Here is a 230818-nt window from a genome sequence, read left to right as displayed (position 1 = left end):
TTTTGTCTTTGCAGCTATACAAGGGTTAGGGAAATATTTTATGTTTGGTGTGAGGGTTCATAAAAACTATTTTATGCTGAAGCAGTTTTAGAATTACCACCAGTATTTCCAGGTTCCTGGGGGTTCCTATTATCTGATGGAAACTAGCCAATGTCCAAGTCCCCAACTCTCATATCAACATGAACTGACTTTACTAACACTTCTCAGACAATCCAATATACTTACCTTCTTTAAGGATATTAAACATTTATCAAGTATTGTGATATACACTTGGATATATTATCTCATTTCATCCTTGCAACAGTCCTATAAGAGGTTGTAATACACCCATTTTACAAATGTAGTTTAGAGATAAAATAACTTAAAATTTATACACTTCTAAGTAACTATTCAAAATCACACACTTTCAAGCAGAAAAGCAGGAAATCTGGATTTTTTTTAAATCTCTTGCTATGTATTCTTTAGCTAGAATGTAAGCTCTTATGCTTCTTTTGCATCTACCCATAGAAACTACTTCAAAGTTCTGCAATCATTCTATCATTCATTAAACTTTATCTGACATCAACTAGGTGTACAGTATAGCTGAGGATTCAACCTTCAGGATGAATTACAATCTGGTCTCTTGTCTCAGGGATTTGCATTTTTGTAGAGGTGAGACAGATACACAAGAAACCATAAGCAGTACAGAGTCAGATAATGAATGTAGGATGCTTAGGTTATTTAATTAATAAGTATTAAGTACTTAAAATCTGGTGCTTAATAAATGGCAAACTAGGGTTCTTACTCAGTGGCATCTGAGAGGGTCCTAGAGAATAGATGGGATTTTACTTGGTGAAGAAGGGAGCCAGGGGAGGGGCAGGCTGACTAGAATCAACAGGATATGCAAAAACAAAAAGGAAAACATTTCTAGATTAGTTTAGCTGAAGGGGCTGGCTCATGAAGTGTTTTGAATACCAAGCTAAAGAAAATAAGCTTCACCCTGTGGGAAATAGGGAGACATTTAAACAGAAAACTTAAAATGAAAGATTTCTATGGGGTCGCAGAGTCGGACATGACTGAAGCGACTTAGCAGCAGCAGTATGTAGGGAAGATTAGATATTGATTAGATATCCTACAGGCAGTGGGAGTGCTGCAATGGTTCAGATAACAAGTAACAATGATTTATATTTTGTGTTGCTTTTTGTTTGGCTGCACCATGTGACATGTGGGCTTTCATTCCCTGACCAGGGCTGAAACCTGTGCCCCCTGCAGTGGAAGGGTGGAGTCCTAACCACTGGACTGCCAGGGAACTCCTAAGTAACGATAATTTAAACTTGGGAAGGGTTAATGGAAACAGAGAGAAAGAAATAATGCATAAGGTAGGTTCAACAGGACTTCCTTACTACTAACTGTTTGGATATTGGTGTGAGAAGGAGATGAAGGAGAGTCACTGAAAATTCTTAAAAGTCTGTATGAAGAGAATGTCAGTAAATATCAATATAAGGAACAGGGAAATTAGGAGGAGAACTCAGATGCAAGGGCAGGTGCTTAACCCATTTTATTTTCCCTCATACATGAAGTGAAGTGAAGTGGCTCAGTCGTGTCTGACTCTTTGCGACCCCATAGACTGTAGCCTACTGGGCTCCTCCATCCATGGAATTTTCCAGGCAAGAATACTGGAGTGGGTTGCCATTTCCTTCTCCAGGGGAACTTCCTGACCCAGGGATTGAACCCAGGTCTCCCGCATTGTAGGCAGATGCTTTACCACCTGAGCCACAAGGGAAGCCTCTACATAAGAGATAGATAAGCCTCTACACAAGCCTCCCTCATACATAAGAGATAGCTAAAGTCACAATAGTGGCTGAGATAGCCAAGGGAACATGGCTTTCTCCAGTATCTAATTGTCATATTGTCTATCAATGTCTAAATGTCATATCTAACTTAACATTTTCAAACCAAACTCCCGATTTTCCTATCCAAGTCTTTGCCACCCCTTCCCCATTTTTCATAGCTCAGTAAAGATACCAACATCTATCCAGCTGCCTAAGCCAGAAACCTGGGAGTTATTTGTATTCCCTCCTTTTCTCTCACTCCTAAATCCAGTCTATCAATATCCATTGGCTTTTCCTTCAAGACATGGCTTCCCTGGTAGCTTGGACGGTAAAGCGTCTGCCTACAATTCGGGAGACCCGAGTTCGATCCCTGGGTCGGGAAGACCCCCTGGAGAAGGAAATGGCAACCCACTCCAGTATTCATGCCTGGAAAATCCCATGGACCGAGGAGACTGGTGGGCTACAGTCCATGGGGTCGCAAAGAGTCGGACACGACTTAGCGACTTCTCTTCTTCTTCAAGACACATCCTAACTATATCCACTTCTCTCCTCTGCGCTGCCACCATCCCAGTCCTGGCACTGTCATCTCTCACTTGGACTTCCTGCAATATCTAACTGGTTTTGACTTCCACTCTTGTTGACTTCCAGTCTATTCTTTGTCTGGATGAGCTTCATAAAACATGCAAAGCAGATTATGTTACCTTTTGAAACCTGCCCCACACCATGATGAAAATCTTTGAGCTAAGAAGAAGAGAATAATTTGGGAAATGCCTGTTTTGGGGAGTTAGGAGAGAAAAATGCCAAAAAGGAGACAAAAATGTTGAGTGAGAACTAGTACAGTTTTACAGAAATCAAGGGATGAGAGAGTTACAAGAAGGGAGATGTAGTAACAATGTCATGTATCACAAAAGGGTAAAAAAAAACAACCCCCTTTTTGCCATTAGGGGTTCACTGGTGCTCTATGAAAAATACACGAGGTAGGGAAGGAAGCCAGATAGCAAGGGGTTAATGAGTGAAGCCAATGTGGTCAAGTGTAGCTTCCTTTTAGAAGAATTTTGATTGTGAAAGGAAGGAATTAGTATTTCTAACTAGGGAGATAGTAGGGCCTAGTATATTTTTTTAGGGTACGAGAGAAATGCACATGTTTACATGGAGAAAGGAGTCTATGGGACTGTAGGAGTTGACTAAAAGGTGAGATCATGACAGGTTGGAAGTACAAGAAGGAAATGGAACTTGTCTAGTGCTTTTATGGGTAGGAAGTGGAAGGATGATGGCAGAATACAGACTGGCTAAGTGAGAATCTAAAATCTGGACTCTATTTGAGGTGAAAATGGATTGTTCCATGTGTTCTTTAAGTTCTAGCAACAGGTAGCTGAACATGTCAACAAGGAGGAGCATTGCTTCTAAACTGGAAACAGTATCTTTGTTTGGCATACAATGTTGCAAGATGGAAAAAAACAAATTGTTGCTTGGGGATCTGAAACTGGTAGCATATTCCTGCAGCAAATCTCACAGGGAGGCTGCACCTTTATTCATGATTAGGATAGAGCACAAATCATGCCACAGGTTCCAACCTCAACTTTCCATATGCTTAATATTTCTATGATCCTTAAGAAGAAAACCTTTTCCAAAGCACCAGATTTGTAGTCGGAGGACTTGAAGTCAGAGGAAATAGGTTGAATCTTGGCTCCACAGTTAACTTAGTGTGGTGACCCTGGGTAAGTTCCTTGATTCCCTTTTCTTAGCCATTTTTGCTAAAGGTAGTTTTTGAACTAGCAAGGTCATGATAGGCTGTGCCACTTCTTTTGATGATCTTCTCTGCCTTTACTTGCTGGCAGAAGCAGGGAGAAGGGAAAGCAAATACATTCAGAAGTTACTACCCCTCTGGCCAACCTCTTTGTGCATTTTATCATATGCCCACTGATGCCTCAACTGTACTGAACCAAATGACCCTAGTTTTCACACCATTTCCTCATGTCTTTTCTTTGGAAAGGGTCATTGTTGAGAATGCGAATTCTAGAATCAGACTGCTTGGGCTTAGATCCCAGTTCTACACTTCCTGGCTGCTTGATCTTCAACAACTTGCTTATAATGCTCAGTGCCTCATTTCCATCATATGTAAGATGGGGATGACAACAATTTCTATCTTACGTGGTAATTATGAAGACAGAATAAGATGGTTCATGCCAATAGAGATGCAGACAGAAAGCAGACTCATGGACACAGTGGGTGAAGGAGAGTGTAGGGCAAATTGAGAGAATAGCATTGAAACATATACATTACCATATGTTAAATAGATACCTAGTGGGAAGTTGCTGTAGAACACAGGGAGCTCAACCTAGTACTCTGTGACAACCTAGAGGGGTGGGATAGGGGGGTGGGAAAGACGTTCAAGTGGGAGGGGATATATGTATAACTATGGCTGATTCGCGTGGTTGTACAGCAGAAACCAATACAACATTGTAAAGCAATTGCTCTCCAGTTAAAAAAAAGATGCTCCATGCCAAATGCCTGTATAACAATGTCTGGCATTTGGTAAGCACTCAAATAATGATTATTATTTGCTTTAAGAGCTACTGTGCCAAATATTCCTTAATTTGGGGGAAGTCTCCACCCCACTGTTATCTTCACCTACATACCACTACTGCATGAGTACTATTATGAGTTTGAGAACAGGTCTTTGGCTTTTAGGCCTAGCCTTAAGAGAAATCAGACTTCTGCTAAATATAGGGTGACCATACCATCCAAACTGGGACACTTTTAATGACAGAGAGTGCTATTAATAATTATACCAGGACAACAGGCATAAATGGGGACTGTCCTGAGCAAACCAAGACCTAAGGCCACTCAAGTTTAATAGGAAATGAATACTAAATATGGAAAAACACTGTATTTATCTCCATTGCATTAGTATGGGCACTAGGTATTTGGTAAGTACAAAAAGGATTTTTTAAGAGTAATAACAACTTTTGACCCATCAGCTGCATAAAAGTCTCAGAATGTAGTATAACCTAACTAACCAGGATGGGACTGCAGAGATAGTTCATCCTTGCTGGATAAACCCTCTCTTGTTATACAAAAGGCTAATGAGTAGCAGAAACAAGATTCTGCCGAATATTCATAACATTTAGGAGAGCGAACAGTTTTTAGGTATCTTCTAAGTAGTGCAGGGGCACCACCTGCACACAAATGTAATGCTGAGCAAAAATTAGTCTTATTCATTCATCAGAACAGGTTCCCTGATGATATCAATAAGCTAGTTTAAATTTAGTGAGCATAGTTTAAGTAGCTGTGCATGTGAATTATAAAACTGCATTTCTTTACATATATTACATATTATATAATTTATAATATGATTTATGTATTAATATTATCCTACTTTGACCCAATTAATGAGCTTTGACTGTACTGCATACCTAGAGTATGTAAAATAGAGCCATGAAATAAACTCCAGTCACAGAAACACATGAGGCTTTGCACGTTGGCACCAGACATAATTTAATTGGAAATTCTAATTTTTTATTCTATTTTCAAAATGTAAGTGCTTTAAAAAAGTCTAATGTGTTTTTTAGTGTTGCATACTTAAAAATGAACAAAATATGAATCAAGTTTTCTAAACAGTTGCTTTAAAAGTGAAGTAGCTCTGTATGGGAGGCATAGTGATAGATAATCTCATAAACCCAGAGAAATATAGCCATCATGTCAGTTCAGGTAAATTTGTGTGGGAGCTAGTGGTAACGCTCAAATGTGCCACTTCAGATGTACTCCCCATGGCTGGGGTACATTTGCAGCCAGTGAAAAGATAAAAGAGTTTCAGATCAGTTCAGTTCAGTTGCGCAGTCGTGTCCGACTCTTTGCGACTCCATGGACTGCAGTACGCCAGGCCTCCGTGTCCATCACTAGCTCCCAGAGTTTACTCAAACTCATGTCCATTGAGTTGGTGATGCCATCCAAGCATATCATCCTTTCTCCCACTTTCAATCTTTCCCAGCATCAGGGGCTTTTCAAATGAGTCAGTTCTTCCCATCAGGTGGCCAAAGTATTGGAGTTTCAGCTTCAACATCAGTCCTTCCAATGAATATTCAGGACTGATTTCCCTTAGGATGGACTGGTTGGATCTCCTTGCAGTCCAAGGGACTCTCAAGAGTCTTCTCCAACACCACAATTCAAAAGCATCAATTTTTTGGTGCTCAACTTTCTTTATAGTACAACTCTCACATCCATACATGACTACTGGAAAAACCATAGCCTTGACTAGACAGACCTTTGTTGGCAAAGTAATGTCTCTGCTTTTAAATATGCTGTCTAGGTTGGTCATAACTTTTCTTCCAAGGAGTAAGCATCTTTTAATTTCATGGTTGCAGTCACCATCTGCAGTGATTTGGGAGCCCCCCAAAATAAAGTCTGTCACTGTTTCCACTGTTTCCCCATCTATTTGCCATGAAGTGATGGGACCTGATGCCACGATCTTAGTTTTCTGAATGTTGAGCTTTAAGCCAACTTTTTCACTCTCCTCTTTCACTTTCATCAAGAGTCTCTTTAGTTCTTTTTCACTTTCTGCCATAAGGGTGCTGTCATCTGCATATCTGAGATTATTGATATTTCTCCTGGCAATCTTGATTCCAGCTTGTGCTTTATCCAGCCCAGTGTTTCTTATGATGTACTCTGCATATAAGTTAAATAAGCAGGGTGACAATATACAGCCTTGACATATTCCTTTTTGGAACCAGTCTGTGGCTTCCTGACCTGCATACAGATTTCTTAAGAGGCAGGTTAGGTGGTCTGGTATTCCCATCTCTTTCAGAATTTTCCACAGTTTGTGGTGATCCACACAGTCAAAGGCTTTGGCATAGTCAATAAAGCAGAAATAGATGTTTTTTCTGGAACTCTCTTGCTTTTTTGATAATCCAATGGATGTTGGCAATTTGATCTCTCATTCCTCTGCCTTTTCTATAACCAGCTTGAACATCTGGAAGTTCATGGTTCACGTACTATTGAAGCCTGGCTTGGAGAATTTTGAGCATTACTTTACTAGCATGTGAGATGAATGCAATTGTGCGGTAGTTTGAACATTCTTTGGCATTGCCAAAAGTATAGTTTCAGAACAGGGTGTAAATTTTCTTTATATGTGACCAGAAAATCGTGTAATCAGAAATATACTTACCATGTGTTTCCATTTCCTATAAGAGAAATACTGAAAAGGTTGGACATCCTTTCTTTGTTTCCACTATCTGTTTTACTATCACCCTACTATGTTCATTTATTCACATGTACTCATAATATTGTCACTGGTAATGTTACAATTATTTAGAGAGCCTGCCATCCCCATTCTTGGAGACAGACCTGAAAAAAACTGACGGAAAATAGAGGATTGAAGTAGGAAGTTATCTGAATGCAAATAGGGAAATTAGTAGAGTCTTTACAGGAGAAGGAAAATGCTATGGACTGAATGTCTGCATCCCTTGAAAATTCCTATCTTGAAGCCTCAGTCCCCCCCACGTGATGGTATTTGGAGGTGGGAGCCTTTGGGAGGTCATCAGGTAGAGTCTGCATGGCAGGCCTGGTGCCCTTATAAAAAGAGGAGGAGACCAGAGCTTACTCTCTCTGTGCCATGTGAGGATACAGCAAGAAGGCAGCCAGCTGCAAACCAGAAAGAGAGCCCTCCTCAGACACTGAATCTGCTGGTACTTTGGTCTTGAACCTCTCAGCACTCAGAACCATCAGAAGTAAATGTTATTTAAGCTACCCTGTCTATGGTATTTTGTTATAGTAGCCTTGAACTAAAACAGAAAGTTAGGAGAAACATTCTTCAATGGCTACCTAAATGTGAGACTAAGGAAGAAGACTCAAGGAGTCCTCCATTATCTTTTGTGTGTCAGCCTGAGACCACAGTCACATACCTCTCCCACACACAGCACTCATATTTACATACTTACATAGTTTGTCAAACATGGATAAAGATATTAATAGATATACAGACATATCAAAACTACTTACATTCAGAAAAAGTTCCCATGTATGCTTAGACATACATGCAAATGTAGCTGTTTTCAAGAGACAGATATATGCCCACAGATATCAAGATATACATAGATAGGAACAATAGAACCAGAAAGTAAAAATGCAAGTAAATGAGTTTAAAAGCATATAGGAGGTCAGGGAGTTGGAGGGGGTGGATGCTGTAGAAAGTGAGTATGTGAGTGAGACAAAGACCAGGTGAGCACAGAGAAAGAGTACTCAGTAAAGCAGCTATAGATTGGACTGCTGGATCCCTATTCACCAAAGATAGAGGCTTCAATTATTCTCTGTGTTGTGTGCTGGCCCACTCTTCAAAGGCATGGATTAGCGTACAAGGCTTTCTTCAAGACACTAACCCATCTGATTCCTTCTCCATTCCCTAGGTGTAAGACTCTACCCAGACATCTTCTCTTCTTCCACTCTCCTTTCTGAAATTGGGCCCCCAGCTCCATTTCTCTGGGTTATTCTGCATTTTCTGCTACACATACATCTTTGAGTACCAGCAATCTTTGTTAAATGTGATTTTAAGTGTTAATACTGAAATTCTTAAATATATACACTAAACTTCCAGTTTCTCGATATTTCACCAAAAGGAGAATAAGAATTACGTATATAGATACAGAGAAGGCAAAAGCAGAGGCTAAGTCTGCACAGAAAGGAATTCATCATTCAACATGAGGCAGCATGTGAGTGAAGAAGAAAATTATGATCTGGTACTCTTTTCCCAAGAAAAGGCACTTAGAATAGATAATTTCCAACTTATAGGAGCATAAAATCCAACAATTGAGGGTTTATTCACTTGAAATAATGTCCCAAAGCACCCACCACTCATTTACACAATGAAACCACACATAAGAAAAATCAAACTTCAGGAATAAGTTATTATTAACATCTGCGCCCCAAACAGGAGTTAGAAAACTAAGTTTGTAACAGATCTAGAGAATAAAAACACACACTTTTATGAACCATGAAAGAATGAAGGCTCACAATGAAGAGCCTGGGTGAGCAGATGTCTCCAAGCAAGGGTTCACATCTTCTAAAGCAGTTATTTTATCAGAAAAGTTTGCTCTTCTTGGGAGGGATGGGTTAGCAAGGGACAGGGTGGGAGTGATCCGGTCATCTTATTTCAGTTCCATGCATAATCAACGAGGCAGGAACCAGCTGTCAAAAGGCTCCCGGCAGCCAGGCCTAGAGGCCTCACTGCATGGCACAGATGCTGTGGGGCAGGAACTCCTGCACATAGGTGGCCGCTGCTTTGGAGAGGTAGGTCATGGTGCCAAACCTGCCACTGGGTGCACTGTCATACAGAAGAGTACAGATGCCAGACGCAGGATCCTTTGCCAACATGATATCATCTGCACCGAGGGTTTTCTGTTTGGTTTTTAAGGATGGGAAAACACAGGGGAAAGGAAAAATTACTAATCCTACTAATTAAAGCCCTGATTAGAATAACTCAGAGCCTCCTCCCCATCACCAACTAGTTGGATCTTAGGCTGTTTAGACAGCAAGGGATCAGGGTTATACTCAAAATGGTGGCTATGAATTTCTATACATTCATTTTTCACTAGATCCCCAATCATATGAATTATTTTAAAAGTACTAATTGTTTAGAATTTTTGAAAGTTCAATATAATAGGTTAATTAGAGTTTTGTTCATTAAAAGTCAAAAGCTAAAACTTACAAATCACCCTAGATGAACTTTGGTCTGCATCCTTCTAGTACTACTGATTCAGCATGTATTATTATTATTATTGTTTGGTCATGCTGTGTGGGATCTTAGTTCCCCAAGCAGGGATTGAACAAGTGCCCCCTGCATTGGGAGCATGGAGTCTTAACCACTGGACCATCAGGGAAGCCACTCAGCATGTATTATTTTATCTTCTATTTGACCATTATTTCTTTTCTTTCTAAGTCGATTTAATTCAAGCTTTCCAAGCTAGAGTCAATGCCTAAAAAGGATCACATTTTCTGATACAATAAAGAGCAGTCAGAGTATTTAAAATTACGACTGTCTTGTGAAATCTTTGAAAAGTCCTAGAGAAGCTTTTAATTTCCTTTGCATCCCCATCCCTCGGGCCTAAAAGAATGAAACACTGATTGCATGTTTTGGAAACTTCTATTGACAAGAGCACATGCCCTTCACTCTTTGTGTTCCTACTTTTAATCTAGGAGACATCTGGAAAGCTCTTAGTAGTTTGCATTTTTTAAATGTGGTTAATTTTCTGAAGTAAGATTTCATAAGAAAAATAAGAAAACGTAGAATTAAACATTTTACTTTAATATTTTCTTATAGGTAAGAAAGAAGAGCAAAAACAAAACAAACCGAAATCAAATCTTCTCTTTTCCTTAATAGTCCAGAAAGGATACACTACCCAATAGTTTCTTATTAAGTCCTTATCACTACAAAAAGTAGTGTGATATAAGTAGTATGAAATATGACAAAAAGCATAAAAGCCTCCTGAGTTCCAGGCAACTTTACCATCTAACACAACCACAAAACATGGTAAAAGACAGAGGTCATCCCACAGCCTAGTTCTCGAACAGATAGGGGTCAGAGCCACTACAGAGGAGGCCTAGAAAACAGCTGTGAGGCAGATGGCACAAGAAAGTGACCTTGGCTTCTTAAAGAGTTAATATCAGACATTTCCCCTTGAGAAAGTAACAGGTTTGCCTACCTGTTCTTGAAGAAACAAGTCATTGGCAATATGCACTATTTTCTCCACAGCAATGATGCTTCCAATACTATGAATTTCAATGTCTGCCATCATGGTGAGGACAAGGATGGCTTCAACCAGAAGCTGACGGTACTCTGGCTGAGGTACACGATTCAGGACAGACTCCACATGAACAGAGAATTTAATCTCTCCTGGAGTCATCTGTGATAGAAAGGAAAAAAAAAATCAGTTCTTAAGAGCCCATTGTGCTGGGAGGCATCAATTACCTATTCTGAAATGCAGAAGAAATACTGTAGCCAAGAGCACTGTTTCAGTCTCCTTTAACGTAATTGAGTGAGTAAATAGGTTCAATCTTTCTGGAAGGCAATCTGGCAAGTATAACAAGCATCATAAAAGTGTCAATGCCTTCTAACCCATAATTCTCCTTCTGGAAGTTCATCCTAAGGAAATAATTCAAGAGAGGATAAAAGCCCTATATGCAAGAGTGTTTTACAGCAGCCTTTGTCACAAGTATAAAACTAGAAGTAATCTAAACATGGGAATGGTTGTGTAAATAATGGCATATCATGGTATGGCATTATGAGTTTCTGTAGAATCATTAAAAGAATAAATAAGATGACTGTAGATAAAGGAAAAATCTAAGTAGATTCTAAAACTGTATATACATGACAGTTTGAGAATTAGGTAAAATATTTATATACTATTAAATTTAAAAAGGCATGAAGAAATATAAAGTTATTTTAGGGTGAAATGGATTAACAAATAATTTTTGGTAAAACTATTAAGCATACACTTTAGGATGGCAATGTAGAGTTGGAGTCTAAAGGACTCAAGCTCTGCCTTTGCCACCTGGGAAGCCCTAGTTCTATGACCTTGGAGAATTTACTTTTCTAAATTTATATGCTTGTCTGTGAAGTAGGAACTACAATCCCTTTCTTAGCTATCTCAAATAGTTGTGCTGAAGATCAAATTAAAGATGGTATAAAGGTGTTTTGAAGACTCATAAAAGGTACATTCAGGTATGTATTATTATTAATTTGTTAACATTTTAATCTTGCTTAAAGGCAGAGAGAAGATCAAGAAAGGACACAGTGTTCTTTACTAGAGAAAAAGCCTCTAGGTAGGAGTGGAGCCCTGAAGCACAGCATTAGCTTTCTGTGGTAGTGGCACCCCACTCCAGTACCCTTGCCTGGAAAATCCCATGGGTGAAGGAGCCTGGAAGGCTGCAGTCCATGGGGTCGCTAAGAGTTGGACACGACTGAGTGACATCACTTTCACTTTTCACTTTCACGCATTGGAGAAGGACATGGCAACCCCTCCCAGTGTTCTTGCCTGGAGAATCCCAGGGATGGGGGAGCCTGGTGGGCTGCCGTCTATGGGGTCGCACAGAGTCGGACACGACTGAAGCGACTTAGCAGCAGCAGCACCCAGCCCTTCAGTCATGATCTACAACAATTCCAGGGTGGGGATTGTAACAGAAAATCTGGGGATTTTCTGCTATCTGGTCTTACTAATTCAAGCTCCTTTGTTGATTTTATTTAAAAGCTATTTCTTCATAATTTTAGCCTGATTGGGCAAAAAGCAAAATATGAAAGAACCTTCTAATCTATGTCTGTGGTTTATGGCAATGTTTTCCAACCAGGATTATATATCAGCATTATTCTAAGGATTTTTTAAAGTACAGGTGCTCATGTTCCATCCCTGGAGAGCTGGAGATAGGAGTTTGGGTTACTGTGATATATAGTTAGAGCTAAGGACCACTGGTTTATGATCACTGGTTTATAGTTTACAAGCATCTTATTAGAGAAAGGTAGGGATGAGCAGGATGGGGGCATGAGAAGTCATTCATTCATTCTTAGATTCATTCTCATCTGCCATTTCCAACTCTGGCAATATCACATAAATCAGTCTAACTTAATCAACCATTAAAAGAAGCTGTCTTTATATAATTAATGTAATACATGATTATTCTCTAATATTCCCATTGTATTTTTTTAAAAACATTCTCTCCTTTCTTCCAGTGCATTTTATGTTCAGTTAATTTATGAAAGCACAGATTTGTTATTTTGAAAAGTGATCACTGAAATACTTTAGCCAGACAAGCTATCAATCACATAAATGTGAAAGACAGAATCTTACCTCTCTAGTGGTTGAAGAAGGAAGAACAAAACCTTCCACAGAAAGTCCGTGACACTGCAAAACAGCAAAAGCCTGTCACCAAGGATATGCTGACAACTAGAAGACTGTAAGGAGACACTTAGATGCTGAGTAATCACAGGCCAGTGAAAGGCCCTGCAGCCCACGTGTCTTTGCCAAGGGGTTGCGATTGAATGTGTGGCAAGAAGCAGGGTTGGACTTAGGGTACTCAAGGTTCACCCTCTACTTAGGGGAGTAAAAGGCTCAGAAGGATCTACCTATTGGATAGCCTAGTCCTAAAGATTCAGAGACTATCTAGGAGGATACCATGGTAGGTTCCACAGCCATCACAACTAGACTTCAGAAAGATTTTTTAGGCTAAAGAGAAAAACTAAATATATGCATGTACTGGATATGCATAATTACCACAGTTTCTAGTTAAGCATGCCCCATCAGCACTCCTGATCCCCTCACCCTGCTCTACTTTCTCTACAGTACCTGTCATCATTCAACATTCTGAATAATTTATGTGTTTCATTTATTGTTTGTCTCTCTCTAGTAGAATATAAGTTCTACACAGGACAGAGATTGTCATCTGTTTTGTTTTCTGTTGTATACCTGTGAGCACCTAGGACATTGCTTAGTGTACGGTAGATGCTCAAGAAATACTATATGAATGAATGATGGTCTATATCCCTCTCACCATCAATTCAGTTATTAAAAAGCAATGGGAATTAATGACTTGCCATTTCATATTTTAAAGAAATCTAAAACATCATATTTTAAACCACAGATAAATACTCCAATCCAACAGGTTTATCAACTCTACCAGACACTCCCATCCCATGTCTCATATGCCAAATAACAATCCTTATACAGAGAATTACCAGCCTAGAAACATATGTACAGAGTGATTATGTTACATTCATACTCTGAAAGGAATGGAATGAAAAATACAGAGGGCATTTATTTTTCCTCTTTATATTAGGAGTTTAAGTTCGTGTTTTGATTCTGCCACAAAATACCCAATTTTCCCAGTTAGATTTGAATGTTCCTTCCCTTGTATTCTCACAGCCTTCTGGGTTTGTACTTCTATCATAACACTTTTGGACTTTCATTATAGCTGCTATGCAAAAATATGGTATCTGGGTAGAAGAGCACCTAGTACCTGTAGTCTGTGAAACTGAATTGCCACAAGCCAGGTATAAATGGAAAGATAAAGCACATATCTGTTAACACTGTGCTATAGTTGTTTTAGGGCTTCCCTGGTAGCTCAGATGGTAAAGCGTCTGTCTACAATGTGGGGAGACCCGGGTTTGATCCCTGGGTCGGGAAGATCCCTTGGAGAAGGAAATGGCACCCCACTCCAGTACTCTTGCCTGGAAAATCCCATGAACTGAGGAGCCTGATAGGCTACAGTCCATGGGGTCGCAAAGAGTCGGACATGACTGAGTGAAAAAAAAAAAGAAAAAGAAAAATAGTTGTTTTATGGAAGGAAAACAGCTGATAGGTACTTTTTGAAAGAAAGATTACCAGAGCTGATAGCTTAAGGAATCCATTTTCACTTTTCTAAAGGATCACCTGATTCTGTCCCTGGAAGCACATCAGTGTGCAAAAGGGAGAAACATAACTAAAAGATTTTGAAGTCCTGGTTGAAGTGTTCTTCAGGTCATTATCAAGGGCAATGAAGCAAAAAATAGCACCTATGAGACTATGAATGAGACCCATGAGTGAGAACTACAGTCTTCTTGGTCTTACAAATCTGTCACAATCATAATGGTGTGATGTCTCCTGGAATGTTTTTGGCAAACTAGGCCTTTGACAGAAAAACAAAAATTGGTCACACCAGTAGAGTCTTTGGACTATTGGCATCGCTATGACTGCGTTTATTTAGTGGTTTTCATCCAAGAAAGAATATAGATAAGAGTTTCTCATAAAACTTCCCATATGCCACAGTTGTTTTACTACAGTAACATTTGGTTATTAACAGCACATTGTTACAGTAACATTTCTACTCTGCAATAGCTACAAAGAAAGTGTCTTTATCACTGCATTCATTCAATTGGCAGTAAGTATATGACAATGTTTCACAATGTCCAACTATGGCCAAAAAGATGAGCAGTGATGTTTCTGAAATGTCTTTATAAACCCCACAATGGCAACAGTAATGGAGAGAGACTAAATTATCAATAATATCAAAATAACAAATCAACTATTTCATTTTAATGTTTTCTTCTAGGTTTTATCCATAAGAGCATATGCCTTTTATATAATTGCAATGATATCACAGTCATGTCATATCTCAGACAAGAAGACTGATAATTTCATGAGGAGGGTAAAATAAAGAGACACCTATGGTGTATTATGCTTACCTTCTGCAAAACTTTCCATACTTTTTGATAAAATCCAACTGGGACTCTGTTCAATGCGCCATCCAGCCTTCTTCGGCGTTGCCATTGACCTTGACGACTATCTTTAGATGTCTGTTGACCAAATGCACTAGGGAAGGACCCACTACTTAGACTCATAGAGGTTCCAGGTGGCTTGGGAGAAAAGCAGAGAAAAGAACATAAATCAAAAGTCACCTCTGTTTTTATGACTAATGTATTATAGCACAATGAATAATACACACACTCAGCAGAATTATAAACCACAAATTTAAGTGTAACAGCCAAGACACAGAGGTTATAGTGAAGCTAGCAGACTTATGAGTAGCTAGCAGCAATGTAAACAGATACAATCCTTTTAGAAACCATCTAGTGATACATAAGAAGAGCCATAAAAATACTGATGACATGGGAGGTTCTTCACTGTCTCTTTCCAAGGTTATTTCTGTTAAACTTTTAACTGGTGTATGGCTTAGTTTGTTGCTCTCATAGGCTATAACACAAGCTTCAATTTAAAAGAATTGAAATAAGACACAAAGTATGATATCTTACTACAATGAAATTAAATTAGAAATCAGTAGCAAAAGGAAATTTGGAAAATTTACAAATATGTGGAAATTAGACAACATATCCCTAAATAACCAATGGGGTAAGAAAGAAATCGCAAGGAAAATTAGAAAACACTTTAAGATGAATGAAATTGAAAACAACATACCAAAACTTATGGGATGCAGCTAAAGAGAACTTTATTTTATAAATGTTTGTACTAAAAACGAAGAAATATCTCAAATTAATAACTAAACCTTCTACCTTAAGACAATGTAAAAAAGAAGAAATGAAGAGCAAACTAAAATGAAAGCAAGAAGAAGAAAAAATTAAGATTATAACAGAAAGAAAAATAAAATACAAAACAAAAATAACTGAGGAAAAGCCAATGAAACCATAGTTTGTTTCTTTGAAAATCAACATCAACAAAATTGAAAAAAGATTTATCTAGACATACTAAAAATCAGGATAGAAAGCGAGGACTCACTTCCAGCCTTAAAGAAAAGATTATAAGGATATACCATTGGTAGCCATGTTCCTAAGATGGCAGTGTAGAAGGATGTGTGCTCATTTCTCCTGTGAGAATTCCAAACTTGCAACTAACCAATGAACAATCATCAACAGGAGAATATTGGATCCCACCAAAAAAAAAAAAAAAAGATCCCCATGTTCAAGGGCAAAGGAGAAACAAGACAGTAGGAGGAGTGAAATCGCCAGAGATGCTCAGAGGGCTCAAACCAAACCTTGTGCACACCAGGACCCAAGTACCCCAAAGAGACTGAGCCAGACCTGCCTTTGAGTGTTTAGGTGTCTCCTGCAGAGGCACAGACCATCAGTGGCCTGCTGTGGGGACAGGGGCTCTGGCTGCAAAAGACCTGGGAGGTGCAGGGTGTGAACCCCACATAGAGCCACCGAGCAGACAACCCACAAACTGGAGAACAATTATACCAAAGAAGGTCTCACACTGTTGCAAAATTTGAGGGCCCACAGCAGATTTCCCAACCTGGGGATCCGGCAAAGGGACTGAGAACCCACAGGGAATTTGACTTTGGAGGCCAGTGGTATTTCCTTATAGAACTTCCACAGGACTGGGGGGAAACGCCCTAGGAGGGTGCACAATGTGTGCACCAGGACCCAGGAGAAAGGAGCAGTGACCCTACAAGAAACGGAGCCAGACTTGCTGTGAATGTCCTGGAGTCTTCAAATGGGTCAACAGTGGCTGCCGTGGGGTCAGAGGCACTGAGTACAACAGTCTTGGCATAAACCCCTTTGAAGGAGCTCACCATTATTGCCATTACCCTTACTATCAGTTCAGTTCAGTTCAGTCGCTCAGTCGTGTCTGACTCTTTGTGACCCCATGAATCGCAGCACGCCAGGCCTCCCTGTCCATCACCAACTCCTGGAGTTCACTCAGACTCACGTCCATCGAGTCAGTGATGCCATCCAGCCATCTCATCCTTGGTCGTCCCCTTCTCCTCCTGCCCCTAATCCCTCCCAGCATCAGAGTCTTTTCCAATGAGTCAACTCTTTGCATGAGGTGGCCAAAGTACTGGAGTTTCAGCTTTAGCATTATTCCTTCCAAAGAAATCCCAGGGCTGATCTCCTTCAGAATGGACTGGTTGGGTCTCCTTGCAGTCCAGGGGACTCTCAAGAGTCTTCTCCAACACCACAGTTCAAAACCATCAATTCTTCGGCGCTCAGCCTTCTTCACAGTTCAACTCTCACATCCATACATGACCACAGGAAAAACCATAGCCTTGACTAGATGGACCTTAGTCAGCAAAGTAATGTCTCTGCTTTTGAATATGCTATCTAGGTTGGTCATAGCTTTTCTTCCAAGGAGTAAGCGTCTTTTAATTTCATGGCTGCAATCACTATCTGCAGTGATTTTGGAGCCCCCCAAAATAAAGTCTGACACTGTCTCCATTGTTTCCCCATCTATTTCCCATGAAGTGATGGGATCAGATGCCATGATCTTCATTTTCTGAATGTTGACCTTTAGGCCAACTTTTTCACTCTCCTCTTTCACTTTCATCAAGAGGCTTTTTAGTTCTTCTTCACTTTCTGCCATAAGGGTGGTGTCATCTGCATGTCTGAGGTTATTGATATTTCTCCCGGCAATCTTGATTCCAGCTTGTGTTTCTTCCAGTCCAGCGTTTCTCATGATGTATATTCTGCATATATGTAGCTCAGTCGGTAAAGAATTTGCCTGCAGTGCAGGAGACCTAGGTTCGATCCCTGGGTTGGGAAGATCCCCTGGAGAAGGAAATGGCAACCCACTCCAGTATCCTTGCCTGGAAAATCTCATGGACAGAGGAACCTGGTGGACTGCAGTCCATGGGGTTGCAAAGAGTCGGGCATGACTGAGCAACTAACACATAACACAACACTCTGCATATAAGTTAAATAAGCAGGGTGACAATATACAGCCTTGACGTACTCCTTTTCCTATTTGGAACCAGTCTGTTGTTCCATGTCCAGTTCTAACTGCTGCTTCCTGACCTGCATACAGATTTCTCAAGAGGCAGGTCAGGTGGTCTGGTATTGCCATCTCTTTTAGAATTTTCCACAGTTTATTGTGATCCACACAGGTATGCCAAACTACAGGGAGGGAACACAACCCTGCCCATCAACAGAAACCTGGATTAAGATTTACTGAGCATGGCCCCGCCCATCAGAGTAAGACCCAGATTCCTCCCACCATGAAGTTCCACAAGCCTCTTATCCTTATCTATCAGAGGGCATATAGAATGGAAACCACAATTACAGAAAGCTAACCAAACTGATCACTTGCATCACAGCCTTGTCTAACTCAGTGAACTATGAGCCATGCCATGTAGGGCCATCCAAGATGGACGGGGCATGGTGGAGAGTTCTGACAAAACATGGTCCCCTGGAGAAAGAAATGGCAAACCACTTCAGTATTCTTGCCTTGAGAACCCCATGAACAGTATGAAAGGCAAAAAGATATGACACTGAAAGATGAACTCCCCAGGTCAGTAGGTACCCAATATGCTTCTGGAGAAGAATGGAGAAATAGCTCCAGAAAGAATGAAGAGGCTGAGCCAAAGCAAAAACAACCAGTTGTGGATGTGACTGGTGATGAAAACAAAGTCTGATGCTGTAAAGAACAATATTGCATAGGAACCTGAAATGTTAGGTCCATGAATCAAGGTAAATTGGAAGTGGTCAAACAGGGGATGGAAAGAGTGAACATCGACATTTTAGGAATCAGTGAACTAAAATAGATGGGAATGGGCGAATTTCATTCAGATGACCACTATGTCTATGACTGTAGGCAAGAATTCCATAGAAGAAATGGAGTAGCCCTCACAGTAAACAAAAGAATCCGAAATACAGTATTTGGGTACAATCTCAAAAACGACAGAATGATCTCTGTTTCCAAGGCAAACTATTAAAGATCACAGTAACCAAGTCTATGCCCTATCCCACTAATGCCAAAAAAGCTGAAGTGGAACTGTTCTATGAAGACCTACAATAACTTCTAGAGCTAACACCAAAAAAAGATGTTCTTTTCATCATAGGAGACTAGAGTTCAAAAGTATGAAATCAAGAGATAACCTGGAGTAACAGGCAAATTTGGCCTTGGAGTAAAAACGAAGCAGGGGAAAGGCTAACAGAGTTTTCCCAAGAAAATGCACTGTCATATCAAACACCCACTTACAACAACACAAGAGACAACTCTACACATGGACATCACCAGATGGTCAATACTAAAATCAGATTGATTATATTCTTTGCCGTATAAGATGGAGAAACTCTATACAGTCAGCAAAAACAAGACTGGGAGCTGACTGTGGCTCAGATCATGAACTCCATATTGCAAAATTCAGACTTAAATTGAAGAAAGTAGGGAAAACCACTAGGGAATTCAGCTACGACCTAAATCAAATCCTTTATGATTATATAGTAGAAGTTACAAATAGATTCAAGGGATTATATCTGATAGACAAAGTGCCTGAAAAATTATGGACAGAGGTTTGTAACACTGTACAGGAGGTGGTGATCAAAACTTTCCCCCAAAAGAAGAAATGCAAAAGGGCAAAACTGTTGTCTGAGGAGGGCTAACAAATAGCTGAGAAAACAAGAGAAGTGAAAGGAGAAAAGGAAAGATATACCTATCTGAATGCAGAGTTCCAAAGAACAAGGAGAGACAAGAAAGCCTTCCTAAGTGATCAGTGCAAAGAAATAGAGGAAAACAACAGAATGGGAAAGACTAGAGATCTCTTCAAGAAAATTAGAGAGAAAGGGTCCCAAGATAGCAGAGGAATAGGATGGGGAGACCACTTTCTCCCCGACAAATTCATCAAAAGATCATTTGAACTTTGAGCAACTTCCACCAAACAACTTCTGAATGCTGGTGGAGTACACCAGGAACCCACCAAGGCAGCCTAATCTCTTCAAAAGAAGGCTCAGTTAAGTTCAGTCACTCAGTCATTGTGAACCCATGGACTCCAGCATATCAGGCTTCCCTGTCCATCACCAGCTCCTGGAGCTTGCTCAAACTCATGTCCAAGGAATCAGTGATGCCAACCAACTATCTCATCCTCTGTTGTCCCCTTCTCCTCCTGTCTTCAATCTTTCCCAGCATCAGGGTTTTTTCCAGTGAGTCAGTTCTTCAAATCAGGTGGCCAAAGGATTGGAGTTTCAGCTTCAGAATCAGTTCTTCCAATGAAAATTCAGGACTGATTTCTTTAGGATTGATTGGTTTGATCTCCTTGCAATCCAAGGGACTCTCAAGAGTCTTCTCCAACACCAGTTCAAAAGCATCAATTCCTTGGCACTCAGCTGTCTTAATAGTCCAACTCTCACATCCATACATGACTACTGGAAAAATCATAGCTTTGATTAGACAGACTTCTGTCAGCAAAGTAATGTCTCTGCTTTTTAATATGCTGCCTAAATTGGTCATAGCTTTTCTTCCAAGGAGCAAGTGTCTTTTAATTTCATGGTTGCAGTCATCATCTGCAGTGATTTTGGAGCCCCCCAAAATAAAGTCTTTCACTGTTTCCATTGTTTCCCCACTTATTTGCCATGAAGTGATGGGACCAGATGCCATGATCTTAGTTTTTTGAATGTTAAGTTTTAAGCCAACTTTTTCACTGTCCTCTTTCACTTTCATCAAGAGGCTCTTTAGTTCTTCTTCACTTTTTGCCATAAGGGTGGTGTCATCTGCATGTCTGAGGTTATTAATATTTCTCCCAGAAATCTTGATTCCAGCTTGTGCTTCATCCAGCCCAGCATTTCACATGATGTACTTTGCACATGAGTTAAATAAGCAGTATGACAATATACAGCCTTGATGTACTCCTTTCCCAATTTGGAACCAGTCTGTTGTTCCATGTCCAGTTCCAACTGTTGCTTCTTGAGCTGCATACAGATTTCTCAGGAGGCAGGTAAGCTGGTCTGGTATTCCCATGTCTTGAATAATTTTCCACTTTGTTGTGATCCACAGTCAAAGGCTTTAGTGTAGTCAATGAAGTAGAAGCAGATGTTTTTCTGGAATTATCTTGCTTTTTCTATGATCCAAAGGATGTTGGCAATTTGATCTCTGGTTCCTCTGCCTTTTCTAAATCCAGCTTGAACATCTAGAAGTTCAGTTCATGAACTGCTGAATCCTGGCTTGGAGAATTTTGAGCATTACTTTGCTAGTGTGTGAGATGAGTGCAATTGTGCAGTAGTTTGAACATTCTTTGGCATTGCCTTTCTTTGGGATTGGAATAAAAACTGACCTTTTCCAGTCCTGTGGCCACTGCTGAGTTTTCCAAATTTGTTGGCATATTGAGTGCAGCAGTTTCACAGCATCATCTTTTAGGATCTGAAATAGCTCAATTGGAATTCCATCACCTCCACTAGCTTTGTTTGTAGTGATGCGTCCTAAGGCCCACTTGACTTCGCATTTCAGGATGTCTGGCTCTAGGTGAGTGATTATAGCATCATAATTATCTGAGTCATGAAGATCATTTTTTGTATATTTCTTCTGTGTATCATTGCCACCTCTTAATATCTTCTGCTTCTGTTAAGTTCATATCATTTCTGTCCTTTATTGAGCCCATCTTTGCATGAAATGTTCCCTTGGTATCTCTAATTTTCTTGAAGAAGAGATCTAGTCTTTCCCATTCTATTGTTTTCCTCTATTTCTTTGCATTGATCACTTAGGAAGGCTTTCTTATCTCTCCTTGCTATTCTTTGGAACTCTGCATTCAAATGGGTATATCTTTCCCTTTATCCTTTGCCTTTAGCTTCTCTTGTTTTCTCAGCTATTTGCAAGGCCTCCTCAGACAACTATTTTGCCTTTTTGCATTTCTTTTTCTTGGAGATGGTCAAAAGAAGGTAGGACAAAATATTAAAGACAAAAACAGAGACAAAGGATTTAGGGTCAGAGATCCATCCTGGGGAGAGAGTGCTGAAAGAGGATAAGTTTCCACACAATAGGAAACCCTCTTACAGTTGTGACAGTGGGGACCTTTGGAATCTCAGAGGTCAACATAATAATAATAATAATAAAAACCCCAAACACACACACAGAATATGTGCCTAAGTGCAACTACTTGCAGAGAAGTGGCTCAGACACTTGTGTCCGCCAGCAGCAAGTGGGAGCTGGGTAGGTAGGCATGGGCTGCATCATTGTTCCTTAGGGTAAGGACTGGGCTTGAATGCCTAAGGACAATCTGAATGGGCTAATGTGAGATAGTAACCCAAACCACTGGATCACCAGAGAGACAAACATAGAAAAAAAAGGACCCTTCCTGTGAAAGGCTCTTACTCCCCATGGTCACCCCTGGCATGCTCAACAAAGGAGTCACCTTTGTTGAGAACGAAGGATTGTGCCCTAGCAAATACCAAAGGAGAGCAAGTTGGCTGCATTTAGGGCCCTCCCTCCCCTGAGGCAGAGAGGCAATGGTACAGCCAGAGCTGTAAGGCAAGGGGCTGCTATAATCTTGGCCCCAGAGACTGTATCTTTCACCAAACTGAGCAGGTTGCCAGTTGCTAACCATGTCTTCCTGGGATCCTGGGTGGTTCACATGCACCAGGAGTGTCACAGAGAAGCTGAGATCAGCTTCCCAGAGGAGACACACAGCATACCTGAGATTGTACCCTTTGACGCACCCAGGAGACTGAGTGGCCAGGATCAGGGAGGTGCATAAGTTGCACAGTCCACCGGGACAGTGCGTTTACCAAGCACCCAGTTGCCTGAGCAGCTTGGACCTGGGAAGGGCACAAAATGCACAGCCTATCTGGGTCTGTGCCCATGTGGAGCACCCAAGAACCTGAGTGGCTTAAATGTGGGAAGTGCAAGAAACGCAAGACTCACTGGAGCCTAAGTAGTGTGGAAGTACATGCTGCCTTGGGCTGTGACAAACCCAGTGTGGTCCATCCACTGCACACACCCCACACACATGCCAGCAGTATTTGTTTGAAGTGTCTGTCTCTCCCCACAGCACAGCGGACAAGTGAGCCTAAATAAGTGGCCACCTTCACCACCTTGTGTCAGGGCAGAAATTAGACACTGTACAGACTTGCAAACAGAGGAAGCTAAAATAAACAAAAAAGGAGGAAACCACCCTGGAAGTGACAGGTGCAACAGATTAAAACCCTGTAGTTAATGTTGAGACGGTGTATTTGAGGGGCAACTATAGACCATGAGAACAAGTATAAGTCAAAACAACAGACTGTCTGACACTGAACTGACCCCACACTGCCCACAATAGCTCCAGAGCTATTCCTAGATATATTTGTACTATTATCACTTTGTAATTTTTTAAAAATATTAGTTCTTTATTACTACTTTAACTTTCATTTTTATATCTACTATTACCTTTCTAAAAAAACCCTATTTAAAAAAAAAACAAACTCCATATATTTCTTTAATTTTTGTGATTTTTTTTGTATTTTTTATATTGTATTTTTGAGAGTCTAACTTCTATTCTAGGTTTTTAATCTTTGCTTTTTGATATTTGTTATCAATGTTCTACTTTAAAAATCTAATTTTCACTATCCATTTTCACTTAGAGATTTGATTACTGGCTTGATTGCTCTCTCCCTTTTTGACTTTCCCTTTTCTCCTCTGGGTCACCTCTACCTCCTTTCTCCCTCTTTTCTTCTCTATATAACTCTGTGAATCTGTCTGGGTGTTCCTGGCTGTGGAGAACACTTAGGGATTTGATTACTGGCTTGATTGCTCTCTCCCCTTTTGACTCTCCCTTTTCTCCCCCAGGTCACCTCTATCTCCCCTCTCCCTCGTATCTTCCCTATATAACTCTGTGAATCTCTCTCAGTATTCATGGCTCTGGAGAGTTGTTTCACCATTAGCCAAAGGGTTTTATCTACTGTGTGACATGGATGGAGAAGTCTTGAGGCTACTGCAAGAAGAGGACTGAAACCCAGAGGCAGGAGGCTTAACTCCAGAACTTTAGAACACTAGAGAACTCCTGACTCCATGGAACATTGATAGACAAGAGCCCATCCCAAAGTCTCCATACATACATTGAAACCAAGCTCCACACAAGAGCCAACAAGTTCTAGTGCAACACACAGCACATTAATTCTCCAGAAAAATGGGAACAGAATCCTGAACATTAAAAGATGGGCTGCCCAAAGCCATACCAAACCCATAGATATCACAAAACTCACTACTGGACACTTCATTGCACTCCAGAGAAGAGATCCAGCTCCACCCACCAGAACACAGACAGAAGTTCCCCCAACCAGGAAATCTTGACAAGTCAATGGTCCACCCCCCCCTCCAACCCACCACAGGGAGCAGACACCACAGTTAAGAGGAACCACAGTCTTCCAGCTTGCAGAAAGGGCACTCCAAACACAGTAAAGTAAACAAAGTGAAAAGGCAGAGAAATACTCAGCAGGTGAACAAATATGATAAACCCCACCAATCCAAACAAAAGAGGAGGAGCTAGGGAATCTACCTGAAAAAAGAATTCAGAATAATGATAGTAAAGATGATCTAAAATCCTGAAAACAAAATGTAATTACAGATAAACAGACTAGAGACAAGGACTGAGAAGATGCAAGAAATGTTTAACAAGGACCTAGAAGAAATAAAGAAGAGTCAATCAATAAAGAACAGTGCAACAACTGCAATTAGAAGCACTCTGGAGGGAACCAATAGTAGAATAACTGAGGCAGAAGAGAGGATAAGTGAGGTGGAAGATAGAATGGTGGAAATAAATGAAGCAGAAAGGAAAAACAAAAAAAAATAATTAAAAGAAATGAGGACAACCCCAGAGATCTCTGGGACAATGTTAAAGGCCCCAATGTTCAAATCATAGGTATCCCAGAAAAAGAAGACAAAAAGAAAGGGCCTGAGAGAATACTTGAGGAGATAATAGTTGAAAACTTCCCTAATATGGGGAAGGAAATAGTCACCCAAGTCCAAGAAACCTAGAGAATCCAAACAGGATCAACCCAAGGTGAAACACCTCAAGACACATATTAATCAAAATAACAAAAATTAAACATAAAGACCAAATATTAAAAGCAGCAAGGGAAAAGCAACAAACAACACACAAGGGGATCCCCATAAGAATAACAGCTGATCTTTCAATACAAACTCTTCAGACCAGAAGGGAATGGCAGGGCATACTTAAAGTAATGAAAAAGAAAAACCTACACCCAAAGTTGCTCTACCCAGCAAGAATCTCATTCAGATACTAAGGAGAAATCAAAAGCTTTACAGACAAGCAAAAGCTGAGAGAATTCAGCACCACCAAACCAGCTCTTCCACAAATACTAAAGGATCTTCTCTAGACAAGAAACACAGAAAAGGTTTACAAAAACGAACCCAAAGAACAAAGTAAATGGGAATGAGATCATATTTATCAATAATTACCTTAAATGTAAATGGGTTAAATGCTCCAACCAAAAGACAAAGACTGGCCAAATGGATACAAAAACAAGACCCCTATATATGCTGTCTATAACAGCCCCACCTCAAACCTAGGGACACATACACTGAAAGTAAGGGGCTGGAAAAAGATATTTCATGCAAATGGAGACCAAAAGAAAGCAGGACTAGCAATACTCATATCAGATAAAATAGACGTCGAAATAAAGACCATGATAAGAGACAAAGAAGAACACTACATAATGACCAAGGGATCAATTCAAGAAGAAAATATAACAATTATAAATATATATGCACCCAATATAAGAGTACTCAAGGCAAATGCTAACAAGTATGATAGGGGAAATTAGCAGTAACACAATAATAGTGGGGGATTTTTATATCCCATTCACTCCTATGGACAGATCAACCAAACAGAAAACTAGCAAGGAAACATAAGCTTTAAATGATACAATGGACTAGTTAGACCTAAGAGAGAGAGAGAGAGAGAGAGAGAGGACTTCATCGCCTCTCCCCCACAAAAAAAATGGATTTCACCTTTTTCTCAAGTACAAACGGAACATTCTCCAGGATAGATCACATCCTGGGCCACAAATATAGCCTTGACAAATTTTAAAAAACTGAAATTATTTCAAGCATCTTTTCTGATCATAATGTGGTAAGATTAGATATCAACTATAGGAAAAAACTATAAAAACATACACATATGGAGGATAAAAAACATGCTTCTGAATAACCAACAGAGCATGGAAGAAATCAAAAAGGAAATAAAAATATGCATAAAACAAATGAAAATGAAAACACAACAACCCCAAACCTATGGGATTCAGTAAAAGCAGTGCTAAGAGGGTGGTTCATAGCAATACAAGCCTACCTCAAGAAACAAGAGAAACATCAAATAAACAACCTAAGTTTACACCTAAAGCAAATAGAAAAAGAAGAACAGAAAAACCTCAAAGTTAGTAGAAGGAAAAAAATCATAGAAATCAGAGCAGAAATGAATGAAAAAGAAATGAAGGGGACTACAGCAGAGATCAACAAAACTAAAAGCTGGTTCTTTGAGAAGATAAAGAAAATAGACAAACCATTAGCCTGACTCATCAAGAAAAAAGGGGAGAAGAATCAAATGAATAAAATTAGTAATGAAAATGGATAAATTACAACAGACAACACAGAAGTACAAAATATCATAAGAGACTACTATGAGCAACTATATGCCAATGAAATGCACAACTTGGAAGAAATGGAAAAATTCTTAGAAAAGTATAACCTTCCAAAACTGAACCTGGAAGAAATAGAAAATCTTAACAGAACCATCACAAGCATGGAAATTGAACCTGTAATAAAAAAATCAACCAAGAAACAAAAGTCCAGGACAAGCTGGCTTAACAGGTGAATTCTACCAAAAATTTAGAGAAGAGCTAACACCTATCCTACTCAAACTCTTCCAGAAAATTGCAGAGGAAGGTAAACCCCCAAACTCATCCTATGAGGCCACCACCACCCTAATACCAAAACCAAACAAAGATGCCACCAAAAATGAAAACCACAGGCCAATATTACTGATGAACATAAATGCAAAAATCCTCAATAAAATTCTAGCAAACAGAATCCAACAACATATTAAAAAGAACATACATCGTGACCAAGTGGGCTTTATCCCAGCGTTGCAAGGATCCTTCAATATTTGCAAATCAGTCAATGTGATACACCACACTAACAAATTGAAAGATAAAACCATATGATTATCTCAATAGATGTAGAGAAAGCCTTTGACAGAATTGAATACCCATTTATGATAAAAACTCTCCAGAAAGCAGGCATAGAAAGAACATATCTCAATAAAAGCCATATATGATAAACCCACAGGAAACATTATCCTCAATGGTGAAAAATTGAAAGCATTTCCTCTAAAATCAGGAACAAGACAAGGATGCACACTCTCACCACTACTATTCAATGTAGTTTTGGAAGTCCTAGCCACAGCAATCACAGAAGAAAAAGAAATAAAAGGAATCGAGATTGGAAAAGAAGAATAAAAACTCTCACTGTTTGCAGATGACAAGATCATGACATCTGGTCTCATCACTTTATGACAAGTAGATGGGGAAAGAATGGAAACAGTGACTGACTTTATTTTCTTAGGCTCCAAACTCACTGCAGATGGTGATTGCAGTCATGAAATTAAAGATACTTGCTCCTTGGATGAAAAGCTATGACAAACCTAGACAGCATATTAAAATGCAGAGACATTACTTTGCTGACAAAGGTACATACAGTCTAAACTATGGTTTTTCTGGTAGTCATGTATGGATGTGAGAGTTGGACCATAGAGAAAGTTGAGTGCTGAAGATTTGATGCTTTTGAACTGTAATGTTGAAGAAGACTCTTGAGAGTCCCTTGCTCTGCAAGGGGATCAAACCAGTCAATCCTAAATGAAATCAACCCTGAATATTCATTGGAAGGACTGATGCTGAAGCTGAATCTCCAATTCTTTGGCCACATCATAGGAAGGCTGACTCATTAGAAAAGACCCTGAAGCTAGGAAGATTGAAGGCAGGAGGAGAAGGGGACACCAGAGGATGAGATGGTTGGATGGCATCACCAACTCAAAGGATATTAGTTTGAGCAAGCTCTGGGAGATGGTGAAGGACAGGGAAGCCTGGCATGCTGCAGTACATGGGGTCTAAAAGAATCAGAGATGACTGAGTGACTGGACAATAAGAACAACATCATATCAGTAGAATAAAATATAAAACCCACATCATCTTAATAGATATGGGAAAGCATTTAATAAATTCTAACACTCCTGTGACTGTGTGGATCACAACAAACTATGGAAAATTCTTAAAGAGATACAAATACCAGATCACCTTACCTGTCTTCTGATAAACCTGTAGGTAGTTTAAGAAGCAATAGCTAGAACCAGACACAGAACTGACTGGTTCAAATTTGAAAAAGAAGTGTGACAAGGCTGTATGTTGTCGTCATGTTTATTTAGCTTATGTGCAGAGTGCATCATAAGCTAATGAAATGAAGAGTGTGGATAAATCACAAGCTGGAATCAAGACTGCTTCTAAAAATATCAACAATTTCAGATTTGAAGATGATATCAGTCTAAGGGCAGTAAGTGAAGAGGAACTAAAAGAGCCTCTTGATGGGGGTGAAACAGGAGAGTGAAAAAGCTGGCTTGAAACTAAGCATTAAAAAAAACTAAGGTCATGACATCTGGTCCCATCTCTTCATGTCAAATAGAAGGGGAAAAAGTGGAAGCAGTGACAGATTTTATTTTCTTGGGCTCCAAAATCATTGTGGATGGTGACTGTAGCCATGAAATTAAAAGATGTTTGTTTCTTGGAAAGAAAACTATGACAAACCTAGACAGTGTATTAAAAAGCAGAGACATCACTTTGACCACAAAGGTCCATATATCCAAAGCTATGGTTTTTCCTGAAGTCATATATGGATGTGAGAGTTGGACCCATAAAGAAGGCTGAGGGCCAAGGAATTGATGCTTTTGAATTGTGATGCTGGAGAAGACTCTTAAGAGTCCCTTGGCCTGCAAGAAGATCAAACCAGTCAATTCTAAAAATCAATTCTGCATACTCATTGGAAGGACTGTTGCTTAAGCTGAAGCTCCAATAATTTGGCCACCTGATGCAAAGAGCTGGCTCATCGAAAAAGACCCTGATGCTGGGAAAGATTGAAGGCAAAAGGAGAAGGTGGCAGCAGAGGATGAGATGATTAGATGGCATCACCAACACAATATACATGAATTTGAGCAAACTCCAGGTAATAGTGGAGACCAGAGGAGCCTGGCATTCTATAGTTTATGGGATTGCAAGGAGTCAAGCATGACTTAGTGATTGAAAAGCAACCCTCCCCTTCATGATAAAAACATTCAACAAACTGGAAACAAACGGGTTCTTCCTAAATCTCAAATGGCATCTACAAAAAACCCACTGCTGACATTATAATGAATGATTGGTAACTGAATGTTTTCCTTCCTAAGATAGAAGAAGACAAAGATGTTTAATCTTGCTACTTCTATTCAACATCGTACTGGAGGCTCTAGCCAGGGCTATTGAACAAGAAAGAAAATAGAAGTCATTGAGAGTGCAAAGTCATTTGCAGATGACATGGTCTTGCATATAGGGAATTCACTAAAAATCAATTAAAACTAATAAGTTCATTAAGTTCATTAAGGCTGCTTGATATAAGATCAATATACAAAAATCAATTGCATTTCTAAACAGTAGCAGTCAACAATCTGAAAATGAAATTAAGAAAATAACTCCATTTAAAACAGCATTAAAATAATAAAATACTTGGGAATAAATTTAACAAAAGAACTAAAATCTACACTCTGAAAACTATAAAACATGTTGAAAGAAATTAAAGACCTAAATAAATAGAAATCCTATTTTAATGGATCAGAAGGTGTAATACTGTTAAAATTTCAATACTCTCAAAATTGATCTACAGGCTGAACACAATCTTTATCAAAATCCTACAGAGTTCTTTACAAAAACTGATAAGCCTATTCTAACTTTCATGTGGAAATTCAAGAGACCCATGATAGCTAACACAATCTTAAAAAAGAAGATCAAATTTGGAGAACTCACAATTCCTAATTTCAAAATTTATTATAAAGCTATAATTATTAAAAATGTGTTGGGAGACACTGCTTTGGGAGCAAGTATTCTCCTTACTTGCTGTAAATCCTTCCTTCTCTGGAAAAAAAAGACTGTAATACATGCATAGGCTAGGTATGTAGATCAGTGAAGTAGAATTGGGAGTTCAGAATAAGCCATTACACTTTTGCCAATTTTTAGCCAGGGTGTCAAGAAAAGCAAATGTAGGAAAGATAGTCTTTTCAAAAATAGTGCTGAAACAACCGGATAGTCAATTCAAAAGAGTGAAGTTGGACCCCCTACTTCACTCCATACACAAAAAATAAGTCCAGATAGGTTACTATGCAGAAAAGAGTTAACACAGCAGGCCAGAAGTGCTATTCTTGCAAGGCCTGATTACAAGATTGACCTTTGGTTGGTATTTGGAAAGCTGGATTTTGGGAGGGTTCCCGTCATTCTCAGAATTCAGTAACAGTGGCTTATTGTGCCTAAACTGTTTGTGAAAACACTAGAGTTTATATTGAACACTTACTTTCTCTCTGGGAGTCTAGAGTTTCGGTACATGCCAGACAGAGGCTGTTTATGTGACCAGCCTTCAACAAAAAGCCCTGGGTGCTGAGTCTTAAGTGAGCTTCCCTGGTTGGCAATATTTCATACATGTTGTCATAACTCACTGAACTGGGAATTGCATCCTGCCTGTGTGACTCCACTGAGAGAGTACTGTGGAAACTGGTGCCTATTTCCCCTGGACTTTGTCTAATGCACCTTTTCCCTTTGCTGATTTTGCTTTGTATCCTTTTGCTGTAATCATAACTTTCAGTACAACTATATACATAGTCATGTGAATCCTCTTAGTGAATCACTGAATCGGGGGGGTGGTCTTTTGGGCGCCCATAAACATAATCATAGACCTAACTGTAAAAGCTAAAACGATAAAACTAAAAAATAGGAATAAATCTATGTGACTTTGGGCTAGGCAAAGCCTTATTAGACAGGAAACTAGAAGTAAAATTAGATAAGCTGGGCTTCAGTTCAGTTCAGTTCAGTCACTCATGTCCGACTCTTTGCGACCCCATGAATCTCAGCATGCCAGGCCTCCCTGTCCATCATCAACTCCCAGAGTTCACTTAGACTCATGTCCATCGAGTCAGTGATGCCATCCAGCCATCTCATCCTCTGTCATCCCCTTCTCCTCCTGCCCCCAATCCCTCCCAGCATCAGAGTCTTTTCCAATGAGTCAACTCTTCGCATGAGGTGGCCAAAGTACTGGAGTTTCAGCTTCAGCATCATTCCCTCCAAAGAAATCCCAGGGCTGATCTCCTTTAGAATGGACTGGTTGGATCTCCTTGCAGTCCAAGGGACTCTCAAGAGTCTTCTCCAACACCACAGTTCAAAAGCATCAATTCTTTGGTGCTCAGCTTTCTTCACAGTACAACTCTCACATCCATATATGACCATTGGAAAAACCATAGCCTTGACTAGACAGACCTTTGTTGGCAAAGTAATGTCTCTGCTTTTGAATATGCTATCTAGGTTGGTCATAACTTTCCTTCCAAGGAGTAAGCGTCTTTTAATTTCATGGTTACAGTCACCATCTGCAGTGATTTTGGAGCCCCCCAAAATAAAGTCTGACACTGTTTCCACTGTTTCCCATCTATTTCCCATGAAGTGATGGGACCAGATGCCATGATCTTCGTTTTCTGAATGTTGAGCTTTAAGCCAACTTTTTCACTCTCCACTCTCACTTTCATCAAGAGGCTTTTTAGCTCCTCTTCACTTTCTGCCCTAAGGGTGGTGTCATCTGGCTTAACCAAAACTAAGAACTTCAAATGACACTATCAAGAAAGTAAATCCAGTGGTTGATAGTCTTCAGAGGAAAAAAAAGTAAGTGAAAAGAAAATCCATAGAATGGGAGAAACTATTTGCCAATCACATATCTGAAAAGGGATTTGTATCCAGAATACATAAAGAACCTTTAGGGACCTATATCCAGGTGGTGCTTGGACATAAGAGATGTGGGTTCAATCCCTGGGTTGGGAAGGTCCACTGGAGGAGGAAATGGCAACCCACTCCAGCATTCTTGCCTGGAGAATCCCATTGGACAGAGGAGTCTGGTAGGCTACAGTCCATAGGATTGCAAAGAGTTGGAAACGACTGTAGTGACTTAGCACACACACATATCTAGAATATATAAAGAATCTTTACAACTCAACAATAAAAAGACAACCCAATTAACAAATGGGCAAATGATCTGAATGGACATTTCTCCAAAAGAAGGTAAACAGTCAATTGGCACGTGTTAATGATAACTAATAATTAATAACTATGATGATTAATATTATAAGCCATTAGGGAAATGTGAAATCAAAACCACAATGAGATACCACTTCATACCCACTAAAATGGCTAGAATTAAAAATATGGTCAATAGTAAGGAAAAGACCCTGATGCTGGGAAAGACCCTGATGCAGGAAGAGAAGGGGATGACAGAGGATGAGATGGTTGGATGGCATCACTGACTCAATGGACATGAGTTTGAGCAAGTTCTGGGACTTGGTGATGGACAGGGAAGCCTGGTGTGCTGCTATCCACAGGATCACAAACAGCTGGACACAACTGAGCAACTGAACAACAACCAAGGATTGGTAAGGATATGAAGAAACTGGAACCCTCAGACATTGCTGGTGGAAATGTAAAATGGTACAGTCCCCTTTGGAAAACAATGTGGTAGTTCCTCATAATGCTAAACATAGTTACCAAATGACCCAGTACTTCCTCTTGTAGGTGTATATCCAAGAGAAAAAAAAACATATGCTCAAATAAAAAATTGTACATGAAGGTTCATAGCAGCATTATTCATTAACAGTAAAAAAGCAGAAATAACCCACATGTTTGTCACCTGGTGAATGGATAACCAAAATGTGCTACATAACAATAAAGTATTGTTTAGCAATATAAAGGAATGAAGTATTGATACATGCTACAACATAATGAACTTTGAAAAACTTATATAAGTAAAGGATAAAATACATTGGGGAAAGTGGCTCTTTGCTAGCTTAGATTCAGAAATAAGTATAAAATGAAAAGAATATAATATAAATATTTCCTGAGAACAAAGCTTCTTACATATTATTTTGGGTCAAATGCCCATATCACCATTGCTATGTAAAAGAGAGAAGAGTCCTAAGGCATTTCTATTGGCACAGTGATGTACCAAGATGAACTCCATTTGATTTATCTTCAGTGTCCTCATCTCTACCATCAAGATCCTAGGCTCTTAAGTGGAGTCAAACATTAAGGTTATTCAGATTATTTTCCAAAACCAAATATCAATAGTTCTGAGATTTTAGATTAACTTCTCCTCTATGCATCTGTCTTTCTTTATTAATGTGAATATGACAAAGTTGGCCAAGTCATACTATACTAATTCAGTTCAGTTCAGTTTAGTTCAGTTGCTCAGTTGTGTCCCACTCTCTACAACCCCATGGACTGCAGCATGCTAGGCTTCCCTGTCCATCGCCAACTCCTACAGTTTACTCAAACTCATGTCCATTCAGTCTGTGATGCCATCCAACCATCTCATCCTCTGTCATCCCCTTCTCCTCCTGCCTTCAATCTTTCCCAGCATCAGGGTCTTTTCAAATGAGTCAGTTCTTCGTATCAGGTGGCCAAAGTATTGGAGTTTCAGTTTCAGCATCAGAGCTTCCAATGAATATTCAGGACTGATTTCCTTTAGGATGGACTATACCAATTGAGGTCAAGAGAAATACTAATATCGTTTCCAATAGTTTTCCATTTTTTATTTGGTTGCTATCTGGCCTTAATCTCTTCAGTCTAAGAACTGAAATCATACGCCATTATGGATCATTGATTTAAACCAAGAAAACTAAATCAAAGGTCAGTTTTCCTAAACTGTAAGCTTCATGAGGGCAAGGACTACATCTGTTTTGTGCTTCCCTGGTGGCTCATGTGGTAAAGAATCCGCCTGCAATGAAAGATAGCTGGGTTCAATCCCTGGGTCAGGAAGATCTCCCGGAGAAGGGAATGGCAACTCACTCCAGAAATTCTGGAGAATTTCATGGAGAGAGGAGCCTGGCAGGCTACAGGCCATGGGGCCACAAAGGGTCAGATATGACTGAGCAACTAACACTTTCAACATTAATATTTCCAGTGCCTGGCACAAAATTGGTACTCAGTTAATACTTACAAATAAATTAACAATCAGAAGAACAAGTAACCCAGTGGTTTTCAAACTTAAAAGTGCATCTAAATCACCTGGAAAACTTATTAAAACACAGACTGCCAGGCCTCACCCCAGCCTTTCGGATTTAGTAGGCCTAGGATAGGAACCAATATTTTACATCTCTAACAAGTTCCCAGTGGATACCAGTATATTCTGGCACAGTGCCTGGCACATTGCGGGCATGCAATTTTAACTATATTAGTTGAAAGAATAAGTGACTAAACAGATTTTAACAAGTACTTATTAAATTGAATTTTGTTTTCTGAAATGGAAAAAAAGGTTGGAGTTGAACCCTCTCCCCTGCCTTTTTGGAAAAGAAATGGAAAGATTTCACCCTCCATGAAGTTGATTTATAAATGTAAGTACATGAAGTCGATTTATAAGTATACATGTATGAAGTTGATTTATAAGTAAAAATTTAACTTTTTGACTCATTTTGCTTTTCTTTTCAGTCAATCTGTATATGTCATACTTTATATAACAGCATATTCAAAGAATTTATGAATGGTATATAATAAAAGTATCAGCAATTACAAGAAAAGACAGTGACATCAAATCCTTACCCAAGGAATGGCCACCATTGGGCTATGAAAAAAATTTGAGAAAATAAACTTTTAAAAGGGAAAAGGCAAGGTAGCCATTATGTGTTTTTAAAAGTTTTTAGTAGAGTAAAATTACAGACTATTCAAGTAACTAACCAGCATGTTATCATTAAAAAAGTGGATGAAATAGCTTAACTCAGGAAGTCATGGTAAAGGGTTAAATAAATAAAACTATTTTTAAATGTATTTTTTCCATAATCAGAAAAGAGGACATTGTTGAGCAGAGACAAAGGCTTAGAACAGTACAAAATATCAGATAGGCAGGTGAGAGTGGAAATCAATATTTAGAAATAAGATAATGAAAATTCAAAGCTCTCAGTCTTCTAAATTATAGTCCTAATGATTTTGGTTTTCTTGAAGTCCTATAGACAGTGAATGTATAAAATTGAATTAAATGATATAGTTTTGTGGGTAGGTCAAGTCCTTAATATCATATTAGTCTAGCTGGGAACATGGACTTCGAGTTCTAAATATATAATGAGCTTGTAAGTAATACTGTATGACTATAAACAACTATGAAGTATTTAGCCAATCACTCTCAACCAAAACAAGGACTGTTTACCAAGAACATCAGTTTTACTCAGTATGAAATGTAGTTCTTTAACCTTTCAGATAGGAAAATGTTCAGATTATCCAAATTGTCTAGAAAAAAACCCTGTAAACACTTTTCTATCAAAAGACCCTTTCTTATTCCATTCTGTTCTTTCACTTGCATAATATAAACGTGAAAGGGTATCTGATAAGTATATCTAAATTAAGTTTACTTCAAATTAAACTTCAAGCATTCGGTCTTTATTTTCCTAAATAGCTTCTGACTCCTAAAGCAAGCAAACAAACAAGCAAACATATAAAAAAGCAAAATTTCCATTTTGCCTCTCCTTTTTGGATGTGCTCCAGTATCATAAGATAGTGTAAGTTTATTTTGAAGGCAGGAGGGGTAGTTTTAAGCTTTTCATTAAAAGACTTTGAAATCACATGATTTTCTAAAGTTTTAAGAGAAACTATGGAAGTTTGTGTTATTTTTTTTTATAACACACCAACTCATCTATTCTCATCTCCAGGGGCAAAAATGAGTAAGAGGCTACAGTCTGATATTTGGTGACTCTCACCAACACCCAGATTGATTTATATGTTTTTTCCTCTATGTGTCCACAATGCGTTTCATATAGCTTTATCATGACAATGACAAAAATCTGAAAATAGATTTTAAAAAAGCCCTCACCTAGTCTGGTTCTTAAAAGTAAGAAATTTAAGTCTAAAATTACATGTTAATTAATTAATTAATTCCAAAATTACATTTAACCTTAACAAGAGAAATTCAAGGTTTTAATTTCTTGCTATCAGGAACAAATTACTTTCATCTTAAAATTAGCAAAAGAGTTTGGTCCAGAAAAATGAAAGCTTAATTGCTAGAAAGGAGAATCAAACAAGCTACTATGTGGCTTATCTTATTTTTAAAAAGTCATGAGCTCATGCATGTTTTGTAGAGCTAAAGGCAGGTTAATTTATGTTAAAGGATCCCTACTTGTTTCACCTGACTTTCAGTTGAGATAGACAGTCTACGAAAGTCCACCTGAAAAATAAATGGCTCAAATTAAACTTAGGATATTAAGCAAAATACATGATCTTACAAAATCTGATTCCAAAATAATGTTCTTAAACATGAAAATATCCCAGTTCATTTCCCAAGTAGTATCTTACCTGCTTTATCTCACTTTTTAACTGCATGATCCCAGTTCGTTCTGTTTTGGTTGCTCCAACAGCACCAACCTCACGGATTGAAATAGCAGGGCTGATATTTGAATCAGTAGGACGAACTACATAGCATGACAGATTAAAGAGAAAGAGGGAGGATAATCAGGTTCAAACTTTTTCTCCACCACTTTTAAAAGACTCAGATGTATGACCTCCTTTTTTGTTAATAATAATGAAAAACTCAACAGCTATAACGTTTCTATTCAAAGTGTGGTCCAGAGACCTGCAGCACTGCCATCACCTAGAAGCTTGCTACAATTTTAGGCCCAACTGTAGACCTATTGAATCAAAGTCTGCAGTTTAGCAAGATACCCAGGTAATTCTTATGAACAGTAAGGCTTGAGGAACACTGCTTTATAACTTCCTCTTACCACTCTAAGGTATCCATCCATCTGATATTATATATTTATTTATTCTAACTCTGAAAGTTAAGCATGGGAGATGACTCTTTTCATTTGCTCTGATGTTTTAGGTTCGGTTCAGTTCAGTTCAGTTCAGTTCAGTCACTCAGTCGTGTCCGACTCCTTGCGATCCCATGAATCGCAGCACGCCAGGCCTCCCTGTCCATCACCAACTCCCGGAGTTCACCCAAACCCACGTTCATTGAATCGGCGATGCCATCCAGCCATCTCATCCTCTGTTGTCCCCTTCTCCTCCTGCCCCCAATCCCTCCCAGCATCAGAGTCTTTTCCAATGAGTCAATTCTTTGTGTGAGGTGGCCAAAGTACTGGAGTTTCAGCTTTAGCATCATTCTTTCCAAAGAACACCCAGGGCTGATCTTCAGAATGGACTGGTTGGATCTCCTTGCAGTCCAAGGGACTCTCAAGAGTCTTCTCCAACACCACATTTCAAAAGCATCAGTTCTTTGGCGCTCGGCTTTCTTCACAGTCCAACTCTCACATCCATACATGACTACTGGAAAAACCATAGCCTTGACTAGACGGACCTTTGTTGGCAAAGTAATGTCTCTGCTTTTGAATAGGCTATCTAGGTTGGTCATAACTTTCCTTTCAAGGAGTAAGTGTCTTTTAATTTCATGGCTGCAGTCACCATCTGCAGTGATTTTGGAGCCCCCCAAAATAAAGTCTGACACTGTTTCCACTGTTTCCCCATCTATTTTCCATGAAGTGATGGGACCAGACTTGATATCAAATACCACTGCCAAACCACCAAGTGCAGGTATAAGGTTAATTTGTGATAGAACCCAAATGTATTTGAATTTAAAGGTGAAAGGATACATCTGATGTATTATAGCAGCTACACACACATACACATCACCATAAATGCTACTGAATTACTGTCAATTGGGATACAAGAAAGTTTTAGATGATATAGATTGCTATTTGTGCTAGAGACTTAATGTAAAGGAATATATAAGACAGTCCAAAACAAAATATGATAGTAATTTACTTAATTTAAGGGGGGAAAAAAGACACACAGTGGTTTCCAAATCTTGTTCCAGAAGAGAGCTTTGGTTTAAACTCTTACATATATAGGGGTTCTATTTATTTGGAGGAAAAGTTTCTCTGATAAAAGAACAGCATTTTAAAATCAATGAAATATTTAAAATAAGCACTGTAAAATAGAAATGCAGTTATTCAACCTTACCACTTCGTTCCACTCCAAACTCCTTGCCACTGAGTATGTGATGCAAGAGGTTCTTCATGGCTGAAGGACTGAGATTCATCAGGCCATCTGTGGCTTCCTCAGCTAGTCAGCAGAAATGTTAGGACAGAGGTATTTCTAATTGGCCTGCCATTCCCACCCCACTTTTTCTGTTTCTTTTCTTGCTTAGAATTTCTGAGTCACTTGATTGGAAGAACAGAATTATGAAATACATTTCCAGCACCATATTGCCTAGGCATGCATACTGCAATAGATTCTTAATAATTTAAGGACAGATTATCCAGTTTATGGATTAATCAGGTTCTTGACTTCTTCAGTCCTCTTCCACATCAGTAGGGTATACTCAGTAGAATCTTTATTTGAAAGTGGGAAGAATGAAAGATAAGAAAAATCAAACTGGAAACCAGTTGGAGAAAGTAATGGATGTGTATATGAAGATGGGCTAAAATTATCAAAACTTCTCAGTCTGGAAATATGGGGATTTAAAAAGAGAATAGATATGAATCCATGAAATTATGAAGAATATTGAGAAGATAACTTGAATTTGTTCATCAACATCAGACACTTATTATAAGTTTACTACATCTAGGTCATGATTTTAAGCAATGTTAGGACAAACAGGTATGACATAATGCTTGCCTTGAGAGGGTGACCGACTAGCAATGTGTGGGAAAGACCAGACATGTGAACAAGATAAACAACAATAAAACATGACATGGCTATACTAAGTGTCAAATGAAAGGTATAGATAATAAATGCTTTGGAAATCAGAGGAGACATCAATCTCCAAGGATGAGGACTGATAAAATGGGAAGCACTGTTGAAGTAGGAGGCAGAGGTCAAACTATTGAGGGTCTTGGATATCAGACCCAGGGACCATGACTTTATCCTAGAAGAAATGAATAGCCATGGCTTGGGGAATCCACAAGAAAAAAAATTCCGTAATGGGCAATTAAGAAAAAGTAAAGAATGTTTGGGGATTTTATCCCTCTTGAGGTTAATTATTGAATAATCAGACTCATAAAATATCCCTTGATATATGTGTGTGTGTGTGTGTGTGTGTGTGTGTATGAGACTGACTCTTTGCGACCCTATGGACTGTAGCCTGCCAGGTTCTTCTGTCCATGGGATTCTCCAACAAGAATACTGGAGTAGGTTGCCATGCCCTCCCTCAGGGGGTCTTCCTGACCCAGGGTTCAAACCCATGTCTCTTACATCTCCTGCACTGGCAGGCAGGTTCTTTACCACTAGCGGCACCTGGAAAAGCCCAATGTAATCTATAATAATGTGCTGAACTGGAAATCATTTACAATAAGGCAGACTTGGACTCAAATTTCACTATTCACTAGTTATGTAACTTTGGGCAAGTAATTAACCCGAGTTTCATTAAAAAAAAAAACTGATCATTAGTTTTATATAAAATTTTAAAGGTTACTTTCCATTTACAGTTATTACAAAATTATAGGCTATGTTCCCATGTTACACAATACATCCTTGAGCCTATCTTATATCCAATAGTTTGTTGAGTTTCAATTTCTTTTTCAGTAAAAGTGAGATTAAAAATACCTTCACCATTGGATTGTTGTAAGGATTAAATGAGATAATGTATAAAAGTAGTGTCTGGCATATGGTAGGTACAGAATAATCATTAGCTTTATTTTTCTAAATGGTTATTTAAATATACATTATATCATGTAATTTAGGTTGGATTCAAATCAATAAATTTAGCTACTTGCTAACAGTGCAATTAAAAGCCTTTTGGGGAAATTCAATTTAAACAATGTTTAACATTGAGTTTTACAACTATGGTTTTATTTTTGTATGCAATCCCTATCTCTATTATTTTGTCATTCTTGTTGAAATCAAACAAATACAAAAGTCATGCCATGGGGTCCCCCCATAAATCTGTGCTACAGCTTCTAAAGGCCCCATTTATTTTTCTAAAACTACCACCTTGCCAAATATACCTTTAGCTAATATCAAAAGGTTTTGTTAGATAAATATTAACAGAAATATTGCCTTCCTTTATTTGATCCTGATGGTAACTAGACACAATACTGACACTATAATCAAACTGATGTGGTGACTCAATCTGACAGCCAGAGGTGGCATGCCTGAATCAGAATCAAACCCAGTCTGTCATACTTAGTTTGATGTATGCAGAAGACCCAGGTTCAACCACTGGGTTGGGAAGATCCCCTGGAGAAGGAAATGGCAGCCTACTCCAATATTCTTGCCTGGAGAATTCCATGGACAGAGGAGCCTGGTGAGCTGTAGTCCATGGGGTTGCCAAGAGTTGGACATGACTGAGCAGCTAACACTTTCACTTTTCACATGCCCTGGATCATTCTAGGAGTTAGTAGGAAGGTAATTTGGAGTGCAGAGCTACCAAAAGATGGAATTTTGAAATTGAAAACTGATATATAAACTTGTTATAGCAATCCCTTGACTTGCATAGAGACAAACACGGGAACAATACTGCTATATGCAGGATCAGAGCTACTGATAGAAATCTTTTAGCTTCCTTTCTCTCCTGATTCAAAACTTAACAGACCTCTAATAAAAGTGAATTCTACTTCAATTACTTAATTGAATACCTGAGCATCGAAGGGAGTGGGCCAGTTCTGTTGCCATAACTTGTATGATCAGACCAATTCGAAGTCGAAACATTTCAGCAAAGAGGCCAGGCTGAGTTCGCATATACATGGCTAGATATACCATTATTTCCTGTGCATGGAATGAATACAGACAAAAATTATACCATGGATCTCACAAGGCCTATTTTTTAGTCTTCAGAAATTGCCAGATCAACTGAAAACAAACTTTTAAATATCAGTCATCAGATTAGGCTTTATAATTCTGCTCACCTGTGTAAGAATTGAAATGCTCATATCCCCTTCACTGGCTTCATCTATCAGTTGAGTGAGTACTTCATAGGGCAGAGGTCTAAGGAAGAAGACAGTGAACAAAGACAAAATTCTGCAACTACTTAACCTAAATATATTGAGAAAATGAAAAAGCTCCTCCTAAGTCCAAGTCAGTGTCTCAACATCTCATCATTACTGGTATCATTTTGTTTCTTTCAGTCTTCAAAGTTTACTGCCTCCCCAAAGCACTCTGGTCTGTATGAACTCAGGAGAGCTCTGCTCCCTCCTCTCTAAGCCTGGATTGCCTTTCTCCCTCACAATTGTACTTAAAACTCACCCCAGGCCAGGTTTTCATGGTTAATTCTTAACATTTGATAAGTAACTATTATGGCTGGAAAGTAACAAACTAAATTTAAGCTGTGACTTTTGGAAGCCATTTTATTGCTTTACAATAATACTTTATAGTCTTATACTAATTTTTATAGATCAGATTATATATATATATATATATATATATATGCACACATGCTCCCTCCCACATTTCTGACTCTCCTGTTGATACTAAGCACTCTGGGGGCATGGGGGATGTCATCTTCTTTTGGATTACCCACAGTAGTCACAGAATTGATCTAATTTGTAATAAAAGGTTCTGCTTGGCAGGAGTAAGGTATTATGGACTGAATTGTGTTCCAAGTTCCTATGTTGAAATCCTAACTCCTAGGACCTCAGAGTGTAACCTTGTTTGGAGATGGGGTCTATAAAGTGACTCTATAAAGAGGTAAGCTAAAGTGAGGTCATTGAGTGGGCCCTAATCTACTATGACTGGTGTCTTTTATAAGTGAGAAATTTGGACAGAGAGAAGAAATGTGAAGAGACATAAGGAAAAAATAGCATAGGAGAGAGGTCTGGAATGAAGTCTATAGAACAGCTCATTTTGTGTGTTTGTGTGGGGTAATTCCAGTTGCCTTGTTTGTTGATTTTTTGAAGGAAAGTTTTAGGAAAGTCAATAAGTAAAAACAAACAAACAAAAAACCTCCAAAAGAGCAAAATACATTTGAGTACTACTCCCTGTGAGTTTTCTCTTTCATTTACTCATGTCCTATCACTGCTTCCTGGTGACTCAGATGGTAAAGAATCTGCTTGCAATGTGGGAGATGTGGGTTCGATCCTGGGTCGGGAAGGTCTCTTGGAGAAGGAAATGGCAACCCAATCCAGTATTCTTGCCTGGAGAATCCCATGGGCAGAGGAGTCTGGCGGGCTCCAGTCCATGGAGTCACAAAGAGTTGGATACAACTAAGCACAGCACAGAAATATCACTACAAACATTCTCACATCGAGAGTCCCTGATAGAAGGTCACACACATAGGACATTATCATCCATTTGTAGATTAGGACAACACAATTGTGGCCAGTCCTCACAGCTCCTTAAAATTTCAGAGAAGCTTGATCAAACCCAAACATAACCATACTAACGCAGAGATGGTCTTCTCTCGAGGTTCTGGAGGGAGTCCCACTGTCAAATGTTTCTGATGGGAGAGAAGGTCTGTGCAGGCCTACAAATAAACAGCGTAACAGTATTACCCTTCACAGAATACCTCAGATTTCCATGAAAATTCCACTTTACAGCCTAGAAACCTTTGCTCCCCCCTTAGTTTAATGACACATCAGTCTTTTTCTTAGGAAATGCCATGAACATCAGAAAAGAGATTTCTATGAAGGTATTTTTATTTCCTAAGAGGTAGGATCTTTTAGTCTAGTATAAATTCCTTCTTAAGATCTATGATTTTTATAGATTTTAACACCTCTGTAAGTCTATAGTTTATATGCTTTGGTATTAAATATTTGACACTCATAAAAGAAAGGTTAACTGATATCAGAAATTTTATGTGGGAAAAACAACAGTTCAAATGATTAGATGCTGTGGTGATTTCCTTAAAAAACTTCAGAAACAATTTTTTTAAAAAGCACCTCCATTTAGATTTGATATAAATTTAAGAATTGATAGTACCTCATCGAGTGCTTCCACCTTCTTCCTTAAGATTCCAGAGATGTATCTGATCAGGCCCCAGTGACGAATTTCTCCAACTTTGCCATATAGCTCAGTAAGCAGCTCTCTGACTGTCATGCTTCCTTCATCATACAATCCAGTGTCCCAGTCAGGTCCTCTGAAACGTTAAAGGGAGGCCTACATTAATTATAAATAAAGCTACAGGCAACAATCTTTCATTTGTGTTATAATGAGTGTACCTGTTTTTGATAGGTCTCTCTCATTAGGAAATGAATGTTATTTACTGTGAATTCTTATTAAAAAACTATTTTAATAGTCAGTACTGAAAGCCAAATATCTAGACAAGAATAAGTCTTACTTTCAGTTGTGTTTTGACAAAATGCATTCTTTTACCCTCTCAATGGGCTTCAAGGTAGCTGAAATTAAAGTCAAAGATTTAATTTAACTATTGCAAGTTCAGAAAGTATGGTGCACTTAGGGAAGTAATGAAGAAGAAAAAAATTGCTTATTTTTAAAAGATATACATCATATACATTATTGCTGTAAAAATTTATATAATGTAAGTCAACTGTAAAATATCATAAAAGATATATAAAGTGTTATAAAATTGGGAATTTAATATATGATAAAAGGTAGATTATTTATTAAATGATGTTAAGACAAGTAGCCACTAGGGAAAAAGTTGAATCCATGCTTCGCACTGTACACCAAAATTCCAAATGTATCAAATTTAAATGTTAAAGTACTAAAAGAGATAGGGGAGAACTACTTTATTATTTTAGAAGCAAGAGGACTTTTAAACTGTGTACTTTATACCAGAAACCATAAAAGAAAGGTTGATACATTTATATATCACACATAAATATATATTTATATAAATACCAAAAACTCATTGCAAAAACCACTATAAGAAAAGTCATAGAACAAATTATAAACTGAGAGAAAATATTTCCAATTCATAGGCCAGTTCTCTAATATATAAAGAATTCCACTAAAAAACTACTAGAACTCATCAATGAATTCAGTAAAGTTGCAGGATACAAAATTAATATACATAAATCTACTGCATTTCTACAAACTGACAATAAAGTATCAGAAAGAGAAATTAAGATCAATCTCATTTAAAATCATATCAAAAGTATAAAATAAAAATAAATCTAAGTAAGGAGATAAAAGACCTGTACTTGGAAAACTATAAGACACTGATGAAAGAAATTGAAGGTGACAAAAACAAATGAAAAGATATACTGTGTTCATGGATTGAAAGAGTTAATATTGCTAATGTCACCATACTACCGAAGGCAATCTATAGATTCAATGCAATCCGTATCAAAATACCAATGGCATTTTTCACAGAACTAGGACAAATAATCCTAAAATTTGTATGGAAATACTAAAGACTCTGAATGGCCAAAATAATTTTAAAAAGAAAAAGCTGGAGGAATCATGCTCCCTGTCTTTGGACTATACTATAAAGCTATACTCCTCAAAGAAGTATGGTACTGACACAAAAGCAGACACACAGACCAATGGAACAGAGTAGAGACCCCAGAAATAAATTCACACTTATAATAATCAATAAATGTTCAACAAAGGAGATAAGAATATACAGTGGGAAAATACAGTCTCTTTAAACAAATGGTGTTGGGAAAACTAGACAGCTACTAATACATACAAGAGAATCAAACTGTATTATTACTTTCCTATACCATATACAAAAGTAAACTCAAAATGGATTAAAGACTTAAATGTAAGACATGAAACCATAAAAATTCTAGAAGAAAACATAGGCAGTATGCTCTTTTGACACTGGTTTTAGCAATTTTTTTAAAATTTTAATTTATTTTACTTTACAATACTGTATTGGTTTTGCCATACATCAACATGAATCTGCCACAGGTATACATGAGTTCCCAATCCTGAACCCCCTTTTTATTAGAGAATAGTTGCTTTTCAATGTTGTGTTAGTTTTTGCTGTAAGCAAAGTGAATCAGCTATATGTGTATGTGTGTATATATATAAATATATATATATGTGTATATATATATATATATATATATATATATACTTCCCTGGTGGCTCAGACGGTAAAGCATCTGTCTACAATGCCGAAGACCTGGATTCGATCCCTGGGTTGGGAAGATCCCCTGGAGAAGGAAATGGCAATCCACTCCAGGACTATTGCCTGGAGAATCCCATGGACAGAGGAGCCTGGTAGGCTACAGTCCATGGGGTCGCAAAGAGTCAGACATGACTGAGCGACTTCACTTCACTTCACTTCATACATACATACATATATATATATATATACATATATATCTCCTGTCTTTTGGATTTCCTTCCCATTTAGGTCACCACAGAGCACTGAGTAGAGTTTCCTGAGCTATACATTAGGTTCTCAATAGTTATATCTTTTATACATAGTAGTGTATATATATCAACTCCAATCTCCCAATTCATCCCACCATCCCTTCGCCTGTTGCCATCTCCTATTCAAGTGTGGATAAATAAGCAAATAAGACTACCTCAAAGGAAAAGTTTTGCACAGAGACAGAAACTGTCAAGGAAAAGTCTGTCTGCTAAATAGAAGATTACTGTAAATGATATATGCACGTCTCCTGTGTCTCCTGCATTGGCAGGTGGATTCTTTATCACTGAACCACCTAGGAAGACTCACTTCAGTAGTATTCTTGCCTAAAATGTATAACCTAAATTTAATTATGAAGAAACAACAGATAAACCAAACTTTAGGGATATTCAGCAAAATAAATTGTCTGTATCCTTTAAAAATGTTAACAACAGCCATATCATCTTTTCTTTCTTCTCTGCTTCCAACATCATATCAACTCCTCTCTTATAAGGACCCTTACAATTATATCAGGCCCATCTTGATCAACCAGGATAATCTCCCCCAACTCAAGATTCTTTTTGAAAAAAATTATTTTAACTGGAAGGATAATTGTTAGTCTTCTGATCTCTGGGACTAAGATAATAAATTTGCATTGTTTTAAATTTTAAAGTCAATAACATTAAAGATAAAGACTTAGGAACGGTTCCACATTAAAGGAGACAGGGGACATGTGAGAACTAAATGAAATTCATCATTTAGATTTTCTTTTGCTATAAAGACATTATTGGGACAACCAACAAATCTTAGATATTTGTTGGACAACCAACAAAGCTGTACATTAGATAGAGGTATTATCTTAACATTAATTTTCTGATTTTGGCAATTGTACTGTGCTTATATAAGTGAATCCCTAGTCTTTAGGAAATACTCACTGAAGTATTAATATTTGGGGATAGAGAGGGATCATGTTTGCACTTATTGTCAATGGTTCAGAAAAAATATGTGTGTGGTGGTGACAATGATGAGATGATGATGAAGAAGACAGGGAAGGATGAAAGGAGGGAGGGAGAGAGAGAAAAAGACAGAGATAGAGAAATATTAAAGCTCAGGGTGAACATCTGAGGGATCTGAGTGATGGATATCCAGAAATTCTTTTTTTGTATCATCTTTACAAGTTTTCTCTCTAAGTTTGTAATGGTCAGAATGAAAATAAATAATATGAAAATAAGTGTTGTGATATCTCACAATCAGGGAAGATTCTTTTTATTCCTAGAGATCAGAGAAAGTTTCATGGAGGTGACAGATAATTCAGGCCTTGATATATAGCTAGAATTCCAACAAGGAGAGATGGGATGTGGTAAAGAAGAGTAGGCCAGACAGAGGAAAAAACATGAACCAAGGTCTGAAAGTAGTCATGTACAGGCTTTGGATATGATAAGCAATGGGCTGTTTTGGTGGGAGAATTCACACTCTGATGGGGGAGCAATGGTAGATAAAGGTTGAAAGTTATAGTACAGAGGATATAGGTTTGGTCACTGATTCCCAACTAAAGTTGTGGTCATGTAGGGAGAGGCAGGGGGTGAGAAAGACTTGAAGATGATGACACAATTTCACATCTGGGTGACTGAAGCAATGATAATACCATGAAAAGCCAGACAGCAGTATGTTTCTGGTAAAGACAGTGAATTTGACTTTAGACATGTTGAGTAAGAAGATATATAAAAATAAATTCCAAGTAGATCAAGAACTTAAATTTTTAAAAATTCTTGGAAGAAGATTCTCCCCATGTATGACAAGAAATCCAGAAACCAAGAAAGAAAATACTGATGTAGATTTGACTATATAAAATGAAATTTTTGCACAGAGAAAGGCATATGAACAAAGTTAAAAAGCAAATTATTTGGACAATATATCTGCAACAAGTATAGCAAAGAAAATACTAATATATGCTATCAATAAGAAAAATATAAATAACGCAATAGAAAGCAAAGTTTATGAACAGACAATTCACAGAAGGAACACTAGTTAATAGCCATAGGAGACCCCACCTCCCAGTTTCTACTCAAATTCACAAAGGGATATTGGGCAGAATTCCAAATGTATTAAAAGCCACATAGTACATCATACACAATCTACTCAAAAGGTTTGCTATAACCTAGTTTTAGGGAGATTATAAGTTTCAATCAGATATTATAGTAAAGTTAGTATATACCAGATTAGATGAAGAAAATTCATGTGTTGGCAGCAGAAAAGTTGACAGTCAACCATGGATCATCTGACCTGACAGGAAAGCAGGAGTTTTTCAAGTCTTTGTTTGCCCAGCCCAACTACCCTGCTGAATCATCAGTTTTCATTCAAGCTACAGTCATTCTGTTCTTACCCCTTATCTCTTTTCACTTTCTCTATCTTTACATTACTCTGCATTTAGTATTGTGCCTGGCACATAAGTACTCAGCTGATACTTTGTGAACAGAGTGCCTTACCTTAAAGGAAAAAGAAAGGAACAAAGGTATCAAAGTAATAATTCTCATGTGTTTTTCTGGTAGTAGCATATAACAAGTTTTAACAGTTGGTACATGGATAGCTTGTATGAAAGGGGTAGTCCCTCACAGCATCAGACTGTCAGGAGGCTTATGTGAGGCATAAGTTCTACCATCCACAACAGGAGGAGGGCACGGAAACTCCCAGGAAAGAGAGGAGGGGGTTATATGTCTAGGTGTATACCTTAGTAGCACCACGAGGAGTTGCTAGGTTAGAAAGCTCTGAATGCAGCAGTGGTTTGGGATACTCATGGCCCAGGGTTTATCTCTTGTTAGCAGATGCAGGATGAATTTTGAGGAGGACGCAAAGCAGATAGGCCCTAAATGGTTTAAAATATGTTTGGGCTATTTTTAATAAAATTGGGTATGTAAAAATTCAACTTTGGTGCTGATGGGCTTTTCAGCTTCCTTGTTTACTCATTAAACACTATAATCTGATGGAAACAGCATAGGCACTGGAGTCAGACAGATCAAGGGCACTTCATTATCAACTAGAGAGGCTGAAAGTCCCAGATCCTTACCTAGCCTTCTTTGACACTCCCTGGCAGTGGGGAAGGTGGAGCAGAAGTTTGAGCTTCCCATTCAGCCTTTGTTGACAGGAGTAGCACCACAGATTTTTCTCTGGGGCTTGGGTGGATTAAAGTGGTATTGTCTCAAAGATGTCTGTCTTGCTAGGGTGGCTTTTCTCCGGTCCTTTGTCTGGGAAAAATGGGTTTTCCTTAGGGTTTTTGTTGTCTGTGCTCACTGGTTGTCCTTTTTAGGCTGATGGCTTCTCCAGCACCCAATGAGGAAACAAAGAAAACCCGGGGATGTTACCACCCTGTCACTCTTCAATCCTGAGGTCCTTAGCCAATGTGCCTTCTTCTCTCTACCTTTCAACATCTTGTTACATTTGTTTTATAAATAATGTCCTCCTGTACTTAGCAGGAGGAACAGAGAGAAATGCATTTACTCTATTTTGTCTAGAACCAGCATTTTCACTGTGGTTACATTTAAAGAGATTCTTAAAGACTACCCACTCCAGTATTCTGGCCTGGAGAATTCCAACGACTGTATAGTCCATGGGGTCACAAATAGTCAGACACGACTGAGTGACTTTCACTTTCACACTTTTTAGAAATAATACTGAAATATTTAGGGATAAAAATTCAGGAACAGAGTACACCAAGGCTGTATTTTGTCACCCTGCTTATTTAACTTCTATGCAGAGTACATCATGAGAAATGCTGGACTGGATGAAACAGAAGCTGGAATCAAGATTGCTGGGAGAAATACCAATAACCTCAGATATGTAGATGACACTACCCTTATGGCAGAAAGTGAAGAAGAACTAAAGAGCCTCTTGATGAAAGTGAAAGAGGAGAGTGAAAAAGTTGGCTTAAAGCTCAACATTCAGAAAATGAAGATCATGGCACCTGGTCCCATCACTTCATGGCAAATAGATGGGGAAACAATGGAAACAGCGAGAGACTTTATTTTTTTGGGCTCCAAAATCACTGCAGATGGTGATTGCAGCCAAGAAATTAAAAGACGCTTGCTCCTTGGAAGGAAAGTTCTGACCAACCCAGATAGCATATTAAAAAGCAGAGACATTACTTTGCCAACAAAGGTCCGTCTAGTCAAAGCTATGATTTTTCCAGTAGTCATGTATGGATGTGAGAGTTGGACTATAAAGAGAGCTGAGTACCAAAGAATTGATGCTTTTGAACTGTGGTGTTGGAGAATCCTGTTGAGAGTCCCTTGGACTGCAAGGAGATCCAACCAGTCCATCCTAAAGGAAATCAGTCCTGAATATTCATTGGAAGGACTTATGCTAAAGCTGAAACTCCAATACTTTGGCTACCTGATGTGAAGAACTGACTCATTGGGAAGACCCTGATGCTGGGAAAGATTGAAGGTGGGAGGAGAAGGGGACGAGAGAGGATTAGATGGTTGGATGGCATCATTGACTCAATGGACCTGAGTTTGAGTAGGCTCTGGGACAGGAAATCCTGGCATGCTGCAGTCCATGGTGTCACAAAGAGTCAGACAAAAAAAAAACAAAAAAAAAACAAAGAGTCAGACAAGACTGAGTGACTGAACTGAACTGACTTAGGGATAAAGTGATAAAATGTTTGGTATCCTCTTCAAAATAATCCAGGAAGAGAGAATGAGAATATAGATGGAACAAGATTAATCATGTGTTTATAGTTGTTCAGGATAGGAGATAGATCTAAAAGTATTCATCACACTATTCTCTCTACTTTTGTATAAGTTTCAGCATTTCTAGCATCAAAGTTACTCTCCCTCCTCTGTTAAGGATGGGTTGGAAGAGAACTAGATCGAAGCAGAAAGTTGTTAGGAAACTGTAGCAACAGTCCTAGGGAAAGACAAAGGCCTGAATGAAGACAGCAACAGTAGAGATGCAGAAGATAGATATTTAGAGATAAAACTGGACAGACTTGATGATTAACTGGATATGGGGAGAAGACTTGATGATTAGGTAAGTGTTAGTTCCAACAACAGAGATGGAGAATTGACTCATAGAATGGAGTCATAGAAGCGAATCCATTTTTGATGTTTGATTGTTGACTGCTTTCAAATTGTACAACTTCCCTTTCCTTTCCAGCCTCCATCTGGGCAAGTTGATAACACTCCATCTGAGTGTTATCTCTTTGGTGTCATTGAGAACAAACCCTCATCCAAGCCTTACCTCCGTATCAAAATTAAATTCTAAATCCAGCCTCATTCTTGCTTTTTAAGGGCCAACTTGACAGCCTGTTCCTCTGTCCCCAGAAAGTTTCATTATGTAGGTCATAAACATTTCACACCCTTCTAGTATGTGTGTGGCATCATCAGTCTCGATATCCAAACCAAATTAGGGGAGGGTAGGGGTCAATCCTCCCTCTTCAGGGTGTCAACAACATGAATAAATGAGGAGGAACAGGTTATTTTGTTGGGGGTTCTGGGAGGACAGGAGAAAGGAGTTCAATTTGGGCATACTGAGTTAGAGGTACCTAGATAAGATGTACTTCGCAGAGGGTGCCTGACACATAGCAAACACTCACTAATGCTAGTTTCATTTTCCTGTAAGCCTCCATATTCTTACTTCTTTTGAGTTACAAATTTATTTACCTGTAGATTTTTTTTTAGATAATGGAGGCTTATGTGATTAGTGACTAACTATGGACCAGGCATTGTATTAGAGACTGCAGATATTTTATTTTGTTTTAATCTTCATAACAATTCTATGAGGTATGTATAATCTAAATTTCAAAAATGAGGACAATTGAGACTTTGAAGTTATACAGCAAGTAGGTTGCAACACTACTCAAATCCACATCAGTGAGACTCCACAGCTGTGCTGTATTTACTATAATTCCTTTCTACACAAACATGAAAGTAGATTGATAATTTCCACAACTTACTTCATAGTATATAGCATGTAGAGGATATCAGCTTGCTCTTGTAAGCTGGAGGTCTCTTTTAACTGTAAAACCAGTGCTTTGAAGTCCACTTCCCCAGACTGGTCTCTAGGAAGATGTATTTCTACACGAACAGAGGGAACCTTTAGTTTGAGAAAAGACAAACAAACAAAAAAATCTCACAAGTGCTTACCTTAAATAATGCCCTAGAGTGTTGATCTTTTCACCTCTAAAACTTTCCCATAAGAGTTCCCTAAATTTTGACAAAAAGTAAAGCAAAAACAATGACACCTTCAGAATGTATGCTACAGCAATCTAGTTTTCTTAAGTCTGACTAGAAGTACTTACTCATTTAAAAAGTGAACTAAAAAGGACATATATCTTCAACATGGTGGCATTTTCCTTACTGCTAGTTACTAGCAGAAACCATAATGGCTATTTCTATCATTTTCTGTAAGAATGGTAGTTTTGCAAAAAAGGTGATAGAAATATCTCCTGTGTAAATTTACCTGGTCCTCTTGTTGGGGATGAGATGAATCAAGTAAATTGAATGAAGGCCGGGAAGCCTGAAATATCTTTGTAGGAAGATACATATGGACATCTGCAAGAGGTTGACATTTATGGAAAAGCTTAGATAATTAAGAGATTAATAAAAATGCACAGTTGATCTCAACAATGAAGTTACATATGGTTAGTTCCTTATGGAACAAGAATGGGAAATTTACTCTTTCTTGGTAATTGCAAAGAAAAGATACATGAAGGTCAGATAAATCAATGGATATTTGATCAATTAATAAACATATTTTGAATAGAATATCTAGAATTATAGCATCAGCTGGGCATATAAGATGTTAAATCCTATGAAGGTAATCAATACCACAATGGAGCTATTACTGATACTTTAAAAGAATACAGATAAAACAGAAAGAACCCAGTTACATTTTATATTTTCCAGATTCTCCTAGGAGAATATCTGGCAGCTAGCAGTTAGAATTCCTTGAGAATAGATAAATGAATGACCCTATCTAGGAAATAAAAAAATGTAGTGGCTGATCAACTTTGAGATATTTTAAGATTTTTACTTACAGTTCATTGTTGAAATACTTACCATAACCTCTAAGGAGAGATTTTCTTGCCATTTTTGCCATTTTACAGATACAGAAAGAGAGATACAGAGCCCAAATAACTGTTTAAGCAAGTAAGTAGCAGAGCTGGGAATTAAGCTCAAGTTTCCTAATTCACAATCTAGAAGTATAACTTAATAAAGCTGAAGTCTTTGCATAAGCCCTTTGTCAAGGAAGCATAGACAAATGCTATATATGCTAAGTTTTTCCCTCTTCTAATTGTTAAATGATTCTCCAGTGATCATGTTTAATATTTTTGGTTAGTAATGGTCAATAAAATTTTAGACAGTAAAAGCATGCATCTCTTTCTTGTCATCTGTGAAATGTTAATATTTAGGTCCTTTAGGTGTGGCAAATGAACCCTTCTGTCCCTTCACATGCAGCTACCATACAGGTACTGAACACTCTTAGGAACTATGACTACTTCTGGCAATGTGTACTAGAAAAGACATCCTCCACTGCAGACACTACTGAGGAAGGGTAGTGATCCGGGGAGAAGAATGGCAAAGTTGTCAAATAATGATAATGTAGTTGACAAACAGCTCTATACTGCTGAAACAACTGACTGTATAAGTTACAGCTGGCCTAAGGAGCCAGATGTAGCTTACTAAAGGCAGAATATTTATTTCCCTTTCATTGCAAGACTATCTTGCAATAGTCTGCAATGCTTTCTCTTTAAATAAAATTATTTCCAAATTAGTAAATTTTCCAAAGGATGAAAAAATTCTTTTCACATTTTAATACTTTGATGTTAAAACTGAATATGCTCCACACCTCTTGTTCTGTCTCTTCCTTCTATGTAACTGGATAAACCAGACTACCTAGCACTGTACTATAGCAAAAAGTAAAAAAGTGAGTGTTGGTCACTCAATCATGTCTGACTCTTTGCAACCCCAGGGACTATAGCCTGTCAAGCTCTGCTGTCCATGGAATTCTCCAGGCAAGAACACTGGAGTGGGTAGCCATTCCCTTCTCTAGGGGATCTTCCTGGCCCAGGGACTGAACTGGGCTCACCTCTGTCCAGGTGGATTTTTTACCATCTGAGCCACTAGGGAAGCCCTATCTATAGCAAAAGGATACCCAATTATTAATTTCACAAATATTTGAGCATCTAATATATTCTAGGTGCTGTTTGAGATGCTGAGGATAATGCAATGAACAAAATAAAGTTCCTGCTTACACTGTAATAAACACCCCACCTGCATCCTGGGCTCGACATCATCCTGTTCCTGACTCCAGTGAGTCATGGCGTTACTCACTCTGTACATGCAGCTCCTTGGCCTTGGTCACCAAGGACATTAAATCGCAGGTTGTTTGCACAGCAGTTCGGAACCGATTTAGCCCTCCCTTCTGTGAGGTAGGGGCTAGTTTAGGATGGGGAGCAGTGTGTGCCAAAAGGTGATCTAAATAACGAGCAACTTCATCACCAGAGTGAGCTGCAAGGTTAGTGGGGAAAGGAGGGAGAGAAAAATAAATAAATATTTTAGTAACTTCACAGTCTACACCACCAAACAGAATGACTGGCTCCTGTGCCCACACTACAGCACCAGAAACATGTTGTTTTAGCTCATGGGGTAAGAAAAAGTTTGTGATCATTTCACAATCTTTACTATTCAGAAACCATGACCGTTTACCAGGTTCCACCTATTCCTCAACCTTGTTGAGATAATACTACTTTTAGGTCCTGTGAAAGTAGTATGAGCTTATTATAGGCAAGGTGGAGCCTTTCATGATCTATGTATGTGTATGTGATGGTAATGTTGGTGGCAGTGGAGGAGGAGGAGAAGGAGGAGTAGAATCTCACTGGTATGAGGAAACTTGTGGAGAAGGGCAAGAATCTTCCACTAAACATGGAGCCTAGCTGAAAACAGACTCCACAAACGGCAGCTACTATGGCTAAAAAAAAGGAAAAAACCCACCAATCTCTATGTGGCACTGGTACCAAAAGAACTACTTTTTGACCACACGTTGGCCTTTTTAGTCACTGCCTTCATTTATTAATCAAATATTTATTGTCCACAATGGACCAGGTGGTGTACTAGGTGCTGAGGTTTCAGTGGTGAAGAAGACAAATATGGTCCTTATTCTCTGGGATTCTCCCTCTGCCCTACACCTTCTGTAACACTATCTCTGATTATGGATAATAGAAACAGAAAAACCATATTCTGTGGATGTTTAACATTTTGGATTTTACATGAACATTTATAGTTGAAAAAGCCCAGTGTTTGGATCAATACTGAAGTTTGCTATATCAGTCATGCATCATCTGGATTTTGGTCATCTTTGGGGATTTCTCCAGTTGTATTTCTGTTGTCTGACGTGACTAATGGGAACTAGCAAAGCTGCAAGAGTGGACCTCACACTCAGTGACATCTTAATGACAAATATTATAACCTTGATTACAATCTAGACACTTAAATGGAGGATTATGAAGAGTATGGTAGGGATGGCAGGCAATAGACATGTCCACTGTGAGGCCACCAATGAGTAAACCCAGACAGAAGAAAGTGACTAAGATTGCACAATATCAAACTTAATAAAACATATCATTAAAGAGATATATTTAAGAAAGTAATCTGAGAGAATGAGTGTTACAGATATAAATTACAACTACCTATGGAATAGCAAACAATATCAGTATATGATCAAAATAATGATTTTCAAAATATTTGGTTTTCAAAATATCTCAGTTTATGCCAAGATGGATATCATGACTTTGTATATTACTGATAACATGAAATAACCTTGTATTTAATGTACTCTTCAAACAAAGAAATTCATACTATTTAGATCTTATGAAAACAGTGAATTAAATGGTACTTAGGTGAGTATACACTGAACCCAAGTGAGAAAACAGTCCTTCTGACTGCTAGTGTGCTGGTTTATTGTATATAAGATTATGCTTGCTAGCTCATTGAGGAAAGCTAATTTATTTTTTTCTTCTTTCCAACATACCACTATTAAGATGAAGAAATTGGCTGCCTTAACACACAAGTTAACAGGCAAATACCCAGACAAAGAAAGTAGGCAGACCATGTTTTACATAATTAAAACAATAATTCATTCCCATCAGCCCTTTCTCTCTTTGGGATTCAAAATAATGCAATGCTTGCCCTGCCTAGGTCAGCATTTTAATACTTAAAGTGTTTTTCAGACATTTTAAATTTATTCCCTCACGATACTATCTCACTGTATCATCTTTGTATGCCTAGAAGGCAATTAGATTTTATTCTGCTTTATGCAATAGGCATACAAAATCAGTTTTTTCAAACTATAGAGACCTTCCCAGAGTTTCTGATGTGTCCCTGTAATATTCTATATAACCCTAATGGAATTTCATATTTTTGTGCTTTTTAATGTCAAAAAGCAGTATGTATATGTCTAGTTTTCCTACTATATACTTGATTAAATATCTCTCACTCACCACTGCTTCCATCTATTTTTAAAGCACCAGTCATTTTATGTATCTGGGAGAGAAGTCTCTCCTAACCTTAATAAGGGATAGTCCGACTCTATACTCCACAATCACCACAGGGATATTAGACCAGAAACCAAAGGTAAGTAAAAGTATGAAAAGTGAAGCCAAACAATAGTAGAAATCTAGGTGTATTAAACAGGAATGAGACTGCTGGCAGTGAGAAATATTAAGGAGGATGCTCAATAATATTTTGTGTTCTTGTCCAGCAAAGCCAGTGACTTTATGAAGCCTCCTTACCATTACGGGATAAACCATAGCCATTAATCCAGTCACCAGATTCCAGCTCATTATCATAGTCATCATAATCTTCACTGTACAGTTTACCCTCAGGTCCAGGGTCCATGAAGCTCAAATGTGTGCAACAAGATGTTGTCAAAAACTCTGACAATTTACCTGTTTGAATCCTGAAAAGAGGGTAAATAAAACACAGAAAATCAGAGGAAATTCTTTTTAAAACAACACAGTTTAGCAGGAAAAAAAAAGATACCTGAAATGTTTTGTTGGGAGATTACTAACGTTTATACATTAGTACAAATTTTTTAAAGTGAAAATTTACAGCCCTACTAGACATTGTGTAGTATAGGTTAGGGTACCATGTTAATAAAGACTACAATTATGGGTTCACAATCCACCAGCAGATCAGTTTTTCTGTCTTACACTGCCACACACTATGTTGTTAACTATGTCGAACATGTGGCCAAAATTTCCATTAGCTGCAAGATAAGCTAGGACAGAATGAAGATAAATCATCTCAAATTTGTCATATCATTTCAAAAAATACTCAAAAAGACCATTTTGAAAAGAAAAAACAGTATCTGACAATTTTAAGAATTATTGTAGATTATAAATTATATTCCTCCCTACTTATAAAGCCAATTGCAAAACTCAAACCCAAAGGGAAACCCAATAGTACTGATTTTTAAAAGACGTCCAACTTGAGGGGGCTCCCAATGACCAGATCTTAATATGAACATTGAAATAAACAATGGAATGGAGCATGACATAAGAATAAAATAAGAATCTATGACTATGCTGACAATAAAACTACAAAATAAATGGGGTATGGGGAGCTTTTAAAAAATTTATTTTTTACAGAAAGATTCCAATTAGTACATGTGCAAAGAATGATAGAAACACAGAATTTTACAACCACATTTGACAAAACACAGTCATTTTACAACCACATTAATAATAACTGATTCATCAATGGAAGCTAAAGTCATTTAGTCAAAGACTGTTAGAGAAAGGCTAATGGAGTCTTGAGTGGACGATTATGAAGAATATGGAAAGAAGCACTCTCCTCATGGAAGGGCTGGCAAACAATAGACACATCAATTGTGAGGTCACCAGTGAGTAAACCCAGACAGAGGAAAGTGACTCAAGATACCATTTTAACCAACTCGAGAGGCATTCTGCAAAATAACTGACCTCTCTTCAAAACTACAGTGAAAATTGTCATGAAATATTAATAAAAGGCTGAGGGATTGTTCTAGATTAAAAGACATCAAAGAGATATAATAACTAAAATACAGTGAGTGACTTTTCATTGGATCTGGAGCAGGAACAAAGCTATGGGAAAACATTATTGAGGCAACTGGGTAATTTTGAATATGAACTCTATAATAGATTCATATCAATATTAAAAGTTCTGAGTGTGCTGATTATATTGTAGTCATTTATGAGAATGCCCTCTTTCTTAGAAGACAGAGACAAGTATTTAGGGTTGAAGAGCCATGGTATCTCTAATTCTCACACACTTTAGCAAAAAAAGTGTGTGTGTGCACATATGTATGTGTGAGACAGGGAGAAGGATAAGGAACAAGGGAGTAAGGGAGGGAGTGTAGGAAGGAAGGGAGAGAGACAACACACAAATGGGACAGATGTTAATAACAGGTGAGTCGAGGGAGGGTATATAGTATTCAATAAGATTCTTGCACATCTGGGTCTAAGTTTTCAAAATAAAAACTTAGGGAAAAAACAGAAAAACAGAATTGAATAGTCCAACAACCTTCTTTTCTCCCTCCTTCCTTCCATTTTTTCCTTCCTTCCAGAGTAAGTTTCCTGACCGCTGAATTTATGGGGTATAGGCAAGGAACAGGGTGAGGAAAAATTCCAACTCTTCTCTGTAATATTAAATTCCTTGATTCAATCTATCAAATACCAGGCCTTCGGAATATAATGGGTACATGTTGTTAAAAGACACAGAGAAAGGCATCACCAGTTTACCATTACTATACCCAGCATTCAAACTTCATTACATTTCACTAAAGAGTGCATAGAGGTCACATACCTTGCCCCACCAAAATATCCATCTTGCATTTTTCGGAGTGCTGCCAGGATGCTTGAATTCAAGCTGGTTCCATCTTCATCTTAAAGAGAATTTTAAAACAATCTTTGTGGTCTTAACTTTGAAATAAAGGAAATCCTTCAATTATTTCAAACCAACTTTCTGGTGGTAATGGTACAAATGAGACAATCCTCATTGACCATTCTCTATTTCAACAACTCATCTGAGAGCCAATAAAGCTGCAGAATGGGAAATGGTAAAGGATGACCAAGAGATGAGATTTCCTCAAAAAACATAGTATCTTATTTATTATAAGTACTTAGCACATTGCCTGATTGCAGAGCATGGAATGACTACTGAATGCTGACAAAAATAACAGCAACAATTTGTTGAATGCTATGTGCCAAGTCGGAGAAGGCACTAGCACCCCACTCCAGTACTCTTGCCTGGAAAATCCCATGGACGGCGGAGCCTGGTAGGCTGTAGTCCATGGGGTCACAAAGAGTCGGACACGACTGAGCGACTTCACTTTCACTTTTCACTTTCATGCATTGGAGAAGGAAATGGCAACCCACTCCAGTGTTCTTGCCTGGAGAATCCCAGGGACAGGGGAGCCTGGTGGGCTGCCGTCTATGGGGTCGCACAGAGTCGGACACGACTGAAGCGACTTAGCAGCAGCAGCAGCAGCAGCAGCATGTGCCAAGTACTGCACTGAACATATTATGTATTATCTCATCCAATGAGCCTTAGTTTATGTGTGTGTGTTGGCATAAAAAATATTTAGAAGGCTAACAATTATCTGATTTTATGTGAAGGGATTATACTACATATATTCTTTTGTGATCCAATTTTTCTAACTTATTCTTTGTAAATGCTAAAAATGATTCCATAAGAGACACTTAGACTGTTGCGTTATGAGCAACACTGTGATGCAATTTTTCTATTATTTCCTCAGGATAAACTTACAAGTAGAACTGTTAGAGCAAAGGAAACACAAAAACTTTTATAGATTGCCAAATTACACAATAAAAAAGTTGTGCCAATATTGCCACCATCAGTATATAAAGTGATTGTATCCCCATATCTATAACAATAATGGCATTGATAATCTTTTTAATTCTTGCTTATCTGATACATTAAAATGACATTGTTTCAATTTTATTACTTGTAAGATTGAGCATGTTTTCATATATACACTGGTCATTTGTATTTCTTTTATGAATAGCTGTGCATGTTCTCTTCCCTTTTTTTGTTATTTGGAAACTTCAAAAAAATTATTTATTTTTTTAATTTGTGGAAAATTGCTTTACAATTCTGTGTTGGTTTCTGCCATACAACAATACGAATCAGTTATAATTATATATATATCCCTTCCCTTCTGAGCCTGCTTCCCCTCCCCTGACTCCACTCCTCTAGGTCATTACAGAGTGGCCGGCTGGGCTCCCTGTGTTATACAGCAACTTCCCACTTGCTATCTGTTTTACACATGGTAGTGTGTTTATTGGAGAAGGCAATGGCACCCCACTCCAGTACTCTTGCCTGGAAAATCCCATGGACGGAGGAGCCTGGTAGGCTGCAGCCCATGGGGTCGCTACTAGTTGGACACGACTGAGCGACTTGACTTTCCCTTTTCACTTTCATGCATTGGAGAAAGAAATGGCAACCCACTCCAGTGTTCTTGCCTGGAGAATCCCAGGGACGGGGGAGCCTGGTGGGCTGCCGTCTATGGGGTCACACAGAGTCGGACACGACTGAAGTGACTTAGCAGCAGCAGCAGCAGCAGTGTGTATATGTCAATGCTACTTTCTCAATTCGTCCCACCTTCACCTTCTCCCACTGTGTCCACATGTCCGTTCTCGACTAGGTTCCTCAGTACCATTTTGCTATATTCCATATATAGGTGATAATATATGATGCTTGTTTTTCTCTTTCTGACTTACTTCACTCTGTATAAGAGGTTCAAGGTTCATCCACTTCACTACAACTGACTCAAATTTGTTCCTTTCTATGGCTGATTAATATTCCATAGTATAAATGTATCATAACTTCATTATCCATTCAACTATCGATGGACATCTAGGTTGCTTCCATGTCTTGGCTATTGTAAATAGTGCTGCAATGAACACTGGGGTGGGTACATGAGCCTTTTAGAATTGTGGTTTTCTCAGTGTATATGCCCAGTAGTGGGATTACTGGGTCATATGGTAGATTTATTCCTACTTTAAAAAACGAATCTATATTGTTTGCCATAATGACTGTATCCATTTACATTCGAGGGTTCCCTTTTCTCCACATCCTCTCTAGCATTTATTGTCTGTAGATTTTTGATGATGGCCATTCTGACTGGTGTGAGGTGATAGCTCATTGTAGTTTTGATTTGCATTTCTCTAATAATGAGCGATGTTGAGCATCTTTTCATGTGTTTGTTAGCCATCTGTATGTCTTCTTCAGAGAAATGTCTGTTTAGGTCCTCTGCTCATTTTTTGACTGGGTTGTTTGTTTTACTGATATTGAGCTGTATGTACTGTTTATATATTTTAGAGATTAACTCTGTGTCAGTTGCTTCATTTCCAGTTATTTTCTCCCATTCTGAGAGTTATCATTTCATCTTGTTCACAGTCTCCTTTTCTGTGCAAAAACTTTTAAGTTTAATTAGGTCCCATTTGTTCATTTTTGTTTTTATTTCCATTAATCTAGGAGGTGGGTCAGAGAGAATCTTGCTGTGATTTATGTCAAAGGGTGTACTACCTATGTTTTCCTCTGAGAGCTTTATAATTTCTGGCCTTACATTTAAGTCTTTAATCCATTTTGAGTTTATTTTTGTGTATGGTGTTAGGAAGTGTTCTAATTTTATTCTTTTACCTGTCGATGTCCAGTTTTCCCAGTACCAATGATTAAAGAGACTGTCTTTTCTCCATTGTATATTCTTGCCTCCTTTGTCAAAGATAAGGTGTGGCCATAGGTGTTTGGGTTTATCTCTGGGCTATCTAGCTTGTTCCATTGGTCTATAGTTCTGTTTTTGTGCAAGTATATACATATTGTCTTGATGAGTGTAGCTTTGTAGTATAGTCTGATGTCAGGAATGTTGATCTCTCCAGCTCCATTTTTCTTTCTCAAGATTGCTTAGGCTCTTCAGGGTCTTTTGTGTTTCCATACAAACTGTGAATTTTTTTTTTGTTCTAGTTCTGTGAAAAATGCCATGGTAATTTGATAGGGATTGCATTGAATCTGTGGATTGCTTTGGTAAGTATAGTCATTTGAGAATATTGATTCTTCCAAGAACATGATATATCTCTCCATCTGTTTGTGTCATTTTTGATTTCTTTCATCAGTGTCTTATAGTGTGCTGCATACAGGTCTTTTGTCTGCTTAGGTAGGTTTATTGGTAGGTATTTTATTCTTTTTGTTGCAGTGGTGAATTCAATTTTTTCTTTAATTTCTCTTTCCCATTTTTCATTGTTAGTGCATAGGAATGCAAGGACTTTCTGTGTATTAATTTTATATCTTGTATCTATTAAATTCATTGATTAGCTCTAGTAGTTTTTTGGTGGTGTTTTTAGGGTTTTCTATGTATACAACCAGTGCATCTGCAAACAGTGAGGGTTTTACCTCTTTTTCAATCTGGATTCCTTTTATCTCTTTTTCTTCTCTGATTGCCATGGCTATGACTTCCAAAACCATGTTGAATAATAGTGGTAAGAGTGGGTACCCTTGTTTGTTCCTGGTTTTAGAGGAAATGCTTCTTTCATTTTTTTTGCCACTGAGAATAGTGCTTGCTGTGTGTTTGTCATATATGGACTTTATCATGCTGAGGTAGGCTCCTTCTGTGCCAATTTTCTAGAGAGTTTTTTTTTAAAAATCATAAATGGGCGTTGTATTTTGTTGAAAGCATTCTCTGCACCGAGATGATCATATGGTTTTTATCTTTCACTTTGTTAACATGGTATATCACATTGATTGATTTGCATATACGGAAGAACCCTTGCATCCCTGGGATAAATCTCAGTTGATCATGGTGTACGATTCTTTTCATGTGTTCTTGTTCTGTTTGAAGAACTATACTGAGGATTTTTGCATCTATGTTCATTAGTGATATTGGCTTGTAATTTTCCTTTTTTGTGGAATCTTTGTCTGGTTTTGGTATTAGTGTGAGGGTGGCCTTGTAGAATGAGTTTAGGAGTTTCCCTCCCTGTGCAGGTTTTTGGAACAGTTTGAGCAGGATAGGTGTTAGCTCTTCTCTGAACTTCTGGTAGAATTTTCCTGTGAAGGCATCTGGCTCTATGCTTTTATTTGTTGAAGATTTTGATCCCAGTTTCAATTTCAGTGCTTGTGATTGACCTGTTCATATTTTCTACTTCTTCCTGGTTCAGTCGTCAAAGGCTGTACTTCTCTAAGAACTTGTCCATTTCTTCCAGGTTGCCCATTTTGTTTGCATATAGTTGTTCATAGTAGTTTCTTATGATCCTTTGTATTTCTGTGTTACCTGTTGTAGCTTCTCCTTTTTCATTTCTAATTTTATTGATCTGAGTTTTCTCCCCATTTTTCTTGATGAGTCAGGCTAATAGCTTGTAAATTTTGTTTATCTTCTCAAAGAACCAGCTTTTAGTTTTATTGGTCTTTGCTCTTGCTTCTTTCATTTCTTTTTCATTTATTTCTGCTCTGTTCTTTATGTTTTTTTTCTTCTATTAACTTTGGGGTTTATTTGTTCTTTTCCTAACTGCTTTAGGGGTAAGGGTAGATTATTCGATGTTACTTTGTTTTTATGAGGTAGGCTTGTATTTCTATAAACTTTCCTTTTAGCACTGCTTTTACTGCATCCCACAGGTTTTAAGTTGTCATGTTTTCATTGTCTTTTAGTTCTAGGCATTTTTTGATTTCCTCTTTGGTTTCTTCATTGACCTCTTGGCTATTTAGAAGCATATTGCTTAGCCTTCATGTGTTTGTATTTTTACATTTTCCTCTTTGTAATTGATATCTAATCTTATAGCATCGTGGTGAGAAAAAATGCATGATACAATTTTCTTAAATTTACCAAGGCTTGATTTGTGACCCAAGATGTGATCTATCCTGGAGAGTATTCCAAATGCACTTGAAAAAAATATATATTCTGCCATTTTTGGATGGAATGTCCATAGATATCAATTAGTTCTATCTTGTTCAATGTGTCATTTAAAGCTTGCATATCCTTATTAATTTTCTGTCTTGATGATATGTCCATTGGTGTGAGTGGGGTATTAAAGTCCCCCACTATTATTGTGTTACTGTTGATTTCCCCTTTTATAGTTAGCATTTGCCCTATCTATCAAGGTGCTCCTATGCTGGGTTCATACACATTTGTAATTGTTGTATCTTATTCTTGGATTGATCCCTTGATCATTATATCTTATCCTTCCTCATTTCTTGTAATGGTCTTTATTTTAAAGTCTATTTAATCTGATATGAGTAATGCTACTGTTGCTTTGATTTCCATTTGCATGGAATATCTTTTTCCAACCCCTCACTTTCAGTCTGTACGTGCCCTTGGGGTCTGAAGTGGATCTCTTTTAGACAGCATACATAGAGGTCTTGTTTTTGTATCCATTCAGCCAACCTGTGTCTTTTGTTGGAACATTTAATCTATTTAAATTTAAGATAATTATTTATATGTATGATCCTATTACCATTTTCTTAATTGTTTTGGGTTTGATTTTGTAGGTCTTTTCTTTCTCTTGTGTTTCCTGTCTAGAGAAGTTCCTTTAGTATTTGTTGTAGAGCTGGTTTAGTGGTGGTCAATTTTCTTAACTTTTATCTGTTAAGTTTTTCATTTCTTCATCAAATATGAATGAGATTCTTGCTGGGTAGGATAACCTTGGTTGTAGGTTTTTTCCTTTCATCATTTTAAGTATATACTGCCACTCCCTCTGACCTGCAGAGTTTCTGCTGAAAGACTGTTAACCTTATGGGGATCCCCTTGTATGTTACTTGTTGCTTTTCTGTTGCTCCTTTATATATTTTCTTTGTGTTTGATTTTATTAATTTGGTTAATATGTGTCTTGGTATGATTCTTTTTGGGTTTATCCTATATGGGACTCTCTGGGTTTCCTGGACTTGGGTGGCTATGTCCTTTCTCATGCTAGGGAAGTTTCCAACTATAATCTCCTCAAATATTTTCTCATATCCTTTCTTTTTCTCTTCTTCTTCTGGGACCCCTATAATTTGGATGTTGGTGTACTTAATGTCCAAGAGGTTTCTGAGACTGTCCCCATTTATTTTCATTCTTCTTTCTGTTTCTGTTCTATTTCATTTATTTCCACGATTCTATATTCCAACTTACTTATTCTTCTTCTGCTTCAGTTATTCTGCTATTGGTTCCCTCTGGTTATTTTTTATTTCAGTTATTATGTTGTTAATGGTTGATTCTCTGTTCTTTATTTCTTTTATGCTTTTGCTAAATGTTTCTTGTATCTTCTCAATTCATTCCTCCATCCTATTTACCTGTGCTTTCATTTTATTTCTGAAGTTTTGAGTCATCTGTACTATCATTACTATGAATTCTGATGTTCCTTGATCTGTTGCATGTTTCTCTGTCTTTTCATTGTGTTTAATTTTCTGTGTTTGAGGTCTCCTTTATATAGGCTGCAAGATCATAGTTCCTCTTACTTGTGGAGTCTGCTCCCATTGTGTGGGTTTGGACCAGTACTTTGTGAAGGTTTCTTGGAGTGGGGGACTGGTTCCTGTGTTCTGGCGGGTAGAGCTTGATGTTGTCCCTGTAAAGGGCAGTTTTGTGCCCAGTGATGTGTTATGGGACTTGGTATAACTTTGGGCAGCCTGTCTGCTAATGGGTAGGGTTGTATTCTTGTTTTGCTAGTTGTTTGGTGTCGGGTGTCTGGTGCTGGAGCTTGCTGGCCTTTGGGTGGGGCCAGATCTTAGTGTCGTGATGCAGGCCTTTGGGAGAGTTTTCACTGACTAGTATTCCATGGGGTTGGGAGTTCTCTGGTGGCCCAACGTCCTGGACTTGGGTCTTCTGTCTCAGAAATTCAGGCCTGACCCATTGCTGGAGCAGCAAGACTTCACAAGCCACAGAACACAGAAGGGATAAAGAAAGAAAGAAATAGCAGAAAAAATAAAACCAACCTACAAACAAAAAAGAACAGATAGACAAAACTCCAACACAAATCGTAAAAGCAACATTAATCAGACAGGAACACACAAAGAAACTCACAAACTTACACTCACAAAAAGAAAATAAATGAAAGAGTAAAGAGAGGAACCAAAAAATAAGAGAGAAATCAAACCAATAAATGAATCCATAAATGAAAACAAAGACTAAAAACTAGAGTAGCAAAAATGCAAAACCAAAAACATGGAAAAAACACAATATAATTAAAAGATGTAAAAATAAGAGGAAAATAAAATAAAATGAATTAAAAAAACATTAAAAAAGGAAAAAGTAAGTAAAAATAAAAAGGACTAATAAAAAGGAACAATGATAGAACTAATGAAAAAAATATATACATACATACACATAGAGAGAGAGATAGTAAGAAGAACATTATTCTGTGATGTCAGTTGTCCTTATCACCCAATGTGTTCCAGTCCATCTGCCTACTCAGGAAATCCTCCAATATTTCTAGGAAGGTCTCTGAACCTGCAGTGGGCACTGTGGGGTCAGCTCCTACTTAGATCTGGCCTTATTCTAGCTTGTTCTTGCTTCCAAAGTCCCCAGAAGCCCACAGTCTCAAGTTAATTGCAGAGATTTAATTCACTGCACCTGCTGCTGCAGGAATGAATTCCTTCCTCTTCTTTGGTCGCATAGTCCCTGGTGCTCTGCTTTGGTTTTGGCCCTGCCTTTGCTTGTAGGCCACCCCCCAGAGCCTTTCTTACCCAGACAAGAAAGGGCAAAGGGCCCAGTTTATTAAAGCTCACTTGTTCAGTCAGGCTGGGGAGAGAGATGGGTATGGCAACCACAATTGGGATGAACAGGGAGTGCCTGTGCTGGTAGAGATCTGCTGGATGTTGCTACATTCTGAGGAGGTCATGTGCTCCCGCAGTAGAACTGGCCCCAGGCTGTGGGTCCCTAGGAAGAGCCAAGCTGCATAGGCTCCCAGGAAGTTGTGGGTAGTGACCTGTGCCTGTTCTTAGCTTGGCAGCTGATGCGGCAGCCATCATGCCTACCTCTGGGGTCGCAGACCCCAGCCCTGTCTTGCCCCTCACCTCTGGCACTCATGCCAGCCTTAGCGGTGGCAGGTCTGTAGGCGTGGCCCACCTCTGAGGTCTCAGATTGCAGCTGGCTTGTCCCACCTATGGCACTCATGAGGGCGGGGTCCTGCAGTCTGGGAGCTTGTGGAGTTAGAGGTTCTGGGGAGTTAAAGGGTCCCTGCAACAATGATCAAGTCTTGCATCTCTGGCAGACCCAGGCTTTTCACTGGACTCATTCAGCTGTGTCATACGAGCCACCTCAGAGTATCTTCATGGCAGTCAACCTCAGTACTCTCCCTGGGGTCTGACTCCTGAACCCTGAGCCTCAGCACCCAGCCCTCAATTGCTGCGATGGGCATGCAAACAACTTCTTGGCTGGGAAGTGTTGGCCAGCACTGATCTCTGTGCCAAATTCTCTCTGTTTTGTTGTCCATGAACTTGTTTCTGTGCTCCCCTCTGAGGTTCTGAAGCTCCCCCTGACCTCTGCCTATGAAGGGGTTTCTGAGTGTAAGAAACTTTCCCTCCTTCACAGCTCCCTCCCCGAGGTGCAGGGCCCTTCCAATTTTCTTTGTCTCTTTATTTTCCTATTGCCTTTTTCCTGTTACTTTATGTGGAGTCTAGCTTGCCTTTTTGGAAGTCCGAGGTCTTCCACCAGGCTTCAGCAGGTGTTATATAAGTGTTCCAGATGTAGATATATTGCTGATGTATTTCTGGGGAGGAAGATGATCTCCATGTCTTCAGTTCAGTCGCTCAGTCGTGTCCGACTCTTTGTGACCCCATGAATCGCAGCACATCAGGCCTTCCTGTCCATCACCAACTCCCGGAGTCTACCCAAACCCGTGTCTATTGAGTCGGTGATGCCATCCAACCATCTTATCCTCTGTCGTCACCTTCTCCTCCTGCCCTCAATCTTTCCCAGCATCAGGGTCTTTTCCAATGAGTCAGCTCTTCGCATCAGGTGGCCAAAGTATTGGAGTTTCAGCTTCCTCATCAGTCCTTCCAATGAACACCCAGGACTGATCTCCTTTAGGATGGACTGGTTGGATCTCCTTGCAGTCCAAGGGACTCTCAAGAGTCTTCTCCAACACCACAGTTCAAAAGCATCAATTCTTCAGCACTCAGCTTTCTTTATAGTCCAACTCTCACATCCATACATGACCACTGGAAAAACCATAGCCTTGACTAGACGGACCTTTGTTGGCAAAGTAATGTCTCTGCTTTTGAATATACTGTCTAGGTTGGTCATAATTTTCCTTCCAAGGAGTAAACGTCTTTTAATTTCATGGCTGCAATCACCATTTGCAGTGATTTTGGAGCCCAGAAAAATAAAGTCTGTCACTGTTTCCACTGTTTCCGCATCTATTTGCCATGAAGTGATGGGACCGGATGCCGTGATCTTTGTTTTCTGAATGTTGAGCTTTAAGCCAATCTTTTCACTCTCCTCTTTCACCTTCATCAAGAGGCTCTTTAGTTCTTCTTCACTTTCTGCCATACGGGTAGTGTCATCTACATATCTGAGGTTATTGATATTTCTCCCAGCAATCTTGATTCCAGCTGGTGCTTCATCCAGGCAGGCATTTCTCATGATGTACTCTGCATATAAGTTAAATAAGCAGGGTGACAATATACAGCCTTGACATACTCCTTTTCCTATTTGGAACCAGTCTGTTGTTCCATGTCCAGTTCTAACTGTTGCTTCCTGACCTGCATACAGATTTCTCAAGAGGCAGGTCAGGTGGTCTGGTATTCCCATCTCTTTCAGAATTTTCCACAGTTTATTGTGATCCACACAGTCAAAGGCTTTGGCATAGTCAATAAAGCAGAAATAGATGTTTTTCTGAAACTCTCTTGCTTTTTCCATGATCCAGCAGATGTTGGCAATTTGATCTCTGGTTCCTCTGCCTTTTCTAAAACCAGCTTGAACATCGGGAAGTTCACGGTTCATGTATGGCTGAAGCCTGGCTTGGAGAATTTTGAGCATTACTTTACTAGCATGTGAGATGAGTGCAATTGTGTGGTAGTTTGAGCATTCTTTGGCATTGCCTTTCTTTGGGACTGGAATGAAAACTGACCTTTTCCAGTCCTGTGGCCACTGCTGAGTTTTCCAAATTTGCTGGCATATTGAGTGCAGCACCTTCACAGCATCATCTTTCAGGATTTGAAATAGCTCAACTGGAATTCCATCACCTCCACTAGCTTTGTTCATAGTGATGCTTCCTAAGGCCCACTTGACTTCACATTCCAGGATGTCTCGCTCTAGATGAGTGATCACACCATCATGATTATCTGCGTTGTGAAGATCTTTTTTGTACAGTTCTTCTGTGTATTCTTGCCACCTCTTCTTAATATCTTCTGCTTCTGTTAGGTCCAGATCATTTCTGTCCTTTATCGAGCCCATCTTTGCATGAAATGTTCCCTTGGTATCTCTAATTTTCTTGAAGAGATCTCTAGTCTTTCCCATCCTGTTCTTTTCCTCTATTTCTTTGTACTGATCGCTGAAGAAGGCTTTTTTATCTCTTCTTGCTATTCTCTGGAACTCTGCATTCAGATGGGTATATCTTTCCTTTTCTCCTTTGCTTTTCACCTCTCTTCTTTTCACAGCTATTTGTAAGGCCTGCTCAGACAGCCATTTTGCCTTTTTGCATTTCTTTTCCATGGGGATGGTCTTGATCCCTGTCTCCTGTACAATGTCACAAACCTCATTCCATAGTTCATCAGGCACTCTATCTATCAGATCTAGGCCCTTAAATCTGTTTCTCACTTCCACTGTATAATCATAAGGGATTTGATTTAGGTCATACCTGAATGGTCTAGTGGTTTTCCCTACTTTCTTCAATTTAAGTCTGAATTTGGTAATAAGGAGTTCATGATCTGAGCCAGAGTCAGCTCCTGGTCTTGTTTTTGTTGACTGTATAGAGCTTCTCCATCTTTGGCTGCAAAGAATATATTCAATCTGATTTCGCTGTTGACCATCTGGTGATGTCCATGTGTAGAGTCTTCTCTTGTGTTGTTGGAAGAGGGTGTTTGCTATGACCAGTGTGTTCTCTGGCAAAACTGTATTAGTCTTTGCCCTGCTTCATTCCACATTCCAAGGCCAAATTTGCCTGTTACTCCAGGTGTTTCTTGACTTCCTACTTTTGCATTCCAGTCCCCTATAATGAAAAGGACATCTTTTTGGTGTTAGTTCTAAAAGGTCTTGTAGGTCTTCATAGAACCGTTCAACCTCAGCTTCTTCAGTGTTACTGGTTGGGGCATAGACTTGGATTACTGTGATATTGAATGCTTTGCCTTGGAAACGAACAGAGATCATTCTGTTGTTTTTGAGATTGCACCCAAGTACTGCATTTTGAACTCTTTTGTTGACTATGAGGGCTACTTTGTTTCTTCTAAGGGATTCTTGCCCACAGTAGTAGATATAATGGTCATCTGAGTTAAATTCACCCATTCCAGTCCATTTTAGTTCGCTGACTCCTAAAATGTTGATGTTTACTCTTGCCATCTCCTGTTTGACCACTTCCAATTTGCCTTGATTCATGGACCTAACATTCCAGGTTCCTATGCAATATTGCTCTTTACCACATCTGACTTTATTTCCATCACCAGTCACATCCACAACTGGATGTTGTTTTTGCTTTGGCTCCATCTCTTCATTCTTTCTGGAGTTAGTTCTACACTGATCTCCAGTAGCATATTGGGCACTACCGACCTGGGGACTTCATCTTTCAGCCTCCTATTTTCTTGCTGTTTCATACTGTTTATGGGGTTCTCAAAGTAGTTTGCCATTCCCTTCTCCAGTGGACCACATTTTGTCAGAACTCTCCACCATGATGACCCGTCCCTCTTGGGTGGCCCTACATGGCATGATTCACAGTTCATTGAGTTAGACAAGGCTTTGGTCCATGTGATCAGATTGGTTAGTTTTCTGTGATTGTGGTTTTCATTCAAATATACATTATATATGTATATACAAACATCAATTATATATATATATCACTATTAGTGTAAATATTTTACTAGTTAAAATGATGTGTAAAAACTTTTTTTCCTTTTCAGTCCCTTACCTCCCCCAATCTATAATATAATTGCATTAGAGCCTGGCACTCTGTGATAATCTAGAGGGATGGAATGGGGGAGGGAGGGAAGTTTAAGAGGGAAGGGATATATACATATTTATTGACATATAAATATATATATATAAAATCAGGGATATATACATATACATAAAATTATGACTGATTTGCATTGATGTAAAGCAGAGAACACCACAACACTGTAAACCAATTATCCTCCACAAAATAAATAAAAGGAAAAGAAGAAATAGAAACAATATATAATTTCATTGAAGATCTCTACAACTCTGAGAACCACATCAGTGTTATATTTTTTGCTTCAAATGTCAAACATAATTTAGAAAACTGAAGGGGAGAAACTTTATTGTATTTATCTGTATTCTTACTCTTTCCACTGTTCTTTTTCTTGCTTGATGTTCCAATATTTTATCTTGTATTATTTCCTTTTCATTTCAAGAACTTCCTTTAAGCCTTTCTTTTAAAGCAGATCCCCTTCAAAGAAATTCATTTAGTTTTGTTTCACCCGAGAGTCTATTTTCCCCCTTTATTCTTCAAGTACATTTTTATTGGATACAGAATTCTTAGTTTATAATTCTTTCCTTTAAGCACTTAAAAAATATTATGTCAGTTCCCTCTGTTCTCCATGGATTTTGGTGAAATCTGCTGTCATTCTAATTGTTTTTCCATATAGGTGAGGTATCATTTGTCTTACTGCTTTCCAGGTTTTTTCTTTTTCTTTAATTTTCAGGAGTTTGATCATTATGTTTTGGCACCGATTTCTTTGAGTTTATACTGTTTGGGACTCTCTCAGCTTTTTGAATTTGTAGGTTTATGCCTTTTGCATTTTTTTCAGCCATATTAGCTGGGATACTTTTTTTCAGCCTTATATTCTTTTCCCTCTCCTTCTGAAACTCATAACATGAATGTTAGACCTTTCATAATATGAATGTTAGTCCCATAGGTCTCTGAGGCTCTGTTACATTTCTTCAGTTTAATTTTACTCTTGTTCACTTCTGTCTTCAAGTTCAATCTATTCATTCTTATACTAAGCCTATCCAGTGAGCTTTTCATTTCAGTTATAGTTTTCAATTCTAAAACTTTCATTTGGTTATCTCTTCAATTTCTTTACTGAGCATTTCTATTTCTTTGCTGAGACTTTCTACTTTCAGGTTTAAAGTGTGGTTGCAATTGCTTGGTTGGAGAAGGAAATGACAACCCACTCTAGTATTCTTGCCTGGAGAATCCCATGGACAGAGAAGCCGGGAGGGTTATAGTCCATAGGGTCGCAAGAGTCAGATATGACTTAGTGACCACCACCACCAATTGCTTGGTAAATTTTTTTATGGTGACTGCCTTAAAATCTTTCTCATAATTCTAACATCTTTGTGATCTTGGTATTGGTGTCTGTTGATCATCTTTTCTAATTGAAGTTGAGATTTTCCTGGTCATTGGTATGAATGATTTTCTATTGTATTCTGGAATTTTGGGGTATCATCTTATGAGATTCTGGATCTTATTGAATCTTGAGATTCAGCAAGTCTTCTCTGATACCGGGCAGCAGTTAAGGGAGCATTGCCTTGTTACTGCTAGGTGGGTGTGGAAGAGGTTTCTCTACTGTTCACTAACAATGAAAGTCTGAGCTCCCCACGAGTACTTCTCAGATACAGTCCTTAAAGAGGGAAGTGTGCCTCTTCACAGCTGTGTGAAGGCAATAGTCTAGGTTCTCCACCTAGCCTTGCTGACAGTGATGGGAATGGGGTGTAGTTTTTTTTCGTGTCATTTGGATGGATTAGAACATTTAATTGTCTAGAAGCTTTCTGTCTGGCTAGGCTGCCCTTTCCCTGTTCTTTGGGCTAAAGGGAGAAGGTTTTTCCTGGAACTTTTAAAATTTGTACCCATTTGTGTTTCTGGGATAATAACTTCTCCAGCATCCAATCCACAATATATGAGGCAGAAGGAAAACGCAGGAAATTCACTGTTATGTCCTTTCTTAAGTTCAAAGTCTTCCTTCTTTTTTCCAACTTTCCAAGTCTTCTTATGTTTGTATTACAGTAATGTCCTGAATTTTAGCTATACTTAGCAGGAAGAATAGGGAAAAGTGTGTCTATTCCTTTTTGTCTGGAAACAGAACTTTTTTTTTTTCCCAAAGTGAAAATATTCAAGAAAATGAAAATTTCTAAATATTACTTTGACCAAATCTCAAGTTTTGATAAGTAGTGGTACCATTTTTCATTTTAAAACACTAAATAATTTTAACTTGGATTTCCTCTATTTCTTTTTCTTTTTTTGGATTTCCTCTTTAATTGAAGAATTATTTGCAAAAATTTTAATTCCTTCATGGTCAGGTTTTTTAGAAATTGTTTTGTTTTAATTAGTTTTATGGCCTATGTCTGGCAAAATCATCTATATTATTTATACTTTAAAAAAATAAACATTCTTTGTATATTCTGATTTCTGAATTTCTTTCTGTTTCATATAAATACAGAGTTTGTTAATTTTCTATATCTTTAATTATTTTTGTGTAATTGATCTGTGACATTATGATTCAGTTCAGTTCAGTCCAGTCACACAGTCATGTCCGACTCTTTGCAACCCCATGGACCACAGCACGCCAGGCTTCCCTGTCCATCACCAACTCCTGGAGCTTATTCAAACTCATGTCCACTGAGTCAGTGATGCCATCCAACCATCTATCCTTTGTTGTCCCCTTATCCTCCCACCTTCAATCTTTCCCAGCATCAGGGTCTTTTCAAATGAGTCAGTTCTTCCCATCAGGTGGCCAACGTATTGGAGTTTCAGCTTCAACATCAGTCCTTCCAATGAATATTCAGGACTGATTTCCCTTAGGATGGACTGGTTGGATCTCCTTGCTGTCTAAGCGACTCTCAAGAGTCTTCTCCAACAGCACAGTTCAAAACCATCAATTCTTCAGTGCTCAGCTTTCTTTATGATCCAACTCTCACATCCATACATGATTACTGGAAAAACCAAGGGCTTGACTATACAGACCTTTGTCGGTAAAGAAATGTCTCTGCTTTTTAATATGTTGTCTAGGTTTGTCATAGCTTTTCTTCCAAGGAGCAAGCATCTTTTAATTTCATGGCTGCAGCCACCATATGCAGTGATTTTGGAGCCCAAGAAAATAAAGTCTGCCACTGTTTCTATTGTTTCCTCATCTATTTGCCATGAAATGATGGGACTTGATGCCAAAATCTTAGCTTTTTGAATGTTGAGTTTTAAGCTGGCTTTTTCACTCCCCTCTTTCACTTTCATTAAGAGGCTCTTTAGTTCCCCTTCACTTTCTGCCATAAGGGTGGTGTATCTGCATATCTGAGGTTATTGATATTTTTCCCTGCAATCTTGATTCCAGCTTGTGCTTCATCCAGGCAGGCTTTTCGCATGATGTACTCTGCATATAAGTTAAATAAGCAGCACGACAATGTACAGCCTTGCTGTACTCCTTTCCCAATTTGGAACCAGTCTGTTGTTCCACATCCGATTCTAACTGTTGCTTCTTGACCTGCATACAGATTTCTCAGGAGGCAGGTCAGGTGGTCTGGTATTCCCATCTCTTTTAGGTCTTCATAATCTGACCCTACATTACTTGCCCAATTTTGTTGGTACTTATACTCCAACATGGGCTTCCCTTGTGGCTCAGCTGGTAAATATTCCACCTGCAATGCAGGAGACCTGGCCTCAATCACTGGGTTGGGAAGATCCCCTGGAGAAGGGAAAGGCTACCCACGCCAATATTTTGGCCTGGAGAATTCCATGGAGTGTATAGTCCATGGGGTTGCAAAGAGTCAGATACGACTGAGTGATTTTCACTTCACATATTCCAACATGCAAGCTCCTCTCTATTCATCTTGGCTTCTTTACTGTCCACTCACAAGTCAAGTGCATCCCTGCCTCTCAGCTTCACCCACAGTATTTTTCTTTCCTCACCTAAAGTGCCTTTCCTTCTTTTCTCCTTCCATATGAATACCACGCATCCCAAAAAGCCTGAATAAGTCCCACCTAGTAAATAAATTTTCATTAACAATGTGATCACTGTCAGTATACAATACTCATCTAATGGTTTAGTAATTCTTTATATACTGTCTTGAATTGTTTTCTATTATTTTTGTGAATTAGCTTTGCCTCTCCAATTAGACTTTATACTTTTCTGAAGATAGTTCTGCAAACACAGTAGTTATTAACTGGGTATTTGATAATTGTCTTATATAAAGAAGAAAGACTACCCTACTTCCTCAACTCCAGTGCTTTTGAAGCACTTTAGAGATGTGATCAAAATCCCTAAGTCTGCTTGGACTTTGAATGATTTATGACAAAGGATTCTTCTCTAATGAAAAGAAATTCTATGTACTTTGGCAGTACAAACAGGCTTTTGGAAGCAATAGCAGAGATACAAAAAGGAAACAGTGCTTCAGTATTGGCTCTAGTCCTTCAGGAACTTAGAGAACAATAAACCTCTCACTCAGTTTCAAGTAAGCAAGGCCAGGAAGCCCAGCTAATAATGAAAAGATAAACTGAAAGCCTTTTTACTTTTCTCTGCTAGATTTATTTCTTCAGTTAGACAAGCCTTGGAAAGAAAAGTCTGGGAATTTATCTATAAAGTCTTAATGCTCCACTACAGTGAGACTGTCTTTAAAATGAGTTTTATTAATAAACTTTCTGTAAACTGGCCTAGAAACCAATTATCTAAAGTAGCCCCAAACAAGTTATTCTATTACATATCTTGAATTATAGCTCTCAAACCACCTGGAATATTCTTGTGAATTGGTTTTTTGTTACATATTTATTCGAAAACATAAGCTACATAAGAGTAGAAACCTCATCTACCTTATTCACCCCATGTATGCCTAGTGCTTTGAAAAGTACCTGGTACAAAACAAAAGCTTAATAAACTGCTGAAAGAATAAATGACAAAAAGCAGCTTTCCAGTGACTATGATTTTGAAGGGCTAATCACACAACTTATTCCAAGAAGACATTCATTCCTTGCCTCATACAACCTTACCAAGCATGCTGTGTGAGATGGGGAAGGTGATGGTGGGCTGGCCTGTCATTCTCCAGCGGCTACAGAGATATGAGAGGTCTGTTCTAAGCATTTCCACTATCATCTTGTTGTCTAGAGCCAGGTAGAATTGTTGCTGGTCTATAAACTAAGAAAAAGAAAAATAATGGTTTAGAATAATTAATCTCATAACTATCAAATAATATTTTAAAATACTCATATATTCATAAAGGTATATAAGATATCACAGAGGCAACAATACCTCCAAATTTAATGCCTAATTCTTCCCAAAGTATCTGGTGGCCTATTAGTACATATAGTTGTCTTGGACATTTTTAGTGTGCTATAGTTAACAAAGTGTTTTCAAGCACATGATTTTATTTAATTCTAACAACCCAGTGAGGGCTTTTCTCCTTTTTAAGAGACAAAAAGTAAGGCCAAGAGACACTGGGTAGATTAGCAAAGTTATATGACTAGCAAACAGCAAAATCAGAGATAGAATCTCTGGTCCATTATTCTTTCATCTGTACTTCAGTGCACTATTTCAGATGTAAGATAACAAATGGGGAACTTAATCTTTCTTTCCAGAAAATAGTTTTTACTCCTATACACATATATAATAAGGCTTGCTACTGTAATATGGGTAATAAACATCATGCTAATAAACAATGTATCTCATGGCTAAAATAGTAGTGACATTTTTGTTTAGAAAAGGATATGAAAAATTTCTAAGCATGTAAAAAGGGCCCATCTCAGAAAGAAATAGAAGATCTAATTTGGTAGCTGAATATTACCAAAAAAGACTATAGTTTATAAAGGATACAGTATTATATTTAATCTTTAATAAAGAGTACTCACTGCTTCTGCAATACCAAGGATTACTCTCGGTAGCCACAGTTACTTGGCATAGCTCTTTGCTGCAACATCAATTCAGCCCAACTCAACAAATATTTACTAAGCAGCTTAATATGTACAAGGTCTCATGGAACTCTGACACTTCTCCCAACTCCAGTAAATGCTTTATTTCTATAGTGTTTCTCTTTTATTTTCATTCATCTCAATGCACATCAAAGCTCATTCCACCCACCTGCGGAGTGAAGGTAAAGATAGTTTTCCGAATGTCATAGAGTTTTGAAGTTCCAAGGACACCCATGTGTCTGTAGGGTCTTCCACTGAGTTTCATTCTACTGTTGCATCCTGATATAGAATTGAGAAATGGTCAAGATATTTTCAGTGCACAAATCCTACCAGCAAATATTTTTTTGCATTAATTTATGATTCCTTATTGAACAAAATAAGTTCTGTGTCTCAAAGTTAATGTCCATGTCATGTACAGGGCCAATATAAGCACCATGGGCTTTCCAAGAGAAAGAATAGGTAGTTATCTGTGTTCTTAAAACAAATTATGCTCTTATAAAAAAGTCAAATCATCTACATGAGATAAGAATGCATATAAAATTAATAGTTCTATGAATGATAGAATGCTATTACCAACATACACTGAATTTCCTTAAAGCTCATGAAAAGTACAAAAGCTATTCTTTTTTAAAAAATATAAATTTATTTATTTAAATTGGAGGTTAATTACTTTACAATACTGTATTGGTTTTGCCATACATCAACATGAATCCGCCACAGGTATACACGTGTTACCCATCCTGAACCCCCCTCCCTCCTCCCTCTCCGTACCATCCCTCTGGGTCTTCCCAGTGCACCAGCCCCAAGCATCCTGTATCATGCATCAAACCTGGACTGGCGATTCGTTTCATATATGATATTATACATGTTCAGATGCCAGCCAAGGGCCAGCTTTGCAAGCAGGCTTTTCTAAGGATAGCATTTCTGACCTGTCATGTTAACTCTTTGCTGCACATTGTCCATGTCTTTCAGAGCATATATGTATGTATTTCTGTAGAGTATATACCCAATAATGGGAGTGATAGGTCCAGGGAATGTGTATGTTCAGTTTTTTTAATTGCTGCCTGTTAAACTGATACCTTACCACCAAAAAATGCTATTCATTATTTCTATTAATATTTTTTTGCCTTTAGTATACTTTGTCTGATATTAGTACAGTTACACCAGCTTCAGTTTGTTTATTATTGCATGGCATATTGTTTTCTATACTTTTGTTTTCAACCTGTGTCCTTTTCAGGTGAAACTCCTTTCTGTAGTATGTTGCTGGATTTTGCTTTATTATGCAACTTGACAATATCTGTCTTTTCATTGAAACACTCAGCCCATTTATATTTAATATATTTACTGGATATTTGGATTTAAATCTATATATTACTTCTTGATTTCCATTTGCTTAATTTATTATTCCTTATTTCTCTTTTTTTGCCTTGCTTTGGATTAAATAAGAATTTTATTGTATCATTTCCCCTACATCAAATTGTTAGACATTCTTTTGCTATTCTTTTAATAGTTACTACAGAGAAGCTCTTCTCAATTGGATTTCACCAGAGATTTAATTATCTAAATATTCATTGAATATATTAACTTATCTTCCTTGTATTTAAAATGGAACTAGGGTCTACCACCCTTGGGAGAATGGAAAAAAATTTTTCTGTAGGGCTTAATTATGTCATGAACTCCTGCTTGAGTAAAATTGCCCTAGAGAGTGAAGCATACATCCTTGACTGATTAGAGTCTATGTTAAATTAGTGCTTTTACCACTTCTTGAACAATGCAAGAATCTTATAACACACTTCATTCACATCCTGCCTTTTATTTATTTATTACTATTTCTGTCATTTATTTATACTTTTATTTTATCCATAAAGTATGATTATTAGTGTTGTTTCAAACAGTCCATTTTTTAAAAAGTTGCTCAGTCATGTCCGACTCTTTGAGACTCCATGGACTATACAGTCCACGAAACTCTCCAGACCAGAATACTGCAGTGGGTAGCCTTTCTCTTTTCCAGGGGATCTTCCCAACCCAGGGATCGAATCCAGGTCTCCCATATTGTGGTAGTTTCTTTACCAGCTGAGCTACAAGGGAAGCCCAAGAACATAGGAGTGGGTAGCCTATCCTTTCTCCAGGGGATCTTCCCAACCCAGAAATTGAACTGAGGTCTCCTGCATTGTAGGTGGATTATTTACCAGCTGAGCTATCAGGGAAGCCCAATGCAAGAATCTTACAACAGCCTTCATTCACATCCTGCCTTTTATTTATTTATTACTATTTCTGTCATTTACTTCATTTCTACTTTTATTTTATCCATAAAGTATTGTTATTAGTGTTGTTTTAGACATTCAACAGTCTTTTATATTTACACTTTCCATTTCTCTGTCTGTGATCACTGTTCTTCTGCCAGAGTTCCCTTTAATGTTTCTTTTAGTATGAGTCTGCTAATAATACATTCTCAGTTTTTACTTATCTGAACATGCCTTTATTGCCAAATTCAGACTCAAATTGAAGAAAGCAGGGAAAACCACTAGACCATTCAGGTATGACATAAATCAAATCTCTTACAATTAGCAGTGGAAGTGACAAATAGATTCAAGGGATTGGATCTGATAGACAGAGTGCCTGAAGAACTATGGATGGGGGTTCATGACATTGTACAGGAGGCAGTGATCAAGACCATCCCCAAGAAAAAGAAATGCAAAAAGGCAAAATGATTGTCTGAGGAGGCCTTATAAATAGCTGAGAAAAGAAGAGAAGCAAAAGGCAAAGGAGAAAAGGAAAGATATAAGCATCTGAATGCAGAGTTCCAAAGAATAGCAAGGAGAGATAAGAAAGTCTTCCTCAGTGATCAATGCAAAGAAATAGAGGAAAAACAATAGAATGGGAAAGACTAGAGATCTCTTCAAGAAAACTAAAGATACAAAGGGAACATTTCATGCAAAGATGGGCTCAATAAAGCACAGAAATGGTATGTACCTAACAGAAGCAGAAGATATTAAGAAGAGGTGGCAAGAATACACAGAAGAACTATACAAAAAAGATCTTCATGACCTAGATAATCACGATGGTGTGCTCACTCATGTAGAGCCAGACATCCTGGAATGCAAAGTCAAGTGGGCCTTAGGAAGCATCACTACAAACAAAGCTAGTGGAGGTGATGGAATTGTATCTGAGCTATTTCAAATCCTAAAATATGATGCTGTTAAAGTGCTGCACTTAATATGCCAACAAATTTGGAAAACTCAGCAGTGGCCACAGGAATGGAAAAGGTCAGTTTTCATTCCAATCCCAAGGAAAGGCAATGCCAAAGAATATTCAAAACACAGTTGCACTCATCTCACACACTAGCAAAGTAATGCTCAAAATTCTCCAAGCCAGACTTCAACAGTACATGAACTGTGAAATTCCAGATGTTTAAGTTGGATTTAGAAAAGGCAAAGGAACCAGAGGTCAAATTGCCAACATGCTGGATCACTGAAGAAAGCAAGAGAGTTCCAGAAAAACATCTACTTCTGCTTTATTGACTATACCAAACCCTTTGACTGTGTGGATCACAATAAACTGTGGAAAATTCTGAAAGAGATGGGAATACCAGACCACCTGACCTGCCTCCTGAGAAATCTGTATGCAGGTCAAGAAGCAACAGTTAGAACTGGACATGGAACAACAGACTGGTTCCAAATCGGGAAAGGAGTATGTCAAGGCTGTATAATGTCACTCTGCTTATTTAACTTATATGCAGAGTACATCATGAGAAATGCTGGACTGGATGAAGCACAAGCTGGAATCAAGATTGCCAGGAGAAATATCAATAACCTCAGATATGCAGATGACAGCACACTTATGGCAGAAATAGAAGAACTAAAGAGCCTCTTGATCAAAGTGAAAGAGGGGAGTGAAAAAGTTGGCTTAAAGCTCAACAGTCAGAAAAGTAAGATCATGGTATCTGGTCCCATCACTTCATGGCAAATAGATGGGGAAACAGTGGCAACAGTGGCAGACTTTATTTTCTTGGGCTCCAAAATCACTGCAGATGGTGACTGCAGCCATGAAATTAAAAGACACTTGCTCCTTGGAAGAAAAGCTATGACCAACCTAGACAGCATATTAAAAAGCAGGCATTACTTTGCCAACAAAGGTCTATCTAGTCAAAGCTATGGTTTTTCCAGTAGTCATGTATGGATGGGAGGGTCAAACTATAAAGAAAGCTGAGCGCTGAAGAATTGATGCTTTTGAACTGTGATGTTGGAGAAGACTCTTGAGAGTCCCTTATACAGCAAGGATCCAACCAGTCCATCCTAAAGGAATCATTCCTGAATATTCATTGGAAGGACTGATGCTGTTACTGAAGCTCCAATACTTTGGCTACCTGATGCAAAGAACTGACTCATTGAAAAAGACCCTGATGCTGGGAATGATTGAAGGCAGGAGGACAAGGGGACCAGAGAGGATGAGATGGTTGAATGGCGTCACCGACTCAATGGACGTGAGTTTGAGTAGGCTCTGGGAGTTGGTGATGGACAGGGTAGCCTGGCGTGCTGCAGTCCATGGGATCACAAAGAGTTAGACACGACTGAGCAATTAAACTGAACTGTACTGAGCTGAACATGCCTTAGCATCACCTTTATTTATGAAGGATATTTTCACTGGATATAGAATTATAGTATGGCAGTTATTTTCTCTCAGTAATTTATAAGTGACCTTCAGTTGTTCTGTGGAGTTCATTGATTTTGTTGAACAGTCAGCTGTACACTTGATCATTGTTCCTTTGAAACCAATGTATGTTTTCTTAACTCTAGCTCTTGTAAGATTTTCTCTTTGTCTTGGTTTCCAGTTTGATTATTAAATTTAGGTTTGTATTTATCTTGTTCACAGATTTTCAGCCCTTTTGGATGTTTAACTTGATATCTTTAGTAATATTTGAAAAACTTCTATCTTTTCAAACAGTTCCTGTTCCATTCTTTTCCTTGTTCTTGAACTCCAGAACTTTTCACTGTTGATTTTCCATCCTTTTTCTTATGTGCTTTAATGTGGCTATTTTATACTGATTTACTTTTTGGTTCATTAACCCTCTCTTCTACTGTTTCTTATGGTATTAATCTCATCTATTACATTTCTAATTTCACTTACTGTATTTTCTAGTTTTGAAATTCTATTTGATTTTTAATAGATTCTAGTTTTCTAGTGAAATTCATCTTCTAAATCTATTTTTGGAATGAATGAATAGTTTATGAGTCCTGTGTGATAGTTCCCAAAATGTGAATTATATATGTTTCAAAAATGTATTAAAATTTTAATTTTTACTGTAGTTATATATATATATATATATATATATATATAAAACATTAAGTTTACCATTTTAAACATATAGTTCAGTGGCATTAAGTGTATTCACATTGTTCTGCAATCATCACTACATCCATCTCCAGGAGTTTTTCATTATCCCAAACAGAAACTTTTTATCCACTGAATAATAACTCCTCATTATGCTCTTCTGGCAACCACCCTTTGATTCTTTGATAGCAGTCACCATTCTATGTTTTGTCTCTATATTCTATATTTTGTCTGACTCCACTAAGTACCTCATACAGGTAGAATCATACGTATTTATCCATTTTTATCTTGCTTACTTCATTTAGTAGAATATCTTTAAGGTTCTATGTTGTGGCATGTGTTAGGATTTCCGAGACACATGTACCCCAATGTTCATCGCAGCACTGTTTATAATAGCCAGGACATGGAAGCAACCTAGATGTCCATCAGCAGATGAATGGATAAGAAAGCTGTGGTACATATACACAATGGAGTATTACTCAGCCGTTAAAAAGAATACATTTGAATCAGTTCTGATGAGATGGGTGAAACTGGAGCCGATTATACAGAGTGAAGTAAGCCAGAAAGAAAAACACCAATACAGTATACTAACACATATATATGGAATTTAGAAAGATGGCAATGATGACCCTGTATTCAAGACAGCAAAAAAGACACAGGTGTATATAGCGGACTTTTGGACTCAGAGGGAGAGGGTGAGATGATTTGGGAGAATGGCATTGAAACATGTATAATATCATGTAAGAATCGAATCGCCAGTCTATGTCCGATGCAGGATATGGCATGCTTGGGGCTGGTACACGGGGATGACCCAGAGAGATGTTGTGGGGAGGGGGGTGGGAGGGGGTTCATGTTTGGGAACGCATGTACACCCGTGGTGGATTCATGTCAATGTATGGCAAAACCAATACAGAATTGTAAAGTAAAATAAAATAAAAAAATAAAATTAAAAAAAAAAGATGAATGATATTCCTATATATGTTATGTGTATACACACACACACACAAGTTTATCTATTTACCTGTCAATGAACATTTGAGCATTTTCTACATCTTGGCTATCGTGACTAATGCTGCTTTGAACATCAGTGAACAAACATCTATTTGAGTTCCTGTTTTCCCTTCCTTTGGGTAGTATATGCAGAAGTATTGGAGAAGGCTATGGGAACCCACTTCAGTACTCTTGCCTGGAGAATCCCATGGACAGAGGAGCCTGGTAGGCTGCAGTCCATGGTGTCGCTAGGAGTTGGACACGACTGAGCGACTTCACTTTCACTTTTCACTTTCATGCATTGGAGAAGGAAATGGCAATCCACTCCAGTATTCTTGCCTGGAGGATCCCAGGGATGGGGGAGCCTGGTGAGCTGCCATCTATGGGGTCGCACAGAGTCAGACACGACTGAAGCAACTTAGCAGTAGCAGTAGCATGCAGAAGTATATATAGAAGTACAATTGATTGATCAATTCTATGTTTAATTTTTATGAGAAACTTGCCATACTGTTTTCCACAATGTCTGCACCATTTCAGATTCCTACCAATAGACCATAAGGGTTCCAACTCCTCTACTGTCTCAATACTTGTGGCTTTTTGGTTTTATTATTTATTTTATAATAGTTATACCAGTGAGTGTGTAGTGACTCATTACTGGGATTTTGATTGGCATTTCCCTAATGATTAGTGTTGTTGAGCCTCTTTTCATGTGTTTATAGACCACTTGTATATTTTCTTTGGAAAAATGTCTACTCAAGTCCTTTGCCTTTAAAATTTTTTTTAATTTAAAAATTCCCCCCAGCTTTATTGAGATATAATTAACATATACCATTGTGTAAGGTGTACAATGTGATCATTTGATATGCAGATATATTGTGAATGTGTCTTTCACCTCAAATGGTTGCAATTTTGTTGTTATTATGGTGAGAACATTAAGCTCTACTATCATAGCAACTTTCAAGTATACAATATGCTCTTTTTAACTATAGTCATCACATTGTACATTACATCTCAGGAAATTATTCATCTTAAAACTGAAACTTAGTACCCTTTGACCAATACTTCCCCATTATTTTCACCTCAGCTCCTGGCAACCATCATTTTACTCTGTTTCTATGAGTTTGATGTTTTTAACTTCCATCCATAAGAGAGATCATACAGTATTTGTCTTTCTCTGTCTGACTTTTTTCAACTTAGTAAAATGTTCTTAAGATTCATGGATATTGGTGCATATGGTAGGATTTCCTTTTTCTCATGGCTGAATAATATTCCATTGTTAAACACACACACACACACTATATTTTCTTTATCCATTTATCTGTTGATGTACATTTAGATTGCTTCCATATCTTGGCTATTGTGAATAATACTTCAATAAACCTGGGAATGCCAATATCTAATCTCCTTCAGATATATACCCAGATGTGGGATTGCTGGATCATATGCTCATTTTTTGAGGAACCTCCATACTGTTTTCCACAGTAGCTGTACTTATTTATTAGGTTGGTGCAAACATAATTGCTATTTTGGACCATGAATCTTAAATCATTATAACTAGGCTCAAACACATCTTTATTAATCAAAATAGGAACCATCACAATCAAAACATTTTTTGCCAACAAGAAATAAGTTTGTTTATTCTTGTAGCATAAAATCTGTGCTTTAGGATATGACAAACTCTTGGAAAGCATTTTCTACCTCCTGCTGGTTGTGGAAGTGTTTTCCCTGCAAAAAGTTGTTGAGATGCTTGAAGAAGTGGTAGTTGGGTGGCGAGAGGTCAGATGAATATGGAGGATGAGGCAAAACTTCATAGCCCAATTCATTCAACTTTTGAAGTCTTGGTTGTGCGATGTGTAGTCAGGTGTTGTAGTGGAGAAGAACTGGGCCCTTTTTGTTGACCAATGCTGGCTGCAGGCATTGCAGTTTTCAGTGCATCTTATAGCATACTTCTCAGATTTAATGGTTTTGCAGAGATTCAGAAAGCTGTAGTGGATCAGACTGGCAGCAGACCACCAAACAGTGACCATGACTTTTTTGGTGCAAGTTTGGCTTTGGGAAGTGATTTGGAGCTTCTTCTTGGTCCAGACACTGAGCTGGTCATCACCACGTGTCATATAAAATCCACTTTTCATTGCACGTCACATTCTGATTGAGAAATGGTTCACTGTTGCACAGAATAAGAGAAGATGACAGTTCAAAATGATGATATTTTTTATTTTCAGTCAGCTCAAGAGTCACTCACTTATCAAGGTTTTTCACCTTTTCAGTTTGCTTCAAATGCCAAACAACTGTAGAATGGTCGACATTAAGTTCTTCAGCAACTTCTCATGTAGTTGTAAGAGGATCAGCTTTGATGATTGCTCTCAGTTGGTCATTGTCAACTTCTGATGGCTGGCCACTACACTTCTAATCTTCAAGGCTCTTGTCTCCTTTGCAAAACTTCTTGAACCACAACTGCACTATATGTTTATTAGCAGTTCCCAGGCCAAATGCACTGTTGATATTGTGAGTTATCTCCACTGCTTTATGACACATTTTGAACTTGAATAAAAAAATTGCTCTAATTTGCTTTTTATCTAACATCATTTCTATAGTCTAAAATAAATACAAGATAAACAGCAAGTAATAAGTCATTAGCAGAAAAACATAAAGTGAGAGATGCACATTAAAGTGATGTATAATATAAACCACACTTAAGAATGTATTCCAATATTAAATGGCAAAGTTGAACAATGTAAAACTACAATTACCTTTGCAGCAACCCAATACATTTCTACCAATAGTGTACAAGGGTTCCCTTTTCTCTACATCCTTCCTTCCTAGCATTTATTGTCTCATTTTTGTTTTTTTGATAATAGCTATTCTAACAGATGTGAGATGGTATCACACTGTGGTTTTGATTTGCATTTCCCTGATAGTGATGTTGAGTGCCTTTTCATGTACTAATTAGTTATCTGAATGTCTTCTTTGGAGAAATGTCTGTTCAAGTCCTCTCCTCATTCTTTACAAATCCTTTGCCTTTTTCCTACTGAATTATATTAGTACTTTATATATTTTGGGTATTAACTCCTTATCAGATACATGATTTGGAAATATTTTCTCCCAGTCCATAGGTTGCCTTTAGACTTGATTGTTTATTTGACTGGGCAAAAGCTTTTTAGTGTAACATGGTCCTACTTACTGCCTTTTGTATTTTTTCTTGTGCTTTTCATGCCAAATTGAAAAAAAAAATCATTGCCAAGACTGATGTCAAAGAACTTTTTCCTTCTAGAAGTTTTACAGTTTTGGGTCTTACATTTAAGTGCTTAATCTATTTTGAGTTAATTTTTGTGGGTCCAATTTCATTCATTCTTTTGTGTGTGGATGTCTACTTTTCCCAGCATCATTTGTCAGACATCATCTTTTCCCCATTTAGCATCCTTGGCTCCCTTGTCACATACCAGTTGACCATATATGTGTGGGTTTATTTCTGAGTTTGATTCTGTTCCATTTGTGCATGTGTCTATTTTTAATGTCAGAACCATACTCTTTTGATTATTATAGTTTTATAATAAAGTTTGAAACCAGAAAATGTAAAGCCTTCAGCCTTGTTCTTGTTTATCAGGATTGCTTTGGATATTTAGAATCTTTCATGTTTCCAAATGAACCTCAGAATTGTTATTTCTATTTTTGTGAAAAATGCTATTGGAATTTTGATAGGATTGCATTGGATCTATAGATGGTTTTGAGGGGTTGCTTAGGTTTTTGTTGTTGAGTTCTATGAGTTCTTTATACATTTTGGATATTAACCCCTTACCAGATATATGACTGCAAATATTTTCTCTCATTATATGGATTGTCTTTTTACTCTTTTGATGGTGTCCTTTGATGCACATGAGTTTTAGATTTTGATGAAGTCTAATTTATATTTTGTTGCCTGTGCTTTTGGTGTTATAGCCAGGAAATCATTGCCAAATCCAATACTATGAAGTTTCACCTCTATTCTCTTCTAAGAGTTTTATAATTTTAGCTCTTAGATCTAGGGCTTTGATCCACTTTGAGTTAATTTTTTATATGGTGTAAATCAAGGATCCAACTTCATTCTTTTGCACCTGGATATCCAGTTTTCCTAGCACCATGTCTGAAAAGACTGTCCCTTCCCCTACTGAATGGACTTGACAGCTTTGTCAAAAATCATTTGACCATATCTGTAAGGGTTCATTTCTGGGATTTCTATTTTATTCCACTTTTCTAGAGATTTCCTTATGCTAATACTGAAGAGAAAAAGTTAAAATTTTACATAATCTCCTGCCTGTTCTGCTTCTGTAACTCAGCATGCTTCTTGCAAAGTCTGGATCATGTGGGTCTTGTAGTCTCAGAAAGTGGGGACTTACAATACTAGGAACTGGAGTTTATCTCACTCACCCTTGTCCTGCTCTTTGCAATCGCCCAGCCCCTGCAAACCTACTTAATCATGCTTGTCCATGTAAAGGTCAAGCATCCCCCTCCCCATCTTGACCACTGTTCCCGCATGCACAAACCCCTTAGTTTAAACCAGCCTATTAGCAGCTAGTGTTGCCCATTACAGTCTGTCTATAAAAACTCTGCAATCCCTTTGTTCAGGGCTCAGAGCTTGGAGTGTTAATTCCTCTGGGCCCACCAGCATAATAAACCTGAGTTCTCCAACTCTCCTAGTGTGGTGCTTGGTTTGTTGAGTACTGTTTCTACAACATTTCAACACCTTAGATTATTATAGTTAAGTTATGAAATCAGAGTATATCAGGTTTCCACCTATGTTATTTTTCTAGATTGTTTTGGATTCCCTTGAGATTCTACATGAATTTCAAGATGAATATTTTCTATTTTTGCTAAAAATATCATTGGGGTTTTGATAGGGATTGTATTGAATCTGTCCATCATTCTGGATAATACTGATGTCTTAACAATATTAACTCTTCCAATCTATGAACATGGGCATATTTCCATTTATTTGTGTTTTAGACTTTGTGTTTCAGAATTTTTGAGAGATGGCCTGTTTTTGATTTGCCTTTACTTTAGTGTGCAGCCTATCCTTCAGGGATTCAACTGACAGCCTCAGGTGTTTATCATAGTCCCTTTCACACACACACACACACAAATGTCCTGAAATGGAGCTTCTGTCTTCCCAGCGGTGAGACTTTATACTTGCTTTCTTGGCCCCTCAGTCCATGCAAGCATAGCTTAAGAATCAGCAAATGCCTCAAAAGGAAAGTGCACAGAAAATGGTGACCTTACTTCTCTGAGGTCCTCTTTTCTCCAGGGTTTTGGTTTCTCATGTCTTGGCTGTCTTAATTACTTTCTGATGCCTTCATTCACTTTTATTTTTAAAACCCAACCAGAATAGTTGTTCTTACTATGAAGGTTAGTCTGATAAAAGCTATTTCAACACAGCTAAAAGCTGAAAGTCTACCTTATTCTTTTAAACTATGGCAAAACATATCATAATTCAACCATTCTTGTTCATACACATTAGGTTGCTTCTAATTGTTGTTTTGCCATAGAACAAATTATATTGCAATGAACATCTTTATATATATATATATATATATATATTCTTATGTATTCATGTGAGTGTTATTAAATAGGGTAGATTCCTAGAAGCAAGGTTGTTGGACAAAGGTATGCGTATTAAAACTGTTTATAGGTGATCAAACTGCCTGTGATTTACACTACCACTAGGAGTCCTGAGAGAGTTCATTTACCCACATAATCACCAGCACTGGATATTATTAATCTTAACTTTTATAAAATTGATGGGCAAAACCTTATATTTCACTGTTGTTTTAGCTTACATTTCTCCAATCACTGGTGAGTTGAAGCTAAGATAACTTAAAAACTGTGGTACTAGAAAAGGAGAAACTGATCAATAGCACCACAAAGTAAGACCAGAATACATACACATACATGCGTGATTCTATATATGTATGTCAAGGCTGTAGTCACCCGCTTATTTAACTTACATGCAGAGTACATCATGTGAAACCCTGGGCTGGATGAGGCACAAGCTGGAATCAAGATTTCTGGGAGAAATATCAATAACCTAAGATATGTAGATGACACCACCCTCATGGCAGAAAGTGAAGAACTAAAGAGCCTCTTGGAGAAGGCAATGGCACCCCACTCCAGTACTCCTGCCTGGAAAATCCCATGGATGGAGGAGCCTGGTGGGCTGCAGTCCATGGGGTCGCTGAGGGTCGGACACGACTGAATGACTTCACTTTCAATTTTCACTTTCATGCATTGGAGAAGGAAATGGCAACACACTCCAGTGTTCTTGCCTGGAGAATCCCAGGGACAGGGGAGCCTGGTGGGCTGCCGTCTATGGGGTCACACAGAGTCAGACACTGCTGAAGTGACTTAGCAGCAAAGAGCCTCTTGATGAAAGTGAAAGAGGCGAGTGAAAAAGTTGGCTTAAAACTCAACATTCAGAAAACTAAGATCATGGCAAATAGATGGGGAAACAATGGAAACAGTGACAGTCTTTATTTTGGGGGGCTCCAAAATCACTGCAGATGGTGACTGCAGCCATGAAATTTAAAGACACTTTCCTTGGAAGAAAAGCTATGACCAACCTAAACAGCATATTAAAAAGCAGAGACATTACTTTACCAACAAAGGTCCATCTAGTCAAGGCTATGGTTTTTCCAGTAGTCATGTATGGATGGGAGGGTTGAACTATAAAGAAAGCTGAGCACCGAAGAATTGATGCTTTTGAATTGTGGTGTTGGAGAAGACACCAATGAGAGTCCCTTGGACTGCAAGGAGATTCAACCAGTCCATTCTAAGGGAGATCAGTCCTGGGTGTTCTTTGGAAGGACTGATGCTAAAGCTGAAACTCCAGTACTTTGGCCACCTGATGCCAAGAACTGACTCATTGCAAAAGACCCTGATGCTGGGAGTGATTGAAGGCAGGAGGAGAAGGGGACCAGAGAGGATGAGATGGTTGAATGGCATCACTGACTCAATGGACATGAGTGTGAGTAGGCTCCAGGAGTTGGTGATGGACAGAGAAGACTGGCGTGCTGCAGTCCATGGGGTTGCAAAGAGTCACACATGACTGAGTGAACTGAACTGAACTGATGAACTAGTCAGTCAATAGTGCTGGAAAGATGGGCTAAGTATTTTGCAAACAGGTTATAATTCTTAACTCATAAGATAAAATTCTAGACCAAGAATTAAATGTAAAATGGTAACCATAAAAAACTAACAGAAAATGCAATGAAAATGTAAACAATTGATCTAGGGATGGATCTATCTTTCTGAGCATAACAGCAAAAAAGAAATCAATAAGGAGAAAATTTTACTATATAAAAATATAAAACATCTATATATCAAAATGAAATCCAAAATTAAAGGGATGGTAATGATAACCCTGTATGCGAGACAGCAAGAGAGACACAGATGTAAAGAAGAGACTTTTGGACTCTGTGGGAGAGGGAGAGGGTGGGATGATTTGGGAGAATGGCATTGAAACATGTATACTATCATGTAAGAAATAAATCGCTAGTCTAGGTTCGATACAGGATACAGGATGCTTGGGGCTGGTGCACGGGGATGACCCAGAGAGATGATATGGGGAGGGTGGCGGGAGGGGGGTTCAGGGTTGGGAACTCATGTACACCTGTGGTAGATTCATGTCAGTGTATGGCAAAACCAATACAGTATTGCAAAGTAAAAAAATAAAATAAAATAAAATAAAATAGCAACACATTACAGTAACATGTGGAAGACAAAGTGTTAGCATCCCAATACACAATAAATCTTGTAGAAACCAAAAAGCAATAGACAATTTTACAGCAGAAAAATGGTAAAAAAAAAAGTAGAAAATTTGCAAAGTAAATATATAAGAAGCTATTTATTTTGTGAAAATAAGTATATCATTCATATGATCAAAAAACAATTGAAAATATTAAGCTAACATAGATATTAAAATAGTGTTTTAGGGAGCTATTTAATAAAATGTAATGGAGTTTGTCATATATTATGTTACAAAGAACAGATTCCAGACTGTTCTTTTATGACATCATTTTTCTGAAAACAAGTGGGTATTTATTTTACAAAAAAATGGTTGGAAGCAAATATTGCAAAATTGAAACAGTGGCTTTGTGAGACTGGAGAATTCTAGGTAATTTTTATCTTATACTTTTCCCTATCTTCCAGTTCCATGCAGTCAACATGTATATAGGAATTTTGAATCAGATAACCTGCTACTTGTGAACACTGGAGAGAATCAGAACAGTAGTATACCTATTCAAATGAAGTTAGGAGATAAATTCACAATTCTTGAAGAAATGAGAGACATAACTTATAAAATGGAGGTATCTGATCCCAAAAAAGTTGAACAAAGGAAAGAAAACAATTATCTAAAAGGAAGTTATAGAATAAGGAATATATACATTAAAAATCTCATTGATAAAAGCATATATAAAATATTAAGAATTGATAAATATATACAAAAATGTACAGATCCTGCTAGATATGAAAGCAGTAAGAGACACAATTTTTTTAAAAAAGTAAAGCAAAAATGAAAAAACACATACTCTTACTGGGAATTAAAGAAAGAAACTAGAATAACTTTATGTATATTAAAGCTATTAATCTAACAAAAGAAAATGATAAAACTCAACATTGATGGGGCCATAGAATCAAAAAGGTATATTTTATATTTATTGATGTCACTAAAAATTGATTTGTTTTTCTTAAGAATTAATCTGGTAGCATGTAACAAGAGCTAAAAAGTTGTTCATACTCTTATCCAGAATCTTTTTTCTGAAAATATACTCTAGGAAAATAGGAGTATATTTATGAATGCCTATGAAAAGATATTTATAGAAGGATAAAAATTTTGGAAAACAATTCACGTACCCAATAATAAGAATATAATTACTTTAATTTGATGGAATAATATATAGTTCTTTCAACATGTGGAAATACTTACATGAAAGAATAAGTGAAAAAACCAGCACAAGTTAACATGTACACACTGAATATGACTATGAAAATATATCTGTATGCACTAATAGATTAGAATTCATATTACATAAAGATTTAACATTTATAAAGCTCTTTTTATTGAGGAAACATTGATTTCACCTCCTTCTCCTCTACCCTGTTCTCTGTATCTACATGTTTGCTTTTGTTTATTAGTTTTCTTATATTCCACATGTGATAGAAATCATACAGTGTTCATGTCTGACTTATTTCACTTAGCCTAACACACTCAAAGCCCATCCATGATTTTGCAAATGGCATGATTTCATCTTTTTTATGGCTAAGCAGTATTCTATTTCTGTCTTTCTGACAACAGCCAATCTTAAAGGTATGAGGTGTTATCTCTTTGTGATTTTTCACTTAATAATTAGTGATATTAACATCTTTTCATGTGCCTGTTGGCCATTTGTAAGTCTTCTTTAGAAAAATGTATACTCAGCTCCTCTGTTCAATTTAATCAGATTGTTTTTTGTTGTTGAGTTGTATGAGTTCTTTATCTATTTTGGATATTAACCTCTCATCAGATATATGATTTGTAAATATCTTCTCCCATTTGGTAGACTGTCTTCTCATTTTATTGATGGCTTCCTTTGCTGTGCAGAAGCATTTTAGTTTGATGTTAATCCCATTTGTTTATTTTTATTTTTGTTTCCCTTGCTTGAGGAAACAGGTAGAAAGAATTAGTAAGACTGATGCCAAAGAGTGTACTGCCAATGTTTTCTTCAAGGAGTTTTATGATTTCAGGTATTATATTCAAGTCTTTAATCCATTTTGAGTTAATTTTTTTGTATAGTGTGAGATTGGGATCTCGTTCATATTTATTTTGCATGTGACTCTCCAGTTTTCCTATTTATTGAAGATACTATCCTTTATCCATTGTATGTTCTTGGCTCTTTTGTCATAAATTACTTGCCCATATATGCATGGGTGTATTTCTGGGCTCCCAATTCTGTTTCATTGATCTATCTGTTTTTCTGCCAATACCATGCTGTTCTGATTACTGTGGCTTTGCTGTTTAAAATCAGGAGGTGAGATACTTCCAGCTTTGTTCTTTTTTTTCTCAGAATTACTTTGGTTACTTGGGGCCTTTTGTGATTCCATATAAATTTAAGAATTTTTTCTTCTATTTCTGTGAAAAATGTCCTTGGGATTTTGCTAAAGGATTACATTGAATCTGCAGATTGCTTTAGGCAATAAGGACATCTTGACAATGCTAATTCTTTCAATCCTGAGTATGGACTCTGTTTCCATTTATTTGTTTCTTTTTCAGTTTCTTGCAACAATGTGTAATAGTTTTCAGTATATAGGTCTTTCACCTCCTTGATTAAATTTATTACTGTATACTGTTATTTTGTTGTTGATGTTGAATATTTTGCTCATGTATTTTCTAAAGGGATGATTGTAGATGTCTAGTTAGCAGAGTACAGTATTTAGATTTTAGTGGGTTATTTTAAATGGTGATATGATAGTTTTTAAAATGTCAATATTATCAATATACCAGAAACCTTGTTTCTAAATTTTCTTTATTGAGGTATAGTTGATGTGAAATATTAATATGTTTCAGATGTACAATACGATAACTCACAATTTTAAAGATTATATTCCATTTATACCTATTATTAATATTGGCTATATTTGCTTGTAGTTTATTTTATAGATAGTAGTTTGTACTCCTTAATCCCCTATCCCTGCCTTGCCCCTTTCCCCTTCCCTCTTCCTATTGGTGATTAATCACTAGCTAGTTCTCTATGTCTTTGAGTCTGCTTCTTTTTTTATTACACTCAGTAAATGTTTGTTCAATTTTTAGATTCCTCATATAAGTGATATCATACAGTGTTTGTCTTTCTCTGACTTATTTCACTTAGTACAATACCATCCATGTTGTTGCAAATGATAAAATTTCATTCTTTTTATGGCTGAGTAGTATTTCATTGTGTGTATACATTTTCTTTATTCATTTGTTGATGGACTGTATCTTGACTATTGTAAACAGTCTGCTGTGGATGTGAACATTGTGGTGCATATACGTTTTCAAATTAGCATTTTCATTATTTTTGGATATATAGCCAGGAGTAGAATTGCTGGGTCATATGGTAGTTCTATTTTTAGTTTTTTGAGAAATCTCTATACTGTTTTCCACATGGCTGCACCAATATATTACATTCCCATCAACAATGTAGCAGGGTCCTTTTTTCTCCAGTATGTTACATGTGTTCTTTTTGATGATAGCCATTCTGACAGGTATGAAGTGATTTCTCATTGTGATTTTAATTTGCATTCCTCTGATGATTATAATGTTGAGCATATCCCTAGACAGTTTCTTAATTTCTCTTTCTTCTAGCTCACTGTTAGCATATAGAAATGTAATAGACATTTATATTTTGATTTTGTATCCTGAAATTTTACTGTATTTGTTTATTATTTCTAATAGTTTTTCAGTGGAGTCTTTAGAGTATTCTAATATATAAAATAATGTCATTTGCAAATAGTGACAGTTTTACTTCTTCTTTTCCAATTTGGATGCCTTTTATTTCTTTTTCTCATCTAATTGCTCAGGTTAGAACCTCTAATACTCTGTTGAATAGGAGTCGCAAGAGTGAGCATCCTTGTCTTGTTCCTAATCTTAGAGAAACAGCTTTCAATTTTTCACCATTGAATATAATGTTAGATGTGGGTTTGTCATATTTGACCTTTATTTTGTCCCTTCCATTCCACTTCATTGAGAGTTTTTATCATAAATGAGTGTTGCTGCTGCTGCTAAGTCACTTCAGTCATGTCCGACTCTGTGTGACCCCATAGACGGCAGCCCACCAGGCTCCTCCGTCCCTGGGATTCTCCAGGCAAGAACACTGGAGTGGGGTGCCATTGTTTTACATTTTGTCAAATGCTTTTTCTGTATATGGTTTTTAATTCTTCATTTTCTTAATATGGTGTATCACATTGATTGATCTGCAGATGTTGAGCCATCCTTGCATCCCTGGAATAAATCCCACTTAATCATGGGTGGTATATGATCCTCCTGATGTATTGTTGAATTCAGTTTGCTAATATTTTGTTCAGAATTTTTGCTTCTATGTTTATCAGAGATACTGGTCTGCAATTTTCTTTTTGTGTGTGTCTTTATCTGGTTTTGACATTAGAGTGATGTTGGCCTTGTAAAATGAGTTAGGAAGTGTTCCCTAACTTCCCTAATTTCCTAAAATGGAAATTCAATTTTTGGGGAATAGTTTGAGAAGAAAAAGTATAAAATCTTTCAATGTTTGGTAGAACTCACCTGTGAAACTGTCTAGTACTGGACTTTTGTTATTTGGGAACTTTTTTGATTACTGTTTTAATCACTGTAATAGTAATAGGTCTACTCAAGTTTTTTATTTCCTCATGATTTGGTCTTGGAAGGCTATATAATTTAAGAATTGGTCCATTTCTTCTAGGGTGTCAAATTGGTCCGTGTATGGCTATTTATAATATTCTCTTACAATTCTTTGTACTTCTGTGGCATCCATTGTTATTTATCCTCTTTCACTTCTGATTTATGAGGGCCTTCTCTCTTCTTTATTTTCTTATAACTCTTTGTACTTCTGTGGTATCCATTGTTATTTATCCTCTTTCACTTCTGGGGAGCTCTCTTTTTTTTCTTAGTGAGTCTAGCTAATGGTTTGTTGATTTTGTTTATCTTTTTAAAGAATCAGCTCTTAGTTTCATTGATCTTTTCTATTGTCTTTCTCTATTTCATTTATTTCAACTCCAATCTTTATTATTTCCTTCCTTCTATTAACTTGAGTTTTGCTTGTTCTTCTTTTTCCAGTCCCTTTAGGTGTAAGGTAAGGTAAGATTGTTTATCTGAGAGTTTTCTTGTTTCTTTTTTTAAAAAGTATTCTTCTCTGCCCGGAAGCAGGGAATGGGGTTTCCAGTGTCAAGCTCCACCTCAGACCTGACCAGGTCATGGTAGAATGGAACATCCAAATTCCAGTGGCTCCCCTGGCAGGGGCAGCTCCCTAAGGGTCCTATGAGTCTGTGGAGGTTCAGCTTGCAGCCCAGACCAACATCTGGTTTCTGATGCTGCTCAGCTTCCTTGTTTCTTGAGGTAGGCCTGTATTGTTATAAACTTCCCTCCCAGGTTTTGCTGCATCTCATAGATTTTGGTATGTTGTATTTTCATTCGTCTTCAAGTAACTTTTCATTTCTCCTTTGATTTCTTCATTGACCTAATAGTTGTTAATTGGATGTTGTTCAGTCTGCACATATCTGTGATTCTTCCAGTTTTCTTTTTATAGTTAATTTCTAGTTTCATTCCACTGTGATTGGAAAAGATGCTTGATATGATTTCAATCTCCTTAAATTTATTGAGACTTATTTTGTGTCCCAAGATATGGTCTATCCTGGAGAAAGTTCCACATGCACTTGAGAAGAATGTGTATTCTGCTGCATTTCAATGGAATGTTCTGTACAATCTATCTAATCCATCTGGTCGAAAGTTTCACTAAGACTTATTTCCTTGTTGACTTTCTGTCTGATTTAACCACTGATGTAACTGGGGCACTTAAAGTCTCCTACTATTATTGTGTTGCTGCTGTCAGTTTCTCCCTTTAGACCTGTTAATAATTGTTTTATATATTTTGATGCTCCTATGTTAGGTATATATATATATTAATACTAATCACTGTTATATCTTTTGATGAATTGTCCCTTTTGTCATTATATACTTTCATTTTTGTATGTTACCTTTTTTGGCTTTAAATCTATTTTATCTGATATGAATATGGCTATATCTGCTTTCATTTGAATGCTATTTGCTTGGAGTATCATTTGATATATCTCCCCTTTTAACCCATGTTTGTCTTTAGAGTTGAGATGTATCTCCTGGAAGCAGAAAATAGTTGGGTCTTATTTATTATTCCATTTAGCCATCATGTGTCTTTTGATTGATGAATTCAATTTATTTATATTTAGGTTAATTATAGATAGATGAAGACAATACTGCCATTTTATCTTTCATTTTCTGGTTGCTCTATTATCTCCACTGTTTCTTTTTTATAAGTATTTCTTAATTTATTTTAAATTGAAAGATAATTGCTTTATAATATTGTGTTGGTTTCTGCTATACATCAAGATGAATTAACCATAGGTATACATATGTCTGGGTTTTGCTGGTGGCTCAGTAATAAAGAATCTGCCTCCAATGCAAGAGATCCAGGTTTGATCCCTGGGTTGGGAAGATCCCCTGGAGGAGGGCATGGCAACCCACTCTAATACTCTTGCCTAGAGAACTGCATGGACAGAGGAGCCTGGTGGGCTGCAGTCCATAGGGTCACACAGAGTCAGACACGACTGAAGTGACTAAGCAGCAGCAGCAGCAGCATACATATGTCCCCTCCCTCCCTCCTCCCACCCCTTCCTACTCCTCTAGGTTGTTAGAATCCTGGTTTGAAGTCCCTGAGTCACAGCAAATTCCCATTGGCTATCTATTTTACATGTGGCAGTGTGTGAAATTAAATGAAATTTTAATTTTAATGAAATTAAAAGATACTTACTCCTTGGAAGGAAAGTTATGACCAACCTAGACAGCATATTAAAAAGCAGAGACATTACTTTGCCAACAAAGGCCCGTCTAGTCAAAGCTATGGTTTTTCCAGTGGTCATGCATGGATGTGAGAGTTGGACTGTGAAGAAAGCAGAGCGCCAAAGAATTGATGCTTTTGAAATGTGGTGCTGGAGAAGACTCTTGAGAGTCCCTTGGACTGCAAGGAGATCCAACCAGTCCATTCTAAAGGAGATCAGTCCTGGGTGTTCATTGGAAGGACTGATGCTAAAGCTGAAACTCTAGTACTTTGGCCACCTCATGCAAAGAGTTGACTCATTGGAAAAGACCCTGATGCTGGGAGGGATTGGGGGCAGGAGGAGAAGGGGACGACAGAGGATGAGATGGCTGGATGGCATCACTGACTCGATGGACATGAGTTTGAGTAAACTCTGGGAGTTGGTGATGGACAGGGAGGCCTGGCGTGTTGCAATTCATGGGGTCGCAAAGAGTCGGACAGGACTGAGCGACTGAACTGAACTGAACTGAGTGTGTATATTTCCATGCTACTCTCTCCATTCATCCCACTCTCTCCTTCCTACCCTCCACTCATGTCCACAAGTCTGTTTTCTATGTCTGTGTCTCCACTGTTGCCCTGCAAAAAGGTTCATCAGTACCATCCTTCTAGACTCCATATATATGTATTAATAAATGATATTTGTTTTTCTATTTCTGACTTCACTCTGTATAATAGGCTCTAGGTTCATCCACCTCATTAGAACTGACTCAAATGCTTTCCTTTTTTATGGCTGAGTAATATTCCATTGTATATATGTACCACAGCTTCTTTATCCATGCATCTGTCAGTGGATATCTAGGTTGCTTCCATGTCCATATCTCTACTTTATTTTTCCTTTTGTTTTTGTCTGCCATTTTGGCTTAATGGTTTTCTGTGATATGTTCCTCAGTTTATTCTTTGTGTGTGTCTGTCTACTTTATTTTCAGTTACCCTGAGGTCTGTATAAAATTTCTTATAGATAAAATAGTCTTTTTTATGCTGATAACATCTTATGTTCACTCACCTACATGAGTTCTGTTCTTTTCCTTCTCCCCTTTTATGATTGTGTCATCTCAAATTATCCCTTTTAATGTTATCAGCTTGTTACCAAAATAAGATAGGTATAATTATTTTTTGGCTTTCTTTTTTCCCTTTAGCTTTTAATAAGTGTTTACAAATCTATTCTGACAAAGAGTTGCAATTTTATGATTCTATTTACCACCTTGCTTAAAGTTTTGTATGTTTTTCATATTTTGTTTCTGGTAGAAAAGTTCCTTTCAATATCTTTTGTAAGGCAGATCTAGTGTTGATGAATTCCCTCAGCTTTTGTCTAGGAAATCCTTTATTTTTCCTTCATATCTAGATGATAGTTTTATACATAAAAGTATTCTGGGGTGACAGTTTTTTCTGTATTTTGAGAATGTCATTTCACTCTCCCCTGGCTGTAAGGGTTTCTGCTGAGAAATCTGCTGATAGCTTAATAGGGATTCCTTTGTAGGTTACCATCTTTTTTTCCCCCTGGCTGCCTTTAAAATTCTTTGTCATTCAGTTCAGTTCAGTTCAGTTCAGTTCAGTCATTCAGTGTGTCCGACTCTTTGCGACCCCATGAATTGCAGCATGGCAGGCCTCCCTGTCCATCACCAACTCCTGGGGGAGTCATCACTCAAACTCATGTCCATCGAGTCGGTAATGCCATCCAGCCATCTCATCCTCTGTTGTCGCCTTCTCCTCCTGCCCCCAATCCCTCCCAGCATCAGAGTCTTTTCCAATGAGTCAACTCTTTGTCATTAACTCTGACAATTTTAATATAATGTGATGTTAGAAAAGGTCTTTTTTGCAATTAGCTTAATTAGGTGTTCTCATTGCTTCATAGACTTGATTGTCCAGCTTCTTCCCCAAGTTTGGGAAGATATCAGCTATTGTTTTTTTAAATAATTTCTCTGTTCTCCTCTTCTCCTCCTGGGATACCCATTATTCTAGTGCTGTCTTTCCTAAAAGAGTTGTGTAGCTCCCATATGATTTCTTCTTTTTATATGTATCTTACTTTTCTTTGCTCTTCTATTTGTATCATTTCTAGGTTTCTATTTTTGAGCTTACTAATGCTGTCTTTCATATATATCATCTGCTCCATTTCCAATACTTTCTAATACATTCTTCATCTTGTTTATCGTGTTCCTCAGCTCAAGAATTTCTGTTTGGTTCATTTTTAGAGTTTCAATCTGGTTGGCAAAGTATTCCTTTTGTTCACTAATTTTATTCCTGACCTCATTGAACTGTCTTTCTAAGTCTTCTTGTATCGCACTGAGCTTCTTCATGATGTCTATTTTGAATTCTTTATCAGTTAGATCTCAAAATTCCATGAATTTAAGTTTGGTTTCTGGAGAATTGTCATTTTGCTTGATGGATTGTTCCTCTGCTGGCACATTTGTAATTAAATGACAGGTCGGGAGTTACAATTTTCTTTTGTCTTCCAGTAGGTGGCGGTATTAGGTAGTTTTTGGTTTTGCTTACCTGAGTTGCCTCTGGGTATCTTTGAAAGTTGGCAGTTTCCAGCCTCTACGAGATGTTTCCTCTGTGTCTTTGCTTTTGCTTCCTGTTCCTCTACGGTCATTGCTTCACTGCTTCTGCCAGAGCTGCTGTCATTACTGGGATGGTGGGGTCTTCTCTGGTGTGGGAGATCCCCTGAGACACAGGCTCTGCTTTGGGGAAAGGGGAACAGTGTGGGAGGGGAAGCTGGGTGCACAGGTGCCTCTACTGTGTCCGGTGCTATCAGGTTCACTGAATTTACCAGTGCAAATAAAGAGGGGCCAGAGTATAGGATCACAGGTGCCTCAGTGGCAGGAAAGATACGGTCCCAGGCCCCATTGCTGCTGCTGCCACCAAGTTACCTGTGGTGGTGGGCGCCAGTGTGGTCACTTCCTAAAGTCAGGGTCATGTGTGCTGCTTCCCCTGCTGCTATTGGGCTCTCTGAAGCTGTGGGCTCAGCTGCCACAGTCAGACAACTGGGACTGCAGGCATCAACTCCGCTGTTCCCTCGTTCCATCTCCTCTATGTGTTCCAGTCCACCATCTTTAGATGTACAGAGGTGTGGAATTTTTAGGCAGAGGCACCTTCATTGTATTGTGAATGTTTTACTGGTTGTAGATTGAAGGTGTGAGACAAAGGTAGCTTTTCACTCCACTGTGTTTCTGACAGCACTCACCTATAACGTTCTTATGTTCCCAAAGTTGATTAACCACATAATATTTAAAAATTTAAAAAAAACATATTATGGAACTGAAATAACAGTATTTGAGGTGAGGCATATCTTCCCTGGTGGCTCAGAGGTTAAAGCGTCTGCCTCCAATGTGGGATACTCGGGTTCAATCCCTGGGTGGGGAGATCCCTTGGAGAAGGAAATGGTAACCCACTCCAGTACTATTGCCTGGAGAATCCCACGGATGAAGAAGCCTGGTAGGCTACAGTACATGGGGTCACAAAGAGTCGGACATGACTGAGCGACTTCACTTATAGAATCCCACTTAATTAACATATATGAATGAACATACTTAGTGACAAAATATCCTGTTTTCCTTGGTGGAATCACAGCTGTCATTCAATGAATCCTTAAAGCAATTTTGTTATTGTGAAATCATTAAAATAATGGAACTATGAAGAAACATGTGGTTCAGACAGTAAAGAATCCGCCTGTAATGAGGGAGACCTGAGTTTGATCCCTGGGTTGGGAAGATCCACTGGAGGAGGGCATAGCAACCCACTCCAGTATTCTTGCCTGGAGAATCCCCATGGCAGAGGAGCCTGGCAGGCTACAGTCCATGGGGTTGCAGAGCTGAACACAACTGAGTGACTAAGCATACACACACTCATTTTATAAGGCAAATCTATTTACTTTCTCCTATATTCTATATATAATGCCATTTTAATAGCATTTATAACACTGTACTATAATTATTTGGTTATATGTCTATGTCTCTCACAGCATCAAGCCCAGTGCCTGGTACAGAAATGTGAACAACAGATCCTTATGAAAAAAAGAATGAAGGAAGCAAATGAAGGAGCACATTTGGAAAATAAATATAACTTGCTACTTTAGTCCCTGAAATGTTTGATTATTCATTAAACTGAAGTCCTGGAGACATAGCAGCCCTCATTTCCTTTGGCTAGGAAATAATAAATTAGCAACAGGCCCAAAACAGTGTATAGACTTTGAAAAAGTAATCGGTAAGGAGTTTGTTTTTGTTTGTTGGAAAGATCTGATGTGATGAAGGTAGATTTCAAGAATGAAGGCCCAGAAACTGCAAGTTACCTATATCCTAGTAAGATTATGCTGAGTTTAGAACAATAGATGTGAAGAAAAGGGTAAAATGTATCAACTTCTAAGTGAAAGCCAGAGAGAATCATATTAAAGGCACCAATAGGACTTGCACAAACTCCAAACCACAGAGACCTCTAAGAAGGACAAAGAAGACAGTGACTACCAGATCAACTATATTCATGGAGTAAGATTTGGGTTAGGGCACTAGAGCTTCCTAGTGGTTCAGGGGTAAAGAATCTGCCTGCTATGCAGGAGATGTGGGTTTGATTCCTGGGTTAGGAAGATATCCTGGAGAAGGAAATGGCAACCCACTCCAGTATTCTTGCCTAGAAAATCCCATGGTCAGAGGAGCCTGGAAGGCTACAGTCCATGGGGTCTCAAGAGTCAGGCATGACTTAGCAACTAACCCACCACAACCACCAAGATTTGGGTTAGACAGAGACATACTTTTCTTATTTCAAAAGATTTAGTGCTAGTGGATTGGTATCTGGAGTCTAGAGTGAATGGCCAAGGAGGTTTAAAAAAAACCACAAAGCAGGTTCTGGGAAGGACTGAGGTACCCCATCTCACCTAGAAAAGCATCAGTGCAAATTAATCTCAGATGTTTCAGAGTCTTGACTCGTCATTTACCACAAATAGGGTTGAGTATGTAGAAGGAATAGAGGGATCAGTAATTTGCAATATTCAAGGTAATCTGTGGCTAGATTTTAAAAATTAATTAGGCCCTGAGACCTAATTAGGATCTGAGACCTATATTCAATAAACTTGATAATTTCTATGTGTTTATATTTTAGTTTTCCATTTTTTTCTAATAAAATTTCTTTAGGAACTTCCAAACTTATATTTAATTTAAAAAGAAAAGGGATTTCCTACATTATAGCTAGAATGGAAAGGTGAGAGAAATCCATATATTCCTAAAGCCAGATGCAGTATTAGTAGCTCTGGGAGTTCAGGCCCTGCTGGGATAAAATATGAATTCTAGGAGTGAGATGGGGGAGGGGAGGGAGGCTCAAGAGAGAGGAGATATAATTAGGGCTGATTTTCATTGTTGTATGGCAGAAACCAACACAACACTGCAAAATCATTTTTCCTCAAATTAAAAATATGGGTGCTAAGAAAGACAAAGAACAGTAAGCTTTGACTGCTAGTCCTTCCCTCTTTGGTTGATTCCCTCTCGATTTAGATCTACATAACTGTACGGAAATTGAGTGTCTGGAGTAGGTTTGGTAACAAGGGAAGGAGGCTGGTTTGGGGCTGGACAAAATTTGGCTTGGCTTTAATTATTATTATTATTATTTTTAACATAAATTTATTTATTTTAATTGGAGGCTAATTACTCTACAATATTGTATTGGTTTTGCCATACATTGACATGAATCTGCCACGGGTGCACATGTGTTCCTCATTCTGAAGGCCCCTCCCACCTACCCCCCCATACCATCCCTCTGGGTCATCCCAGTGCACGAGCCCCGAGCATCCAGTATCATGCATCGAGCCTGGTCTGGTGATTCATTTCACATATGATATTATACATGTTTCAATGCCATTCTCCAAGTCATCCCACCCTCGCCCTCTCCCACAGAGTCCAAAAGACTGTTCTATACATCTGTGTCTCTTTTGCTGTCTCGCACACAGGGTTATCGTTACCATCTTTCTGAATTCCATATATATGCGTCAGTATACTGTATTGGTGTTTTTCTTTCTGGCTTACTTCACTCTGTATAATAGGCTCCAGTTTCATCCACCTCATTAGAACTGATCCAAACGTATGCTTTTTAATGGCTGAGTAATACTCCATTGTGTATATGTACCACAGCTTTCTTATCCATTCGTCTGCTGATGGACATCTAGGTTGCTTCCATGTCCTGGCTATTATAAACAGCACTGTGATGAACATTGGGGTACACGTGTCTCTTTCAATTCTAGTTTCCTCAGTGTGTATGCCCAGAAGTGGGATTGCTGGGTTGTATGGAAGTTATATTTCCAGTTATTTAAGGAATCTCCACTCTTCTCCATAGTGGCTGTACTAGTTTGCATTCCCACCAACACTAAGAGGATTCCATTTCCTCCACACCCTCTCCAGCATTTATTGCTTGTAGACTTTTGGATCACAGCCATTCTGACTGATGTGAAATGGTACCTCATTGTGGTTTTGATTTGCATTTCTCTGACAATGAGTGATGTTGAGTATCTTTTCATGTATTTGTTACCTATCTGTATGTCTTCTTTGGAGAAATGTCTATTTAGTTCTTTGGCCCATTTTTTGACTGGGTCGTTTATTTTTCTAGAATTGAGCAGCAGGAGTTGCTTGTATATTTTTGAGATTAGTTGTTTGTCAGTTGCTTCATTTGCTATTATTTTCAACCATTCTGAAGGCTGTCTTTTCACCTTGCTTATAGTTTTCTTTGTTGTGCAGAAGCTTTTAAGTTTAATTAGGTCCCATTTGTTTATTTTTGCTTTTATTTCCAATATGCTGGGAGGTGGGTCATAGAGGATCCTGCTGGATTTATGTCGGAGAGTGTTTTGCCTATGTTCTCCTCTAGGAGTTTTATAGTTTCTGGTCTTATGTTTAGATCTTTAATCCATTTTGAGTTTATTTTTGTGTATGGTGTTAGAAAGTGTTCTAGTTTCATTCTTTTACAAGTGGTTGACCAGTTTTCACAGCACCACTTGTTAAAGAGATTTTTAATCCATTGTATATTCTTGCCTCCTTTGTCAAAGATAAGGTATCCATAGGTGCGTGGGTTTATCTCTGGGCTTTCTATTTTGTTCCATTGATCTATATTTCTGTCTTTGTGCCAGTACCATACTGTCTTGATGACTGTGGCTTTGTAGTAGAGCCTAAAGTCAGGCAGGTTGATTCCTCCAGTTCCATTCTTCTTTCTCAAGATTGCTTTGGCTATTCGAGGTTTTTTGTATTTCCATACTAACTGTGAAATTATTTGTTCTAGCTCTGTGAAAAATACTGTTGGTAGCTTGCTAGGGATTGCGTTGAATCTATAGATTGCTTTGGGTAGTATACTCATTTTCAATATATTGATTCTTCCAATCCAGTATATTTCTCCATCTATTAGTGTCTTCTTTGATTTCTTGCACCAGTGTTTTATAGTTTTCTATATATAGGTCTTTAGTTTCTTTAGGTAGATATATTCCTAAGTATTTTATTCTTTTCGTTGCAACGGTGAATGGAATTGTTTCCTTTATTTCTCTTTCTATTTTCTTATTATTAGTGTATAGGAATGCAATGGATTTCTGTGTGTTGATTTTTTATCCTATATTCATTGATTAGCTCTAGCAATTTTCTGGTGGAGTCTTTAGGGTTTCCTATGTAGAGGATCATGTCATCTGCAAACAGTGAGAGTTTTACTTCTTCTTTTCAATTTGGATTCCTTTTATTTCCTTTTCTGCTCTGCTTGCTGTGGCCAAAACTTCCAAAACTATGTTGAATAGTAGTGGTGAAAGTGGGCACCCTTGCCTTGTTCCTGCCTTTAGGGGAAATGCTTTCAATTTTTCACCATTGAGGATAATGTTTGCTGTGGGTTTGTCATATATAGCTTTTATTATATTGAGGTATGTTCCTTCTGTTCCTGCTTTCTGGAGAGTTATTTTTGTTATTATAAATGGATGTTGAATTTTGTCAAAGGCTTTCTCTGCATCTATTGAGATAATTATATGGCTTTTATTTTTCAATTTGTTAATGTGGTGTATTACATTGACTGATTTGCAGATATTGAAGAATCCTTGCATCCCTGGGATAAAGCCCACTTGGTCATGATGTATGACCTTTTTAATATGTTGTTAGTCTGTTTGCTAGAATTTTGTTAAGGATTTTGGCATCTATGTTCATCAGTGATATTGGCCTATAGTTTTCTTTTTTTGTGGCATCTTTGTCTGGTTTTGGTATTAGGGTGATGGTGGCCTCATAGAATGAGATTGGAAGTTTACCTTCCTCTGCAATTTTCTGGAAGAGTTTGAGTAGGATAGGTGTTAGCTCTTCTCTAAATTTTTGGTAGAATTCAGCCGTGAAGCTGTCTGGCCCTGGGCTTTTGTTTGCTGGAAGATTTCTGATTACTGTTTCAATTTCCGTGCTTGTGCTGGGTCTGTTAAGATTTTCTATTTCTTCCTGGTTCAGTTTTGGAAAGTTGAATTTTTCTAAGAATTTGTCCATTTCTTCCAAGTTGTCCATTTTATTGGCATATAATTACTGATAGTAGTCTCTTATGATCCTTTGTATTTCTGTGTTGTCTTTTGTGATCTCTCCATTTTCATTTCTAATTTTATTGATTTGATTTTTCTCCCTTTGTTTCTTGATGAGTCTGGCTAATGGTTTGTCAATTTTATTTATCCTCTCAAAGAACCAGCTTTTGGCTTTGTTGATTTTTGCTATGGTCTCTTTTGTTTCTTTTGCATTTATTTCTGCCCTAATTTTTAAGATTTCTTTCCTTCTACTAATCCTGGGGTTCTTCATTTCTTCCTTTTCTAGTTGCTTTAGCTGTAGAGTTAGGTTATTTGACTTTTTTTCTTGTTTCTTGAGGTATGCCTGTATTGCTATGAATCTTCCCCTTAGCACTGCTTTTACAGTGTCCCACAGCTTTGGGGTTGTGTGTTTTCATTTTCATTCATTTCTATGCATATTTTGATTTCTTTTTTGATTTCTTCTGTGATTTGTTGGTTATTCAGCAGCGTGTTGTTCAGCCTCTATATGTTGGAAGTTTTAATAGTTTTTCTCCTGTAATTGAGATCTAATCTTACTGCACTGTGGTCAGAAAAGATGCTTGGAATGATTTCAATTTTTTTGAACTTACCAAGGCTAGATTTATGGCTCAGGATGTGATCAATCCTGGAGAAGGTTCTGTGTGCACTTGAGAAAAAGGTGAAATTCATTGTTTTGGGTGAAATGTCCTATAGATATCAATTAGGTCTAACTGGTCTATTGTATCATTTAAAGTTTGTGTTTCCTTGCTAATTTTCCTGTTTAGTTGATCTATCCAGAAGTGAGAGTGGGGTATTAAAGTCTCCCACTATTATTGCATTATTGTTAATTTCCCCTTTCATACTTGTTAGCATTTGTCTTCCATATTGTGGTGCTCCTATGTTGGGTGCATATATATTGATAATAGTTATATCTTCTTCTTAGATTGATCCTTTGATCATTATGTAAGTGTCCTTCTTTGTCTCTTTTCACAGCCTTTGTTTTAAAGTCTATTTTATCTGATATGAGTACTGGTACTCCTGCTTTCTTTTGGTCTCTATTTGTGTGGAATATCTTTTTCCAGCCCTTCACTTTCAGTCTGTACGTGTCCCTTGTTTTGAGGTGGGTCTCTTGTAGATAACATATATAGGGGTCTTGTTTTTGTATCCATTCAGCCAGTCTTTGCCTTTTGGTTGGGGCATTCAACCCATTTACATTTAAGGTAATTATTGATAAGTATGATCCTGTTGTCATTTACTTTGTTGTTTTGGGTTCGAGTTTATACACCCTTTCTGTGCTTCCTGTCTAGAGAAGATCCTTTAGTGATTGTTGGAGAGCTGGTGGTGCTGAATTCTCTCAGCTTTTGCTTATCTGTAAAGCTTTTGATTTCTCCTTCATATTTGAATGAGATCCTTGCTGGGTACAGTAATCTGGGCTGTAGGTTATTTTCTTTCATCACATTAAGTATGTCCTGCCATTCCCTCCTGGCCTGAAGAGTTTCTATTGAAAGATCAGCTGTTATCCTTATGGGACTCCTCTTGTGTTTTATTTGTTGTTTTTCCCTTGCTGCTTTTAATATCTGTTCTTTGTGTTTGATCTTTGTTAATTTGATTAATATGTGTCTGTGGGTGTTTTGCCTTGGGTTTATCCTGTTTGGGACTCTCTGAATTTCTTGGACTTGGGTGATTATTTCCTTCCCCATTGTAGGGAAGTTTTCAACTATTATCTTCTCAAGTATTTTCTCATGGTCTTTCTTTTTGTCTTCTTCTTCTTCTGGGATTCCTATGATTCGAATGTTGGGGCGTTTAACATTGTCCCAGATGTCTCTGAGATTGTCTTCATTTCTTTTAATTCGTTTTTCTTTTTTCCTCTCTGATTCATTTATTTCTACCATTCTATCTTCTATCTCACTTATCCTATCTTCTGCCTCTGTTATTCTACTGTTGGTTCCCTCCAGAGTGTTTTTTATCTCATTTATTGCATTGTTCATTATTGATTGACTCTTTTTTATTTCTTCTAGGTCCTTGTTAAACCTTTCTTGCATCTTCTCAATCCTTGTCTCCAGGCTATCTGTGATTCCATTTTGTTTTCAAGATTTTGGATCATTTTCACTATCATTATTTGGAATTCTTTATCAGGTAGATTCCCTATCTCTTCCTCTTTTGTTTGGTTTGGTGGGCATTTATCCTGTTCCTTTACCTGTTGGTATTCCTCTGTCTCTTCATCTTGTTTATATTGCTGTGTTTGGGGTGGCCTTTCTATATTCTGGCAGTTTGTGGCGTTCTCTTTATTGTGGTTTCCTTGCTGTTGGTGGGGTTGTACAGGTGGCTTGTCAAGGTTTCCTGGTTAGGGAAGCTTGTGTTGGTGTTCTGGTGGGTGGAGCTGGATTTCTTCTCTCTGGAGTGCAATGAAGTGTCCAGTAATGAGTTATGAGATGTCAGTAGGTTTGGAGTGACTTTGGGCAGCCTGTATATTGAAGCTCAGGGCTATGTTCCTGTGTTGCTGGAGAATTTGTGTGGTATGTGTTGCTCTGGAACTTGTTGGCCCTTGGGTGGTGCTTGGTTTCAGTGTAGGTATGGAGACGTTTGATGAGCTCCTGTCAATTAATGTTCCCTGGAGTTAGGAGTTCTCTGGTGTTCTCAGGCTTTGGACTTAAGCCTCCTGCTTCTGGTTTTCAGTCTTAGTTTTGCAGTAGCCTCAAGCCTTCTCCATCTATACAGTACTGTTGATAAAACATCTCCTTTCGAAGACAATGGGCTGCTTTTCTGGGTGCCTGATGTCCTTTACCGGCATTCAGAAGTTGTTTTGTGGAATTTACTCAGCGTTCAAATGTTCTTTTGATGAATTTGTGGGGGGAGACTGTGGTCTCCCTGGCCTATTTCTCTGCCATCTTCAGCTTTCATTATTAAAAGACCACTCTTGGTGAAGGAAAAAAGTACACACACAGACACAGACACACAGACACAGACACACAGACACACAGACACACACACACACCATAGGCTTTGGGTTTGTAAATGGGAATCTACTATCTAGGCTATATTCTTTATTTATATATTTACTCATTTGTGGCTTGATTTAAGATTGCATTAATTTCCATTTGGTGCTATAACAAATTAACATAAACTTAGTAGCTTAAAACAACATAAAAGTATACTCTTATAGTTCTAGAGGTCAGAAGTCCAAAATGAGCGTTATGGCTTTTATGGGGTAAAATAAAAATCAAGGTGTCAAGCATAACTGGTTCCTTCTGGAGACTCCAGGGGGAGAATCTGATCTTTGACTCTTCCAGCTTCTTAGAGGATAAGGCCAGTAGCCTTATCACTCTAATCTCTTGTTTCTGTCATCACATCTCCTACTTCTATAGTCTGATCTCCCTCTGGGTACCTCTTATAAGAAGACTTATGACTATATTTAGTGCCCACCTGTATAACTCAGAATAATCCCCTCCACCAATCTCAGTTTCCTTTACCTAATAACACCCACAAAAATCCTTTTTGCCATATAAGGTAATGTTCACAGGCTCCAGGGATTAGGGTCTGAATATCTTTCAGGGCCATTACTGAGCTTTCCACAAAGATAGTTTAGAAATTTTGCACATCCTTTTTTTTTTTTTAAGCTAACATCGTAGTAATTTGTTTAATGTGAAATTTGTAGTAACTTGCATAAATTTTTAATTTGTAGTAATTTGTTTAATGTGTCTATCACCAAATTTAATATATACATTGAATAAAAAATAAGTACTAATTAAAAATAAGTATTAGATCAAGAATTGGAATTTTAAAATATTATCAACTAATTCATTACATGACAAAGTATAAATGACCTAGACACAAGCTCCTTGGCTATTAATCTACATAGAATTCCTATTTTTCAAAACAGAAATATAGGTTCCAAGAAAGAGAAGAAGAACATATTGGTTAAGCACACACTTGGAACGAGGATACAACATTGCCTGGTAACAATCATGCCCTTTGTACCAAAGAGTTCATAAAACACACTGAAAATTATCAACCCTGTTCAGGGTATACAGGGTTAGAAACTTTGATTCCAGAGACCCTAAATTCCATTTCAGATCTAGTTTAATAAACAATAAAAATAAAACATCAAGAAAATATAAAATGGAAGGAAACAAGCCTGTATTGAATAATGCTTTGATTCTAGCAGGTTAGCCAATCTCCTTACCTAGGCTGGAATAAATGTGGCTGAGAATACGAGCTGGTTGTACTCTGATGGGGTATACCTCAGCAATGGTCTCCACGTCAATTCCCTTGTTCTTCAAAATGGATTTGATTTCTTCTGTTTCAGCTAGAATGGAAACTGTAGGAAAGAAAAAAAAAAGATGAGGTTAACAGAAAATTTTATTTCAACAAGAACCTAAAGATCTCTCAAGAAAGAAAGTGAAGTAGCTCAGTTGTGTCTGACTTTTTGTGACCCCATGGACTGTAGTGTATCAGGCTCCTTTGTCCATGGGATTTTCCAGGTAAGAATACTGGAGTGGGTTGCCATCTCCTTCTCCAGTAGATCTTCCCAACCCAGGGATTGAACCCAGGAAGTCCAAAAGATCTCTCTCAAGCTACACAATATTTTTTGAAGGGAAGATAAAAAGAAAAGAAGGAAATTAACAGTTATTACAAACTTAGGAAACAAGCATCATGCTAGGTACATAATGATATCTAATGGAAAAGGAACTAAGACCTTGTGACTAGAATATTCAATTCTGTTTTTTGTCTATATACCTATGTGCTTCTAGAGAACACCACACTTGCTTTGTATCTGGGTTTCTATGTTTAAATAGAAAAAAAGAGGCCAGGGACAGCATTATGAAGATAATAAAGAATACCCTAATGATACAAATCACTCTATAGCTAGAGAATGATAGAAGGCAAGGTAAATTCAGGATAAAGAATTGAGGTGCCCTATTTGAAATTGTGTGTGGTTGTTCTGGGGGATGGGGATAACACTTTTCTAGAGCCTACCAAGCCTGGCAACTCCCTTTTCATCCTGTTACACTCACATCTCAGAAGTGCTCATCATACTCACAAGGGAGAAGAAGTCCAGGCCAGCTCACTGACTCTTCCATTTATTTTCCCTTTATGGGACTGATACCTGTCTGGGGGCCAATAATCTGAATGGGACCTCAACTGGCTTAATGCTAAGCAATAGGGGCAAACATGAGCCCTACTCCTGCTTCTCTAGTGCCACTGTGTTGTGTTAGTTGCTCAGTCATGTCCGACTCTTTATGACCCCATGGACCCCACCAGGCTCTTCTGTCCATGGAATTCTCAAGGCAAGAACACTGGAGTGTGTTGCCATTTCCTTCTCTAGCTAGTGCCACAAGGTGTGTTGAATTGGGTTTATGAGAAAATTAAGGTGCCATTTGGTTCATGCCAGCTTACTAGTATTGTCTATGTTGAGTTTGGGGAGCAAAAGCCTAGTTAACAAAGTGCTACTCTGCATTCCTTTTCCATTATTTTTTGTGTATTTTTCTGTCTTGGGGAGCTCATGGTGTTGTGTTGCTGTGATCTGGGGCAGGATATGCAGGGTATTGTGATTACAGGGTCCTCTGGATATAACACCACCTTGATTACTTCTAACTGAAAAATGACAAAGATTCTCCAGGGAAAATATACAAAGGTAGAATAATGGTGGGATGACAAAATCCAGGGAAACACATGTGGTTATCCTTTCATTCACTAATAAACATTTACTAAGCACTTTAATGGATAAGACATTATGCTAAAAATTAGGGATTTAGAGATGAATAAGTTAGTGTCTCCTTCAAGGAGCTCACAGTGTAATAAAAGTGTCACATACATAAACTGATTATAAAACAAATTGCAAAGTATATATACATATATGTGTGTATATCTATCTATCTATCTATCTATCTGAACATTATGAGACCCCCCCAAGAGTGACACCTATCTAGTCTGAAGTTGGTAGACGGAAGTTTCGGAAAAGACTTCCTGAAGGAGTTGATGTCTAAGCTGAATTTGAAAGAATGAATAAGTTAGCCAGGAGAAAGAAGGGAATAAGAATGAGGAAATTAATTTTAGGTTGAAGATCGAGAATGATCATAAAACAGGAAAACAGAAAAGAGTATGTGTGTGTGTATGTGAGAGAGAGAGCAGTGGTGTGGGGACAACATATATTTCAATATTGCTGTAGCATGAAATATTTGAACAGTGGCAAAAATAAAAATAAACAACCCCCCACCAGCAACAAAATGAATCTCAAAAGGCAAATAGTGGTTAGATCATTATGGAGAGCATATGTGTCACTTTAAGGATTTTGCATTTTATCCTTGAGTACTAATTTCCAAATTGCATTCTCCTAAGCCCTAGGGTTCTGCAGAGAGCAATGCAGTTGGAAGCAGGAGTAGAGGGGACTAAAGGAGAGGTAAGTGAACCACGTTCTGGGGCCCCAGAAATACTTTCAACCCAATAACTCAGCATTTTCTGTTTTATCAAATATTTAGAAAATGCTTACTTGGTACCACTTATGTGCTAGATACTGCCATATGCTAGAGATACAAAGATAGACACGATCCTTGGAGAAAATGACATTTGACATTGAGTCTTGCTAGAAGGCTGAATAGGAATTACTCTGGCAAGCTGAAGGTAAAGGTAAGGAAGAAGTTGTTCCAGATAAAAAATAGCATAGACAAAGACTCATGGGCAACAGAAAACCAGGTAGATCTAGGAATAATAAAAAGTCCTTTATAGCAGGAGCATGGGGTGTAAAAGGACAATAATGAGAAATGACACTGAAGACAAGGTCAGGGACCAGATCATAAAGAGCCTTGTAAGTCTTGTTAAGAAAGCTGGTAATGGGAAGCCCTTGCAGAGTTGTAATCGGGGGAATAATACATCCATATCTTTATCTTAAAAAGAACATCTTTGAGTTGCTGAAAGAATAAACCGATATACCGTAGTCGACCTACACTGAAGACGAGGAGACCACTTAAAAAGTAACGCAAGAAAGAGATGCTGATTACTTAGATTAGGATCGTGACATTAAAGAGATGCTGATTACTTAGATTAGGATCGTGACATTGGTACTAGATAAACTTGATGGATTTCTGAATTATTTAGAAGGTAAAGAAATCAGAACTTGTTAACTGACTGAATGTAGGAGATGAGAGAGGGGGAGTTATTGAGAATGTTATTTGTTTAACTGTGAGAAAAGTGTACCATTTACTGACATAGGCAAATAGGGAGAAAAGCAGGCATGAGTGATGTAGAACTAGGAGGGTTCAACTGATTACTTTTAGACATTCTGAATTTAAAGTGCAGAAGTCATTAGCATAGAAAGAGATGAGATGGGTCAAGGAGAATGTATAGAAAAGAAGAAAAAAGGACCTAGAATATAACCTTCAGAAATTTCAACATATAAGAAATGGGCAGGTGAAGAAAAACCTGGGGGTGGGAGTAAGGGGTTCTTGTCTTATAGCTTATATTTTCTCTATGGTATAGGAGGTGAGGTCATCTGCTGAGAGGGGAGAAGTGAGGAGGCAGGAAAAGGGAAAAGGTTAGCAATGAGAGGAGGCTGATATATAGTAACAAATATTCTGAGTAAGAAGAGCAGTGGCCTATGGACAAAACTCCCAGGAACACCAACAGTTAAGGGGTAAGCAGAAGAGGAAGCCCAGAAAGAGAAATAATAAAATTTAGGTTGAAGGAGATCTAAAAATGTATTGTCTCACAGAAGACACAGGAGTTAAGAGTCTCAGAAACAAACAATAAGTGAAACAGAAAGACCCACTAAGAAATGGATTGAAAAATATTTACTGAGTTTGGCAATAACTTAAGCAAAAGCACTTTCAAAGGAATAATAAGCTAGTTGTAAAGGATATCAGAATGAATGGAATATAAATAAGTGGAAGTTTGGACAAGAAAGGAAGAGTAGGATAACTAGAGGGTGATGAAGATGTCAATTTACTAAAAATCAGAACCAACAGAGAAGAGTTTGAAGATGACAGGAAAGAGCAGGTTTCTAGGAAGGGTAGGGAAAAGGATAGGATCAACCATCAGAAGGGAGAGTTGGTGCTGAAGAGGAGAAAAAGCAACTGCTCTGAGACTAAAGATAAAGAGGTAAGAATGGGTTGAAGATATAAACAAGATTGTAGTTGGGGTTTGGGAAATTGACAAAGATCAGAACATTAACATTATCCAGCATGAAGTAGCAGGCCAAAAATGAGGCTGAAAATAAGCAGTAGGGTTGTTGAGAAAAATGAAAATGCTGACTAATAATAAGAACAAGGACTAACAGGAAGCACTGTGGGCCTAGTTGAGTTGGAGACTGTGGATTTACAGCACTACTGCTATGCTCACTTGTTTAATTTTTTTTTTCCTGGAAAATTTTAGCAAGGCAGGTATAGGATCAGAAAATAAGAAAGGCGATCTGGAGCTATGATTTTCCTTTGTGGGTGTAGCAGAAGTATGGTGCACTGGTGATTAAGATATTTAGATGACCAACTGAAAGGTAAGGAAGGATATTGTCATTGTTCAGTTGCTAAGTTGTGTCCAACTCTTTTGCGACCCATGGACTGTAGCCCATCACGCTCCACTGTCCATAGTATTTCCCAGGCAAGAATACTGGAGTCAGTTGCCATTTCCTTCTCCAAGGAATCTTCGTGACCCAGGGATCGAACCTGTGCCTTCTGCATTGGCAGGCGGATTCTTTACCACTGAGCCAACAGGGAAGCTAGGGAAGGACAGACTAGGAGAAAATAGACAAAAGTGTAACTGGGGGATGGGGCAGGGAGAGAAAACTGAAACAGTATGTAATTATGACTGGAGATTGGGACTTTTGGCACTGGAATATCTGAGGTAAAATAATTCTAATGTTTGGTCCTCAAAGTGAGTAGAGTACTGGTAGAGGGAAAGGTCACTAGGATTATGGATATCCAAGAATTCTGAGGCTAAAATATTAGATGGCACTTACTCTGATGTTGAAATCTATTGCTATGGCAGGAACTGAGGAAGAAGAGGAGGCTTTAAGCCAAGTCTCAAAGTCTCAAATGAATGAACAAGAGTAACCAGGAGACTAACATAGCCAGATGGCACAAGCTTCAAAGGGGAGCAAGCTTTCTTATGGAAGGAGAGTAATGGTCTTTTATATAATGTTCATTATGTACTAAATACCTCAGAGATATCGCAGGTTTGGTTCCAGATCACTGAAATAAAGTGAATATCATGATAAAGCAAGTCACACAAATTTTTAGCTTCCCAGTCTATATGTAAAAGTTATGCTTATACAAAACAAACTTATGGTTACCAAAAGGGATGACAGGGTAGAGGGGGGGATAAACTATTAGGAGTATGAGATCAATATATACACATTACTATATATAAAATAGGTAAACAAGGGAACTACACTCAATATCTTATAGCAGCCTATAATGGAAAAGAATCTGAAAAAGAATATATCTGTATGTGTGTGTGTATATATATATGTATATATATACACACACACATATATACGACTGAATCACTTTGCTGTACATTTGAAACTAACATAACATTGCAAATTAACTATACCTCAATTAAAAAATAAATAAAATTTAAAAATTTATGTTTACACTATGCTTTAATTTATTGTGTGCAACAGTATTGTATCTAAAAACACAATGTGAATGCCTCAGTTAAAAATACTTTATTATTATTAAAAATGCTAACCATCATCTGAGCCTTCAACAAGTCATAGTAGTAACATCAAAGATCACTGATCCCAGATTGCTATAACAAATACAATAATAATGAAAAGCTTGAAGTTTTGCTAGAATTATAAAATGTGACAGACACATGAAGAGAGCAAAGGCTCTTGGAAAAATGGTACCAATAGACTTGCTTGACATAAGGTTGCCATAGACCTTCAATTTGTTAAAAAAAAAAAAACACACACAGAATCTGCAAAGCACAATAAAGTGAAGCACAATAAAATGAAGTATGCATATATGTTGATTAAAAAAAGACTATCTTTATGACCACATAGGATGCCAAGTATAAAAAGGTTTAGAAAATACAAAGGATTATTTTTCTATATAGAATCCATTCCAATGGAGGTTGGGATTGAAATGGAGACATATTGGAGGAGCTTCACAGGAGGCTGTGCTGCTGTGTTGTGCTAAATGACTTCAGTCGTGTCTGACTCTTTGTGACCGCATGGCCTGTAATCCGCAAGGCTCCTCTGTCCATGGGATTTCCCAGGCAAGAATACTGGGGTGGGTTGCCATTTCCTCCTCCAGGCGATCTTCCCAACCCAGGGATCAAACCCGTGTTTCCTACATTAGCTGGTGGATTCTTTACCACAGAGCCACCTGGGAAACCCTTCACAGGAAGAACTAGTATCATATTGGATAGCGTTTTGGGGGAGTCAAAAGTCATCTGGAGTTTTCTACTCTAGGAGACTAGTATAATAGTGATATCATTGAGAGAGTTGGGAGAGGTAAAAGGATGGAAAGGAGACAAAAAAGGTCAGTTTTGCATTTAAAGCATAAGCTACAAAGATCCTTTATATATATTAGGGCTAGAATTCTTAACATGTTTATAGAACTTAGCCCAGTGTTTTGCATAAAGCAGATAACCTCAAAATTTAAGTTAATTGCTAGGAGCAAAAAAAAAAAAAAAAGATTTTGAACATTCTCTAAAGAGGTAATAATTGGAGCCATGAAAGAAATTTATTATGAAGGAGGCAGCCCTAGTGAACACACGCAGGGTGTAAATACAGAAATAACAAGTGTACAAGACTAAGTATACAACCATTAGGAGGATATGAGAAGAAAGAAATATTAGCAGAAAAAGCATAGAAGGAATACTCAGAACAAAAACAGAGATAATCAGGAGGCTATAATATATCATGGTGAAAAGAAATGAGTTTCCAGAAATAAGAAGTGGTTAAGAGTGGTTAAACATTTGCTCACAAGTAAGATTAATAGCAATTTTGAAACCAACAGAACCAAGTTGATAACATACATTTTTAAGCCTAACAAAATACTTCATAAAGAATAAAGTCATCATTTACTGGCCCAAATCAGACCTTTTAATATAAAGTTTTTAGATGTTGGGAATAAGAATACATACCTTGAACCACAACATCTGGCTTTGGTACAGTAGAAAACCTACGATTTAGGGGATCAATTTCTCCAGGAGCTAAAAATCCCTAAAGAAAATCCATAAAAAAGACAGATTATTATATCTCCAAAGAAAGCTAATATTGGAGGAGAAATAACATACCAGTGCCAGAAATGCATACCATAACATGTGAGAGGCAAGTATGGAAAGAAAGCAAATACCTTTACTGTATGAAAATGTTTAAACTCCTGAATTCACATCCAAATTAAATTTTGTCTGGAGTTAATTTCTAGTGGCTGCCACAAATTCTTTTTTGGAAATAGATGGGGTATAAAAGATAAACAGAAAGTTTTCTAGTTATACCTTCATTTTCTCTGCATGCACGATTATACAATCAGATCACAATGCTTATAATCAATAATTTAAGTCATCAGTCCTGTTGCTTTCACATTTACTCATATGCACTCTATGCTTTCTTTTCAGCAGATATCTTTTGACTTGACCTGAGTCTCTGTCTTTGATGAAATAAGATGAACTCATCCACTTAGCCCTTAAGAATATCATTTATCTCCTCATTTTTAATAGCATTTAATTTATTCTAATTGAATGAGAAAGTCACCAAGTAAAGATTTTAAACAAATCATTCTGCCCATTATTGCTACATTTATAATAATGTCAACCAAAGATGAACCTTTATGCTGTACACCTGAAACTCATAGTGATCTATGTCAATTATACTTCAAACCTGGGACAAACAAAACAAAAACAGCTGTAGAAAATAAACAAGTTACTTATTTATAAGTCAAAGAGTCTGGCTCAGAAAGGAAAGCTAAGTCCCACCCTAGATCCTCTAGGAGAGTGGTCCCCAACCTTTTTGGTACCAGGGACTGGTTTCATGGAAGACAGTTTTTCTACAGACTGGGGTGAGGGGCATGGTTTTAGGATGACTCAAATGCATTACATTTATTGGGGCTTCCCTTGTGGCTCAGCTTGTTAAGAATCTGCCTGCAATGTAGGAAACCTAGGTTTGATCCCTGGGTTGGGAAGATTCCCCTGGAGAAGGGAAAGGCTACCCACTCCAGCATTCTGTCCTGGAGAATTCCATTGACTATATAGTCCATGGGGTCGCAAAGAGTCGGACACGACTTTTACTTTCACTTATTTCTATTGGTATTACATCAGTTTCACCTCAGATCATCAGGCATTAGATCTTGGAGGTACAGGATCCCTGCTCTAGGATTATAGGGTTATAAGAAGAGGTGGCAAGAATACACAGAAGGACTGTACAAAAAAGATCTTCACGACCCAGATAATCATGATGGTGTGATCACTCATCTAGAGCCAGACATCCTGGAATGTGAAGTCAAGTGGGCCTTAGAAAGCATCACTACGAACAAAGCTAGTGGAGGTGATGGAATTCCAGTGGAGCTATTACAAATCCTGAAAGATGATGCTGTGAAAGTGCTGCATTCAATATGCCAGCAAATTTGGAAAACTCAGCAGTGGCCACAGGACTGGAAAAGGTCAGTTTTCATTCCAATCCCAAAGAAAGGCAACGCAAAAGAATTCTTAAACTACTGCACAATTGCACTCATCTCACACTCTAGTAAAGTAATGCTCAAAATTCTCCAAGCTAGGCTTCAGTAATATGTGAACTGTGAACTTCCTGATGTTCAAGCTGGTTTTAGAAAAGGCAGAGGAACCAGAGATCAAATTGCCAACATCCGCTGGATCATGGAAAAAGCAAGAGAGTTCCAGAAAAACATCTATTTCTGCTTTATTGACTATGCCAAAGCCTTTGACTGTGTGGATCACAATAAACTGTGGAAAATTCTGAAAGAGATGGGAATCCCAGACCACCTGACCTGCCTCTTGAGCAATCTGCATGCAGGTCAGGAAGCAACAGTTAGAAATGGACATGGAACAACAGACTGGTTCCAAATAGGAAAAGGAGTACGTCAAGGCTGTATATTGTCACCCTGCTTATTTAACTTATATGCAGAGTACATCATGAGAAACACTGGACTGGAAGAAACACAAGCTGGAATCAAGATTGCCGGGAGAAATATCAATCACCTCAGATATGCAGATGACACCACCCTTATGGCAGAAAGTGAAGAGGAACTAAAAAGCCTCTTGATGAAAGTGAAAGTGGAGACTGAAAATGTTGGCTTAAAGCTCAACATTCAGAAAACAAAGATATGGCATCCGGTCCCATCACTTCATGGGAAATAGATGGGGAAACAGTGGAAACAGTGTCAGACTTTATTTTTTGGGGCTCCAAAATCACTGCAGATGGTGACTGCAGCCATGAAAGTAAAAGACGCTTACTCCTTGGAAGAAAAGTTATGACCAACCTAGATAGCATATTTAAAAGCAGAGACATTACTTTGCCGACTAAGGTCCGTCTAGTCAAGGCTATGGTTTTTTCTGTGGTCATGTATGGATGTGAGAGTTGGACTGTGAAGAAGGCTGAGCGCCGAAGAATTGATGCTTTTGAACTGTGGTGTTGGAGAAGACTCTTGAGAGTCCCTTGGACTGCAAGGAGATCCAACCAGTCCATTCTGAAGGAGATAAGCCCTGGGATTTCTTTGGAAGGAATGATGCTAAAGCTGAAACTCCAGTACTTTGGCCACCTCACGCAAAGAGTTGACTCATTGGAAAAGACTCTGATGCTGGGAGGGACTGGGGGCAGGAGGAGAAGGGGATGACAGAGGATGAGATGGCTGGATGGCATCACTGAGTCGATGGACGTGAGTCTGAGTGAACTCTGGGAGTTGGTGATGGATAGGGAAGCCTGGTGTGCTGCGATGCATGGGGTCACAGAGAGTTGGACACGACTGAGCAACTGAACTGAAGTGAATCCTATAATGCCTGGGTTATAGCTTATATGATAACCTATAATGGGGAAGTAGATTTGTCAACAAATCTGGAAAACTCTGAGAAAGGGAAAGCTTCTTATGGCTCAAAATGTCACAAATAAGCTGAACATAAAGTAAGAAATTCCTAAGTGCTTCATTAAGAACTGTATCAGCAGAGTTTAATGTAAAGAACTTATAAAGGGCCCCTTATCAACAAACAAAGAAACAAAACACTATGATGCTCATAAACACTTGTCATGGTACCTAAAATTTTCTCATCAGTTTATTCAATTAAAGAATGAAACATGTTGCTTGGAAAAGTTAGCACTTAACTCCATTAAGTCATTACAGAAAAAAAGTGAAAGTGTTAGTCGCTCAGTTGTGTCTGACTTTTTGTGACCCCATGGACTATAGCCCACCAGGCTTCTCTGTCCATGAAATTCTCCAGGCAAGAATACTCGAGTGGGCAGCCATTCCCTTCTCCAGGGGATCTTTGTAACCCAGGAATTGAATCCAGGTCTCTTGCATCGCAGGCAGATTCTTTACCATCTGAGCCACCAGGGATAAATCATTACTATCCAAGAACAATTACGTTCACAGTCACCAGACAAGGCACCACGGGGCATTTCCAGCCTGATCTCAGAGCAACTTCAAGTACAGTACCGGGGTAGGAAGCCCTGGGCAAGCATGAGGGACATGGTTGCCAGGGGGAAAGATTTTTGCCAAGGATTGGCCATGTTCCCACTCTGGAACTGGAGGAGATTTTGTAATTAAGGCAGAACACAAAAGGCTACTCACAAATATTGTTGTTTAGTTGCTGAGGCGTGTCTGACTCTTTTGCAACCCATGGATTGTAGCCCGCCAGGCTCCTCTGTCCATGGGTTTTCCCAGGTAAGAATACTGGAGTGGGTTGCAGTTCCTTCTCCAGGGAACCTTCCTGACCCAGGAATTGAACCTCAGTCTCCTGCACTGGCAGGCAGATTCTTATGACTGAGCCACCAGGGAAACTTGCACTCACAAATGAGTTCCTGACAAATCTGTTTGTTATGGTGACTGAAGCAGAAAAGTAGAAGAGCCTTGAAGTTTCCCCTTACCTCTGCCATCAAGCTTCCTAAAATGTATAGAGACTGTCCCCACATATGAGGCAGTTTGCCCATGGGGACTCGGTCCACAGTGTGAGGATTTTTATATTCTTCATCAACCTAAATTACAAAAGATAACAAGATAAAGAAAAAGAAGGTTTAAGATACTAGACAACAAAAAGGGCGAGTCTGGACTGTGATTCATATTCTATAAAACAGTCACATATGCAATACACTACAAAGTCAAGTACTATGATAGCAGTCTAGGACAGTGCTTCTCTAACTGTGTGCACCACCTGAGGGTCTGGTCCAAAGGCAGATTCTGACTGAGTAGATGTGGGGGAAGGCCTGAAATCTGCATTTATAACAAGCTCTCAGGTGATGCTGCTGATGTTTCTAGGAGCTTAGTCCATTCAACCCCAGTAGCATGGAAGACTGCATCTCTCCCTCAGCTAATGTTCTGCAATGGGAGACGAGGAACAATGGTAATCTTGACTGGCATTTTGAGAAAATGGAGACATACTTCATTTTCTAAGTCTGATCTACTCAATTAATCACAGATGACTATATCACAGCAGAAAAATATCAAATACTGAGAGTTCACACAGAACTTCACTCTAGTTCAGCCTACTGATCTCCATGCCATTCTCAACTTTAAAGTTTGATTAAAAAAATAATCTCTGAATAATTTATTTTAAAAAATTGAGATATAGCTGACATACAAAAAGGCCATATGTATTTAGCATATGCATCTTGATGAGTGTGAGGATAAATATACACCCATGAAACTACCATTGAAAGGTTTGGTCTTGCCCTCATCTCACTCAGCAACAGTACCATAACCAAGCCTGCTTTAAAACTTTATTTTCAAAGGAATAAAATAATATTTTTATTGTCCTATACCTAAAGACAGACTCTAGAACATTAAAATCAAAAGATTAAAATTCACTTGAGTCAGACAAGGCAGTCCTTTTGAGGTACTGCTTCTCTTCCCCCAGCTCCATATTAGGGCACTGGCCAGCTCACCTTGTCAGGAGGAACACTGTACAACTCTGGCAGAAGTGGGACTCCATTTTTGCCCTTGATGAGGACTACTTCAAGAGCCTCTCTGTATTCTTGAACCTGTAGATAAAAGAAAAGGAGAACAAAGTTTATAGAGAATTACCTTTGGGGAGCTAGAAGAGGGTTGTAGCCAAAGAAGATTCTATTGTAAAGGAATGTATTCACCTAGAGAAAGGGAGAAGAAAGGGAAGTAGAATTTACTAAATGCTTATTAGAGGTCAGATATTATGCTAGGAGTTTTGCATATGTTAATGGATTTAACTTTAATAACCATTCAGGTATGTGTAATTAAAGCCTATTTGCAGGGAAATTAAGGCTCAAGGAAGTTATGAGCTTGTGGAAGATGACACAGCCAGTGCAAGGTTGAGTCCAGATTTGAGTCCAAGTCAACCTGCCTCCATGGGTCTACTTTTATCCACTATGTACTAACCTAAGTACAGCTTATTGACTGTACATGTAATTGCTTTTAAAACTGTATTGTCCCTGCCAAATTAAGTTTCTATTATGATCAAGTTTACATTTTTTGCTTAACAATTTGCTGTGGATTAGTAATACATAAAAAGTAAAAAAAAAAAAAAACACTATAATTCATGATGGAAAAAATATACAGTCAGTTCTGCTGTAATAGTTGTTTTGAAAGCACAAATGTGTTCCAATGCATTTGATATATTAGTGAACGATTTGAGCATAACATAAATTTCATATCTGCTTCTGCACAATTTCAACCTGAGAATGCACTCAGCTGAAAGGAGTCTTTAAGAATACACAACACACACACATACACAACCTCAGGAGAACCACGAAACACAATCCACATGTGGTGTTATAACTTTCCATCCAATTTTAAGTAACTCTCCTTCTACAACTCTCCAGCTGCTCTTATGGTCACTTTGGCTACATGGCTCTGTGCCTTTCCTTCTACTTAATTTCCCCCTCTATTCCCTCCTCGGCTTATTTTTATTCTTCTTCTCTGCTTAATATTCTTTTTTTCCCCTCTTAAACTATCTCTTGAGCTATGGCTCAGTTGGTAAAGAATCCGCCTGCAATGCAGGAGACCCTGGTTCGATTCCTGGGTTGGGAAGATGCCCTGGAAAAGGAATAGGCTACCCACTCCAGTATTCTTGGGCTTCCCTTGTGGCTCAGCTGGTAAAGAATCTGCCTGCAATGCAGGAGACCTGGGTTTGATCCCTGGGTTGGGAAGATCCCCTGGAGAAGGGAAAGGCTACCCACTCCAGTATTCTGGCCTGGAGAATTCCATGGACTATACAGTCCATGGGGTCACAGAGTCAGACACAACTGTGTGACTTTCACTTTCACGCTCTCTCTCTTTTCTTCTCTTCCTCTGGCACATGGAGTAGCAAGCATGGGAGCCCTGTGAGGTACACATACTCACAAGTAAACTTCAGATGTTTTTCAAGTACAAGGGCTATATCTTTGTGGTATTTATGTATTTCTTAAACATTTAACACGTATAAAGCTGTGTTACTGCTTTTTCAATTATGAGAAAACCAAACACTAAAAATTATATTTGAAATATGAAACAAGTTAATCCAAAATTTTAATAATAATATTAAATTTAATAAATATTTTAATAGTAGCATAATATTTTATATGCATGATCTCTAACTTAACATTTCCTTCTTGTTGAACATTTAAATTATCACCAGACTTAATTTATATGAATGTAATAATGATGAGCAGAATTGTATGTAAATGTATGCTATTTGCAAAATAATTTTCTCAGAATATAATTTTTGAAAGAGGAATGAATGAATGCTTTAAAGCCACTAATGTGTATTTGTGGTACTGTTTTTATTAGGTTCCTATCATTTTGTATATATTTCTGAGAAACTTTTTAAGTGTTGTTCCCAGACCACATTTTCCCACAAACCCTATAGTTTTTACTTCTCGAATATGCAGAGCATGGTAATTTTTAGGTAACATATGTGTCTCATTATAGCCAAACTGACTGTACCTTGTACATATCACGTCTTTATCTGTGGAAGTGAAAGAATTTTAGTGCTATACAGTTCTTCAATGAAGAGAGAAAAATTATCCTCATCATATGTACAGGCATATCTTGTTTTATTATACTTTATTGTGCTTCACAGATACTGCTTTTTTTGTTGTGTTTGTTTTTACAAACTGAAGGTTTGTAGCAACCCTGCATTGCTCAAGTCTACTGGCACCACTTTTTCAACAGCATTTGCTCATTTTGTGTCTCTGTGTCATGTTTTTTGGGATTCTCACAGTATCTCAAAGTATGTAAAACCAAAGGATTATGACCTATGGAAGGCTCAGATGATGCTTATTATTTTTTAGCAATAAACTATTTCTAATTAAGGTATATACATTGTTTTTTCTTTTAGCCATAAAATGCTATTATACACTTAGTAGAATGTAGGATAAACATAACTTTTATAAGTACTGGGAAACAAAAAAAATTTCATATTACTTGCTTTATTGACATAGTTGCAGTCTTTATGCTGGTCTGGAACTGAACCTGCGAATCTCTGAGGTATGCCTGCACAGAGAAACTAAAGAAGTCAATAATAGTACCTAGGCTACTCAGTGGTCAGTAGCAACATTGGGAAAAGAATAAAAAAGAATCCAGGTCTTCCAACTCTTTTCTTCCTCCCAAGAGTTTAAAAAACCTAAATGTGCTTTATACTCAATTGGCACATTTAACAAATAAATCTTTCTTTGAGCAAGCACAGTTTTTGATAAGTTATTTTGTGGAATTTGAAAAGGACTGAAAAAAAATGGTAGAATCAAAATAGCGTGGTCAAGATAAGGCAGGTATTTCTATTATTGTTTTTCTTGCTCAAAAAAATATACTCTATAATTTACTAAAGCTTAGAGAAATAACCCTTCGTGCCCCTGAAACTTTGGTGTACCTCTATTATTTAAACTCACATTGGTAGTTGCAGACTACTATTGGCCAAAACATTCAAATTACACAAAGCTGTATTTTATGTAACTGAGTAAAATGAATTCCAAATGTGTTGTTTTTATGTCCAAGTTTAGAACACAGCCAATTTGCAGAATGCCTGACATTAAACTTACTTGATTAAATTGTCTAGTCTCACTGTTTTCCAACAATGGTTTCTGAACTACTTTATTTGTGTAGCTAAAAAAGCAATGATGACTGTGTTTTGTGGGGTGAGGACAGGGTATAACTGGGTTGCTGTTTTGTTTTGTTTGCTAAAGTCAGAACATCATTTCCAAGATTTGTTTTTTAAAAAGACATATAAAGTCAGGAGGTAAATTCAAGTATTTCTGATGACTAAGGCAAATAGACAGGACTTGCTATTCTGCTTTCTATATTTACTAAAAGTCAGGTCTGAGTGATAGCAATATCTAGGTCTTCTAACTCTTGTTTTTAAATTAAACACTATTTTGTATTGGGGTATACAGCTGGTTAACAATATTGTGATATTTCAGGTGAACAGTGAAAGGACTCAGCCAGACATATACATGTATCCATTCTTCCCCAAACTATCTCCCATCCAGGCTTCCACATAACATTGAGCAGATTTCCCTGTGCTATACAGTAGGACCTGGGTTATCCATTTTGAAATATAGCAGTGTGTTTCTAGGTCTTTTAACTCTTTTTGTTGGGGGAGGAATGTAGTCAAAATTTTACTTTTTTCAATTAATTTAATTGGAGGATAATTACTTTACAATATTATGATGGTTTTTGCCATACATCAATGTGAATTTGCCACAGATATTTATGTCCCCCCCATCCTGAACTCCCCTTCCACCTCCCTTCCTGCTCTGTCCCTCTGGGTTGTCCCAGAGCACTGGTTTTTGGTGCCCTGCTTCATGCATCAAACTTGCACTGTTCATCTGTTTTACATATGATAATGTACATGTTTCAGTGCTATTCTCTAACATAGTACCCTCAACTACTAGTCTCTAGGAAAGTGGTACTTAACCTTTTGGTAACCAGGGACCAGTTCTGTGGAAAAGAATTTTTCCACAGACCTAGGGGCATGTGGTGGTTTCGGGATGATTCAAGTGCATTACATTTGTTGCACACTTTATTTCTAGTATTATTACATCAGCTTTACCTTGGCTCATCAGGCATTGGATCCTGGAGGTCAGGGACCCCTGTGAAGACTACTGTGTGTCCTCCCTATTAGGAAGACTTCCATTTGGGCATAAGGTCAGCACAGTCATTAACTGAAAGAGGAAGATGTAATAACAATCTGCTGAAAAGCCCTTTCCCCAGCACATTACCTGTTCTGCATTGCCACTAAAGACCCCATCAAGGATAAAGTATGTCCAGAACAATGGCCATTCACACTCAATGTTTTCAAATAACTTCAGCTCAGCTGGTTCATAGTACAGACGATTGGGATCCTAGTAAAGACAATAAACAAAGTCTGTCTTATTACTCCAAGATCAGACTATATCTTTAGTTCAGAGGTATTACAACACACAGTCTTTCATCACTAATAGTTTGTTTCAGAGAAGGCAGCTCACATACACACTCTCCTCCTTTAGCAAATACTGGTGGCTCAGACAGTAGAGTCTGTCTGCAATGCAAGAGACCTGGCTTCAATCCCTGGGTTGGGAAGATCTCCTGGAAAAGGAAATGGCTACTCATTCCAGTATTCTTGCTTGGAGAATTCCATGGACAGAAGAGCATGGCGGCCTACAGTTCATGGGGTCACAAAGAGTTGGACATGACTGAGCGACTAACACTTTGTCATGTGGTTCTAACTAGTAGAACTAGGATAAAAATGATACTACAGGCAGATGTATGAGGAAGTGAGACTAATTTGTAATAACCTTGAGTCTGGTTTTGTACTTGTTAACTTTGAGGTAGTAGCAGAACATACAAATAAAAATGTTTAGAAGGACAGCAAGTTGGGAATCATCCTTGAAGATGTGACTCATGAAACACAAGTTATAGCTGTAGTATCTATATACAATGAATAAGCAGCCCAAGAACAGAAACTCGCTAAATCCTCAGTTTGGTGAAGGAGAACAGAAAGAGGGGAAAAATTTGGGTGGCATTGAGTTGGCGAAATTAAAATAGGAAAATAATTTCAAGAAAATGTAGTGGTAGGTAACAGAGACATCAAACCTATTTTTATTGTGTTTTTTTTCAGTGTCTATAGTGAAATCAGTAAAATCTAGTTATAGTCCATAAAACTATATAAAACTATCTATCCATTGTAATTTGGATTATGATTTGAATAAAATTAAATTCATCTAAAAACAGAGAATAAGGACCTAGAAAATTCTACTAGATTGGTTACTCAGGAGATTATGATGATATTTCAGAGTACAATGTTAATAGATTAGTGGGGGCAGAAGTCAAAAGGCCTAAAGTAGAACATGGAAGAAAGGAAGTAAACCAGAAGAGTATGAGCTCAGTAATTAAAAAAATTATAATGGCTCTCAACCAGCTGACCTGAGCTACATTGCCAATGAAAATAATTAACAATCACTCATTCTCTTTTTAATAATACTTAATTTTCTTCATTGATGTTTCCAAGAAAAATTTTTGACAAGTGGAACAAAAGAAAGTTAACTTTTCAAGATCAAGTACTGTTTAGAATTAATCAACTGCAAAAGGTAGAAGGGATCCAAAAGGATCTACTGACAAAAAGAGTTTTCCTTTGTAATTATTGAATATTTCAGGAGGAATACTTTGAGACTATGTAAATACTCTGTTTCTGCTAAAATTTTCATCCAGTGATGTAAGCATCCATCAGTAGCTCTTTCCTGAAACTAAACAACTTCAAGAGGTGGAAGGATGTACACTTTCCTCTATTTTATTTAATATGGAACAGCTCAGAGAAAACCTGGCAACTAATTCCCAAAAAGGCAGCAAGCATCAGTCATTGTTACCCTGTTTAGTAATTATTTGAAGTAATATTGATGAGATACATATTTTCTCTGAATGAAGCTGCAGTTAGTAGTGACCATTCTATCTTGGACTCATTTTGGGGAAAACAAACCTACCTCTTTAGGAGTTTTATATCCATCTCGTAGAAAGCGACAACAACCATAACGACCCTGGAAATGCAGAGGAAACAAGTAAGAAGCACGTACATTGGTACAGCAATATAATTAATCAGAAATGCATCCTCTACAACAGCTACATGTGCCAACCTTTCAACAACATAGAAATTATACCTAAAAAATAATTGAAAAAAACTCTGATATCAGTCCAGCAACAGAAACCAATTTCAGCAATGTGATTTCAAGTGAGGGCTAAGTTATAGGCTCTTCCCCAAAGCAAAGTTCTTATTTTATCTTCTCCATGGCTTTCTACCATCGGATAAGTCTATGACAGCTCAATTACAAACCTATGTGGTTCTGCTCACACAGTTCTTACAAGACTGCAGTTTTTTTGTTTCTAAAGGAAACACATTTAAAAAATTTTGAGATCATTTGAGACTTACAGAAGAGTTCCAAAAACAGTACAGAGTCCCCATATTTCCTTCAACCATGGTCCCCTAATGTTAATATCTTATATAACCATAGAACATTTTGTTGTTTCTGTTGTTTAGTTGCCAAGTCACGCCCCACTCTTTTCTGGCCCACCAGGCTCCTCTGTCCATGGGATTTCCCAGGCAAGAATACTGGAGTGGGTTGCCATTTGCTTCTCCAGGGGATCTTCCTGACCCAGGAATTAAACCTGCATCTCCTGCATTGGCAGGCAGATTCTTTCCCACTGAGTCATCTGGGAAGCCCATAGGACATTCACCAAAACTAAAAAACTAACCTTGGTACAACACTAATAACCAAAGTACATAACTTATTTGGATTTCACCAGACTTTTCATTAACGCTTTTTTTCTGTTCCAGTATCCAGTTTAGGGTCCCACTGCATTTAGCTGTCATGTTTCCTTGCTGCTGCTGCTGCTAAGTCGCTTCAGTCATGTCCGACTCTGTGCGACCCCAGAGACAGCAGCCCACCAGGCTCCGCCGTCCCTGGGATTCTCCAGGCAAGAACACTGGAGTGGGTTGCCATTTCCTTCTCCAATGCATGAAACTGAAAAGTGAAAGTGAAGTCGCTCAGTCGTGTCCGACTCTTCGCGACCCCATGGACTGCAGCCCACCAGGCTTCTCCGTCCATGAGATTTTCCAGGCAAGAGTACTGGAGTGGGGTGCCAGTTTCTTCTAATCTGTGACCATTCTGCAGTCTTTCCTTGTTTTTCATCATCTCAGCGTTTTTGAAGAGCATCTGCCAGTTATTTTGTAGAATGTCCCTGAATTTGATTTGAGGTACTACGTTCTTGGGAAGGACATCACAGAGGTGCTAGGCACTTCTCAGTGCACTGTATCAGGGCATATACATGATATTACTACTACTTATTACTGGTGATGTTAACTCTGATTGCTTGGTTAAATCACTGACACAGGCCACATTCAAGGCCCACAAAGATACTAATTTTGCCTTAAAATTAGAGCCCTAAAGAAAAGAAAGGCACATATGGACATACTTGAAGCTTGGTGATGATTTCCTGTTTTGTGAGCTCCACCAACTGGTTATCCTCTACTGCAAAGGCTGGGAAGGAAATAACTGAAAGTAAACTAGCATCAACTTCTTTAGATGTTGAAGCCCGGGGGAGTATTGAATTCAGGATAGACTGAAAGAAAGGAAAGAAAGGAAGTCAAATGTAGCACATTAGTAAGTGGCCTGGGATTATAAAACTAATAGCTTTAATTTCAAAAGATTTATGTTGAAGAAAATAATTTAAATGAAAATCTAAAAAATGATTCAATAGTGAGAGCTTAGAAGACTAGCTACTTCTATAAATCATCCCTTGTCTTAATCATTCTCTCAGTGTTTCCTAATCCTGATTTTTAAGTAGCTGCCAATGGATAAAGAATACTCTAAGCATCATTTTTCTACCCATAATCCTGTTGCTCCATTAACAACTATTTAAGCATAAATATAGCTGCTGGGAAGCAGGATATAGAAAGCTTAGCTCCTATATCCCCCAAATTTATCTTCTCATTTGAAAATTTTGCATTTTTAAAATTAGAAAGTAAGATTATATTCACTAGAACACCATGGGGGTCCAATCAGGGTTTGAAGAAGATGGGAAAAGCCATACTGTCAATGACAAGAACCTTTATCTTTCAATATATGAAGTAATCTTAAACAAAACTGAAGATATGCATTTACCATGTAAACAATCTAATTTCCAAACATCTAACCCTAATGCCAATGGGGACAAGAGAAATTCAGAACCACTATCAAGAACACTCAAAATCTATCACCTCTTGTTCTCTTGGTATATTTAGAAAAGCAGATACAATAGAGGATAATTTCATACACTGTGATGGGATCCCTTTATAATGTTGGGTGAGAGAACAGGACTATGATCTCTGTTATAACTCATGCCCCATCAGGTTTATCTCTATAGGATGCTTAATAAGACATTTTTGGCACATGATAATAAATCATATTATGTATTCTCATTCAGTTCTCCTTATTCTAAAGCTCATGCTAAATTTGAGTCTGAGTAAAGATATATTTTTCTATAATATGGTCCATTATCCTCTTACCTGGCAGTGTTGTACTTCATCAGCTAGGACATGGATAACTGACTGCGGCCCACCTTTCACACCAAACAGGTCCAGTTCATCTAATGCTTCCAAGGCTGCCTTTGAGGAACAAAGGAGGAAAGGACAACTTTAGCATTATAAAGACATATTTCTTATCCTTCTATCCCGGTATCATATCAATGCACATGATGTCATATTAAATACGTTTAGCAGAACAGAAAAGTAATAACATTCTTTATTCACAGGGGTCTCTTAGTTTTTTTTTGTGGGGGGGTCTCCCAAATTGTCCCAGAGACATTTGAGATGGAGGTTGTAGTCATACTTTCATGATTAAAAACCCTCAACAAATTCAGTATAGAAGGAACACATGTCAACATAATAAAGGCCATATACAACAAACCCACAGTGAATTCAGTGGTGAAAAATTGAAAGTTTTCCTGTAAGATAAAAGCAAGGCAAGGGTGCCCACTCTCAGCACTCTGAAGTACTACTTCAACATAGTACTGGAAGGCCTAGCTAAAGCAATTAGCCAAGAAAAAGAAATAAAAGATATCCAAATCAGAAAGAAAGCAATGAAATTGTCATTATTTGTGGATGATATGATCTCACATATAGAAAACCCTAGACTCAACCAATAATCTATCAGAATTAATCAACAAATTCAGTAAATTTTCAGGATATAAAACAAAAATACAGAAATCAGTGGTGTTTTCTGTACAGTAATGACAAAATATCCAATAAATAAATAAAAGTATCACATTCACAATAGCATCACCAGCAATAAAATACTTAAGAATAGATTTAACTGAAGAGGTGAAAGATCTGTACAATGAAAACTACAATACTTTGATGAAAGAAACTGAAGACAAAAACAAATGGAAAGATATCACCATGTACATGGATCAGAAGAATTAGTATTGTTAAACTGTTTATACTACCCCATCATCTATAGATCCAATGTAATCTGTATAAAAATTCCAATGGCATTTTTCACAGAAAAAAAAATCCTAAAATTTGTAAGGAATTACAAAAGATACCATATAGCCAAAGCAATTATTGAAAAGAAAAACAATGCTGAAGGCATCATACATCCTGATTTCAAACTATGCTACCAAGCTATAGTCATTAAAACACTATGATATAGGCATTAAAGTAGACACACAAACTGATAAAACAGAATAGAGAGCCCAGAAACAAATCTCTGTATTTACAGTCAGTTAATATTTTATAAGGGAGCCAGGAACACTCAATGAGAAAAGGATAGTCTCTTCAACAAATGGTTTTGGAAAACTGGATAATCACACACAGAACAATGAAATTGGACCCCTATCTTACACCACACACACAAATTAACTCAAAATGGATTAACATAAGACCTGATAAACATAAAACTCCTTCACATTGGTCTTGGCAATGATTTTTTTAGATATGACACCAACATTATAAGCAACAAAAGCAAAAATCAGTATAAGGGACTACATCAAACTAAAAAGCTTCTATACAACAAAAGAAACAATCAAAAAGATGAAAAAGAACTGCTAAAGACAGACCCTCTAGTCATCTGTTGCAATCCAAGGTCTGTCCATGTGGTAGGCGATACCGAGTTTTTGCTGAGTCAGAGATCTTTGTTGTGTTCTTATGCACTGGCTTTTGGAACTCAAGTAAAGGCCCTTTCATTTTGGGTGAAATTCCTGTTGGTAGATTGGACCTAGACTGGTCTTTGGAGAGAGATCAATCCCTGAGCCTTCAGAGTGGGAGCACTGACTCCAAGACCCTAGCCAACCAGAGAACTAACCCTTCAGTTCAGATCAGTCACTCAGCTGTGTCCAACTCTTTGTGACCCCATGAACTGCAGCATGCCAGGCTGCCCTGTCCATCACCAACTCCTGGAGTTCATCCAAACTCATGTCCATTGAGTCGGTGATACCATCCAACCATCTCATCCTCTGTCGTCCCCTTCTCCTGCCCTCAATCTTTCCCAGCATCAGGGGCTTTTCCAATGAGTCAGTTCTTCCCATCAGGTGGCCAAAGTATTGGAGTTTCAGCTTCAACATCAGTCCTTCCAAAGAACACCCAGGACTGATCTCTTTAGGATGGACTGGTTGGATTTCCTTGAAGTCCAAGGGATTCTCAAGAGTTTTCTCCAACACCACAGTTCAAAGGCATCAATTCTTCAGTGCTCAGCTTTCTTTATAGTCCAACTCTCACATCCATACATGACTACTAGAAAGACCATAGCTTTCACCAGATGGACTGTTGTCAGCAAAGTGTTGTCTCTGCTTTTTAATATGCTGTCTAGGTTGGTCATAACTTTCCTTCCAAGGAGTAAGCATCTTTTAATTTCATTGCTGCAGTCATCATCTGCAGTGATTTTGGAGCCCCAAAAATAAAGTCAGCTACTGTTTCTACTGTTTCCCCATCTATTTGCCATGAAGTGATGGGACCAGATGCCATGATCTTCGTTTTCTGAATGTTGAGCTTTAAGCCAACTTTTTCACTCTCCTCTTTCACTTTCATCAAGAGGCTTTTGAGTTCCTCTTCACTTTCTGCCATAAGGGTGGTGTCATCTGCATATCTGAGGTTATTGATATTTCTCCCAGCAATCTTGATTCCAGCTTGTGCCTCTTCCAGTCCAGCATTTCTCATGATGTACTCTGCATATCAGTTAAATAAGCAGGGTGACAATATACAGCCTTGACGTACTCCTTTTCCTATTTGGAACCAGTTTATTGTTCCATGTCCAGTTCTAACTGTTGCTTCTTGACCTGCATATAGGCTTCTCAAGAGGCAGGTCAGGTGGTCTGATATTCCCATCTCTTTCAGAATTTTCCACAGTTGATTGTGATCCACACAGTCAAAGGTTTTGGCATAGTCAATAAAGCAGAAATAGATGATTTCCTGGAACTCTCTCACTTTTTCGATGATCCAGCGGATGTTGGCAATTTGATCTCTGGTTCCTTTGCCTTTTCTAAAACCAGCTTGAACATCTGGAATTTCACAGTTCACATATTGCTGAAGCCTGGCTTGGAGAATTTTGAGCATTACTTTACTAGCGTGTGAGATGAGTGCAATTGTAGAGGAAGGGACAATTCCAAACTCATTCTATGAGGCCACCATCACCCTGATACCAAGACAAGACAAAGACAACATACAAAAAAGAAAACTACAGGCCAATATCACTGATGAACATTGATGCAAAAATATTCAACAAAATTTTAGCAAACGGAATTCAGTAACACATCAAAAAGCTCATACACCATGATCAAGTTGGGTTTATTCCAGGAATGCAAGGATTTTTCAATATATGCAAATCAATCAATGTGATACACTATATTAACAAATTGAAAGATAAAAACCATATGATAATCTCAATTTGATGCAGAAAAATCCTTTGACAAAATTCAGCACCCATTTATGATTAAAACTCTTCAAAAAATGGGCATAGAAGGAACCTACCTCAACATAGTAAAGGCCTTATATGCTAAGCCCACAACAAACATTATTCTCAATGGTGAAAACTGAAAGCATTCTCCCTAAGATCAGGAACAAGACAAGGGTGTCCACTTTCACCACTATTATTCAACATGGCTCTGGAAGTCCTAGCTACAGCAATCAGAGAAGAAAAAGAAATAAAAGGAATCCAGATCAGAAAAGAGCAAGTAAAGCTCTCACTGTTCGCAGATGACATGATACTGTACATAGAAAACCCTAAAGATAATATCATAAAATTACTAGAGCTAATTAGTGAATTTAGCAAAGTTGCAGGATATAAAATCAATACACAGGAATCACTTGCATTTCTATATACTAACAATGAAAAATCAGAAAGAGAAAGAATCAATCCCATTCACCACTGCAACAAAAAGAATTAAATATCTAGGAACACACTTGCCTAATGAGACAAAAGAACTGTACACAGAAAATTATAAGACACTAATGAAAGAAATCAAAGATGACATAAACAGATGGAGAGATATTCCATGTTCCTGGGTAGGAAGAATCAATATTGTGAAAATGACTATACTACCAAATGCAATCTACAGATTCAATGTGATCCCTATAAAATTACCAATGGTATTTTTCACAGAACCAGAACAAAAAATTTCATAATTCATATGGAAACACAAAAGACCCCGAATAGCCAAAGCAGTCTTGAGAAAGAAGAATGGAGCTGGAGGAATCAACCTTCCTGACTTCAGATTATACTACAAAGCTACCATCATCAAGACAGTATGGTACTGGCACAAAAACAGAAATATTGACCAATGGAACAAGATAGAAAGCCCAGAAATAAACCCATGCACGTATGGGTACCTTATTTTTGACAAAGGATCCAAGAATATACAGTGGGGCAGTCTCTTCAATAAATGGTGCTGGGAAAACTATAGCTATGTGTAAAAGAATGGAATTAGAACACTTCCTAACACCATACACAAAGATAAACTCAAAATGGATTAAAGGCCTAAATATAAGACCAGAAGCTATAAAACTCTTAGAGGAAAACATAGGCAGAACCCTCGATGACATAAATCAAAGCAAGATTCTCTGTGACCCACTTCCTAGAGTAACGGAAATAAAACCAAAATTAAACAAGTAGGGCCTGGTGAAAGTTAAAAGCTTTTGCATAGTAAAGGAAACTGTAGGCAAGGTGAAAAGACAATCCTCAGAATGGGAGAAAATAATAGCAAATGAAACAACTGACAAAGGATTAATTTCCAAACTATACAAGCAGTTCATACAACTCAATGCCAGAAAAAACAAACAGCCCAATCAAAAAGTGGGGAAAAGACCTAAATAGACATTTCTCCAAAGAAGACATACAGGTGGCTAACAAACACATGAAAGATGCTCAACATCACTCATTATTAGAGAAATGCAAATCAAAACCACAATGAGCTATCACCTCACACCAGTCAGAATGACCATCATCAAAAAGTCTACAAACAATAAATGCTGGAGAAGGTGTGGAGAAAATGGAATGCTCTTGCACTCTTGGTGGGAACGTAAATTGATACAGCCACTATGGAAGACAGTATGGAGATTCCTTTAAAAAAACTAGGAATAAAACCACCATATGACCCAGCAATCCCACTGCTAGGCATATACCCTGAGGAAACCAAAACTGAAAAAGACACATGTATCCTATTGTTCATTTAAGCATCATTTACAATAGCTAGCACATGGAAGCAACCTAGATGTCCATTGACAGATGAATGGATAAAGAAGTTGTGGTATATATACACAATGGAATATTGCTATGCTATGCTAAGTCACTTCAGTCGTGTCCAACTCTGTGCAACCGCATAGATGGCAGCCCACCAGGCTACCCCGTCCCTGGGATTCTCCAAGCAAGAATACTGGAGTGGGGTGCCACTGCCTTCTCCAATGCATGAAAGTGAAAGTGAAGTCGCTCAGTTGTGTCCGACCCTCAGCGACCCCATGGACTGCAGCCTTCCAGGCTCCTCCATCCATGGGATTTTCCAGGCAAGAGTACTGGAGTGGGGTGCCATTGCCTTCTCCGAATGGAATATTACTCAGCCATAAATAGAAATGCATTTGAGTCAGTTCTGATGAGGTGGATGAACCTAGAACCTATTATACAGAGTGAAGTCAGTCAGAAAGAGAAAGATAAATACCATATTCTAACTCATATATATGGAATCTAGAAAAATGGTACTGAAGAATTTATTTCCAGGGCAGCAATGGAGAAACAGACATAGAGAATAGACTTATGGACATGGGGAGAGGGAAAGAAAGGGTGAGATGTATGGAAAGAGTACATGGAAACTTACATTACCATATGTAAAATAGATATCCAACAGGGAATTTTCTGTATGGCTCAAAAAACTCAAACAGGGGCTCTGTATCAGTCTAGAGGGGTGGGATGGGGTGGGAGGGAGGTTCAAAAGATAGGGGATATATGTATACCTATGGCTGATTCATGTTGAGGTTTGACAGAGAACAAGAAAATTCTGTGAAGTAATTATCCTTCAATAAAAAAATAAATTAAAAAAAGAAAAGGAAAAACAAAAGATATAAGGCAGCCTATAGCATGGGAGAGACTTTTTGTGAAAACATATCTAATAAGAAGTTTATGTCAAAAATATATAAAGAACTCATACAATTCAATAACATAAAAACAAATAATTCAATTAAAAATGGGCAAAGGAATTGACTACACAGTTTTTCCAAAGAGAACATAGAAATGGCCAGCAGGAACATGAAAAGATGCTCAATATGACTAATCAAAAGGGAAATACAAGTCAAAATCACAATCACCTCACATCTTTCAGAATGGTTATCATAAAAAAAGATTAAGTATTGGTGAAGATGTAGATAAAAGAGAGCCTTGTGTACACTTGATGGGAATACAAGTTGTTTCAGCAACTATAGAAAATAATAACTATGGATATTACTCAAAAAATAAAAAATAGAATTCCCATATGATCCAGCAATTTCTCTGTTGGGTATATATCCAAGGGAAATAAAAACAGGATATCGAAATATATACACTCCTATGTTTACTGCAGCATCATTGACGATATAGAGAAATTATTTGTTTCCATCAACAGATGAATGGATAAAGAAGATGTAAAGTATATGTGTATGCACCTGCCTGTGTGTGTGTGTAATGGATTATCATTCAACCATAATAAAGAAGGAAATCCTACCATTTATGACAACTTGGATGTACCCTGAGGGCTTTATACTAAATGAGATGTCAGGCAAATATTATATCACTTATGTGTGGAACCTAAAAAAGTTAAACTCATAAAAACAGAGTAGAATGAGTTATCATTTAAGCATTAATTCCCTGTAATAGAATCACTGGGTCAAAGGGTATAAACAATTTTTAAGACATAATGCTACATTCCCTTCCATGCAGTTTGTACCAACATAACTAACACCAGCTGTGTACTAACTTCTTTAATGCAAACCAAGAATTACCTCTGAAATTTTTCCTAATTTGATAGAAAAATGGTGAGTCAGTTGCATTAATTTGCTAACAAGGTTGAGTATTCTTTCAAATATTTATTAGTTATTTGTAGCTTCTCAATTATGAGACAAAACTGACTTAATCTTTGGGATACAGGTAATTCTGGAAAGCTTCCTTGGAGAAATCATGTCTAACTGACACCTAATGGGTTGTGCAGATATCATCCAGGAATAAAATACTTAACAATTACAAGGGGAAAATAGGAAATTCATAGTAGAGAGATATGGCAGATACCACCTTAATGAAGTCATCGAACTGAACATAAACAGTAATGAGATAAATCCACAGCTATACTTCCTGATGATGTACTGAGGACACATCATTATCTCTGTGGTATTATTGTCAAAAATGCATAGCTTGAATCAAATCATGAGGAAATATCACACAAAGTCAAACTGAAGGACATCCTATAAAGTGAAAGTGAAAGTGAAGTAGCTCAGTCGTGTCCGACTGTTTGCGACCTGTGGACTGTAGCCCACCAAGCCTCTCCATCCATGGGATTCTCTAGACAAGAATACTGGAGTGGGTTGCCATTTCCTTCTCCACACAAAATCAAACTGAAGGACATCCTATAAAACAACTGGCCTATAATCTTTAAAAATGCCAAGATATAAAAGGTAAGTCAAGTCTGAAGTATTATTCCAAGTTGAAGAAATCCAGAGATATTACAACTAAATGTAACATGTTATCCTGGATTGGATTCTGAATCATAAGGGTTTTTGTTTGTTTTTGATTTTGGCTATAAATGATATTATTGGAACAATTAAAGAAATTTGAATGGGATCCTTGGATTATGTGGTAGTATGATGTCACTGTTCATTTCCTGATTTTGATGATTGGACCATGGTGATGGGACTGTCTTTGAAGAAATTTATACTGAGATATTTAGGAGGCATGAAGCATCATGTCTGCAATTTACTCTCAACTGGTTCAGGAAAAAATAATGTGCATGTGTAAACAGAAAGAACAAACAAATGTTAACAAGTAGGGAACGTGAATGAAGGGTATATGGGAATTCTTTGCACAGTCCTTACAAGTTTCCCCAAGTCTGAAATGATTTCAAAATAAAATGTAGAAAAATGTTTCAGTGGTTAAAAATTTTTAAATCAAATTATTCAGAAATATTGATAATATTCAGAATTAGTGAGGGTTTGAAGAAAATGATACAGATGGCACATGATGGCATATATCCATCATATGAAGTTGCTCAGTCACGTCCGACTCTTTGTGATCCCATGGACTGTAGCCTATCAGGCTCCTCCGTCCATGGAATTTTCCAGGCAAGATTACTGGAGTGGGTTGCCCTTTCCTCCTCCAGGGGATGCTTCCTATCCAGAGATCAAACCCAGGTCTCCTGCATTGCAGGCAGATGCTTTACTGTCTGAGCCACCAGGGAAGCCCATATCCATCATATATGAATGGGGAAAATGTAAACTGGTGGAAATTGTTTTGGAGGGCAGTTTTAAAGTGTACATCCCTTAACCCAATAGTTTCACTTTTAGGAATCTATCCTACAAAAATATTCATGCAGGTTCACCAGGATGTATGTACAAAGATCCTCACTAAAGCATTATCAATAGAGTAATTATTAAATTTGTATAGCAACTGAAAACATTGAATTAGATTATTTGTATGAAAGAAGATGCTTGGTTATGTTGTTCAGTAAAATTTGAGGCTGCTGTATTTAAAAAATCAGGTTTAATAGAGGTAAATTAGAGTATGATTTAATTTTTAAAAATAAGCTCAATATCTGTATCATTTTGGTAATCAAAAATACATTAAAAAGAAAAACATTTACCCAGGGAATGCATATTTTATAAGGACAAAATTACATATAAATTTATTAAACCACATTAATTATATAGTTTAAATTTTCTATAATCTTATTTTTGGTTTTATCTTATCTGTCATTGCCTCTCAGTGTTAAGCTGTCCCCTTATAACTGTTTCTGTTTTACCTTGTATTTTTAATACATTTTGCTCTGTATTAATTGAAACTATATTTCAGGCCAGACTTTCTCATTCTATCTTGACCCTCTTTGTCCCCTTTGTTCCATGTAATACTTTTGGCTTTAAATTGTACTTCATTTGAATTCATAGTCACCTGTACTCTTTTTTGTTTATTTTGGCCAGACTTTGTCCATCTTTCTGATCTAAATTTGTCTGTGGCAATTTGCTGTCTTAGAGCTCTTAGAAGTGGTATAGGTATAGACTGAATTTCCTTTCTTTGTTTTTTAAATCAACCTGTGTCTTTGCTTTTAGGTAGGAGAAACAAATTAAGTCATGTATATTTATCATTATAATGGATATGTTTGATCCTATTCCTGCTATCCAGTTTTATGCCTTCTTGCTGCTTTCAGAGATAAAAGCTAAAATTAAGGCAGTAGCAGTAGGAAGGAAACGATGAAGCCAAGTGGAAAATAATGATGATGATGAAGATAACAGTATGGGGATGCAGGAGAGTGAGTGGGATGGAGAACTGAGAGATGGTTTCCTAATATCAAGCTTTGTCAACTTGGTGTGTGGAAGGGAAAATAAGCCTCCTTTTGTTTGTTTTTGTTGTGGTAGAGATGATTTAGTTTAAGACATGTTTTATGAGGTCCTTGTGGGATATGTAAATAGAGATATGCTACAAAAGGCAAAACCAATACAATATTGTAAAGTAATTAGCCTCCAATTAAAATAAATAATTTTATATTAAAAAAAGCAGTTGTACATACAAATCTAGAGCTTATGAAAGAAGTCTTTACCTACATGCCCATAATTATATGGGAGACTCTGGACACTGCCTATGGTTTAAAAGATCAATTAATTTGATGACAGTCCACATTCATGTTAAGGCTTTATCTATGGCAAATGTGTATGAGACTTATCACACACTTGGTAAAAGCAGAGTGAGGAAAATTTTACCTTTGCCATTCCAACTGAACTGGCATTCAATTCTGAGATTCCTTGATTGGTCTTGTCTCCACGTTCCCATATCCCGAAGTCCTGGCATAAAATAACCAACACAGCATTAGCAAGTCACCACTACTAAATGCTTACTAGATATACAACCCTTGAATAAAAGGCACAAATATTAGCTAACTTGCCATACATATGTTTGCCCACAATGCTTATTAAAGAGAGGCCAAGGAGTTGAGTTCCCCCTATAACTATTTCCCCAGTAGCTTTCAGTTCTATTGGGGACTCCAAGAAGTTAGAAGATACTTTGATGGCTAAGAACTGTAACTTAGTTCATCTAAAGAGGTGCTTATCAAAATTTTTCATCAAAGCGGATATCTAGGGGGTCTAAGAAACAGAGCCTAAACATCATCCCAAATATTTTATCTTAAATATCCATTCTAATTTTATTCTCAATTGGCAATGACAATGTACCAAGAACTTACTTATGCACTTTACACTATTATCATCCTTAATCCTTACATTTTATAAATGACAAAACTGAGGTGCAAAGAGAGGTTAAGCAACTCACTCAAGATCACATAGTTAATGAATGACAGGGCTAAAATTAGAGTCCAAGTTCTCCAAAGCCTACATTCTTAACCATAGTGCTATACAGCTCCTCGATAATACAAAGAAAACATTTAAAATTACTTTTTAAAAACTGTTCATTTCCAAATAACTTTAGATTAACAGAGAAGTTTCAAAAATAGTAGTGAGTTCCTATACACTTTTCACTCAGCTTCCCTTAATGGTAACACTTGACATAACCATAGTACAATTGTCAAAGTGAAATTTACATGAATAAAATATTAGTAACCGAATTATGGACTTTCATAGGATTTCACCAGTTTTTCCACTGATAGCCTTACTATACTCCAGGATGCAATCCAGAATACCATGCTGCATTTGTCATGCCTCCTTAAATCTCTTCCAGTTACAGTTTCTCAAGCCTTGTCTTTTATACCTTGACACTTTCTGAAGATTAATGGTCATATATTTAATAGATTTCCCTCCGTTTGGGTTTCCTTGATGTCTTCTCTTGATTAGACTGAGGTTATGCATTTTTGGCAAGAATACTAGAATTCTACAAACATTATGCTCCTTCTTAGTGCATCATGTCAGGGGTACACAATGTTGATGTCTTATTACTTGTAACATTAACCTTCATCACTTGGTTAAGGTAGTGTCTACAGAGTTTCTCCATTCTACCGTTACCATTTTCCTATTATATTATTATACTAATTGCAAGCATCCTTTGGAGATATTGTGGATTCAGTTATAGACCACAGTGATAAAGCAAATATTGCATTAAAGCAAATCATATGACTTTTTGGTTTCCCAGTACATATAAAAGTTATATTGTAAAGTAATTAACTTCCAATTAAAATAAATAAATTTATATTAAAAATCAAAAAAAAGTTATATTTATACTACACTGTAGTCTATTAAATGTGCAATAGTATTAAGTCTAAAAAAACAATGTACATACCTTAATTTAAAAATATCTTATTGCTAGAAAATGCTAACAATTATCTGAGACTTGGGTGAGTCAAAATCTTTTTGCTGGTGGAGGATTTGACATACTGCAAGAATTACCAGAATGTGACAGAAACATGAAATGAGTAAATGTTGTTCAAAAAATTGCACCAATAGGCTTGCTTGACATAGTGTTGTCACAAACCTTCAATTTGTAAACATCACAAGTAACTGCTAAGTGCAAGAGAGTGAAACAGTGAAACGAGATATGCCTGTAATTAATATATACCTTCAGAGATACACTTTATGACTGTGCAAATATCTTGTTTCTCCTTGAATATCCATCCACTAATTTAGCATCCATCAGTGAATTATCCCTGCAACAATTATAGTGGTGTTTCAATGGTGATTTTCTAGTTCCTTTATTACCTATACACTCATTAATTGCAGTCCTTCTCTAAGGAAGTGCTATCCTTTCTCCCTCACTTTTTTACTCAGCTATTTATTTATATCAGTATAACTTACAGATATTTAGCTTATCCTCTGGGTTGTAATAAAATGTTACCATTATTTATTTTGCTCAAATTGTTCCAGCTCTGGTCATTGGGAGTTCTTCTAGATTGGCTCCTGTGTTCTTTTAACATGCTCCATTTTTAAAAACACTTCCTCACTTTCTGTCATTATAAGATGCTCAAGTATAGTCTCATCTTGTATTTTCCCTGCCCCAGTCCTGGAATCAACCACTTTTACAAGGAGTTCTCATTCTTTTTATTAGAGAATGATAGTTATATTCAAGACCTGAGTACCAGTGCTCATTGCCACTGTGGTGTCAGGCTTCTATGCTCTCTCATTGAACAGAACTTGGAAATACTCATATGCACACATATGCTTGCACATGCACACACACACTTGTACTTATTTTGGTGTTTACCTTAAGTTACTTTTAAGTTACTTTTAATGTCAAATCTCTGAGTCAAAAGATGAAGTTTCAGAAAGGTAAGCCATATTTATCCCATAGTGAGTCTCATCTGCCCCTTAACCCAGCTCTACCCTGGTTTGTGCAGCAAATATTAGAGTAGGAGAAGGCACAAATATCATTAATTCTACTGCTGCAACCTTGGCTGCAACAGAGGTCAGAAAACCCTGGTTTTTACCCTGCATCACAGCAGGCTTATGGTATCAGAAAACAAAAATCTGCAACAAATAATATCTGTTTGCACCACATATATCTACATTAGAATTACCCTTCCCTGGAGAAGGGAATGGCTACCCACTCCAGTATTCTTGCCTAGAGAATTCCATGGACAGAGGAGCCTGGTGAGCTATAGTCCATGGGGTCGCAAAGAGTCAGACACGACTGAGCGACTTTCACTTCACTTCTGGTAAATAAGGAGGGACAGGCTCCAGATTTTCCCTCACACCTGAAAAAACAACTAATCAAACCAAAACAATTAAACAAGTAAAACACTGAACTATATATAACAGCCATTTTCAACACAATGAGCATCGTGCAATGAAGAATAGTAATTTCTGACAGAAATGTTAAATATATTATGACCTCATTAAAAATGATTTAATTAAAACCTATCTCATATGGTAGTTGTAAAAAAGATTAATTATTTTTGTATAGTAAGCACTGAATCAATGTCTACAGATGATATTAAACACACGACTAAACTTTATGTCTAAGTAGCTAACTGACCGGTAATACTCCTTAGCTATCCTACTCCCATTTAACCATAAACACTAGAAGGATGACAGAGCTTAGTAATGAAAGAGGCTGAAGGCAACTTCTGCCAGAAGCATTATAGATTGGTTCACTATGAGGGGCAGCCTTAGGAGAAGGAATAGGTTGTTCAGTATATTTAAAACATCACATGTTTAAAATTCATTCCAAAATGAGTACTTACAGCAGTTTTATATGCAGCTTCAATGTAAAACACAAGGTTCTGTATGAAATTAACTTCATCTAGGCTGTGGATAATATGAAGTCCTGAGGAAAAAGGGAATAAAGGTATAGAGCTAGTTAATTATCCCTACAGGCTTTAAAGGCAGCCATAGTGACTAACTGACCCCCTTACTCCCAAAGAGTCCTACTTCTGCTTAGGAATCAAGAAGCACTTTGATTTCTAAAACATAAAAATAATACCACAAATCAGTCCTAGGCTAGTTTTCAACTAAGTGAGACACCAGCATGTTTTAAAATGGAAGAATTTTGATTGATATTTGTTTTAATGAAAGTTCTCAGACTTCTAATTCTATAGGTAACTAATTGGTGTTGTGTTTAAATGTATAAACCTAGGCATCTGGAAAAAGAAAGATAAACATTTTAAAGAAGGCTTGGAGGGAGTCTAAATAATAAGTGGGTGAAGATTATGATTTTAAGAACCCAAAACCATATTATGGAGAGTAAAAATGATAATCTAAATTTGAACTATACAAAAAGAGCTTATAAATAAAATATTTTACATGAATTATACATTCAATTTTCATAACAACTCTAAGAGGTGGTTACCTCTGTTTTCTGCCTGAGGCTTACAGAAGTTAAATATTTGTCTAAAGTCATGAAACTGATACCTAGTGGAAACAGGACTCAACTGACTGTCAACTTTTGTTTCATTTCAGAGACTGAGTTCCTAACCAAGATACTATACTGCTTCCAAGTGTGTATAACATGATCCATTTTTGTTTAAAAACTAACTCCTTTCCTTTCCTGGCTATCAAGGGAAATACCAACAATTACACAGTTTTTCTCCCAATCAGGATCACATTACTCCCACCCTGCCAAGCTTCCTCTCTAGAAGAAACCAATCTTAACCAGTTTCCTCTGTATCCTATCAGAGATATATTATGCATATATAAAAATTATGCAAAGAGTAGTATATTATGCCACACCTTACTTTTTTAATATACAACTTGGAGACAAATATATCTGCCTCATTAAAAAAAAAATGACTACATAGCATTCCGCTGAAAAGCTATTTGTATAACCAGTTCCCTAATGAAAGACATTTGGGTTGTATCTAATCTTTCATCACTACTATCAATGCTGCAATGAATATCTGTGTGTTTATATATCTTTGTGCATATGCACCAGTATATCAAGGTAAATTCCTAACTACTGAGTCACATATTCATGCATATTACTTTTCCCAACATTTTATTTTGAATATTTTCAAACAAAAAAGGAAAGAATTTTATAGTGGCACCTGCAGATTTTACACACCATCTGGACTCAACCATTAACATTTTACTATACTTTTAAATCATTTTATATCCATCTAACAGTCCTTCCAATTTTGGATACATTTCTAAGTAAGCTACAAACATTGGTACTCCTCTCTCTAAACATTTCACCACATGTACATTAAATGATGATAGTCATCCCCATGTTATTCTGCAAAGAAATTCCACAGTTTACATACCAACCAGCACTGCCTGCCTATTTCCAACATGTTTGTAAACACAGGCTTTAATACAAGTTTTTGATCTTTACTATTCTAATGGATCAGAGATAGAATATCCTTGCATTTTAATTTGTAGCTCTTTTATTTTGAGTAAGGTTGTGAGTCTTATGTTTATAAACCAGCTATATTTCTTTTCCTATGAACTTTTTGTATTTTCATATCCTTCAATTTATATTGAATTGCCCATCTTTCTGTTATTAATATGTTAATAAATATTAAAGAAATTGGACTTTTGCCCATTATATGTGTTGCAAGTATTTTTCCCAGTTTGTCTGAAGTTCCATTTTGCTTACAGTATATTTTTTTTTCTCAGAAGCTTTTATTAAAAAGCTTTATCCCATGAATGCTTCTAGTGCTTTCAGTTTCTTTTTTTTTTCACATTTAAATCTTTGATCTATTGACAAATATTTTAAATCACAGAACTCAAGTTTAAAATTAAAAATGACTATATGATTCAGATCATCAGATTGCAAACTCAGGGCTCTGTCAGAACAGTAACCACAGCACAGGGCAGCATGGGGAGCAAAGGGTCTTTCTTGTAGCAGTACTGACCCACCTTAACCTCTTGGATAGAGAGGAAAAAAAGAGAGGCAGTAATATTTGATATCAGCTTCATAGCTTTATTTTGTCAGCTTTGTGTGCCAAGGTACTTGAACATAAATTGAGATAAGGCAGTAAGTGTGAAACCGGTTTTGACAATCTCAGACTCATGTCACGCTAACTAGTCACTATACCATATAAATGACACACATCTACCATTTGTCCTTTTGCTCATGATATTCTGTTTACACAGCTTTCTCCTTATCTTGAAATCCTAACTGTTCTTTCAAGGCCCAGTTCAAATGCTGTCTCCTCTTGTGATGTTCTCATTGATTCCCCTCTTCTGTGCTTCACAGAATTTTATTTTTCTTGCTCTTATGAACTTAGTTTTTACTTTGTACCACAGATAAATCTTTACCTGAATTTGAAGAAATCTTATTCATATTTGTAGTCCCCCAGAACATCTCATATAGCCCCTAAAAGTATCTCACAGTCTAGTTTGAATGATAGTAAATAATATTTTGAATAGTAGATGTTCAATAATTATTTATTGAATGATCTTAAACAACCCTGTTAAGCACAGGAGAGGACCTGTCTCTTGAAGCAAGACCATACATAACATCTGGTTCCTGTCCCTTCTATGGAGCCAAGGCACTGCTTGTAGAAAAGAGGGTGCAGAGGTGAGATATACAGGTGAAATGAAGTAGGGCTTGGGTAAGGCCAAAGATGTCAGTGCTGCGTAAAGCATACTAAAATATCTAGAAATGAGGCTGACCCTGTGGTCTACTCCACAGACTGATTTGCACTTGCCTAAAATTAAGCCTCTCTCTCTCTTATTTTTAAAAACAGTAACATTGAGATCTTCTTCACATACCATATAATTTACCCAATTTCAAGTAAATAATTTAGTGGGTTTTAGGGTTCGCAGAGTTCTGCAACCATTACCATAATCAATTTTAGAACATTTTCACCATTCCTCCAAAGAAATCTTGTATCCATAGTAGTCACTCCCCATTTCCCTTCAACACTTGTCCCATCATTCCGTACCCACCCCCAGCCAAGCAATCACTCATGTACATTATATCTCTATAGATTTGTCATACTATTCTTATAAATGCAATCATACAATATGTGACTTGTTATGTTTGGGTTCTTTCACTTAGCATAATGTTTTCAAGGTTAATCCATGTTGAAGCATGTATCAGTACTTCATTTCTTTTTATTGCTAAAACCATTCAATTGTGCAGGTATATCACATTTTATTTATCCAATGAGTAGTTGATATACATTTAGGTTGTTTCTATTTTTTGACTATTACGAACAATGCTGCTATGAACATTCATGCATGTGCACAAGCTTTTGAGTGAACATGTTTTCATTTTTCCTGAGTATATACCTAAGAATGAAACTGCTAGATCATATGGCAACTCTGTTTAACCTTATGAGAGTTGCCAGACTCTTTTACAAAGTGGCTGTACTATTTTACATTTCCGTCAGCAACATATGAAGGTTCCAACTTCTCCATATCTTCAAAAACATTTATTTTCTGTCTTTTTGATTACAGCCATCCCAGAGGGTGTGATATGGTATCTCATTATGGTCTGCATCTTCATTTCCCTAGTGACTAAAGATGTTCAGCAGTTTTTCGTGTATTTATTGGTCATGTGAATATCTTTGGAGAAATGTCAATTCAGATTCTTGGCCCATCTCAAATTAGGTTATCTTTTTGCTGTTGAGTTGTGAGAGTTCTTTACATACTCTAGATACAAGTTTCTTACCAGATATATGATTTGCAAATATTTCCTATCATATTGTGGGTATTTTTTCACTTTATTGAAACGGTCCTTTGAAGCCCAACAGTCGTTAAACACAAGTTTATCTTAAGTTGACAAATTTCAATTTATTTTTCCTTTATTTGCTTATACTTTTGGTGTTATATCTAACAGGGCCTAACTCAAGGTGAGGAAGGTTTAATCCTATATTTTTCTCTAAATGTTTGTTATAAACTCAAAATTTCCCCCATAAAATTCATATGTTGAAGCTCTAACCCCCAATGTGACTGTATTTAGAAGTGAGGCTTTTAAGGAGGTGAAGTGAAGTGAAGTTGCTCAGTCGTCTCTGACTCTTTGTGACCCCATGGACTATAGCCTACCAGGCTCCTCCATCCATGGATTTTCCAGGCAAGAATACTGGAGTGGGTTGCCATTTCCTTCTCCAGGAGATCTTCCCAACCCAGGGATTGAACCCGGTCTCTGACATTGTAGGCAGACGCTTTACCGTCTGAGCCACCAGGGAAGTCTAAGGTTTAAGGAGGTAATTCATGTTAAATGAGGTCATAAGGGTGGGTCCCTTATACAATAGGGATTGGTATACTTATGAAAGGAGACATCAGGAGTGCACACACACAGAGAAAAGGCCATATGAAGACATAGCAGGGAAGGTGGCTGTCTGCAAGCCAAGGTGAGAGGATTCATCAGAAACCAGCACTGCTGACACCTTGATCTTGGACTTTTAGCCTCCAGAATTCTGAGAAAATAAATTCCTGTTCTTTATGCCACCCATTCTGCAGTATTCTGCAGTATTCTACTGGATTAAAACGTTTTACAGTTTTCCTTCATACATTTAAGTCTATGATTCATTTTGTGTTAGTTTTTGTCTATGGTAGAGAAGTCCAATTTCATTCTTTTGCATGTGGATGTTCAGTTTTCCCAGCATCATTCTTTCCCCATTGAACTATCTTGGCATCCTTGTCAAAAATCAACTGACCTTGTGTTGCTTCTGGACTCTCAGTTTTATTCTGTTATTCTATGTGTCTATCCTTATGCCAGTATCACAATATTTGGAAGTAAGTTTTTCACTTAACAAGAGCTCTGTTTATTGATGTTTCTGTTACTATGTTTCAGAGGGGGTTCAGGATGGGGAACACGTGTATACCTGTGGAAGTAAGTTTTGAAATCAGAAAGTGTGAGTCCTCTAACTTTGTTCTTCTTTTTCAAAATTCTTTTGACCATTCTGGGTCCTTTGGATTTCCATATACATTTTAGAAACAGCTTGTCATTTTTTACAAAAAAGACAGCTGGAATGTGCACAAGAATTGCAATGAATCTATAGATCAATTTGGGGAATGTTGCTATCTTAACTGGAGAAAGCAATGGCACTCCACTCCAGTACTCTTGCCAGGAAAATCCCATGGATGGAGGAGCCTGGTAGGCTGCAGTCCATGGGGTCGTGAAGAGTTGGACACGACTGAGCGACTTCACTTTCACTTTTCATTTTCATGCATTGGAGAAGAAAATGGCAACCCACTCCAGTGTTCTTGCCTGGAGAATCCCAGGGATGGGGGAGCCTGGTAGGCTGCCGTCTATGGGGTCGCACAGAGTCGGACACGACTGAAATGACTTAGCAGTAGTAGCAGTAGCAGCTATCTTAACAGTAAGTGTTCTAATCCATGAACATAGGATGTCTTTCTAATTTACCATCTCTCATTCTCTTCATTTGTTCCTGTGGAGTTGAGTTATGATTTGGTTATCTTTTTCTTAATTCAATATAGCTTTGCTCCCACCCACCTCCTTGGTTCTGATATTATCAAATATATTTACATTTTTATATGCTATAAGCACAACAATACAAGTTATTGTATAAAACAAGTTTTATACAACTGATTTTTAGGTCAGTTCAGTTCAGTCGCTCAGTCATGTCTGACTCTTTGTGACCCCATGGACTGCAGCACACCAGGCTTCTCCATCCATGGGATTTTCCAGGCAAGAGTACTGGAGTGGGGTGCCATTGCTTTCTCCAGTTAAGATAGCAACATCCCCCAAATTGATCTATAGATTCAATGCAATTCTTGTGCACATTCCAGCTGTCTTCTTTGTAAAAATGGCTTCCCTGTCCATTACCAACTTCCAGAGCTTGCTCAAACTCATTTAGGTCAGTTAAGATAAGAAAAAAGAAATATGTAATTATACCATATTTTATAATTATTTTTACCAGTGGTCTGGTTTTGTGTGTGTGTGTGTGTGTGTGTAGATTCTAGCTACTGCTTTTGGTCACCTGATTTTAATATAAAGAACTTCTTTTAGTATTTCTTGTAAAGTAGGTCTGGGCTTCCCAGGCAGTGCTAGTGGTAAAGAACTCGTCTGCCAATGCAGGAGACATGAGTGTGTTCAATCCCTGGGTTGGGAAGATCTCCTGGGGAGGATATGGCAACCCACTCCAGTATTCTTGCTTAGAGAATCCCATGGACAGAGGAGCCTGGCAGGCTACAGCCCTTAAGTTTGCAAAGAGTTGGACACGACTGAAGCAACTAAGCACCTAACATAGGTCTATTAGCAACAAATTCTCTCACTATTTATCTGGGAATGTCTTTATCTCAGTTTTTTTTTTGAAAGATAGTTATAAGATTCTTGGTATACTTCCTTTCTTTAGCCTTTTAAACATATCACTCCACTGTCTTCTGGCCTCTACTGTTTTTCAGAAAAGAAGTCAGCAGATAATCTTCTTTGGGTTCCCTTTATGGTGGCTCAGATGGTAAAGAATCTGCTTGTAGTGTGGGATACTTGGGTTTGATCTCTGGGTTGGGAAGATCCCCTGGAGAAGGGAATGCTCCAGTATTCTTGGCCTGGAGAATTCCATGGACAGAGGAGCCTGGCAGGCTACAGTCATGGGGTCACAAAGAGTCAGACACAACTGAGTGACTTTCACATACATAACAAGTTATTTTTCTCATATTGCTCTCAAGATGTTTGTTTTTAGCTTTTAACTTTTTTACTGTGATGTTTCTGGATATGAATCTTGGTTTATTCTACCTGGAAATATTTGAGCTTCTTGGATATGTAGATTAATGTTTTGCACTAAATTTGGGGTGTTTTCATCCATTCTTTCTTTTATTTCAATAATGATTGATTTTATTTTTTTGGCTATGCTGGGTCTTCATTGCTATGTGGGGGCTTTCTCTAGTTGCAGAAAGCAGGGGCTACCCCATAGTTGTGGTGCATGGGCTTCTCATTGTGGTGGCCTCTCTTGTTGCGGAGCATGGGCTCTAGGTACATGGGCTTAGTACTTGTGGCTCTCAGGCTCTAGAACATGGGCTCTGTAGTTGCAGCACATGGGCCTAGTTACCCCACAGCATGTAGAAACTTTGTGGATAGAACCTGTGTACCTTGCATTGGCAGGCAGATTCTTAACCAGGGAAGTCCCATTATTTCTTTAAACATGTTTTCTTCTCCTTACTCTTTTCTTATTACACATGAGTTGGTAGCGGTTGGTGTCCTACATTTCTCTGGGGTTTTATTCATTTTGCTTTATTTTTTCCTGCTCTTCAAACAACATAATCTCTGTTGATCTGTCTTCAAGTATGCTGATTTTCCCCTCTGCCAGCTCAAATCGATTGAGTCTCTCTACTGAGGTCCATATAGTCAAAGCTATGATTTTTCCAGTAGTCATGTATGGATGTGAGAGTTGGACTATAAAGAAAGCTGAGTGCCAAAGAATTGATGCTTTTGAACTGTGGTGTTGGAGAAGACTCTTGAGAGTCCCTTGGACTGCAAGGAGATCCAACCAGTCAATCCTAAAGGAAATCAGTCCTGAATATTCATTGGAAGGACTGATGCTGAAGCTGAAGCTCCAATACTTTGGCCACCTGACATGAAGAACTGACACACTGGAAAAGACCCTGATGCTGGGAAAGATTGAAGGTGGGAGGAAAAGGGGATGACAGAGGATGAGATGGTTGGATGGCATCAATGACTTGATGGACATGAGTTTAAGCAAGCTCTGGGAGTTGGTGATGGACAGGGAAGCCTGGTGTGCTGCAGTCCATGGGGTTTCAAAGAGTCAGAGATGACTGAACGATTGAACTGAACTGAACTGAGTGAGTCTTTTGGGTTTCCCAGGTGGCTCAGTGGCAAAAATCCACCTTCCAAGCAGGAGATGTGGGTTCAATCCCTGGGTCAGGAAGACCCCTAGAGTAGGAAATGGCAACCCACTCCAGTATTCTTGCCTGGGAAATTCCATGGACAGAGGAATCTGGTGGGCTACAGTCAATGGGGTTGAAAAGAGTTGGACATTACTTAGTGACTAAACAACAACAAAATGAGTCTTTCATTTCAGTTACTATATTTTTCAACTTTCCATTTGGTTCATTTTTATCTCTTTTTGAAATTCTCTATTTGATAAAATGCAATAATCATATATTCCTTTATTTCTTTAAGCATGGTGTTCTTCAGCTTTCTGAACACTTTTATAGTAACTGCTTTGAAGTCTTTTTTCCCTAAATTCAACATATACTTCCTCTCAAAGGGAGCTTTTACCACCTGCTTTTTCTGCTGTTGGCTCAGGCTTTCCCGGTTCTTTGCATGCCTCATAAATTTTTACTGAAAACCAGATATTATAGATAATATATAGATATTGATACTTTCCCTTATGGGAATTGTTTACCTGTTTATTTGTTTAGTGACACGGATTATTTCAGTGAAAGTTATTTACTCTGTAGTATGCAGCCCCTGTTGTTCCTCAGAGGGTGCTGCCCTGGATATGTACACTGTCACCCCAGGAAGATAGTGGTTTTAGCTTTAGCAACTTGTCTCTTTCTGTGATTCATTACACTTGATCTTAGCCATAAAGCTGAGAAGGGATCTGTGATCTGTCTCTGTTGGTATCAGATGTTAATCTCCACTAACTGTCAATTAATTGTTCTATTATATTGTACAAGGCCCTGAGGCATAAATTGTTGACCGTTTCATTCAATTAATTTCAGGTCCCATTTCATGTAGTCTTTGATGCCAGTCTTTGACAGTTGTTCTAATCCTAGGAGGGCTCGTTTTAGTTCTCTCTTTCCTTGGTTCTCTGTTAAAACGGCTAGCTAGTCTACAGGATAGCTTATTGCTTGTATTGAGTTATCCTCTTAATTTCTTAGAACCAAAATCTTCATTGTTTCCTAGAGTGCCCTTAGTCTTGAACTTCTCCACATTCTGTTCCCAAAATCAGTTCTCTTGGGAGGAGCTATGGAGTTTTCCGTTCTTATGGCCTGCCCCACTATCCATGCTACTAGAAAGGTGGGTCAGGCCTAGTATTCTTGGTCTGCTCTGCCTGTGGTTAAGAATCCACTCCATTAGTGGGACTAGGGGGTAGGAAGGGAGTTCTAAACCTCTAAGTCATTCTTGGCTGGATTAGAAATTTTGCAACACAGAGCTGGGGAGAGTAAGAAGTGCTGGTAATCTGAGATATCACAGCTTTAGACTGAGAGCTGGGGTGGGGAGCGGGGAGGGAGCCTTGTATTCCTGGTTGCATTCACTTCAAATAGTGCTTCTGTCATGGTGAGTTTGGGGCAGGGGAAGGAATAGATTGTGGCCCAAATGCTATACTTTCTTACTGCTAAGATTTAGATATCTTTGAATAAATGTTTCTCCACTTGCTGTGTACCCTTAGGACAATTTCCAGTGACTTTAAATGTTTGGTTTTCTAAAATTATTTTTCACCATTTATGGTTATTTTGCTGGGGAAAGGGTCTGTGGAGCTCCTCTGCTACTATCCTCTAAGTTGCAATCAGCTTCTGTCTAAGCCTCTCCTTTAACCAAAGTTGAGATTTTTAAGAATTCAAAAATGTTCAGAGAATTGCTAAATTTTACATAAAGATCTTTCATATTTTACTTCTCAATTATCTCTAGCAACTCTTTTTTTTATCCTCAAGACAACTGCCTTACATAAATTCTACATCATTTCTTGCCTAAAGTATTTTTACTAAACTTCTAACTAGTCCTCTGTCTTTAAAAAAAATTTTTTTTTATTTATTTATTTTTGGCTGTGCTGGGTCTTTGCTGCTGTGCAGGCTTTTCTCTTCTTGCAGAGAATGGGGGCTTCTCTCTAGTTGCAGTGCACAGACTTCTCATTGCAGTGGCTTCTCTTGTTACAGAACATGGGCTCTAGGGTGCGAGGGCTGCAGCAGTTGTGGCTCTTAGGTTCTACTGCACAGGCTCAATAGTTGTGGCACATGGGCTTAGCTGCTCTGCAGCATGTGGGATCTTCCTGGTCCAGGCAGCAAACCTGTGTCTCCTGCATTGGTAAGTGGATTCTTTATCACTGAGCCACAGGGGAAGCCCCATCTTAATTTTCTCCTCCATCCAATCTATCTTCCTGCTATTTGAAACTTTCTTTATTATTTATCTTGAGTGGCTTTCTATTGACTATAGACTAAACTCCAAACTCCAAACTACTTAGCATGGTATGTTCATGTGTGCTCAATCGCTAAGTCGTGTCTGACTTTTGCGACCCCATGGGCTGTAGCCCACCAGGCTCCTCTTTCCATGGAATTTTCAAGCAACAATACAGAGTGAGTTGCCATCTCTTTCTCTAGGGGGATCTTCCCGATCCAGGGGTTGAACCCACATCTCCTGGGTCTCTTGCATTGGCAGGCAGATTCTTTACCACTGAGCAACTTGGGAAACCAAAGCATGGTACACAGGGCCTTAAACAGTTAACCCCAAGTTTTTTAGCTCCATCGCTTGCCATTTTTCCAGACCTATCTTACACTCTAACCAAGGAAGATATCTAGCCTTACCTTGATGGCCAGTACATTTCAAACTTCTATGCTATAGTCATTGCTATTCCCTTCCCTTTTTTGGATTGTGAATTTCTTATTTCAATTTATTCCTCAAAGACTTGCTTGATAAAATATCTACTTTATTCCAAGTACCTATTAAAATCAGCTCATGGTGTTGAAAATCAAACATTAAGTCAGGAATCAACAAACTTTTGTTGAATGAATGGTCTCTTATAAACCTCTTTAGTCTATTTCTGCTTCCCTTTGGGGCTCAAAATGAAAAACCACAAGGGATATTTAGACACTGCTTTGTAGAAAAACACTTCAGAGTTGGTATTAGAATATTAGGTATGGAATTATAGTTACCATTCTACTTAAATAAATTAAATAAAATCTACCTAAGTGAAAAGTGAAAGTGTTAGTCACTCAGTTGTGTCCAGCTCTTTGCAACACCATGGACTGTAGCCTACCGGGCTCCTCCTTCCATGGGATTCTCCATGCAAGAATACTGGAGTGGGTAGCTTCTCCAGGGGATCTTCCTGACCCAGGCATCGAAACCGGGTCGCCTGCATTGCTGGCAAATTCTTTACTGTCTGAGCCATTCGAACCTACCTAAAAGATACATTTATTCAGGGAGGAATTTCCCCTCCAAAAGAAAGGAGTATGTGAGTAGACATAATTTTAAGAAAAGGTTATTCAATCTCTGGGATGTGTGTTGTTCTAGAGGGGAGAAAAAAGGGAGGCTTTACCACCAAGTATTTATTTCTGCAAGAAAAGAGAAAAGTATTCTGGGGTAATTCTCACCCTGAATGCCCTTAGTACGAAGGAGCTCTGTAATCAGATAGAAGGATAAAGAAATTGAAATGTCAAAGATGTGGTATTGTCAGAAGTACATGCATTTACTCAGGGAGATCTTGTAAAGTCCTATTTAATTAATAAACTGAATGTAATCAGATTCTTAGTCCTCCCTAATTTAAGAGAAATAAAAGGAAATTATGTTGGTTGTTATAATTTCCTTTTCTAGTAAAACATCTAAAATGATTTTAAAAAGCCATCTGAATAGGGTGTGTTATTCAATAACAGAAAACATTGAATTCTGATTCCAAAGTTAATTCTCTTAATATAAATTAGATGCCTACAGACAGATGCCTTGTATATAATACATTCATAAAGAGTAGTACAAAGTAGGTGATGTTAATACTAACAAGCAATAAACCTTAGTCCTTCTTTCCCATTTTATAATATCTGGGGATTAATAAAAGATGTAAAAATACCTGTCTAAAGAAAATCCCAGATTTCCTGGTTCTCAATTAAAAATATATATTAATGAGTAGTCCATACTTGTGCTAACTACACTTTAGAGAGTTTCTCAGTATAAAATTTGCAAAATATTATATTTCCAATGTGTATCTTTGAGCAGTGTAAACATCTATGTTGTTTTCTGGACAACACCTCTGGAGAAGCCACATGTGCCAGGGCAAGTGCTCCACACTACAGTGATTCCCATATTTCTGTCCTTGTACTGACCTGAGGCCGTCATCTGTGCTAAGAAGAGCAGGTACACAGAGGTAGCATCCAACTGCAGGTGTCCCCACTGATCATCACCCACTACAGTGGCACAGGTTTTGGTGTTGTACTTGGCATGGAGGCTATCCTTGGTACTCTGACTATACTTGAAGGATTCTACTTTATCCACCTGAAGAAAACAGAAACAGTAAAAAGAAGGGTATGCAGGAAAATCAACCCATATGCCATACTTCAATAGTACTCTGACATATATCACTCCATTCGGCCTTCAGGCAACTGTGAATATTTAAAATGCATTGTTACCCCTTTCCCCCTGCTGCCATTATTTTTCAAATTAAACAATTTAATTAGAAGATAATATCCATAGAACTCAGCTATTTCCTATTCATCACCTCTCTTTCACTCTTCAGATGGTTGTTTTGCCGTTTTGTAGATAAAAACTGAGATGCAGAGAGATTGAGTGAGAAACAGCTTAGTAAGAGATAATTGAGTTGTAAAAAAAGATACATTTGTTCCTGAAACAGAAGTAGATATTTTGAGGGAAAGTAGAACCAAGAAGATATATTTTGAAGGAGTAATAAAAGGAGCTGGGGAGAGACTCATGGAATGACAAAGAAAAGACATGAAAGAAAGCTGGAACCGAGGTCAGAAAAGAAACATTGTGCAAGGGACAAATGAAAGACTTAGTTCCTGAAATTTCAATTTGATTATCTGTGCATCTGATATGTGATAGTAACTATCATATCTTTAAATATAGTCCAAGAAATTACTGACTTTAAACCTATTTGGTAAGGTGGAAAATACAAATATCTAAAATACAAAAAAATTAAAAAGTAGCAAAGAATGAAAAAAATCACGGGTGTGAAACAATCCAGTAGAGAGATCACTGATCAAGTTCAGAAGTCTGGACTTGATTTCTTTTTACTTTAGACTTTTTGTGTGCCTCAGGATGGTCATTTTATTAATCTGGGCCTCAATTTCTCCTTATAATAAAATGTATTCTTAGGCTCAAGAAAATCAATTCAGAGTCAATGAGTATAACATGTGTAAAGAACTCCTAGGATAAAAATAAAATACTTTGTTTTAGTGAGACACTTTTGAATGGGAAAAATATCATAAGAAAACCCAAAAGATAAACCAGACACTGCTAAAAATATTTGCAGTGCATGTGACAAAGGATTAATATCCATCATGGAGAGGAACTCCTCAAATAGGCAAGATAGAGACAGCCCGAAAGAGAAAGAGGCAAAGGACCTAAAAGGCAATTAATAGAAGACGAAATACGAATTTTCAACCCCCACATGAAAGGATGTTCAACTTGACTCAAGATCAGGAAAATGCAAATTAATTCTAGAAGCTATAAATTCTTGGCCCTCCAATTCTAAAATCTAAAACATTTTCAAAAGGTTTTTTCTCCCTAAGTTTTGTACCAAAATTCATTTGTTGGCAACATCTGATTCAAACTAACATGGGGCTATTTGGAGTTTTTATTTATTCCACTTATTGTGAAAAATGCATGTTTCCCTATAGAGAGTCTAATGTTTCTGACTGTAGAGTGATATCTGGATTTTTTGAGGGCATAACATAATATATGGTATATATACTGTTCAGTTCAGTCACTCAGTCGTGTCCAACTCTTTGCAACCCCATGAATTGCAGCACACCAGGCCTCCTTGTCCATCACCAACTCCTGGAGTTCACTCAAACTCACGTCCATCGAGTCGGTGATGCCATCCAGCCATCTCATCCTCTGTCGTCCCCTTCTCCTCCTGCCCCCAATCCCTCCCAGCATCAGTCTTTTCCAATAAGTCAACTCTTTGCATGAGCTGGCCAAAGTACTGGAGTTTCAGCTTTAGCATCATTCCTTCCAAAGAACACCCAGGACTGGTCTCCTTCAGAATGGACTGGTTGGATCTCCTTGCAGTCCAAGGGACTCTCAAGAGTCTTCTCCAACACCACACTTCAAAAGCATCAATTCTTCAGAGCTCAGCTTTCTTCACAGTCCAACTCTCACATCCATTCATGACCACAGGAAAAACCATAGCCTTGACTAGACGGACCTTAGTCAGCAAAGTAATGTCTCTGCTTTTGAATATGCTATCTAGGTTGGTCATAACTTTTCTTCCAAGGAGTAAGAGTCTTTTAATTTCATGGCTGCAGTCACCATCTGCAGTGATTTTGGAGCCCCAACAAATAAAGTCTGACACTGTTTCCACTGTTTCCCCATCTATTTCCCATGGAGTGATGGGACCGGATGCCATGATCTTGGTTTTCTGAATGTTGAGCTTTAAGCCAACTTTTTCACTCTCCTCTTTCACTTTCACCAAGAGGCTTTTTAGTTCCTCTTCACTTTCTGCCATAACGGTGGTGTCATCTGCATATCTGAGGTGATTGATATTTCTCCCGGCAATCTTGATTCCAGCTTGTGCTTCTTCCAGCCCAGCATTTCTCATAATGTACTCTGCGTATAAGTTAAATAAGCAGGGTGACAATATACAGCCTTGATGTACTCCTTTTCCTATTTGGAACCAGTCTGTTGTTCCATGTCCAGTACTACCTTTTAAAATCTGAAAAATTCTGAATTGTAAAATTTATTTGGTCCCAAGGGTTTCAGAGGAGTTTAGAGACCTGCATCACTTTTTACTCAATATACACAATTGCATGTACAGTAATGATGAAATATATAAAAGAAATCATTTGTAGAAGAGGGGGAAAAGACTGGAAGGCAATACTTCAGTGGTAACTTGATGGTGAGATCAGTGACATTTCCCTCCTCAATTATACAGATTTTCTAAAATTAGTATGTACTATTTGTGAAATTGAAAACAAACCATGTATACATGTGTATATATATATAAAGCACCATGTGCTTTTCTTGGAGAGGGTGCATTAACAGTGACATACCTGTCTGATCATGCAGTGCAGCAGTCCCCTCATCAGCTTCACCACACTCTGCAGAAATAAATGGAAACAAGCTGTTATAAACATCCCTAGATGCAGGAACACTTACTCAGCAACTGCAGTTGGTACATGACCTTTTGAGAACAAGTAACCTTATCCTGGGTTCCTATTTACATGGCATTTACTTTATAGGTACACAGAAGAGCAGATTGCAGCTAAAAGTAGAACTAAAACCTGCAGTTGGTGACTCCTTCAAGTTAAAAAAAATACAAGCTCCAACAGGTGTGTGTAAAACTAAGTTAAATCCTATTAGAGGACATTCCACCTGGAAAAAAATGGGCAAGTTAGCTCAAAAATCATAACGCTATGAGGATATTTAAAATATATCCTATGTCCTAGAAAAGCCAATATCATCACTTTAATTTTTTTTCTAAACTAGCCAAGACTTATCTTCAAGAGCCCATAGAAATATTATCTAGATATTTCTCTTAAAGAATAAATGAACTTCAGAATAACTGTAAATGAGAATTGTTAGTGCAACTCGACCCTTTTGCCCTGAAAAAAAAGCCCAAACTTAAGTCTCAAGTCAACACTATTTCTCTTACTAGGGCTTGACAATTTCTAAAGTAGTTAGTGTTCTAATCATAGCACTCCAAAATTCTGATTACCAATTATATACTATGTTAGTTAGTATAATATAGTAATAATTGTATTTATTTATAATATAGTATAGTAATAATATATGATATTAGTTATACTATACTGGTTAGTATAATAAATATAATAATAATATAATAAGTATATTTAATTATAGTATAGTAACAATATACTTGTTATACTACATGACACTAGAAGGGTCCATCAACACTGGCATGGGTAGGCAGTATGTTTTGGAAGAATACAGCATCAGAGAGCTTCTCCATTTCTCTAAGTTTTCTGTTCCACAGTCCATTAGAAATACAAGCAGGTTACTCCAAGGAATGTTGTCTCAGAGGTAGCTTCAGGACACCTCTGAAAACTAACCTAATACTTAGGAGCTGCACTATTCTGCTATTCCTTCAAAATATTCAAATGGGACTACAAGCTGTAGGCATGAAAAAGATAAGAACCTATTAAGTTATGTTTCAATTCTTTTTAAAATCTTTTCCTGAGGGTAAAATAAAGTGTTTCCTTGGGAGAGTTCCTTTCCTTAAGTAATTTCTGTCTACCAATGGTCCAAGGGAAGAAATAAAGAGAATGATGGAGAGAACAAATAGGCAGTGTGTGATCTTGTCACCCTTTAAAGCATGAAGCATTTGTTACAAAGTAGTGAAACAATGCAACCTCTACCAGAAAATCTCTATCATTACTTTGATCCTAATGGAAGAGATTATCCTTTATTATACTGTTTTAGACAGTTTTAAACACAGCCTGCTTACTCTGTGGGGTGACTTTGATTCTGAATTCTCTTCTACAGGTCACTACATACTCACAGATTTTTTATCCCATTCTTTCAACTCTCTTTACTATCCAGTCCTGCTACTACCATCGATATTTTCTTTAATTTAAATAAGTCTGGGGAATTATAGATGCAATGGAGGAGTCCTGATTGCCATCCACTTTTGTCCTCCTGAAATGGCCACTGTCAGCCATTTTTGTCCTCAAGTTCCAAATTCCAAGTCAGGATAAAATTAATAAGAAGCATGGAATGGTTAAGAATGAAGGGAAGTATCTATATTGTGTATGCCCCTAAACTGCCCATTTCCTGATTCAGGTGCACTAGTTGGCATTAATTACACATGTTTATACGTACACCAGGGCTTCTAACCAGACCAAATGACATCTTCTAATCTATCTTTTTTGAGGATATGGATCTATGTGCTTGTGAACTGACTGATAAAAATACAATCAGATACGCATGAGCCTCTATCAGGCTTTGTAAAACATAAAGAAAAGGGAGACAGGACAGATGTTTTTTTAAAAATACAAAACTACAAAAAGAAAAACTGTAAACTACAAATATAGTCTACATAACAATTCTGGCTTATCCTTAAAATCCAACTCCTCTATGAATCCGTTCTTGCCTTGTTCAAGGGAGATTAGACTTTCCAGCCTGTGTGTTCCCACAGAACTTTGTACTTATCTCCTATATACAGTACCTACATTATCTGTCCTAATGTGTTGTAAATATGTTTATACATCTCCCTGCCTCCAATTAGGTTATGAACTTCTTAAGAAAAAGAGGCAGACAGATTCAGAAATAAACTTTTAAATTAATGGATTAAGCAGACTATATTTTAAAAAATACATATTTCATGTCTGCAAGTAACTCTCAAATGGCCCATCAAAAAATAAAAAGCTGTGCACCTGTATGTGCACATGTTTATAGAGGGGATGCAAGTATGACAAAATGGTAAAAACTAGTGAATCTTAGATAGAGTACATACAAATATGTTTATTTTATAATTTATAATATTTTTCTGTAAATTTATAAGTTAAAAAATAAAAAAGCTGAAATTTAAATATAAACATTTCGTTCCATTTAATTTTTATATCTATTGCAGGGCTTGGCACATAATAATTACACAAGGTTTGCTGAATGAAAAACTGAACATGTTGAATGGCATTGACCATAAGTGATTTAGAAGTTCCAAGAAAACAGTCCTGAGAAAGAAGTGATCACTGTAAAATTGAGAAGTCTATGAATACAGGAACCATAGAAAATGTAGGATTGACATCAAGCTTCACAGGTGAAGAAACAGCCCATAAAACAATTTGGAGATGGAAACGTCTATGGCTTTCCTGAAAGAGGGAGGAAAAATTCAAAAGGACTGAATCTGAAGTCATAAGACCCAGGTAGTATTCATGGTACCACCAAATGCCAACTTCATCTCCTTATGTCAGTCCCTTCCCCTGTAAATTAGGGAAAATGATACTTAACTCACAGGATGTTATGGGAATAAAATACTAGTAATTATGGGAAAGCATGGCTTCCTTGGTGGCTCAGATGGTGAAGAATCTGCCCACGATGCAGGAAAATTGGATTCAATCCCTGGGTTGAAAAAAGCTCCTGGAGAAGGGAATGGCTACCCACTCCAGAATTCATGCCTGGAAAATTCCATGGACAGAGGAGCCTGGCAGGCTAAAGTCCATGGGATTGCAAAGAGCCATACATGACTGAGCGACTAACACACACACACACACACACACACACACAGTACAATGAAAAGTTTTTACACATATGTCAGACATTTTCAGCAAGGGACTGGTAGAAGGGTAATGAAGATACCAACCTGGCTGAAACTGGGGGTAGAATGCAGGGGACCAGTATGATATAATATTGAAAAAGCAGCCTAGGACCAAACGCTAAAGAGTCTTGACTATCAATCCAAAACATTCGGATTTTACTTGTAGGGAAATGAGAGCTACAGAAAGATTGCTGAGAATGAAAATAGACAATTTATGTGTTGTTTTCACAAAAGTGTTAAGTGATCAAGGTTTAAACTAAGGCTGAGGCAGCAAGGAATAGAAAGGAGGGGATGGAGTCAAGAAAAATGTAAGAATTAACAGACTTTGGTCTTCATGTATCAAAAGGCAAAAGAGACAAGTCAAAAATCACCATAAGGGAAGCACTTTACAAACACTATAGAACACTGTGCTGTGCTTAGTCGCTCAGTCATGTCCAACTCTTTGTGATCCCATGGACTGTAGCCCGCCAGGCTCCTCTGTCCATGGGGATTCTCCAGGCAAGAATACTGAAGTGGGTTGCCATGTCCTCCTCCAGGGGATCTTCCCAACCCAGGTCTCCCACACTGCAGGTGAATTCTTTACCGTCTGAGCCACCAGGGAAGCCCAAGAATACTGGACTGGGTAGCCTATCCCTTCTCCAGGGGAACTTCTCAACCCAGGAATCAAACCAGCACTAGTCCAGGAAATTCTGGAAAGACTGTAAATATATATCCCTGTCTTAGATTCAAAATGCACATCAGTATATTAAAGGCTCGGGGAAATTACAGAGAAAGAAACCTGTTGTTTAACATAGCTCCAAACTTAGTCGATCTAATGTTCCGTGGAACACACTATGGAAATGTTTGAAGTAAGGTTGTCCAGGTGACTGGTTGAATGAGGACACCAATAAGAAAAAAAGGACATTTGGTGAGTTTCTGTTGTTTAGTAGTCTATTTTGTTTGTTTTTAGTAGGGAAGCTGAGGTATCAGACCTGCTGATTTTGAGAAACCATGATCTCTTCAGGTGTAACTGACCAGAAGACAAATGAAAATCTGGTATTGAAACTGAAATGAGGTTAAAATTAAAGAGGAAGCTTTGGAAGTCATTCTCATAAAGGCAACAGTTAAAGCCATGAGAAAAAATGAGAGACTACACAAAGAATAAAACTGAGGAAGAAGTTTTTCAGTTGGGGGCAGCCAAAGAGCTAACTCTATTTGTATGCCTATTTATTTTTATGGGTGTGAATTTATATCTGTATGATTAAGAGAAACAGCATTTGTAAAAACATATATGTACATACTTCTACTCTCAATCTAGGATAGGACAGTCACCTAAGTTCTTGTCCCCTTTTCATCCAGAATTTTCCTTAGTTCTTTGACATTATTTCTCAGAGAGAAACCTAGGTAAGAGTTAGAAGGGTAGAAATGATTAACAATCATTGTGGTTTGGGAAAATCCACACAGGAATGGAAAGTTGACAGTAGATGTGAATTTAATCTATGAATTTACTGTATTTTATTTCACTTATGCTCATTATTAGCCATAGATCAGTGATTATCCCTGGCTGCACTTTAGAATTAACAAGGCAGTTTTTTCTCTAATAGTGATTCCCCTGGGGCTACACTTACAGGTATTTATCTAAGTTGTTCTAGGGTGAGGTCCAGTAAGGGTATTTCTTAAAAGCTTCTCAAGTCATTCCAATCCACAGCCAGAGTTTAAAACCATTCATGTGTAGTTGGGGAAAATCTAGCTCATGGCCTGCTTTTGTAAACAGAACTTTTGGGAACATAATCATGCTTATTCATTTATGTATTGTCTCTGGTTGCTTTTGCATAGTGGTGGAAGAGCTGAGTAGTTGGGTTGAGACTACACATGACCCACAATGCCAAAAATATTTACTATCTGACCTTTACAGAGATGGTTTTTCTGATCCCCAGTCTAAATTAACTGAGTCAGGTTTGAGGAAAAAAATTAATGAGACTTAATAATACAATCTGTTTTAATTCATAATAAAAGTTTGTAGAAATTTTAGAATTCTCAGAGAAATGTTTCTTTTTAAAAGATGTTTCCTGTTGCTATGTTTTTTAGTTATTCCAAGGTTATCATTGTGGTGGTATAGAAAATATTTTTGTGCTATGTGAAAAACTGCTTAACAGAATATTAAAATTTTAGAATGAACAATTTCTTGTTCATTTTTCCCTTTTCCTCTGTTAAATATTTTCTTCCTGGGACACATGAGGAAAAACATCAGCTTTGCAGAATGACTGGTCAGACACAGATTTCTTCCAACAGTATTGAAAAAGAAATCTGTCAAATCATACTGGGTATAAAATCTTAGTTATTGTTCCACTAATATAAAATTCTAGCAAAACATAAACAAAATACTGAGATCGAAATAGCAAAACAGAGTAGGACAGGATGGGGGAGGGCAGTAGCATTACAGATTTTTTTTAACACTCCATATTTTCCAAATTCTCACAATGGTTATGTATGTTTTTTATAAGTCACAGAAATATTGATCTGTACTTCCTGGGTTAGAGAAAAAACTCCAAGAGCTTTTTTCAGTGGACCGAAGTACCTCTCAATTATGGCTTGAGGGAATAAGAGGTACTTGCTATTGTAGAGGACTACACAGTGACTCTTTCCTACTGCCAAGGACTATAACCCCACAATATGTTAGTGTCCTTAAAAACAACCAAATCTCAATATTCTGATTTACAGATGAAGACCAGAGTTCAGATTGCCTAACTTTAGGGAGACCTCTTGAGAAAATGGCTGATGTGGAGAGAATCTTTTCCCCTAATGGAAAAGAATTCACATATACCTTACAACTGACAGCAGAGTATCTTAACATTAAGAGTCCCATGTAGTCCAGAATATTACTTTTTTGGTCATTCAAGAGGACACAGCATCCTGTCTCTAAATATTAATAGTTCTATAGAGGATTTTTTTTTAACTGAGGGGAAGGCCTTAAAAGTTGGCTTAAAAGCATCTGCTGAATCTGACCTTATTTTACCCCAAAGGGTTGGGGTGGATATGGGGGTGAGGACACACAACAAACTCTGAAACAGTAGCTTAAGGTATAAAAATCAACAAAGTCTTTACTTGTGTCTAGTTGGGAAAGTCTGCTAATTTATATCAGTTACCCTCATATGGTGGTGGTGGTGGTGGTGGCTAAGTTGTGTCCGACTCTTGCGAGCCCATGAACTGTAGCCTGCTAGGCTCCTCTGTCCATGGGATTCTCTAAGCAAGAATACTGGAGTGGGTTGCCATTTCCTTCTCCATACCCTCATACAAATACCACCTACCTTTTTCAGAAAAGGAAGTAAAATAGTAGATACCTGCCTCCAAATATTCCTCTCAATGAGAATAAATATGCTGGAGACTACAAAATACATTTACTTGGAAAGAGGATTACAAATTTTAGCAAAGATTTGAGGATAGGATTTGCCACTGTAACAGAACAGACTGCCCTCTCTCCCTGAATCATCAAGTTTCAAGTTTCCACTGCCAAAAAAAACCCACAAAAAACAAAAAACAAACATCAGTACAATACAGGAAAGCTTTATGGAGTGCAATTTCAGCAAGGTGAAGAAGGAGGGAGAAAAGCAAAACACTTCTCTAAGTTCCTGTGGATTATAATTACTTCTGTCTCTGCCACTCCTGCCCCCCAGTTCCAGAGTTTTGTATTTTTATTGAGTACCTGTTCCAGTTCATAGGCTTTTGCCTTATCCTCATCTCGGTCTGCATTCTTCCGATAGGCCAGGCCCAAACCCCACACAGCCAAGATGCTGTACACATTATCCCGGACCCAGGCATCTTTCTGGTCATAGCTGGCTGGAAGTAAGCCAGTCACTGGGTTCTGTAAGGGCAAGAAAAAGGGGATGGGCAGGTAACCATAGGGTGTTAATATGAGGAAACAGAGTGTATCAAATGGGTACTGAGGGACTTTGGTTTTTATTCTATGTCCCCACTCCTGAGTTTTATAATCTCTTCTGACCAAGTGCAAGCAAATATTATCTTGAATAAGGGGAAAGAGCTGGCTGAAGCCTTACCAGTCTGAAATGTGGGAATTCTTAAAGGAGATGTTTTAACTTTTCAGTTAGAAAGAATGAACTATTAATGAGAAAGCAGCATTAAAAGAGTAGAAAAACTATAATGAAGTACACCGGTACTTCACAACAGATCTTCACAACAGTCTGCTGCTGCTAAGTAGCTTAAGTCGTGTCCGACTCTGTGCGACCCCATAGACGGCAGCCCACCAGGCTCCCCCATCCCTGGGATTCTCCAGGCAAGAACACTGGAGTGGGTTGCCATTTCCTTCTCCAATGCATGAAAGTGAAAAGGGGAAAGTGAAGTCGCTCAGTCGTGTCCAGCTCTTCGCGAGCCCATGGACTGCAGCCTACCAGGCTCCTCTGTCCATGGGATTTTCCAGGCAAGAACACTGGAGTGGGTTGCCATTGCCTTCTCCTTCACAACAGTCTAAAGATGGCTAAAAATTCCTCTACTTCTTTTTTCTTCGGCGGAGGGGAAGGAGAGGACTCCCAAGCCTGGGGCCTGGTCACACACACACGGGTTCATCCAGGGTCTCCATTCAGGTTATCATACTGCACATCCTCGGTGATCACAGGCGACACCCATTCACTTACCTGATGGCACAGGATAGTCTGATGCACCAGCCTAGCATAGCCGTCTAGCCGGACCCCGGAGTTACTCCGACTCCTCATCGCGCTGGGTTTCCAGTCCCCTCAGAGGATTGGCCAGAGTGCCACAGGGGCCCACGATCTTCCAAGAAAGGAGGTGCCAACGCAGCTCCGCCCTCAGTGTGGGAAGCCCGAGTGCCAGGCCACTGCGGCCTCGGGGGGCCACCACTCCTCCGCGCTCGCGCGTGCCTCCAGCACTGTAGCGCCCAGCCGAAGTGCCTCCGGCGCCGCTCGCCGCCTCCCTTAAGCGGCTCTGGCCTCCGCGGAGGGCTCCTGCATCTTCCGCTTCTCTCAGCGAGACTGAAGACCGCAGCGGCCCAGAGCTGCAGGTCACCGGCCGCGCCTCCGCCTCCACCTTTCGCGAGACGCAAGCGGGAGGCGGGGCTGGCGCCACAGGATCCCAGCGGCTGCGCGCGGCGCCCGGGCTCGCCCCGCCCCCCGGCGACCCTGTCCGCCCCGCAGCGGAGAATGTGTCACCGTAGGCAATGTGCTATCATGAGTTTATTTTCGAAACACCTCAGATGACTATTTCAGTTGTCCACACTTGCTGCGCACGCAGGATATCAGGGAGGCTGTTTTTCTGCCCGCCTAGCTTTCGAAACCCACGGTAACTTCAAACCTGAAAGGAAAGAACGATCGTTTGCGTTCAAGGTCTAAAGAATTGGAATTTCCGGGTCTTTATTATATTTTATCCTTTTGACTCAAAGCTCAGATTAAACTCCTTACTCCGATCCAAACCCAAAAAGAAACAACTCTCTAAGGTACTTTATTCCTCAGAAAGCGGCGAATCGGCGCGCTGGGGAAGGAGAGGGCAGTGGTGTGCTTTGAGGAAGCGAGTGCCCCAGGCGGGAATTGGCCTGAGAGGAGCGGGAGGAGATTGTATTACGGCTTTGGAAGGCTCCCTCATGCGAAAGTAAGTCACAAGGCGGAGGCAACAGACTCAGCTGAAAATAAAGGCAGAAAGGGAAGCTAGAAAAGAAACCTGTAGGTAATGCAGATCACTGCCCGCAGGGTAATCGGTCCGCATCCCGCTCAGGGTTCCGGCCCCAGGACTTTTGCTCCCTTTGTTTACTGACCAACCTCCACATCTTGATCCCTGACCCAGACCCTGCAAGTCTTTAAAGTCAAGGCTTAAGTACCACCTGCTCTTTGAATCGCGGGCTAAGAGAATTAGACCAATTGACCTTTCAGGTCCAACTCTGAAAATCTGTGATTCTAACCTTCCCTAGCCACCTCACTTAGGCCACAGTGATTTTGCATTTTCGTTTATCTTTTTTTAAATTTAATTTTTATTTTATATTGGAACATAGTCTTTCCTAGTAAGCTCTCTCCGACCTTCACCCATGCCCAAATTAGCGTAAAATCAGGCACCTAGGAGGTGACTAGCAAATATTTGGTAACGATGATGAAGAAGGAGGGAGGAAATGCTCAGGAACTCAGGTCTGGAACTTTCAGGTTCAACGCCAGTCAGTGATATAGTTAGTCGCAGTGATAGAATTCTCAAGCAAATACTTTCCATTGCATTCACAGACTAATCAAACCCCCCGTGACTGGAAAATAACAGCTACATCATAGCTCAGGTACACGTGGGAAGAAAAAGCCTTTTCCAGGGAGAGCTACTTCATTTTGGAAGAAAGAATAGGTAGGTCCTACTGCCCTGGTCTGGTCCTAACTCCCTGACATCTTACTCTTGGTCTGTCGCTTCAAAAGCCCTTTCTCTACCCTTGTCTCCTTGAAGCTACTACCCTCTGTTTTTCTTCACCTCATCATCCCTTAAAAATATTTTTAAAATATTAAAGTAATATATGTTCACTAAAGAAAATTTGGAAAGTATAGAAAAGTAAAGCAAATCACCCACAATTCCTTCACACAACCACCTGTTAATATTTAGCTTATTTTTTCTAGTCTTTTTATTCTTTCTGCATAGACCACCCTCCCCACCAAGTTTTGCAGAAGTATGAGTAAATTAGAAAAGCCAAAGGTAGTGTGTAACCAAGAAAGGTAACTGTCTGGTTACCAAGATGCCTTGTTGAATGGCATTTACCTTGGTGCTTTCAACCATTATCTTGGTGCTTTCCAGGGTGGGCCTTTCCGTCTGGGAAACTTGATCTCAGTGTCCCTGAACAGGTCAGACTCAGGAGGCTGATCATGCCGATTACCTCATGAGAGACTGATGTGTTAAAATCGGGATCCTAATTGTTAATAGAACAGTGACAGTGCATATTAGCCTGACCACCACATTTCCTCCCTTTCATAATGTATAAGCCTCACTCCTTACAAGTGCTATTTTGTGTTATACAATAACCCTATGAATTAAATACTATGATTAACCTAGTTTTAGAGATGGAGAAACTAAGGCACATGAAGATTAATAATTAACAAGTCTGGTCTATGTTGGCTTCGCTGACTCTCCCTTTTCTGTGCTTCCATGGTTCACTGACATATTCTTCTAATCAATTTATAGTCAAGTCTTGCTTATCTGGAAGCCATGTTTCTAGAAGGTGATTTTTTCCATTTGATTCACTGTATGTTAAAAATATTTATTTATATACTTCATTTCATTAGCTCTTAGTGGTACCATGTGGGATCTAGCTCCCTGACCAGGGATCAAACCCAGTCCCTCTGTATTTAGAGTGCAGAGTCTTAGCCACTGGACCACCAGGGAAATCCTTATAGTTTAATGCTTGAAAAACATTTATTTTCAAGTTCCTGGGAATATTTTATTGTTGCTCCCTTATATTACCTGAAAGTTTTAATCATACTAATTTTCAAAAATCCAAACTTTTTTCAACTTCACATTTTATAAATGTTTTCCATTTTATGTTAATTGTCTACTTTAAGCTTCCCTCTGGTAGATGTTCCAATTTGCTTATTCTCTTATTATTAATAATAAACCTTTTGTTATTAAATTTCTTGAAAAAAGTAGTTCACACACTGCCTTCTTTCTATTGTTTCCCATTCACTCTCTTTAAATTTTTAAAAAAATATAAACACACTCTTTATGAAAAAAATTTAAATATTACAGATAAGGTTCCCCATGTTTATCACCCATAATCACAGTCCTCTTTATCTCCCTCCTCGAAGGTAACCACTGTTATAGGTTTGGTTTGTATCATTTCAGATTTTTCCCTATGGATTTACACACACACACACACGCACAGGAATGCATATAAAATATTATTTTTGGTGTATTCTTTTAATACAGTATAGTATTGTACATACTGTTTTGCAGAATACCTTATTCATCCAAAGTTATGTCATGAATATCTAGTTATGTTATTACATAGAGCTCTATTTCATATACCGTGGTTTATGTAGGCCTTCCTCTGTTGATGAACATTCAGTTTGCTTCCAGGTTAGAGTTCTTGAAAACAATACTTCAGTGAACATACATATATGTCTTCTTGTGAATGCATGCAGGTGTTTTGGAAATAGGCATTTAAAATTCTGATATAACCAAAAAGCAATTTAAATGATCTGCATCTACCAGTAGTATATGAAAGCCTCCATTTCCCCCATCCTCACCAATATAAGATATTATTAAATTTTAATTTTGGGCAATCAGATGGATGTAAAATGGTATCTTACCTTAGGTCCAATTTATCTGAATAGCAATGTCATTGAACATCTTTTTATGCTTATTTAATTTATGTGATATTATGTTTATTTTATTTCATCTGGATAATAACTATTCATATACTTGGCCATTTCTCTATTTGTGCTGTTTTGTAAAAAACTGCATATTCTGTATTTTAACTTAAAAAAAGAAATCCGAAAGAGATAAGGCACATGTATTCCCATAAGTGGTATTCTGTTAACATTATTTATGGTATCTTTTTATTCATATAGCTTTTAGTTTTAATGAAGTCAAATTTATGAGTCTTCCTTTTTGTCTTAAAATATTGGCCCAACAAAAGATATGTTTACCCAGAACTTGTGAATGAGACCTTTATTTGGATAAAGGGCCTTTGCAGATGTATTTAACGATCTGGAGATGAGATCATGCTCAAATTTCCTACTGAGCATTAAATCCAATGACACGTGTCCTTCTAAGAAAAGAAGACACATAGGGAGGAGAAGGCCTTGTGAAGACAGAGGCAGAGATGGAAATGATGCGTTTACAAACCAAGGATTACCAAGGATTTCTAGTGACCGCAAGAAGCCAGGAGGGAAGCATAGACCAGTTCCTCCTTCAGAGCTTCCAGAATAAACCAACCTTGCTGAGATCTTGATATTGGATTTCTGACTTCCAAACAAGGAGAATAAATTGCTGTTGTTTTAAACCACCCATTTGTGGTAATTTGTTATGCCAGAACTAAAAAACTGATAAAACTTTCCTGCCCTCAAGATCATCAACACATTATTGTTTTTTGTAGTACCTAATTGTATTGTAATTTTTGTAGTTATTTTGCTTTTGATCCATAGCTCTCTTAATTCCTCTATAATTTATTTTTACAAATGGGTTCAGATTGAAATTTTATAATGTTTTCCTAAATGTTAGTGCCAAGTGCACTAATACTACTTAATGAGTATTCCTTTCTCATTGAGTTGAAAGGCTATGTCAAGTACCCAAGAGTCTGTTTCTGGATCACTAGTCTGTTCATTAATCTATTTCTCTATTCCTTCACCAGTGTTGAATGCCTTGGCTATCCCTGAGCTTTAGTCTTTCCTAAGAACTCTAGATTAACTGGTCAGGTTCTAAGAAAAATCCTGACTTATTGAGATTGTACTGAATTTATGATTCATTTGGGGAGCATGAATATATTGAGAATATTTAGCTTTCATGTCTACAAACAATGCATATTTATTCAGACCTTTTCTTTCTTTCAGTAAACTTTATAGTTTTCTCCATGAAAGACTTGTACTTTTTTGTAACCTTATTTTTCAGTAGTTTATAGTTTTTGTTGCTATTAAGATTTTTGCCTATTATATTTTAAAAGTTATTATCATATATAGGAAAATGATTTTGTATGTTTACCTTAAATCTACTTTCTATCTTAGCTTATTCTGTGTACTGGTTTAAAGGTTATGTTTATGGATTTTCTAAATACAAAGTCATATATTTTGCAAATAGTAACAGTTGTGAATTTATCTTTCAAATCTTTATAACTCTTATGGTGGAGATTGTTGTTGTTAAGTCACCGAGTCATGTCTGACTCTTTGCAACCCCATGAACTGCAGCATGTCAGGCTTCCCTGTCCTTCATCAACTCCTAGAGTTTTCTCAAACTCATGTCCATTGAGTCAGTGATGCCATCCAACCATCTCATCCTCTGTCATTCCCTTCTCCTCCTGCCTTCAATCTTCCCCAGCATCAGGGTCTTTTCCAATGAGTCCATTCTTCCCATCAGGTGGCCTAAGTATTGGAGCTTCAGTGTCAGTCCTTCCAGTGAATATTCAGGGTTGATTTCCTTGAGGATTGACTGGTTTGATCTCTTTGCAGTCCAAGGGACTCTCAAGAGTCTTCTCCAGCACCACAGTTCAAAGGCACCAATTCTTCAGCACTCAGCCTCTTTTATTCTCCAGTTCTTACATTGGTACATGACTACTGGAAAAACCAGAGCTTTGACTATACGGACCTTTGTAGGCAAAGTAATGTCTTTGTTTTCAATGTGCTGTCTAGGTTTGTCATTTATTTTCTTCCAAGAAGCAAATATCTTTTAATTTCATGGCTATAGTCACCATCTGCAGTGATTTTGGAGCCCAAGAAAATTAAGTCTGTCACTGTTTCCATTGTTTCTCCATCTATTTGCCATAAAGTGATGAGACCGGATGCCATGATGTTAGTTTTCTGAATATTGAGTTTTAAGCCAGCTATTTCACTCTCCTCTTTCACTTTCATCAAGAGGCTCTTTAATTCCTCTTCACTTTCTGCCATAAGGGTGGTATCATCTGCATATCTGAGGTGATTGATATTTCTCCCGGCAATCTTGATTCCAGCTTGTGTTTCATCCAGCCCGAAATTTTGCATGATGTACTCTGCATATAAGGTAAATAAGCAGGGTGACAATATCCAACCTTAATGTACTCCTTTCCCAATTTTGAACCAGCCCATTTTTTTCATGTCTGGTTCTACCTGTTGCTTCTTGACCTGCATACAGATTTCTCAGGAGGCAGGTCAGGTGGTCTGGTATTCCCATCTCTTTCAGAATTTTCCACAGTTTCTTGTGATCCACTCAGTCAAAGGCTTTAGTATAGTCAATGAAACAGAAGATTTATTTTTTTAATTCTCTAGCTTTTTCTATGATCCAACAGATGTTGGCAATTTGGCCTCTGGTTCCTCTGTCTTTTCTAAATCCAGCTTGTACATCTGGAAGTTCTCAGTTCACATACTGTTGAAGCCTAGCTTGAAGGATTTTGAGCATTACTTTGCTAGCATGTGAAATGAGTGCAGTTGTGTGGTAGTTTGAGCATTCTTTGGCATTGCCTTTCTTTGGGATTGGAATGAAAACTGACCTTTTCCAGTCCTGTGGCCACCACTGAGTTTTCCAAACTTACTGGCATATTGAGTGCAGCACTTTCACAACATCATCTTTTAGGATTTGAAATAGCTCACCTGAAATTCCATCACCTCTGCTAGCTTTGTTCATAGTGATGCTTTCTAAGGCCCACTTGACTTCACATTCCAGGATGTCTGGCTTTAGGTGAGTGATCACACCATTGCAGTTATCCAGGTCATTAAGATCTTTTTTGTATAGTTCTGTATTCTTGCCACCTCTTCTTAATCTCCTCTGCTTCTGTTAGGTCTATACCATTTCTGTCCTTTATTGAGCCCATCTTTCCATGAAATGTTCCCTTGGTATCTCTAATTTTCTTGAAGAAATCTCTAGTCTTTCTCATTCTATTGTTTTCCTCTATTTCTTTGCATTGTTCATTGAAAAAGGCTTTCTTATCTCTCCTTGCTGTTCTCTGGAATGCTGTATTCAGATGGGTATATCTTTCCTTTTCTCCTTTGCCTTTTGATTCTATTCTTTTCTCAGCTATTTGTAAGGCCTCCACAGACAACCATTTTGACTTTCTTTTTCTTGGGTATAGTTTTGATCACTGCCTCATGTACAATGTTACAGACCTCTGGTGGTGGTGGTGGTTCATCTTTCAGTGTCATAATTTTTTGCTTTGCCTTTTCATTCTGTTCATGGAGTTATCAAGGCAAGAATGCTGATGTGGTTTGCCATTCCCTTCTCTAGTGGATCACATTTTGTTAGAACACCATAACCTGTCCATCTTGGGTAGCCTTACATGGCATGGTTCATAGTTTCATTGAATTAGACAAGGTTGTGGTTCATGTGATCAGTTTGTTTAGTTTTCTGATTGTGGCTTTCATTCTGTCTGCCTTCTGATAGAGGAGCTTAAGAGGCTTGTGGAAGCTTCATAATGGGAGGGATTGGCTGTTGAGAAAATTGGGTCTTGTTCTGGTTGACAAGGCCATGCTCAGTAAGTCTTTAATCCAATTTTTTGCTGGTGGGTGGGGCTGTGTTCCCTCCCTATAGTATGGCCTGAGGCTAAACTATGGTGGGGTAATGGCACTAATGGCAACCTCCTTCCAAAGGACTTATTCCAGCATGCTGCAGCTCCCAGGACTGTTGTAGTCAGTGCCCCTGACTCCATGGCAGGCCACTGTTGACCCATCCCTCTGCTGGAGACTCCTGGACACTCATGGGCAAGTCTGTCTCAGTCTCTTGTGGGGTCACTGCTCCTTTCTCCTGGGTCCTGGTGCACCCAAGGTTTTATTTGTGCCCTCCAAGAGTCTCTGTTTCCTCAGTCCTGTGAAAGTTTTGTAATCAAATCCCGCTGACTTCAAAGTCAGATTCCCTGGGGATACTCAGTCCCTTTGTCTGATCCCCAGATTGGGAAGTCTGTTGTGGGGCCTAGAATTTTAACAAAAGCATGAGAACTTCTTTTGTATAATTGTTCTCCACTTTATGTATCGCCCACCCAGTGGCTCTGTAGTGGAGCTAATGGCGACTTCCTTCAAGAGGCCTTATTAGGGCTTAGTAGTGGGGATGGTGGTTATCATTTCTTGTTCCCGACTTTAATGGACTGATTCTAATATTTCACCATTAAGTATATCTGCAGTAGGTTTCTGGAAGATACGATTTATCTCTTTAAAATAATTTCTCTCTTTGGTTTCCTAGAATTTTATCATTAATATTCTTATGAATGAAAGTTGGATTTCATTGGCTGCTTTTCCTGCATGTATTGAAAAAGTTATGTAGTTTATTCCTCTACTTGGTTGATGTGTGAATTACATCAATAGATTTCCTTTTGGTGATCCATATTTTTATTCATAAGGTAAACCACAGTTTGTCATGACAAACTATTCTTATAATATGCACTAGATTCAATTTACTAATGTATTTCTAGGATTTCTGCACTTTTGTTTTTAAATTATATCAGCCTATAATCTTTTATTTTTATAGTGTTCTTGTTTGGTTTCAGCAACCAGATTTTGCTTGTTTGTGAAATGAATTTGGTAATTTCCCACCTTTCCTGTTCTCTAAAACTGTTTATGTGAAAGAAAAGCATGTGTTCCTTGAAGTCTTGGTAGAACTCATCTGGCAGAACTTGGTGACTTGGTGACTTTTGGAAACAGGTAGATTTCTGAAAAGATTTCAATTTCTTCTTCAGTCAGTGTTGATAATTAATACTTTCCTAGAAGCTTGCCAATTTAATCCAAGTCAGGGTTTCTCTTGGCACTGTTGACATTTGGGGCTGGATGATTCTTGGTTGTGGGGGCTGTCTTCTACATTTTGTATGTTTAGCAGCATTCCTGGCCTTTAGATGTCAGTAGTGCTCCCCCTGCCCAACACCCCTGCCTCACATCACCGCCTAGGTTGTGACAACCACTCTACAGATATTGCCAAGTATCTTTTGGGAGTCAAACCTTATTAGTAGAAAGTTGTGTGAAACTTTGCTTTTGACTTTTTAGTCTTCTAAATCTGAATCATTAACTACCTTTGCACTCCTGATTTACTTTATTTGTGTCTTCTCTCTTTTTTATATAATGAGTAGGCCCAGAAGTTTGTCCATTTTATTATTCTTTCCCAGAGTCAGCTCTTAGCTTTATTGATTGATTATATCTTTAATTTTGTATACCTCTGTGACCTAATGGACAAAATTTTAAAGCATTTTATTACAAAAAAGGAATGTATAATACAATAAAACCCACCGCCTGTATTCAACAATTATCAACTAATAGTTAATCTTGTTTCTGTCACATATACTCCCATCTTCTCTTTCTCTCATAATATTCTGAAGCAAATCTCAGATTCATATACTTTCTTCCATAAATATTATATACTTGTAAAAGATATGAAGGCTTTATTCAAAATAACCACAGTGCCATTATTATACTTAAAATTACAACTCCTTAATATCGTCAAATATCCTTTCTTTCTTCAAATTCTCAACTGTTTCATAAATGTGTGTGTGTGTGTGTGAGACAGAGAGAGAGAGAGAGAGAGAGGGAGGGAGGGAGAGAGAAAATTAATCAGGATCCAAATAAGGTCCATGCATTGCATTTGGTTTATGTGTCTCTTAGGTGTTTGATTCTCTTTTAAGCACATAGGTTTTTCCCTCTTATCTCTCCTTTTTCCCTGTGATTTGTTGAAGAAACCTAGTTGTCTTGTAGAGTTTCTCTACATGATTACATTCCCATGGTGTTTTTAAAATATATTCTCTGTCTTCTGTATTTCCTACAGATTAGTGCTTCACTCTAGAGGTTAATCAGATTTAAGTTCAGTTTTCTTGGCTAGACCTCTCACATGGAGTTCTCCCATCAGGAGACACATAATGTTTGGCTGTCTCTCTATGGTTAAATCCATTTATTCATTAAGAGTTGCAAAATAGAGATATTCTATCATTCCATATTCATTTATTAGCTGAAATTCTTTTATAAAAAGAAACTTCCCCTCATCTACTATTTGGTGACTAGTGTTACAGTTTGAATAGGAGAGGCAGGATAAATACCTTTATTTATCAGCTTTCAGAATAAATAGTTTATTATTTATCATTTTTCAAATGTGACCTTTTTTTTCATATTATCATAAACATATGGATTTAAATGGGCTTCCCAGTTGGCTCAGGGGTAAAGAATCTGCCTGCCAGTGCAGGAGATGCAGGTTCAGTTCCTGGTCTGGGAAGATCCCCTGGAGAAGGAAATGGCAACCCACTGCAGTATTCTTGCCTGGGAAATCCCATGGACAGAGGGGCCTGGTGGGCCACAGTCCATGGGATCACAAAGAGTGAGACACAACTTAGTGAGTGAACAACAATAACATGGATTAAAACACTTGATATATTTTAATCCATTACAGTTATTCTCCTTACTGATGCTAAGATTGTCCCATCTTTAGTTCCCATGTCCTTTTGACACAACCCTAGTGGTCTGTGATAACCTCCTTCTTTTCTGAGAATTCAAGGTATTGGAGGTTCTACTTGTATATTTCCTTTCTCAAACTAGAAATCAACCATTCTTTTCAGAAGTCTTGTTCTTTTTGATGTGCAACAGTATCTGGAAATAAAAATATGGGCCCTGGACATTATGATCCTTCAAATTTAAATTCAGAACTAGAGGATTTTTACTGCTCCTCAATAATCTATATCTCCCTTCTCCCACAATAAATATCTTCATTCTCAAAACAATAATATAATAATTTATTTGCTTTATTCTACAGTATACAGGTCACAGTTTCAGAATAACAATACCAGTACCATACCACCAAAAATACAATTGCTTACAAAGAGTTTTTGACTCTTTTGTAGATATTTTTGTCTTTATCTTAAGATATATCTTGTTAAGGATATACATTAATGTTCCTGTGTTTTAAAGTCCCTTTCTATTATTATGTCACCATTTGGATACACAGATTCATTTGTTTCATTTTGCTTTTGATTTTTAGGGGCTGCTTTTTTCTAAGAAAAAATAATTTAGCAATTTTCTAACATATTTACATGGTTTCAAAGTCAAATCTATGAAACAGAGTAGTATACTCAAAGAAGTCTAGTTTTAATCCCTGTGTCTTTATGCTATCCCTTTCTACTCCTTTTGGGTGAACAATTTCTTTATTTTATGGTTTATCTTTCCCTTTTATATGAAGAAGTATATATATAGGTATTTCTGTCTCTTCCTTTCTTATGTGGGTGGTATCATATTATGCATACATTTTTCCATCTTGCTTTTTTTAAAAAAGGAATATTATTTCTTGTAGATCACTCCATCAGAATATACAGAGATATTCTTAGTTCTTTTTCAAGCTTTGTAGTACAGTACTTCATTTTGTAAGTGTACCAGCCCTCTATTGATGGACCATTTGGATTGTTTCTAGTCTTTTCATATTGTAAATAATGCTGCAAGAAATAGCCTTGTGTGTGTCTCATTCACTTTGAAAACCTGATTTTTAATTGGTTAATTATACCTGTTTAAATGTATTATGATTGTCATATGTGCAGAGTTGTTTCCACCATTTTGTTTTGTATTTTCTTTTTGCCACTTTTTTTTTTTTTACTGTTTTCCTACTATTGGATTGATAACTCTTTTTGTATTCCTTTTTGTTTCCTGTGATGGCTTAGAAACTATTGTATGTGTATATATTCTTTTAGTAGCTGCCTTTAATTTTAAAAATTTTATTTATTTTTGGCTGTGCTTGGTCTTTGTTGCTGTGCATGGGCTTTCTCTGGTAGTGGCAAGTCGGAGCTACTCTTTGCTGTGGTACACAGGCTTCTCATTGTGGTGGCTTCTCTTGTTGAAGAGCATGGGCCCTAGGGCATACAAGCTTTCAGCAGTTGTGGTATATGGGCTTAGTTGCCTTGAAGCATGTGGTATCTTCCCAGAACAGGGGTCTAACTAGTGTACCCTGCATTAGCAGGCAGATTATTAACCCCTGGACCACCAGCGAAGTCCCTGCTCTTAATTTTTCATGTGTACATTTAACTATAAAATGTTTTAACATATCCAAAATAATTTGGTATTTCTGTTCTTTGAAACATGACAAAGTTTATAGCTTGCTTTGCTGACCCAGTGAAGAAACTTTTTTTTTCATCTTGTTATTATTATCTGGAATTTTATATTTATCTGTAATTGTAGTTTGCCATTTCTTGAATAAGTAATGCACTCGTATGATTCAAAACCCAAACAACAATAAGTGAAAATTCTTGATCCTACCTCTCTCCTATCTTTTCCATTCATCCTATTTCCCCAGTCAGTTAATCTCAATAGATATATATTTTCCAGAGTTTCTCTATGTAACTATGAATATATACTCTTATTTTATCTCCTTCTTACATAGTATAGCATACTACATATTCTGTTTGGCACCTTTATTTTCTTCACTTATCTTGAATATCTTTCCATATCAGTGCACACAGATCTTCCTCATTCTTTTGTATGTCATAATATCCCCTTGTGAGATTGATCCTTAACTTATTTAATCAGTACCCTGTTGATAGATACTTGGATTGTTTCCAATCTTTTGCTATTATAAAAAGATGAAATTAATGATCTTGTACATATTTTATTTTATATATATTCAGGTATATTGGTAAACACTGAGAAGTTGGATTGCTGATTCAATGAAAAATGTACTTTTTGTTTCAATAGATGTAGACAAATAGCCTTTTATTAGGGCAGTATCACTTTGCATTCCCATAAGAAATGTATGAGAGTGTATAATTTCCCACACGTTGCTAATAATGTGTGTTCCCAATTGTGAGGGTGATTACAAATCTTAGTAATTATATTTTGCATTTCTTATATAAGACAGGACAAGAATCTTTGATGGCTATTTATATTTTCTTTCCTGTTATATGTCTGTTAATGAATTTTCCCCATGTTCTATTGGGTTGTTGGTGTTTTATCAGATGCAAGGGTATCTTCTATGGCATTTAGATCTTGAATCATAGAAAGGCTTTCCTTGAAACTCCAAAGTTATAAAGAGATTCTCCCAAGTTTTCTTCTAGTGCTCTTTTATTATTTAACTTTTTAGGTTCAAATCATTTTTTCATTTGCAGTTTGCCCTGGTGTACACTGTTAAGTATAAAACTATTTTACTTTTTCAGATGGCTACCTGATGGTCCCAACCATTAATTATTAATATATAGTCTATCTTTTCTATACTAATTTAACATATCATTTTTATCAGATCCTAAATTTCAATATTTCTTTGTTTCTACTTATGAACTGTCTGTTTGTCACTTATAATCCTAAGGGATTTGATTTAGGTCATACCTGAGTGGTCTACTGGTTTAAATTGAAGAAAATAGAGAAAACCACTAGACCACTCAGGTATGACCTAAATCAAATCCCTTACGATTATATAGTGGAAGAGACAAATAGATTCAAGAGATTAGATCTGATAGACAGAATCACTGAAGAACTATGGAGAGAGGTTTGTAACGTTGTACAGGAGGTGGTGATCAAAACCATCTCCAAGAAAAAGAAATGCAAAAAGGTAAAATGATTGTCTGAGGAGGCCTTACAAATAGCTGAGAATGGAAGAGAAGCAAAAGGCAAAGGAGAAAAGGAAAGCTATACCCATCCAGATGCAGAGTTCCAAAGAGTAGCGAGGAGAGATAAGAAAGCCTTCCAAAGTGATCAGTGCAAAGAAATAGAGGAAAACAATAGAATGGGAAAGACTAGAGATCTCTTCAAGAAAATTAAAGATACCAAGGGAACATTTCACGTAAAGATGTGCCCAATAAAGGACAGAAATGATATGGTCCTAACAGAAGCAGAGATTAAGAGGTGGCAAGAATACACAGAAGAATTATACAAAAAGATCTTCATGACCCAGATAACCATGATGGTGCGATCACTTACCTAGAGCCAGGTCAAGTGGGCCTTAGGAAGCATCACGATGAACAAAGCTAGTGGAGGTGATGGAATTTCAGCGAAGCTATTTTAAATCCTAAAAGATGATGCTGCAAAAGTGCTGCACTCAATATGCCAGCAAATATGGAAAACTCAAAAGTGGCCACAGGACTGGAAAAGGTCAGTTTTCATTCCAATCCCAAAGAAAGGCAAAGCTAAAGAATATTCAAACTACTGCACAATTGCACTCATTTCACATGCTAGTAATGCTCAAAATTCTCCAAGTCAGAGTTCAACAGTTTGTGAACTGAGAACTTCCAGATGTTCAAGCTGGATTTAGAAAAGGCAAAAGAACCAGAGATCAAATTGCCAATATACATTGGATTATAGAGAAAGGAAGAGAATTCCAGAAAAACATCTACTTCTGCTTCATTGACTATGCTCAAGTCTTTGACTTTGTGGCTCACAACAAACTGTGGAAAATTCTTCAAGAGAGGGGAATACCAGACCACCTTACATATCTCCAGATAAATCTGTATGCAGGTCAAGAAGCAGCAGTTAGAACTGAACGTGGAACAACGAACTGGTTCCAAATTGAGAAAGGAGTACGTCAAGACTGTATATTGTCACCCTGCCTATTTAACTTCTATGCAGAGTACATCAAGTGAAATGTCAGGCTGGATGAAGCACAGGCTGGAATCAAGATTGCAAGGAGAAATATAATAACCTCAGATATGCAGATGTCACCATCCTTATGGCAGGAAGTGAAGAGGAACTAAACAGCCTCTTGATGAAAGTGAAAGAGGAGAGGGAAAAAACCTACTTAAAACTCAACATCCAAACAACTAAGATCATGGCATTTGGTTCCATCACTTCGTGGCAAATAGATGGAGAAACAGTGGAAACAGTGACAGACTTTATTTTCTTGGGCTCCAATATCACTGCAGATGATGACTGCAGCCATGAAATTTAAAGACGCTTGCTCCTTGGAAGAAAAGCTATAACCAACCTAGACAGTTTTTTTAAAAGTACAGACACTACTTTGCCAACAAGGTCCATATAGTCAAAGCTCTGGTTTTTCCAATAGTCTTGTATGGATGTGAGATTTGGACTATAAAGAAAGCTGAGCGCCGAAGAATTGATGCTTTTGAACTTTGGTGGTGGAGAAGACTCTTGAGAGTCCCTTGGACTGCAAGGAGATCAAACCAGTCAATCCTAAAGGAAATCAATCCTGAATAATCATTGGAAAGACTGATGCTGAAGCTGAAGATCCAATCCTTTGGCCACCTGATGCAAAAAACTCATTCATTAGAAAAGACCCTGATGCTGGGAAAGATAAAGGCAGGACAGAGGATGAGGTGATTGGATGGCATCACCAAAACGATGGACGTGAGTCTGAGCAAGCTCTGGGAGTTGGTGATGGACAGGGAAGCCTGGTGTGCTGCAGACCACGGGATCACCAAGGGTCAGACATGACTGAGTGACTGAACTGAACTGATGAACTTTCTGCTTTTAAATTGGTCTGTATGTCTATTTATGTGGCAGTACCGTTTGTTTATAACTATTGAAAGTTTAAAATATTTTAATATCTGGTAAGACGAATGATGCTAAAGCTGAAACTCCAGTACTTTGGCCACCACATGCAAAAAGTTGACTCATTGGAAAAGACTCTGATGCTGGGAGGGATTGGGGGCAGGAGGAAAAGGGGACAACAGAGGATGAGATGGCTGGATGGCATCACCGACTCGATGGACGTGAGTTTGGGTGAACTCTGAGAGATGGTGATGGACAGGGAGACCTGGGGTTGCAAAGAGTCGGACACGACTGAGTGACTGAACTGAACTGAACTGAAAACTAACTCTCACTATTCTTCTTTATTAGAATTTCCTGCTTATTTTTGCTTACTTATTTTTCCATATGAACTTATTTTATTTTTATTTTGACTGCACTGGGTCTTTGTTGCTACACATAGACTTTCACTAGTTGAAACGATCAGGGGCTAATGTTCATGGTGGTGTGAAGGTTTCTCATTGCAGTGGCTTCCCTTGTTGTGGAGCTTCAGCTCTAGGCTTGCAGGCTTCAGTAGTTATCGTGCGTGGGCTCAGCAGTTGTGATGCATGGCTTAGTTGCCCCACAGCATATGATATCTTCCTCCATGAGAGATCGAACCCCTGTCCCCTCCATTGGCAGGTAGATTCTTAACCACTGAACTACCAGGGAAGTCCTCCATATGAAGTTATAATTAGATTGCCTAATTAAACAGTTAACTGTCTATATTTTTATTGGGATGATGTTAAATTTACAAATTACTACTTTGTACAGAGTTGCAATAAAATTCAGAGACATGGGTAAATACTCATAATAATTACATTACAATACATGATGTGTTCAATATTTATTCCCTATTGGCAATACACAGCTCAATGCACTGTGCAAAATTGCTGTGGACACAGTGCAATTGGAACCTATGCAGCAATCTTTGCACAGTGGATCTTTGATGCATTTCCTCTGATGTTTCACATCTTTGATTTTCACTGAATAAGCTTGGGCCTTTAGCACGTCTCAGCAAAAGGTAATCAAGAGGGTTCAATCTGTAAAATATATGTATATGAAATATGCTATACAGTAAGCCCTCTACATATGAACCTTCAAATTGCAAATTTTCAAAGATGCTAACATGCCTTCACATGTCCAATCACCATAAGTTGGTTCAGGTGCCTGGTGTACATTGTCACAACATCTTCTACCAGTGGTTGTGCTTTTGTGTACTTTACTGTGCAGCACTGTTTAGAGTACTGTGTGCTCAGTTGCTCAGTCATGTCTGATTCTTTTCCTGTGTAGGGTATAGTAGTATAGTATCTTTAGTTCAGGCCCAGGATGTCCAGAAGCAAGTGTGAAAGCAGTGGTGATGTAGCTGGTACTGCTAAGAAGTGCCAAGCAATGGAAATAAGTGAAAATAACTGAAAGAGGGGACCGAGGCAAAAAGATGATAGACATCGCTCATTCTTATAACATGAATTGTTCAACCATCAGCATGATTCTAAAGAACAAGGACCAGATCATGGAACATTTGAAGTCTGCTATGCCAATAACGTCGACATTAATATTGAAGAAGCATGAGAAAGTGATAGAGGAGATGGAGAAATTTCTCAGTGTGTGGATGCAGGATCAGCATCAGTGTTAAGTCCTGGTCAGCTTAATGCTGATTCAAGAGAAAGCTAAAAGCCTTTATGAAGACTTGAAGAAGAAACAGTGAAGAATCAGAGGGCTGGTTTCATTGGTTCAAGGCCAGAGTCAGCCTTCATAACATAAAAGTAAGTGGTGAGGCAGTGAATGCAGATATGGTAGCTGCCCTGGAATTTCCTGAAACACTGAGAAATTATTTATGAAGGTGCATATTTCCTCAAGCAGTTTGTTTAAAATTAATTAATTTTAATTGGAAGATAATTATTTTACAATATTGTGATGATTTTTGCCATACAGCAACATGAATTGGCCATAAGTATATATGTGTCACCTACATCCTGAACCCCCCTCCAACTGCCTTCCCCACCCTATCCCTCTAGGTTGTCACAGAGCACCAGCTTTGGGTGCCCTGCTTCAGGCATTGAACTCGCACTGGTCCTCTATTTTACATATGGTAATGCACATGTTTCAATGCTATTCGCTCAAATCATCCCACCCTTGCCTTATCCTACTGAGTCCAAAAGTCTGTTCTTTATGTCTGTGTCTCCTTTGCTGTCCTTCCTGTAGGATCATCAGTACTATCTTTCTAAATTCCATGTGTATTTGTTAATATACAGTATTTGTCTTTCTGACTTACTTCACTCTGTATAATAGGCTCCAGGTTCATCCAGTTTATTAGAACTGACTCAAATGCATTCCTTTTTATAAGCTAAGTAATATTCCATTGTGTATATGTACCACAACTTCCTTATCCATTCATCTGTCAGTCAGTGGACATCTAGGTTGCTTCCATGTCCTCAGTTCAGTTCAGTCGCTCAGTCATGTCCAACTCTTTGTGACCCCATGAATTGCACCACACCAGGCCTCCCTGTCCATCACCAACTCCCGGAATTCACTCAAACTCACGTCCATCGAGTCAGTGATGCCATCCAGCCATCTCATCCTCTGTCGTCCCCTTCTCCTCCTGCCCCCAATCCCTCCCAGCATCAGGGTCTTTTCCAATGAGTCAACTTTTTGCATGTGGTGGCCAAAGTACTGGAGTTTCAGCTTTAGCATCATTCCTTCCAAAGAACACCCAGGACTGATCTCCTTCAGAATGGACTGGTTGGATCTCCTTGCAGTCCAAGGGACTCTCAAGAGTCTTCTCCAACACCACAGTTCAAAAGCATCCATTCTTCGGCACTCAGCTTTCTTCACAGTCCAACTCTCACATCCATACATGACCACTGGAAAAACCATAGCCTTGACTAGACGGACCTTTGTTGGCAAAGTAATGTCTCTGCTTTTAAATATGCTATCTAGGCTGGTCATAACTTTTCTTCCAAAGACTAAGCGTCTTTTAATTTCATGGCTGCAGTCACCATCTGCAGTGATTTTGGAGCCCAAAAAATAAAGTCTGACACTGTTTCCCCATCTATTTTCCATGAAGTGATGGGACCAGATGCCATGATCTTTGTTTTCTGAATGTTGAGCTTTAAGTCAACTTTTTCATTCTCCTCTTTCACTTTTATCAAGATATTGTAAATAGTGGTGCAGTGAACACTGGGGTACATGCATCTTTTTCAATTCTGGTTTCCTCAGGGTATAGGCCCAGCAGTGGGATTCTAAGCAGGTTTTTAATGTGGGTGAGACAAAACTGTACTGGAAGAGGATGCCAGATCAAAGTCATATCAGTAAGGAGGAAAAGTTGATGCCAGGCTGTTGTTTGGTGGCAATGCTTCTGGTGACATGAAGCTAAAGCCTCTCTTAGTTTATCATTCAGAGTACCCAAGAGCCCTTAAAAACATAGCCAAGGGCTCTCTTCCTGTTGTGTGGAAGAGTAACCTGAAAGCCTGGGTTACACAGGCCATTTTCCAGGACTGATTTTTCCACAACTTTATCCCACAGGTAGAGAAATATTGCGTGGAGAAGGACATCTCGTTCAACATTCTTTTTGCTGCACAACAGTGCTCTGGGCCATACCCCCATTCATGGGCAACTTTCATCCCAATGTCAAAGTAGTGCATCTGCCACCAAATACTATGTCACTCATCCAACCTATGGACCAGGGAGTCAGAGCAACTTTCAAGAAATATTATTTAGGTCACACTTTTCATCAGGCAGTAAAGGTGAATGACAAATCAGAAACAACCTTGAAACAATTTTTGAAGGACTATAACATATGCAAGGCTATTTTTGCTTGGTGTGAGATTATGGCCATCACCATGAATGGGGTTTGAAAGAATCTTTGTCCACATTCTTTTTTTTTATGATTTTTGTGGATTTGAGAAGGTGGATGAGGAATCCAAAGAGGGCTTCAGCAACTTAATGACTCTCAGTGAGAAGCTGAAGCTAAATCTGCAAGAAGATGACTTCATTGAACTCCTTGCTGTTCAACATGAGGAGCTTACTAATGAAGAATTGATCGAATTGAAGGCCCAGAGAAATGATAGAGAGAGACAAGAGGAAGAAGTAATTGAAGAAACAAAGAGATTCATGATACAGGAAATGGCAAGGGGATTTTCTTTACTTGAGGAGGCACTATTAGTTTTTGAGGCATAGGACCTGAACATAGAATGCACACAAATGTTGTAGCAGCTGTTCAGAATGCTATCCAGTGCTACTGTGTCATCTATGACAAGAAAACAAGAGCTACTACCCAGACATCACTGGATCATTTTTTTTCTTCAAGAGGGTAAATAGAATTGAAACCAGTAAGGAACCAGAACCTGTGGCATTAATGTCAGGTGTGTGTGAAATTGCAGCTTGCCCTCCATACCCTATTGCTGATGATCCTTTAGCTCTCTACCATCTCCCACCTCCTCTCCCTTCTCCAGTCAGTAGCTCTCCTTGCCTGTTCACATGGTGTCAGTCCATATATGTCAGCTGTTGTACTGTATTACTGTATAGTATGTGTACAATGCCAAAGGATACTGCACTGTAAGATTTAAAATGTTTTCTTTTTGTATCTGTTTTTTATGTGTTATTTGTGAGAAAAGTATAAACCTACTACAGAATGGTGCTATATAGCCAATTGTGTAGTTGGGTACCCAGGCTAAGCTTGTTGGACTTATGAACAAATTGGACTTATGAACACACTTTTGGAATGAACTCATCTGTATGTAAGGGACTTACTGTATATTATATGTAATGTTTTAAAATATTTATGTTTTCAGAAGAACTAGGAAAGTCAGAACTACCACAGATCAGAGGAAGCTAAAGAATCATGACAACTGAAAGTGCAACAAGGAACACCAGATTGGCTCCTAGAACAGAAAAGTGATATAAATGAAAAGCTGGTGAAATCCAAAGTCTAGGGTTTAGTAATAGTAATAGTAATGTATGAATGTCATTTTCTCAATTTTGATAGATGTGGTATAAAATGTTATCATTTTATGTGCTAATGATGTCTAATAGTTCTCTGTGCTATCTTTGAAACAGCTCTTCTGTGAATCTGAAATTATTCCAAGATAAAGTTTATATTTAAAATTCTGTCTCTAGATTTTATGGTTACTTTGTATTATAATTATGTGTTTATCTTCCTCTGTAGACTGCGAGAACTACTAGAGCCTGGGCCATTCAGCACTATTCCTGTGTTCATCAATAGTTATTGGGGACAACCTTAGGATGATGAAAATAAGCCAAGAAGACACTGAGAGGCTGTGGAAAAAATACCAAGTTGTTGTCTTTCTTACTTTACATTATATATTATTCAATTTAATGAACCAAATGTGTTGCTGATAAACATTTTTATTGTCTCTATCATCCATCCAGGAAGACTTAAAGAAAAAGATATTTGGGAAACCAGCTCTCAAAAGCTGAGAACCCCCTTCTTTTTCCACTTGCTCACCTTTACTCATTTTTAAAGTGCTCCTTCTCCTTGCCTCAAAATCTTTGGCACAGTAGCTTTGAAGAAGTGGGAGAACAGTGAGCTTGGGTTCTAGTCTACACTCTCACATCCTGGCTGTGTAAGCTTGGCTAAATTACTTAATCTCTATGAGCCTGCTTCTCCCCTAATTAACAAGATTAAATGAGAAAGTATATGTGATACAGTGTATAGGTCCAAGATACTAGGTAGCTTTCTGCACTTCTTTGTGTGTGATTTTTTTTTTTTACTGCCAAACTTACTCTTTGTCCAGTGTTCTCTCTGTGAATGGTTAGCCTAAACTACTTGTCCAGAACCTAAGTCCAGAACCTAGCCAGAACCTAAATCATCCTTGACTCATTCCTCTCTCTAATACCTCCTTCCTGAATTTTAAAATCACCACCAAGTCCTACTAATTCCTAATTATCTGCTCCATCCTCTCATTTTGATCCCACTGCCATTGTCTTAGTTTCTCCCTGGGCTATAGTAATAGCCCCTTAACTGATCTCCTTGCCTTCAGATTTGTTTTCCATTTTTCATACTGATTTCATATTGATTTTAAAAATGTTTGTCTGTGTTACTCCCCAATTTAAAATTATCCTGTCAATTCTTATAACCTTTAACATGAAAAGTGAATGTGAAGTCGCTCAGTCGTGTCCGACTCTTTGTGACCCCATGGACTGTAGCCCACCAGGCTCCTCCATCCATGGGATTCTCCAGGCAAGAATACTGGAGTGGGTTGCCATTTCCTTCTCCAGGGCATCTTCCCGACCCAGGGATCGAACCCAGGTCTCCTGCATTGCAGGCAGACGTTTTAACCTCTGAGCCATAAATCCAAAATTTTTAGGCTGACATTGTGATCTGGCCTGTGTGTATCCATCCAGCTATGTTGCTCTCTAGTTTCTGCTATATCCCTAAGCTTTAGTTATCTTGAATTATTTGCAGTTGCCTAAAATCACTGTATATTCTCTCACAGTTACATACACTGTTCCCTCTGTTGGAAGACTTCCTCTCATCCATTAAAAAAATGTGTTAAATCTTGTGGCCAATTCTCATTTCCCATCTTACTTGACCTATCAGCAGCATTTTATGCAGTTGATCACTCCCTCTTTATTTACCCAACTTTTATTTATTTTTAGGAATATATCAGAATTTGCTGTGATTTTTAAAAAGTCAATTAATTACTCACATTTGAGATCCAAAGGGTTGACCAGACTAGTATATAAAGGTACATAGTAGAAACACATCAATGTAGATATTAAAGCAATCAGAATGATGAAGAGACGAAATTTGCTGTGTAGGAGGATATTGGAATAATTAAGGGGTGGTAAATATTTTTTGTTCAAAAGTAATTTGAACTGGACTGCAGCCTTCCAGGCTCCTCTGTCCATGGGATTTTCCAGGCAAGAGTACTGGAGTGGGGTGCCATTGCCTTCTCCGAGGATTGTATTGCTATAAACTCCTTTTAGAACTGCTTTTGCTACATCCCATAGGGTTTGGGTCATTGTGTTTTTGTTGTCATTTATTCTAGGAATTTTTTTTTATTTCCCTTTTTATTTCATCAATAACCTGTTCATTATTTAGAAACATATTGTTTTATCTCCATGTTTTTGTGTTTTTTTTCCTAACACTTTTCCCCCCTATAATTGATATCTAGTCTCATAGCATTGTGATCAGAAAAGATGCTTGATATGATTTTAATTTTCTTAAATTTACTGAGGCTTCATTTGTGAGCCAAGAAGTAGTCTATCCTGGAGAATGTTCCATGTGCACTTGAGAAGCAATTGTCTTCTGCATTTGGAGAGAATGTCTTGAAGATATAAATTAGGTCCTTATTAATTTTCTTTTTGATGATCCATCCATTGGTGTAAGTGGAGTGTTAAAGTCCCCTACCATTATTGTGTAACTGCCAATTTCCCCTTTTATATCTGTTATTGTTTGCCTTATGTATTGATGTTCTCCTATGTTAAGTATATAAATATTTACACTTGTTATGTCTTCTTCTTGGATTGATCCCTTGATAATTATGTAGTGTCCTTCCTTATCTCTTGTAATATTTTTATAGTTGTCTATTTTGTCTGAGATGACAATTGCTACTCCAGCTTTCTTTTGATTTCCGTTTGTGTGGAATATCTTTTTCCATCTCTCACTTTCAGTCTGTATGTGTCTCTAGGTCTGAAGTCGGTGTCTTGTAGACAGCATATATATAGGTCTTGTTTTGTATCCATTCAACCAGATTGCATCTTTTGGTGCATTTACATTTAAAGTAATTATTGATATATATATGCTCCTATTGGCATTGTCTTAATTGTTTTGAATCTGTTTTTGTAAGTCTTTCCCTTCTCTTGTGTTTCCTGTCTATAGAAGTCCCTTTAACATTTGTTGTAAGCTGGTTTTATGGTGTTAAGTTCTTGTAATTTTTGCTTGCCTGTAATGCTTTTGATTTCTCCATCAATTCTGAGTGAAATCCTTGCCAGGTAGAGTAATCTTTGTTGTAAATTTTACCCTTTTAGTACATAAATATATCCTAACCTTCCTTCCTGGCCTGCAGAGTTTCTGCTGAAAGATCAGCTGTTAATCATACAGGATTTCCCTTGTATGTTACTTGTTGCTTTTCCCTTGCTGCTTTTAATATTCTTTCTTTGTGTTTAATCTTTGTTAGTTTGAGTAATATGTGTCTCGGCATGTTTCTCCTTGGGTTTACCATGTATGGAACTCTCTGTACTTCCTGGAGTTGGTTGACTATTTCCTTTCCCATGTTAGGGAAGTTTTTTCCTATAAGCTCTTCAAAATTTTTCTTAGACCCTTCCTTTTTCTTCTTCTGGGACCCATATAAATCAAATGTTGGTGGCTTTAGTATTGTCCCAGAGGTCTCTGAGACTATCCTCAATTCTTTTCATTCTTTTTCCTTTATTCTGCTCTTTAGCATTTGTTTCCACCATTCTATCTTCCAACTCATTTATTCATTCTTCTGCCTCAGTTTTTCTGCTACTGATTCCTTTAGAGTACTTTTAATTTCAGTAATTGTGTTGTTCAACTCTGTTTGCTTATTCATTATTTCTTCTAGGTCCTTGTTAAATGTGTTATTTGATTCTTGCATTTTCTCCAATCTATTTTTGAGATTTTGTATCATTTTTATTCTGAATTGTTTTTCAGATAGTTTGTCTATTTCCTCTTCATTTATTTGGTCCTGTGAGTTTTTACCTTGTTCCTTCATTTGCACAATATTTCTCTGTCTTTTCACTTTTTTTTCTAACTTACTGTGTTTGAGGTCTCCTTTTCCCAGGCTTTAGGGTCATATTCATTCTTCCTTTCAGTTTCTGCCCTTGGTGGGTAAGATTGGTCCAGTGGTTTGTGTAGGCTTTGTGTTGGGAAGGACGCATGTCTGCATTCTGATGGGAGAGTTGAGTTTTTTCCCCCTCTGATGGGCAGGGCTGTGTGACACGATATGCTTTGGGTGTCTGTGGGAAGCCTGTCTATTGATGATTGTTTGTTGTTGTTGTTGTTGTCTTGTTTATTGTTTCTGTGAGGCGTCTTGCACTGGGTGCTGTTGGTAGTTGGGTGACACCAGGTCTGGGATACAGGTAGAGGCCTTTGTGAGAGTTTTCATGAATATAAGGTTAGGAGTTCTCTGGCAGTCTAGGGTCCTGGACTCAATGCTTCCACTCCAAGGGCTCAGGCCTGATCTCTGGCCAGGGAACCGAGATTCCACAGTTGGTAATGGCACTAAGGGGATTAAAATAAGCACACAAAACCCCAAAGCAAACCAATTCAACAAACAAAAGATGAACCCCAGACAAATGGTAAATACAAAATCAGACAAATGATAAAAATGAAGGAACATACACACACACCCATACACACACACAAACAAAACCAAAACAATCCAAAGAAAAGATGATATGAGAAATTGACCTGATGAGCAAAGGAAACCAAAATTGATATTCAGCAATTAAAAATAACACTAACTAAAACACAAACTGGAAAACAAAACTAACATAGAGTGCCAATTGGAGAATAAAGCAAAGCAAAGAAAACAAACTAACAAACATGGTGAAATAAAGAAAGAAAAGAAAAAAATAGAAAAGCAAAGTTAAATAGAAATATGTAAGAAAGATAATAACTACAGCCAGAAAAGAACAATAAGAAAAACAAAAACCAAAACCAGAACAAAATTTAAGAAAGGAAAAGAAAAGCTCACAGAATAACACAATGTCAATGCAGAGGTAGAAGTATATAAAAGAAACAAAAAATGTGATTTAAAAGAAAAGTTCTCAAAAGCTTAAATGGAGTTAGTAGTAATAATAAAATCAATAACCACAGCAACAGAGAATAAAAAAAGAAGAGGACAAAATCCAGAACCAATTATAGAACAAATCAAAAGATACAAATAATAATAAATATTTTTCTTGGATCTCAGCTGTCAGCATCCTTTCCCTCATTGTGAGTCACAGTCTGCCTCCACCTCCCTAGGATGCCTTTCAATACTGGGCTGGTCTCTGCACCTGCTGTGGGTGCTGCTCAGACTCTAATCTGGCTCTTTTCCTGCATGTTCTTGCCTCCAATGTCCACAGGTGTCAGAACTAACGCATTTTCCTTTATGGGAACTCTCTTTGCCCTTTTATATATTCCACAGACAGAATCTGCCTAGTTTATCAGGTGGATTTAATCTCCAGCTTGTACAGTTGTGGGGAAGTTTTTGATCCTCTTCTTTAGCCACACTGTCCCTAGGGTTCAACTGTAGTTTTATTTCCACTTCTGCATGTGAGTCACCCACAGGAGTTTGCTCCTAAGACTGCCCTGGAGGACCTAGGTCTGCCCCAGTGAGGACAAGGTATAGAGGTGGCACAGCTGTTTGGATTGCAGGCATCCTGTCAGCGCCAGGTAAACAAGGGGCTGACAGCCAGGGAAGCAGGAAATATGGTGCTCTTAGGGTTTTTTAGCCTCTGGGAGCTCTGCCCCAATAGGGATCAAGTGTGGGAGTGGTGTGGCTTTTTGGATCATGGAGACCCTGGCAGAGCCATGTACCTAGGGGAGCCAGCAACCGTCTGCACAGGAGATATGGTACTATTAAGGTTTTTTCTAGCCTCTGGCAGCTCTGCCTCAGTGAGGATTGAGCATGGAGGTGGTGCAGCTGCTTGGATTGCAGGGACCTTGGCAGCACCAAGTATGCAGGGATGCTGGTGGCCTCAGGTGCAGGAGCTATGGCAATGTTAGAGTATTTTTCTAGTCTCTGGAAGCTGGCATTCAAAGGCTGGTCCTCCATGGCTGGTCTTTTTCTGTTACTTGGCACAGCAGATGCTCAAAGGTCTCCCTGGCTAGGGTTCTTCTCTATTCCTTTGTGCATCAGGTACTAAAGGGCTACTCTCTCTGGGGTCTTTCTCTATTGGTCAGCTGCCAAAACTGGCATGTAGGGAGAGAGAGGCTACAGTGATGTCTCCGTGACCTCTGTGTGACTCAGCAGTATCACCTTGCCTTCATGACTGCCTGACCTTCCTCCGAAGGCAATCCCCACTGCGATCTCCTCCCTCATGTCCCCTCAGGCTGTCTCCTCGCAGTCTAACCCTGGGATTTCTGTCCAATCTCTACACTCCAGCTCCTATCCACCATGCGTTCCAGGGAATTGCATCCCTGTCCAGGGTACATAGTGTTGCGGCAAGGATGGTCTATGCAGTTCTCACTCCATTTGGAGTGTTACAGATCCACTGCTGCACTCTTCAATAGCCTCAGATGCTTTTCCTCTGTCCCAAACAATTGCCCTGTTGTGGGGAGTTGACCTCTGTTTCAGTTCCCTCACCTCCCAGGTGCAGGTCCAGTCCTGCTCACTCTTCTTCCCCCCCCTCTTCCTTTGTCCTACCAAGCTTTGCATGGACTTAAATATTCCTTTCCGGTGGTCAGGGACTCCTGTCTGTCATCAGTTGTTCTGCAAGATCTTCTGCATATGAAGGTATATTCTTGATGCATCTGTGGAGAGAGATGTATTCCACATCCACCTACTCCTCCACCATCTTAGTTCTCAACAATGTTTTCTTAATGACTTAAGTCTTTCAAAGCAGAAATAAATAAAACCAAAAATAAACAAATGGGACCTAATCAAACTTAAAAACTTTTTCACAGCAATGGACACCATAAACAAAATAAAAAGACAGTGTATGGAATTGAAGAAAATATTCACAAATGATGCAACAGATAAGGGCTGAATTCCCAAAATATACAAACAGTTCATATAGCTCAATATCAATAAAATGAACAATCCAATTAAAAAATGGGCAGAAGACCTAAAAAGACATTTCTCCAAAGAAGGCATACAGATAAGCCAACAGGCAAATGAAAAGATGCTCAGCATTGCTAATTATTAGAGAAATGCAAATCAAAACCACAATGAGGTATCAACTCATACCAATCAGAATGACCATCATCAAAAAGTCTATAATAATAAATGCTGGAGAGGGTGTGGATAAAAGGGAACCCTCATATACTGTTGGGAGTGCAAATTGGTAAAGCCACTATGGAAAACAGCATGGTAATTCCTTCAAAACTAAAAACAGTGTTACCATACAATCCAGCCATCCCACTCCTGAGCATTTATCTGGAGAAAACTATAATTTTGCAGTGCATAAAAATATATGCACCCCAATATTCATTGCAGTACTATCTACAATATCCAAGACATGGAAGCAACCTAAGTGTCCATCAACAGAGTAATGGATAAAGAAGATATGGTACATAGATATAATAGAATATTACTCAACTATAAAAAAGAATGAGTAATGCCATTTGCAGCACCATGGATGGACCTAGAGATTATCATACTAAGTGAAGTAAGTCAGACAGAAAGACAAATATCATATGATATCAATTATATCTAGAATCTGAAAAATGATACAAATGAACTTATGCACAATACAGAAACAGACTCACAGACATAGAAAACAAACCTATGATTACCAATGGGGAAAGTGGGGAGAGGGATAAATTAGGAACTTGGGGTTAACAGATACACATTACTATATATAAAATAGATAAACAACAAGGCCCTACTGTATAGCACAGGAAACTATATTAAATCTTATTATAACCTATAATGGAAAAGAATCTGAAAAATAATATATATATATAAATGAATTAATTTGCTGTACAGCAGAAACTAACACAACAGTGTAAGTCAACTATAATTGATAAAAAGAATATAAAAAAAGAATATGGTAATTCAAATAGCAATAAACACACAAAATGCACATCTGCATGGTTGAATTCTGAGTAAGGATGCAGAGTTCATTTTCCTAATAATGCTTCAATATTATTAATAAAAATGTCATAATGGTCAATAAGACCAAGCCTTGCAAATGAGTTATTCTGAGATATGACAACAAATGTCAAGAATTTCCTTGTGATTTTCTGAATTATTTGTAATTATATCAAACTTCTTAATTCTCAGATTGTTTCATTTTCTTCCAAAAATATATTCAATCCGTTCAAAATTTCTCTCATGTTTCTTATTTTTTATTGAGGTATAGTTGATGTACAATATTATATGTTTCAGGTATACCTCATAGTGATTCAATGAAAATATTTTAATAGATTATACTCTAAATGTTATAAAATATTGACCATATTCCATGTTACACGATGTGTCTTTATAGTTCACTTATTTTATATGTAGTAGTTTGTACCTCTTATTCCTTTATGCCTATTGTGCCCCTCCCCCTTCCTTCTCCCCACTAGTTTGTTCTCCATATCTCTTTGTCTCTTGGAGCCTCTTGGTTTCCCACATTTTTGTGACATTACCCAGCTATTCTTAATAAATATGAAAGCCTAGTGTCAATGCTGGAGAAGGCAATGGCACCCCACTCCAGTACTCTTGCCTGGAAAATCCCATGGATGGAGGAGCCTGGTAGGCTGCAGTCCATGGGGTGGCTAAGAGCCGGACATGACTGAGCGACTTCACTTTCACGCATTGGAGAAGGAAATGGCAACCCACTCGTGTTCTTGCCTGGAGAATCCCAGGGACGGGGGAGCCTGGTGGGCTGCCATCTATGGGGTCACACCGAGTCAGACACGATTGGAGTGACTTAGCAGCAGCAGCAGTAGCAGTGTCAATGCATTTCCCCAGTACTGGTGCTACAAAAGACTTTCTCCCCAGAAGTCTCTTTTGCAGGAGGCAAAGATCTCCAAAGGACATAAACAGTTTTTTTCTGGGCCATCAGGCCTGGGCTTAGGCCTTTGAAGAAGGAGACTGGCAACTATTTTCTTATTTCTAAGTGCATCATTGAGTGAAAAAATGCTTTCTCCATCTCTGTTTCCAAGTGCTGCAGTGGACTAAAACCTCTAAGAAGCTTCTCTCTTTGGCAGTTACATGTCTTAGAAAATGTGCTGTCATTCTGTTTCCCCTTCCCACATCTAGCCACAGCCTCACCTCAGAAGTCAGTCACCTGATTTGATTTGCTTTCTCATTACCTTCTCCCCAACCAAGCAAATACATTTTTTTGTTTTTTGTTTTTTTGCAAATACATTTTTATAATCCCTGTGTGGTTACACCCTCCCTACTCTCTTGTGGAAAGTCAGATTGCCTCTTGCAAACATTTAAAATGGAGCAATTCTGATCAATTTTTTGTTTTTTATTCCCAGGGATACCTGAAATAAGAATGCTCCCTCTATATAGTATCTTCCTAAGTCATGTCAGGAACAGTTTATCAGTCATATCAGGAACAATAGGAACACAGGATAGAGTCTGTGCTCTTACTTTTATGAAGTAGTCTCCTATGACATGGCTGCCCCTTTGACAGAGGACACTATCACAATTTTCCACTGATGCTTTCTCTTGATCTCTGAGCAATGTCCTTTGCTGCTGCCATCCACCTTCAGTCACCAGGCTGTCAACATCTTCCAGAATATTGCTGCACCAGCAGAGATTGATTTTAGCCAGAGTTTCTTCTGCATGGTATCTTGAAGCCCACAGGTGCCACCAAGACTCATGTCTCTGTCATTCTCAGACACTGCCCCAAATGCAGGAATTTCTCATCATTTTTTCTTCTCCATATCTGACTCTTTTTAACCCTTTTTTGAATGCCCTCTGGCTTTTTTTGTTTCATGGTTAAAAAAAGATTACCTTACCTTCCACTTTGTTTTTCAGTGTTTACTCCAACTCTTTGTCTTAACTGTAGCAATAGAAAACTGCAACAAAAATAACTAGTCACTTTTAATTTTTTGTTTAATTTACTTAAAGACACCACTGCCTTGCAGCATTTTCCAGTAGAGGATTCTCTTGTCATACCCCACTACTATATAGACTTGGGGGGTAGAAACATCATTATCTTAGTTATCCCAAAATAATATAACACAGCAGTTAAGAGCTCCAATTTTATACTGACAGGTTCAGGTTCAAATCCTGGTGTTTTCACTTACTAGCTGTATGACTTTCGTCAAGTGAATTCACCTTTCTAAGCCTGTTTCCTTAATTATAACAAAGGTAATAAACCTGGTCTTTTAGGATTGTTAATCCTAAAATTGAGGATGATGCTTAAGTGAGATAAAATTAAAGTGCCCAACATTGATCCTTCAAGATGGGAACTCTTCATAAATATTGTTATTGTTGTTACTTCAAATTAAGCCTCCTTCCTCTTACAAGCTCTTCCTACTCTGAGGTCCATGACTTATGACAGCTACCAAGAGCCTGAATAGAGGCTCTTCCTGAATCACCAAGGAACTATTAATATCATAAAATGCAGAAGACAAAGTGGGATATGGCTAGAGCATCCAGAGCTTTCATAGAAAAAGAGAACCCACGGTTCTCTCTTCTTGAGCACCACCATGTGGTACAACTAGAAATGTAGGATTGCAGCCTGGGGAAGAGTCTGAGTTTGGAGGAAGTGAACTGGAAGGCTTCTACTGAAAATTAGTAAGGGATGACATGTAAATGGATAAGACAAACAAAGGAGGAAGAATACAAAGAAAAAAGAGCAAAGGCAGCAAATTGGAGTAATATAAGTCAAGGTTGCTTACAAAATAAAATACCTATCAGACATCTAATGACTATGGATCCCGTAGGAAACAAGATAGAGTGTAAAGATAAGTGAATATATACTTGGGCCAAGAAATAGAGCAGGAAAACTCTGTTTACTTCTCCTCTCATTCCATTTCCCCTCCTTATTTTATTCCTTTTTTCCCTTCTTCCCTTTCTCCTTCTTTTACACTATGCATTTGCTTATCCATTCATCCTTCCACCCATTTAGCCATTCATCATACATCCATCCAGCACTGGAACAGGGGGAAAAAAAATAAGTAAACTACAGGCCTTTTCCTACAGAAAGACACCATCTGGAAGATGGAGGAGAGTAGGTGGCAAGTAAACGCATGCTTATATGTCAATACCCATCAGCCAAAGATCCCAGAAACAGACCTGTAGTTGAACAAAGTTGGATTTTTTGTTTACTGTAACAAGAGAGAATGCATGAATGCACACCCTGAGGAACCATGAATGTGGAGTATATCAGTAAAAAGGAATTAGAAAGGATTTATAGGATTTGCACAATGTTGGACTTTGCTTTGGATTAGATGCTCTTAGGGAACAGGGACAATACTCTGATTGTAAATTTTAATAACTCTTATCTAGACGGAGAGAAGAATAACCCACGCCTTAGAGCTATAAGTGGTAAAGAAGCAGCAGCCACTAGAATTGGCTGGGAGAAGGGATGTTTTGTTTTTTGGTGCTTTGACGTAGTGACCTTAAGAAGTAGTCTTGTTTCTTATGTCTCACTTTACCATAGTCACAGATATTACTTGATGATAGTGTTCTGTGAAGTTGTTTAGCTTCAAAAAGAAAATATCATGGCCTAGCTGCAAGTGTCAGGCCAGCTCCTAATAAATAACACCAAGACCTTGTTGGAAGTATCAGGTCACTTCCCAGATGTTAGAGTCTGCTTTTTTCTTTCTTGGTGCCCCCAGCTTGGCAAGGAAAGATAAAGTTAAGCCTCTGGACATTAATTCATAATATCTAGATCCCTGGTAGCTCAGATGATAAAAGAATCTGCCTGCAATGTGGGAGACCTGGGTTCGATCCCCGGGTTGGAGAGATTCACTGGAGAAGGGCATGGCAATCCACTCTAGTATCCTTGCCTAGAGAATCCTATGGATAGAGGGACCTGGAAGGCTATAGTCCATGGACTCACAAAGAGTCAGACACAATTGAGTGACTAACACACACACACACACACACACACACACACACAGATTTAAATTATTGTTGGTATTTCATAAACCAAGATCAGGAGGGTGTTTGGAGAATGCAATTTGTGGTTAGACTAGATTAATCCTTCTTGTTTCTTCTGTTAGGATGAGCTGTAGAATCATTTGATGTAATATTGGCTGCACAGTAGCATCTTAGACTCTACACAGGATGCATTCATCAGTGGCAGCATAAGCGATTAATGAAAGTGAAATTATTCTTAGTCTTTGTAACGTAAATCAAAACTGGTGGAGATGGGAGTCTAGATCACAAAACCATGACAATGAAAATATGTTCCAGAATCCAGCTGGGAATGTTTTAGAGTTCCAGGGTTTTTTAAGCCTAGAAGCAGACTGTTCTGCTTATCCTGTAATATTTATATGAGTGCAGCAAGTATTTTAGTTCAGTTCAGTTCAGTCGCTCAGTTGTGTCCGACTCTTTGCAACCCCATGAATCACAGCACGCCAGGCCTCCCTGTCCATCACCAACTCCCGGAGTTTACCCAAACTCATGTCCATTGAGTCGGTGATGCCATCCAGCCATCTCATCTTCTGTCGTCCCCTTTTCCTCCTGCCCCCAATCCCTCCCAGCATCAGGGTCTTTTCCAATGCGTCAACTCTTCGCATGAGGTGGCCAAAGTATTGGAGTTGCAGCTTCAGCATCAGTCCTTCCAATAAACACCCAGGACTGATCTCCTTTAGGATGGACTGGTTGGATCTCCTTGCAGTCTAAGGAACTCTCAAGAGTCTTCTCCAACACTACAGTTCAAAAGCATCAATCCTTCAGTGCTCAGCTTTCTTCACAGCTTTCTTCCAACTCTCACATCCATACATGATCACTGGAAAAACCATAGCCTTGACTAGACGGACCTTTGTTGGCAAAGTAATGTCTCTGCTTTTGAATATGCTGTCTAGGTTGGTCAGAACTTTCCTTCCAAGGAGTAAGCATCTTTTAATTTCATGGCTGCAATTCCATCTACAGTGATTTTGGAGCCCCCCCAAAATAAAGTCTGACACTGTTTCCACTGTTTCCCCATCTATTTCCCATGAAGTGATGGGACCAGATGCCATGATCTGAATGTTGAGCTTTAAGCCAACTTTTTCACTCTCCTCTTTCACTTTCATCAAGAGGCTTTTGATTTCCTCTTCACTTTCTGCCATAAGGGTGGTGTCATCTGCATATCTGAGGTTATTGATATTTCTCCCAGCAATCTTGATTCCAGCTTGTGTTTCTTCCAGTCCAGCGTTTCTCATGATGTACTCTGCATAGAACAGCTTTGACGTACTCCTTTTCCTATTTGGAACCAGTCTGTTGTTCCATGTCCAGTTCTAACTGTTGCTTCCTGACCTGCATACAGGTTTCTCAAGAGGCAGGTCAGGTGGTCTGCTATTCCCATCTCCTTCAGAATTTTCCACAGTTTATTGTGATCCACACAGTCAAAGTATTTACTCTTACACAAACTCTCTTTTGGGCAGCTAAGAGAAAATCAAGAGCTACACAATTGTCCATGACAATGTTAACTAATGAATTCAGAGTAGTTTCTGGGCCTCTAGAGCAAAAGTCATGTCATTTATAATTTCTGCTAGTGTAAGAGAAAAGTTTTAGATGGCTTTGAGTGGTATTATTTATGTTATGGGAATTGTAAATTGCACATTATTCAAAAAGAAGTCAGTTATTGGGAATTCTGCCAGGTAGCTTCTGCTCACCTCATTTTAGAGGTTTTTGTTTGTTGTATTTTTCCAGGCTAAGTTAGTGGCAGATAAGGGTAAGCCTAATAGCCACATGATTAGTATTCTAGTTGGTTATAGGCTGTACTGGAAGGGTAAGTACCACTTGGCCATTTTTTGTCCTTTGATGTGGGCAAATTCCTTGAGTGGAGTGAAATATTTCCTGCAAATCAGCTGCAGTGTCTCTGAAAAGAACATGTATTTATTCCTATTCCTGAGAGTTTGTTTATAAGGTTATGATGACCACAGCAGAAGCATTTAAAAAAATTAAGTAATTTTGTAGTTTATATTGCATTATAGGTTATTACAAGATATTGTGTATAATTTCCTGTGTTATACAGTAAATCCTTTTTGCTTATCTATTTTATATATAGTAGTTTGTATCTGTAAATATCATACCCTTAATTTATCCCACCCCTTTGGTAATCACATTTGTTTTCTATGACTGTTCTATTTGTATATACAGTCATTTGTATTATTTTTTAGGTTATATGTATAAGTAATATCATATAGTATTTGTATTTCACTGTCTGATATTTCACTAAGCATACTATTCTCTACGTATATTCATATTGCTGCAAATGGCAATATTGCATTCTTTTTTATGACTGAGTAATATATACATATATTCTTATATACATATAACTTACATCTTCTTGATCCAATTGTCTGTTGATGAGCACTTGGGTTACTACAATTTCTTGGATATTGTAAATAGTTCCATTATGAATATTAAGGTGCACATGTCTTTTTGAATTCAGTTCACTTCAGTTCAGTTGCTCAGTCGTGTCTGACTCTTTGTGATTTGATGGATGGCAGCACACCAGGCTTCCCTGTCCATCACCAACTCCTGGAGCTTCATCAAATGCATGTCCATTGAGTCGGTGATGCCATACAACCATATCATCTTTTCTCCTCCCCTTCTCCTCCTGCCTTCAATCTTTCCCAGCATCAGGGTCTTTCCCAATGAGTCAGTTTTTCACATCAGGTGGCCAAAGTGTTGGAGCTTCACCTTCAGCATCAGTCCTTCCAATGAATATTCAGGACTGATTTCCTATAGGATTGACTTGTTTGATCTCCTTACAGTCCAAGGGACTCTCAAGAGTGTTCTCCAATATCACAGTTCAAAAGTATCAATTCTTCGGTGCTCAGCTCTCACATCCATACATGACTACTGAAAAAACAAGAGTTTTCACTATACAGACTTTTGTCAGCAAAGTAATGTCTCTGCTTTTTAGCATTCTGTCTAGGTTGGTCATAGGTTTTCTTTCAAGGAGCAAACATATTTTAATTTCATGTCAGCTGTCACCAACTGCAGTGGTTTTGGAACCCAAGAAAATAAAGTCTCTGTTTCCATTGTTTCCCCATCTATTTGCCATGAAGTGATGGGACCAGATGCCATGATCTTAGTTTTTTTGAATGTTGAGTTTTAAGCCAGCTTTTTCACTCTCCTCTTTCACCTTCATCAAGAGGCTCTTTAGTTCCTGACCTTCATCAAGAGAACTCTTTAGTTCCTCTTCACTTTCTGCCATAAGCATGGTGTCATCAGCATATCTGAGGTTCTTGATACTTCTCCCGGCAATCTTGATTCCAGCTTGTGCTTCATCCAGTCTGGCATTTTGCATGATATACTCTGCATATAAGGTAAGTAAGCAGGGTGACAATATACAGCCTTGACGTACTCCTTTCCCAATTTTGAATCAGTCCATTGTTTCATGTCTGGTTCTACCTGTTGCTTCTTGACCTGCATACAGATTTCTCAGAAGGCATGTCAGGTGGTCTGGTATTCCCATCTCTTGAATTTTCCACAGTTTGTTGTGAGCCACATATTCAAAGGCTTTAACATAGTCAATGAAGCAGAAGTAGATGTTTTTCTGAAATTCACTTGCTTTTTCAATGATACAACAGATGTTGGCAATTTGATCTCTGGTTCCTCTGCCTTTTCTAAGTTCAGTTTGAACATCTGGAATTTCTCAGTTCACTTACTGTTGATGGCTAGCATGTGAAATGAGTGCAATTGTGCAGTAGTTAGAACACTCTTTGGTATTGCCCTTCTTTGGGATTGGAACAAAAACTGATCTTTTCCAGTCCTGTGGCCATTTTTGAGTTTTCCAAATTTGCTGGCATATTGAGTGCAGCACGTTCACAGCATCAGCTTTTAGGATTTGAAATAGCTCAGCTGGAATTTCACCACCTCCACTAGCTTTGAACGTCATGATGCTTCCTAAGGCCCATTTGACATTGCACTCCAGGATGTCTGGCTCTAGGTGAGTGATCACACCATCATGCTTATCTGTGTCATGAAGATCTTTTTTGTATAGTTCTTCTGTGTATTCTTGCCATCTCTTTTTAATATCTTCTGCTTCTGTTAGGTCCATGCTGTTTCTGTCCTTTTTGTGCCCATGTTTGCATTAAGTATTCCCTTGGTATCTCTAATCTTCTTGAGGAGATCTCTAGTTTTTCCCATTCTATAGTTTTCTTCTATTTCTTTGCATTGATCACTTAGGAAGGCTTTCTTATCTCTCCTTGCTATTCCTTGGAACTCTGCATTCAGATGGGTATATCTTTCCTTTTCTCATTTGCCTTTTGCTTCTTTTTCTCAGCTATCTGTAAGGCCTCCTCAGACAACCATTTTGCCTTTTTGTATTTCTATTTCTTGGGTATGATTAAGATCACTGCACAATGTTACAAATCTCTGCCCATAGTTTTTCAGGCACTCTATCAGATCTAATCCCTTGAATCTATTTGCCACTTCCATGTATACTCATAAGGGATTTGATTTAGGTCATACCTGAATGGTCTAGTGGTTTTCCCTACTTTCTTCAATTTAAGTCTGAATTTGGCAATAAAGAGTTCATGATCTGAGCCACAGTCAGCTCCTGGTCTTGTTTTTGCTGACTGTATATAGTTTCTCCATCTTTGGCTGCAAAGAATATAGTCAATCTGTTTTCCATATTGACCATCTGATGATGTCCATTTGTAGAGTTTTCTCTTATGTTGTTGGAAGAAGGTGTTTGCTATGACCAGTGTGTTCTTTTAGCAAAACTCTATTAGCCTGTGCCCTGCTTCATTTTGTACTCCAAGGCCAAACTCGCCTGTTACTTCAGGTATCTCTTGACTTCCTACATTTGCATTCCAGTCCCCTATGATGAAAAGAACATCTCTTTTGGGTCTTAGTTCTAGAAGGTCTTGTAGGTCTTAATAGAACTGTTCAGCTTCTTCAGCATTAATGGTTGGGACATATACTTGGATTACTGTTATATTGAATGGTTTGCCTTGAAAATGAACAGAGATTATTCTGTTGGGATATTGGTTACCTAACCAGATATTGGACCTGTGTCTCTGTGGAGGGAGTGCTGAGTCCAGACACTAGACCACCAGATAACTCCTTACCCCTGGGAGTATTAATCAGTGAGAACTCCCATGATGACCTCCACCTGTATCTAAAACCTGCCATCACACGACTGCCTGCATCACCCAAAACAGGATGCCTCACACAAGCAACAAGCAGGACAAGAACACAAACGCAATCATCAGCAGACAGACTTCTCATATACACCCCAAAACACAACACCTCTCATGGCCCTGCTCATCAGAGGGTAAAATCTCACCTCCTCCCTCCAGAATGCAGGCACAAATCCCTCCAAACAAGAAGTTACACAAGCCACTGAACCAATCTCACCCACTGGGGCCAGGGATCAAAAGCAAGAAGAGCTATGACTCTATAGCGTCAAGAGAGAGGACCACAAACACAGTAAGTTAGATAAAGTGAAAAGACAGAGAAATACTATACAAATGAAGGAGTAAGGTAAAAATTCGCAAGGCCAAATAAATGAAGAGAAAATAGGGAAACTACCTGAAAAATAATGCAGAGTAATGATAGCAAAGATGATCCTAAATCTCAAAAATAGAGTGGAAAAAATTCAAGAATCATTTAACACATTTAATAAGGACCTAGCAGAAATAAAGAATAAACAGAGATGAACAACACAATTATTGAAATTAAAAATACTCTAGAATGAGAAGTAATTAGCAGCAGAGTAACTGAACCAGAAGAATGTGTAAAGGCCTTGGTCAATAAAGCAGAAATAAAGGTTTTTCTGAAACTCTCTTTCTTTTTTGATGATCCAGCAGATGTTGGCAATTTGATCTCTGGTTCCTCTGCCTTTTCTAAATCTAGCATGAACATCTGGAAGTTTACAGTTCACACACTGTTAAAGCCTGGCTTGGAGCATTCTGAGCATTATTTTACTAGCATATGAGATCAGTGCAATTGTGTGGTAGTTTGAGCATTCTTTGGCATTGTCTTTGTTTGGGATTGGAATGAAAACTGACCTTTTCTAGTCCTGTGGCCACTGCTGAGTATTCCAAATATGCTGGCATATTGAGTGCAGCACTTTCACAGCATCATCTCTTAGGATTTGAAATAGATCAACTGGAGTTCCATCACCTCCTCTAGCTTTGTTCATCGTGATGCTTCCTAAGACCCACTTGACTTCACGTTCCAGGATGTCTGGCTCTAGGTGAGTGAGCACACCATCGTGATTATCTGGGTGGTGAAGATCTTTTTTGTACAGTTCTTCTGTGTATTCTTGCCACCTCTTCTTAATATCTTCTGCTTCTGTTAGGTCCATACCACTTCTGTTCTTTATTGAGCCTATCTTTGCATGAAATGTTCCCTTGGTATCTCTAATTTTCTTGAAGAGATCTCTAGTCTTTCCCATTCTATTGTCCACCTCATTAGAAATGACTCAAATGTATTTTTTTCTATAGCTGAGTAGTATTCCATTGTGTATATTTACCATGACTTCCTTATCCATTCATCAGCCAACATATAGGTTGCTTCCATGTCCTAGCTATTATAAACAGTGCTGCAATGAATATTGGGTATATATGTCTCTTTCAATTCTGGTTTCCTCAATGTGTATGCCCAGCAATGGGATTGCTGGGTCATATGGCATTTCTATTTCCAGTTTTTTCAGGAGTGTCCATACTGTTCTCCATAGAGGCTCTACCAGTTTGCATTCCCACCAACAATGTAAGAGGGTTCCCTTTTCTTTACACCTTCTCCAGCATTTGTTGTTTGTAGACTTTTTAATGGCAGCCATTCTGACATGCAGAGGTGATACCTCATTGTGGTTTTGATTTGCATTTCTCTAATAATGAGTAATGTTGGGCATCTTTTCATTTGTTAATTATCCATCTGTAAGTCTTCTTTGGATAAATGTCTGTTTAGTTCTTTGGCCCACTTTTCGATTGGGTCATTTAATTTTTCTGGTATTGAGCTGCATGAGCTGCTTGTAAATTCTGGAGATTAATTCTTTGTCAGTTGTTTCATTTGCTATTATTTTCTCCTATTCTGAAGGTTGCCTTTTCAGCTTGCTTATAGTTTCCTTCATTGTGCAAAAGCTTTTAAGTTTAGTTAGTTTATTATAATTAATTTGTTTATACATAATTAATTTATTTATAAATTCCATATATATGGGTTAATATACTGTATTGGTGTTTCTCTTTCTGACTCACTTCAGTCTGTATAATAGGCTCCAGTTTCATCTACCTCATTAGAACTGACTCAAATGCATTCTTTTTTATAGCTGGGTAATATTCCATTGTGTATATGTACCACAACTTACTTGGATCAGCTGACATCTAGGTTGCTTCCATGTCCTAGCTATTGTAAACTGTGTCACAATGAACAGCACTTTCATCTGTTTATTTTTGCTTTTATTTCCATTACTCTGGGAGGTGGGTCATAAAGGATCTTGCTGTGATTTATGTCAGAGAATGTTTTGCTTATGTTTTCCCCTAAGAGTTTTATAGTTTCTGGTCTTACATTTAGGTCTTTAGTCCATTTTGAGTTTATTTTTGTGTATGGTATTTGAAAGTGTTCTAGTTTCATTCTTTTACAGGTGGTTGACCAGTTTTCCCGGCACCACTTTTTAAAGAAATTGTCTCTTCTCCATTGTATATTTTTGCCCCTTTGTCAAAGATAAGGTGTCCAAGGTGCATGGATTTATCTTTGGGCTTTCTGTTTTGTTCCACTGATCTATATATACTTCTGCCTCTGTACCACTACCATACTGTCTTGATGACTGTAGCTTTGGAGCATAGTCTGAAGTCAGGAAAGTTGATGCCTCCAGTTTCATTATTTCTCAAGATTGCTTTGGCTATTTGAGGTTTTTTTGTGTTTCCATGCAAACTTTGAAATTATTTGTTCTAGTTCTGTGAAAAATACTGTTGGTAGCTTGATAGGGCATTGAATCTATAGATTGCTTTGGGTACTATACTCATTTTCACTATATTGATTCTTCCAACTCACAAACATGGTATATTTATCCATCTATTTATGTCATCTTTGATTTATTTCATCAGGGTTTTATAGTTTTCTATATATAGGTCTTTTGTTTCTTTAGGTAAATTTATTCCTAAGTATTTTTTTGTTGTTGCAATGGTGAATGGATTGTTTCCTTAATTTCTCTTTCTGGTTTTTCATTGTTAGTATATAGGAATACAAGGGATTTCTGTATATTAATTTTATATTCTGCAACTTTACTATATTCATTGATTAGCTCTAGTAATTTTCTGGTGGTATATTTAGGGTTTTCTATGTAGAGGATCATGTCATCTGCAACTAGTGAGAGTTTTACTTCTTCATTTCCAGTCTGGAATCCTTTTATTCATTTTTTTTCTCTGATTGCTGTGGCTAGGACTTCCAAAATTAATAGTGGTGGTGAGAGTGGGCACGCTTGTCTTGTTCCTGATTTTAGAGGAAATGCTTTCAAATTTTGGCATTGAGGATGATGTTTGCTGTGGGTTTGCCGTATATGGCTCTCATTATGTTGAGGTATGTTCCTTCTATACCTGTTTTCTGGAGAGTTTTTGTCATAAATGGATGTCAGATTTTGTCAAAGACTTTCTCTGTATCTATTGAGATAATCATATAGTTTTTATTTTTCAGTTTGTTAATGTGGTGTATCACATTGATTGGTTTGTGAATACTGAAGAATCCTTGCATCCCTGGAATATAGCCAACTTGGTCATGATATGTGATCTTTTTAATATGCTGTTGGATTCTGTTTGCTTGAATTTTTTGAGGATATTTGCATGTATGTTCATCAGTGATATTGGCCTGTAGTTTTCTTTCCTTGTGGCATCTTTATCTGGTTTTGGTATTAGGGTGATGGTGGCCTCATAGAATGAGTTTGGGAGTTTACTTTCCTCTGAAATTTTCTGGAAGAGTTTTAGTAGGATAGATGTTAGCTCTTCTCTAAATTGTTGGTAGAATTCACCTATCAAACCATCTGGTCCTGGGCTTTTGTTTCTTGGAACATTTCTTACTACAATTTTTAGTTCCATGCTCATGATGGGTCTGTTAGGTTTTCTATATCTTCCTGGTTCAGTTTTGGAAGGTTATACTTTTCTAAGAATTTGTCCATTTCTTCCAAGTTGTCCATTTTATTGGCATATAGTTGCTGATAGCAGTCTTTTATGATCTTTTGCATTTCTGTATTTTCTGTTGTGATTTCCCCATTTTCATTTCTAATTATTGATATGATTCTTCTCCTTTTTTTCTTGAAGAGTCTGACTAATGGTTTGTCTATTTTATTTATCTCAAATAACCAGCTTTTAGTTTTGTTGATCTTTTCTGTAGTCTCATTCATTTCTGCTCTGATTTTTATGATTTCTTTCCTTCTAACTTTGGGATTCTTCCGTTCTTCTTTTTATAAATGCTTAACATGTAAGTTAGGTTGTTTATTTGATGTTTCTCTTGTTTCTTAAGGTAGGCTTCTATTGCTGTGAACCTCTCTCTTAACACTTCTTTTACTGAATCTCACAGGTTTTCTGTTGTCATGTTTTCATTTTCATTCATTTCTATGCATATTTTGATTTCTTTTTTGATTTTTTCCTTGATCTGTCGGTTATTCAGAAATGTGTTGTTTAGACTCCATATGTTTGTGTTTTTTATAGTTTTTCTCCTGTAGTTGATATCTGATCTTAATGCATTGTGATCAGAAATGATGATTGAAATGCTTTCAATTTTTAAAAATTTACCAAGGCTAGATTTATTGCCCAGGATGTGATCTATTTTGGAGAATGTTCCATGTGCACTTGAGAAAAAGGTGAAATCCATTATTTTTTGGTTGAAGTGTTCTGTAGATATCAATTAGATCTAACTGGTCCATTGCATTATTTAAAGCTTGTGTTTCCTTGCTAATTTTCTGTTTGGTTGATCTATCCATAGGTGTGAGTGGGGTATTAATGTCTCCCGCTATTATTGTGTTACTGTTAATTTCCCCTTTCATACTTGTTAGCATTTGTGTTACATGTTGAGGTGCTCCTATGTTGGATGCATATGTATTTATAATTGTTAAATTTTCTTCTTGGATTGATCCTTTGATCATTATGAAGTGTCCTTCTTTGTCTCATATCATGGTCTTTATTTCAAAGTCTATTTTATCTGATATGAGTATTGGTAGTCCTGTTTTCTTTTGGTCTCCATTTGCATGAAATATCTTTTTCCAGCCCCTCATTTTCAGCCTCTATGTGTCCCTAGGTTTGAGGTGGGTCTCTAATAGACAGCATATGTAGGAGTCTTGTTTTTGTATCCATTCAGCCATTTTTTGTCTTTTAGTTGGAGCATTTAACCCATTTACATTTAACACCATTATTGATAACTATGATCCCATTGGGATTTCCTGGTGCCTCAGGTGGTAAAGAATCTGCCTGCAGTGTTGGTCCCTGCGTCGTGAAGATCTCCTGGAGAACTGAATGGTTAACCCGCCAGTATTCTGGCCTGGAGAATTCCATGGATTGTATAAGTCAGTTCAGTTCAATTCAATCACTCAGTCATGTCTGACTCTTTGCAAACCCACGAACTGCCACATGTCAGTACCTTCCTGTCCTTCACCAACTCCCAGAGCTTGCTCATGTCCATTGAGTCAGTGATACCATTCAACCATCTCATGCTCTGTCCTCCTCTTCTCCTGCTGCCTTGAATCTTTCCCAGCATCAGGGTCTTTTCCAATGAGTCAGTTCTTTGCATCAGGTGTATAAGTCAATGGGGTCTCGAAGAGTCAGATACAATGTAGTGACTTTCACTTTCACTTTCATGATCCCGTTACCATTTACTTTGTTGCTATTGGTTAGTTTTTATAAACCTTTTCTGTGTTTCCTGTCTAGAGAAGTTTCTTTAGCATTTGTTGAAGAACTGTCTTGGTGGTGCTGAATTCTCTCAGCTTTTGCTTGTCTGCAAAGCCTTTGATTTCTCCTTCATATGTGAATGAGATCCTTGCTGGCTAGAGTAATCATGGTTGTAGGTTTATCCTTCATCACTTTAAGTATGTCCTGCTATTCCCTTTTTGTCTGAAGGGTTTCTATGGAAAGATTGGCTGTTATCCTTATGGGGATCCCCTTGTGTATTATTTGTTGCTTTTCCCTTGCTGCTTTTAGTATTTTATCTTTGTGTTTAATTTTTGTTAGTTTGGTCAATATGTGTAGTGGGGTTTTTCACCACGGGTTGATCCTGTTTGTGACTCTCTGGGCTTCTTGGACTTTCATGACTATTTCCTTCCCCATTTTAGGAAAGTTTTTGACTACTATCTTCTCAAGTATTTTCTCATGCCCTTTCTTTTTGTCTTCTTCTTCTGGGACACCTAATTCAAATGTTGGGGCATTTAACATTGTCCCAGAGGTCTCTGAGGTTGTCCTCATTTCTTTTAATTCTTTTTTCTTCTCTGTTTCATTTACTTCCACCATTCTATCTTCCACCTCTCTTATCCTCTCTCCTGCCTCAGTTATTCTACTGTTGGTTCCCCCCAGAGTTCTTTTTATCTCAGCTATTGCATTGTTCATTTTTGATCGACTCTTCTTTGTTTCTTCCAGGTCCTTGTTAAACATTTCTTGCATCTTCTCAATCCTTCTCTCTAGTCTATTTATCTGTAACTCCATTTTGTTTTCACGACTTTGGATCATCTTGATTATCATTATTCTGAAATCTTTTTCAGGTAGACTCCCTTTCTCCTCGTCTTGTGTTTGGTTTGCTGGTTTTTTTTTATCATGTTCCTTCATCTGCTGAATATTTCTCTGCCTTTTCATTTTGTTTATATTGCTATATTTGGGGTGCCTTTTCTGAAGGCTGGATGTTCATGGTTCCTCTTAATTGTGGTGTCTGCTCCCTGTGGGTGGGGTTGGACCAGCGGCTTATCAAGGTTTTCTGGTTAAGAGAACTTATGTCTGTGTTCAGGTGGGTGGAGCTGGATCTCTTGTCTCTGGAGAGCAATGTAGTTCAGTAGTGAATTTTGGGGTGTCTGTGGGTATGGCATGGCTTTGGACAGCCTGTCTTTTTATGTTCAGGGTTGTGTTCCTGTTTTGCTGAAGAATTAGCGTGGGTGTCTTGCACTGGAACTTGTTGGCTCTTGGGTGGAAGTCGATTTCAGTATATGCATGGAAACTCTTGGATGAGGCAGAGGAAACAGAGATCAAACTGCCAACATCCGCTGGATCATCGAAAAAGCAAGACAGTTCCAGAAAAATATCTATTTCTGCCTTATTGATTGTGCCAAAGGCTTTGACAGTGTGGATCACAATAAACTGTGGAAAATTCTGAAAGAGATGGGAATAGCAGACCACCTGACCTGCCTCTTGAGAAACCTGTATGCAGGTCAGGAAGCAACAGTTAGAACTGGACATGGAACAACAGACTGGTTCCAAATAGGAAAAGGAGTACGTCAAGGCTGTATATTGTCACCCTGCTTATTTAACTTCTGTGCAGAGTACATCATGAGAAACACTGGGCTGGAAGAAGCACAAGCTGGAATCAAGATTGCTGGGAGAAATATCAATAACCTCAGATATGCAGATGACACCACCCTTATGGCAGAAAGTGAAGAGGAACTAAAGAGCCTCTTGATGAAAGTTAAAGAGGAGAGTGAAAAAGTTGGCTTAAAGCTCAACATTCAGAAAACTAAGATCATGGCCTCCAGTCCCATCACTTCGTGGCAAATAGATGGGGAAACAGTGGAAACAGTGGCTGACTTTATTTTTCTGGGCTCCAAAATCGCTGCAGATGGTGACTGCACTGAAATTAAAAAATGCTTACTCCTTAGAAGGAAAGTTCTGACCAACCTAGACAGCATATTCAAAAGCAGAGACATTACTTTGCCAAAAAAGGTCCGTCTAGTCAAGGCTATGGTTTTTCCAGTGGTCCTGTATGGATGTGAGAGTTGGACTGTGAAGAAAGCTGAGCTCTGAAGAATTGATGCTTTTGAACTGTGGTGTTGGAGAAGACTCTTGAGAGTCCCTTGGACTGCAAAGAGATCCAACCAGTCCATCCTAAAGGAGATCAGTCCTGGGTGTTCATTGGAAGGACTGATGTTGAAGCTGAAACTCCAATACTTTGGCCACCTGATGCGAAAAGCTGACTAATTTGAAAAGACCCTGACGCTGGGAGGGATTCAGGGCAGGAGGAGAAGGGGATGACAGAGGATGAGATGGTTGGATGGCATCACTGACTCAATGGACTAGGATTTGGGGGACTCTGGGAGTTGTTGATGGACAGGGAGGCCTGGCATGCTGCGGTTCATCGGGTCTCAAAGAGTCAGACACGACTGAGCGACTGAACTGACTGACTTGTCTATTAATGTTCCCTGAAATCAGGTGTTCTCTGATGTTCTAATATTCTGCAGTTAATCTTCCTGCCTCTGGATTTCAGTGCTTCTCTCACAATAGCCTCAAGACTTCTTAATCTATACAGCACAGAAGATAAAACCCCTGAGTTAATGATGAAACAATTCTCCACAACCAGGAACACCCAGAGAGATTCACAGAATTATATAGAGAAGAGGGAGGAGGGAAACAGAGGTGACCAGGAGGAGAAAAGGGAGAGTCAAAGGGGAGAGAGCAATCAAGCCAGTAGTCAAATCCCTAAGTGAAAATGGATACTGAAGATTAAATTCTTAAAAGTACAAAATCGATAACAAATATCAAAAAGCAAAGTTTAAAAACCTAGAATAGAGGTTAGACTCTCAAAAATGCAATATAAAAAATACAAAGCAAAATCAACCACAAAAATTAAAAAATATATATATAGGGAATTTCTTTTTAAAAAATAGTTTTTTTTTTTGTAAAGGTAATAGTAGGCCATAAAAATGTAAGTTAGAGGAGTAATAAAGAACTACATTTTTAAAAAATTTAAAAAGTGATAATAGTAAAAAATATATCTAGGAGCTGTTGACAGTGTGGGGTCAGTTCAGTGTCAGATAGTCCCTTGTTCCAGTTTGTACTTGTTCTCAAGGTCTACAGTTGCCCCTCAAATGCACAGTCTCAGAACTGACTACAGGGTTTTAATCTGTTGCACCTGTCACTTCTAGAGCAGTACCCACTTCTTTGTTTATTTTGACTTCCTCTGTTTGTAAGTCTCTTCATGTCTAATTTCTGCCCTGACACAAGAGGGTGAAGGTGGCCACTTATTTAGTCTCACTGGTTCAGTTGTGCTGTGGGGAGAGGGTCACTGCAAACAAATACCACTGGCATGTGTGGGAGTGCTTGCAGTGAATGGACCACACTGGGTTTTCTACAGCCCAAGGTGGTGTGTAATTCCCTGGGTCCACACTGCTTAGGATCCAAGGTGTTCTGCAAGGGCACTGTCCCAAGTGGGCCCTGCATTTCATGCACTTCCCAGGTCTAAGCCACTCAGGTTCTTGGGTGCTCTGCAAGGGCACAGACCCAGATGGGCTGTAGTTTTATGCCTTTCCCAGGTACAAGCAGCTCAGCCAACCAGGTGCTTGGTGAGCACACTGTACCAGGTGGGCCGTATGCCTTATGCACCACCCTGGTCCTGGCCACTTGGTTTCCCCGTTGTGCCCCAAGAACATAGTCCCAGGTGTGCTGTATGTCTCCTCTGGGGTGCTGATCTTAGGCTGTGATACTCCTGACAGATTTTTACCACCCATGATCCCAAGGAAGATGTGGTTAGTACCTGGCAGCCTGCTTACAGTTTGGTGGAAGATGCAGTCTATGAGGCTGAGATTGCAGCATCCCCTTGCCTTCTAGCTCTGGCTGTCACACACCTGCCTCTCTGCTTGAGGGAAGGGAGGGTCCTAAATGGCTTGCTCTCCTTTGATATTTGCTAGAGCACAATCCTTTGTTCTGTGAACAAGCTGGGGGTCACCATGTGGTGTTAGAGTCTTTTGCTGGAAAGGTACTTTTTTGGGTCTCTCTGGTGATCCCATGGTTTGGGTTTCTATGTTACATTAGCTCCCTTCCCTCAGATTGTCCTTAGGGCATTCAAGCCCGGTCCTTACCCTTAGGAACAACGATGCAGCCTGGGCCCTCTGCCCAGCCCCCACTCACTGGTGGTGGACACAAGCATCTGAGCCACTTCTCCACTGATGGTTGTGGTTAGGCATGTATTCTGTGGGGTTTTTTTTCCCACTGGTTAGGTTGCCCTCTGAGATTCCAAAGCTCCCCACAGACACTCCTGTGAGAAGATTCCCTATTTTATGGAAACTTCTCCTCCTTCACAACTCCCTTCCCAGGATGGGTCTCCATTCCTAAATTTTTTGCCTCTGTTTTCATTTTATATTTTGTCCTACCTCCTTTAGAAGAGTTTGGGTTGCCTTTCTGCATGTCTGGTGTCCTCTTCCAGCATTCCGAAGTTGTTTTGTGGAAGTTGCTCAATATTCAAATGATCTTTTGATGAATTTGTGGGGGAGAAAGTGGTCTCCCATCCTAATCCTCTGCCATCTTGAGACTGCCTCCTCAAAATAGACTTTAATAAAGAATATAAGAGATAAGGAAGGCCACTTCATAATGATAAAGGAATCAGACTAAGAGAAGATAACAATTGCAAATAATTTATTCCTCCAACATGGGAGTACCTCAATACATAAGGCAGACACTAAGATACATAAAAGGGAAAATCAACAGTAACACAATAATAGTTGGAGACTTTAATGCCCCACTTACACCAATGAACAGATCATCCAGACAGAAAGTTGATATGGAAACACAAGCCTAAAAGGACACGTTAGACCAGATATATCTACCTGATACCTTCAGGACGTTCCATCCAAATGCAGAAGGATACACTTTTTTCTCAAGTACACATGGAGCACTCTCCAGGATAGATCTCATCCTGACTCACACACAAGCCTTGATACATTTAAGAGAATTTAAATTATATCAATAATCTTTCTGACCACAATGCTATGAGACTAGATATCACTTAAAGGGGCGGGGGGAACAACTAAAAACCACAGACACATGGGGGCTCAACAATATGCTTCTAAATAACCAACAGGTTACTGAAGAAATAAGAGAGTAAATTTTAAAAATACCTAGAAACAAATGAAAATGAAAAAAATCACCCAAATCCTATGTGATGTAGCAAAAGCAGTTCTAAGGGGAAAGTATATAGCAATACAATCCTACCTCAAGAAACAGGAAAAACATCAAATAGACAAGATAATCTTAAACCTAAAGCAATTGGGAAAAAAGAACAACCCCCTCTAAAGTTAGTAGAAGGGAAGAAAACATAAAAATCAGAGCAGAAATAAGTAAAACAGAAATGAAGACAACGATAGCAAAATTAGTAAATATTTTTTAATAATTTTAATTTTAAAATTAGTAAAATTTTACAATTAGTAGAATTAGTTTTGCTATTGTTTTACAATAGCAAAATTAGTTTTACAATTAGTAAAACTAAAAGTTGGTTCTTTGAGAAGACAAACAAAATTGACAGATTGTTAGCTAAACTCATCAAGAAAAAAAGGGAGACAACTCAAATCAATAAAATTGCAAGTGAAAAAAGAGAGGTTACAACAGACAATGCAGAAATGCAAAGGATTGTAAGAGACTTCTATGTGCAACTATATGCCAGTAAAATGGAAGACCTGGAATACATGGGTAAATTATTAGGAAAGTACAACTTTCCAGGACTGAATCAGGAAGAAATAGAAATCATGAGCAGACCAATCACAAGCCCTGAAATCAAAACTATGATTAAAAAAAAAAAAAAAAAAACTCCTAAGAAACAAAAGCTCAGAGAAAGATCGCTTCACAGGCAAATTCTATCAAACATTTAGAGAAGAGCTAATGTCTATCGTTCTCAAATTCTTCCAAAAAATTACAGAAGAAGGAACACTTCCAAACTTATTCTTTGAGGTAACATATCAAAACCAGACAAACATCACACAAAAAATAAAATTGCGCCAATGTCACTGAAGAACATAGATGCAAAAATTGTCAACAAAATACTAGCAAACGGAATCCAACAACACATTAAAAGGATCATACACCATGATCAAGTAGAATTTATCCCAGGGATGCAAAGATTCTTCAATATATGCAAATCAATCAATGTGATACACCATATTAACAAACTGAATGAAAAAATATGATAATTTCAATAGATGCAAAAAAAAAACCTTTGACAAAATTCAGCTCTCATTTTTTAGTAAAGTCTTTCACAAATGGGCATAGAAGGAACCTACCTCAACATAGTAAAGGCCATATATGACATACCCACAGCAAACATTATTCTCAATGGTGAAAAACTGAAAGCATTTCTTCTAAAGTCAGTAACAAGACAAGGGTCCTCACTATCACCATTATACCATATTATTCAACATAGTTTTGGAAGTCCTAGCTATGGCAATCAGAGAAGAAAAAGAAATAAAAGCAATCCAGATTGGAAAAGAAGAAGTAAATCTCTGTTTGCTATACAAATGATGCTATACATTTCTGTTGTTGTTCAGTTGCTAAGTTGTGTATGACCCTTTGTGACTTCATGGACTGTAGCATGCCAGGCTCCTCTGTCCCCCACTGTTTGCTCAAATTCATGTCCATTGAGTCAGGGATGCTATCTAATCATCTCATCCTCTGCCAACCCCTTCTCTTTTTGCCTTCAAATTTTCCCAACACCAGGGTCTTTCCCAATGAGTCAATTCTTTGAATCAGGTGGCCAAAGTACTGGAGCTTCAGCTTTAGCATCAGTCCTTCTAATGAATATTCAAAATTGATTTCCTTTCGGATTGGCTGGTTTGATCTTGCAGTCCAAAGAAGTCTCAAGAATCTTCTCCAGCATCACAATTTGAAAATATCAATTCTCTGACACAGCTTTCTTCATGGTCTAACCCTTATATCTGTACATGACTACTATAAAACCATGGCTTTGATTATATGGACCTTTGTTGGCAAAGTGATGTCTCTGCTTTTTAATACACAGTTTGGGTTTGTCATAGCTTTCCTTCAAAGAAGCAAGCATCTTTTAATTTCTTGGCTGCAGTCACTGTCCACAGTGATTTTGCTGCTAAGTCATTTCAGTCGTGTCTGACTTTGTGCAACCCCATAGACGGCAGCCTATCAGGCTCCCCTGTCCCTGGGATTCTCCAGGCAAGAACACTGGAGTGGGTTGCCATTTCCTTCTCCAATGCATGAAAGTGAAAAGTGGAAGTGAAGTCACTCAGTCGTGTCAGACCCTCAGCGATCCCATGGACTGCAGCCTTCCAGGCTCCTCCGTTCATGGGATTTTCCAGGCAAGAGTACTGGAGTGGGTTGCCATTGCCTTCTCTGACAGTGATTTTGGAGGCCAAGAAAATAAAATTTGTCACTGTTTCCACTTTTCCCGTTTCTATTTGCCATGAAGTGATGGGACCAGATGCCGTGATCGTGGTTTTTTGAATGTTGAGTTTCAAGCCAGCTTTTTCACTGTCTTCTTTCACCCTCATCAAGAGGCTCTTTACTTCCTCTTCACTTTCTGCCATTAAAGTGGAATCATCTGCTTACCTGAGGTTGTTGATATTTCTCTTGGCAATCTTGGTTCCAACTTGGGATTCATCCAGCCCTGCACTTCACATGATGTGCTTTGCATGTAAGTTAAATAAGCAGGGTGACAATATACAGCCTTATAATACTCCTTTCCCAATTTTGATCCAGTCAGTTGTTCCATGTAAGATCTAACTGTTGCTTCTTGAGTCACATACAGGTTTCTCAGGAGACAAGTAAGGTGGTCTGGTACTCCCATCTCTATAAGAACTATCCACAGTTTGTTGTGCACACAAAGACTTTAGTGTACTCAATGGAGCAGAATTAGATGTTTTTCTGGAACTCCCTTCCTTTCTACCATGATCCAATGAATTTTGGCAATTTTATGTGTGGTTCCTCTGCCTTACAAACCTGTAAATCAAGCCTGTACATCTGGAAGTATTTGGTTCACATACTCCTGTAGTCTAGCTTGAAAGATTTTGAGCAATCTTGTTAGCATGTGAAATGAGTGCAATTGTATGGTAGTTTGAACATTCTTTGGCATCGCCCTTCTTTGGGATTGGAATGAAAACTGACCATTTCTTGCACTCACTGTGTCAGCAATTTGGAGAATAGTATAGAGATTCCTTTAAAAACTAAAAATACAGCTAACATATGACCCTACAATCCCACTCTTGGTCATATATTTGGGGGAAAATATGGTCCAAAAGGATACATGCTCCCCAATGTATGTCATAGCACTGTTTAAAGTAGCCAAGATATGGAAGTGAACTAATTCCTCTAACAGAGGAATGGATAAAGAATATGTGGTACATATATACAATGGAACATTACTCAGGTATTAAAATAATGAAATATTGCCATTGCAGCAACATGAATGGACCTAGAGATTGTCATACTGAGTGAAGTAAGTCATAGGAGAAATTTCTTACGACATCCCTTATATGGAGAATCTAAAAGGAAATGACACAAATGAAGTTACTTACAAAACAGAAAGAGACTCACAGACTTAGAGAAAGAACTTATGGTTGCCAGGGGTAGGGGTAGGAGGAAGGGATAGTTAGGGAGTTTGGGATTGACATGCACACACTGCTTATATGCTTTACAATGGTTAACCAACAAGGACCTACTGTATAGCACAGGGAACTCTGCTCAGTGTTATGGGGCAAACTGAGTAGGAGGGGAGTTTAAGGAAGAATGGATACATGTATATGTATGGCTGAGTCCCTTTGCTGTCCACCTGAAACTATCACAACATTGTTAATCAACTATACTCCAATACAAGATAAAAAGTTAAAGAAAATAAATACGAAGTGCTACTGTATAGTTCTTCATGCTAGGTTTACAATAGTGAGCAGATCAGATATGGTCCCTTCTTGCCATTGCTCAACATCTGGAAGGAAAAATAACTGATGGGTAAATTTTTTTGCAAGTATATTGAGTGAAAAATTATAGTTGTTGTTTTAATGAGCATTTCCTTGACTACTAGTGTGGAACAAAATAAACCAAAAAATGTTATTGGCCATTTGACATTCTGACTCTGGGAATAATGTGTTCATATGTTTTGTCCATTTTCTATTTTTCATTTATCTTTTTAGACCAGGCTAGTGTGGGCATAGTGTGGTATACATCAGTTCAGTTCAGTTCTAATCCCTTGAATGTATTTGTCACTTCCACTGTATAGGCGGCAGCTGCACAGCACTCGAGTGACTGTGAGGCGATAACCCATGTCCAAGGTCAGAGAAGCACCAGCAAGACGGTAGGCACTGAAGGGGTGGCTGAATAGCATTAGAGTAGTGGCTGCGCTATGCTGGAGTGACTTTGAGGAGATATCCCACATCCAAGGACAAAGGAGAAGCCCCAGGAAGATGGTAGGAGGGGTGAAATTGCATTTAGAATGAAACCCCATACCTGCCAGAGATGCTCAGAGGGCTCAGGGTAAATTAGAAGTGGTCAAACAGGTGATGGCAAGAGTGAACATTGACATTTTTGGAGCCAGTGAACTAAAATAAGTGCAGGCAGCTGCGCCCAGTGCACTAAGTGCAGGCGGCTGCGCCCGGTGCACTAAGCACGGCCAGGAGGAGCTACCCCGCATCCAAGGCCAGGGATGGCGGCCAAGAGGAGCCACCCCACATCCGAGATCAGGGACAGTGGCGGAGAGGAGCCACCCCACGTCCGAGGCCAGGGGCGGCGCCCGAGTCCAGGGGTGGCAGCCGGGAGGAGCAAACCCACACCCGAGGCCAGGGACAGCACCCGGGAGGAGCAACCCCATGTCCAAAGAGTGGTGGCTGCGTGGGTGCAGTTGGGCCTAGAGAAGCCATCCCAGGTTGAAGGTCAGGAAGGGCGACGGTGAGGAGATACCCCTCATCCAAGGTAAGGAGCAGCAGCTGCGCTTTGCTGGAGCAGCTGTGAAGAGATACCCCACACCCAAGGTAAGAGAAACCCAAGTAAGATGGTAGGTGTTTCAAGAGGGCATCAGAAGGCAGACACACTGAAACCATACTTACAGAAAACTAGTCAATCTAATCACACTAGGACCACAGCCTTGTCTAACTCAATGAAACTAAGCCATGCCCGTGGGGCAACCCAAGATGGGCGGGTCATGGTGGAGAGGTCTGACAGAATGTGGTCCACTGGAGAAGGGAATGGCAAACCACTTCAGTATTCTTGCCTTGAGAACCCCATGAACAGTATGAAAAGGCAAAATGATAGGATACTGAAAGAGGAACTCCCCAGGTCAGTAGGTGCCCAATATGCTACTGGAGATCAGTGGAGAAATAACTCCAGAAAGAATGAAGGGATGGAGCCAAAGCAAAAACAATACCCAGCTGTGGATGTGACTGGTGATAGAAGCAAGGTCCGATGCTGTAAAGAGCAATATTGCATAGGAACCTGGAATGTCAAGTCCATGAATCAAGGCAAATTGGAAGTGGTCAAACAAGAGATGGCAAGAGTGAATGTCGACATTCTAGGAATCAGCAAACTAAAATGGACTGGAATGGGTGAATTTAACTCAGATGACCATTATATCTACTACTGTGGGCAGGAATCCCTCAGAAGAAATGGACTAGCCATCAAGGTCAGCAAGAGAGTCCGAAATGCAGTACTTAGATGCAATCTCAAAAATGACAGAATGATCTCTGTTCATCTCCAAGGCAAAACATTCAATATCACGGTAATCCAAGTCTATGCCCCAACCAGTAACACTGAAGAAGCTGAAGTTGAACAGTTCTATGAAGACCTACAAGACCTTTTAGAACTAACACCTAAAAAAGATATCCTTTTCATTATAGGGGACTGGAATGCAAAAGTAGGAAGTCAAGAAACACCTGGAGTAACAGGCAAATTTGGCCCTGGAATGCGGAATGAAGCAGGGCAAAGACTAATAGAGTTTTGCCAAGAAAATGCACTGGTCATAGCAAACACCCTCTTCCAACAGCACAAGAGAAGACTCTACACATGGACATCACCAGATGGTCAACACTGAAATCAGACTGATTATATTCTTTGCAGCCAAAGATGGAGAAGCTCTATACAGTCAGCAAAAACAAGACCAGGAGCTGAACTCCTTATTACCAAATTCAGACTTAAATTGAAGAAAGTAGGGAAAACCGCTAGACCATTCAAGTATGACCTAAATCAAATCCCTTATGATTATACAGTGAAAGTGAGAAATAGATTTAAGGGCCTAGATCTGATAGATAGAGTGCCTGATGAACTATGGAATGAGGTTCATGACATTGTACAGGAGACAGGGATCAAGACCATCCCCATGGAAAAGAAATGCAAAAAAGCAAAATGGCTGTCTGGGGAGGCCTTACAAATAGCTGTCAAAAGAAGAGAAGTGAAAAGCAAAGGAGAAAAGGAAAGATATAAGCATCTGAATGCAGAGTTCCAAAGAATAGCAAGAAGAGATAAGAAAGTCTTCTTCAGCGATCAATGCAAAGAAATAGAGGAAAAGAAGAGAATGGGAAAGACTAGAGATCTCTTCAAGAAAATTAGAGACACCAAGGGAACATTTCATGCAAAGATGGGCTCAATAAAGGACAGAAATGGTATGGACCTAACAGACGCAGAAGATATTAAGAAGAGGTGGCAAGAATACACAAAAGAACTGTACAAAAAAGATCTTCATGACCCAGATAATCACGATGGTGTGATCACTCATCTAGAGCCAGACATCCTGGAATGTGAAGTCAAGTGGGCCTTAGAAAGCATCACTACGAACAAAGCTAGTGGAGGTGATGGAATCCCAGTGGAGCTATTTCAAATCCTGAAAGATGATGCTGTGAAAGTGCTGCATTCAATATGCCAGCAAATTTGGAAAACTCAGCAGTGGCCACAGGACTGGATAAGGTCAGTTTTCATTCCAATCCTAAAGAAAGGCAATGCCAAAGAATGCTGAAACTACTGCACAATTGCACTCATCTCACATGCTAGTAAAGTAATGCTCAAAATTCTCCAAGCCATGCTTCAGCAACACATGAACTGTGAACTTCCTGATGTTCAAGCTGGTTTTAGAAAAGGCAGAGGAGCAGAGATCAAATTGCCAACATCTGCTGGATCATGGAAAAAGCAAGAGAGTTCCAGAAAAACATCTATTTCTGCTTTATTGACTATGCCAAAGCCTTTGACTGTGTGGATCACAATCAACTGTGGAAAATTCTGAAAGAGATAGGAATCCCAGACCACCTGACCTGCCTCTTGAGAAATCTGTATGCAGGTCAGGAAGCAATAGTTAGAACTGGACATGGAACAACAGACTGGTTCCAAATAGGAAAAGGAGTACATCAAGGCTGTATATTGTCACCCTGCTTATTTAACTTATATGCAGATTACATCATGAGAAACGCTGGACTGGGAGAAACGCTGGACTGGACGAAACACAAGCTGGAATCAAGATTGCCGGGAGAAATATCAATCACTTCAGATATGCAGATGACACCACCTTTATGGCAGAAAGTGAAGAGGAACTCAAAAGCCTCTTGATGAAAGTGAAAGAGGAGAGTCAAAAAGTTGGCTTAAAGCTCGACATTCAGAAAACGAAGATCATGGCATCCGGTCCCATCACTTCATGGGAAATAGATGGGGAAACAGTGGAAACAGTGTCAGACTTTATTTTTTGGGGCTCCAAAACCACTGCAGATGGTGACTGCAGCCATGAAATTAAAAGACTCTTACTCCTTGGAAGAAAAGTTATGACCAACCTAATTAGCATATTCAAAAGCAGAGACATTACTTTGCCGACTAAGGTCCATCTAGTCAAGGCTATGGTTTTTCCAGTAGTCATGTATGGATGTGAGAGTTGGACTGTGAAGAAAGCTGAGCTCTGAAGAATTGATGCTTTTGAACTGTGGTGTTGGAGAAGACTCTTGAGAGTCCCTTGGACTGCAAGGAGATCCAACCAGTCCATTCTGAAGGAGATCAGCCCTGGGATTTCTTTGGAAGGAATGATGTTAAAGCTGAAACTCCAGTATTTTGGCCACTTCATGATAAGAGTTGACTCATTGGAAAAGACTTTGATGCTGGGAGGGATTGGGGGCAGGAGGAGAAGGGGACAACCGAGGATGAGATGGCTGGATGGCATCACTGACTCGATGGATGTGAATCTAAGTGAACTCCAGGAATTGGTGATGGACAGGGAGGCCTGGTGTGCTGTGATTCATGGGGTTGCAAAGAGTCGGACATGACTGAGCGACTGAACTGAACTGAACTAAAATAGACTGTAATGGGCAAATTTAATTCAGATGACCATTATATCTACCACTGTCAGCAAGAATCCCTTAGAAAAAAATGAAGTAGCCCTCATAGTCAACAAAAGAGTCCAAAATGCAGTACTTGGATGCAATCTCATAAATGACAGAATGATCTCTGTTCATTTCCAAGGCAAGCAGTTCAATATCACAGTAATCCATGTATAGGCCCCAACCAGTAATGCTGAAGAAGTTGAAGTTGAATGTTCTTATGAAAATTTACAAGACCTTCTAGAACTAACACCAAAAGAAGATGTCCTTTTCATCACAGGAGACTGGAATGCATAAGTATGAAATAAAGAGATACCTGGAGTAACAGGCAATTTTGGCCTTGGAGTACAAAATGAAGCAGGGAAAAGGCTAACAGAGTTTTGCCAAGAGAATGCACTGGTCAGAGCAACCACCCTCTTCCAACAACACGAGAGACAACTCTGTACATGGACATCACCATGTGGTCACTAAAGAAATCAGACTGATTACATTCTTTTCAGCCAAAGATGGAGAAGCTCTATACAGTCAGCAAAAACAAGACTGGGAGCTGACTGTGGCTCAGATCATGCACTCTCTATTGCAAAATTCAGACTTAAATTGAAGAAAGTAGGAAAAACCACTAGATCATTCAGGTATGACCAAAATCAAATCCCTTATGATTATACAGTAGAAGTGACAGATAGATTCAAGGGAGTATATCTGATAGACAGATTGCCTGAAGAACTATGGAGAAAGGTTTGTGACATTGTACAGGAGGCAGTAATCAAGACCATCCCCTGGAAGACGAAATGCAAAAAGACAAAACAGTTGTCTGAGGAGGACTTACAGATAGCTGAGAGAAAAAGAGAGGCAAAAGACAAAGGACAAAAGGAAAGATATAGCCATCTGAATGCAGATTTCCAAAGAATAGAAAGAAAGAGACAAGAAAGTCTTCCTCAGTGATCAATGCAATGAAAAAGAGAAAAACAATGGAAATGGAGAGACTAGAGATCTATTCAAGAAAATTAGAGAGACCAAGGGATCGTTTATACAAAGATGGGCACAATAAAAGACAGAAATGTTATGGACCTAACAGAAGCTGAAGATATTAAGAATAGGTGGCAAGAATACGCAGAAGAACTATACAAAAAAGATCTTAATGACATGGATAACCATCGTGGTGGATCACTCACCTACAGCCAGACATCCTGGAATGCAAAATCAAGTGGGCCTTAGGAAGCATCACTAGGAACAAAGCTACTAGGGTGATGGAATTCCAGTAGAGCTATTTCAAATCCTGCAAGATGATGCTGTGAAAGTGCTGAGCTCAATATGCCAGCAAATTTGGAAAACGCAGCAGTGGCCACAGTACTGGAAAAGTCAGTTTTCATTTCAATCCCCAAAAGGGATATGCCAAAGAATGTTCAATCTACCACACAACTGTACTCCTATCACACACTAGCAAAGTAGTGCTCAAAATTCTCCAAGCTAGGCTTCAACAGACCGTGAACTGATAACTTCCAGATGTTTAAGCAAGATTTAGAAGAGGCAGGGGAACCAGAGATCAGTTTCCCAATATCCACTGAATCATAGAAAAAGCAAGAGAGTTCCAGAAAGACATCTTCTGCTTTATGGACTATGCCAAAGCCTTTGTCTGTGTGGATAACAACAAACTTTGGAAAATTCTGAAAGAGATGGGAATAGCAGACCACCTGACCTGCCTCCTGAGAAATCTGTATGCAGGTCAAGAAGCAATAGTTAGAACTGGACATGGAACAAGAGACAGATTCCAAATTGGAAAAAGAGTACACCAAGGTTGTATATTGTCAACCTACTTATTTAATTTCTATGCAGAGTACATCATGAGAAAGGCTGGACTGGAAGAAGCACAAGCTGGAATCAAGATTGCTGGGAGAAATATCAGTAACCTCAGATATGCAGATGACACCATCCTTATGGCAGAAAGTGAACAAAACTAAAGAACCTCTTGGTGAAAATGAAAGAAGAGAGTGAAAAATTTGGCTTAAAACTCAACATTCAAAAAACGAAGATCATGGCATCTGGTCCCATCACTTCATGGCAAATAGGGAAACAATGGAAACAGTGACAGATTTTATTTTCTTGGGTTCCAAAATCACTGCAGATGGTGATTGCAGCCATGAAATTAAAAGATGCATGCACCTTGGAAGAAGAGCTATGACCAACCTAGACAGCATATTAAAAATCAGAGACATCACTTTGCCAACAAAGGTTCGTCTGGTCAAAGCTATGGTTTTTCCAGTGGTCATGTATGGATGTGAGAGTTGGACTATAAAGAAAGCTGAACATTGAATAATCGGTGTTTTTGAACTGTGGTGTTGGAGAAGACTCTTGAGAGTCCCTTGGAATGCAAGGAGATCCAACCAGTCCATCTTAAAGGAAATCAGTCCTGAATGTTCATTGGAAGAACTGATGCTGAAGCTGAAACTCCAATACTTTGGCCACTTGATGCAAAGAACTGACTCATTGGAAATGACTCAGATGCTGGGAAAGATTGAAGGCACGAGAAGAAGGGGATGACAGAAGATGAAATGGTTGGGTGGCATCAACAACTCGAAGGACATGAGTTTGAGCAAGCTCCAGGAGTTCATAATGGACAGGGAAGCCTGGTGTGCTACAAACGTGGGGTCACAAAGAGTCAGACATGACTGAGCAACTGAACCGAACCAAAGTGAACCAATGTATTTAACTAAAATGAGTATAGTCCCTCCTATTAAAAGCAGTGATAGAAAAGGTAATTTCATTCCACTGCTATTAATTAATACCATGGTCCTAGCTAAAGTGAAAAAGAAAACTGAGTCATAATTATAATATGCAGGAAATGTGACTCTTTACCTATAAAATGCAAAAGAATCCATTAAAGAGTAGTATAATAAAAGACAGTTGTTATTAAGATGTCCACATATCAGATAAAATATAAAAAACATGCTAGGTTTTCTATATATTAGCAATAGTTAATTAGAAGATATAATATTCTTATTGAGATAAGAATACCAAACCATATTACCTGCCTCCTGAAAAACCTGTAGGCAGGTCAAGAAGCAACAGTTATAACTGGATATGGAACAATGGACTGGTTCCAAATTAGGAAAGGATTACATCAAGGCTGTATAATGTCACCCTGCTTATTTAATTTATATGCAGACTACATCATGCTAAATGCTGGGCTGGATGAATCACACCTGGAATCAAGATTGCCAGAAGAAATATCAACAACCTCAGATATGCAGATGATACCACTTTAATGGCAGGAAAAAAAAAGCGCCTCTTTATGAGGGTGAAAAAGGGGAATGAGAAGCCTGGCTTAAAACTCAGCGTTCAAGAAATTGATCATGGCATCTAGTCCTATCGCTCCATGGCAAAGAGATGGGGAAAATGTGGGAACTGTCAGCTTTCATTTTCTTGGGCTCCAAATCAACACAGACAGTGACTTCAGCCATGAAATTAAAAGATGCTTGCTCCTTGGAAGAATAGCTAGGACAAACCTAGTGAAAGTCGCTCAGTCGTGTCTGACTCTGTGACCCCATGGACTGTAGACTGCCAGGCTCCTCTGTCCATGGAATTCTCCAGGCCAAAAATACTCGAGTGGGTAGCAGTTCCCTTATCCAGGGCATCTTCCCAACCCAGAGGTCAAACCCAGGTCTCCTGCATTGTAGGTGGATTCTTTACCATCTGAGCCACCAGGGAAGCTCATGACAAAGCTAGACAGTGTATTACAAAGCAGGGACATCACTTTGCTAACAAAGGTCTTTATAGTCAAAGCTATGGTTTTTCCAGTAGTCATGTATGGATGTGGGAGTTGGACCATACAGAAGGCTGAATGACAAAGAATTGCTGCTTTCAAACTGTAGTGCTGAAGAAGACTCTTGAGAGTCCATTGGAGAGCAAGGAAATCAAACCATTTAATCCTAAAAAAAAAATCAGTACTGAATATTCATTGCAAGGACTGGTGTTAACGCTGAAACACCAATACTTGGCCACCTGCTGTGAAGAGCTGACTCATCAGAAAAGACCTTGATCCTTGAAAGATTGAGGGCAAGAGGAGACGGGAGTGACAGAGGATGAGATGATTGGATGGCATCACTGACTCAATGGACATGAGTTTGAGCAAACTCCAGAAGATAATGAAGGACAGGGAAGCCAGGCATGCTGCAGTCTATGGAGTCACAAAGAATCAAACATGACTTAGAGGCTGAACAAGAACAAATGGAAAAATATCCAACTCGCAGCAGCATTAAGCAAAAAAAAAAAAAAAAACCTTCATGGAAAAACTTGAGAAGTATATAGGAGCCATATAAGGCAAACTATAAAAGATAATTATAGTACTTTGATTAAAAACTAAAACAATGAAAGATCATACTATATTTTTTCAGTCAGAGCCTTCCTCATTCCAAAGATGTTAATTCTTCTCATAGTAAACCATAACTAAGCAATGTGAGTGAAATTACAACACAGGGATTTTTTTTTAATTGAAAAATTTTATCCTGAAGTTCTTATAGAGCTGCATTTTTCAAAACAGTTAAAGAAATTTTGAAATAGAAGAATACCGAGGGGAAAACTTGTTCAATTCAGATAATAAAACAATTTCTGAATCTATTTAGAGGTAGTAGCAATGGGATTTAGATCAGTGGAAGAATTTGAAAGCCCCAAAGCAGAAACATGGAAGCTATATGGAAATTTAATAGATGTTATAGTGAGGTCAAGAAGCAACAGTTAGAACTGAACATGGAGCAATGGACTGGTTCCAAATTGGGATAGGAGTACATTAAGGCTGTATATTGTCACTCTGCTCATTTAACTTATATGCAGAATACATCATTCAAACTGCCAGACTATATAAAGCACAAGCTGCAATCAAGATTGCTGGGAGAAATATCAAGAACCTCAGATATGCAGATGGCACCACTCTTATGGCAGAAAGTGAAGAGGAACTAAAGAGCCTCAATGAAAGTGAAAGGGGAGAGTTAAAAAGCTGGCTTAAAACTCAGTATTAAAAAAAACTAAGATCATGGCACCCAGTCCCACCACTTCATGGCAAATAGATGGGGAAACAACAGAAATAGTAATAGACTTTATTTTCTTGGGCTCCAAAATCACTGCAGATGGTGACTGCAGCCATGAAATTAAAAGGTGCTTACTCCTTGGAAGAAAAGTTCTGACCAACATAGACAGTATATTAAAAAGCAGAGACATTACTTTGCTGACAAAGGTCCATCTAGTCAAAGCTATGGTTTTTGCAATTGTCATGTATGAATGTTGGACTATAAAGTTGGACTATAAAGAAAGCTGAGCGCTGAAGACTTGATGCTTTTGAACTGTGGTGTTGGAGAAGACTCTTGAGAGTCCCTTGAACTGCAAGGAGATCAAACCAGTCAATCTTAATGGAAATCAGTCTTGAATGTTCATTGGAAGGACTGATGCTGAAGCTGAAGCTCCAATACTTTGGCCACTTGATAGGAAGGACTGACTTATTTGGAAATGACCCTGAAGCTGGGAAAGATTGAAGGCAGGAGGAAAAGGGGATGACAGAGGATGAGATGGTTGGATGGCATTACTGACTTGATGGAGATGAGTTTGAGCAAGCTCCAGGAGTTGGTGATGGACAGGGAAGCCTGACATGCTGCACTGCATGGGGTCACAAAGAGTCGGACAGGACTGAGTGACTGGACTGACTGATAGTGAGAAAAAAATTGTTGTTGAAAATAGACAATGTTTTGCCCTCCAGATTCACTGATCATAAAGAAAAAGAAAACATGTCTGCAATTTTCCATTGAGATTACTAATACTTCCATATTTAGATGATGGCCACAGTGTGCAAACAATGTAGATACAACATATAATATTAAACCTAACACAACATGATATTCACTTGGTGCTTACTTTGCCCAAGGCACTAAGCCAAATTCAGTTCAGTTGCTCAGTCCTGTTTTTTTTTTTTAGAAGGAAAACAGGCAGACCACTCTTAAATCACAGCAAGATCCTTTTGACCCACCTCCTAGAGTAATGAAAATAAAAACAAAAATAAACAAATGGGATCAAATTAAACATAAAATTTTTTGCACAGTAAAGGAAGGCATAAACAAGACTAAAATGTAAACCTCAGAATAAGAGAAAATAATTACAGATGAATCAACTGACAAAGGATTAATCTCCAAAAATACAAGCAGCTCATGCAGCTCAATATTAAAATAACAACCCCATCAAAAAATGGATAGAAGACCTAAACAGACATTCCTCCAAAGAAAATATACAGATGGCCAACAAACACATGAAAAGATGCTCAACATCACTAATTATTAGAGAAATGCAAATCAAAACTGCAATGAGATATCACCTTGTGCTCATCAAAATATCTATCATAAAGCAATCAACAAACAGTAAATACTGGAGAGGGTGTGGAGAAAAGGGAACCCTGCTGCACTGTTGGTGGAAATGTAAATTGATACAATCACTATGGAGAACAGTATGGAGGTTTCTTAAAAAACTAAAAAATGAAACTACCATATGACCCAGCAATCTCACTACTAAGCATATACCTTGAGAAAATCATAATTCAAAAATATACATGTACAACAATTTTCACTGCAGCACTATTTACAATAGCCAAGACATGGAAGCAACGTAAATATCCATCAACAAATGAATGGATAAAGAAGTTGTGGTACATGTATACAATGGAATATTATTCAACCATAAAAAGAAATGAAATTGGATCATTTGTAGTGATGTGGATGAACCTAGAGTCTGCCACACAGAGTGAAGTTATGTCAGAAAGAGAAAAACAAATATTGTATATGAACATATATATATATATAATCTAAAAAATGGCACTGATGAACTTATTTGCAGGGTAATAATAGAGACAAAGACTTAGAGAACAGATTTGTGGATACAGGGGAAGGGGGGAGGTGGGGGAGGGAATGAACTGAGAGAATAGCATTTACATATATATACTACCATGTGTAGAATAGATAGCTAGTGGGAGGCTGCCATATAGCACAGAGAGCTCAGCTTGGTGTTCTGTGATGTCCTAGAGGGATGGGATGGGGGTGGGGTGGGAGGAAGGAGTTCAAGAGGGAGAGGATATATGTATACATATTGTTGATTCACATTGTTGTACAGCAGAAACTAACACTACACTGTAAAGCAATTATATTCCAATTAAAAATTAAATAATTTACAGTTTTGTAAAAAATCTTTAAAATTTTCTTTAAAGGCTTAGAAAGAATGAAATGAACAACAACAACAACAACAAATCCTGAAATTAGTAGAAAGAAAAATATCATAAAGATCTGAGCAGAAATAAATGAAAAAGAAATGAAAGAAACAATAATAAAGATTAATAGAACTAAAAGCTGGTTCTTTGAGAAGATAAACAAAATTGACAAGCCTATAGCCAGACTCATCAAGAAAAAGAGAGAGAAGAATCAAATCAACAAAATTAGAAATGAAAAAGGAGAGATTACAACAGACAATGGAGAAATACAAAGGATTATAATAGACTATTATGAACAACTATATGGCAATAAAATGGATAACCTGGAAGAAATGGAAAGAATCTTAAAAAAGTTCAATCTTCCAAGACTGAACCATGAAGGAATAGAAATTA

At 38.1% G+C, this 230818-nt stretch overlaps 1 protein-coding gene and 2 long non-coding RNA genes across 8 annotated transcripts; 2 read left to right on the top strand and 1 right to left on the bottom strand.

The window, feature by feature from the left end:
- Positions 1-8599: 8599 nt before the first annotated feature.
- PHKA1 (phosphorylase kinase regulatory subunit alpha 1) lies at positions 8600-167258 on the bottom strand. Of its 6 annotated transcripts, none has more exons than XM_040265681.1 (32): positions 166843-167258; positions 165897-166055; positions 158991-159038; positions 156087-156255; positions 143924-144006; positions 140502-140582; positions 130596-130694; positions 129524-129670; positions 128038-128091; positions 126301-126423; positions 122020-122115; positions 121006-121113; positions 117060-117138; positions 110158-110292; positions 76729-76838; positions 75645-75789; positions 58381-58459; positions 56328-56494; positions 53872-54048; positions 51998-52089; positions 51492-51631; positions 43195-43351; positions 42660-42739; positions 41187-41265; positions 40917-41046; positions 38302-38403; positions 36640-36755; positions 36464-36511; positions 15013-15183; positions 12644-12697; positions 10505-10705; positions 8600-9200 (listed from the first exon to the last, which is right to left on the bottom strand). In XM_040265681.1, exons 1-32 carry the CDS (start codon positions 166918-166920, stop codon positions 9027-9029), a joined length of 3681 nt encoding a protein of 1226 aa, XP_040121615.1. In that variant the 5' UTR covers positions 166921-167258; the 3' UTR covers positions 8600-9026. The 6 variants fall into 6 exon arrangements, with proteins under 6 accessions (XP_040121615.1, XP_040121616.1, XP_040121617.1 ...); XM_040265682.1 differs by having other exon boundaries at positions 36473-36511; XM_040265683.1 differs by lacking the exon at positions 36464-36511.
- Positions 167259-167727: 469 nt separating this feature from the next.
- On the top strand, positions 167728-187540 carry LOC120881976. Its single transcript, XR_005725400.1, has 3 exons — positions 167728-167809; positions 168427-168538; positions 187418-187540. It is a non-coding gene; the product is annotated as an uncharacterized LOC120881976 (long non-coding RNA).
- A 12628-nt stretch (positions 187541-200168) lies between these two features.
- LOC120881975 lies at positions 200169-208123 on the top strand. The gene is made up of 3 exons (XR_005725399.1): positions 200169-200181; positions 201898-201901; positions 208034-208123. It is a non-coding gene; the product is annotated as an uncharacterized LOC120881975 (long non-coding RNA).
- The last annotated feature ends 22695 nt before the right edge of the window (positions 208124-230818 follow it).

The sequence above is a fragment of the Oryx dammah genome, unplaced genomic scaffold, assembly GCF_014754425.2.
Source record: "Oryx dammah isolate SB20612 unplaced genomic scaffold, SCBI_Odam_1.1 HiC_scaffold_23, whole genome shotgun sequence".
Taxonomy (NCBI): Eukaryota; Metazoa; Chordata; class Mammalia; order Artiodactyla; family Bovidae; genus Oryx; species Oryx dammah.
The sequence above is the reverse complement of the archived record's forward strand: the minus strand, read 5'-3'. Positions and strand labels throughout refer to the sequence as shown.

Excerpts from the sequence above, each read along its gene's own strand:
- PHKA1 (XM_040265681.1), bottom strand. The coding sequence starts at position 166,920 with ATGAGGAGTCGGAGTAACTCCGGGGTCCGGCTAGACGGCTATGCTAGG. Across the intron at positions 42,740-43,194 it reads AGGTGGAAGCACTCGATGAG|GCCTGCACAGACCTTCTCTC; the intron begins GTACTATCAATT and ends GTTTATTTGTAG. Across the intron at positions 10,706-12,643 it reads CTTCTTCAACCACTAGAGAG|ATGACTCCAGGAGAGATTAA; the intron begins GTAAGATTCTGT and ends TTTCTATCACAG.